The sequence below is a fragment of the Melopsittacus undulatus genome, chromosome Z (assembly GCF_012275295.1).
Source record: "Melopsittacus undulatus isolate bMelUnd1 chromosome Z, bMelUnd1.mat.Z, whole genome shotgun sequence".
NCBI lineage: Eukaryota > Metazoa > Chordata > Aves > Psittaciformes > Psittaculidae > Melopsittacus > Melopsittacus undulatus.
The window spans coordinates 60,900,516-61,188,873 of NC_047557.1; the positions used below are offsets into that span (position 1 = coordinate 60,900,516).

General features: G+C 41.5%; 5 protein-coding genes across 9 annotated transcripts; 2 read left to right on the top strand and 3 right to left on the bottom strand.

The window, feature by feature from the left end:
- Window positions 1-863: 863 nt before the first annotated feature.
- Window positions 864-44,321, bottom strand: LOC101871717 (tudor domain-containing protein 7). 3 transcript variants are annotated; one of them, XM_031042264.2, is made up of 17 exons: window positions 44,201-44,321; window positions 40,691-40,919; window positions 33,137-33,278; window positions 32,184-32,397; window positions 28,127-28,212; window positions 26,829-27,046; window positions 15,111-15,691; window positions 10,991-11,177; window positions 9,479-9,590; window positions 8,319-8,521; window positions 8,038-8,172; window positions 6,358-6,441; window positions 6,064-6,198; window positions 5,612-5,722; window positions 4,024-4,514; window positions 3,531-3,691; window positions 864-1,319 (listed from the first exon to the last, which is right to left on the bottom strand). In XM_031042264.2, exons 2-17 carry the CDS (start codon window positions 40,895-40,897, stop codon window positions 1,099-1,101), a joined length of 3,288 nt encoding a protein of 1,095 aa, XP_030898124.1. In that variant the 5' UTR covers window positions 40,898-40,919; window positions 44,201-44,321; the 3' UTR covers window positions 864-1,098. The 3 variants fall into 3 exon arrangements, with proteins under 3 accessions (XP_030898124.1, XP_012986228.1, XP_030898125.1); XM_013130774.2 differs by lacking the exon at window positions 44,201-44,321 and adding an exon at window positions 42,785-42,928; XM_031042265.1 differs by lacking the exon at window positions 44,201-44,321 and adding an exon at window positions 41,488-41,603.
- Window positions 44,322-52,394: 8,073 nt separating this feature from the next.
- On the top strand, window positions 52,395-66,537 carry LOC115945215 (tudor domain-containing protein 7-like). The gene is made up of 5 exons (XM_031042260.1): window positions 52,395-52,462; window positions 53,211-53,328; window positions 53,957-54,098; window positions 54,838-55,051; window positions 66,491-66,537. The coding sequence occupies exons 1-5, from the start codon at window positions 52,395-52,397 to the stop codon at window positions 66,507-66,509; spliced, it is 561 nt and encodes a 186-aa protein (XP_030898120.1). The 3' UTR covers window positions 66,510-66,537.
- A 2,541-nt stretch (window positions 66,538-69,078) lies between these two features.
- Window positions 69,079-148,169, bottom strand: DGKQ (diacylglycerol kinase theta). Its single transcript, XM_034073044.1, has 23 exons — window positions 147,965-148,169; window positions 124,895-124,974; window positions 114,766-114,865; window positions 111,083-111,168; window positions 109,921-110,046; window positions 108,378-108,531; window positions 106,071-106,139; window positions 96,835-96,935; window positions 95,279-95,502; window positions 94,361-94,451; window positions 92,224-92,278; window positions 91,355-91,416; window positions 90,983-91,133; window positions 90,090-90,128; window positions 88,324-88,439; window positions 81,432-81,583; window positions 79,930-80,078; window positions 79,169-79,350; window positions 77,596-77,696; window positions 73,952-74,098; window positions 72,605-72,716; window positions 70,648-70,800; window positions 69,079-69,507 (listed from the first exon to the last, which is right to left on the bottom strand). The coding sequence occupies exons 1-23, from the start codon at window positions 148,167-148,169 to the stop codon at window positions 69,415-69,417; spliced, it is 2,748 nt and encodes a 915-aa protein (XP_033928935.1). The 3' UTR covers window positions 69,079-69,414.
- Window positions 148,170-168,552: 20,383 nt separating this feature from the next.
- ACO1 (aconitase 1) lies at window positions 168,553-203,651 on the top strand. The gene is made up of 21 exons (XM_005141480.4): window positions 168,553-168,745; window positions 178,929-179,049; window positions 180,791-180,959; window positions 183,931-184,068; window positions 186,076-186,145; window positions 186,250-186,433; window positions 188,349-188,488; window positions 189,519-189,690; window positions 190,163-190,263; window positions 191,278-191,394; window positions 192,690-192,849; window positions 195,295-195,430; window positions 195,937-196,021; window positions 196,285-196,441; window positions 197,001-197,125; window positions 197,547-197,651; window positions 198,342-198,484; window positions 199,902-200,049; window positions 200,443-200,565; window positions 201,564-201,749; window positions 202,947-203,651. Exons 2-21 carry the CDS (start codon window positions 178,953-178,955, stop codon window positions 203,058-203,060), a joined length of 2,670 nt encoding a protein of 889 aa, XP_005141537.1. The 5' UTR covers window positions 168,553-168,745; window positions 178,929-178,952; the 3' UTR covers window positions 203,061-203,651.
- A 1,494-nt stretch (window positions 203,652-205,145) lies between these two features.
- Window positions 205,146-227,357, bottom strand: RIGI (RNA sensor RIG-I). 3 transcript variants are annotated; one of them, XM_034073071.1, is made up of 18 exons: window positions 227,144-227,357; window positions 226,908-227,039; window positions 224,792-224,970; window positions 222,836-222,986; window positions 222,519-222,644; window positions 221,633-221,743; window positions 220,510-220,663; window positions 219,361-219,619; window positions 218,691-218,853; window positions 218,172-218,273; window positions 215,884-216,041; window positions 215,449-215,584; window positions 214,377-214,525; window positions 213,013-213,103; window positions 212,168-212,338; window positions 210,907-211,058; window positions 208,267-208,413; window positions 205,146-206,543 (listed from the first exon to the last, which is right to left on the bottom strand). In XM_034073071.1, exons 1-18 carry the CDS (start codon window positions 227,247-227,249, stop codon window positions 206,244-206,246), a joined length of 2,787 nt encoding a protein of 928 aa, XP_033928962.1. In that variant the 5' UTR covers window positions 227,250-227,357; the 3' UTR covers window positions 205,146-206,243. The 3 variants fall into 3 exon arrangements, with proteins under 3 accessions (XP_033928962.1, XP_033928961.1, XP_033928963.1); XM_034073070.1 differs by having other exon boundaries at window positions 221,633-221,746; XM_034073072.1 differs by lacking the exon at window positions 222,519-222,644 and having other exon boundaries at window positions 221,633-221,746.
- Between the last annotated feature and the right edge of the window lie 61,001 nt (window positions 227,358-288,358).

Below are 288,358 nucleotides of genomic sequence, written 5' to 3' on the forward strand. Positions count from 1 at the left end.
GTCATGGTTCCCTTTCTGCCTAGACCCTTTTACCCATGCAGACAGCATGCCAGTAGAATTTCTTAGCTCAGTTTATGTATTACTGGAAAGATCATATAGCTATGACCATACAGGTGTGAAGAAAAATTCCTTCTGCTGGCATTCCCTGTGTAAAGTTTTAATACTCTAACAATTTTAAGGGACTGTGGCAAACAAACTCAAATCTAGCAGCAGACTATGAAACATAATCATGTCTACACCTCCTCTAAATTTTTATAAGGCCAAAAATAAAGCAGGCTCTAAAGCAGGCTGAAAATACCATGTTCAGAGCAGTTTAAGCACCAATCCACACGCTTAAAGGACATTGCTTACTCCTGTCTCCAGGGAGCAGTGGTCCTGGAAAGTTTCTCAGAAGCATACATGAAAATGAGCCATCAAAAAAGAAGAAAACAAATACCTTAATTTAGCACCTGGCTGGGGAAGTGGGATGAGGAGGGAAGCGAAAAACTCAGAAAAGGGACATCATTGCTAAAGAGCAACAAGCAGACTAGTAAACACACAAAGTGCATACCCTTCTGTGGAAGTTAAGACCCATAAATGCAGCCTAGCAAACAAGGCACTTTCAACTCTTCAACTCTTACGAAAAGTTAAAGGAAGGAGGAGAAATGCACCAATAATGCATGCCTCTGACACTAAATTTAGAAATACCAAGGACTGCTTCCGTGTTTGCCAAGTAATAAAAATGCTAAAGGGAGGAGTACCCTGTAATTACTCTGAGTAATGGCTCTAACTAATAGCTATGAGATAAAAAACATCTCCCTCCCCCTACTTAGGGAAAGTTCAAAAGAACAAAAGTCAACATTATTTTATTGATAAATAACTTTTTAATATTTTCACACAAACATTCTAGCATTACAATGGTAAACAAAGTGCAAATTGTCAGAAAGTCAGCTAAAGCCAACAGAACCTAAACTTGTTAAACCCTTTTCACAGAACACAGATTTTTAATTTTCACTACCTTCATGTCTTCAAGGCCGTATAATAGTTATATTTCTCTTCAAAGCCTGTTATTTATTTTATTGCTAAAGAATCTGAGCTGCTACATTTCAGAAGTGATGATTAATCATCCTTTGAAAATTCCACAAGACTTTCAGACACAAAATCATGAATCCAAATATCAGTATCTGGAAGAGACGTGTCCACGAGAAAAGTCACTATCTTTCGATCCCAAGAGTTAGTGCTTTCGTTAACTGCCTGTATTTGTGCCACCAAGGGTTTCTTCTCTACAAGATTCCGAAACACTATTGATGCCTCTTCTGACCACTGCTGGCTTTTCACTCCTAAGACAAACATAAAGCAAAAGAGACTGTTTATGAACCAGACCAATCTGAATGATTAAATTTATAAGTAAGTGGGGGGAGTTTAAATACTTAAGAAAACAGGTGTTCAAGTGCTACTAAATGCAGCTTAGCTTCAAAAAAGAAACACAAGCTCACTTGTCTCCTGCACAAACAAGTTGATCTATTACACAGACTAGAATGTTTTCTTGGAAGTCTGAAGATATGGACAGGTTTGCAGAACAGAAAGGCAAATGAACTGATGCACCAAGTAATGCAACGTATATCAGCTGTCATTCATGATCAAGGCACATCAGGAAATACGACACAAAGAAAACTGAAGGTCCTTTCAAAACAATTTGTCTTCTGCCTGAGGGTGCTGAAATTATTTGTTCTGTTGGCTTTGCTTTAGATGTTTTCTTTACCTCAAAGCAGCATCAGCTACAAAAACATATGCCAAACCATCAAGTCCCAAACTAGATCTGAAGGGAGCAGAAACAAAGAGAAATGCCACCCTAAATGCCTCACAGCTGCTGCTATTTTTTTTTTTTTTGAAAGCAGCATTCCACAAGGTCAATTCTGCTGAGGAATGTAAAGTTAGAACCCAAACAGGTTTTTTAATAGGGCTGAAATCCACCAAGAAAGAAGTGGCTCCTGCAGACATGAAATTCAGTCTACCCAGACAACTGCTGGTGTGCAGCATTTAGACACAAAGGCACTCAAATATTGTGTGTAGATACCCAAGCAGTAACTTAAGGATAAAAGAAGTAAAACACTGTTCTACTGTTAGCAGCAGCTTGCTGCTGATAGGACAGGGCAACACAGGAACACAGCTCCTTGCAGATTACAGGAGGAATGAGAAGCCAACAGTTAAGTAAGCGTAATTAGTGCTAGAAAAGGCTGGTGGAGGATCATATGGTATTTTACAAGGAAACTGACCAGAGACTGAGAAGTAAAAGACACAAAAAAAAAAGAGAAAAAAGTGGAAGAATAGCAAGATAATAGTTACCAGTCTTCCAGACTTAGCTGGCATGCTTTGATAATATGAAGGAGCTCAGAGGCCAACAAAACTAGCTACCTGGAATCCTGTGAAGCAGGTAAATTGGATGACCTGCATGCTTGCTCAGCTGGATCCTGTACTACCTCAGTAGACACAGCAAGAAATCAACTTCATTTCAGCAATGCATTCCTAGGACCCCAGCCTGTTAGTAACACATCCATTGTTACTAGTTTAAAAACCACCCAAGGCCACACCAAAGACTAAGCAGGAAAGCAGATTCACAGTAAGGAACCTAGATCAGAGCACCAGCCCTGTGGCCTATCACTTCAGGCAAGCTCATTCTGTAACTGAAGACTAAACTAGTGATGACCAAACAGTGTCAGAAAGCAGCAATGAGAGACATTCTGAAATACAATTGAAAGCAACGCAGAAATGAAAGAAAAATTTGGAAAAAGAAAGGACATCAAGCAGAGATCAAGTTTTGTTTTTTTTTAATTCTATCAGATGTCTGCACACTCTCTGTGCCCCACATTCTCAAGGAAATTAACCTTACTTTAGTCTGTCTAAGGCCCTCACCCCCATGTGGAACTTTTTGCTTGTTTGTTTGAGAATACCAATGTATTTTGGGCAACTTTGGATTCCAAATATGCACTGGAGAACAGTAAATTACAACAGGCGCAAGATATACAGGAAGAACTTCTAGAGAAACTCAGCATCCTGTTCCTAAATTTATGTAGATTAAGACAATAAGAACCTAAGTTCTTACCTACAGGTGCATCATAACTTTCACACTTTGTAATAGGTTATGTTTAAGGATCCAAAAACCATTTAGTTTTGATGTCCCTGTGTCCCTTGCATATCAGACATCACACACATTAAGTGATAAGTATTTATGACAGTGAAAAGCAGCTGCTGTTAATGTTTAAGAAATCTTCAGTTTTCTACATGGTAACTAGAACTGCTGGATTTAAATAAATAAGTAATAAAAAATAATCATCATGGATGTCAAGAAGAAAACCAGAGCTACTTTAATGACAAACATGCATTCATTAAGCATGTTTTTGAAAGCAAGTACTTTTCTTATTTTAGCAAAAAATCCCAGTTGCATCACTAACCTTTGGCTTTGTCCACTTGAACATTTCCATTCATTTGGTATCCCCACTGATGTAAGACTTTAACAAAAAAGAAAAAAGTTGCCAATGCTTACTACCTACCTGCAAGCTGAGCTGTTATAGCTTGGAAAGGTAGCTTTCTGAATGTATCCACAAGTGGTCGTACTTTCTCTAGGCTGACAAACTCATGTTTACCATAGTCCAGCTCATACACTGACAAAAATCCATTTCTAAGAATTCCTTTTATTATGACCCTGTACCACCTAAAAAGGGGGAGAACAAGAACAGACAATTTGAATTCACATTCACACACTATCAAGGCACCAGAAAAAATAATACATGACCAAAAGATCTTAACCAGTATGTCTGAGGCTTCCCAGATCTGGTATCATCTGAATTAAAGTCAACCCTTACAGTTAAATCTGTAAGGAAGCATGGAAGAGACTGCAACCTCATTTACTCCCATAATCCCTCAGTATCACTGAACATCAGTCATCTTGTTAACACTATGGACAAAGCAGAGCTAGGCTTGTGGAGCTTAGCAGAAGTAAGCTTTCCTTCAAAGATTTTGCTCTTAATGTAAGTATCTACTTACTGATTTTCAATTTTAGCTGCATACAGCTTGTTTTTTTCAATGTTCACAGGCTTCTCTTCTGCCTGGCTGTAGTACAAGAGCATTTCTTCCATTAGGGCTTCCAGATTATGTAGCTCCTTCCAAGGCTGGATAATAAAGTGACCTGGATGGCAGGCCACCGAGACATAGACATCCATGAGCTCACCAGTCTTCAACAAAGGTAGAGGTGGGGACATATCAGTCATTGACAGTGCACTGCTGGGTTCTCTGGGTGAATCTGAGAAACTCTTCTCCAGCCTTCCACTAGTTACGCGTAGAGCCGAAACAGCATCACTTGTCATTTTTGGGAAGCTAGTGCCACTGGGTGTAACACTCAAGAAAACATCTTTCTGATGTCTCCACAAGTCTGCATTTTTGATCTGTCGATTGATGCTATGATCCATGTCTGGGAAATTCTCTGGAGCAAACAAGTAAACGTGTGCAATTCCCTTTGAACCATCCTGTTTAACCACCTTGGAAAACAAAATACAGTTTAACTTCCAGTTAATAACTATTAAATGCATGTTTGATTTTGTACAGACTTATGCCTTTAACAGAAAAGTGGCAACAGTTCATTGCATTCTACATGCACAGAAGTATTTTCAAGGTTGTCTCAAGTATGTTAATGAAGTTGTAGGATAGTAAGCAACTCACAACAGCTAAAAAGAGCATTTGCTGCTATACAGATTATTCTGTTGATTTTCCCAGCCAGGAATAAAAACTTTCCACAATTTAACCATACAACTGTTGTCTATTATTTAATCTAGCAAAAATTAGTAACAAACTCAAACTATGTTGGAAGAGTATGCTTAGAAAAGCCAGATGCAACAGTCATAAATCCCAGATTAGAGAAGCTATGTTTTAACTACATGGTCTCCAGTGTTAAAGCAAGCAAAAAGGTAGTGAGAGCTAGAAAACACTTTTTCAAAGTGCTGTGACAGTATCTAGAATCAGATTTTTAAGAGGAAATTAGCTTTGTTTAGTCTGTAGCTACTAACAGATATCCTTCAGAAGGGTGTTTACTGTTAATTAAACTGAATAGGATACACTAGAAGCAGAAATAATTTTATCTCAAGGATAATTTCAGGAATTCTATGTACACAATAGTGTATACTAATTACATTGGATTAGAAAAAAACAAACAAAAAATGAAGCTGCTTTCTAAGACCAGAAGGAGAAAAAGCTGTGTCACAGGAGGCATAAAAATAATTTAAGATTAACTCAACAGTTGTATCTTTTTCCGTGGTGAAACTTTAACAAATATGTTTCCTTCTTACCAGCTGGCAAAATAACAGTAGCTGCATATTTGGACTGGGACAGCAAAATGTGAAAGGCTAATGTGAAAAGAGGGGAAAGAGGAGCTTTTAACAGGCTTAAGCAAGTAAATTTTCTTCCAAATAACCTAAGAAAAGGACTTGGTATAGAATTTATGTCCAGGAGCTTGCTATAAACTTTTTAACTTCTATAACAAAATTAAATTTGATGACTGGTTAAACTTTAGAGTTTTTCTTTCAAATCTCTTTCCACATGCCTATGGATTTCAAGTCACACATGCACTTTGACTATTTACCTTCATGCTAAATTCAGGACAATTCATTACAGTGTCTCTCAGCCACAGTACAGCATCTGGAGTCCACATGCCAGTGTTAGGAGGTAAATCTGCTAGGCAGCATTTTAAAGCCTAAGATTTAAGTACATAAAGTAAAATTTAATAATAGGAAACTAGTCCACACATTTTCTTTTCACATAAACTTCATTAATTCTGACAGATTCAATAATATATGACAAATAGAAAGAGACAGAGGAACATGCAAAACCATTACCATTACACATAAGCAGCATCCTGTCAATACACAGGACTACATTATGATTTACTTCAGGCAAAGATGCACAACTAAATACACCCCAAGTTTGAATGCTATTAAACAAAACAAAATTTGATTTTCATAAACCTTGAAGCAGCTGCACTACAAAACATTGCCAAGAGAGCCAGCATAGGTTAGCTTTAACATGTCTTTATACCTGAGGAGGTACTGCAATTACTTCTCTCAGGAATTGTGGTGGGATTTCTCTAAGCTCTGATACTTTTACAGTTGCAACTGTTCCAGTATCCATGAACTGCACATCAAGTGCCCGTCTAGTGTGAATAATTCTTATCTGGAAGAAGAAAGCAAGAGCAGAATTTTGAGGCTAAAAACACAAGGACGCATGCACAATAGCAAGCTTAATGGAAACTAAGGGTTTAGATTTAACTGAACAAAAAGAAGAGCCACCTGTATGTGAGAAAACTGTAGCTGTTCTTTGAATACTTCTTACCTCTACACGTGCCCATTTTCCTTTAGAAGGAAACAAGCAGATTTTGCCGCAGAAAGGCAGCGATACATTAAACTCAGATGTTTGCTGCAAATATAAAAAAGAAGATAAAAAGCATGGAGCTATTACTACCTGACATTCCAGTAACCATTTCTAAAGCCACACATAAACTGTTCTGTAAAGGAAAAACTGTTTCAAATATAAACTCTCCTTCCAGCCTCAGAAGCATTTCTTATCATGTTTTAAGCTTCCACAACCAGTAAAGCTTTCATTCCAAGCTATGTCTTACATTGAGAAACTAAGAAAATATAAACTGCCAGGGAAAAAAAGCCACATTTGGAAACACAAAATACAAAATTACTGACCATGACTTCAGTGTTCCAAAAAGTAGGAGCAGTTCCACAGCTACAAGAGACAAGAGGAGAAACTCCTACCTTATATTCTAGAACACATTTGTTGAGATATTTGACAAACTAAATTTAATACTGACTCAAATGAAAGTCTTATGGGGGTGACATTCACCACAATGCTCCTAAATAACATGAGAATGGTTACACCACACAGAACATGAATACCTTAGTTTGCTTAAATTCTCAGCCAAAATAAAAACCCTCATGATAAGCTGCAATGTCAAGATTGCTTTTTTCATCCTCATAGAGAGATTGATATTAAAGATTCTGAGTCAAGTTCTCTCTTTAATAGCAACAAGAGCCTAACATACACTCTGTCCAGAAAAAATGAGCTTTTGAAATATCTACTTGGCTGCTTACCTTTGTGTTGTTTTAGCACAGTCAGAACTCCATACACCCTCCTTAAGTGTTTAGCTTGCTTGAAACTGTATCTTGATAACTGAGGCACGCTCAACAAAGTATTTCCAGATGGTGCCTGCTCCACAACAGGTCTAAAGCTCAGCTTTAACAGAGTAGTTTCACAAGCAGCAGTTCTAACAGGCCTTTAAAGATCTGCATTTCATGGCTCAGCTGCATGTTGAACAAATTAGATTCTCTTCTCTTTTGTATAAATTGTCTTGAGTCCACTTAGGCTTGTTGTATGTGTCTGTAAATGGCTGGCGGAATGTCATACTTCTCTGTCACATGCCTACCTTAAAGCAACTTAAGACTTTTAAAAATGCCTCATATGCATCTGTTCTAGTTGAAATTAATCAGAACATTCAAAAGCTAAGGTACAAGGACAAGATATGCAACAGATCAGGTCAATGCCATTGTATCTCCAAGGAAGCCAGGCTAAAGAGGACATACCTTGGTTACATTGCTTTTATTGTCACTTTGCACAGTGTGTTGTGGGCCAGGCTGCTTATGTGCCTTAACTCTACTGCATTAAATAAAACTTCCAGAAAAAAATTTAGCAGGACCTCCACAGATTTTGTAGCAACATGATGCAGTTTCCACTGGGAGTTTCCCATTATGAGCCATAGTGTTACTGTTCTAAGTATTCAGGGGAAGTCATAAACTTACTCAGGCCTTAAAGACAGCTTGTGAACAAGAAATTATCAAAAGCCACTTTTTAAACCAACGGATGCCCTTCCAGAAACTATAAAGAGAATCTGTAGCCTTCTAGAATAGTCCATTGCTACCTCAGTACAACTTACGTGCAAGGAAAACTACTGGTACACTCTGAAGAAAGGCTACATCACTTCACCACTTCTCTCACCATAGAACCTACCTTGTAACGGAAATAGTCTTCTAGTTTCTGCAAGATTTCAGAAAGTCTAGACATGCCTTTAGATGGCACTTGGCAATACAGGCTTCCGTCAGAGAAAACGCTGGTTACTCTGACATGTGTATATAGTGCATCCACCTGCAACGGTAAGATTTTGACAAGAAAGTTGGGGGGCAAACCACGTACATAGACTTAGCAAATTTCTGAGTACTGTGTTTTGTCCATTCAAGACCTTAGTGGTCAATGATTTTTAATGAATTTAGAAGGAAACAGGAAAATGGTACCTGTAGGTGCAATTCAAGAGACTTGTCATACAATGACTTCAGACAAGTAGCATTGATGTTGATATCATCTTCTCCAGAAGTGTCATAGAGAACAAGAAGAGGAACATCACTCTTTTCCAGTATTTCCACAGCAAATATCTTGGAGCATGTCTGCAATTCCACAGCCTTCACTAGGACAGGATCATCAGAGAAGACTTCCAGTCCTGTAAGACACATAGTACTTTTTATGTATCACTTTATTCAAAAGGAAAAATAATGATCAGGTCTGTGTTCACAACAGGAATCTTTCAAAGAATGAGGATGCAGCAGGATAGTTGTACCACACCGCTACTTGTATTCTGCTCAATTTTCACCTTTTTAAGACAGAAAACCATCTTCAGGGAATTAAAAAAAAAAAAAGGAAACCCCCTTCAGAAAGAGTCAAGGCAAATGTGTAGAGAAAAAAGGAATGCATCCAACTATTAAAACAAACAAACAAAATCCAAGCTAATTCCTGGCAATTTTATATATTTAAAATAAAATATTCCTAAAAAATCAGAAATGCCTACCAACTTTAGGAAGCTAAATAATTTCCAGTAGAGCCTAAGAAGTCTGCAAATATGCAAGTACTAAAAGGAGAAGGATCACTCTACAATAGGATCATATTTAGGAATAATGCCTGACCTGGCTACAACAGATATGCCTCATTTGTGGAAAAAGGAGTTGTGTTAATATATTGCTTCACACAACAGCAACCATTTCCTTATTTTTCTTGTATATATTAAAGGGACAAAAGACATCCAAGCCAAGTGCAGAAACAACTAAGTTCTATTACAGAAATACATGTCTTCCAATATCAAGGTTTCTTTATAAAACCTACCTTCCTTCCTTCCTTCCCCTTCCTTTCCTCCTTTCTTCCTTCCTTGCTTTCCCTCCCTTTCTTACTTTCCCTTCCTTCCTTTCTTAATTTTCCTTCCTTCCTTCCTTTCTTAATTTTCCTTCCTTCCTTCCTTCTTTTCCCTTCCTTCATTTCTTCCCATGCCAACCAGCCTCTGTTTAGACCAGCTGTCTAAAATCTAACATATACAGAGGTATTACGAACAAGGATCATAACCCCAAGATGTTTCAATCTATAAACTGTGCAACAGCAAGCTGTATAGTCAACACTGGCTTTCTCTTACCTGCCAGCTTACATTTTGCAGCTTGAAATGGAAGTGAATGGAACTGTTTCTGTAGTTTGTACACACTGTTGCTTTCAACAAAGTCACTGAAGCCATGATCAACATAGCATACCTGATAATGAAAAAGGGAATAAAAGATTAAGATCACAAATATAATTGAAGATATGTTTTCTTGAGTCCAAGGAAAATGTACTCAGTTACCACATTCTCTGTGCAGCCACAAACAAATCACTTTGTTACTATGCAACACCATGTAGCTCACATTTATTTCACTGCTTTAATGTTTTGTATTTTCAGGGATCTCTGTTCTCAAGATCTCTGTAAAATCATCCTCTCCAACTGCTCCATGGAATCTCAGCTTTTAATAGGAACAGTACTGGAACAGCACAAATTTCCTCAACTACTTGAATAAAGGTAATAGAGAAGCAATTTTTATTTGTAAAGTGTTGAAAGTTTTGAAAAGTCAAACACCACTTAAGTGCCATTTTATGTTCTGCATTTTGTTTTACACTGTAAAGACAATAATTTTGATTTATGCTTACAGTAACTTTGATAAAAATACTACAGCCAATGCAGGAAACCAGTAAGGAAACTGCTGATTGGCAGCAAATAATTTGAGCTGAAGTGAAAGAAGGCTTTGACACAGCTTTTTACAACTTTTTTTCTAAGCTGTATCATGCATAACAAACTTGAAAAGGGAGCCTGAACACTGCATCAGAGGATAATCAGCAAACATTGCAATAAAGCAGTAGCTTTCTTTTGGCTGATAGTTCTAGCTAGAGAGAAATTAGAGGCAAACTTACTACCAGTTGTCCTTGACACTTCTCTAAATCCAACAATGTTTCACAAAACTGAGTTCTGACACTCCCCTCCAAGTTCCACTTGAAGGGCATCACATTACTTTTCAGAAAATTCTCAATTGTAATACATATGCTATTTAAGTATTTATGAACTGGATCAACTTTAGAAGTATGTTAAGCAAACCTGAGTAAAAAGTCACATAACGTGGGGAAGAAACAAAATATGAAAAATTACCATTAAATGTTTGATTAGCAAGAAATAATTGACAAGTTCGAAAGTTCTGTTGTATGGTTAAGTTTCATTGCAAATGGCAAATACAGTCTATTTGGTCCAGGAAAGTGTAACACAGGAGTTGAATAATGTACATATAACTCCCAGAGCTGCAAGATCTACATGGAAAGGAACACAAGTATGTTTCTAATTGTCTTGCTCTCTAGTGCATATAATAGATACTTCAGTATAAGACTTCAAACAACATCTACCAGCAAGTGGATTCTGTTCTTTCCTTTTCCTTCCTCTGTCCCACTCCAAATGGTGCTATTACATCCATTCCCTGCAAGACTATTAAAGGTACATTTCACCACACAAGTGCTGTAAGGCTAAGCCCCATATTAAAACCCTAAATGCAGCAAATTTAGGAATTGACTGTATATCTAAAAGCCAAGATTGTTCCAAGTCTTTCTCCAAGTGCCAAAAGAAGTAATTGCTTGCCTTTATTCTGTTGTCTTCTAGAGAAATTATCCGAGCACGCAACCAGGCATCTTCTTCAGCATGTACTGCAACAAGTTGCCCAACGCTCAAAGATTGAGCTAGTGACACTTTACTATTCTGACTATAGTATGCTTTCATGTCATCTTCCATTTGCTCCTGGGCAGAAGAATAATCTTTGCCCACATACCTACAGTATTTTACAAAACAAAAAAACCAAAACAAACCACCACAAGAGTTAGGATGCAACTTCAAAAAGCTGAATAAAAACCTAAGAACATATATATGCATATTTGAATATGAGTAAATTATGGATATATATATATTTTCTAAGCACAGAGGTATCCAAACTCTCTTCCTGTTAACAGGGCTATTGAAAAGTAACTGACATAAAATTCAGTACTTTTGTTGACAGATAAATGTGGTTCAGCACTTCAGAATCCAACATGCTACACTAGATTTTTACTAAGTGCTCTTACTTTTTGTAATATGATTATTACAATCATATAGAGCAACTTGACCACAGGAGCACAGTAGTACCTGGGACCAAGTATAAAAGAGGACTAATATGTCATCTCTAAAGTTACTCTGTCATATACAAACTCCAGCTTAATCTGATTTTCACTAAGGTTGATCAAAACCAAGGTATCTAAAATAACTTTACCATCAGCTGTCAAACCATGTACTGTTTACTCTTCACCTTCAGAACAATCTCAATACTAAGCTACCTAATGGTTCATACTGAAGCAGTTTGTGTTGCATAGATCTTCTTTAATAAAGTACATAACCTTACTAAAAACTCCAACTGGGAAGATGAACGCTTCAGAAACAATTCAGATTAAAGCAGACAAAAGCAGAACTTAATCCCAAATTTGTATTAGTAGCTACTATTTTAACTTGTTCATAGAGTGATTAATACTGCTCATGTCTCCCACACAGATTATCATCCTATAAAAATCTGGGTTTATTTTGAAGGTTTGCTATATGCTCAAGATTAGCGCAGTTATTCTACTATGACATAATATGCTAAATTTATTATAAAGATTAACTTAAATCTGATCATATTCAAGGGAGTCCTCATTCTCCTAAAGACAGCCTACTACACCTCACAATCCAATTATATATCGCTTTTCAGAATAACAGCCCTTGTGCTTCTATGTAAGCACTCATCTACTTCATAATGGATATGGAGTGGGGCAACAATCACTTGTGTGCTACTTAAAAATTTATTTCCTAACATTTGTTTTATAGATACACTTAACAGACAGTAGGAATATCTTAACAGAAAGTAGTATAATCATTCAGAATTTCCTGCCTCACTAGCTATTTTCTGATAATAGCTGAGCATTGCACTGAAGAAGCTTTCAGCCTCTCAAAACCAATTGCAAAAATATTGTTCGGATTCTTTAAAAAACAATCTTCAAAAGTAACATAAAAAAAATTATATTAGAGACTAAGCAGGTGTGCAGGTGGCCAGACACTGAAAATGTGCATTCAGCATCACTCTTACGCTTAGCTGGAAACAATTCATGTGTCAAGTAAGGCTTGCAGCTTCACTGTGAAGGGAACAGAGGGGTATACTTCCACAGTGAAAGAAGGTATAAAATTCTGTCTATTCAAAAAGGTAAAAAGAGGAAAAAAAGCATCTGACCTGTAGCACAGAAGCTCAAGGTAGTTGAGAATAAAAGCTTATAGCAAATTCTTGTGAGAATTCAAATGTGGCACCTAGCTTATCTTTTCCTCCAATCACACTATTGTAGATGTACAGCAAATATCTAGGAGTGTTTTATTTCCTCTTTCGTTCTGACTACATCAGAATTCTGATAGAACTGTACTGCCTCAAAATTGAAATAGCACCAAATCTTCCAGCTTTGTCATAATTACTGCTGCAGTTGAAAGGTTTCAGTCAAACATGCTTAGCCACATACCAAAAAAAAATAAAGATACTGCTCCATCCCCAAGAAAAAAAGAACAATCTTGAGTTTACTGATCCTACAAAAAAACAGCTACACTGTTCTTGTGCAGATCACGAGAAGGTGACTGCAGGTCACCATCAGGACCTTTCATGCACAGGAAAGATGACTCCATGCATTATTTCCTTCCTATACATCCACATGAACCTTTTCTTGTGAACTACTCAGTTCAGGGATAGTTTCATCTTGAAGATAAATGACCTTGTAGTCATTTACGTAGTCATGTACTACATGACCATGTAGTACATACATAACCCTAAGGAGTCACTTCTGTATCTAGTGCCAAGAAACCACTAATCACAAAAACATACCTACACAGCACTGACAAATTCAGAAACTTTTATATTGTCCAAGAATCTTGGTTCAAAATTTGGGAACTGCTGATTTAGAGAAATTTTAACATAATCAACCTCATCTGATCTGTGTCATATGGTATTTTAATCCATAAGACTTGAAGCATTTCCCCACATAATTAGTGGAAACATCCTTAAAATAACATAATAAAGCTAAGATTCGTTACTTCACATATAGAGATAGTCATCAATGCTGCCAGAATTAAAAGTTGTATAGTAAGAAGGAAAAGGTTTTGCAGAATTAATACCCATATAATTTGTTCCTGCTCTTCCCAATACAAAACATGCAATATGCATCATGTCTACTTCAGTATCTCTAACTATAGATAACTATGTGTTTTAAATTGGCTGTCTTTCCTGGCACTATTAATCTTCATCATGTTCCATATCTTTGACTAAATTCAAACAGAACTCTCACAGGAACAACATAAAGCCTCTCTTTTCTTTGATGTAGTTCTTCCTGTGATTTCTTTTTTTTTAAGCTTAGGCTCACTCACAAACTTCAGCTGTGTCTTCTCTGCTAAAATGATTGACTCGTCCAGCCAGAGACAGTACACATATTAATGATGGATGAGGAATCTTGCCCTAAATTATGTTTTTTTTAAGACCAGTATACAAAATCAATGTATAAGCAATGTACAAAAAAAGCTTATCTGAGAAAAAGCACAAAATAGGAATACTGTTAGCAGCTAGAACGAAGATGGCAACATTCTCAAATGAGAATGTCTCTCATAACTCCCAAATATGGGGATTTTCACTACAGATTATCACCACTGGGAACTAGAACAATGGAACAGCACATAAAGAAAGTTCAAGGTTGAGTATTCCAATACATTACTCATAGCAAGAGAGAAAAAGGATATCTAAATTTTAGCCTCAAGGCCAGTGTGTTGAATACTGTCAACAAGTAATAAACAACAGGGTATTAGTTTCATAGTGAAAGGATCTGTAACTAAACTCCACACATACTTATTTTGAACCTAACCAGGACCTCCAAATGACTGAAACTACCTAATGAAAGCTGAAACTGCAGAGAATAGCAGGAAAAAACAGACTATTGTCAATATAGTGTATTAGCACACAGTTGCTCAGTTCATCTTTGAGGTGACACATAGAACTCTTTAAGATTAGGCCCAATGTAAATGATTTTCAAAAAGGAGTATCTTCTATAATAAACCTTTGTAGGACATTTTCTTGTTTGATTGCTTGGGTTTTTTTAGTTTTAAAGAACTGCTAGGATTTCTGTGTTTTATCCCAGTGATTAGCTTATCATAGCATTTCCTTAAACAGTACAATAACATAAGACAGCCACTACAACTTACATTTATACAGTCCTCCAAGACTGGGCTAATTAGCAACCAAACCAAAAATCACTAGTAGTTTATTGTTGGATGGAAGCTCATCTGTCCCCAGAAGTGAAAACTGCAGTGTAATCTGAATATATTCAAGTCATGCTTAGTCAGTAGTAAGTTAGTTACTGAAATAAAAAATATGAGTATTGCAGCAATATCTGAATACTACTATGTGTTATAATAGGGTTATTTTAATAAGTCTCCAATGGCAAGTCAAATCTGCTTTGATTCTCAGACAAGCAAATGATAGATCAGATCAGCAGGGAAAAAGTTACAGAAAATTTTCATTTAAGCACCCAAACAAAAGGATTAATTTCCATTATCAAAATAAGTAAATAAAGTTCTGCAACCTCCTGTTCATCTGTTCTCTTAAGCAGACCTGCACAATATTAATATGTGAATTCATAAATGAAGAAAAAAAAATAGAGTTTCTGAAGTGACTTGCCTAATTAGGACCTCATTAGTGTTTTTGAGTTCCAACACCATGATGGACACAGATCCTTCCGATGGAATCGTTAAAGGAGGAACAGTTATGTTTTCTGGATAATGGTCCTTGGATTCTTCATACTGTTGTTCAGCTGTAGCTTTCATACCACCATGCCTCTGGACTCTCTCAGTGACATTCAGATTTGCGTCAATGAATCTTTGAGGTTTTGCGTAGAGGATGGCCTTTTTGGGGACTTCAGATACATAGTCCACTATACATATATCTGAGAGCAGCTCTAGATTATTTAGAATGTCTTCTGGAAATTTTACTTGGTAGGTGTCCTGGTACAATTTGGGAAGTGCATTAGCCCAAAGACCGCTAGAATACTTCCGCAAAATTTTGACAATTTTCTGCTTGAAGTCACTACTAAGCGATGCAGGCGTGCTCTCCATACTTGGTTTTAACAAAGGGTCTGCTTTTGAAGAAGTAACATTTTGAGATGCTTTGTGTTGCTCTGTATCACTTTTTGCTGTCGGTGTTATTTTCTCAGCAGGATAAAGAAGCCCATCCACCTGATCACCTCTGTGCACTTTCTCCACCTTAGAAACAAAAAATATAATCAATAATCAGTTGCATACCTAACTGTAATCCATTTTGCTAGTTATATTTTATAACACAGACTTTGAAATGGGTATCCACGGGGAAAGTAAGCTTAGGTAGTTACTACAGAGTAGTATTTCTTGCAAAGCTTTCACCTCCATTTTGAAGGATACCAAATGCACATGACCACATCAGTACAGGGCAAGTATCTGATCTATGTAACACAACTCAAGACTTGCTTCCAAAGACGTCTTGTCTCTCTTTTCTCCTAGAATGACAAGAAGATTATGACACACTCCAGAAACTTAGGTCTTTTTGCACATTAGCACCCCCCTGTGCCGGTCATCCATACAGGTAAGCAGATCATAAATGAAAGTTTCCATCTCAGCTTCCTGAGGAAAAGGGGGGGGTTTGATGGCATACTTCCAAAATAAGAGGACACCTGTCAGGCAGTGTTGAAAGCCTATCTACTGACATGCTCAAGGAATTTATTTTCTTTCAAATGGTTCTGAAATTAAGGAACAAATTTCCTAATAAATTTTGTTATAAATTTGATTAGGCCACTTTAAACTGTACCCTCCCTCCAGGCCTCTGTGTTTTGCCAGTCCATGTTTCTACTGTTTGTGAAGTTCAATAGGCATTTCACATGATCAGAAGTCATCCTTAACTTCTTTACATACTTAAAAGCACCATTTGAGAACAGTAGAAATAAACTTACAATAAATTCAAATTCCTAAGCTATGCAGTTTCAAGCTAGATCAACCTAACCGTAGCTTAGCACGAATATCTATATAGAATTGAGATAACAAAAGCTCTCAGTGTTTCCACATTGGTTCCAAAGCAAAAACAAGTCCTGCAATAAAGTTATTAAGGTTTATGTAGCTCCATCTTGATGTTCCTCAGAAGAAAAAATTCTCATCAGTCTCCTGGATGTACATCACACCAAAGTCCTTTTCCGAGGCAGACCACTGAACAAAACACTGTCTAGCTGAATTACTTGCTACCGCTCAGGGGCAGCATTTACCTTACAATATTGATGTCCATACCCATCAGAACTTTATAAAGGTTGCTAAAGCCATTCTATGCTGTTCTGTCCTAGCAGCATGCAATGGAAGTGTAAAAAAAGAAGACTATTATCTTACATAACAAGAATAATACACAACTCATTATCAAGATAACACAAATGAGATAAGTATATTTAGTTACAATACATTGGAAAAAAATGGGAGAGGGGAAAGTCATTATTGTGTCAAGAACCACATAGTTTTTCCTATGTGCATCTCTTCACACTCATCCCAAATTGCCACATGATGATCTGAGTTTAGAGAGTCAGCAAAACCACCTAAGTGTTACTACACAAGTGCACATCCATACACTTGTTCACTACACTGTCTACTGGTGCAAAAGAAGACTATCAAATGGTTCTTGGCAACAGCTCTTGGTCAACTGCCATGAACATTAGCATGTGTGCTATCTAAAATTGACACAAAGGGAACAGTTTTCATAGATGAAAAAAAATTAACCACATTAGAGAATTCTCATGTATTCATGGTGGCATGTCTGAATGCTTCTTTATTAATGAAAACCAAAGTAGTAATATTTTCTGCAAGAATAAGACATTAGAAAGCAAACAAACATATCTAACAACCCTCAACTCCCTGAATTCATGTAAAAGAGTCCACAGACTTTTAAGACTGAGTTTTTCCAAGTAAGCTCATTAAACCAAGGAGACATTCTTCTTAACTGGGGGAGGGGAGAGATAGTGCATTCCAGACATCCATCTACTAAAGGATATGTATCTACTATAGGACAAAATATAAACAAATCATATAAAGGACTTCAATGTACATTCACAAAGTTCTCAAGCATCTCTGCTAATCAGTTTGATATAAAGGTGACAAAACATATCTGGCCATTCAATTTAGAAGGACCAAAAAGTCTTCAATGATTCATGACAGGAAGAACCTACATTTGTACCCTGTGGTATAAGTGATATTACTGTGCCTCCTGAACCACAGACAATGGAGCTTGGTAAAAACAAACAAACAAACAAAAAGTTATCAAGGCCTTACATGTGCTTTGATACACAGTCAAGAGACCAAAGTATACCATGTGGCCCAGAGGAAAAAATCAGGGCAGAACTCCTTGGCAGGTAATGACATACTAAATACAGAAGAACTGATAAGGATGTCCAAGTGTCCATATAAAAGACTGAAGGAACTTGTTTAAATGACCAGCCAAGGAAATGTTTAGCTTCAGAAAATACTGGCATTATAAGGACAAAAATCTGCTTGAGAAATCCATGTTGGAATGTATCACAGTTCATACTGAAACAAGCAGAGGTCTACCTTTATGTACCTTTTCTCTTACATAGCTCTTTTTAACTCGTGCTGCAACAGAGATGAATAAATTTTAGCTGACAGGAGTATTAAACCTTACACGCTAAAAACTAGCAGCAGAATAAAGAGAGAAGATCCTTACAGACCTTTAAGACTCTTAATTCCAATAATAGCACTGAGGTTTTTTAGGCACTGAAGCTCTGTTTAGAAGAGATTGTAGATGCTGACTGGGTAAACCATTTAGAGACAGCAAAATGCTATTTCAGTATATGGTTTCAGTACATTGTGCTTAGGTACAAATAAGCTCAGATGTACATCATTAAGCCACTGTTTCTTCCATAGATGTTAATGTTCAAGATGCAAGAGACTCCTCCAAACTGTGCTATGGCCAAGACACCTTCAAAGATGCGCAACACTACAGAAACTTTCAATTAGAAGCAAACAGTTTCACTTGTGAGCAGTACTTCAAAGCAGACACCCTTTTTTAGTACAAATACCTCAACTTGGTTTCCAGTTGGATTTATAGATTTGCCTGCAAGGTACTTCCCATTAGTGCGGCTGGCATGTCTGCTTTGCAAGCACAACACGCCTACTGTCACCTCTCCATTAGAGAGGGTAAAGCAAAGTCCACAGCTGTCAGAATGCATTACCAAGCCAATACAGACTTACGTTGTTCTACACAAAAGAAAAACATATTTGTTCTAGGCCTGAGTAACAAAATGAGTTCTTAAACATGTGGAGACCCAAGAAGTAAAGCTTCAAGTGAAAAAATGCTCCCAAGATAAATACGGACGCTGCAATTGATTAAATCCAGTGGAATGCAAATAGAGAGCAAGTTTTCTCTTTTTGGCATACATATATGGAGAGGACAAAGGCAGACATGATCCTGTGTGTGTTGTCAAAACAAAAGTTTTGTATATGTGTGCCTGACAACGTACAAGTAAAGCACTACACTAATATACATAATCAAAAGAGAAGATCCACTCTGTGATGCCAGAACAAGTAACATAACCACAAGTCTTGTCTGTGTACAGTGATGATGAAAGAGCAGATACACTTGAAAACTCTTACAGCATCAGTATCTTCCAGGAAGGAGGTAGAGAAGACAACTCCTTGAAATTAGTGTTTCTACTCGGAAAAGTTGTCCTTCATTTTCGCTGTTACATTCACAACTAACATATTCAGCTATTTTCTGCCATTCTTCAGCAAGGTAGGGAAAGGAAACACATAGTGGAAGTTAGTTTTGAATGTCAATGACAGAGTATCACCATATGTGGCAAATAGAAGAAGTCTGGCTTCAGGATTCTTGGTATCAAAGGGGTCTTCAACAACTGCTTTAGAACACACTGATCAGAACTATCACTCTGATTCAGCAAGAATAATTCACCAGACATGTGATGCATTAACTCTTTCAGATCTGATTTAAACATGCAGAACAGAAACTAGCTACTATGGCATACATATACAGACTGCATACAGCCATATTTTGCTGAAGTATCTTAGACAAATGCTTCAGTGTGAAGGCAGCTCTCATCTTTCTGACTTTTCTCAAGAGTACCTGAAGTTCAACTCCCAGCAAGCTGGAGCTCCAACCAGCAAGGAAGGCATGCCTGGCCTTGATCAGCAGAATCTTGCATCTATAAATTTGGCTGTCTTTTCTCTGTCAGAGGTGACCACTAGAACTCCCAGTCCCACTGTTTTTGCCAATCTTATCCTTCACACTTCAGCTTTTACAGCTTCTAGTCCGATACAAAATCAGCTGTTTTGCATGGGAAGCTACAACAGCTAACTTCTTACCCCAAATACCAAAAGGACACACTAAAAGTCTTGTCTTCAGCCAAACCTCCTGTCATCTGGGAAGTTGGAACAGGACAGGAACAGGACTGGAATATGTTGCCCAGAAAGGCTGTAGAGTGTTTTAAAACATAACCGGAGACAGCCCTGGGCAAGCTACTCATGGTGACCCTGACTGATAAAGAATATGTTCAGGTATTATATATTTTTTAGTCATATGCTTATTAAAAAGCATTAAGACAACTGACTGAGGAATAGTGGAATACTGGAGATGAAACTGGCCTCTGATAACATCAGATAATGTCTAAGCTGATTGACAGCCAGAGGCAGTAGGATGCTTTATAAAAGAGAATGTCTTTGTTCTAGAACTGCTGAAAAGCTAGTATATTTCTTTCAGCATAACTGGAATTTCCCAATTCAGAATGGGAGTTTCATTTTTCTGCCAGCAATTTGAGAAATCAGAAGGACCAAGACAGCCATTACTACAAGAAATGAATACTAGAAGAATGCATCCATTCTTTCTGCCACTTAAAAGATGTCTGCCTCTTATTTTCTCTTTCTTCTAACTACAAGAAAGAACTTGGGAAGACAAATGGAGAAAAAGATAATAGAAGACAGATTCACCTGACAAACAACATGGGACTGACATATTTTGTTGTCTTCCCATACTGATGTACAAGCATTTAAAAGGCTACTATTAGAAGGAAGTTAGCCCCAAGACTGTTCAGAAACGATCACCTGTGGAATAAATACACACAGGCAGCTCGAATCAGCACATTAGAAGAGCTGTACTTGGTCAGAACATAGGTGTTCCTAGCTTGACATCCTCTTTGACAACAGCAGGTGCCTAGGAAAAAGCATAGCAGGTAAGACAAATGTAATGATACCTCTTCCTCCCATGCTGGATACTCCATACTTCAGGCACTATCAGTTAGTGACAGTTTCTTTGGAAAGAAGAAGATTCTGGTGACTGAAGCCAGGGATCATCCATTTGTCAGTGAAAGTATTTCTTTTGAATTAAAGATGATGATTATTCTCCATTTACGTTCCCCAGGTCTCTATTATTTTACACCCCATAGCTCTATCTTTCCCCACTTAAATAATTTAACTTAATTGTGGCCCATACAGGATCCATTACTTATCTTTACCCATCACCTTCTGAATCACCATCTCACCCTGCTTGATCTCTCAGTTTTTCTTTGTGTACTTTCTGAATACAGATGGGAGGAGTACACCCGATTTAGACATGTTTCTCCAGTGGTGCAGTGTTTGCCCTCTTCTTCTCTCTTAAGAACAGATATTGGACTGTCTTTTCAGGGAAGTCTGCTGCCTGCCTGGGGCCCAAATCAGACATGTCACCAGATGACTTGAGTAGCTTAGTACAGCTTTCGGGCTGTTATCCACACCTGCTCTTTCGTGTGGATATTACTGATGTTGCAAGAAGAAGTCTAGCATTGATCAAAAGAGATTTCAGGGCCCTGGGAAGAATGCTAAAAAAATCAGGAGCCCAGGTGTTTTCCTCAATCTTCCTAGTACCAGTATGACTTTGGAAGAAACAGACAAGCCCAAGATATAGATAGCTGGCCCTAGGCCTGGTGTTTCTACCAAAACTTTAGGGTTTATAACCTTGTGCTCTGAGGCAGAAGGTATGATGGAGCTTGACAGGATCCATCTGTCCCAGTAGGGGAAATGTATCTTCGGCTATAAGCTGGCTGGACTGACAAAGGACTTTAAACCAGAATCACTGAGGGAAGGGGATGCCAACAGGAGAGCTGAAAGTAAGCCAGGGGTTGTCATGGCATTGCCCAACAGTAGCCATGCTATCAGGAGTATTTACATTGCTCTTGGGAGCATGGAGGGCTCAGGAGGACATCCGAAATGCTCATACACCAACACAAGCAATATGACAAACAAGTGGGGTGAACTGGAAGTGATGGCTAGTTCCCAGAGCTATGATGACAATGGTATTAGTGAGACATGGTGGAATGAGTCCCATAGGGGCTGGGATGAAAGGCTACGGGCTGTTCAGGAGGGACAGGCAGAGCAGGCGAGGTGGAGGAGTTGCACAGTATGTAAGGAGAAGTTTGACTGAACAGCCCTCACAGTTAGCAATGATGTAGTTAAAAGCCTTTAGAATGTCCCGCATGACATCCCTGTCTCTAAATTGGAGAGACATCAGTTTGATAGAGGGACCACTCGGTGGATAAAGAACTGTCTGGATGGGCACATGCAAAGAGTTGTGGTCAATGGCTCAATATCCAACTAGAGACCAGTAGTGAGTGGTGTCCCTCAGGGATCGGTGTTGGGATCAGTCTTGTCCATGGGACCTGATGAAATCCATCTGTGGGTCCTGAAGGAGCTGGTGAGTGAAGTTGCAAAGCCACTGGCCATAATATTTGAAAAATCATGGCAGACAGGTGAAGTTCCTGATGACTGGAAAAAGGGAAATATAACCCCCATTTTCAAGAAGGGGAAAATGGATGACCCAGGGAATTACAGACCAGTCAGTCTCACCTCTGTGCCTGGCAAAATCATAGAATCATAGAATAGTTAGGGTTGGAAAAGACATTAAGATCATCTAGTTCCAACCCCCCTGCCATGGGCAGGGACACCTCACACTAAACCATGTCACCCAAGCCTTTGTCCAACCTGGCCTTGAACAATCTTGGAGCAGATTCTCCTGGAAGGTATGCTAAGGCACATGAACAACAACAAGGTGCTTGGTGACAGCCAGCGTGGCTTCACTGAGGGGAAATCCTGCCTGATCAATTTGGTGGCCTTCTATGATGGGGTTATAGAGCAATTGATGGGGGGGAGCAATTGATGTCATCTACCTGGACTTGTGCAAAGTGTTTGACACTGTCCCACACGACATCCTTGTTTCTAAATTGGAGAGACATCAATTTGATAGGTGGACCACTCAGTGGAGAAAGAGCTGGGTGGATGGGCACATGCAAAGAGTTGTGGTCAACGGTTCAGTGTCCATCTGGAGACAGTAACGAGTGGTGTCCCTCAGGGATCGGTGCTGGGATCAGTCTTGTTTAACATCTTTGTCAGTGACATGGACAATGGGACTGGGTGCGCCCTCAGCAAGTTTGCTGATGACACCAAGCTGTGTGGTTCAGTTGATATGCTAGAGGGAAGGAATGCCATTCAGAGGGACCTTGACACACTTGTGAGGTGGGCTGATGCCAACCTCATGAAGTTTAACCATGACAAGTGCAAGGTCCTACACCTGGGTCAGAGCAATCCCAGGCACAGCTACAGGTTGGGCAGAGCAGAGATGCAGTGCAGCCCTGCAGAGAAGGACTTGGGGGTGTTGGTTGATGAGAAACTGAACATGAGCCGGCTTCAGTGTGCACTCACAGCCCAGAAAGCCAACTGTATCCTGGGCTGCATCAAAAGGAGCGTGACCAGCAGGTCGAAGGAGGTGATCCTGCCCCTCTACTCTGCTCTCGTGAGACCTCACTTGGAGCATTGTGTGCAGTTCTGGTGTCCTCAACATAAAAAGGACATGGAACTGTTGGAACAAGTCCAGAGGAGGGCCACGAGGATGATCAGGGGACTGAAGCACCTCCTGTATGAAGACAGGCTGAGAAAGTTGGGGCTGTTCAGCCTGGAGAGAAGCGTGGACACCTCATAGCAGCCTTCTAGTATTTGAAGGGGGGCTATGGAGATGCTGGGGAGGGACTCTTCATTAGGGACTGTAGTGACAGGACAAGCAGTAACAGGTTCAAACTTAAAACAGGAGAAGCTTATATTGGGTATAAGGAAGAAATTCTTTACTGTTAGTGTGGTGAGGCACTAGAATGGGTTGCCCAAGGAGGTTGTGAATGCTCCATCCCTGGCTTTGTTCAATGCCAGGTTGGATAGAGGCTTGTGTGACATGGTTTAGTGTGGAGGTGTCCCTGACCATGGCAGCAGGGTTGGAACTAGATGATCTTAAGGTCCTTTCCAACCCTAACTATTTTGATTCTATGAGGATTAAGGGGATGGAAAACAAAGCAGATGTCATTCTGCCTTGTCTACTACTGATTGTCCAGCCAGGATGATTGTCTGTAGAATAATTCATTTGTGCTATCAGGAGAAATCTCTGAATCAGTAGCCCTTGTTCTTACAAGAGACTTCTACTTTCCAGACATAAGCTGAGAATACCACACTGCTTTGACAAGAAACTCGGGGAAATGCTTGAAGTTTGTGGAAGGCAACTTCTTGTTACAAGTACTCAGTAAGGCAACTAAGAAAGATGCTTTTCTAGACTTTCTATTTGTGAATAGAGGAGAACGGATGCAACATTAGGATGCATTTCTTCATAGGTAAGGTGGTTAAACACTGGAATGGGCTTCCTAAATAGGTGGTTGATGCCCCAAACCTGTCACTGTTTAAAAGGCATTTGGACAATGCCCTTAGGCTTTAACTTCTGGTCGGCCATTAAGTGGTCATGCAGTTGGCCTAGATGGTCATTCATTGGTCCATTCAATTATTTTTCAAGTACTTCTTATGATTTGCACTTTTTCATACTGAGCCAACATTTTCATGAAATTATAAATGCTAAGTTCTCTTTTCCAAAGCTTAACAGTTCAGATGGGGAGTGGATGGGGAGAGAACCAACATTTCTTTAACATAAAGAGTTCCTCCTGTCCATTACTGCAGTTAAGTCTCAGTTGCAATTTCATGAGCCAGCAATCTGGTAATAGGAAGTTTCATACTTCTTCAGAAAGCCCTGATCTTCACAACCCTGAACAGCCAGCTGAATTGCTACTTGTACCCCTTACCAACTCATTTAGTGTAATCCTGACCAGCAGTTGTCCAAGTATCCTGCTGCTGGAATACCGCCCTGACTTCTGCCTTTCCGAAGGCATTGCTAAATCATTTTAGTCTTGCTACATTTCCAATCTTTTAGCCAATCTTTTAATCCATCCATTCAAGCACCTTCCCTGATGTCCCAGGACCAGGACTGCCCAATTCTCTAAAAGCTTTTCAAAAAGAAGTCTGGAAATCCAAGTAAATGTTTTGAGAATAGAAGTAGAATTTAGTGTTCTCCTGAATTGCCATATCTGAATCACCATCACCTGAATCACTCAGAGTTCAAGTTATCAAAAAGAGAAAAGCTGAGCACATACAAGGAAAAAGTCTTAAACATACATACAGTTCAGTAAGGGAGTTTATAATTAGACTGCAAAGGGAACCACCAGATATGTTGCCAGTAATGAAAGTACATTTTTTATGACTTTTGGGTTATTTGTGCCTTCCAAAACAAAAACAAACCCAAACATCCTCACAAAAAAACCCATGTTTGTTTACAAGTCTGCATTCCTCTCAACTCTCATATATCTGCTCTAATAGTCTCTCTCCCTCCAGCTGACTACCTAGTAAAAGTCTGTGATTGTAACCTAAACACAGAAATTATAATTTCCCAGATGTAAAAAAATTAAATTTCTTTCAGAGAAAAGTTTAGGAATGCAAGTTATTCAAGACATGACTATCCAAAGGAGAATCCTCAAATGACTGGCTTGGCGATGCTAAAGGCATATTGCAAGGTTTACTGACTGCTAGCTTGCAGCTAAGCTACTACTGATGAGCATGCATTCAATGCTGTCTTGTTAAGAAGGTACTGAGAGAAACACCAGGCATTTTTCCTGTTCTGAGGCTGGCAGCCACTCCCATGTAAGTACCCAGCAAGACAGAAATAATTCAAATATTAATTATGGAAGCATCTTTACTGATACTGAAAGTATCAGTAGTCTGCTCTCTGGCATTTCAAAGGATCTACAGAGCTGTGCACCTGCAGACAATATGTTTGAACCTGGAATAAACACTGATTCTATTTAAGAGACATATGATAGCCTTCATATGAGAAGGCCTGGGTCCCTGTTCAAACTTCTCTATGCCAAAGCCATGACTACAGTTTACGTAAGTCAGAAAATGATGGTGGCCCTTACAGGCTCATTAACAGCTCTCTACAGTAAGACTGGCTGTGCCAAGACAACTTGATCATTCTGATTACTATTGCGCTGTGCCTGCTCTATTACAATGGTTACACAGGTTTAAGGACTGCTTATTTGCACTAAAATGACTATTTGCTTGCTAGAAAGAAGAAGTACACCCAACAGATTATAAGCAAATGGACAATGAACACAGACCAAAGATTCTGGATTAACAGCAACATTTTGTCTGCAACATGAGCTACAAAAAAGACTAGAATTTGCTGCATGAAGTAACTGAAAACATAATAGCCTGCTCTGTGGATAACACAGGAACTGCTCATCAACCATCAAAACAAAGTACTGCTGTCTGCACACATTACTGGTATCAGTAGTAAGATGTCACGTGTCACAGGTACATTTTATATATGCGTTAGAATACCATACACATGCACAATACCATACACACATGCAAATGGTGTTATTGCTGAAGAGCAATTATTTAATCACAGTGAAATTCTTTTGGCATTTAAAGTTATTACGTAATATTACAAGTATTTTTATCTCCATGAAAAGTCACTTCAAGAAGATAGATACTCTCATTACTTCAGTATACTTCTGTTGCCACAGTTTGACAGATGCTGATGAAGTGTTCATTGATACTACTGTCCTGTTAAATAAGGCTAAACAAAGCCTTGATGCAAAGTTGCATTATGCCCTAAATGCAGAAAAAGATGTAAAAGAACAGCTCCTAATATGAAGGACAAAAACAGTTCTGATGATCAAGGGGTAACAGACATCAGGGTGGGGGTGGCCAGGAGGTTTTGGAGCTGTAATCTCTCCCCTCAGCATTATCACATTTCATCTATTATTATATCATAAGCTTAACTTGCACAGCAAATTCCCTAACCTTGACCTAAGATGTGATAAAAACCTATGGAAAAGTCTATATGCAGACAGACATAAGACCGTTCATGCAGGATTTACTGATAGCTTATAGATTTAAGAGGAGATAAACCCACTAACAATGAAAAGCACAAAACACAATGGTGTGGGAAGGAGAAACTACCAGTACTTACTGTGCACACATGAGGCCAGTTCTCAAGTTGACGGAGCACTGCTGTGCTGAGCTCCTCCCAGTACGTTTCCCGGTAGATCTGTGGCACCTTTGACACCCAGACACCGCTGCTGCACTTGCTCAGAATCTCCTTTATGCGACCTTGAACTTCATTGACAGGAGCAGCAGAAGGGCCAGAGGCAACAGTTTGTGTCTCCACAGTAGATGTATTCAAGTTATCTGATAAACAAAAATACAGCCTTGAAGTAAACACAGACTCATCAGCAGAGAGAAATACAGATGATTACCTACCTACTTAAAAATAAAATGGGAGCTCCCAGCATAACACCAAAACACATCTTTCCCACCCAGTCACTTTCTATTGGAAAGAGCCATGGAAAGCTAAGACACTTAGTAATTGATCTGAAGCTGAATTTTCAGTTATTTTCTTCTGATGGGATCCTGGAAGAGGTTACAGAACTCTCATTTATGCTGTTGCTGAGAGACTACACTGAGACATCACCCCAAGAGGGAATTAAGATAATATCATTATGAGTACAAGCACAGCAAAGACACAGGCAAATATCCAAGGATGTTGTTCTAAATGCAGACAGAGATACAAAACAGACCAAAGGCCTGGCTTTCATTCTAAGATGTCAGAAGAAAAGTTTGAACCCGGGACCCAGACCTCCTGTGCTACTGCATCCAAGGAAACCTGCCAGCGGAGCAAGGAAAGAGACAGAAACTATTCAGCTACTTTGGAGAGCTGTATAACATTGTGCGTAGGAGGAGGGCAGTCATTATCCCAGATGGAGGTTCGTATCACTGCTCCCTCATCAGTACTCCTCTCCTCTCTTTTGAGGCATATAATTGCTACCAGACTTGAAGCTTCACAAATCAACCTGACAGGTCTCAAAGAAAGCAACTGCACAACTTCTGGGAACCAGGCACACAGAAGAGTATCTTCTGGACAGGTAGGTCCAGAAATGTGCTGCTTACAGCTAAAAGCCAGGATTTCACTCTCGTACACCAGATCCCTACCCCAGCCATGAAGTTAAGCATATTCCTCCTGTTTCCAAGCTACTCACACAAGCTTTGTGATTAGCTTTGACACTCAATACACGCAGATTTTCCTAGAAGACAGAGGCAGACAAGTAAAAACACACTTTTCCCCAGCACCATAAGATCCAGAGTGGGAAGGTTCACTCACAGAACTTGATTTCTCACCCAAACCTAAGTACCAAGATGGATTTTTTTCTTAGGATGGCACCCAATCTAATGTGAATAGGTGACAAAAATTTTTTTAATGGGCAAACATACCATTTGAATCTACAGAAGAGCTTCTGGACAGGTGGACTTGCAACTCCTTTTGAAACCGTGGTGGGACAGTTAGTCTTTTCTCAGGCCTACAATTGGAAATAAAATTGCTTTAAATCATTCTCCTGGCTCTGAACAGCATTCCATTTGCTTCCAAGACCTGTACATGAAATAAAATTTATTTCACAAGCTTCTAGCAGGCTCCCTGCACAAGATCAGTACTCACAATGTCCTGGCTTAGAAGACAAGTTGACTAGCAGTAACAAGACAGATCAACAGGTGGTTTCTAATTTTTTCTTATTATCCCAATTATTGCAAGAAACAAAACACATAGTAAAGAGACATTAGCAAAAGGGAAGCACCTAGGTCTAATAAAACAGCTGATGATCTTACAGTTGATACATTCAGCCTTACTTGCTGGTTGTTAGTCTGGATGGCATCCCAGTCTTGCTGTTAAACAAGACTATGCTCACCTTCTTGGGCATCATGGTAGAGTCTTCTGAAGGTATCTGGCTTCAGGAGTCAGAGGAACACCTAAAACTACACAGGAACCCAAGGTCTTTCTGTGGATGCTATTGCTACACTGTTCAACAGATTCCCCTCTTAAGTGGTCACCCATGGAAAAGACACAAATCTCACATTTGCAGGCATTCTTTTGAGCTCCCTCAGAGAGAAGTAGCTTATACAGGGAGCCCATGAAGCACAGTTAGCTCCTGACAATGAAGAAGTCACAGCAGTGTGTAGCTCACTATGACAGTTCTGGAAACAGTAAGCTATGGAATAATTACCTACATGGCAAGGGAAACAAGATGCTGTGGAATAATTACACACACTGCAAGTGTAAAGGAACAAGAGTTGGATAGAAGAGTTCAAAGACAAGGACGAAGCACCTGCCAAAGATACACTCAAGGAAGAACTGCAGTGGAGAAGTCAGGGTGGCAAATGTTCAAGAACAGCTCTCCACAGAAGCATAGCAGGTTGCTGTGAACTTGTCTACCTTGCTTTTTTACTGTTCCCTGTAAGAAGAAACTACTGCTCCTCAATCAGCTATGGGGCATAAGTTGCACAAAAAATCATACTTCTTAACTGTGTTGTGTCCCACTGCCTTAGCAGTGATGACAGCCACTGCCCAGGACAGCATTTTCCAAAGCAGGAGAAGCATGCCCAGAAATACTGAGCAGAAGATCAACAACAAGCACATTTATGAAACACAAATGGGGTGAGACTCAAAAAGTACAAAACTCATCCACACAAACCCCAAATATTCATTCACACCTTGCACTTCTTGGGTATCTGAAAAGACTCTTCCACCTGCCTCACAGGAAAACCCTCTACCTCCTGGGCACAAATCAGATCCCCACACAAAGCAGCATAACAATCGCCTCTTAGAAAGTGTGATGTGACTGTCATGCAGACCCTATAAGAAACCCAGGATCCCACCTCCCTATACATGTATTTACCAGTATGGACAACTCTAAGCTAGACAGGTACCCAAAAAGAAAGTTCCCTTAAGGGACGCAAACTCAAAAGAGTCTACTACTGCCTAGCAAACAAAATAATCCCATGAGCTAGCTAATGTAGACTGTCCTGCTACTGCTGCTTTCCAGTAGGATTCCAACAGCTGTGCTCTAGTCCTCAGTGTCCACACACCATTTATACCACTTTACTGCTCATGATGTGGATGGCATGAGTGCAGGGTAGACCAGCAGCAACTGCAGCAAGGTTTCAGTGAGGAAGAGGGCTAATGTTCCTTTTCAAGCCATGCTATCTAGAACACCTCAGAAAGGAACTTGTAGCAGAGGACTGCTGATTTTCTTATGGTGAATGTGAAAGCTAATTGGATTCGGGATACTTTCAGTATTAAGAAACATCATGAGCTACCTTCCTATGCTTCCTACTGTGGCTAAACAAGTCCCCAAGGAAAAAGCAGTGATACATTACCAGCGAGCTCAGTTATCATCAGTTTTGAGCCTTGCAATCAGACAAGAATCTTGTGACACCCTGCTTGCTCACAAAGACCATAGTGGTCTTATCTCTCCAAAGATGGGATAGAACACAGCCACACAGTGGCTTACCGAACACACTTCTCCCCAGCATTCAGCTGCCTCAAATTTCTCAGCTACTAGAAATTGCTATCAGCAGAAGGCATCCTCTCCAGCAGCAGCAAGAAAACATGCTCATGACACAAACTTAACCAAGGACTGTTGCTGCCAAAAAGCCTCTGAAGTCTCAGTCAGGGCCAAGCCTAGCAGTCACCAGTGGGGAGCAAAGACCTCAACAGACCAAGGGCGAGGCCCCAAGGTGCTCAGATATGGGGAAGTAAGTGGGGCAGGATCAACACCATCTCAGCAGTTAGTCTCACAGTGCTTGGCTCAAAGGGGAGCTGAGGTGGAAGGACCTGTGGAACAAATCTCTCCTGCACAGCTGGACAGCTTGGCCCATCTCCCCTCTGCACAGCAGCCTCCTCAGCCAAGGAGGCCACAGAGCTCCTGACAAGTTGCTCCCCTACAGCCTCACCCAGCTCACCCAGGAGCAACAAAAGGGGGGCAGCTCGGTCCACACTCACATCATTAGAGCTGTGCTGCACACAGAGAGGCCCACCTGGCGCCTCCAGAATACTCCTGGGTCCCTCTCTCCTCACACCTGCTACATGCATCACATCTCTCTTTCCTGGCCTCTACCTCCAAACCCTCTACTCTTCATAGGCCCACTGCCGGCTCCTCTGGCTTCCTCCCCTCTGCCACTGCTTCCCTCTCGCCCATCTCAGCTCCACAGCCTCTGGCTCAGGCTGCCAACACCACCCGCCTCTGAACTCCTTCACAGTTTTGCCTGGGCAAGTCCAAAGAGCACCTGCTGCGACCACAGTCCAAGCACCCACGGACAAAGGAGCATCTCCTGCTCTCGAGAGCAACCCTGCTCTAGAGATCCCCCTGGCAGCCCCACAGCTGCTCCCCATCCCCAAGGCACCAGCCAACTCCACCAGCATCAGCACCACCGGGAACTGCCCAAAGAGCACCACCAACAGAGAACAGCCACAGCAAAGGGCACTTTGGGGAGCAGCAGGAGGAAATGAGGCAGTGCTACCAGCCAACAATAAACCAAAACCTGCTGTGGCTGCTGCTCCCACGAGAGCTCTGTGCACATCCTCATCTCCCCCCCCGGCACCCAGAGCTCTGGCTCACAAAGGGCACATGCAGGCCATAGGCAGAGGACAAGTCTGCTTTCTGGGGGTGTTCCAGAGCAAGCAGCACCGCGACAGGGTTAATCCATCCCTCTGCTCAGTGCCCCTGCACAGCTCCACCGTGGTTCCCATTCAAGGCAAAGCTGGAGGCTGGCTCACAACCCAGCCCAGTGACCGGCACAGGATTACTGCCACAATCACGGCTCCAGTGCACTCAGCGCAGCCACAATGCGGGAGCAGCAAAGGCTTTCTCACCACCATCAGCTGATGGCCCTGGGCGGCCCAGAACAACACAGCAGAGAGCTGATGGGGCAGCACTGGCTAAGCCCCCCGGATTAGAGAGGATCAAAGGGGCTGAAAGCAGCATGTACTGCTAACCCAGCACAACGGCAGCTCCAGCCCTCGCCTCTTTCACCCAGATGCAGGCAGGCAGCTGCTGGCTTCCAGCACCCCAAGAAGGGTCCCAAGCACCAACGCTGCCACTGAGAAGTGGAGAGGTAAAGAGCAGCCACCTGCAGGCAGCCCCAACCCTCAACACGCAGCATCGCCCGTCACTACGCACAAACCTCCTCCCGTGCTCCATTGCACTGGCCTCAGCAGCCCCCCCTAGCCTGGGGAATAGCAACCTCCCACCTCCCTTGCAGTGCCACCTTTGGCCATGCTGCTCCCCAGAAGACACGGGAGCAGCCGAGAGCACAGGATGGCTACGGCAGCATCCAAAAGGCAAAGGGCACCCCGCTCCCTCCTGGCTTCTGACCCACAGTCAAACTTCAACTTCTGCAAGGCAGGTGCCTCAATTCCCATGTCCCAAAACACACTGCCAGCACGGTACCATCCAGAGTCCACCGTACTTCATCTCACACACACACATACACTGACCTGTTGACCACAGTGACGTGTCTCTGCATGGGCATTTCCTTAGGTGGTCCGCTCCCAGCAGCTGCTGACAAGGCAAGACGGGCACTCTCCACAGTGGGTTTCACCACACCACCGGCCACTCCTCTGCTTCGTGGCAAGCGAGGAACAGGCCTCTTGCTGCCTTCTTCTGGCACACTCAAAGACCTGGGCTGTCTCAAAGTTCCTTTCGGCTTCCCTAAGGAGTTTGCAGATGTCACTGTGAGTTCACACCCTCCTCCACCCAACCCAAAGAGACTTCAAGCACAGCAGGGAACTCGCCCCACAGAATCCATACTTCTCCACAACACAGTTAGAAAGGATGCTCTCAACCACAGCTCAGAGTCCATCTCCTTGCTTCAGCACTGTGACTCGCAATCTCCACCACTGCAATGCAGCATGGAAAGAGATGACAGACCCATCCCCCCTTCCACTCTCAGAAAAGACACTTACTGTGAGATGCCACATCCTTTCACCTTTCAGGTGGGACCCATGGTCAGGCTGCTCTTTCCCACCCCTTTCCTTCTCTAAGGAAGCAAACCCCTCCTTACACACAAGAACAGGGGAACACAAACTATGAAGCCAACTGTTGCTGCTAACAAAGCTGCCCATTCACAGGCAGATGCGCCTTGTCTGGGCCTCATGCTGGGAGATGCCACTGACAGCAACACAACAGCAGGGAGGGAAAGACCCGGAGGCTCTGGGAACACACTGCTGCAGCATCTTACTTGCTCAAGAAGGGCTTCCTACCGATCAGGGCTTGCAAACGCAAGCGCCCTCATCAACAACACTCCCTGCTCCCAGGAACTCTTCACCAGGACCACACAGTTCCACATACAAACAGCACCACTGACACAGCCTCACTGGGAAGACTTCTGCTGCAGCAGCTGCACGCCCCTTTCACTAATGCGGGCCCTTCACTGCTGCCTGCGGCTCACCTGCCAGCTTGACTGGAGACGTGTTCTTCAGCCTCATCTGGCAGTTCACTTGCCGTCCCGTCTTCCTCTTGGAACTCCTCTGCCGGGCCACCAGCTGAGCAATTGGCTCGGTCTCGCTGCAAGCAACAGCATGGCAAATGACCTGGGGGAGCAGGAAACGGACAGACAGAACACAGTCAGTAAGGCCCAAGCTCATCCACAGCTTGCACAAGGTTTTCCAGCCGCTCCCATGCCTCAAACTGCTGGATCTTGACAGCCAAGGCTTCAGCTGCCAACAAAGACTCAGAGACCTCCCTCTCCTTTTGCAGCAGAGATCAGCAGAGCAGCCAGCAGAGCCCCGCTGTCACCTTCCCACATGAGCTTGCGCCCCACCAACAAACAGCCTGCTCTGTCACTCCCGTCCCACAGGCTGAACATCTCGCTTGACAACACTGGCGAGCCACAGCCTTTCACCCTGCCATTGCTCCTCCTGCAAAGGCTCACCAGGGCCCCAACACTGCCCTGACCCCGAGGAGCTGCCTCTGCCCCGCTGACCCAAGAAACAGCACAGTACCCCTGGCTGCACAGACTGTCCTACAGTCACTGGGCCGGGCCCCAACAACAGCCCCACCTTGGGCAAGCTCACGGCCACCTCCCTGGCCTCCTTCATGGTCTCTTGTGTCGATCTCCCCTTGGCGCAGCCCAGCATTGCTGCCACGGGACATCCCTTGAATGGATGCAGGAACCCTGCATTGACACCCCCCAGAACACACACAGAGTGTGCACTTTACCTCACAGAGGAGATGGGAGCCCAAGCGTTTGAGCCATTCAACTGCTAACAGCCTGCAGGGGCAGCTGGATGCATTCTCCTCCAGGACTCTTGGAACACAGGCAACCGCCCAAAAAGCCCTGAGTGAAAAATGGGAGACTCTGGTCTCAGGGACTCTCTCTGTGGGTCTCAGCCATGCTCAGTGGTGGTGGTACAGGCTGAAGAAGGGGCCCTCAGGCACAGCACTGTTACCCTCATCACCATGGACCCCACAGGCACGAGGCTTGACAGCTGTGCACAGGAGAAACTCAGGCGCTTGGCCAGCACCAGACAGCAGCGCTCTCAGGACAACCAAAGCAGAGAAAGCAAGTGCCAAGAAAAAAGCAAGTGACTGCTAAGCAGCCGCAACTTGCTTCAGAGCTCTCCCCAGTCTCTCAGGCTGATCCAAACAGCCCCGGGAAATATGGGATGACAAACTCCAGCAACAAGACAACACTCTTGCCTCCCCGGCAGTGCTCATCCTTCCCCTCTTCTAACTTCTCCTCTGTACACCCAGCGTCTGCACAACCAGCATCTGCACTGGGTTGGCTCAACACACAGACACAGGAGGGAGGCCGCGAGGGACAGCTCTGCGCCTCAGGAGCTCCTGCTTAGGAATCAGACGGCGTACCTGCTGTGCCTATGCAAAAAGCCTGCCACTGGTGTCAGAGCTTGAATGGGCTGCCTTGCCTGTGCTTAAATGCATGCAAATCAGCACACAGCAGATATGCAATATCACCTGGGCAGCCAAAAACCCCTCTTCTGCCTCAGTGATTCACAGAGATGCTCCAGATGCCTAGGAGCAGTCCCAGGCTGTGACAGCCCATTTCAGTCCACAACTTCACTCACCATCCCTGCTCAGTGTCTGCCCCTGTGCACTCCTTCAGGATGTGCTTCAACAGGAAAAGGCCTTGCATATCTGAGACTCTTGTCTAAAGATCCCCACCGACAGGAAGATGCTGTGTGTGTGATCCTGGAGCACATCCTCAGACAAGGGGACATGGCTTGGTGTGGCCCTCCTGTGTACAGACCACACTTGTCTGCCATGCAGCCCTTTTGCCCTGCTCAGTAGCTCTGTATCTCTCAGATCCCACACGGCCATACGCACCAAGAGACTCCTAGCAAAATGCAGAGTATCATCTCCATTATTCAAAACTAAAAGCTTCACCAGCCCTTTTATCACTGCCAGTCTGCTGCTCTGGGCCCCAAAATAATCATGGTCTGAGCTGAAAAGCTCTGCAACACCCATCCCCTTGCTCTTTCTGCAGCAGCTCTGATACCTCAGGGCACAGGATTGCGGTCTGTCCCCAAAGCCTTGCAGTAATTGTTGTCTAACAGGACAGTCTTGATGTTGTTTCCATGCACATGCCTATGCCTTCTTTATGGTCATCTCAGAGAGTTTTGTAGTCCTCAGGCACATCCCAGCTTCTCTGTGCCACCTTTTAGGTGCTCCCCAGACCCAACAGGTCAATACTTTTTGTGCAGCTATGAAAGTGGAGGGCCAAAACCTGCATTTTACTTTTCTTAATTACATTTTATAGACTTTTAATTATCCATTCCACTACCTCAATAAAGTCTGGTCTCTATATTTTACACCCATTTTACAGTTATAAATATTTAGTTTATATACCTCTATAAGAATGTATCAACACATCTATATATAAAAATGCGTATTACTCTACTCCTTTACACACGCATTTCTAACTACATACATATTGTGTGCATTGTATATAAATGTATATATTCTTGTATCTGACCGCTTCTTGGTACCAAGAAAGAAGGGTTGCAACACTGAACAAAATGGCAGCTACCCCACACAAAATGGTGGCAGTTACCTGCCAGGAGGTGAACAGAGCTGCAGAGAGTGAGAGGAAGTGGTGGTTAGAAGAAAAAGACCCAGGAAGTCCATTGCACCTGTTTGGACCCACTCACAGTGGATATGTTATGTGCTGGACAAATGCATAAATCTGAACTTAGTATTAAAGGTTTGATACTAAAAGCATTCAAAGTCCTCTTCTGCATTTGCCTGCTCACCACCCACGCTGAAACAGTGAGAGGACCTCGTGAATACTGCCACATTAAGGGAAGTGTGCCAACCAGCACTGCCCTGCTGCTGACAGCAGTGTTGGGTACCTGCCCTGCTCTAGGCATGGGCTTTAGCCCTGTGTGCTCCAGTGAACATCAGGGGTTAGTGGGCTGGAAAAGAAGCTGCTCCCACAACTGTGTTGAGTGCCCTTCCCACAGCAGGAACCTCCTGTCAGAGGAAGATGGTGTACCTGATTACCAAGGTACGTAAGGTCAGTGCTGCAAAACGGGTTCAGTCCAGGTTTTTTGTCTCGGTCCCAGAGATGCGAGAGACTGCTCCCTGGATGAACTTGTCCATCCACCTGCTCGCACTAACAGAGGGACACTGCAGCCTTTGCAAACCAGACCCTACCTTAAACTCCAGGCATTTACTGATTTTCTTATGTGTGTTTACTGAGAATTGTGAAAACATTTCAGTGCTGTGGAAAAAACAGGGCCCTGTACACTGCGTAGCAGTGCTTGATATTACCCAAGATGGTGAGATCTCCCCCAAGTTTCCACTGCTCTTCAGCTGTCTGCACAGGGCTAAGGAGCATACAAAGTGTAACTAAATCATTGTGAGCAAGTAATTGTCTGTGTTTGTTCCCCGTTTTAGGCTTGGTCTCCAAGCAAGAGCATGCTGCACAGCTGAGGGACTTGCACAAAGAGATGTATTCCCAGAGTTCAGTAGAGCAAGACAGCTCACCAAGCTGCCCCTGCCTAGCCCTAATTATCCCAGCCAGCAGACCATGGTTCAGGCGAGGCTAAAGGCAAGCTTTCCCAGTTCTGTGTCTCACCAACAGCTGAGAAATGTCCAGGAACACTCTCCTGAACTGCCTCTCAGCTGTTGAGGTTTGCATACTGCAAGCATCCTCTGCAGTCCGCCTGGGTTACTCTCCATCTCATGCTCATCTTCTAGGCAGTCATTGCCTCAGCCTTCCCCATGTCCTCTAAGACCAGGTCCCTGTTGCCATTTCTCAGGAGACATACATTTTCCGTAGTCATCCTTTTGCTGATGTATAGAAACCTGTAGAAACCTTCCCTGCTGCCCTTCATTTTCCTTCCCAGAATCAGGTCCAGACAGGCTTTAGTTTTCCTAATCACATTCCTGAATGTTTGGACAGCATCTCTACATTGCTTCCATCTCACGCAACTCTGTTTCCTCTTGTGCACCAGCTTCTAATTGCTGAGGTAAGCCAGGAACTCCTTGTTCATCCATGCGTACCTTCTGCAACCTTGCTTTCCCCTAGCCCCAGCTGTTGAGATGGTCCATTCTTGAGATTGGAGGAGGCAATCTTTGAAAATTTCCTACCTCTCCTGGACCACTGTTCTCTCCAGGATTGTATCCCATGACAATTCCAAGCAGATTCCTGAAGAGAAAAAAGCCTGCTCTCCTGATGTTCTGGCTTGTTGATACTGCTGTTTGCTTTACTCCTTTCAGGCTCCTGAACATCACATTCTCATAATCCCTGCAGCCAGGGCTGTCCCCAGTCTTTACATTCCCAAGCACTTCTTCCTTGTTTGTAGGAATCTGGTCCAGTAGACCATCTGCCTTCATCAACTCCTCACTTGTGTCAGGACATTGTCATCAGCACACCCCAGAAACATCCTGGATTGCTCATTCTTGTCTGTCTTATCCCTCCAGCAGGTATGGCAGTGGCTCAAGTTGTCCATGAGGACCAAAGCTTGCAAATGTGAGGCTTGTTGTAAGAAGGCATCATCTGCTTTATCTACCACTTCTTCCTGATAAGGGTGTGTGTAAGAACACCATGCTGCCCATACACTGGTCTGTCCACTACCCATAAGCTGCAAGTTCTTGATGTGTCATCATCCATCCCAAGGCAGAGCTCTGTCACCATTGCTCTCACATTTGGAGGGGCTCACAGAAACTGCCACCTCCCCTTCTGTTCCAGCCCAACATTCCTCAGCAGCCATCTATCCACAGCAGCACACCACTTGTGTAAGCTGTCACAACAGAGAGGTGCCTAGCTGTGCCCATTTCCAGAGAAGGGTATGAGACCTTTCCTCATATTTCCTGGCTAACTGACATTTCCCTGATTATAACATGGTTGCACGTCCATGAAGATGGACTACCTGCAGCCCTCCTCTTTTCTCAAGATCTCAACATAAAATATTTTTGGTTCATAAACAGTTTATCACTTTCATAAATGCATATTTTAACAACTTTCGTATACTTCAGGTTTTTCCTGTCACTAATGTAAATTATTTTCAACATTTTTTTCCATTGTTTTCACATCATAATGACTTTAGCAAAAATGATGGTTTGAGTTCGAAGGAATTCAGATGTAAAAAGAGGTGAGGTGGATGAATTCATTTGCACCAGAGCAAAGCAGTCTTCAAACTCCTCTTTTTGCAGAGGCCTAGTTGTTCAAGCAGAAGACAAAGTTTTCTTAGAGAAAGGTGCATCTGTATGCTGCTTTTAACTGACTGTGAAGCAAAGCAAAGCGGGGTTCCTTGAAATGACACAAGCATCTCTTGCAGGTGCAGTGTTTCAGTTATAGACTCCCTACAGTGTTTTCTGTACAGTGAAATTAATATTTATTATTTGTGGAAACTAGACAACATATCTATCGTGTACAGGAATAATTGTCAGTGTTCATCTTTCCTGTATTCAAGAAGGCTAAATTAGTATTCACTAGTAAGAAGAACAGGGGACAATTTATATCATTGCCTTCCCAAGACAACCAGACTCTTCAGCATCAGGCAATACCCATCTCCCACATATCCTTCAAGAAGCCTCTAACATGTAGCACTCTGGAAACAGTTTGTATTATTTACTAGCCATTTTACAGGATTGCTTGTTGAATGTATTTTTTGTGGTATGTTTTGGATGGCTGCCTTAGCAATAAGGAAAGCCCAGGTAGTTACCAGCCCACACAAGTGCCTAACCACACTGCTGCTCTTGGCTAAGCTTCTACCCAGCGGGCTCTGAACAGCAGCAACAGGAGGGTCACCAAACAGCAATGCTTTCATAGAATCATCTAAACTGGAAAAAAACTTTAAGGTCATCAACTCCGAATGTTAACCTAGCACTGCTAAACCCACCACTAAAAATATCTTTAGGACTCTCCTGCCCCCCAGAGGTTTGCTGCGTGATTGCCCTCAGTTGCTTCAGTCAGAGCATAGTTAGCACCGCTAAACCGAAACAAACCATCTTCAGCTACCTCAGAACTCCTGTTTAGTAGCCCTCTCCTCTTCCACCTCCTAAAGGCACATTTTGCTCTCTCTTTATACCTGCCACAGAGAAACTGCCACCTTTACTGACATCCAAGAGACCATCTCTACCGCCATCCAAGGTTCTCAGTACACATTGTATTAGAGGATAATCAAAGCTCTCAAGGCAATAGGATATCAGATTACACCCTCCAGGGCCACGGAAAGAGATGGCTACCTGCCAGAACCAGCACAAGGAAGCATAAAATTGCAGCATCATAAACACCCCCAGAGATATCTGCACTCATGTTACTGGTGTAGCTGCAGCTGACAAGTGAAAAAGAACCCCAAACTTTCATACCTGCTGCAAAAGGGCAAATTTTGACAGTTGTAGAAATGCAGCATGGGAATCTCTTGCTTAAAAGCAGCCACACTTCCAGACGTCAGCACAAAACCGAGGACACCTCTCATCACACTCCTCACAGCTAACCAGAAGTCCTAGTTCTGAGTTCCCAAAAGCCACCCCAATCCAGCTGAGCCAGTAGGGGATCTCAGCCTTAAGTCCTGCCTCTTCAGACCTGCTGTGACAGTCATACATTGTGCCAAATATCTGCTAGCTTTCTCCTTTCTCGTGGTCTACATAGACTTCAGGAACCCACACATGGTTCCAGTGACGGAGAGGCTCCAAGCTCTCAGAGAGATTATCTACAGGACACACAGCTACACCAACCATCAAGAGAATGCCTTTGACTCACAACCAGGAACTAAACTGCTACTGGACAAGGAAGAACATGGTCCTGGCAAGCTGCTTCCAAGCTGGCAGCCACAAGGAGATATAGGCTACAGCAGTAAGGCCAACAAATAAGAGAACACTCTCCCCCGCACTAATACTCTGCTGAGCAATCCTCCGCCTTCTCCTTAACCTCTGCACTGACTCCTTGTCCCTTGCACATTTGCTAAGCTGCAGCATTGCAACTCTTAAAACAAGGCACTTCTCTTGCATGGGCTCTTCCTCACGCTGGCAAGTCTTCAGTTCTGTGGCACTGAAACTCATGACAAACAAGACTGCTAAAACCAAAGCAAGAGCTGTCAGGCTCATAAAATGTACTCACAGCAATTTCACGGTAAGAAAAAGGTGATGCTAAACCCCACCCTGAAGAGCTGATCAAGACATACAAGTTAACTTTTCACATCCCAGAACAATCCATCAACATCCCCTCCAGAATTAGAAATGCTGAGAGAGGTACTAGAGTTCGCCAGTATCCCAAAACCATCTTTCCGACAAGAATTCATGTCTCCAGGAAATGCCTTGCAACTTTCCACCTTCTGCAAACACAACTTCATGGCTGGCATAAAGAAGCAGGAAAATAAGAGGCACCTGGTCTATGCCACAGCTTTCACTTTTCCTAAGATGGGTGCACCACACACATGCCACCGTACTTTTTTCCAGAAATGGCACGAGCAGAAGTTATGAACCATGCACACTTTACACACACAAAAGCCAGTTCTGAACTGTAACTGATTCTTACCTCTCCCATTTTGCTCCCTTCCATTCTGACCACTCCTGGGATGCTCTCCAAGTAGCCTTCCAACGTGCCATATCCTAGGTTCCTGAAGGGAATCCACTCGCCAGTCAGGGATTTGTATTCACCCTGAAGCTCTGACAAAGGTACGCCACTTTTAAAGGGATGAAGAACAGCTCGCAGTGTTTTTGCAATAAGCTCAGGCTCCTGCATCTTCACCTATAGGTCTCTCCACCTCAAGAGGCAAAAAATGAGGCATTTTTAGACAGGCTAAAAATATTGGCTTTTACTATACAACCTCCCTCCCCAGACAAGCAAGGGTTCAGCAGTTCACTGGCTCATCTTTGCAGGCTTTGATACTTCTGGGGTAGACTTGAAGAATCCTGGTCTTGCCATGCAAGCATAGGGTGAGATGAGATATATGAGGCATGCCATGGGGGGAAAAAGCAGCTGAAAGAGCACCAGTCCCTGTGCATGGGATGGCCCTGCTGGCCAGTCAAAACGACCACGTGGCCAGAAGGGGAGCAGGGCTACAAGGCAACTAACCAACCTCACTGCCTGCAGGGCCAGGACTGCCACCAGAAGTGGGGCAGAGATCCACTACGCCATCCTGGTGCCCAGCTCCCTCCACTGGTGCCCCACATTGATGCCGGGTGGCTCACCACCACAAACTGGTGGTGAGCTCTTCTCTCACACGAGCCAGCATGCCTGCACCAGTGACCACGGGGGCATGTCAGCTCTGCCATGGAAACCACATGCACACAGGCCATGCCACATCTTACCACAGGTGCATGATGCCTCACCTCCACAGATGTCTCTTCAAAGAGAAAACCCAACAGAAGTGAAACCCACTGCCGAGAAGTGGGGCTGCACACAGCAAGAGTGCTGCAGAGCCAGTGCTGACACTGCCCCATCCTGAGAAATGCCCATCACCATGGCAAAGGTGCAGGCAGCCTGCTGCTTCATCTCTGACAGCACCTTCCACAGTGCCACAGGCCGACAGGGAGCTGGCGGGATGCTTCAGAAGATTTATGTGCCAGCAAGGGCTTCTGCCTGGGAAAGTCAGGCAGCACATGGCAGGAGGCGGTTTCAAAGCAGGTGCTAGCTCACAGGTGTGTGCACACTCAGTGCTTCTCCAGGGCCTGCCAGCTATGCTCACGGAATGTTGGGGAGCTGGAGTGCTGCAGGCAGCCTCTGTGGTCCTGGGCAGGTGCTCCTCTCACAGACACTCACTCATCACAGGGACAGTTCCAACAGAGAAACCTCCCCACCACAACTGCGGACCTAAGCCTGACAGCTCTCAGACACTGAATATGCTCATGTGCCTGAAACACATCATCTTCACCTCTTCTGAACACTCCAGCAGCTAGTGTTCAACATGAGAAGAATCAGTGGATCAGGACAAGGTGACCTTGCTCTCCTCAAGCCTCTCTAGCACAGACACCAAGCACATGAAGGCCAGAAACTGCCACTCCAAATGGCAGCAGCAGCAGAGAGCTGCCTAGAAATGCAGGACTGCTATGCTACACTCCACATAAAGTTAGCCTCTGCTGCTCCCTGCTGATGAATCTGTCTCCCATCTGCCTCCCTTTTTTAAAGCAAAATCACCCTGGGCAACATACAAAGTTCAAAAAGAATAGAAGTTCCAGTCCCAACCATTTCAGACCTATTCCACACGTTTCAGTACATACATATACAGTAACAGTGCCTCTGCCTTCCTGCATCCAACCTCAAAAGAGCCCAGCTCAGGTGCCAGGCAAGTAGGCATAGCATTAAGTCCTATTCTTCACTGTTTCGTGAGCAATTTTACTTCACGGACACATAGGACTTTACTAACCTGACCATATCTGTGTGTGTGTACATGTGTCTCCCCCACAGGTACACCCACATACCTACACCTGTACACCAAGCACTGCAATACGTGTATTTACACATGCATGTTACATTGACTCAGCAATTTTTGCCGTCCTGGTGCTGCGTGTTTCACTGACTGACTTTGGAACAACCTTTACCATAGCTAGTTTCACAGCATCCCTTGCTTAACTATAGCCCATACTGTTACTGCACCCAGGAGGAGAAGCACACACTGAACACACGTACTTGCACACGTCCAGACAGCAGTGGGCAGAATCTATGCTGAGTATATGGATTCTTCCCTCTTCCTTTTAGAAACTTATCTGCTGGTGAACAGAGCTGCAAAGAGTGAGAGGAACTGGTGGTCACCTGCCAGAAGAGAAAGACCCAGGAAGCCCATATCCATTCAGTGTCATGTGACATAATCTGCTGAATAAATGCATAACTGGTTTAAAGTTTTGATCATGTTAAAAACACAGACACTTGAATACTGACAAGCAAACCAAAAATGCAGTTTTGTCTGCAGTTGTGTTCCAAGCTGGAGACATACAAGAGACATGGAAAATTCAATTAGAACAAGTTTGGGGGCCTTTTTCTCTTGTCTTTCATTTACGTAATATACCTAAATTCTTACTTAATACTGCTCTTGAAAGTCCTACCTGAACTACTCAAAATTAATTGCTCAGAAGAATTTAACACAATAGACATTACAGCTGGGCAAAAGTTACCATGAAGAAAACATATAATAACCTGGGAAGGCAATTTAAAAAGTTGATTCAAGAGAAGAAACATTAATTAAAAAAGAGGGTACAAACATGGGAGGACAACATCAACCCACGATCAGATAGCTTTGTAGTACACTAATACTGAAGAACTGAGTTAGATCATAAAGAGCAAACAGGATACCATAAAATATATCCTCCTAAATTACATAACAAGGAGCAGTCATGATGGCAATTCACTCAGTTAAACGAGATGAATATATTACGGTACAAAGGTTAAACTGAATGCAGTCTTCAGCTTACACCTGAATGACTTTCCCATTCCTACAGCTAGCAGTAACGCAGAACGCTTGCAGTGCAGTAATGGTGACAGTAAGTCACTAATACATTAGCAGAAACCTTCACAGCTCGGAGTGGCTCATAAAGCCTTTTTGCACGTTTTTGTGGCCAGCTGATGTAAGGTTAGATCATTCAGCAGCCACGACTCTCACCCAGCAGCTGGCTGCCTCCAGCCAGAGGACACTGAAGTGGAAACTGTCCAGGCAGTCTCTACCAACAATGCAGGGCACATCCAACCAGTCCGTTCCGGCACCAGATCTTAGAGTTTTTTCGGTATGTTAAAGCAGATGACCAGAAAGGCCTCCGTGCTGCAGATCATTGCTCCGTGTAACAGACAGAAAAGGAAGCGAGGGCAGTTTTCTTGCTGACAAGAATGAACTCCCTAATAGTTATACTCCTAAAAGGCTACAAACACAACCCTCTGGAACACAAGTCCCCTCGGAAGGCACAAAGCAGTCACTAACCCACTGAAGCCGGGACACTTTCTCTCTCACAAGGGAGCCATTGAGGAGCAGCAGCCTCCCTCTGTCTGACAGGCAAAGCCAGCCCTCCTCACTGCCTCTCCCCCCAGCATGGGACAGCTTAAGCCCTGTTTCCTTACCACCACCTCACCCCGGCGGCTCTCAGACACCAACCAACGCCTCGTCGCAGCCTCCGCGGGCCGCAGCCAAGAGGACCGCCGCCACCTCCGCTCTCTGGCGAGCGACGAGAGCAACACCAACACCCACAGCTTTTCCGACCCCGCCCAGCACCGCCCGCCCGCCTCCAACCGCCCACCTCGCCCCCTGCGCATGCGCCGCCCCTCGCCGCCAGGCCCCAGCCAGCCGGCGGCGCATGTACCGCTGGCACAGCAGTCTGTGCTGCGGCAAGCTGGCCGGACAGGGGCCGGGGGGATGAGGTGGCGGGAGCCATTGTGAGTGTGGAGGGGCACCGGGTGGGGTGGCGGGCAGCTCCCCGGCTCGGTGTCGGCGTGCTTTCCTATGAGCTAAATTCTGAGTTGTAACTTGGGATCGCTCCGTTGAGAGCAAGGAGGTCTGATGCCGCCTTGGGGTGTGTATAAAGCAAGGGTAGCCTTTGGAGATAAGGCAGGAGTAAGCGTGACAAATGGGGAGGTTCACTCCTCCGTAGACAACCGGGTGTGAAGATAAGAAAGGAGTGACCAAGGCAGACTGAGCCGGTTATTCAAGATGAGGAACAAATCGGAGCAAACTGACCTAAACCACGGATACAACTGTTAAGCAACTCGTCTTTTGCACATGGCCAAGCACAGGTCAGTCAGTGGACACCGAAGGAAGGCTATCCGTCACAATCAGAAATCCCTTGAGACCACCACTCAGAAAGCACATGTGTAATTAAAAATGCAAATACTACAATTAGTTGTAGGAAATCTAATGAGTATGTGAAACATTTCCCAAAAAGGCTGTAAAGGGCAGGGACCAGGTGACGGGTAGCTGAAGAACTCATCTGGACAACTTTATTTTCTTCTAATACTTTTATTTTTTATTTTATTCTAATCTTTTTGTTGGGGGGTAAAATAGCAACAGGAGGTACCCCGGATCATCCTCACAGCACAGATTGTTCACTTCCCAAAGAAACTTCAGTTGTAGACCCTAAAATACACTTTTTCTTTTTTTTTTTTTAGGAGTTGTGGGAGGGGTTTTCTACCTGTAAATGTAAATCCCTTGTTTCTGGTAGTCACTGCCTGCCTGTCCAGGTTTCTTGGTGCTGGTACAGGGGGTGGGTGGGAGAACATCATTTCCTCACCCATGGGAAGAGCAGGAACACCCTCCTGGCTGCACTGCAATGCTTCAGAGCTGGAATAAAACCTGAAGGTGCAGCAGTGTGTGTGCAGCTCCTCTTATGAAAATTTTAGTAAGTGCAGCAGGAGGGCCAGGAGACCTCCTTGGATGGATAAGGAGCTGCTGAGGAAACTAAGAGGGAGAAAAGAAGCTTAGAAAAGGTGGAAGCAAGCACAGGCAGCCTGGGAAGAACACAGGGATGTTGTCTGGGAAGCTAGGGACCAGGTTAGGAAAGCTAAAGCCCAGTTAGATTTAAACTTGGGTAGGGATGTGAAAGGTAACAGGAAGGGTTTCTATAGTTACATTGCAAATAAGACAGACCAGGAACAATGTCAGCCCCTTCCAGAAGCTGTCAGGAGAACTGGCTACCCTGGATTTGGAGAAGGCTGAGGTTCTCAATGACTTCTTTGCCTCGGTCTTCACTGGCAAAGGCTCTGACCACACCACCCGAGTCTTGGAAGTCAGACACAGGGACTGTGAAAATGAAGACCTTGGGCCCACTGTAAGAGAGGATCTGGTTTGAGACCATCTTAAGAACGTGAATGTACACAAGTCCATGGGACCTGATGTAATCCATCTGTGGGTCCTGAAGGAGCTGGTGAATGAAGTTGCAAAGCCACTGGCCATAATATTTGAAAAATCATGGCAGACAGGTGAAGTTCCTGATGACTGGAAAAAGGGAAATATAACCCCCATTTTCAAGAAGGGGAAAATGGATGACCCAGGGAATTACAGACCAGTCAGTCTCACCTCTGTGCCTGGCAAAATCATAGAATCATAGACTAGTTAGGGTTGGAAAAGACATTAAGATCATCTAGTTCCAACCCCCCTGCCATGGGCAGGGACACCTCACACTAAACCATGTCACCCAAGCCTTTGTCCAACCTGGCCTTGAACAATCTTGGAGCAGATTCTCCTGGAAGGTATGCTAAGGCACATGAACAACAACAAGGTGCTCGGTGACAGCCAACGTGGCTTCACTGAGGGGAAATCCTGCCTGACCAATTTGTTGGCCTTCTATGACGGGGCTACAGAGCAATTGATGGGGGGGAGCAATTGATGTCATCTACCTGGACTTGTGCAAAGTGTTTGACACTGTCCCACACGACATCCTTGTTTCTAAATTGGAGAGACATCAATTTGATAGGTGGACCACTCAGTGGAGAAAGAGCTGGGTGGATGGGCACATGCAAAGAGTTGTGGTCAACGGTTCAGTGTCCATCTGGAGACAGTAACGAGTGGTGTCCCTCAGGGATCGGTGCTGGGATCAGTCTTGTTTAACATCTTTGTCAGTGACATGGACAATGGGACTGGGTGCGCCCTCAGCAAGTTTGCTGATGACACCAAGGTGTGTGGTTCTGTTGATATGCTAGAGGGAAGGAATGCCATTCAGAGGGACCTTGACACACTTGTGAGGTGGGCTGATGCCAACCTCATGAAGTTTAACCATGACAAGTGCAAGGTCCTACAGCGGGGTCAGAGCAATCCCAGGCACAGCTACAGGTTGGGCAGAGAGGAAATTCAGGGCAGCCCTGCAGAGAAGGACTTGGGGGTGTTGGTTGATGAGAAACTGAACATGAGCCAGCTTCAGTGTGCACTCACAGCCCAGAAAGCCAACTGTATCCTGGGCTGCATCAAAAGGAGCGTGACCAGCAGGTCGAAGGAGGTGATCCTGCCCCTCTACTCTGCTCTTGTGAGACCTCACTTGGAGTATTGTGTGCAGTTTTGGTGTCCTCAACATAAAAAGGACATGGAACTGTTGGAACAAGTCCAGAGGAGGGCCACGAGGATGATCAGGGGCTGGAGCACCTCCCATATGAAGACAGGCTGAGAAAGTTGGGGCTGTTCAGCCTGGAGAAGAGAAGGCTGCGTGGAGACCTCATAGCAGCCTTCCAGTATCTGAAGTGGGGCTATAGGGATGCTGGGGTAATGGGTTGAAACTTACATGGGGGAAGTTTAGATTGGATATAAGAAAGAAGTTTTTTACTATAAGGATGGTAAGACACTGGAATGGGTTGCCCAAGGAAGTTGTGAATGCTCCATCCCTGGCAGTGTTCAAGACCAGGTTGGATGAAGCCTTGGGTGATATGGTTTAGTGTGAGGTGTCCCTGCCCATGGCAGGAGGGTTGGAACTATATGATCTTAAGGTCCTTTCCAACCCTAACTATTCTATGATTCTAAATGGGCATAAGTTTATTGTAGACTTGAGGCACACTCACCTTTGTGAAATAATTTGCACATGCACCCAGCACTGCAGTAAAGGATGCCTGCTTTCTAAAACACAAAACAAAGTCTTACAGAATTTCTTCAAGTCTTGTGCGGCAATATTCTGACCTCAGTCCTGCTGCAAGGCAGCAGCTAAAGTTGCCTGCTTGAAGTGACGGACCAAGTAATGACAATTAAGTCATTAGACATAAGACATTAAGTTTCTTCCGCAGAGAAAACAGGTTTGAAATTAACTCACTTAATTCCCTCTATTTCTGAGTACTGAAAGCTGAATTTACTTCTGTGATCTCTCTATTGATGCCTCTACAAAACCAGAACACAGGCACGCTCTGTGTCGAGGAGGGTCTGGTGGGTGCACAGGTGTCCCTGGCTCCATGGCAGCCTCTTGGTGTGGCTATGCCTGCCCTAGCCTGTACTCAGGCAGCTATGGAGCTCCAGAGGCACAGTATCTGTGTGGGCACCTTAGGCAGTGCGGCATAATTGAGATCTTTAAATCCCAGAGCTTTGGCTTCCGTTGTATCCTCCAGCACTCCATGTGGCTGATGGGCATCCCACACAGAGGGGCAGAAGATGGTCACCAGCCATATGCCATCAGGCTTTATGAAGTCTGCTCCATTACTCATTGCCAGCAATGGAAAGACCCTCACCATCCTGCCATCAGGGTGCCCTGCCATCCTGCAGCTCACCTGCAGCAGCATTCTCTCTTCTGCAGATGTCCACTTCTGAGGACCAGACTGGAGGCATCATCAGGTCAAGCTGCCTGATTGTGAATAGATGGAGGGCTGCCAAAGCCAAGCCAGAGAAGAGACTGAAAGGGGAAGGGAAAACTACAAGTCAGAGGGAGACTAAAAGGGCACATGCTGAGGTGGGAATGCTTAACCTTACTTCAAGTGTGCCTGCAAAATGCTCTCAGTGATGCCTGCCACAAAGACTTGGTGACAGCCACAAGCCGTGACAGCCTCCAGGGTCCAGAGCAACCTGTCAAAAGTCCAGTATTCTCTGACCAGGCTTTTTAAGATGGGCCAGTGTTTAATGCAGAGTTTATTTCTTTGAGACTATTTGCATTTTCAGGGGAGTTCATTTAGTAGGGTGATACAGTAATCACAGTATAAATATACATTACGTTTTGCAGACTATTGCATTTTCACTATACTGTGGAATTACAGTACAGTTGTGAATCTCATTACTGGTCTATAGAATATGTTAATTGTCACAACACTGGCTGTTCCTAATTGTGGGCTGCAGTCAGCTGAAGCCTGGAGCTCTCTCTTTACAGAGGTCCTTTGTTCATTGCTTTTGGCATTTTTGTACTTACTGTTGCAATAAGGCACATACACACTCCCTATGCTGGTCTGCTTGAGTTTATTGCCATGGCATCTGTAATGAGAACTCTGTGTCGTATCTCTTCCCACCTCCTGCCTGTACCCTATGCTTCTTGCTGTAACTTCTCAAGTGGTTCAGTATCACGCCAGGCCTGTACTTCTCTCATGAAATCATTGCGCTAGTGCTGCGAATATCTCATTTGACATAGAACAAGTGGTTCCAACTGTTCTGTTTATAAATTATGGATGGTCACTGGACAAAGATAAGGAAAGATAAAACAAGTAGCCGTATCAAGCATATACATCTAGTTGTCGCAGCAAAAACAAATACATTTGCAGGCAGGCCAAGAAAAGTTCACACAGAGCAGGCTTCATAGCCCCCAGCCTGAGGCCTTGTAAAGTCAGTACAGAGCTGAGCCTTCACTTGCTAAGTGCTTGACATAGATCATTTAAATCACAGAACTCTTATACTTTCAAATTTACCATGATGAGGAGTAGAGCCAAGCTGCAAACACATGCAGCTAAAGAGACCTGTCCAACAGGCACCATGGTGGGGAAGTTCTTTATTCCTTTCTCACTTTCTGGGTCTGGTGAAGTGAGCCATACATACATGGAACTTGAAGGTACAACCACTGTGGAGAGAGGTTCTTCTGGCAAGACAAGTAGGTCAGCTCCTGTTGCTTGCCTGAGTTTGTGGTGTTTGCACCAGGTAGATAGAGCCACAGCAGGCAAGTCCTGTGCTAAGAGAATTATATGGCTCTACAGAAAAGTGCAAAATAAGTGAAATACCTGTTGCAGTTACAGAAATCATATGGTGATAGTATTAAACAGAGCTAATGCATGCACAAGCTCACAAGCTGTAATATTTTAACAGTAACACTAGTTAGGGCTGTACTGATCTGCTTAAGGTCATTCTTTGAGCCGAGCTGATTCAGCCAGTCTGTCTGAAATAAAGACATCCTCTGGTTCCTTTAGTATTCAAATAAGTTTGGCTTCCTTTGCAACAGCTGTGGTCAGTCACTCCATTATTGTCCCCAACACATGGAGCCTCTTCTTGACTCCTCAGAACATGACTCTCCTGCATGTGTGTGGTGGGGGGGCAAAGAGGTCCCTGAACTGGTGACAGCCCCGTAAGGCAGGAGCTGGCAGCCTCTTTGGGGGCCACAGGATACTAGCAACTCTTCTGAAATTTGCTGTCCTGATAAACATGAGGAGATAAAACCTGGACCGCTAATGGGAATAGAGCTGCTTCTTTGTGAGTCACACCAGGCAGTGCAGTAATTGTTTCTGTTTCTTCTAGGCATGCCTACACAGTTATGGCATTGAAGCCCTGGGCATGGAGCAGAAGCTTAGCACTTTCACCTCCTCTTCCCAGTGCTTTCCTAGAAGATGAGCATGAGATGGAGAGTAACCCAGGCGGACTGCAGAGGATGCTTGCAGTATGCAAACCTCAACAGCTGAGAGGCAGTTCAGGAGAGTGTTCCTGGACATTTCTCAGCTGTTGGTGAGACACAGAACTGGGAAAGCTTGCCTTTAGCCTCGCCTGAACCATGGTCTGCTGGCTGGGATAATTAGGGCTAGGCAGGGGCAGCTTGGTGAGCTGTCTTGCTCTACTGAACTCTGGGAATACATCTCTTTGTGCAAGTCCCTCAGCTGTGCAGCATGCTCTTGCTTGGAGACCAAGCCTAAAACGGGGAACAAACACAGACAATTACTTGCTCACAATGATTTAGTTACACTTTGTATGCTCCTTAGCCCTGTGCAGACAGCTGAAGAGCAGTGGAAACTTGGGGGAGATCTCACCATCTTGGGTAATATCAAGCACTGCTACGCAGTGTACAGGGCCCTGTTTTTTCCACAGCACTGAAATGTTTTCACAATTCTCAGTAAACACACATAAGAAAATCAGTAAATGCCTGGAGTTTAAGGTAGGGTCTGGTTTGCAAAGGCTGCAGTGTCCCTCTGTTAGTGCGAGCAGGTGGATGGACAAGTTCATCCAGGGAGCAGTCTCTCGCATCTCTGGGACCGAGACAAAAAACCTGGACTGAACCCGTTTTGCAGCACTGACCTTACGTACCTTGGTAATCAGGTACACCATCTTCCTCTGACAGGAGGTTCCTGCTGTGGGAAGGGCACTCAACACAGTTGTGGGAGCAGCTTCTTTTCCAGCCCACTAACCCCTGATGTTCACTGGAGCACACAGGGCTAAAGCCCATGCCTAGAGCAGGGCAGGTACCCAACACTGCTGTCAGCAGCAGGGCAGTGCTGGTTGGCACACTTCCCTTAATGTGGCAGTATTCACGAGGTCCTCTCACTGTTTCAGCGTGGGTGGTGAGCAGGCAAATGCAGAAGAGGACTTTGAATGCTTTTAGTATCAAACCTTTAATACTAAGTTCAGATTTATGCATTTGTCCAGCACATAACATATCCACTGTGAGTGGGTCCAAACAGGTGCAATGGACTTCCTGGGTCTTTTTCTTCTAACCACCACTTCCTCTCACTCTCTGCAGCTCTGTTCACCTCCTGGCAGGTAACTGCCACCATTTTGTGTGGGGTAGCTGCCATTTTGTTCAGTGTTGCAACCCTTCTTTCTTGGTACCAAGAAGCGGTCAGATACAAGAATATATACATTTATATACAATGCACACAATATGTATGTAGTTAGAAATGCGTGTGTAAAGGAGTAGAGTAATACGCATTTTTATATATAGATGTGTTGATACATTCTTATAGAGGTATATAAACTAAATATTTATAACTGTAAAATGGGTGTAAAATATAGAGACCAGACTTTATTGAGGTAGTGGAATGGATAATTAAAAGTCTATAAAATGTAATTAAGAAAAGTAAAATGCAGGTTTTGGCCCTCCACTTTCATAGCTGCACAAAAAGTATTGACCTGTTGGGTCTGGGGAGCACCTAAAAGGTGGCACAGAGAAGCTGGGATGTGCCTGAGGACTACAAAACTCTCTGAGATGACCATAAAGAAGGCATAGGCATGTGCATGGAAACAACATCAAGACTGTCCTGTTAGACAACAATTACTGCAAGGCTTTGGGGACAGACCGCAATCCTGTGCCCTGAGGTATCAGAGCTGCTGCAGAAAGAGCAAGGGGATGGGTGTTGCAGAGCTTTTCAGCTCAGACCATGATTATTTTGGGGCCCAGAGCAGCAGACTGGCAGTGATAAAAGGGCTGGTGAAGCTTTTAGTTTTGAATAATGGAGATGATACTCTGCATTTTGCTAGGAGTCTCTTGGTGCGTATGGCCGTGTGGGATCTGAGAGATACAGAGCTACTGAGCAGGGCAAAAGGGCTGCATGGCAGACAAGTGTGGTCTGTACACAGGAGGGCCACACCAAGCCATGTCCCCTTGTCTGAGGATGTGCTCCAGGATCACACACACAGCATCTTCCTGTCGGTGGGGATCTTTAGACAAGAGTCTCAGATATGCAAGGCCTTTTCCTGTTGAAGCACATCCTGAAGGAGTGCACAGGGGCAGACACTGAGCAGGGATGGTGAGTGAAGTTGTGGACTGAAATGGGCTGTCACAGCCTGGGACTGCTCCTAGGCATCTGGAGCATCTCTGTGAATCACTGAGGCAGAAGAGGGGTTTTTGGCTGCCCAGGTGATATTGCATATCTGCTGTGTGCTGATTTGCATGCATTTAAGCACAGGCAAGGCAGCCCATTCAAGCTCTGACACCAGTGGCAGGCTTTTTGCATAGGCACAGCAGGTACGCCGTCTGATTCCTAAGCAGGAGCTCCTGAGGCGCAGAGCTGTCCCTCGCGGCCTCCCTCCTGTGTCTGTGTGTTGAGCCAACCCAGTGCAGATGCTGGTTGTGCAGACGCTGGGTGTACAGAGGAGAAGTTAGAAGAGGGGAAGGATGAGCACTGCCGGGGAGGCAAGAGTGTTGTCTTGTTGCTGGAGTTTGTCATCCCATATTTCCCGGGGCTGTTTGGATCAGCCTGAGAGACTGGGGAGAGCTCTGAAGCAAGTTGCGGCTGCTTAGCAGTCACTTGCTTTTTTCTTGGCACTTGCTTTCTCTGCTTTGGTTGTCCTGAGAGCGCTGCTGTCTGGTGCTGGCCAAGCGCCTGAGTTTCTCCTGTGCACAGCTGTCAAGCCTCGTGCCTGTGGGGTCCATGGTGATGAGGGTAACAGTGCTGTGCCTGAGGGCCCCTTCTTCAGCCTGTACCACCACCACTGAGCATGGCTGAGACCCACAGAGAGAGTCCCTGAGACCAGAGTCTCCCATTTTTCACTCAGGGCTTTTTGGGCGGTTGCCTGTGTTCCAAGAGTCCTGGAGGAGAATGCATCCAGCTGCCCCTGCAGGCTGTTAGCAGTTGAATGGCTCAAACGCTTGGGCTCCCATCTCCTCTGTGAGGTAAAGTGCACACTCTGTGTGTGTTCTGGGGGGTGTCAATGCAGGGTTCCTGCATCCATTCAAGGGATGTCCCGTGGCAGCAATGCTGGGCTGCGCCAAGGGGAGATCGACACAAGAGACCATGAAGGAGGCCAGGGAGGTGGCCGTGAGCTTGCCCAAGGTGGGGCTGTTGTTGGGGCCCGGCCCAGTGACTGTAGGACAGTCTGTGCAGCCAGGGGTACTGTGCTGTTTCTTGGGTCAGCGGGGCAGAGGCAGCTCCTCGGGGTCAGGGCAGTGTTGGGGCCCTGGTGAGCCTTTGCAGGAGGAGCAATGGCAGGGTGAAAGGCTGTGGCTCGCCAGTGTTGTCAAGCGAGATGTTCAGCCTGTGGGACGGGAGTGACAGAGCAGGCTGTTTGTTGGTGGGGCGCAAGCTCATGTGGGAAGGTGACAGCGGGGCTCTGCTGGCTGCTCTGCTGATCTCTGCTGCAAAAGGAGAGGGAGGTCTCTGAGTCTTTGTTGGCAGCTGAAGCCTTGGCTGTCAAGATCCAGCAGTTTGAGGCATGGGAGCGGCTGGAAAACCTTGTGCAAGCTGTGGATGAGCTTGGGCCTTACTGACTGTGTTCTGTCTGTCCGTTTCCTGCTCCCCCAGGTCATTTGCCATGCTGTTGCTTGCAGCGAGACCGAGCCAATTGCTCAGCTGGTGGCCCGGCAGAGGAGTTCCAAGAGGAAGACGGGACGGCAAGTGAACTGCCAGATGAGGCTGAAGAACACGTCTCCAGTCAAGCTGGCAGGTGAGCCGCAGGCAGCAGTGAAGGGCCCGCATTAGTGAAAGGGGCGTGCAGCTGCTGCAGCAGAAGTCTTCCCAGTGAGGCTGTGTCAGTGGTGCTGTTTGTATGTGGAACTGTGTGGTCCTGGTGAAGAGTTCCTGGGAGCAGGGAGTGTTGTTGATGAGGGCGCTTGCGTTTGCAAGCCCTGATCGGTAGGAAGCCCTTCTTGAGCAAGTAAGATGCTGCAGCAGTGTGTTCCCAGAGCCTCCGGGTCTTTCCCTCCCTGCTGTTGTGTTGCTGTCAGTGGCATCTCCCAGCATGAGGCCCAGACAAGGCGCATCTGCCTGTGAATGGGCAGCTTTGTTAGCAGCAACAGTTGGCTTCATAGTTTGTGTTCCCCTGTTCTTGTGTGTAAGGAGGGGTTTGCTTCCTTAGAGAAGGAAAGGGGTGGGAAAGAGCAGCCTGACCATGGGTCCCACCTGAAAGGTGAAAGGATGTGGCATCTCACAGTAAGTGTCTTTTCTGAGAGTGGAAGGGGGGATGGGTCTGTCATCTCTTTCCATGCTGCATTGCAGTGGTGGAGATTGCGAGTCACAGTGCTGAAGCAAGGAGATGGACTCTGAGCTGTGGTTGAGAGCATCCTTTCTAACTGTGTTGTGGAGAAGTATGGATTCTGTGGGGCGAGTTCCCTGCTGTGCTTGAAGTCTCTTTGGGTTGGGTGGAGGAGGGTGTGAACTCACAGTGACATCTGCAAACTCCTTAGGGAAGCCGAAAGGAACTTTGAGACAGCCCAGGTCTTTGAGTGTGCCAGAAGAAGGCAGCAAGAGGCCTGTTCCTCGCTTGCCACGAAGCAGAGGAGTGGCCGGTGGTGTGGTGAAACCCACTGTGGAGAGTGCCCGTCTTGCCTTGTCAGCAGCTGCTGGGAGCGGACCACCTAAGGAAATGCCCATGCAGAGACACGTCACTGTGGTCAACAGGTCAGTGTATGTGTGTGTGTGAGATGAAGTACGGTGGACTCTGGATGGTACCGTGCTGGCAGTGTGTTTTGGGACATGGGAATTGAGGCACCTGCCTTGCAGAAGTTGAAGTTTGACTGTGGGTCAGAAGCCAGGAGGGAGCGGGGTGCCCTTTGCCTTTTGGATGCTGCCGTAGCCATCCTGTGCTCTCGGCTGCTCCCGTGTCTTCTGGGGAGCAGCATGGCCAAAGGTGGCACTGCAAGGGAGGTGGGAGGTTGCTATTCCCCAGGCTAGGGGGGGCTGCTGAGGCCAGTGCAATGGAGCACGGGAGGAGGTTTGTGCGTAGTGACGGGCGATGCTGCGTGTTGAGGGTTGGGGCTGCCTGCAGGTGGCTGCTCTTTACCTCTCCACTTCTCAGTGGCAGCGTTGGTGCTTGGGACCCTTCTTGGGGTGCTGGAAGCCAGCAGCTGCCTGCCTGCATCTGGGTGAAAGAGGCGAGGGCTGGAGCTGCCGTTGTGCTGGGTTAGCAGTACATGCTGCTTTCAGCCCCTTTGATCCTCTCTAATCCGGGGGGCTTAGCCAGTGCTGCCCCATCAGCTCTCTGCTGTGTTGTTCTGGGCCGCCCAGGGCCATCAGCTGATGGTGGTGAGAAAGCCTTTGCTGCTCCCGCATTGTGGCTGCGCTGAGTGCACTGGAGCCGTGATTGTGGCAGTAATCCTGTGCCGGTCACTGGGCTGGGTTGTGAGCCAGCCTCCAGCTTTGCCTTGAATGGGAACCACGGTGGAGCTGTGCAGGGGCACTGAGCAGAGGGATGGATTAACCCTGTCGCGGTGCTGCTTGCTCTGGAACACCCCCAGAAAGCAGACTTGTCCTCTGCCTATGGCCTGCATGTGCCCTTTGTGAGCCAGAGCTCTGGGTGCCGGGGGGGAGATGAGGATGTGCACAGAGCTCTCGTGGGAGCAGCAGCCACAGCAGGTTTTGGTTTATTGTTGGCTGGTAGCACTGCCTCATTTCCTCCTGCTGCTCCCCAAAGTGCCCTTTGCTGTGGCTGTTCTCTGTTGGTGGTGCTCTTTGGGCAGTTCCCGGTGGTGCTGATGCTGGTGGAGTTGGCTGGTGCCTTGGGGATGGGGAGCAGCTGTGGGGCTGCCAGGGGGATCTCTAGAGCAGGGTTGCTCTCGAGAGCAGGAGATGCTCCTTTGTCCGTGGGTGCTTGGACTGTGGTCGCAGCAGGTGCTCTTTGGACTTGCCCAGGCAAAACTGTGAAGGAGTTCAGAGGCGGGTGGTGTTGGCAGCCTGAGCCAGAGGCTGTGGAGCTGAGATGGGCGAGAGGGAAGCAGTGGCAGAGGGGAGGAAGCCAGAGGAGCCGGCAGTGGGCCTATGAAGAGTAGAGGGTTTGGAGGTAGAGGCCAGGAAAGAGAGATGTGATGCATGTAGCAGGTGTGAGGAGAGAGGGACCCAGGAGTATTCTGGAGGCGCCAGGTGGGCCTCTCTGTGTGCAGCACAGCTCTAATGATGTGAGTGTGGACCGAGCTGCCCCCCTTTTGTTGCTCCTGGGTGAGCTGGGTGAGGCTGTAGGGGAGCAACTTGTCAGGAGCTCTGTGGCCTCCTTGGCTGAGGAGGCTGCTGTGCAGAGGGGAGATGGGCCAAGCTGTCCAGCTGTGCAGGAGAGATTTGTTCCACAGGTCCTTCCACCTCAGCTCCCCTTTGAGCCAAGCACTGTGAGACTAACTGCTGAGATGGTGTTGATCCTGCCCCACTTACTTCCCCATATCTGAGCACCTTGGGGCCTCGCCCTTGGTCTGTTGAGGTCTTTGCTCCCCACTGGTGACTGCTAGGCTTGGTTCTCATGCTGTGACACACCATGACTTCTATGTGCTGAATGCTGTGGAGCTTGGACCTTTTTGCTGTGTGAGACATTGTTCCTCCAGCTCACCTCAAGCTCAGCACCATGGCCCTGGCTCCTGGGTCATGCCTTGGGGTGCCCTATGTTCCTTTGCAGGTAGGTTTCAGAGCCAAATTCCCCATGGCCCACCAGAGACTATGTTCCTTTTTCCCTTTTCTGTGTGGCCACATGAACAGGTGGGTCACCCCCAGGGCATGGCTTGTGCATGCTTTCCCAGTATTTGTGCCCCCTTCCAGGGGGGAATGACACCCACACCTTCCTGCTGCTCCTGCAGCAACAGTCCTTGGTAGGGCAGGACAAAGCAGGAGCCTCTGGGGACACTGCTGGGAAGAGGCTCAGCTTTATGTCTCCACCAGGGACAGCCCTGTTGCCTGCTCCCTTCTTGGGTAGGAGCAGAAGCATCTGGCTGCCCCTTGCTCTCCACACTGCAGCACAGCATGGCATCACTGCTGCTCTCAGCACATGTAGTGGGTGTCTGGGTTCAACATGTCCTGGTGCAGGGAAACACCCTGTCGTGGGGATGGAGAAAGGTACCATGGAGAAGGCAGCATGGGGGACCATCAAAGAAAGCTTTGGAGACATTGGGAGAGGAGCTACAGAAACCTGTGCCCTCAGCACCCCCCCTTACTGCCTTTCTTGTCCTCCCAGAACTGATGACAGTTTTGGAGGATGACTTTAAAGAAACAGAACAAGTTTTTTTTTGTCCGTGAACCAGTTATAGTATAAGCATTTTTGCCTAACTACAGCACACTATTTCTCTTACAATATTTTTTAACCTGCAGCAATGGCACATCGAGCAACTGGGCAGGGGCTCCTGAAAGCTTTTCCTGATTGAGAGGTGGGTTTTGCTATCCTTAGTCTGAACGCAAGAGGGCAGCAACCTGCAGTTTAACAGCGAGTGCAGTTGACAGCAGAATCATAAAGCTGTGCTCAGCAGCGAATAGCTTTGTTCGTACATAGAAGACAACTGCCAGAGTGAAGGTCCCTGTTTTAGTAGTTTAATGGTACGGATTTCTTTTGTGCCAGCACTTAGCATGTAACTTGGCAGACGCCCATAAAGGTATTTATAATTAACAGAAACTTAAGCAGCTCCTTATAACAGGCAGATATAACTCAGACTTTGGACATGTTTTAGCAGGTTGCAGTTTGAAGTTTATGACCAGGGCTGCTGACACACCACAGCTAAAACTTGAAGAGATTGCAAAAAAATCCACACAGTGTTCATATAAAACCCAAAATACCCTGGGAAAAAAAAAAGAGTTAAATGTTGCTAGAGGATAACAAATATGGCAAGCCATACAGAGCAGTGACATAGGAGTGGAAAGGGTGATGAGAAGTTAGGAGGAGTATGGAAGTCTTCCAGTAGGAATCAAAGGTTGGGAAGCTGAGGTGGAAGAATGCAGGAGAAAAGGCATCTCCCAGTCGACTGAAGCAGTCTCCCTTGTGTAACCAGGAGGCTCTGACGGAGGCTCTTCAGTTCTGGCATCACCTAGGTGAGGTCTGTTTTCACACTTTGGTTGCAGATGTGCTAAGACTCTGTCAGACAGCCTCCTCAGTGTCCAGAGTTCTGTTTGGACCAGAGATATCAGGATGCAGCTGTGGGGACTGTGGCCTATGTGACAGAGTTGTAGGATACCTACTACCAGCTCTGCTTCATGGTTTGTACTTGCAGATGAGAGGATGCCAAGCCATCCTGTCGTGATAGAGAACTGTGTGAACAGGGCCTTCAATATGGCTGTGTAGTGGCACATGAAACTGGGTTAGTTTATTTCCACTTGTCCAATTTGAAGCAGGACTGTCAAGACCCGTGGCTCATGTCCTGGCTGCTGGGGATATTTTGTGCTCCCAGAGCTGCTGTAGTTGCCTGTGCTTTGGGCATTGCAGGAGGGAAAGCCACTTTGAGCCATGAGGTCCTGACCTCAAAGCAGTGTGCAGATGAGCGGAGTGTGAGCAGCATCTCTGGGAATGGTGAGCTCACACCAGCTTTGTAGGTGGCCAGCACAGAGCTGGGGCACTGCAACAGCAGCAGGGCCAGCACTTGACATGAGTGGCTGCTTGTGGTAAGTAATCAATTTGATTGCCTGCACAGGTTGGCTGAGGGAACCCCGGAGGGGACAAAGTTTGTCCCTATCCCATGTCCCAGTCTGGTTTGAGGCGCTGTCTGTGTGTAGTTTCTCTGGGTGTGTTTTCTGGCTCCTGCCCTGGTCCCCTGTTACTACAAAGGCAGGCTTGTATTTACAAGTCAGCAGGCTCCTGGTCAAAAAATTTGTCTGGCCAGACTCTGTGCCTGATCCTTGCAGGCTGTTCTATCTCATTAAACTCTGTCTATAACTGTTTTTTTGTTCTCATTTTCCTTCTCTCTCTGTGATTCCCTAGCAGGCTTTTAAGTTGGTTTTCTTCTGCACGGACCAAGAGTATAGTGCCAGTTACAAGAGAGGCCTGGGAAAATTGAGAGAAACAGATATTAATTCAGTAGTGAATTTTGAACCTCGTTAGCCGGTGAGAAGGCACAGGGTTGGCCCATTTGTATTATTCATGTTGATGCTGCTTGCCTGTATGTGAGTGTCTGCAAAGGCTGCTATATGTCTGGGTTGTTGTTTGCAACAGGCTGGTCCTGGGAATGAGGAAACACAGCCACTGCCACCATATGTCCCAGTACTTGGTCATGCAGCCCCGGTCAGAGGAATCCCCTGTATGCTACTGCCCACCAGTTCTTCACAACAAGAATGCATCTGTTTCAAAGAGCCAAAGTTGTCCTCTGATGGCCAATCTGATGTCCAGAATGCCCCAGCTGTCCCTCAGTTTAATTTTCTTCTGACTTAGTCATTGGTCTAAAATGCTTTTTGCTTAGCTGTGCTTCAAAGTGTATTTGTCTAGCTGGTGACTGAATCCGCTTTGAAGTCAAACTGGGATTTGTGGTGGCCAATCCTCTCCCGGGAACACTAGCTCCCCCTGATGGGAATGTGGCATGGCCACATTACAAGGCACAAGCCTGCAGGAGCAGGAGGGAAGGGACTGCTGGAAATCATCCACTCTGCCTGCAAACCAGATCCTTGCTGTTCTCTCAAGCTCAGCGGAGGGCAGGGGTAAAATTCCCTGGCCAGTCATCATCAGTATAGGGAGAACATCATGGCATCCTGGAAGCACCTGAGTTCCTGGATGCATATTGAACTATGAAGATACTAATCCTCCATGGAAGCCTATGGTGCCTCACCCTGAAATCTCAGGTAACTTCACCTGGTACCTTTTCCACCACAGGCCACTTCAGGTGTACTTAAACATGGGATGCAACCCTCAAACAACCCCTTTTCCCCTGAATCCCTCCCACACTGAATTTCTGGAGCCTCAGCTAGAAAGCTCCTCCATTTGCATTTCCTCCCCTTCTTTTCCTCTTCCCTTTAACAGTCAGAGCACTCTCACTCAGGCTTGAGTAAAGGCTTTGAGGCCCCCCTAAGATGGGTAGGATTGAGGCTGTACCTTTTTGTTCACTAAGCAACTTTACAGGAAGCTTCACACAGCACCTGCCCCAGAGTATACGTCTACTGGCTGCCTCCTGTGGGCAGGTTGTGGGCCCATGCATACCACTTCGAGATGTCAATGCTAGAGCCTCTAGCAGTGCTCTGCTAAGGAGGAGGATCACTTCATCACTGCATGCTTCCTCCCAGGTATTGGAGAATTAGATCACACTCCCTTTCTCTTTTAGGACTGTGTACAAGGATGAATGTTTTACTCATGTATCTTGAAAAACAAAGCTCACCTATTGCACTGCATGCTGTTGTCTTGCAAAGATGCACCACAAGCCCACCTGCAGCACTGGGAGGATTTCACCACATTCTGCACCCACAGAGAACCCAAGACCTGCAGTGTTTCACCCACTGGACTTCCTGGTTGGGTCCTGTAATTGCTTTAGTTAAAACAGTGTTGGATTGCAACGTGTGACAGTTGAAAAGAAGTGCATGCAATGTGAGGAGGAATATGTAACATCACTAGGACCTGAAAATGTGCAAGTGCCACTTTGCTTTTCCCAGTTAACAAAAAAAGGGTATTTTTTCTTCCATTTTTAAGGCAATCTAGTACACCTAAAGCTTTGTCAAATCATGAACACTTCAAGGTTTGGATCTATTGCGCTGGGGCTTTTTTTCCCCTCTGCAGGAAGGTATTTGTTTGCTCCCCTTTTCTCCCAGAACAGCAGTCTTGAAGTGGTTTTCTATATATCTTTTAAATGTGGTTATAGCTGCTTCAGAACTTCTTGATTTGCAGCCCAGTAAGGAACAGTAAGGTACCCCGAGATGGTGGGACAAAAACAAGCCCGTCCCTGTTCTGCAATCGATTGTCAACAGGGTGGGGAAAAACCACTGCTGCAAGGCAGAAGGGTTTCTGCAGCAGAGATATCCCACATGGAGGTGTCAAGCTGATAGACCCATCAGCCTTGAGAGGCAGGGCAGGAGCTGATGGGTCTTGCCCTCCAGGGAGTGATGGGATGTCCACCTGCAGTGGGGCTGCGCTTCAATCTATGCTCAGCTCTGTGGACAGCCATTCCCCTTGCCCCAGCTGACTCCCTCCAAGGTCCCCAGGGTCTGACCCTTGGGTTGTACAGGTGAGGCCCATCACTGCTCAGTTGCGCCAAGCACAGTGGGTAACATGCATGATGCTGTTTCCTTGAAACAGCCTGAAAACACAAGGCCATGTGTTTCCACACAGGAGTGCAAGGCAAGCAATTGCACAAAACTACCTTGGAAAATCTGTATCATCATTAGAGTTACTCACAAAACAAAACACACTATGGTGCTATTACAGAAAGATTTTACCAGTTACCATAAGTGCTACCTACAGAAATAAGGGTTCAAGAAGTGTTTCAGTCTTGTAAGGGTCAAACTTTGTGTGTAGAAGTCATCTTAAAAATTTAAACCTATGAAGTAACACGTGCTTCTCTCAGGGAGCATGGCATGGTCTCGAACATCAGAATACAGATAAAAGTAGTGCCGAGCTGACAGAATGTTTGTCTCTGCAGAACTGTATTTCACTGTTTTTTATAGCACAACTATTGTTGTATTTTTTACACACGAACTCTAGTTACAGATCTCTGGAACTTGTAAATATTACTTAGAATACAGAATTTCAAGTGCAAAATGTACAATCAAACACAACACACATATTGCAAAATATATACAGAATTGTGCTAAGAACATAACCCAAGGACAAACAGATGTTTAAATAGAAGAGAAAAATTCATCTTTTATAAATTATGTTTTTTAAACCAATTAGTACACTCAGTATGTTATTTGTAGACAAGTTACCACAGGACAGTGATGTGTCTCATTTGCAAGGCAGACATTGAGAAACAAGTTACATCATTAAAAGCCTGTTTCTGAGACAGTCCACAAGTAAACATGTGTGATAATGCATTACTGGTTTGAGGCACGCAATATGGAAACAGTTTTCACTTTGATGCTTATACTTAGGCTTTTTTTTTCTGAGAATTATTAGGCAGATGCACAAAGAAAAAGCACTAGACAGTAACTAAACTGTTCTACAGTCAGCTTACCTTATCTTCTTGGGCCGACATGACTTACTACCAATATATTAGAACATTCACAGGAAATGCTTTAAGACAGAGTATCTTCTTAAAGTTGGGCTATTTAAATAACCAGCAGTGAGAAACACAGTTATTTAAGCAGTATTTCAGCCATAGTTTGAGAAGAGTTAAGATGCGATGGATGATGTATGGGTATGCAGGATGTTACAGTGATTTATAAACTCTGTGATGCTTTACATTCAAAGCAGAGATGTTCTCTGAGAACTACATCTTCAAGGTAATGATTACTACAATGTGCACCATTGCTAATTAAGACTATCCTAAGGATAACTTGCTTTTGGCATGTTCAGAAAGCTGAAGATATAAAGCTATTGCTGTGCTACAGATCCCCCGAATTTTGCTTTAAAATAGCAGTGAAGGCTTTATAAGCACCTAAAAAATACACAATAAATAGTAACTCTTCAAGCACCTCTTGCTACCCGGTTTGGCAAGGTCAGCAGCACAAAGAAAGGGATGCCACAGCAAGGCAAGCTGGTAACTGATTCACATGGGCAACATGTTGATTTGCAACCTCCTTCCATCAGAAAGCGAAAGGACTAATGCATGGCACACCCTTTGTGTGGACAGGGACTGCAAGTGCCAAACAGCCCTGCAGCCAGGCACACGGGCGGCCTCTTTGCTCTTTCACCTGCGGTGATGTGCATGGGGAAGAGGCTCTGCCTTCTACACCCCATGTCTGTAATTGGGAGTTGTTGCCAGAGGACTGATATGGGACACACACAGCATTAATGAACCTACATCTTCTGCAATCAAGTCACCTCCTAAGTAATACACAGAAGCTGCACACATTCCTGTGGGTGTGTTGCTAGGAGAGATCAGAGGGATAACCCGCACCAGTAACTGTGCCCAATTAAAAAATACTTTGCTTTGGGACACATCTTCAATAGCTACACACATTTATTTCAAGACTTCAGACCAACTTTTTCAGCAACACTGAATGCTCAAATTATCTTCACAAAAAATAAAGGCAATCTTTCAGAAAACGTGTTCAGTACAACTCTTGTGTCAGTAGAAATTCTGTCCTTTGAGTGGCAGAAAAGTCATAATCCCCATTTAAATCTCTCCAAAGGGACATAACCAGGAATCTAAACCAGAAGGCAATTTTTTCATTAATTGTCATGGGAAGCACAAACAATGCTTCCAAAACACTGACAGACTGTACTGTTTCAATAAGCATGTATGGGTTTACAATCAATAGTCACTCTCCTGTAAACATTGAAACTGCTGGTCTAACTGCAGGATAAGGTTAGTAATTTGCACTCATTTCACTGCACACATACAATGGCTACACAGTTAATTACATTAACTAGCAAAAGGAATAAAGGCTTTAAGCTGGATCACTCCTGCAAGCCAAGTGTCAAATCAGTATATGTTGACAGTATAAATAAAACTTTAACATTGCTTTTATGCATTATAATATCAGTCTAATAAATCTTAAGAGTAGCAGCCAATTGTAACTGTTTAAATATATATAAGAATTTTCAGTCAGTCAGTTATAAATACATACTGCGATGGGAGGAAGATACCACCTCTCATTCCCAAGCAGGCTTTCAAGGAGGACACGATATAAAGCAAGGAATGCTGCAAAGTCCTAAACAGCTGCATTCTACAAACTTGTTTTCATTGTTACCTGAAAGTGCATCTTTGTATCTGTAGAATCATCCCCATATCTACAAAAAAGTACAAACACTGCAATTTTTGCCACACCTTAAGCCTATCTAACCTGCATTTTCTGTTAAGTGCAAAACGTATATGAAGCGACATGTGCCCTGGTGCAGATTAAGATCAAAGCCTGAGAATGAGGCAATGCTTGTCACTAGGAATCCAAGGTAGTTCAGTAGTTGCTGAGTCTTTGCTGCAGAGCTATTAAATGGCTGAAGTAGAAGCAGACGGAGAAACTAACCAACAGTCTAAGCTCAACACCAGGGCCGTATACTGGAGCGGGATGTCTGTTCCCCTGCTCTCCACACACTTTCACCACCACAGGCTCCTGCCTTTGTTAGGATTTTCAGTATGAAGGCTGGGCCAAAAGGATAAGGAGTCAGCCTAGCAGAAGAGGAAAAGCACAGTTACTGTGAAGGTTGTAAAGAAGAGGTATGAGGCACACACATACTGAAAAGAGTATCTAATGCCAGGTTGTTCAAGTGCACCTCTCCAGTGCATCCCCAGTTTCAGTGCTGGTGTACAGACTGCTGGCTGTGCTGCACAGCGTGTATCTGCGCAGTCAATACATTACAAAACACCTATGCAGCTAAATCTGTTGAGTGACGTAAGTCCTTTTTAAGTGTCACAACAGCTCTTCTTACCTTCTCCTCCCATAAAATGAGGCTTCATTTCATAATGTCACATTTATATGCCAACAGACTGCTGCAGACTAATGTGCATGCGTAAATGCTTAGCAATTCCAAACAGTTGATATTTTTAAGTGAGTACATTGTTTGCTCTTGAAAGAAATGCAATCCGTACAATACCTGTAAGAGGGTAACTGTGAAGATTAATGAACAATTGTCTATACCAGTTCATCTATGATTCTATGATTTAGGTTTCTCCCTTATTTAAGTCTTGCAGTGAATTATGCTGCAGTTTCTTCTAGTTTTTAAAATGCTAATAGCCATTGCCATTAGACATGCACAGACTTGATTAAAATCTAAAAGAGCAAGAGGAGCTCAAACTGTGCACGTGCAGAGACTGTACTATAAACACAGTTGTGCTTTCACTACATTGGCATCGTATCTTCTTGTAAAGCACATGCTCATTAGAAGTATGTGCTGGGAACCTCAGTGGGAGCAGGAAGAGAGCAAGCTCTGCCTCCTGTCCAACACTAGTGAGAGAAAGATCCAGAAGTAAGTGCTATCAGACTGCTGTAACACAGCAAAAGCTGTACAGGTAGGCACTGTGAAAGGAAATACAATAAGGCTTATTTTTAAAGGGGGTGGTTCATGTGCACATGAAAAAGTTTTTGGCAAGATAACAGTTTCATTTAAAAATCAATGCAATTAAAAGTATCAATTTTAACTATACAAATAAAGTGTGAAAACCATGGTGGAAAAGCAGCAAATGTTCTGAAGTTGCCCCTGTATGCTGAGGATTAGCTTTCGAATTTGGGTTGTGATTCAAGACAGAGGTAATACGTTTATCCATCGAAATGGATTTTAACCAGCTGACCACCTTCTCTTTGCAGTAGTGGGCCATCTGAAATGAAGCATGGTTTTCAGGACCCTTCTCTCCCCCATGCTGGCAAAGAATTATAGGACACTAGTTAAAGGTCTGGAGCGCATATTTCAGTAGGAGAGATGCTAGCTGTACTGTCTTGTGCCTGCCACAGTTTACATGCAAAGTAAAGGGCAGGGCAGTGCAGAGTGTGTTCGGAATAGCAATAGCCCGTGTTTCCTCCTTGTCTATAGACTACAGTTCCTGGTCCTGTGTCCCTGGTGCTGATTGACACTTAATCTTGACAGAAACAAACCTCTTCCCAACACTTTTGTTACTGTATTATTTAAAGCACTTGGACAAATTACGGCTAGGTTCTCACACAATGTTACTCAAAGACTCAGTGCTAAGGGCCGCTATCACATAAATTATATGGCACTGTTTTGCTCAATATAAAGGATAAGTCAAAATAGTCAAAATGTTTTCATATTAACTGCAGAGTTACCTCCTCTCTTCAAGAAGTCTAACATACTATGGAAGAAAATACTAGACCTTCTCAGATACTATGTGTGATGAAAATGTACAAAAAAAATACATCTTGGTATACAGGCCTATATACTACCTGAAACAGGAATGTCTTAATAGAGGGGTTAAATATTGAGTTTCTCCTTTTTAAAAGCTTTACAGCAGCTCTTCTGTCTAAACTGCCCAGGAATCTGTTTTGTCTTCAAAACATACCAGGCATTATTTTATGATGCACAGAGACCTTAAATGCTAAGTGTATTTTTCTTAAGACATGTTTTCTTTCCAGTGTGGCACTCATCTGCTGAAACAACATGAGGGGGAGTTGCATTCTGGAAGAAAAAGTCAAGAAAAAAGAAAACTCAAAGCCCTCCTGTTCTGCACCAGGATCCCCTCTGGCAGTTGTGAAGAGAACACATTCTGTCACCTTGTTACCATGACACTACCTGACCCAAGGCTGGTGCAGTGTTCCAGGGCTGGAAAACCCCTATGGAAGGATATGCCACAGTAAGGGGCCCTCTGATTAAAATACCACGACCCAAAAGTTTCATGTTATTTCAGGTAGCAGATACTGAGCAAAAGGGAGAAAGAGCCAGGTCCTTAATGAGCCAAGAACGTGAAACACGGTCAGCTGCAGGATTCTGTATGTCTGGAAAAACAGTAAGACAGGTTGATTTACTTAGGCTGCAGAAGATGGTCAGTACCAGAAAGCTGAAAGTTTACACATGTTTTCTGTAACAAGAAGTCAAGTTTTCCTCTCCATTACTGAGTCAGCCACTGGAAAAAAGACCATGCATTCTTTCTCCTGCCCTGAGGACACAAAGCAATTTCTCTGGCTTTCTGGACAATTACAAGCAGCAATCAATTTCACATTTCCTGTCTAACTTGTGAGCTTCATCCTGAGAGAACGTACCCTGAAATACAACAGTTTACCCTTCTTATTTGTAATGCTGGTACCAGGATGCCAGAAGAGCTCCAGCTGATCCTTCATGCCCAGGTTCTGAAGCAGAGACAACTCTGTGTTTAATGACGACATGGGGATATTAGCTCTATACTATCCACACTATCTCCTTCATATCGTGACTCCAGTTTGCATGCTGTATAAAGAGATAACATGTAATCCACATGGTGAACATGAAAAACATCCCTAAAATTAAATGAACAATTCTAACAATTAATACCCTTCACTGAAAATGGGAGTCAGTCCTCTAAACGCATCTCTACTAGAACACTAAGAACAGAAGGCATCACTGAACAGGACGGAGAAGCTGCAGGCAGATGCCATTTCTGCATGGCTGTTTGTTTACAGTTTTAGCTGTATCATTCTGGTGCTATAGGTAACTGTCTTGCAGCACCCACACAGGCACGCTTGTCTGTACTGTGACTGGAAAGCAAAAAGCACAGGTACTGATTATATGTAGCTGAAGCTGGCACAGTGCTTAGAGTACTGAGCAAGACCCACCAAGAACTGCCTCAGCATGTGGCTGGCTCCAACACAAAACAGCTTTTGTGTATTTCAGAGTTATACTGCAGTCCCCTGAAGCAGCTGGAGATGTTTTCCTAGAGGCACTGGCAAGAGGAATGCTCCAAAAGCTTGAGTGATCAATTCATACCATCCATAGATAAATTAGTTATTACCACACAACAGAGAACAAGTAAGCCCGCTAGCTAGTGAATGGGGTTTTGGCAACATAGCTTAAGTAGCTCCAAGCAGCAGATGCACACAAGTGGCAAAACCAAGCAGCACAACTGGCTCAGAGGGCTGCCTGTGTATGATGCTGACCTGAAGTGAAAGATTCAGTCGCTAGAGAACCGCAGTGAGATGAGACCAGCAGAGATGTGAGTGAAGGCCAACACAACTATGGCCATGGACAGCAGATATGTAATAGTGAATGACAGATCAGCATGTCTGCTCTAACGCCAGTCTCTAGGAGGAAGTTGTTCTAGATCCCCACAAAAAAGAAGTACCAGATCCCCACATCTTCAGCAAATGGTAAGCACAGAGAGGTGATCTTACAGGACCTGACAGAAGAATGGCCTCTGGGAAGCACACACACACCAAGTGAGAAAAGACACATCACTGTGTGCCTGGGCCCACACTGATAACAACACCTTGAGAAGGCTGTCCAGGTAAGTGAGTTTTCATGATTGCTATTGCATTCCCAGTTACCTGAAGCCTACAACATGTTACACACACTACACGTTTCAATACCTCCTCAGGCTACTCAGAGAAGCTTTGGTTCAGCTCTAATATATGACTGTGCTCACTTACTAAAGTGAACACTAAATGGTACTTCTTTTACCCTAATCAGTGATGATTCTTTTAGTCTTCTAGCTTGCTGTTAACTAACAGTCCAACTGTGACAAATTAATCACAAGTAAAGAAGAGAAGTCTGGCATCAAAGGTAATGGTTTCAATGACAGAAAAACATCAGTATAATATAATACCACCTCAGGTGTTCTCATTCCTCTTTTATATTAGAGCATAGCTGCTGAAATTCAAATGCCTTTTAAAATAGGCTTTGGCTGAATAATATAGGAGAAACTAAGCTGAAAACTTGCTTTACAAACTGTTTCCCCTTAATTCATTCTGTCCAAATACTGTTGAACTGAGCTCTGAAATATTTTTACTCAACTGTTCTAGTACTTTCTGTCCTCCCACAGCAAAGGGCTCCTTGAAGAGAAATCATCTCTCCTGTGTTTTGTATTTTTCTCTTTATGGTAGTACTGTTTCAGCATTGCTGTTTGGACTGATCCAAGGAGTTTTCAGCAGTTCATGTCTTTGCCCTTTTTTGGCTGGGAGGAACACATATTTTATTTATGGAACAATGCACCAAAATTTATCTATGGAATGGTTTTCTTTAAGAAAAAAGTTGAGAGGAGGGGAAGAGTCTTTGTAAAGGTAGATCAGAAATCTCAGCATCTTGGAATTTCTGTTTGGCCTCAGTTTCTATATACATGGAAAAGTAGGAAATAGCTTATGGAAAAGCAACCCAAAGTAAACATTTCAGATGTGACAAGTAGTATATAACAGTTATTTTTAACAATGAGGCACTATCTTTGAAAGACAAAATAGAACTTGATACTATCAAAATGTAATGGAAGGCACGCTCATAAGCAACTCTCTTCACTAGCTGTCTGCACTCTGTTTTACTGAGCCATCTTGGTATCTACAGTAGGTCTGCTGCATCTCTTCTGAGTACAGGTCTCTACTTAGCGTCCTCCTTCAGAGATGGACATATCCCCTCGCATCTCTTTCATACTTCCAGTTTTTTTCTGTTTCTTGGATTTCTTCAACATGTGGACCTAAAATAGAAAGTTTTAAATTAAAGTGAGTAATTAAGTATCTGTAGTCACCTATAAGCAGACCTAAGGCAACTAACACAAGTAAAATGTTGGAACCACAACAGAAAAGCATTTAAATACAGAACTGTCAGAAGCACCTATCCTTAGAAAGCTACAGGATTAAGTGGCTTTTTTCCCATAAACATATATACACATGTACATGTATGTATATAGATAAGTGTACATATTTGTGTGCATATATATTCATGTGCACACACATATATATACACATTATATACAGATTAACACTACCTGATAGAAAGATTTAAATATTTCTTACTGGAAGGACAAAGTTCGGTATGTCCTCTCTCATTTTTCTCTTTCCCCCTTTTTCTCTCAGGAAAAGAACAAAGTTTAACATACTGCAAAACATTTGAGGTATGACCCTCTTTTTCACCCATTTTGATTCTGCAAAGGCCATTTTTCTGGTAGCCCTCCCAGAAGGGCTACAGATTTTCCAAGACTGACAGCAGCAACCTGTTTCTGAGAGTTGAAAATGCATCCTTGAGGTAGCAGACAAATGTGTACACCACTGTGCACCAGGAGTCAGCTACTGCAAAATGCTTATTTCACAATTTCAGAGTCAATAGAGAAGTTAAATTCTTAGGTAGCTGATGCTCTTGTCCTTCTACATATACATTGAGATATGTATATCAGTCAGACAATGACTACTCCAAATTCTCTTTTTCTCAGGCCCTCCTCCTCCACTGCTCAGTCATCTCCTTTGCTGCTCTCTGGCAGACCTTTTCACCCCCAGCACAACCAGCAGACTGCTTGCTACCTTGCAGGCAGGATACTGCCATGGCCCTCATAACTGTGGTCTGCCTCAGGGCAAGCAATGCTGCCTGGAGATCTCAATGCTGGGTAAAAAACTTAAGTCACTAGGCTGAACTGTGTTTTTCTAAACACAAGCCTCATCTGAGCCAGTGGAGAGGGTCCTCAAATCATCCTCTGCAGAAACTGCTATGTACCTATCCAACAGTTACCATACCGTGACAACACGCTCCTTTACAGTTAAGCATCAGAACACGATAAGCAGTAATATGATAATATCTACTGAGAAACAAAGTCAACTTGCTAAAAAAGATCTACAGCCAGTACCTTTGGTCCTGCAGCAGAAATTATAATCTGGCCAGGGGCCTGAATCCAGGGTTCTCCATCAACTTGAACTGGAATTGGCTTTAGAAGAGTTACACGAAAATATGAGCCTTGGGCTATACGGATGCCTGATCGAAAACCACCTTGGACTTGACCCTGTTTGGAAGTAAAAACCATGATATCAATCACCCCGATAAACCAGAAGCATAAACATTAGCTACACTTTTAGGTGGTTAGAATTTTATTCTCACCTGACTTTTTAAGTTATTTTACTTAGAACTGCTTAGGCAAAACCTGCATAGGATGCCTTTACTGCAGCGTTCGTTATTTTAAGTTAGTGCATGAAGACTAATGCAGATACCCCTGTGGACTGCTGCTGGCAAAGTAACTTACACAGTGAAGCCATCTGTACACTCAGGTTGTCCAAGGAGCATGCACTCACAAAGGTCTTGTTTGCTTTTACTTCCTCCCTCCATAACATAGCAAACACAGTTTCTAAACACCTAGCTATACACACAGACCAGCATATACATCTGAAACTCAGGTCTGAAAGTACTTCATCAAACAGGGAGAGAGACTTTTGCCAAACTCAGCTCCAAATATACATACATACATATATATATATATACTATGTATTCAGCTACATACATATACTCAACTACAACTAACAGCTGAGTGTTGACCGTAAAAAGCAAAACAAGTGAACTTTTCTGCTACACATTCTCTTGGGAAACCTGTACAGACACCAAACATGGAAGAAAAACTTTAATAGAAGATCACAAAACCAGAGCATAGGTTCGTTAACATTTATATTCCAGAGCAATGGGTACACACCTTGTTGCTTCTAATTGCACCCAGATTTTAAGAATCTCTATCAAACTACTACTTCTAATAGAATATTTTATATTTGTCTTTCTTAAAAGATCTAACTTACAAAATGGTGAAGTTCGCCAACACCAAAGATCAAGCTGCACAGTTTTAAGCACCCACCTTTCCATCTCACTGGTTGCATGGGCTAGTTGTCTCTACTTGCCTGATCATATATACTTTTTCCAGCAGCAGTTTTCTTAGTATAATGAAAGAAATGTGAAGACAAAAACAACCCAGCACCTCACAAGATTGCATCACTAACAGCAAGCCATTGTTAAAACATGTAATAATGGAAGAATTAAAATTGCATAAATTGAGTCATAATCATCTTTGCAGAAGGGCACACCATCTGCTTCACATAGCATCAAGATCAAGAGTAGTATCAGATTCTCAGAGACAGGTGTTAGAAAGCGTGTGGCAGATAATTACAAAAGCCACCTGTCTAGGGGAAATGACTGTGATCAGGTATAAAAGAATTTTCACAAATACACCATCTGTTTTTGTAATATCAAAATAAACCCTTGTTTTCATCCAAGAACTGTTTGGCTTTGACACCATGATATTTATATATACCATAACACATATACAAATAAGTATGTTTGCATTTCACACATATGTATATATTTGTATTTCTGGCCTTGGCCTTGGTTCGAAACCTGCTTAAGTTATGAAACATTTCCCCGTCCACTTTTAATAAGTTCTTCACATTGCTATTACTTATTCTTAACCCACCACAGATTTCTTTGTTTCCATTCCACCCATTGTAGCCTGGCACTTCAACCTGGACCTTCAGGGTAGGCCAGTATGCAGGCAATGAGAGTGCACTTCAGTCTTAACAGGCATTACAGCTGCAGCTGGACTTGACACCCCAGCCCCTTGTTCACAGACAGCCGATGCTGACCATTAATTCTGGTTATGGTCTATAACCATTTCTGTGTGACACAACAAGTACCTGAATAAACAGCGGTTAAACCTTAACACTGATGCATACTACTTAGGACTAAGCACTTACGCTGTGCTGCTTGTTACAAAAGTAACCTTATCTGAGAAAATGTATGTTTCCTCAGCTTTTAGTGGGATGCCAACTTACCATGTGAACAACGCCCGTCACACCAACAACTTCCAGCAGCCCATCATCGATGCGTGGCTTTTCAAAGCGGTTATCACTGTCGGACCCCCAGAGGTCGGCTCCAGACCCCCAGCTGCATGGAGAGCACACCACAGTGACCTGCTGTCTGCCACGAGCACCCTGCCTAGTTCCCTGCTTGGGGGTGACTAGTTCCACAGACTTCAAAAGCTAGTAGCTCCACAGTGTTTCTGCAATCTTCTGAAATGCTTCTAACTTAACACTATGTTGCTTTTTGTGCACTACTGACCCTCCTTACGCAAATCACTTGCTTATTGTTTTAGTGCATTGACTGCTCAGTATCAATTGGAATCTTTTCTTCTCCACAGTTCTCTTGTGCAGCGTACACTTGCGTGTGCACACATGTCCACACATGTGTGGACACATGTAAGGATATGTGTATTTGAATAAAAAGTTGAAACATTTTCAGACTAAAACAGAAAGAAGTACAGGCAGTTTAAGACAAGAGTGTCCTTGGAAAAAGAATGGTATGGCAGCACTAGTTGCTTGCTGGTTTTGTACAGAAAAAGCCCTGCCTCTACCAATGGCACATATAAAGAAGCCAGGTTTCTTGCAGATTTGCCTTCCTTCCTTCCACAGCAGTAACTCGAGCTCCCTGCAGGTGTCAGGACAGCGCCACAACCCTGCAAAAGGTACCCGAACTGTGGGTTTTCCACAGCTACCTGGGTACCATCACCAGCTCCACAGCACTGACCAACCAGCTGACTACAGGACCCGGACAGTGTCTGACAGCTGAATCCTGCCTCAGGCACCTGGTCTCTAGCATGCCAGAAAGCATGTACAAGTGATCAGCTCTGATCGTTCTGAAAGTCATGGTGAAATCCAGTGGACTGTTCAGTTTGGGGAAGTTTGGAAATGGTATTGGGCAGAAACCACAGGCCTACTACCATGCCTGAAAATTCATGGTTTATGGGAGAACTGTTTCAAAAGACTTCTGAAGGCCTTTGGTGAGGAAATCATTCCAACCTACTGTTAAGACACAGAAGAAATAGCAAATATACAGGGGTTTGCACTGGGAAAACAAGATAGTACCAACTTTATGTGGAGTGAGACTGAGTTTCAACAGGTCAGAAAAATCATGTCAAAATGTTATTTAGAGCTAGCTCCTTAAGCACTGTTGCAAAGGGAGCAAGTCAGACAATAATCAAAAATACCAGTAATAATCATGTATTAATCTAGACAATTTAACATTTATCTAACCATTTCACATTTGATGCTCAAATACCAAGCAGCATTTACACATATAAAGCCAGACATGCACCCACATAGGGTCCTTCCTCTCCTTTTTACCTGGGTATATTAATAAAAATGAGTCCTTCAATACTTGGTAACTCCACCTCTTGCTGATCCACTTGAAGCTTTATGTCTTTGTGGAGATTTCTGGTATGACTTATCTTCTGCAGCCCAACTTTCACGTAAACTCCTTTGTTGTGAAACCTAGGAGCAAACAAGCATCCTGTAACTAAAAGGTAAGGTCCAGCACAGAGCTTTTTCTTCTATGAGATATGTTTGAAGAGACTGTCAGTTAAAACCCTCTCCAAACTCTTGTAGATTTACTGCAGAAACAAAGCATAATTCACAAACTGCTCCCTTTTACACCTTTTACTTAAGGGATGATTTGTGCTGTTGAGGAATGTGGAGATCTGTGAAATTTTATTACAGAGAAGTCAACCCTTCTTAAAGTGTTGCCTGACTGCAATGACTGAAATGTAAACTTCTGGGGAAACTGCATTTTTAATTAAGATCTAGAAGTTGTAATGACTCGCACTCAAAGAGTTGTGGTCAACGGTTCAATGTCCAGCTGGAGATCAGTAACGAGTGGTGTCCCTCAGGGATCGGTGTTGGGACCGGTCTTGTTTAATATCTTTGTCGCTGACATGGACAATGCAATTGAGTGTGCCCTCAGCAAGTTTGCTGATGACACCAAGCTGTGTGGTTCTGTTGATACGCTAGAGGGAAGGAATGCCATCCAGAGGGACCCTGACACACTTGTGAGGTGGGCTGATGCCAACCTCATGAAGTTTAACCATGACAAGTGCAAGGTCCTACACCTGGGTCAGAGCAATCCCAGGCACAGCTACAGGTTGGGCAAAAAGGAAATTCATGGTAGTCCTGCGGAGAAGGACCTGGGGGTGTTAGTCAATGAGAAAATGAACATGAGCTGGCTGCAGTGTGCACTCACAGCCCAGAAAGCCAACCGTGTCCTGGGCTGCATCAAAAGGAGCATGACCAGCAGGTGAAAGGAGGTGATCCTGCCCCTCTACTCTGCTCTCGTGAGACCTGACTTGGAGTATTGTGTGCAGTTCTGGTGTCCTCAACATAAAAAGGACCTGGAACTGTTGGAACAAGTCCAGAGGAGGCCACGAGGATGATCAGGGGATTGGAGCACCTCCCATATGAAGACAGGCTGAGAAAGTTGGAGCTGTTCAGCCTGGAGAAGAGAAGGCTGCATGGAGACCTCATAGCAGCCTTCCAGTATCTGAAGGGGGCCTACGGGGATGCTGGGGAGGGACTATTCTTTAGGGACTGTAGTGATAGGACAATGGGTAAAGGGTTGAAACTTAAACAGCAGGAGTTTAGACTGGATATAAGGAAGAAATTCTTTACTGTTAGGGTGGTGAGGTGCTGGAATGGGTTGCCCAGGGAGGTTGTGAATGCTCCACCCCTGGCAGTGTTCAAGACCAGGTTGGATGAAGCCTTGGGTGATATGGTTTAGTGTGAGGTGTCCCTGCCCATGGCAGGGGGGTTGGAAATAGATGATCTTGAGGTCCTTTCCAATCCTAACTATTCTATGATTCTGTGATTCTAAAATGTTTTCTCAAGCAGTGCTTGAGAAACCTGTACAAGTCTTTGCTTCACATATTGCTCATTCGTTTTAAATATAAGCTGCAGAAACTCAAAACATGCTTAGTAATGTTAACCTGTGATAGAGCTCTAATGGCTCTAATTTTAGAGTAAAAAAGATGGAGAGGACTTTATGGCATCACTAGAAATATAAGAATATTTTAAGAATTACATAAACAAATGTTAGTTAAACACACACAGTATTTTCTTCTATAATGGAAACCTCTTGATACACAGCCTTCAGGACAACCTTAAAATAAAAAGTGTAAATTTCCATTGTTTGACCCTACTAGCAAATGGTGTCACTGGAATCCAACTCTGCAAAATCTCTTGTAGCATTATGTCTAAATGCTGTAGACATTCATGTGGGGAAGACAGACAGTTTAGCATGTGGGTTACAGTCAGCTCTTCAGACAGAGACTCTTCAGTTCTTTTACATTATTACACTGGGAATGACTAGTCCTAACAGTTTTAAATGGCACTGAATTAAAGGGACCTGATGTAGCACAATTTAACATATATTTAACATAAGCTTCTGTTCCAGGCAAGACAGTAAGATGTGCCTATGCTAAGATGGGTTTTGTCTAATTTGAACACAACTCAAAAATAATGGAGTATCAATGGGAAACACAATAAATAGCCTCAAGAAGTATTTTTTTTGTTGCATGAAGAAGGAAGCCTGCAGAAACTGAAAGGATACAACACAGTACCATAACTTCAGACACAGTCCTGAATTACATGACTTCAAAGAAACACATATGGACCACTGCTGTCCACAGGATCAGAGACACCGGATACCAAAACAAAGGATAAATCTGTCAGAGCTTAAATCCCATCACTCCATTCTTGCATACATATTCCCTTCCATTTATGTATCTTATTGGTCTTAAGACCAGGTAAGTACAAACTGATTTCTGTAACATTGCCCCACCAATTCCTACCCAATGGTTCCGAAAGTGATTGAAAAATTTTATTATTACAATGGCCAGCTGAGCTGGGAAGGTGATCTGTGCATATCCAGCGTTAGAGAGAATCACCTCTGCACATCTACATGTGTGACATGATCATGGGAGAAAGTGCAGGTGGAAGCTGTCAGTCTACTGACAGCTGTAGTCAATAACATACTAGCTTGCCCACTTGGGTAGAAAGAATGGTCATCTCTTGAAGCAAACACTTGGATAGGTACATTTGCAGACAGCAGTTTCACCACAGTTAATTGGCAAGGCAGGAAAGAGGAAGGTGGCCTTGAAGCAGTCTCCAACACCTTATTTGTGCTGAAGTAGATCAAGGTTCATATTAGGTGCGACCCATATTGCAGTCACTGCTGTAAATGACAAAGCTGGGGCTGAGAGAGAGCAGGGTGTTACCTAAAGCTCATCCATCCCCATGGAGCCACTGATCCCTTCATCAGCTGGGCTGCAGCACTTGCACCATTATGTCATCCCAGAACTATTTGGAAGGCTCGCTAGACTTCAGATATGTGATTTCTTCTCAACAATTTCAGTGATTATGGGAAGAAGAAGTACTATTATTGATTGATCTGCATGCTTAAACCACAACACCAGCAAAGGAGGAAAGTGTCTCTCCACACCTTTTAAAATCACAGTTTCACTTGAGATACAGAGATCTTTTTTTATTCTTGTTACCAGCATACAGGTGCTACCACAGCACTAAGCAAGGGTGGAGAAGTTACAAAGAAGTTCTGATCGGTGTGTTGCTCTGGTAGCAGCACTGCTCTCCCTCCTGCTACAGGCTTTCAGTAAGAGACATTTCCACTACCTCAGAATTTCACTGACCTCAACACTGCAGTTATTGGCAAATATGTATATGTAATGACAGTGCTTTCAAAAACTGCTTTGATGCTCTCTCTTGGTAAGGAAGATGAAGGAAAAAGAAAAAGAAAACCAAACAAAGCCTCCAGATTCTGTGCCTGCAAGTTCCTGGCTAACTTAATCCTTCCCTGTGCCAGCTCTACCTCAAGCAGTGTTGTTTGTGGATACCTGTAGCATTTCAAAATTATCAGTCATAGTGTAAATTGGAAGTTATGCAATACCACAAGTCACCCTCCACCCCTGGTTTCCCAGGATTACCTGCTATTGAATTTCCCTGGTTCTTCTTCTCTAGCATGATGAAAGTCCAAGCTCAACTCTGCGTCAATGCCAAGACCACAGTAATTGTTCATCTGTACAATCTGGCAAAAAAGAAAAAAAAAATTATTATTTCCTCCTTACATTCACAAATGAAGACATTCCAAAGTTTTCAACAAAAGCAGGGCTCGTAGGTGACCCTCCCAAGACACTTGCACACCAACAGATTCTGGAATGCATTTTCCGGAAACACTGTGCAAAGCTGTATGGACAATTGTTGGCGTGTGCAGTCATTACTTCCAAAGTATCTGAAACTTCTAAATCTAATCTTAACTGCAAGTAACAAGCATAATAAGGAAGAAATGAAAACAAATGCAGGAATAAAACCAACCCACCTTCTCAAAGCGATTCTATGCAATAACTGCACAAGTTGCTGAACGCTAATGCCACTGTTTTTTGGCACTGCCATAGATTTATCATGACATGATTGGGAAGATGCTCTTCCTTACTTTGGAAGGGAACAAGCTTATGCCAGGTGAATGAAGAAGTTGACTTCACCTACTCAGCTGCTTTTAAATAGGTCCCTATATGCCAATCTCCAGTTTCTCTGGATTTCGACCATTTCTGCAATTAATTCTTTGCATACCAGCTCATTCAATAGCTTTTCTATCCTAGCCCTTGACTATCCCACCCTTTACCTTTAAAAAGCAGATTAGGCAGTCAAGACAAATCAACCCCTGTCTTGATCATATGAGAAATAGCTGTAACTTGAGCAACTTTAATCCTCCAACTGACACATAATGCCTAGGATTTTCCAGTGACTGGACTATAATCTTGGACAACTGCTACCATACTACAATTTCCTACTTTCATTTTGCCTTCCTTTGTCTGATTTCCTTGTTTTATCTGAAGATAAACACAACCATGATTCACACAAAGCTCTGAAGTTACCATCTACAACCAACATTTTTATTTTCCTAAACAAAAGTAAGAAATACAGACCAAGGTACAGGGATTTTCACTCAGAAAAAAAAAAGAAATAGAACAGGTGCCAAAATAAAACAGATGCCATATATGCAGGCACACAATAGGAGTAAGATGACACAAGGATTTACTTCCTCTATTTGCTAGCAACTCTTACTCATTTCTTGAAATGTTACAAGAAAGATGAGAGTACGGTGGTGTGGGGAGGAACTGCTTTTTGGTCAGAACTCCAGATTCATGAGTGTTCTGGGAAGTGTTTGGTGTTGCTTTAAAAAGGTTTTCTTATTTGAGAAATAACTTTCTTCCCACCTGAAGCAAATAGGTATGCCATTGTCGCTTGAATATTTTCATTGATCCTCTATCAGACACTTTTTTTTAAGCAGCTATAAAGTGTGTTCTGCAGCCAACCAGTCCTACCACAACAGAAGCACTAGCTCCAGATCTATGCTGTATTCACTAAATATCTCAGTAAGGTCCAAGCTCAAAGACAGGTAAGCAATAAAAGATTAAACTAGGTTAGTATCTATCTATCTTTGTGATTTCCACTATAATAGCATTCCTAAGAATCAAATCTGAATGGTGCTCAGCTCACCTTTGGAGGTTCAGGTTCTGCAACACCATTCTCTGCACCTTCAGCTGGCTCATCTGCATCCAAGAGGATAGTCCAGCGGTCCATAAGAACATCATCTGCTTCATCCACGGAAACCAAAATGGAGTAGGGGTCCTCTCCACTGTAGCCAGCTCCCCAGCGCAAGACCCTCCCTAAGTCGTTACCTGAGGAACAACGAAGAACTCGAAAATATTTTGTAAGTTAGTTAGAAGTGTAATCTACACAAAAAGTGTATCTGTCCTGTTTCACAAATCAGACAGCATTAAGGTGCTCCAAACAAGTCACAGAAGTAGTGAGACTGGACTGAAAAGTTAAGCTGAAAAAATACCTAAAAGGTCTTGTGTTGCATGTGTGCTTCGTATCACGTAAGAGAAAAGTGTTCATAAAATGTGAAAAAAACTGTTCGTTACAGAGCTGAAAAGTCAGGCAGCAGCTGAGTTCACTGGTTTATAGCAATGGCTGATGCACCTATGATTGCCAGGAGGAGAATATTCTGCACCCTCCAGCTCCTGCCCACTCACACACACCCATACCAACATTCCTGACACTCGTTTTTCCTTCACAAAGCACGACTGACAACATTTCCTTGAAAAGCTGATACTGCACTGGCTTCCAAACACCAGCCAGAACTGAGTCATGGCATCCCTACTGCAAAACTGAGATGTCTGTCAGATGGATAAATAAAGACAAACTTTCTGGAGGACTTCTGCCCTCAGAAGAATGGTGCTTGCTGAGATTCTCACCTGTTCCTAAAGGTAAGATGGCAACTGAAGGCTCTGAGCATGCCAGCTTGTGCCTGATCTCCTCCAGTGCACCGAGGACCCAGCCAACAGTGCCGTCCCCTCCGCACACCAGCACTCGAAAGGAGGGGACTTTAGAGAACGTGTGAAACCTCCATTGAGAAACAAAGCACAAGGTAAAATAAATGTTACAACATGGTACAGGAAAAGCAAATCCTCTTAATATGCTACTTAAGATAACACAATATTAGTGTATTCCTCCTTTCTCCCTCTACCACTACCATCAGTTTCAGGATCAACTTCAACAAAGTGAATGGAACAATAGGAACTTTTAGATAAAGCTGTTTAAAAAAGTGAAAAACATATGTCTAAGATCCGTCGCAGCTAAACTGTTAATTACTTCCTTCTTCTCCAAAGACAGACATCTAACTATTCATAATTTCAATGTGAATGTCTGTAACTCTCTAAATTCTAGCAGAGATGTTGATTAGTGGTAGGGTTTTTTTTACATGGTCAGTCATACGATTTATAGTACATTATCTTCTTCACAGTCCTATTTTCCTGGTCACTCTTACCTTTTGCAGCTTTTCATCCTATGTACCTACATAGGATGCAAAGTAATCTTTATTTCCTGCTGCACAAGAAGCTGTGAATAAGTGGAAGCATTTTGCCATAAGGCTACAGAAGGATTCCATGGGCAAACCAAAATGAACGAATTACTGAAGTTGCAGCTTGAACTACATTAGAAAGACAACAGAATTATACAGTTCTGACAAAAAGCTTAGTTTGTGCAACTTGTTTTCTCTTGCCTCCTGTGTAAGCTGCATTTCTTATACAAAAGCTTTTGTTCTGTAGAGTTGTCATGAGAGTTCTTTATTAAAGCAGTGCTGAAGGAATAAGGCTACTCTGAGTAGGCCACAACCATCACTTTCAGTTTTATGAAGCTGGTAACAAGTGGTGTTGATTAAACCAAGTAATTGGTTCCTTCCTCCCTACAAGTGCATTATGTTCTGTTCCCTGTATTTAGAAATGTTGCAGCTGTGACCAGGCAAGCCCTGTTACTTCTGCAGTTGTGGCCAAGTTTCAAAAGTCAGATAGAAAATTTTATTATAGTTTCCTGTTAGTTCCCAAGAAACATCAAAGGAAATAAAAGCAAAAATGAGTCCTTGTGGGGCAGTGTGACATTTCTCTTTCCATCCCCATTATTTTTAATAATGATTAAATCTGTGTTGTTGTAAAGTGTGTATCACGCTCCCAGGACTGGGCTCTATTGCAGTTGACATAAGCATGTCTACCAGGAACTACTGTGCTCTCTTTTTGTTACAGAACCTGAAAGTTTAAACCCGTTTTCATAATGAGAACCAGTCAGGAGTGATCCACTGCTATGGTCTTCAGGCACAGAACAGAAGAAATTTTAATCTTCCTTGGCAAGTGAATCTGATCCATCTTTAAAAAAAATAATTAAGCAAAACAAATAAAAAGCTTTCCAAAATATGATGACCTACCCAGGCAATGGGCCACCATTGGTAAGTTCAAAGACCTGATGTGGGTTTAGCAGCTTTCTAAAACTGTACAGCAGATCCCGACCTTTTAGACCACCGCTTTTTGGATTCACGAACACCAGAATCGGGCAGCAGTTCTGTGGTATCTTGGAAGCCTGAAAGAGGATAAGGAAAATGATTAGCCAAAACCATTACTAAGCAGGAAAATTACTACTACATCTAAGAAGTACCTCCTGATCCTTCCTGATGCTTAGTAAAAACATACAGATTTGATAAATAAAAGGATTCAGTGTCCAGACAAGGGGTAGGTTCGCTGCTGATCTTATTCTTCTGGGAACTGAAGTTTCCTTAAACCACTTCAACTACATAGTTGATCCTAACATTAAAACCAAAGTAGTCCTTCCCACATGTTGACAGTAAACACTCCATGCCAAACAATACTGTGAGGGACGAGGTACCTTCCAGAGTCATGTATAACTCAAACACTTCCTTGCAAAGAGATAATTTCTCCCCAGAAGAACTGGAACATCTGTGTGAAGTTTTGTGGTCATCTTAGAATACATGCTAATTTACAAAGACAAAATATTGCAAAACCAGAGTATTTGGGGCAAATACTGGCATGCCCCTTCCCATGAAGTAAAGAGGCCAAAAGCTTCTTTTAAAAGTAAGTATTTATAATTTTTAAAGGGGAGGATTTGGTGTCCTTACTAATCCTCACACTTCTACTGAAGCTGCTGCTGAAAGGGCTCTGAAAGCATGGCCATGCAACGGGGCAGCCTGGTGCCCATCCAGAGACCACTCCCCAAGATCACTTCCTCTGCACATGGCAGAGGAAGGATATCTTGGGGTGCTCCATGGACTGCATGGGAATAGTACTTGCACCCCCACTGGAAGGCACCCAGAAGCATTCCCTTGGGACTGGTTTTCAGTCAGCCAGCCCATAAATTATGCTGTAAGTTCTGTATGTCTTCTACAGAGATCAGAGAATGCCAACACACCTTTCATCCCTGCCACAGCCCCTACCACAAGGCTGTGCAGCAGGTATGCACCAGGAAAGTCCGTTGGGCATTTCAACGAACACACTTCAAACCAGAAATGTCTGACACAGTCCCTAAGTCGTGGTAATTTGTGTCTACAAATTGGACAGCATTCAGGGAACAGCAATTTGTCACGCAGCTGACAGGATGGACTCAGGGAACAGAACAACAGTGCTAAATATAAGTCAATTTAGACAAGAATGATTCAGAGGGCAGTGAAGCAGCAGCATGACTGCAGCGTGCAAACACGCAGAGAGATACCAACAGCTACAGAGGGGAGGAGACAGCACGAGGAGAGCCTGTCGGCTGCTGCTGTGAGCAACCACCAGACCACAAAATAAGGCGAAGAAAGGTGAAATCAGGGCAAATTAACAAATAACTTTGGGGGGAAGCAAAGTGATGCTGAGGTACCTCAGACCACTGTCTATCTGTGATGTGATTTGGATGACTGAAACCAAATGTTCATTTGGGGCTTTCCAGTATTTGAGAGATTTCCTCAAATTCTGCCTTCCTAAAAGTGCTGGGTGCTAATCCTCTGCAAGTCACATCCTCCCAGGCATCTGAAGATACCTGCAAACACACAAAAATCCTTCTCCTTTGTGTCACTCCCTGCATAAGAAATGCCCTCTGATGTTCAGCATGTTCTGTTCACAAACAGAAAACACAGTGGGAAGAGGAACACTAAGCAGGTAACAAGGTTGATGATTGTCTTATGGGAAAGGTTTCACTGCTGTCAAAACAACTAGCTTGGATAGACATAGGCTGCAAAGCTGTCCTCACAGCCTCCAGAGGAACCACCTCCACACTATACTGTGATGGCTGCTAGGTCAAAACACCTCTCACCTCCATGTTCAGTCTGTATTGGAAAAGGGGAAGCAATTATTCAAAGCGTGTCCAACACACAACAAGGGTAATACATTTATTTCTATCAAGTATATGGAAAGGGTATTTGTAGCCAGAAAAAGAGGTCTAAGGAAAACAACTCATGTCACTGTCACAAAAGGGAAGGACTTTCTTGAGCCTTGTGTGGCTCAAGGATCCACACATCCAAATGAGAAGAGTAGATTTCCTCCCCTCCAGCCATCACAGACATTAATAAAAACAGCAAGCAGAGCACTAGTTTTTCCAAAAGTAAAGCACTTTGTATTACTCCATCTGTTCTTGCACCATCATCTGCCATATCCTATTATGAATGTTCCTTTGAAAATCCCACAAGCAAAGAAAGGCAGAGCAGCTCTGAAAGGAAACACCACATCCCTTTGGGGTAATGGGGCAACCTGTTCCCTTTCTGCACTCCTTGTTTCAGCTTCTAATCTGCTCTATATTTCCACCTAAACACTTCACATTTCTTCCCCTTCAAAGCTTTTTTACTACCTAAACTTCATCTGCAGTCACTTCAACTTCCCAAACAACATGAGCTATCTGAACCATCAGGATTGGTCTAACACCTAGAAAGTTGTGGGGCTTAATAAAAAAGGAAGTAAGGGGATAACAGAAAGAAACAATATTCAGTTCTGCTGCTCAGAGTAAATGAAAACATTTTCAAAGAAGGACAAGAGAAGAGAAACCAGCGCAACATTCAAGTCAAACAAATACCTTACTTGAATGTGGACAAGAACATGATGACCTTCTTCAGGAAGTAAGTTTCTAAAAATACTGGTTTTGGACATTTAGAAGTGACATGTTGAACACATGTTTTATATTACTTGCTTTTACAGACAAGTTTTAATGCACTGGGTTTAAAACCAAGTAACTAAAATAATTCACAAGGAACTGCAGGGAATCACAGTGATTTTTGAGATGTGGTATGCTCCAAGGCATTCAAAAACACAGCTGTGCTTTGGAAAGTCGACTAGGATCTCACCCAAGTAAATATATATTGTTGCAAATATGTATTTACAGTTTCTACAAAACTGCCATCTAAATTTCCTAATTGTCAGTGTCAATATTGTACCAGAAAAAAAGTGAAACATTTACCCAGAAAGCTGGGAAGACTCACAAGCAGCTGTGCAGAATGCCTGGGACTAACAAAGTATCTGTCTGTAGTGTAAACAGAACAACCAGAGCACTAGAACCGATCCTTGTTCAAGTATCTTCTACTGTAAGTCCCTAACTGTACCTGTTAGGACTAAACACGCCTATGCAGACTAAACAGAAGTATTCCAGAAAGTGCTTAAGCCCTACAGTTAACTTGCTTCCCTCCACCATGCTTAATTACACTTAAAGGATTAAGAAGCACTGCTGAGCTGCTAGATAAAGGCCAGCTTTTAAGGAAACAGTTATTTTCCAGTGGGGGTTAAAAACCCTGTGACAATTTGTACAAGCAGAGCAGGGATTTGCTTTCGGCAGACACTCCATTACAATTACAGATGGCCACAAGGGTAGCGCTCTTATGCTGCTGAATGTTTTAATCCCTAAATCAAGCCCCAGTGGGGACACAGAATGAGTTTGTTACCGGGCAGAGGCGGATGTGTGACTCACTGCCTGAGGGCTCCCTTCCCACTTTAGCCCTGGCTTCAGTGCTCTGCCTGAGGAGTGAAATGTGCAGAGGGGTTTTGTGCTGGCTGGTGTTCAGGAAGGAATTTATTGCTCGTTTCTTAGAGACAGCTGAAGGAGGCCATGTGATTTAGACACTCTGACAGTCACTGTGAATTGCTTAATTTGTCAGGATTAGCAAAGCATGGCTTCAGGCTGGGGCAAGATAGTCAGTATCCAAGTGAATACCCTTTCTGTTGAGTGTACTGTGTAATCACATCTGGGCATGAAGCACAACAAGGTGTTCTGTGCAACAGACCGGCCAGCACAACCAGCCCAGCGCATCTTCCAGAGGGGTGGACTCTCTCCAGGAACTGCAGATACCTCTGTGACAAATAAGATTCAGCATGTTCAAGCTGGCTGGCTGTAGAATCTCCTCTGTGCAAGGACCCACAACACCCCAAGCACATACTTCTTTCACCCTGGCCAGAAAGACGTCATTGCATCTGATGAGGAATGATGTGCAAGGTGTTTAAATGCAACCACAGCAGTAGCTGGGTCAACAGCAGGAGGGGAACTGTAGCAGTGGAAGGAAGGTGAAACGTAACCTTGCATGGTGTTTTGGGAAAGAGAGTCATTAAACCATCACACTTTTAAGTTGAACACATCTGTGTGAGGAATCAGTAGTATGAATGAAATGGAAACTTCCACACCTGTATCTACTGCTCTTGAGGAACCTAAATAGAGTACATTAGAAGGCACTCCAGCAGTAAGTGGCACTAGTGATAAAAACACAAAAACTTGTCACTTTCATGATGATATTGCTCTTGTAAAACTTGCTGCTCATTTCGTTTTGCAGTACCAGCAAACAAGCAGTTCTGGTAACTTAGCTTTCAGTTCAAAAATCCAGCCCTGCAATGTCTTTCACCTTGACATTTACCAAAGAGAAATATCAAATTACCCAGCAGCTAAACAGCTTTCTGAGAGACTGAATACTCCAACAAAGCGAGTATTTTCATTTACCTGAATATTATAAAAGTCTTTAAATTCTTAAAGGCCCAAGATCATGAAACAGCAGAACAGATCAATACATCTGAACACACTAATTGTTTGAGTTTCCAATACACAGCGCAAACGCATTCTACATTCAAACTTTTCAGTAATGACAGTAAGGGGATGAATTGCTTCTGGCAGACCTGATCATGCCAGACTAGAACTGAGCCTTCTCCTTAGAAGGTATATGAGACAAAGCAAGTGAATCTCACCTTAGGAAAACAAAGCGCTAGCAACCTGATAATCATGGATTTACTTTTGTGCTTTTCTTGTGCTTAGAGAAGATTCTGTTTGTTTGGTTTGGGGTGGTGTTTTGTTTTGGTTTCCGTTTTTTTGTCTGTTTGGTTGGTTTGTTTTGTTTTTATGTTGCAACTTGGAAAAATCATTCATTAACCAAAACACTGTAGCCTTTGTTTTATTACCCATTAGTCTTCTAAGACTACACATTAGCCCTTCATTCCCAGTTCCTTTGTATTTCACCCAGAAGAGGAATGTCAAACAAAGTGTAAATGTAATATTGTGTTCATCTCCTGATAACTACTTCCTGGTGCTGTATTTAAATAGTTACATATATAAAGTAAACAGCTGATAGTATCATAGGATACAAGGATAATCTAGGTTGGAAAGTACCTCAAGAGGTCATCTACTCCCAACTGCTACCCAATGTAGGGTCAACAATCACTCATCAGTTTACCCTGGGTAATTAGCGAACGGTGTAAGCCCAGTGGCCAAAGCACATAAAAACAACACCTGAAGTATTATTTAGATTAATTAATCTTGGCTTATTTCTGTGAGATGACCAGATACGAACAGCACATGCTGCAACAGAAACAAAATGCATATGCACATGTACAGCCCCTCCCTCTCCTTCTAACATAACACAAGTTCATCCCTAGCAGTCCCTCAGCTCAGAAACTGGAGTTTCTGAAAAAAACTTGCATCAAATAATTATCTGTATTTTCCTGCCATCAAGAAGTTCACTTCCAACATACTTAGTGTCAGAATACCAGACACATGTAACCAACAGAGAGGAGTATGTTTGATTTCACATACCATGAACCAAGTCCAGGCTCATAATACATTTGCCAAAGCCACCGAAAACAAGCATCCAAAAGCTGTGCCATCTTCATGCTGCCTTCTGTTTCTGGTAACAAACTCCAAAATGTAGTTTGGATGAGGAGGAATGTTTGCTTCTAGGGGTCTCACAAAGCATAACGCCTACGCATGCATAGGAAGGCAGCTATCATCTTTTTTCGGAGGGTGGCTAATTTTTAGTCTTGCCAGTTTCATGTATCACTACCACTAGTATCTGCTCATACTAAAATATAATGTTGCCCTCAGAAAACTTTGACAAACCTAGGATTCTTTAAATGGTAAAAGGAGAGATGTAAATATGCAACTCTGACTACTGAACTTGAGACCCTGCTTTCCAGAGTTGTTTCATAGTTCCTAGTTATTAGGTATTTTTAAGTTTTCAACTTTCTGTGAAGTTCTGAAGTCAAACCAAGACTCTCAGTTCACTTGCCATAATGCAACTCCAGAAACACAGTAACTGCAAAGTAACAGCTCAGCAGGAAGTAACTATGGCTACACTCTCTTTTGGACAGAACCTATATCATCCTGGTTAAGAAGCACTTTGCTCAGTGAACCATTTCCCTCTTTTCACCCTGAATCTGCTTTGTTAACATGAAATCTACTATAAAACCAAGTGATTCATAGGAAAGTGACTTTTAAACATAAAACCTAAGAAATTAGAATCAAGCATGAATTAGTGAATGGACTCATGCACTAAGTCTTTCAAAAGACTATTATTTTTCCTGTAGAATCCACAATGCAGCATATGAACAAGGTCAAAGTCCCTCTGCTACAGAACAGGTGATATGAAGATACTGTAAAGGTGAAGATTAGCAGTAGCACTTTACCTCATGGTTACTGAGGAAATACATTTAGTCCCCAGTACAAAGTTGTTGCAAGCATTTCAAGACATGCCAGCTAGAACTAGAACCCCATCTAACTTTCTGATCGAAAGAGATAAAGAGGAAAAAAGATTTTGTTTGGGTTTTTTTCCCATTATAGTTGTATAGTTATGCTGTTCCATAGTCGTATAGTATTCCCGACAACTCAACTGTAACAGAAGTGACTTAACTTGTGGAGGTGTATCATAAACACAAAGTACAGGCTCTCAAGTATTTTGTTTCATCACACTACTTACAGAAGCTCACTTTATAGCTCCCTTGAATAAAGCGTATTTTTATTTACTTAGCAGAAAAAGTCTTAAGGTAGTTGTTTTTCTTTTGAAGACATATTTTAAATACAAACCCATCTCTTACCACAACTTCAGGAATCACCACAACGTTTAGAGGCTTGTCATTGACAGTTGTATCTTTAACTAGCATATATATTCTTTCAGCTTCAGAAAAGCATGAAATTTCGAGTACAACAGCACCTGTAAAGAGGCATCAGAACTGGGTTTTTCTTACATAATCTATTACTATCAGGAAACCTGTATATCAATCACAGCAAAAGTTTACTCAGTTTGCTCAGGACATTGTTGAGTGCAAGTTACTCTGCAACAATTGTGGTTGTTGGTTAGCAGTGAATTGGACTGTTTTGATTTTTAATCCTTGCCTCATACCCCAAACACAACCTGGATTTTTATCAAAGCGAAGCATTTTGAGGACAAGAGGAACTGTAGCACAAAACCACTGCGTATTTGAAGGCTTCCTTTGGGCTTCAGAAGTATGGCCTATTACTCTCTATGATAACCAACAGACTACTCCTCATGTAGAAGTGACAAAGGTATTAGGTTTCGTTTTCTATCTCATTGTTAAAAATCCAGTAGTTCCATTCATTAACAATATCCCAGCAAGAATTATTACAAGCAAAGACTTGGTCTGAGAATCACTTTAAGATCTTTACATTGGCTAAGGACCTGTATGGGGAAGTTGGGGGAGAAGGCAAAAGGGAGAAATGAAAGAAAATAAAATACTGACAAGTTAGTTTAAAGTAAGATGATTAGTGAGGAGGAAAACAGGACAGGACAAGATCAGAGTGCGTAATGGACAGCATATGAGATGTGAGCCGGTACCACAACCTGGCTGCAACCAAAACCAAGAGAGTCAGAAGGTTATCACAAGCATTAAAAAACTCAGAAAGTGAAAAAAGAAAATCTCACAAAGAACAATAAAAATCATGCACAAGCAGAAACATGTAAAAACCACATGCAGGTAATCTTGATTAAATGAAGCTGTGACATGAGAAGAGTATCACAAAACCAACTATTCTCCACTGGCATATGAAAGGAGAAGGTACATATGAAAGCTTTACAGTTTTCCTTATGACAAGTCAATATTTACTAGCCACGTGGAGACAGCAGATACATAAAGGAAGCATGCATCAGTCTTCAAAATCACACTATAGAAAGATTCACTTAGCAGTCATGTGAAAATTAAGCCTGCCAAAGGTTGTGAAACATCTTGAATATGAACACCTAAACGAACAAAAGAAATTCCACACCTCTAAGTTTTACCAAATGCAGATCTCCACCTGACCACTGCACTAAAGCTGCACAGAGCCACTGCTGCTCCGGCTTTCAGAAACCTCATCTTCAACCCTGCTGAAATAAAGCTCCAAAAGCAAAGGCAGAGCAACATCTGAAAGGGTGAAGGCAGAGTTAAGTGTGCTGATTGTCTTCAGACAAGCCACTGAACTCCCACTTAAACTGTGCTAGGAAACAGTGACTGTGAAACAATACCATCAAGTTCAAAAGCACCACCTAATTTTAGCATATTAGAAGTCAAAATAAAGAGAGAGCACTCGAAGGACTTTTAACTGTTTGATGGTGTTAGACTATTCAGCTGAAGTGCAACTTCAAACTCATTTTTATGGTGAAATGTCTCCACTTTCTGGTACATAAGGCATAAAGCCAACCTTTTTGTTTTTAATAAGGTAACACTAATCCACTGCTCGTTGTAAATACAAGTTACATTTTACCTGAGGGGCTGAGACTAACAAACTCCAAACTTAGAGACTCTAGTACTAGGCTGCAGTTTTGAAAATAGGCATTGTTTGCAAGACCAAAAATCTTAATGCTTACCTTGTGCTTGATACACATGACTCACAGATACTACATTTGCTGCAAAGGGTAAAAATACAAACACATAAAACCTTGGTACATTCAGAGTAAATATTTAAAATATTTTTAAAAGTTACATAAATATAACATAAATAAATATTAAAAGTTACACAAATATAGGGAGAACCTCCAGCTAACACTTTCCCCCTCCTAAGTTTACTTTGCAAGTTGGGAAAGCTAAACTGATTTTCATAAAATGTGACTATGAATTCTTTCTGGCATTTGAAGTTTAATTCCTCTTGAAGTTACATAAAAGATTGGGAAAAATGCTTCGCTTCCTGAAACGAAAAGCATGACGCATTCCTGACACTGTTTACAGTCTACGTTGGTTGAAAGAGTGTTATGGAAAATCAGTTACACTTCTTTCAAAAAGAAAAATGAATTCTCTCAACTGAGTGTTTGTCTGTATGTGTGTGCACACACTGCTCATTCTTCTCCATGACCAGGCACAGAGCTCATGAACAACATGGAGAACAGCCCATACACAAAATGTCAGAGGTTAACAAAGGCGAGGAACACTCATGCAGAGGGAATTAAACTGCACTGCCATGATTTGAATGGTTTAAGGTATGCATGGTTCAATTCTAAGAAGTGATACTTCTCACTAGAGAAAAAATGGTGTGGTCACATACAACTCAAGTAATGCATTAGTAATTCTGTGAACAGTGAGCTGTTACATCTCTCCTGCAAGCATGAACATTTTAAAATAAATTAAGAAAGCCCCCGTGAGCATAAACAAGGTGGACTGATTATTCAAATAACGTTAAAACACTAAGAAAAAAAATAAAAGGGAGCAATAGATGCTACTATACTTTATTTTATAAATATGAATATATCTCAAAACACATACTTACTTTTGATAGCTAATTCAGCTTTGAGAATATTGGTGTATTCTTCACGAGAAAGTTGAGGTGGAAGGCCACCAACAAGTAAATTTACTCGCACTATGGATTTGTTGTTTTCTGCAATGTAAAATCTTGTTTGATTCATCTGACGTATTGAAGTCTACCAAAATAAAGAAAAATAAATGATGTGACATTTGGCCAAAAGATACTGTAAAACAAAAATCCCAAATAGTTCTGGACTTAGCCATCAAGTCCTCTAAGCCTGGAGGATATTTTGAACAGAAACAAGCTTTGATCTAAGCTTGTTACTTGCTTTTTCTGTAATAATGGGGATTACCTCCTTGATAGAAAAAAGGATCATGTTACTTTTTTCAGATTTACCTTTCTTATGTCCTTGAGTCTGTTAAGAATCAGCTCCTGATTGTCCAACACCATGCGCTGAACTGGAGACAGCAAGAACATTAACCATGTTTAAAAGCACTTTAAGTTATTATCAGACTCAATAAACAAAAACCATTAAAAAAATTAGAGCACCAGAAACCAACCAGGTAGGACATTCACAAGGCTACATTAACCTAATAAACCAACTTCCTGATAATGCTCACAAAGAAAGCCAAGTATCAGGCCAGTGTCCACACTACAAAGATATTTACTTGGATGTGGACAGGGCATCATCAGACTGCTTCAGTGGCTTTATTTTCCTCTCCATGCAGCCTTACAAATAATGAAGCACAAAGGGATGTGAACTTGGAGAACACCAGCTCAGCTCTTGCAGGATCACAAACCTCTTGAGCAACTCTAGGCCTGTGTATTTTATAGTGCACACACATACCCTTTGGACTATCTCAGGACTTGAAATTTTTCTTGTTTGGGGGCAGTGTCAGAGGGAAAGAGAAGGGAAAGCAGGGAACCAACTGAACTTCACGATAAAATTTTCTAAGTACTGCACTTAAGACAATTATGTCAGTTAAAGGCAGCTCCCCCAGACAGGGAAAGGGTTAATACCTGCCAGGAACCACTAATAAACATTTAGGTGATGATGAAGAAAGAGAAGGCAACCATATTCCCACAGGACACCCAAGATCAGAACAAATAAACATCACTTGTAATGAAGTATTTCAACATGACGTTGAAGTTCCATTTGTGAAGGCATTTATTGTTAAAAATTAACTGGGACTGTGCTAAAAGGGGAAAAAAGCAACTCCAAGATCAGTTACAGACATGCCTTTGGCCTATACTCCTTTGCTTACCTTGCTTACTGCCCATAAGCACTTCCACCAATTTGAAATTCTCAAGGCACTCCGTCTGTCAAAAGATGCAACATGTAAATGTAGTTCCTGAATTAAATATAATCAGATATTTACAGTAATGTTATGGTTACAGGGCACACACACAGAGCATGAAAAATTAAACAGTTTTAAACCAACCATGATGTTCTCCTAAACCACTCCTCCTGATCCAGGAGTAATTGTCATTTTACACACTCAGACACACACATGATGCCAGACTCCTGTGCCCTTAACTAGCTGGCATCCTCACAGCCCAGTGGATTCATCTCAGGGTACTGAAAGAGCTGGACAGTGTTATCACAGGACCACTTTCCATCATTTTTCAGCCATCTTGGAAGTGTAGAGTCCAATAGACTGGAAACTGGTAAGTGTTGTCCCAGTTTTCAAGGGGTAAGGAGATGCTGGTAATAACAAGCTCATCAGTTTCACTTTAGAGTCTGGTGAAATTACAGAGACAGTTTTTCTGGGACTTAGTGAAAGACACTCGAGAGACAGTGCAGTCATTGTCCACAGGAAGGGTCCACAAGGGGAAAGTTCTGCTTAACCAACTTAATTGAATTTTATGACAGGTCACCCATCTAGCTGACCAAGGGAACCCAGTAGGATATGGTGTTTCTGGATTTTAGCAAAGCTTCTGGTACTGCCTTTCACAGTATTTTTCTGGATTACCTGTCCATCACATACCTAGACAAGTCTGTAATACGTGGGTGAGCAGTTAGCTGATGGGTCAGGTGCAAAAGGTTATAGTAAATGGGATTACATCAGTCCGGCAGCCAGTCACCAGTGGGGCTTCCCAGGGCTCAATTTTAGGGCCACTGCTCTTCAATGTTTTTATGAATGATCTGGATGCAGGAATTAAATGCACATTAAGGAAGTTTGCCAATGATGCTGAACTAGGAGGAGCTGTGGACTCCCTCGAATGCAGAGAGGCCTTTCAGAGAGATGTGGACAGGCCAAAGAGCTGGGCAATCAGCAGTCATACTAAATTTAACAACAGCAAGAGCCAGATTCTCTACCTGGGACAGGGTGATCCTGGTTATAAATACAAACTGGGGGAGCAGAGGCTGGAGAGCAGCCCTACAGAAAGAGATCTGGGGATGTGGGTTGATGGCAAATTGAGTATGAGTCAACATGGCAGCCAAAGGGGCCAGCCATGCCCTTGCGTGCACGCTTTTGTGCAGTTTTGGGCTCCTCAGTTTAAGAGGGACGTCAGACTAACAGAGCATGTCCAGAGGAGGGTGACCAAGGTGGTGAAAGGCCTGACGGGGAAGGCTGAGGAAGAGCACCTGAGGTCACTTTGTTCAGCTTGGAGAAGAGAAGGCAAAGGGGTGATCCCATCACAGCCAACATTCTTCCTCAAGGCAGGCAGTGGAGGGGAGGTGCTGATCTCCTCTCTCTTATCACCCTTGACAGGGCACGGGGAAATGGACTGAAGCTGCATCAGGGGAGGTTCAGATGGGACATTAGGAGAAGTATCTTCACTGGGAGGTGGCTGGTCACTGAAACAGGCTCCCCACGGAAGTGGCACCAAGTCTCTCACAGTTCAAGGAGTGTCTGGGTGATGCTCTTAGTCAATACAGTTTAGTTTTAGGTAGTCCTGTGAGAAGCAGGGAGTTGGACTCAATGAGCCTTATGGGTCCCTTCCAACTTGAGATATTCTAGGATTCTATGAGTTCCTCTGCAGAGCAGTGCAAAGAAGTAGGAGAAAAACATTATCATCTTAACACTGATCTCCAGTTTCCCAACAATGTAAGATTAGCAGTGTAGTTACATACAAGTATATTTTAAATACCTCAAGACATAAAAAGCTATACAAAAACATACAGCATGCCAAGAAACATTGTGTTCATGCTAGTAAATCTGCTTGACCCAGAAATACTGGCAGTAACTTCCAGTACAGAGCAACCAGATGTACCATCAAGACTGCATAAAGTTTTGAGCATCATACCAATCACAAGAGATCATCTACCAAACATTAACAGCATTCACAATAACTGTGAATTGAAAGATTGTAATTTCTCTAAAGACAAAAAACATACACACCCCACTTCAGTAGCACTCAGGTGGTATATGGACATGCTTACTATCTTTCATTTACCTGTTTTCCAAGTAATGGAAGCACTTCTTTGATGACAGTCTGCGTAGTGCTATCCTTATTTATTCGTAGAGAAACATATGCCATTCCCACTCTAACGAGAAAAGAAATACTTATTTTAGGACAATCATTTGACCGATCTTGTCTGTACCTTTTTTATCTAAGTGGCAAATTTTCTATGGGGATAGGCAGAAATCTGTATTGAAGAAAAGCTGTTCACTGAGGCTCACGGCAGATGCAATATTCACCCCACAGACAAGGAAAGACTTTCATCTCAAGGGAATGATCATTACAATTGTGGCAATTAGTTTCTCTCTATACACAGAATTACCTGCAAGTCTTCCATAAAACTTGGCAATGTAGTTGCATTAGTAAAATGAACAAATGTCTATATTTTTTATCACTGCTCTTAAGAAATGAATTGGTTACCAGTCAGTCTTGTTTCCACTGCTAAATATGCTTAAAATGTATATTGTCTCAGTGGTAGATGGAACAGAGTTTTCTCCCTTGATTTTTTCCTGCTATTCTCAAATCAGAAGTTACATTGAATTCTTCCTACTTAATGTTTCTTCCAAACACAAAAAGAAATTAAATCAAGATTTCAAGTGGCATGTGTGTGTCATCATTTCTTTACAGATGGAGTTCATGTAAAGCTGCATCTTCTTGGCTGAACACATGACAAACAGGACTGCACAAGCTGTATGTTCCATGCATGTAAAGAAAAGCACAAACACATCTCCACACACAGAAACAAATAGTATGTATATTCCTCATTCAGAAAAATAAACAGAAGAATCTTGAAATACAGAAGAATAAACTACATTCTGTTATACTTGTGCGACTTCAGTAACTCAAACACACCGGAGACTACAGATAACAAGTGTAGTCAACCAGAATAACCTTGTGATAAAAAGCACTCACTTCAGCCAGGCAGGATAAATTCTGATCACTTCCTCATCCTTTGGTTTGGCTCTGATGATCCAAGCTTCCGGAACAGATTCACGGAATACTGAGCTCAAGTTGCTGTCCTCCACAGCATCGTTCCTGTTGATAACATCATCAGACAACAGCGCCTGCTGTGTAAAGGTCTGAAGCTCATACTCCTGCTGGTCATCATTTATGTAGTATGCCCTCAAAGCAGCTTCCTGCAACATAGCAAGATAAATTAACATTTCCTTGAGAAGACACCATTAATACCTGTGTAACCACAGACATTTATAAATATCTTATTTATGGAATGAACCTTTAATGCATGTTTTAACCACAGTATGGTGGATAAATAGCAATGGCAGTAAACAAAACAAGCACAAAATTTTAAAAACAAATTTTAGTGGAATATAAAAAAATATTTGAGATATCAGTGGATTTGAACACAGCCCATGGTATTTCTGTCAAGTGCTAGTCAAGTCCTACATGACAGACTGAATGTAAAAACTCAGCACCAATAAGGCTACACTCACTGCATGCAAAATTACTTCAACAAGGAAAATGGTAAATTACACTTGGTTATGCCTAACAACCTCTGTGCACTAAGGGAACACTGAAAATTAGGAGTTTCTCAGCCACAAGTTTGTCCTGAACCCACACGCTTGTAAAGAGGAAAGGTAGGCGCAGTCCTTGGAAGACGCAAGCAGTTACAGGAATTTTACATCCATTACTGGTCCATGCCTGCAGCATTTCTGCTAACATAGATGCTACAGTGAATATATCCCAGTAAGTCAGCTATGAGAACTGGTATGAATCTGCTGGGTTATTATAAGCAGCAACCTGATAAAATGGGCTTGAAAAGCAAATAGCACTCCTAAATAAAAGTGTTCGCAGCCCTGTTTACCATTTTCCTTCAAGATCTTTGACATGTAGAACATTTTCCAAAACTCCTGTTGATTTTGAATACAATATCAAGATAAAAATCTTAATGACCCATATGTTTAAATTGTCAAATTCTGATGTAATGAATTCTTCAGACTCCTGGGCCAAGTCTTCTATGACTTTGAGTTCTCACCATGCTTAATTCTATTGTGCACCACCCCCTACCCTCTCTAGGCTTTATTTCTGCGCTGCACGGGGTCTCTGCTCAGCCCAGTAAATTAAGCTCTGTACAGAACATTTGACTTAGTACTGAGTCATGTTTCCACCCCCAGACAGAGCACTAGAAAACCTAGGGAGTGGCGATGATGTGATTGATAATTCACTACTTTTACAGCCAAGGAGTAGAGGTAACCACAGCATGCTTCAGTCTTCAAAACGGATTAACTGAAGTGCAATAGCAGTGGCTGTCCACTGTTATGGATATGTAGGCCACCACTTCTTCAGATGGTCTAAAATAAAAGTGCTACATGCAGAAGTCAAATTAGATTGTATTATTATAGCCCATTTATAGATTTTGTTGTTACTGAGTTACATCTGTAAAAATTTTAGCTCCTAACACTTGGAATATACAGTCACCCCTTTATCACACTGGAATACTGACATCTTACCACAACTTCTTCATTTTTCGCAATCCTTGGAACTGAGATCAGCCGAAATTGGTTGCGTTTCACGGCATCATTGCCATCAAATATCTTTAATGTCTGTTTACCTGAATGAAAACAATTACTGCATTTCAATAACACACCCTTCAAATCATAAAGCTACCTGAGTAGGAAGCATATAATGAAACTATAAACCCCCCTGCATTTAATATACTGAACTGCTTCTTCATTACAAGCTTTGAGGCTGAATATTTTAATTTTTGTTTTGTTACTTCCGGGGGAAGGAAAGCAGGAAAAGCATTTCAAATAATCACAGCTTTGTCCTGTCTTTTGATGTGTCCATATATAACTATACTGCTCATGTTGCCTCTTTTTTATCCTCACCATTCATAACTGCTTTTATTATTGACCAGTTCAACAACATGAAAACCAAGACAGAGTACCATCACCTTCAGAACAGCTCCCAAAGCACTGCAAGTTCTGAGAGCACCCTTCCGAAGAAAGCCTTTAAAATAGCTGGTGAACTGTACAGAAACAGGAGAAAATGCAGGAACAAGAGAAAAACTACAAGAAAGAAGGTACAGCAAATGAAGAACCACAACTCTTTGCTGTGTTTCATTTCACTAAAGCCTTATCAAATCCATGCTCAAATCACGGAGCTCAAGTTGTTGCACAGACATCTCTCAAAGGGTGAAAAGTTAAGCATTTCAGGCTCGCCTTTCACAAACATGAGTTAAGACTCGAGTTCGGAACAATCCAAAGTATGACAAGTTTCTCTCACAGAAGTCTAATATGTGTCCTTTCAATCTATGGCAAGAAATTAATCAATCCAGACCAGAGAGGAGATTCCAACAAGACAGACCTTGTGTCCTCTACTCATCACATGTTTATGAAGACACCTGATGGGCTGTTCAGTTTTGCAGGTTCCTTCATGCACTTCCCAGAGAGCCCATGCTTTACAACAGACGTGACTGTTATCCATGGTCAGAATTTGCCCTTTGTATTTGCAAGGTTGGACTGAACTGTTTACAAGTCATAATGAACTGTTTACTGTAACACTATGTTACAGACTGATCTCACAGCAAATCTGTACAGCTGTATTCATCATGAAGTAATAAAATCACTAGAAGGTATCACCTGAGGATTTGAAATGTTAGAAGTATTAACTGAAAGCTATGTACACCGGATGTACTGTACACACAACAGGTTAATCATGCAGTTTGTTAACACACATTGTAAAGGAGAGGTATGTCACGTGCTGGAATCTACTTCCATCCTTTTCTTAGAGCTTGGAAATACTTTGTAGTATAGCAGAAAGTACTGAAAAACTTTTGCTGTCTAATAACGGCATCTAGGGTTGAAGGATCTCAGTAACAAACTACCATTTGTCTTATAAGGATTAAAAAGAAGAGCTGGAGCTGGAGAAGCAGAAAACCACATCACTCCTAAGTGATGGTTGAAAAAAGCAAGCTAAAATCCCAGGCAGAAATGTGCATCATTTGGAATCTTAGTGCTGCAGCAACAGATTAAAAGGGGAAGAATGCAGTGAGTAACGGCAGTGATGCTCTGCAAGCTGCCTAGAGCCTGGAACTCAGGTACACTGTGTCTAATCCACCTAATTCCTGTCTCAGTGTATATTCTATTCTGTCACTTCAAACAAAGGCAGATTGGTGCAGAACTAAAGGTTCATCCAACACTATGTCTGAAAACAGTCTTTTAACACAAGACTCTAACCCTCAAAATAAAATCCTGCTACCTTCATTCTGTCTACCTTTATTTCTCATTATTCTGAGATGTGACAGCTACAGGCTTTGTTTTTCAATTTAGACTTGTCCACTTACTAAGCCTCTCCAAGTGTGAGCAGCGGGGATGCTCAGAGCTCTGCCTCACAGCAAAGTGGGCAACAGCATTCAGAGCCGCATTAGTAACAGTACTGCCAGCAGGCTGACAGAGATGATTATTTCACTCTGCTGAACCTTTCTGACACCTCACCAGAAGAACTGTACCCAGTCCTATGCTCTTCAGTACAAGACAGACACAGATGTACTGGAAGGAATGAAAGGAGGGCGCAGGAAGGTGATAATGGGTCTGGAACATCTCTGAGATGAGGGGAGGCTGAGAGAGCATGAAGGATCACGGAGGGGGATGTCTTACTGATATATATAAGTAATTAATGGAGGGTGTAAAGGTGAACAGACAAGAGGCAATGGGCACAACTAAAAATTCATAAATAAATTAAAAACCACACAAATAAAAAAAAACAACCACCCAACAAATTACATTTAAACCTAAGAAAAAAAAATTCTGCTGTGAAACTGTAACAGGTTGTCCAGGAAGGGTACTCAAGTCTCATCCTCAGCGATATTCAAAACCCAACTGGACATGACCCTGGACATAATGCTCTGATTGACCCTGCCTGAGCAGCAGGTTGGCTTAGATAATCTTCATACTGCCTCCAATCTCAGCCTGTGAAGGGGTACCCCTGTACAAGGGGTGCTTGTACAAAGAAAGGAAGATAAAAAGTAAGATCATAGATTCACAACATATGGGTTAGATGGGGCCTTTGAAGATCATATAGTTCAAACATCCTAACATGGACCTCTTTCACTTGATCAGATTGCTCAAAGCCCTGTCCAACCTGAGCTTGAACACTTCCAGTGATGGGGCATCCATAACTTCTCTGGGTAATTTGGTCCAGTGTCTCTCTCACAGAAAAATTCTTACTATGTCCAGTCCAAATCTGACATCCTTCATTTCAAAACAGTTGCCCCTTGTCCTGTCACTACAGGCCCTGGTAAAAAGTCTCTCTACAGTGTTCTTATATGCTCCCTTGAATCACTAAATAGTTCCAATAAGGTCTCCCTGAAGCCTTCTACTCTCCGGGCTGGACAAACCCGACTCTCTCAGCCTTTCACAAAGGAATGGACATCTCATCCCCCATAGCCCACTCCTTAATCCTGCCAGGGTCCCTCTGGATGGCAATCCTTCCCTCCAGCGAACCAACTGCTCCACTCAGCTTGATGTCACCCACAAGCCTACTGAGGGTTCACTCAATCCCACTTTCTGTCATTGACGAAGATAATAAATAGCACTATCCCAGTATGGGCCCTTGAGGGACACCACTTGTTACTGGTTTCCACTTAGACATTGATGTGAAAACACAAATGGTTTAAGCAGGAAGCAAAGGAACTAAAATCCTAAATGAAAGTCACATTGAAAAAGAAAAAGTTACTTCCTTTCTAAATAGCATCTACAACATGACAGATCTTCAGACTTCCTGTTTTGCAGGTTTATTTCTGGCTCCTGTCAAGAAGGATGACCTTTGGAAGCACAGCTCTAATTTCTTCTTTCCTATATGACTATTCCTCAAGTACATGTTTGAGAGTAGTTAGCTGAAACTATTTGCAACATCTGTTTAAGGAAAATAATCACACAATTTCCACATGCAATGTATACTCTTTACAGCACTGAGACTGAATTATTCTACTGGAGAAGTGAGCTTGGGATACAAGATATATGACACATTGGAACTTCCCAGGTATTTTTTTAGATATGAAAAGCAGTATTACCAAGGTGATTTTATCTTTTCAAATTCCAATGATCAACATAGTGGGAGCATCTGTTGTCAGGTTTTTTTTAGTCATAAGGAACATTTAAATATCTCTCACTTCTGAAGGACCCTTGAAATTCTACCACCATTGCCTTGAGACTGTAACACGCATCAGAAGGTGTTCCACTGCTTTAAACCCTGCTGGATTAAGTGTAATTTTTTTAGAAGCAGATTTCTGTCAGTCGTTCACCTGGTGACTTTAGCGTAGACAAATTTTAACCAAAAGACACACTGCGTCTTGAGCAACATTCTTTAGGGCTAACACAACTTGAGAAAGCACAGCAAATGCTGGTTACTGACAGCACAGCCAATGTTGAGTATAAACTTCGGTAGCACTATCAAAATCTCTACTGTTTTCTCTAGCAATCCAGAGGGTAGACAACCATCCAATAACGAAAACACTCGTTCAAGTTTTGGTACTTGTTTTCATTCAAACTGCCTTTGTAGTCTGCTCTTATTAGATACTAGCTGGCCTGAGAGAATCCCTAGCAATTTAACTAGAAAATTTTTTACAAGCAATTTGCTTCTTAAGACCAGCCAAATGCTGAAAAAAGTTGCCTTGGTTCTTAAAATAAACTGGTCTGCAAGGAGGGGTTTAGATCCACAGACCAGTAGTAACATCCTTAGCTTGACTACATTCCTTAGCTAAATACACAGTATGCTCAATCCTGCTTTCCTTAATGTAATCTTTCATACAAACCAAGCTCAATTGATCAGCCAAAAATCATGTTTAACTTTGTCATTGTCCTCCTCACAGGGGTCACTTTTACTGCAACCTGGTGAAAGATGATGACTTTCTTGCACATGAGCTTCTGGAGACACATTAACAAAAGAACAAACAGTTACTTACAAACAACTCACAAAGTCTACATACTGCTACTTAGTATAAAAAAAAATTGCTAATATGCACTGGATGCAGATAAAAAATTTGGTATTTAAAGGAGTTACTGCCTGTTTCATAATACTGACAATTCATTGCTGAATGTATTTTATCTTTTCCTGTTTAATCAGAGTACACAGTATCAGTTTTTCTCCTGAAATACACTTATTTTCTTATCATGGGATACTGAGTTGAGAAAAACCTGTTCTTCATGTACATGCTATTCAGGGGGAAAACAACTACAAAAAGGTCGACTCCAGGCATAATTTGCAGAACTATGGAATTTGATTTTGGAGGCTAAGATACCAAATTTTCCTGGGAAAAGTATCAGCAGCATTTGATGAGTCCAAAGTTCATGTCTTTTGTCTTCCAAATCCCCACAGACAGGGCTTAGTTCTGAAAAGACTTATGTGTGGCTTGTGGCAGAGAGGAAAATGTTGCTATCCTGAATGTTTTTTCTACTAGAGGCCTACACCAAATATATTGGTGGAATTTACTCTCAAGAGACACTGCTTACCAAGGAAGGACCATTCTTACAAGGAAAACTTGTGCTACCTGTTTCTGCTCTTCTTGTCTAGCCAGTGCTACTTCGAATTACCACGGGCAAATTTTGGTTTATTTCAGTATTACTATTCATAACCTACAAGGCAGCAATAAAACAGGTAAGAATTATGTACTTTTATTGGTCTTGAAGAGAATCTTTCATAATCCCGGACTGGTCTTTCTCCAGATGTTCCCGTGCTAAGAGAGCCATCTGCAGGTGTTTAACTTCTCTTGAACTTGTTTTCCAAACACCTGCCATGTGTATCACCACTTCATCTGGTTTCACCTGCTTCTCCCTCTAGCTTTAGGGCTTGAAATCAATTTCAGTGATGTTTCAGAGGAACATGTGACACGCTTAGGTATCTGTATGCCATTTTAGCTGAGTACAATGACTGAATGTTTTGTAAGTATCTTTAAAGGATAAACCCCTTAAATCCATACAAGCTGTCCTTACCTCTTCCTGAAAACAGTTTGTTCCTGCTTGCGGAATTACAAGGTCTCCTCCATAATGTCAGCAGGTTTTGGACAAAACATAAGTAAGCAGTAAGCTGATGACTCAGAAATATGAAATGCCATTGCATTAGATCAACCTTTCTCAGCAGATGCACAGCAACCTGGCAAAACAGGGGCTGTGGAAAATAAGTTTACTGGCAACACCACAGCCCTCACTGCTCTCCTCAGATAGGTTCCTCTAAAACCTCTTTCCAAGAGGGTTTTCTTTTGATGGCTGCATTTTGTCCTGAGAAAGATGGGCACATTTGGATTGGACACTTAGAATGCAGCCAGAGAGTGCTGAGAGACACTCAGGGCAGGGAGATTCCCAGGAGAGGCCCACACTCTTCATGTATCCTTGTCTGATAAATGGGTTGCACACACACAGAACCAGAGAGGCTGTTGAGTGCTCAGTACAACTCCTGAAATACGTCTGTACATGTGTCCATTGGACTGCTATGGAGAAACTGTACTTAAGCACCAAGACTAGCAGAATGTTAAAGCAAAGAGAATGCACAATCACAGAAACAACTCACAAAGCACGGATCTTTGCGTCACTCTCAAGCATCCACAGTTAAATTTTTAATCTAGTAAGCACTGTCATAAGGACCCCTAAGCCAGAGAATAAATTAACACTAGCTAATAACATTTATGAGTATCTCTCCATAGCCTCATGACAACAATGCTACAGAACGACAGATTCTTTCACTCTTTCTTCTTGAAGAGATTTTCCATAAAACCTCTTTATATTTTGCAGGAAGTAGTTAAGAAGAGGTGATTACCTTCCCTGAAATAGACATCTAGAGCAGCCAACATTCTGACTACCAATTGGTGTGAGACATCAAGGATGAGGGGGGAAGGGATTTAAGGAACAAGAAAAGGTCAGGCAGGCTGGAAAAGAATCAAATCAAACGGGTAGCAACACTGGGGACTAAATATTGTGCTTGAGGAAGGAAGTGAACTGGAAGAGACAAGTTGGGGAAGAGCACAAAACACAACTTCGTTACAAGTGACAACAGTGGGCAACATGAAGTGTCAGAAAAGGCAGATGTAGGGGGGTGAGTGAAGGAGAGAAAAAGAAGCACAGTGGGGAAAGTGAAGCAAAATAAAAGTAATGTGATTTTTCAGAACACTAATTTTTTTTTCTCCCAGTAGTTACAGGCATTTCAGCTAAAAAAGGAAACAGACAAACTCTTCCAGCACTTAAGGCAATAGTTCATCAATACAGTCAAGCATAATCCTCTTTTCTAAAATATCTCCAAATGCAGGTGAAGCAAGCTGTCTCAGGACATGACACCAGGTACAGCAATTCAACTCATAAATTAGTATCCTGAAGTACCACTTAACAGAAGCTTTTGTGAGGAAAGAAGTTGAAGACAATCTCCCTCAATCACTATATATGATGAATTAGCTTTAAAATAGGTAAAAGCTGCCTAAGCTTCACTGTACAGCGGTGAAGTACCCTCAGCTTCTGTTGATTCCTGGCAAGCAATTAGGGCAGAATCATGTTCCCAGGCACATGATTAGGCCTTTTCATGTTCCAAGATCCCTGCAGATCAACACACAAGTAAGAGCTCTTAAAGCATTCTTTTATTTCAGGAATTACTGGGATAGCTCCTCTGAGATTCCTTTGTTCATATATAAAACAAATCTTTTTTTTTTCCTTCCTGCCTCCACTAAGTCTTCATATTGTCATGAAGTAATGAAAATGTTTTTCAAAAGTTTGCCTTTGACTTCTTAAGATTGACAGATTACATTGTGCTTGCATCTAAGCTGAAACCAATGAATTCTGTCTCCAGGAAAACAAGAATAATCTCTGCTGGTTGAAACTTAGTTGAACATCACAGAATGGACAGAAAATGCATATCCCTGAAGGCCACCACTAAGGAGCTCTTTTAATTCCTTTTTTTACCTCCACCTGCAGCTGAGATCTGTCAATACAGAACAGTTTTATCAGTTACATATTACTGGATTAACCAGGACATATTTCAGTGCAAAAATGGACATTGGGGCTCAACTCGTTCCCATGCAATACAACTAACTACACTAATGAGATCATCCACATGATGTTTATCCTACCATCCCTGTAACATTCAGTTCCCCTCTAATTGTTCACAGTGTAGACAAATCCTTAAAAGCTGGCTCGTGTTCTCAGTCACAAAGATTTACAGTCCTTTTCCAAACTTGCTCTGTACATCTGTTAAATGCATTATCTCAGAAAGTGTAGAGCTGTTTTTATGGTCATTTTATGCCTTTGGCTTCAGTATCTTGGTAGGCTAAGTTTCATGGTTGACTTAGCATACTTCAGCTCCCAGAATTAAGATTTAAACCTTCTAACTTTACACTTCACTCAACAATTCTACTACAATAGAGAAGAAATAAAAAGGAATGCAGACCCTTAATTCTACTTTTCTCCTAGTTATTATCTACAGACTTTGCACCCTTTCCTATGGCTTTTTTCCTACAGAAATCATGTCTTTACAAGTCAGTATTATTCTTATTTTTTTCCTGACTTGCTTCCACTTCTTTTAAAAATATGCACCTGTAAAATGTTGAGAGCTTAAACTAAGGAAAGCTACAATATTCTAGAATGTAATTCAGACACTCCTGAGGGAGAGTACCGTTAACATCCCAAAAGACGTGGCACATGAACTGAGTCAACACACAGAAGATAATGAGCGCATCACTCTTGACTCACAAGAATGATATTAGTTAGAGACGGGTGGAAAGGGTCTAGCATGATAAACGTTGACTCTGACGTGTTTATTTTGATAGGTTATGACATGCAGAGAGGCACAACACAACAACTGGCAGTGAACCCAAAAATTTTTGTCAAATTATCAGAGAAGCCACAATGTGACCTCAGGCAAGGGCATCAGCCCCATGGGCTGGGGGTGATACCACCATGAGAGTCCACAGAAGACTACCAACTGAGGTAGTCACTCAGGCTGTGGGACTTTGAGATGCATGGGAAGAGCATTCTAGGTTTATACAAGACTTGTTCAGGGTGAAACCAAAGGCAGAAGAAGGGACGGTGATTTTAAAGGATCAAATATGGGATAATAGAGGGATAAGGGGAGATAAAGGAAGCTGGTCACATGCAAACTGAAGCAGGAGTGCAGGTCACTGTGACCCATGCGTACATAGTTCCAGAAACCAGACTGACAGCTGTTGCATGTTTTTCTAGTTCCTAATATGGATGCAGGGAGCTGAATGCCCTTAAATTGTGGTTGGCTTCATCTTCTGAAAGGTAACTGTTTGGCTAATACCAACCCCAGAAAATTTCACACACATAAGAATTTAACTGCTTAAGAAGCAAATATCCCAGTATCACTGGGTGTCTTCAGCAAGATTGGCATCCAGATATCTTAAAAGAAAAAGGCCTTGAAAAGACAAGCTTCCCTGCTCTTTAAATTGATTGGTTGTTTATGGATTATTAACACTAAGCTTTCTTCTTTGATTACCAAGTTGAGAGAAATGATCTGTTTGTCAGGGTTATGAACAGATTGTCACTTATGCCAATCTACCAGTAGAAAATAGTGATATTTGTAAGACCCCAAATAAACATGTTGGATCAAAACTTTGTTGGACCAAAACTGATACCCAGCATTAGAAAAATAACCACCTAAAATTTTCTCACAAGGCAAAGTAAGTTAAGATTATACGAATAAAGACTGGAGCAGCTGACTATCTAGCACTTACTGAAATTCTGCTTACTTGAATCTGTCGAAATCTGGACATCTTTGGTTGATCCCTGTGTTGACCCATCAACATCATCATCTTCATCTGTAAAAACAGAAAGATTTTGAGAAAGGTTTCTTGTTAATTTGAACTGGGGAGGCAGGAAGGAAGTGTCTGTCATTTAAGGATGATTTCCATCAAACAAAAGAATCCAGTCAGAAAAGCATGCTTTCTTCTTCTGCCTAAGAAGAATCCATAAGTAAGAATCCATAGTACAAAAAGAAGAATCCATAGTACAAAAAGAGCATTGAAAACCCAAACCTACACTAGCATTTAATTACAGTGAAGGCACACCTGAACTCCTTCTACTATTAGTTTTAACACTGCAGATACTGCATTTCATCCCTTTCTCAAGCTGTGGTGTTTGCCCATGACCAAAACATATATGGTTACCATTAAGTTTTAAAACACAGATCAGTCCAAGAATTATAGTAACAGCCTTCCAATCAGAATTATGCAGTTTAAATAAATATATATAATTTCAGTACTTGAAAAACCCAAATAGAAAGAAATTACTGCACTCCAGAAGAGGACTTTGACAGCAGTTCATTACTCTCACTAAAAACTAGGACCTTACATGTCAGATTTGGAGTGTTTGGGTAACGCTTCAACTGACCACAGAAAATACTAACAATAATGTTTGAGTTGGGGGTTTTAAAATACAGAAGACAGGTTGCAATACTTTCCCTGTTACAGTCAATAAACAGGTTAAGCTTCAGGCTGGAGAGAAATGTAGATAATACCGTCTTTAAAGACACTGAAATAAATGGAAGCTGAATGCCTTCTGGAATTTCACTTCAGACAGAAGAAAATTAAAAAAAGAATATGTAAATATAATAATAAGAAATTATAGATTTTCTGATTGCTCCTAACCTTTTCCAAGTTCAGATGGGAAGAAGCTGACATCTTTCTTTTATTACTCTTTCTCCCTCCGTTGGGATAGTAGGGAAATCTACACTGGTTTTGAAAAGCAACTCTCATCACAGAGGTGTCTACCGAATGTTGGTGGGGAGGAGTAGCATTTACTTAGTGGCAAAAGCTAATCCAGACAAATGCTCTTCAATAGGTCAATGATGATATGTTCATCCTCTGTCTATGACAGGTCATCTGCCACTTCCCAATCATCAGCTTAGGAAGAGCTGCGTCTGCAGCAGCTAACTCATCCAGGTGACAGCGAAGACTTCTTTCAAGAATCTTAAGAGCAATGTCCTTCACCAGCTGTGGCAACAGGAGATGTCCCTGCTGCAGTGTGAGAACTGCTGAAGGACCATGCCTGCACGACACAGCAAAACCAAGTTCATCCAGACTGTTTATTTCTGGTATTTCTTATGTTGGAAGCATTAGGAATTCCCAGACTTTCAAGTACATGCTGTACTTTACCTTCCCCCACCAACAAGCCAAGTCATTAAAAAGAAAAACAACTTGCTGTAAAAAAAAACAATCTACAAAAAGCAATGTAATGCCTCCTCTGCCCCTTTACAATTTCATAGGTCACTTCAGTGTACCTAGATTATATAGATTCAGGGTCAAGCAGTTTATGCAGTAGTAGGACTCCTGCTGTAGCTTTTGCACATGAGAACGCACAGCTCCTGCTAGGGACCATCAAAACCAAACCTCTATGTCAAGTAGAAAGCTCAAGAACAACCTGCCAGGTTGAGAAAAGTGCAGCTGCAAATATTTAATTTCCACGACCTGTATCTTGCCTACCTTTTATTTGCTTTCCTATTGTATTCAAGCACCAAAAGAAAGGATTTACAAGAACTTAATAATCAAAATATGGATTAGAAAATACTTCAGTGGCTTAAAAAAAATTCATTCCTGAAAAGCTGCTAAACAAACATACACTCTAGATGGCAGCAGAACGTTACCCTGCTAAACACACAACTCCCTTTCAGCCTAGAAATCTTAAAAGGGCAGATGCTTAATCAAAGAGGCAAATAAAAGTATCTGTACACATGATGCGCCAAATAAAAAGAAACATGCATATCAGCAAGTGTTTGTAAGCAATGATAACACTGGTAACACAAATGCTTGGATATTATGTTTTCACTTACACCATACTTACTGTTTAAAGAACAGTTTTCAAATTGTCCTGCACAAGTAAGCAGAAGTTTCAGCATTTTGCACACACTCTGCATTTAAAAATCTGTACCCTGTCCTAGAAATATCACGAAGTGACAGTATTGCCACAAAAGCCACTGAAAATTAGCAACCACATGCTTGAGGGAATTACAACACTACGTTAAACATACCTGTCATCACCTGCAACTTTGACAGATTTACCTGGTTCTGTCTGCAAATTTTCTGTAACTCGAAAACAATGCAGTTTGCTGAAGTTGCGAGAAAATAACTGCACACAGCTTGGAGGCAGAATCATATTCCTTAATCTTCCAAAAGTACATTCTGGTGCGACAATTACGTAGCAAGCAGCATGAGCCTGTAAACAGAAGCATCAATTAAGAATGTAGTGAGACACAAAGAAAGCAAATTAGTTTATAACTAAACTAAAAATTGCACACCCCAGGCTAGGACACATATAGACCTTTTGTAAATCACTTTCATGAAATGAGTGATCCATTTTTCATCCTCAATTTTCATTTGTTCCATCAGTTTTTATATAACCAACAATCGGAAGTCTTAACACATGAGGAAACACCAAATACTGCAAACCTGCTCTATTAAAAATACAGCTGGTTTTGTACAGCTATCTGGAGAAGTGTAAAGTTTTGGTCTCAAACCCTGGATCTTCCATTCTATATGGATATTCACTGAGGAGGAGGTGCGAAAGGTAAGAAGGTTATACTGAATAGCTTGCAAATAGCAATATCCTCTCACACTTGCAGATTCAGAGATAACACTGCAGTTTTATTCCAAAATATGAATGGCTCGTTTCTGCCTTTATACTTATGTGAGCTCTTCTGTGTTAGTGGATACACATACCATGTTAGATTTACCAAACTATTCTTAAGGATAGCTACTCCCACCTCAGAAATCATGGATCAGGTTAAAAAATACAGAACTAAATTTAAAAATAAACTGTTCAAATCATACCTGAAATAGTGAATAACCTCAGGGTCTCCTTTTAAATTATTATTATATAAAGTACCTCATCTTCCACTGAGTGACAAATTAATGATTTACTACATATACTTTTCAGTTCCCACCCCAATTGGTGCAACTTTGCACTTTCATCATATTTCAATAAATGATACCATTAAGTGGATGTACCAGCTGTCACCTACACTGCAGACTGCGTATCAGCACATGAAAAGCTCTGCCTTTCATGGGGATTATTGAAGCGTACCATCATGTTGCACAGGAATTAAATATGCATCATGTGAAAGGAGAAAACAGAACACTGACAACTTAAAAAAAAAAACCACAGCCACACAGGTTAAGAACTATTCTACACTAAAAGAGAAATAATAGTATCAGAATGGTAAGTCTCTGACTTTGCAGAATTTGTGTGATTTGAAAGAAATTCTGATTTCACACAGGAAAAGTAAGGTTTTCTGCACGTTTATAATCAGAAATCTATAATAATTTGTCCCTCATAAATTTTAGTTCCACTGGATTTATATAAATTTTATCTGATTTTGAGAATTGCTCATTTTAATCAGTAATGGGGGGATTTAAAAAATATGTTTTTGCATCTATCTCACAAATGTAAGTGCATAAATAAGGTGTATGTATAAAGTGTATACAAAATATATCTATAAAGTGTACAAATAAAGTATATTTATATAAAGCATTTATAAAAGCATGTGCATATATATATATATATATATATATATTTCCTACAAATACATGCAACAGCACAACATACCAGGATGCCACACCATTCACATCTCATGCCAGAGAGCACCTCAGAGGAGCCACAGGTTTTCTTGCAAACTTCACAACGTGCACTTGAAGAGAGGTTTCCCTCCCTCCAGTGGTGGTGATAGGTATCCTGGGGGAACACATCACAATTTAGCGTTACATGAAACACACAGAATCATACTCATAGAATAGCTTGGGCTGGAAGGGACCTTCAAAGCTCATCTAATCCAGCCTCCCTGCAATGAGCAGGGACATTGTACGCTAGATAAGATTACCCAGAACCACATCCAGCCTGGCCTTGAATGTCTCCAGGGATGGCACATCCACCACCTCTCTGGGCAGCCTGTGACCGTGTTTCACCACCCTTACTCTGAAAGACTTCTTCCTCACATCCAGCCTGAACCTCATCCCTTTTAGCTTAGAACCATCACCCCTCATCCTAACACAACAGGCCCTGCTCAAAAGACACATATAGAAGCATCTTCAACTTAACTTTAAAATCAACCATTCAAACAGCTCTGAGGAAACAGCAACATAGACTACATTAAGTATTTTCTCAGTCTAAATATGTACCTGAACAACTTTAAATTTCACCAAAAGAAGCTTATCCAACCATCAAAAAATTTATCACTTAGTGCTTTTCTTCACAGTCCACCAAAGCCAATATTCTTAACAAAAAAGTAATCCTAAAAGGTCAGCATTATGCATATATTTTACAGTGAGAAGCTAGGCAGCCTTGCCTCAGACAAGACTGCAGGAAGCCTGAGGAACATGATAATGTTTGCCAGGGATGCAATGTAGCAAACAGATCCACATATACAAAAACAAAGCTTCACGACAGCTTCTGCAACGCAGATTTTTAAATAAGATGCTGGTTTTTTATTATTATTTTTAATTAGGATATTTTATATATCGCACAGATGTTTCAGCATGGTTTCAAATAAGCATCGTGAATGCGTTCAGACTTAAGGTCATTTCACTATCTGTGATACATTCTGAAGCCACAGCTTCCTTTGCCTGACAACAAGCACAATCGTGCTTTGACAATGGGCAGCATGTGAAAGCAAATGCCGAGGCTCCTCCCCCTCCTCTAGCCCATGTTTTCACACCAAGAAAGTGTCCAAAAACGTGTGACCACTTTCTGCTTCAGAGGCATCCACACTTACATGGTCCTGGTGCCCATCCTGGTGACACTGCCGGCAGTCACTGCAAGCAAACAGGATACAGTCTGTGTGCACATGCAGCTCACAAACTAAAAGCATGAAAACAAGAAAACTTCTTTAAGCTGGAAATCTCTGGGTTTTTGCAGCTCCTCCTTCCCTCCCTCTCTCCCTCCAAGACTCCTCCACTACCTTTTTGTACCATCCATGCTTTCCTTTATGCTCTTTTCCATTCAGCAAAGACAGGCAATAAAGGACGTTTATCAGCACTGTCCTGTCTGTTGCTCCATTTCCTTTGGGCTAAATTGATGCAGCAAGTATAAGGAAAGGCTGAACTAATTTTGCTCACAAGCAATTGCCGTATTTCCTCCAATACAGCATGTTAGATTTGTAACAACTGTTCGGCTTATTACAGCTTCGTCTCACAGTTTCACAGGGATCGCTGCCTACTCAAATATAACCATGCCTGAAGTCTACTTTGATTTCAGGAAAACCAAAACAACCTGAATGTTAGAAGCATTAACAGAGAGCTCTCCTTCTACATCCAAATACCATCAAGTCTTGAGTGTAAAGTAATATCTTCCTGAAGCAATACTCCATTCCTCTTACAAACCCTTTTCCAAACCTTACTGCAGAGCAAGCAGGCACTTCATGAGTGGGTTCAAAACAGCAGACACTTTTCTGCTGCCTAGCCCATTTATTATATCCTGGTGCTTTCAGAAGCATAAGGAAACAAGAGATGAGTTTGAGTCTCCAGCACCAGCAAAGCAGGGGATATGCCTGCCAAAACAGCAGCATGGAGGTAGCACACCCCCCTCCTGCTCACAACCAGGACTCCTGCCTCACTCGCAGTCCCCAAATAAACAAAAAAAAAAAACCACCCTAAACCAAACAAATAAAATCCAACAAACACCAAAAAAAAACCCAACTAAAATATGTCAATACCTAGCTTCATTACTGCAAGAGTTAGGAAAATTCTCTATGGATCACACAGAGAGGAACAGATGAAAAAGATCCTCCTCCAGCTGATTGTGTATACAAGTACTCCAGAAGGCATTCGATTTTTTGTTGAGTACATTAAAATAAGAAGCAACATGAAATTCTTCAAATATGTTTTTCTGTTCTGCTCAAATAGGTTATTGTTTCAAGCATATCATAAAAATTTTAAGACTGTAAACTGAAAACTGGGAGGTGGCAACTACACACGTTATCTGAAAGCATGTTTAAAACAGTCTTAAATTACACAGAGAAAAATACCTTATTTTGAAATCACCCTCTGGGCTCTAGAAAAGGCCATCAGCACTAACACCATCTTATTCTATCCCTGCAGAAGACCATGATCACACCAAAGCAAAGCCTGTTTCAACAGTCAACTTCAAGCTTTCACATACAGCTCCCCATACCGCGCGTCCTCACCGAGCTGAAGAACTCTATGAGGTGTGACACAGTCCCTCATCAGCTCGCATTTCTTCATATTCACGGACGTATTTTACAGGTTTGCCAATTCAGCTACGAGGCAAGCTAGACGCTTTGGGTCATATCCTCACTAATGCTAAAAGTTTCTGTAGACAGAATTATGGCTTCAAGCAATCGACAAAAGCATTGGAGTTTTTATCATTACTTCTACTACTAACACAGGCACATGCTGCCTTTTGCTGTATTTTGTAAGAGCGCAGAAGGTTTTTTTCAGCAAAAACCTCTCTCTAAAGCAATTAGTAACTGCCAACAGCATTTGGAGTCCACACATTGTAATTTTTTGCTGATGAAGTGTATGTACTTATCTCACCAGGGGGTAATATACATTTCTGAAAACGGATGCCCCACCATGCACCCACAGCATTTAGTATTTGTCTGAAAATTTCCAATTTACTTCCAGGAAATTTGTTCTATTGTAAGACATGGAGAGTACAAACCAAGTTATTTAAATTATTTTGAAAGTACATCTAATTATGCCAATCATTTATTTAGAAAAGGTAATTTCATCTTAACCCTCTTTTCTACGTTAATTATGGCAAAGTTTCCAGGAAAAGTTCTTTAAATTTCAATATCAGAAGACAACATCATAACTAACAGCAGACTTGTACTATTAAGACGAGTCATTAGAAGTAAGAAAAAAAGAAAGTTCAACATCTCTGTCTGGATTTTAAAGCTCTACAGCTTAAAACAAATTCTGTAATTATTTTTGAAGAGTAAAGGAAGAATCTTGTGCACTGTATGAACCTTAACTGTCCCTTTTTAGCTACAAATTGGTAAAGTATCAGAGGAACAAGCTGTAGACTTACTAGTATACAGAAAACAGGATAACAAACAAGTCACACTACATAAACCAAGAAAACTGTTTAGTCCATATGAGGAATATAATTCATAACCTTCATCGAACCAGAAAAGAAATAAAATGTCTGGGCATTTGTAGTAACTAAATAGAACCACAGTTTCACACATTTCTTGTTTAAGAACACTTAAATGGAAGTGCCTGAAAAGATAAATATTTCCTTGCAATGGATACACCACTAATACAGAAGAATTAAGAGAGCAAGCACATGAAAGCAAAATTTAGAAAGCTTTAACTAAAATAGATCACTTAACTAACACTATTTTCAAGAGTTTAAGAGGACACAGCTAGCAAAAATTTTCTTTTCAAATCCTCTCTTTTTTTCACATGCCATACAAGTTCTGAGGCTTATTAAGACAGATCACCTGAAAAGACTGTGGCATCTGTAGCTCTTTGACCATCCCACCATATCACTCAACTCATGTAGTAACTATATTAAGAGACAGATTCTCACTGGTCAGAACATAAATTTAGTTCCATTATGCAACCCACCAGACAAAGCAGAAACAAAACTACTGCACCATTAAGAGTCTAAATGCCCCAGTCAAAGAGAAATGTTTCCGCTACTCATAGGCAATCATATTAAATAAGACATTACATTTAGCATGACAGCAATTTTGTAAGTATCTCAAATCCCTGCAGAATCAGTTCTTCTCTTAGTAAACTATCTATTTACAGTAATTAAAGAGTTGCCTCATGTCAAAATCAGTAAAGTACTGATGCCAACATATATTTCAAATAAAAATTATGGTGTGCGGGTGATTTCTTTAATTATTGTTTTTTCATAGAATCCATGTCAGAACTCAGAGCAGTCCTATTTTGATAAATAATATTTTCAAATACTTTTCAATTGAAGGCACCTCATTCCTATTACAATCAACAGATATCTGAGACCAGTAACACTGAAAAGTTATACCCCAGTCTTTTGTAGAAAGGGGGAGGTTTTAGAAACATGAATACTTGATGATTCCCTGTACCAAAAGCTTCCACTGGAAACAGAAACAAATTACTTCAACAGAAGTCTTTCTTTTGCCATAATATCCTCTCATTCATTGCACATCTGAGGCATGGATTCATTGCACACCATCAACACCACAAGGTAAATTGGAGGAAAGATGAAAGAGCAAGGTTTGACAAAGATTGTGGTTTACTGAATGCTACTGCTTTATTATTCCTTGATTTGACATACACATTTCCATGAACAATGAGTGGATGATAAACAACCCAAAAATTGCTCAAATACAGTGAGTGCACATGTGTGTGTATATACACATACTTTCAAGGTATGCAATGTAAGCAAAGTGTGCATTACAGTCTAACACATAGATGGCTAAACAGGTAAGGTTTTCTACATTACCTTCGCATCGAAGGGCAGGTGATTCTAGTGACTTCCTGCACACAGTGCAAAACTTTCTTTTGTAATGTCCTGGAGACCCAAAACAGTGTGCAACTGGAACCTGCCAACAAAGAATGCATAAGTTATCATCAGCCACAACGTTCATAGTGCCAGTTACAATTCACAGAAACTGTTTTACCTTGCAAGACAGGACAGCATATATACAATGTAAACTAACTAAACTTCAGAACAAATATATAGGCATATCACCCTTTAAAAACAAAAAACCAACCACCAAACAAACAAAAAAACACCCTTAAAATATATTTGAAATACTTATTATTTTATTTAAAATAATAATCTTTAAAAGTCTGTCTAAAATTCTTGGGGTTTAATATGTAATGTATATATTTTTAAGTGCTGGTCAGCTTCTTGATGATTCACAGTGCCATGAATCCAAAGGTTTCCTTTGGGTTCAGTGTTCTGTGACTTACTTGGAATCACAGTTCCTCTCCTAAGTATTCTTAACTGAATTGGGGATGACTGAAGAGTTGCATTTGTACACAAAATACCCTAAAGACATACTCAAGACAATTCTTAAAAGCTCAGTGCTGCCACAGTCAGTACTGTTGCTCAGTATTATGTCTTTCACATCAGTCAATTTGCTGATCAGGACAAAAGCAGTGGTCTCCCCTGTGCCCCATACTAAACAATCCTGTACTTCAAGAAGGCACCATGAAGTAAACAAGATTAAGATTGCCAAATGTAACACAAGGAGAAAGGGATATCAAAGGAACATAGCTGAAAGTTTAATCAACAAAAATCTGGGTTACCAGGCATGAAGAACATCACTCAGAGCAGTTGACCAATCAAGCAATGTCACCAGCTCACTTCCCCAGGAGTCCATGCTATCTGGAAGAACCCTTGGTTTCTGATTGACTAGGAAACTGCCTGTCCAGAACCCAGGCTCCCAGCCATGCTCGCTGACAACCTGTCTACCAGAACATTCTGTCTCCAAAGTCTTTGAACTCTTACTTTATGTACGAGTTCGGTATTTACCCCAAAACTTTTGAGTCCATCTCCTACTCCTAACAACCCAATCAGAAATGTCCATTTCTGCAGCCTACCAACTCTGACTGACATGAAGTTCTTGGCTGGCTTGCATTAGTTAATTTTTTTAACTGGAGCACGCATATAATACAAGTTCATAAAAAGAAGGGGGGGGGGGGGGGGGGGAAGGGATAATGTACTGGAGAGCCCGGAGAACTTAACTGAATTATCTCAGATTAAGTTCAAGGCTCATGAACCCTGATCACTTTTCTTGCACTTTCATGCTACTTCTTCGGAGGAAAGGAAAAACCAAACTTCCCTGTACAGTAACATACAAGTTACCTGGCTCAGCTATTCTGGAGGTGAAGTGCCACAGCAGGTTTCTCACTCCAGCCACAGCAAAAATTAGAAGTGCAATTCCCAGCTGGAGGGAGAAGGCTACTTGCCTAAAATTCATCCTACACAGAGTTTAAGTGCAGAAAGAGACAATGAAAACGGCTACATGAACACAGCCCCATCCAGACACAGCAACTGTGATGAGTACTGAAAAGCCCTAGTGGTACCTTTTTCAGGAAACCTTTTCTGCACATCTCGGCCTACATTCAGGTTTCAAGTATCATCTTCGAGTCATCTGCCTGCCTTACTCCCACCACAGTGCAGCCAGTCATCCCCTCTTGAGATCAGACACAGAGATGACCTTCTTTAGCTCTAGAGTGGTGAATAACCTGCCCTGGACACTCAGCATGAGTGCCCGACCCACTCAACAACCTGTGTTTGAAACACAGAGAACTCTTTTTTCCCTGGCCATGAGACTGGCTATCGTATCTTACACCTGACATGAAAATGCAGGCTTTTTGTTATTGTCACAGAAAGACTCTGCTGAAGAAAAAGGATACTCTAGATCAAAGGATCAAAGTAGAGCTTCATGACAAATTGTATTTATTTTGTGGAAGACTGAGAAAGGACTGGAAAGGGTCAGACTTACTCATGGTCTGACTGTACTTATCTAGAAGACACAAGGGAAGGAGACTGAGTCTAAATTCTGCAGTCATTCAGACCCTGGCGGCAACCCTCCGAAGTCTCAAGTCACTGCCAAAAAAAAAGGGAAAAACTGCCTGGTTTAAATGTTGAGTGGGAAATAAAAAAAAAAAAAAACCCAAAAAATTTCTTCCTTCAATATTTTCTTTTCAAAAACAAGCCAAAGAAACTTTGTTTATTATGAGTGGTCTTTCTTACTTGCCTTAGAAAGCACAAGTGTAAAATCACTGCAGAGCTTGGTGGGAAATGGGATAGGAATAAGATGAAGAGGAAAAAAGGATGAAGAGCAAATACAATGTCACAAACTCATCAATCATACGATGTTTCTCCCAGCAGCTACCTACATTTCTTTCGCTGCTGAACAACAAAAGAAGGATTCTTAGCACCCAATACATTGAAAAAAAATAATCAAAACTCAGACCAGGAAAGCCAGAGAAGCAGCATGTCAGCATATGAAATGTTACATATTATTCTCTAGTTCAGATCCATCTGTGTAAGTACAGCAAAGACACATAAGGTGGCCTACAGAGAGAAAGTTAATAATTGATGAGAGTTTAAAACTACTTTTCCAGTACAACTACTTAAATTACTTTATGCTAACCACTAAAATTGATGTTTGAAGAAAAAGACAGAAAATTTCTGCTAGTAATACCATTAAATAACATCTAAGTGCCCTCAGAGTATTGATCAGAAGCGCATCGACAGAAAATACAGTGGTAACTCCAGCATAAGCTCCAGAATGACTTTGCTCTCATGAACAAGATACTTCTAGTTTCTATTTTATTTCCTGCCATCCCTTAAGAAACCCAGACCATTACAGAATGTAACACATTTCTGCAAAAGTTCATATCAGCCTGCAATGAAACCTAAAACTTAGAATCTAACCCCTTCAGTGCAACCTGCAAGTGCATAACAGTTCTAAACCATACAGAAAAACCATGAATGAACTGCTCTTAACATCCACGCTTGGGGAAAGAAACAACATAATTGTTTTCTTCTGGTAGTGGCTTCTAAAACTGCTCCTCACCCTGAAATGCACAGGGTATCAAACATGGGGCCAACAGCAAGTCATATTTAAGTGCTCTTCCACTGAAGTGGAAGCACCGTGTATGTACAAAGCAGCTAAGCTACCACCCAAACTTTCTGGTTTGTGGATGGAGTCAGATCAGGCCAAGTCTTACTGGTCAGCAACAGCCTGCATACCTCAGCAGGGAAAAACACAGCTATAGAAGGTCTATCTTTCATGCAGTTCCTTGCTGCTTTTCTACCAGCTCAGGCAGAAGATCTTTAGCCTGAATCCTGAGCCAAAGACTAAGTATCTGAAGTGGGACTATAAGGATGCCGGGGAGGGACTCTTCATTAGGGACTGTAGTGACAGGACAAGGGGTAACGGGTTCAAACTTAAACAGGGGAAGTTTAGACTGGATATAAGGAAGAAATTCTTTACTGTGAGGGTGGTGAGGTACTGGAATGGGTTGCCCAGGGAGGTAGTGAATGCTCCATCCCTGGCAGTGTTCAAGGCCAGGCTGGACAGAGCCTTGGGTGATATGGTTTAGTGTGAGGTGTCCCTGCCCATGGCGGGGGGGGTGGAACTAGATGATCTTCAGGTCCTTTCCAACCCTAACTATTCTATGATTCTATGACATCCAGATTCAAAGTGGAAAGAGAGAAATACAGATATACCAAATGACAGAGTGACAACTTAGGTGTCATGGCACAGGGTTGGAACTAGATGATCTTTTAAGGTCCCCTCCAACCCAAACCATTCTGTGAGTCTACGAGCTGCTGTCTTGGGCAGTCTTAAAAAAAAGACCAATGTACTAAAATCTTTTCCTAGGCCTGTGTCTAAATATTTTGCTCATGTATCTCCTTCTCCATCATATCACAGACACTTGCACTTGGCAGGACTTTGGAAAACACTGGACAGACTGAGGAAGTGGGACTGCAGGACCTACAGGACTGTGGGACTGATCAGCTTGCAAGCAGTAAAGGGCACATAGAAATAAGGATACAAACACTCTCACAACAGAATCCAAAGGCTGAGCAAACAGAATTTAACTTGAGGTCATTAGTTTTATGTTCAAAAATACTGCAGCATTTTAAGGATAGGCACAACCAGCTTGGAAGCAACCATCTTCATGAAATGCAGATGGTCTTTCACAAAGACTGCTTTCAACATAACACCAAAAAAAATGCTGATACAAATTTAAATGGTGTTTATGCAATAAGAACATCTTCTATGCATTTTGATGTGTCCAGTGCAAAGTACTTCCTTATCTAATGTTCCTAAGGTCTACTGTGACATAAAAACCTTTGCTCTGGAGAGGTAGATATGGTGATGAGATCTGAATACACCCCATGATTATTCTGTCCAAGTTAATCAAGCGTCTAGACCGCACCCTCCCTGAGAGAAGCTAACAACTTTGTGATTTAACTTTTCCCAGTATTGACATATTTTCAGTTACTTACTTGTTATTACTCAGTAATCACAAAGAGCCTTTCATTTGCTTGAAACCTCTCTGATATAGTAGCAACTTAAATACACTGCATGCACTTCAGTAGAAACCATTTCTACTTTTTCCTTTGAGAGACAAGGCCTGTCAATTACTCATCAGTTGTGTCCAAATTGACATTCTTCCTCTGAGCACTTGATGTATCACTTGCTGTTAAAAAGCAGTTTTAAGTATATACTCCATATGGAAATTCTGAAATTAGTTGAGAATAGGAAGTTAAATGGTGTTTCAACATAATATTGGGCAGAAGAGATGAGAAAATCAAATACTTAGTTATAAAAATTTTAACTGGGGCTAACACAAGGGAATGAAGCACACATACATACGCAACCTCACTATATCTAGGAATGTTTTTCTTCATCCTACAGATCTTTCTGATAGGATATTAGACTTATCTGCAAGCTCTCAAAAACCCTTTGTGATGGGAACTATACAGTGCATTCAGTACCACTTCAAATCAGGAATACTTGATACTTCTCCTAGCAAATGAGACTTGTGTAAGAGCTTTCCACTGCAATTAAGAGTTGTTTTGACTAGAATTTCTTGTACTGCAAAAAAGAAAGCAATATGTAAAAGCCACTCCTTGCTTTTATCGCTACAGAGGAAATCAATGTCCATCTGCATTTATCAAGATAAAGATTAAAAATTTAAAGCAACAAACACAGTGACATCCCACTGGTACACTTGATCTGGAAGTCTGCAGGCTACTAGGCAGTTTGCATCAAGTTTCAGCATTGCCTAATAAACTCTCCTGAGTTTATGAACTACAGATCACTAGCCCTTCCCTTTAACCCCAGGGTTAAAGGGATTATCACTTTGAGGAGGAAAAGGAGGAAACCTTGGTTCAGTGCCAGGATTATGAGCAAGTGGTTTTACACCTCATTTGGCTTCTTTATTACGCCACATGACTGCAACAATCCAAGCAACTGCCTTGCTGCAACAACATTGGCAGGAGTCAAGAGATGGGCCTCTTGGTGAAGGTGGTCAGGGCTACTCAGGAAGTACAATACAACAGCTGGGGTTGGAAGGGACCTTTACAAGTTGCCTAGTTCAGGCCTTCTGCAATGAGCAGGGACATCTTCAAGTAGATCAGGTTGCCCAGAGCCCTGTCTGACCTGACTCTGAATGTTTCCAGGCATGGGGCAACTACCACCTCTCTGGGCAGCCTGTGCAAGTGTTCCACCACCCTCATCATAAAAAAGTGTCTTCTGTGTATCTGACCTGAGTCTCCCCTCTTTCAGTTTAAAACCACTATCCCTTTTCCTATCACAACAGGCCTTGCTACAAAGTTCAGCTTGGGATCCATCCGTTGTTATGACATCTTGTGAAAAACCCTCACACCAGCAAAGCCTATTTATCATGAACAAATAAAACAGGAAGAGAGAGAAGAACTTGACCAAACTTGTCTTCATAATACATAATATAAAACAGAAAAATATTAAGCACATATTTTGTGAAGCAGATTTAACTCAACCACCAAAAAGACATAACAAGAGCAGCAGGATAAAACATCCCTTGATTGATGTATGCCAAATATACAGTAATTTAAAGATAAGATGTAACCATAATATGCCAACAAGCTCTTCATTAACACTGCATTTCAGCCTGTCTTCTGTGACAGTCTGCTGGGAGAAGCAGTAAAAGTTCAGCAAGCATTCACTGTAGCATTTTTTAGCCCGTGTTGACATAAAACCTTCAACACCTGCAACTGCCACCAAGGAATGATTTTCCAAAATTGGATTCTGATTTTTTTCTCCCTAAACTCTCCAGAATTCCCACCCAGTCCAACAACATCAAATTCTCCTTCCCTGCTTGCCAAGTTCTTTTCCCATTGTGAAAACATCTATGAGCCATTTGCAACAACACTCCTTAAAAAGCTAATTCTCTGAGGCAGCCACATAAAAATCCAACAGACATTTCTGACAGCTGAATGAGACTGGATTTATTATTCCAAAGCAAGTGAAGCCAATAACCAAACCTTGATGCTCTTTGTCTTGCACTTTGCTGGACCTTCCTATTGCTTCTTGGGCAGGGAAAGAAAGTAAACAAAAGAGGGGTTGTGTCCCAGTATAGAAGTCCTTCAGCTGCATAAAAATGAGATGCTGCTGTTGTGCATGCAAAGCATGAAGTGTCCGATAAGGAGCAGATTATCCAAAGGGGATCAGAGGAACTTACTGCAACCCCTAGTATCCTTTTTTCCTCTCATCTACTTTCAGTTCATGAGGAACCCATCCAAATAACCACCAGCACATACCTGAACCCAGCAGGCAGGAGAAACTCAGGTCAGCAGGCAAGGGCAACACCGGCTTGCCCAAGCAGGCACCACAACCTTCTCATTCACTATCACAACTCACAAACGCAGGCTACCCAGTTTCTGAACTACAAAGCCAAGTTTTGTTTTTAGCATAGAAAGCTCCAGGCAAAGCTGATGAACTAAAAGAGCATTTTTCCACTCTAGACAACCCCGCTTTAACAATAAAAGCACAGAAGAAAGTGTCATGAGTAGCCCATCAACCCTTTTTGAAGTGGAAATATTTAGAAACCATTATAGAAATGTACCAATATAAAAATGGGGAAAAACAACTACTGCAAATGCCTAACTTCATTAAAGCCACTTATAATGTATTCTCATTTCCATTTAGTTTTCAAAGAACAGGCATATAGAAAACACACACACTTCTAATACAGCTTCAATTCCAACCTAACAAGGGAAAATAAAACTCCACACTTCACAGGGAATCAAATACTTTTTGTTTTCTCTGTTATTTTGTTTTGCATTGGGTGTTTTTGGGGTTGGAGTGTTTTGCCCTTTCCCCCACCCCCCTTTTTGTTTTTTTGGTGGTTTTTTTTTGTGTGTGGTTTTGGCTTTGTTTTGGTTTTTGTAGACAAGTACCTATGGGAATGTAGGGAAGAGAGTGTTTGAATTCAGACAAGCTGCTGATACCTTAGCAGTGAAACAAATCATGTGCCCTGCAAACCATGAAAGCACCATTTGTTCAGAAGACGGATCCATGAAGTCTTGTTTTGAAACATCGTCATCTGGATCCAGTCCGGAATACTAAACATAGGTGATAATGATCAGCAATAGTGCAAAAACATTCTCAGAGCAGCCTTGAGAGAACTCATCAAGAATGATCTGACACTGGATGCAGTCATGGCATGCTTGTGAGTCTCTAGGCCTTTTCTTGACCCTGGGAAGGAAATCCTACTCTCAGGAATAAAAGTTTCCATGAAACATCTGCTGAAAAATTATTCTCTGACAGTTTGACTTAGTGTCAAATAACACACACTCTAATGAGCTTTAACAATTGCAGTCTTCTGTAGATGAAATCCAGGAGACTGAAAACAAAAAAAAACCTCATTTCTGAGATACAGTAAATACTGACATCCTAGAAGGAACTATCAGGGGAAAAGTCCCACCAGTGTTCTCTCCTATGTCAGACCTTTAATAAATAAATAATAAATAATCTGAAAGGAGAACAGGGAGATTACAAAAAATAAACTTTCCACACATTCTATGAACTATTATAATTTGCTTTTTGCTCTGTTATGTTTTTTAAGCAAATGCCAAGTTCAATATTTACTTTGACAGAGCCTGCACACAAAAGGACATCTCCCATATGGCAGACTTCACTTGCACAGTAGACAAGGATTAATGCAACTTGGATGACCATGTCAAAGACAAGACAATCCAAAAAGAACAGTACAATCCTGTATTTTCAAAACATAATGATTACAAACTCAACACAGATAACACAGAAGATGCTTTGCAGCTGAATACAGAAACACTGAACTCCAAACAGCTTTGAGGACTGATAACACCATCCTGACAGAAGAAATTCTACTGCGCAGGAATGATCATTACATTTTATGTGTAAATAATAAACAGATAAAATTCATGTATTCAGGCAGGTAAAGAATGAGAATTAGCAAAGGAACAAATGAACTACACTGACATCCACAACTGATGCAAATGGAAACACTAATCAGTTTAAATGCTAGATTTTTTTACCATATAAAAGCAAATGCACAAATACTATTCTGAGCTATGAATTAAAGTTAGAGCAAATTCACAAAAGAAGCAGTCACAAAGGCTTACAATTGTGACACTCTGAGTTAAAAGAATGTTTCCAATTTGGATTTGTACCATCCCCCCCAACAGCCCTTGCAAAGACACCTGTATTATCCAACTTACCATTTCTTTTTCCATGCTGCAATGACTGATTGCTTGGTCTTAGTAGTAGCATTTCTCACTATCTGCATGTCCTGTACCATGGGTTCTAAGACTTAGAATAATATTTATTGCCATTTGACTGGCAACTGTTGTATCAGATACCTTTTTGTCACTTAAGTTATACCTCTCAAGATGAAAAGTATGTGGGGAAGAGGAAGTATGTAACAAAGTCTAACAGGATTATTTTCTAGACAAAGGAAATTTAGTAAAAATTAATAGCTGATTTCTATCCAGTTTTCTATAACACAAGTTACTTTCCTGTCTCACTCCCTGCATAGGTTTCCACAACATAAAGGAACTTATAAAGCTTCATAGGAACCCTTCATAGGTTCCCAGGTCTACCCAATGTGTTCCCATAAATGTGCCTTTAATCAGCAATGTCTGTAATGCACATGATTCTGCCATGTCTCATTTGACTTTTGCATATGGCTACTTAAGCTATTTGCAGTGTTTTACTACTTCTCTAATAAGTTTCTTATTGCCTTCCAATTTTTTTGCTTTACTGTTATCCTTCCCCAAGTGAATAACACTTTGTTTTTTCCTCAATTTAGCTTCTTAATACCTCAGCTGCATCTTACAGATGCAACTAAGAGGACTATATTTCTTTAAATCCAATTTATTTTTCAACCCTTTAAAAGCAACCTCTTAAGCTTCAAGTCTTATGAGAGGAAAAAGTCACAGGGCATCTGAAATCAAGTACTTTATTAATTACCCAAATAAATAAATTTGAAATATTATCATCAGTTGAAGTCCTGCCCTCTGACTTTTTTGCTTTGAAACCCTATGCAATGACTTTATTCTCTGGACACAATAAACAAACAAATTCTTAAGATGCAGCAATCAATAGAAGCCAAATATAGCCGCTTCACTAGGCAGAGAAGCTTTAGTATTTTCCCAGCAAGATGAAATCACTGTAAAAAATTGGTGACTGTACGTACAGAGTTCTTCTTTATTATGACACACAGTATAGTTTTCTGAGAACACTGATATCAATCAGTCACCCCACTCCGTTATTGTGAGGCTTCTAGGTAATGACACACAAGTCTTACATACAAGTAAGAACATTAAGTAACAGTTAAAGAATGTCAGTAACTGTCTTTTCAAAGACAGACTACCCACAGCTCCCTATAGCAGGGACTTTTCAAAGGAAACGTAACTTTGCCTTTGAGCAGCTATAAAAGTCTCAGTAGTGACTAACACAATTGATTTAAGCATGATGATATTAACAAGCCACCATGGTACTACACCATGTTCATTAGTAATAAATTTGTTCTATTATCCTAAGAAAAAGACAAGGCAGTGTGTGCTTACTCACCCTCACAAGGCTGGGAGCAACACATGAGCATGGGACCTTGATATTCTTGAGGCACTTCTCATGAGACATGAAGTTGCAAACTGCAGAAATAAAATAAAAACCTTGAGCAAGTCTTCACAAGCAAGAGACTTCGTGAAAAAACAAAAAAAATAATACAGAGTCAAATACAGCTAGGAACACATCTCATACCAATGCAACACAGGACTACAGCAAGTTATGCTCTCCCAGAATCCCTCTCCATAAGTACCAGACTGAGCTCTTGAATTCCAAAAGAGATTTTAAACAATCTGAAGTTAAAAAAACAGCTGTTTGATGTAGCCAGAGAACATAGATGTTTGAAAGTGAATTATTCTACAGGCTGGTGCATGTGACAGGAATAAATGGGAGAAAACAACAGTATTGTTACACACTGAGCATAAATGGATGAAGGAGATGAAATTAAAGGTCACCGGTTGCAAGCAGCTTTGAAAGCCAAGAGCAACTAATTATCTCTTTCACTGTGGAAGCAACAGCTTTAGAATTCCACCCAAGCTCCACAAGCTTACTTTCAAGCAAGACAGTGTTTGAAAAAAATCATTTCTCATGGTGGTGATATTTTCCACAGCTTCTTACCATCGATTTACATGATGTTAAGCTGTCCAAAGAAAACAAGGGATTCTTTATTTCATTCCCCCCACCTCACATTAATTAAGAACTTGTAACACATGCTATGTCATTAGAGTCCTCCTTCTTTCAGAATTACTCTCTTACCATTTCAAGTGTGAAGCCTTACACAGATGCTTAAGACCTCTGCCAGTGTCTGGGCAGAAGATCACTTGCCAGACATAACTGTTGCTGTACAGAGGAGGTTTTCCCACATCTCTGCTTTTCAGAGGCACACTTACCTCTTCCTAAGTTTCACCAGCAACTGAAAAAACTGTATGAATCTCAGGCTTCCCGTTCTGTAGATCACTGCCATCACATGCTAGTACCATCACAAGCAATTTTCCCCATCTCCCCTTCCCACAGCATCACAGAGTCCCAGGGGTTGGAAGGGACCTCGAAAGATCATCTAGTCCAACCCCCCTGCAAGAGCAGGGTAACCTAGAGTACATCACACAGGAACTTGTCCACATTCTGTTCGTATTTAGTATTTAAAAGCTCCTTCAGCAAATTACATTGGCTTATGAGGGAAGACAGATAATTTCAGGTGATCTAAAATACAAATAAGGGACTAGCATAAATAATTTACATGAGCAAGCCAGGGTTTGCCAGTGTGGGTAATGGTATGTAATCAAGTAAGTAGAACATAGTTTTGGGCTTCTATGAACCCTGCTAGTCATTGCAATAAAAGATATTACACATCCCACCAAATTTTAGGTCATGTCATTAGATAATCAAAGCTACAACACTTGTAATCTCCACAACAGTAAAATGCTAGCTGCTGAGAAAGAGTGGTTTGGTTTGTTCTTCTTCTTACAGTTCAAATTCAGAAGCATGCACATTTACAGGATTCTTTTGCAAGCCCTGTAGAGGAAGATTCTGGTAACTTCTGTACTTTCTGATTTCATATTCCTGCTTCTCCCATGCCATCTCAAGCACTAAAATCCAAGCCCCCTTCTCTATGTGGCTTACTGCCAGACCATGCAAGGTAACCCTTCCTTTTGGAGGCACAAAAAGAAAGATGATCCCTTTCACATTGGCACTCCTCTTAATGTGAGCAGTAGGCAGATTTCCATTAGCCTGCAAGCCAGAGAAAGAAGCAGCACTGCAAGTCACTACTGCGTACAAAGATGTTACTTATCACCCATGGTGTAACACAGTGATTATTGCACTGATGAAAGAAAATAGGAATGGAGCAAATCCAAACCTTTCAATGGCTGCTATTAAGTGTTATGTGCATCTTTAAGGTTAATAGGGTTCCTGGCTAAATGAGTAGAAACAGTTAACAAATGAATGATAATGCAGATTCTGAGAGCTAGAAATGCAGATGTCCAACACCTTTGAAGGTGGTCACCATGGAGGAAGGAGCACAGAGCCCCTCAGCACAGAGACCAAAGAGAATAAGTGATTGACTGGGCAGAGGAAAGATGCATCTTCTGCTCTAAAACAGGTACAAGCCCACACGGTGAACAGGTGAATTCTTACCACACTTATGTAATGTTATCACAACATGGATGTAGATGGATGTAACCTACTCTCTCCTCAGGTCTCCACAACATTTCTACTGACACTTTTAGGAGGGTCAGCTGGCTGCTGTGAGAGCAGGTCTGCAGAGGATGCAGGAGAAAACCTACCTGCCTCTATTATCAGCTACTCTGCAATCTACCACATACGCCCTGTCACTGCCAGAAGACATCTGCCCCAGCCATCTGTTTAGGCAGCCTCTCCACTGACTCAGAGGTGCCTGAAGCTCAGCTGAACCTGGCTAGGTGAGGGGAACTGCAGGCAGAAACATGGTGACAAAGGCTCCCATGGCTTTGGTAGCAAACCCACAATTGGTGACTATATGAAGCTTCAAATATAAACAGGCAACTGTTGAAAACTTCATAAAGGAAAGCTAGTCGAGGAGAAAGCATCAGTGACTAATGAAATCAGTGAAATGGCACTGCTTTCTCTCATTTTTCTGGTTCACAAGCTGGCAGACTGAAAGAACAGAGCAATGCACAGCATATCACTCCCTGCAATTTTATGATCTGCAGAAGCAGCAAGCACTTTAAGTCCACAAGACAAGTATCTCCAAGTGGCTATTCGCTTTTATTTCAAGTGCCCACACAGTAACTCAATACACAAGTTAATCAGGCCCTGCACAAACACCTCTGGGAATTCAGAGCAGCGGCCATCAGGCACCACAGGACTGCTCCACATCTGGCACGAGGCACAGCTTTACAGCAGTTTCTGCCCATAAGCCTTCACTTCCCAGAACATATTTTGCTTGACTTGGTGATTTAATAAAGACAATGTGTATGTATGGCAGCACTCAGTGAACACACAGCAGCTCTCCAAACTACACTTTGAGGAAAACAGAAAACATCCCTCTCCAGCCCTCCGTAGGAAGGCAGGAGAGAAAAGCTGGGCATCACTCTTAACTCATGAGTTGTGTTAACACTTGCTAGCAAAGCAAGGGCTGTTTTCACCCTCCAATATGCCACACTTTTTCCACACCACCTTTTTTCTTTCTGTCCTCAAGACAGACTTCAAAGCAGATCCCAAAAGTGGAAAGAAGAAAAGATGCTGTACAGACTCTACCAATGTATCAGTGACCCGTGTAAACATGGCTGTGTGAGAAACGCTTGTGAAATAACCAAATTTGACACATATTCTTCTCCCACTTTTGAAAGAACACACAGTCCTGAACAAAATGCTAGGTGTTGAAAATTAGTTTTGCTTCCTCTTTGAGGAAATACTTATCATAATACAGTTTTGCTGGTTTTCAAACCTAAATTTATTTGTAATTTTGTATTTTAACACGTAAGTCTATTTAATTTTTTAACTTTAACAACTGTATTTCTAAAGTAGAGCTACCAAACTGATCACCAAGGAGGATCATGGAATGACAACACAAAGACCAAAATAGATTTGATCCTCTCCTGGAAGCGTGATCAGTTTAACACACAACTCACTGTGGACCTATTCACATAATGCATTTTTTTGACAGTTACATAGGGGGCAAATATTTCCCTAGATGCATCATTACAACTCTAACTTCAGCTTTTGCCTGATCTGCAAAAGCTGACTCAAGGCTCATCAACTTGCAAGGGTATCTGTTCCCCCTTTCATACACATCACTTTACATTCACTGACAGGCAGTCAGATGGTAGACCAAAATTAATTCAGTTAAATAGATTTGTCAGCAGCTGATGTCCAACATGAACTCTCAGCTCATTACTGGCCTTTGAAGAGGGGGTGTTGGGCTGTTAACAGGAGAGTTAAGTAGCATACACCCTACTAAGATCACTGCCACAACTCCACTCGCAACCTCAATCGAGTTCATTGCTTCCCTCTATTGCTTTCGTCTGCAACCCAAACCCTAGGCATGCAGTCAGTGTGGTTTTATTTTAGCATTTCACACTCCATGAATGCCAGCTTTCAGTTCTGGAGGGAAACTCCCTTGCACAGTACCCTCAGTTATGCCTGTCTTCTGCTAAGATGCTCAGAAAACAAGACAAAAAGGCTGTGTTTATGGCTAGCAACTGACTCTGGCACAGGACCACCCTTTGGGTGGCCACAGGAATGTTGTCTACATTTTCTTGAGCACATGGAAATTGTACAGGACAAAAAAACCCCAACCTTCTACACAACAGGTGTCTGCAAGTATTATAAGTGTTCTAGATGTTGCCTACCCAAACATGTCAACCTTAAAAGGTTATCTTTATGAAAAGACAGAACACAGTAGATGGAAAAACACAAAGTCCTCATGAGGTATCTAAAGTGCAACTTTACTCCTCCTATCCTGAACTGGAATGTGCCTTTGCACTCTGCACATATTTTAGGGTTAAAAACTTGAAGTATTCATTTCAGAAATTAAACACATTTATAAATAGCTTCCTGCACCACATGCAGGTGATACAATCACATTCTCCCCATCTCCACTTTTACAGAAACTTCTATTCTTTATCATAAATCCGCACACCCCAAGATTCTGTCTCCTCCTTTTTAACATGACAACCTTCAACTCATTACTGCATTTTATGTGTCAAATAATAATCATCTGTATTCATTTTTTCTTTTTCTACCTGAACAAATCCCAGCTGCTTTTTCTGCAACATTTTCTGCCAGTTGAAGGTGGGCAGGTCTCTGAAAAAACAGGACCATGCCCCTTAATGCTTCCCACTACACTTTTCCAGAATTAACCATGGGAAGACTTCAATAGGCCAGAACTGCCCCGAAGTTTAATTGCCCCTAGAGAGGAGCAATTGTTTGAAGAGAAGGGGGACACAAAAAAATCCAGCTCCTTACTGGTGGCAAAAGGATAAGATCACAGATGTGTACCTTGTGATAGCTTTGGTCAGAGCCCACATTGCTAGTGGATAGATCCAAGAACCACCAGTCTCCTGGCTACAAACTCCAGGGTGGTGAGCACCCAGAGTACAACTCTGATGCTGTCTCTCCAGGGAACTGTTGGGGTTATGTGGGCTCCTTGGAAAGGTGACAGCACAGACACTTTTTTCACTACCATGTGTCTGGTGCAACAGACAACTGACCTCAGCAAGAAATCAGAGCCATCAAGCTTAGCAGCAATCTCAGGGCAGCGCAAAATGCACTTTCATAGCCTTGTGCTTCATAGTAAAGGTGACTATGTTTCAAATGCAGCAGCTACTACATAAAGAATAACTCATCCATTTACTCCAAGGGGTAATTCACTTTATCAGGACGAATTTTTCAATTCCCTTGCAACGCTTTCATCAATTTTCATTTTCACTAACTCCAGTAGAGAGCATTAGAGTACAGCACATCTGACCATGTAGCCTGAAGAGTTAAGGTCAGGCTCTTGGGTTGTAAAACAGCAGGACTCCTTTCAGCTTGCTAAAGCACAACAGTTTACAGAAGCCAAGATTCTTTTACTTTAAATCAATACACTAGATCATAAATTACACCATGGAACATACATCTTATTTTTATCAAACTGAAAGAATAACTTAGGGTAAATTATACGCTCAAAAACATTCCCAGTCTTCCTGTAAAGTTCAATGATGAGAAGAGATTAACAGTAGTACTTTAGCAATATAAATATTTCTCTTGAACAGACACAATTATTACAAATCTTTGTTCCGTATGTCACCAGCTTACACAAGGCATCAACAATATAGAACAAGAGGGAGTAATTAAATTTGCCTATGCTACATCAAGCCAGCATGGCAACCTGTTCAGTAGTCAGAGGCATTTTCTCTCCCGAGTCAGAGCTATTCTTCAGAATACAAATGTTCCTCAGCATTACAGGATGTTTGCCTACCACAGACACCAGGCCTAGGAATGCTACAAATTCAGCAATTAACAAAAGTCTTGGCATTTATCAAAACAAATGACTGTGGGAATTCAGAGGTCTCCAATGATTTGCACCTGAGAAGACATCTGCTGGGAGGGAAGAGATGAGAACATTACACAGCCCAAACTACGCAGGAAGCATTGGGATTTCCATCCTTTTCTTCTCCGAACTGCAAAACAAAACTCATTCCAAGCAGAAAGACAGAAGAGTAGTAACAACCCTGTGGAGGTGATGTCAAACATTCACATCTTTTAATTTAGACAGTGTGCTATTTTTGTGACACATACACTATCAAAATAATCTCTACAAGAATATTTACTACTTTGGGCACAAATCTCAGTATGTCCCTGAAGCAACTGTAATGCAAACACACAGGTAATATATTACTTTTTTTCACAGAAAGCTGGGCAACAAGTGACCTCAAGGCTCAGGAAGTCTTGTCCTGAAAGGGGGATGGAAAGGGGTGGGGGAAAGAGAGGAGAAGGAAAAAAGAGGGGAAAACGGAGGGAAATGTGGGATAAACAAGAAGGGGGGAGAGGGAAGATCATGCTCATTAAGTGACAAAAATATGTGTTTTGTTGGGTTTTTTTGTTTTAAGAGCACTGGCAATAACTGCTACAGTAAGTGAAAACAAGGCATCCTCTCATTACCCCTCTTACTAATGAAAGGCATGCAAACATTTGTTCAGTCCAGCCATTTTACCCAGAGTTACTCTGAAACACAGCAGGACCCTTTGCCTTCTGGAGATCACCAACCCAAACTGCTTTAGTCCATGACCTGTAAAGGCTTTCAAAACTCCTATTCTGGTTGCCAGTACCCATAGAGATGTCTTCACTTCCAGCTCAGCTCTGTCAGAGCTCAGACTCATGAACCAGCAGCACTGGTTCATAAAGAGGCTGGTTATGAGTGCTTACGGAAGGAAGATGGGTACAGGAAAGCTGAACACTGGAGAATCAGCGTGTTCAAATTAGTTTAATGAAAGTACACTTAGGCACACCATGACAAGGATGCTCATTGCAGAAGGCATAGCTACTGCAGAATGCCCCAAAGACAGAAGAAGGAAGAACAACTGCCTATAGATGGACAGAACAAAACAAACAACAAATCTAGCAAAGCCAAGGAGTAAACCAAAGCTTCAAAGCTGTTATGCAAGACAACAATAACAGTCCCTACTTTCCAAACAATGAATCAGTGGGACTTAAAGGGCATATCAGCACCAACAAAACTCAGGCCAAGTCAGTCTAACACTATCAAAACAAAGTTTTATTTTGGTCAAAACTAAGTAGATTATTTCCTCCTCTCTTCCTGCTCTTCCATAGCATGTGACTGATGTGACACAAGCCAAAATAACAGGCTTGATCTTGGAGTGCCTCTGCCCTTTAGGGGCTTTTTCACTCACTTCTGAAGCCCTACAAGCAGCCTATTTTGTTCAGCAGGCCTGCCTTTGCCTTCACTGGAGAGATCCATTGATAATTAGAAGACAATAGCTTTGAGGAAATACCCACAGGCTAAGTAGTCATACACTGGAGAAAAATACTCTTAATCTCAATTTTTTAAAATTATTATATAAAACACACTGTTATTGAACTGCTTATGCAGACAGGACCATTCCAGCTGGTGGAGATGCTATTTTCATGAGTAACTTAAAAGCAATGCTCTCCTTTCACTTGAAGTTTGTGGGACTTAACTTTTACATTTGCTACACAGCTTTGAGCTCCTTCTTCCATTGTAGCAGCCTGCCAGCATAGGACACATTCAGCTTTTTTGTTTAGAACCGTGACCACAGGCCAGCCTGAATACAGTGACTATTCACTGAAAGGAATGCTGGACACAGTACATGGGCCTTGCAAGCTGATTTCCCAATTCAGCAGAAACATGCAAAGACCTGTGTGCAATACTGGTGTGCTCTCTCAGAGAAAAACACAACCTAGTTTAAGTTTAGAAGTCTGTTGTGCAATGCTTGCTAAATGTCACCAGGAAAGCTGTCACTGGAAGCTTTGATCTTTCCAGAACGTTTCGAACAACAGCAAGACAGGAGTGGAAAAACTTCTGAAAGCCTTAATAAATGAGGCATCAAAACCACCCTCCTCTCTCACTGCCATGGGAACATTGGGCCTTAGTGGACTTACAGTTCAGTGACACTTTGTGGATCTTCTTCTTCCAAAAATCCAGAAGAAATAAGAAACCTGCTCAGGTTTTCCAAATATTTACTGAGTGTCCTTATAGATTATTTGTACTCACCAGCTCCTTTTTCCTTCCAGAAGTCTCTGGCCTTGCCAACTTAACCAGTCATACCTGCCTCTGCTTTAAATGGAGATAACAGCATACACTCTGTCTAATAAAAATGAAGTTTTCCCCTCCACGGGGTGGATGGTGGTATACTTTATATCTCTAGAATGGTTTACTTGAGAGCAAGCTCTATTTATGGGTACAATTGCCCAAAAGAATGTTTTTTGTAACATCTGAACTCTGTAATTTCAAGGCAACACATTTGAATTCCTATTCATTTGTATTTCAGATAATGCTGCTAGGAAATACAATAGCAACAAGTCAAGTGAAAACAAGACAAGCTACTGAATAACGATAGAGTCAAATGAATTAAATTATACACTTGAACCAGAATCATAAAAGCACCAATTTGGTTACAACAGGTTTGCTAAAATGCTGGTAGTCTTACAAACCCCCTGGCCTACCCTAAAGACCTCTCACTCTCTCATCAGCAAGGTTGTAAACATTCTGATGTCTTACGACAAACTCTATCTTGTTTCTCCCTCTCCATGGTACAGTAAGCCCAGAACTGAGAAATGAACTAACAGAACTCCACCTGTCAGAAAAACACCCTCCCCATCCTCCCATCGCCTATGAAATGAAGATGGGCACAGAATTTCAAAGGCATGGGATTTCAGCACAGAACAGGTCCACAACATGAAGAGCTTTTCTTCTTCAGACAAATGGAAGATAGCTAGTGTCAAACTTGCATTCAAATCCAGAAAGCACCAACACCTTCTCTTTTCTTGCGGATTAGGCCAAAGACAGGACAGTGACCTGTGACAAGGCATTGGTTCACTTATGGAAAACCAGGATCTTGAAAACAGCTGTAACATCAGGAGAGAGCTCAGCAACTCATCTCCTGTCAGTTTCCCCAGAAAGATCCTCCAGAGCAAGAGGCATCACACTCATGATGCAGAGTTGCACAAGGAGCCTGAAGGAACACAGTTTTTGCACTCTGTCCACTGAATTTGTCTTTCCACTGCTAAACACACTACTGGTGTGTGTCAGCACACTACAGGGGAGTCACACACACAATGCAAAGGCCACAGACCACCGGGATGGCTGTGACTCTGCTTCCAGCAAAGGGGATTATTAGCAGGCTAGCAGTGGTACTCAGTGATCCTGCAGACAGAGATCCTGAAAAGAAATCATATCTGAACCACAGAAATCTATCTGAGGCCAAACAATTAAGCACTCTAGGAGCTCTTTTGTACAGGCTACAGGATGAAGGCTGTCCTTGCAAACTAGATGCCAGATCATGGTACATAATCATGTTTTTTTGCCAGACCTTCCAGCCTGCAACCTTTACACAACTAGAAAGGGTCAAGCTGGTTTGAAGTCTGACAGAAAACCTCTCATCTGTACCTGCAGTGAAAACCTATAGCTCCTAACACCCTTGAAGGGAGAAAAACAGAGGACACCAACAACACCCAGCTCAATTTCAGTAAGATGCCACAGAGTAAAAAGAAAATCAGGTACTAGATACCACTACAGACAAACCTCTTGAAGACCACATCAACATCAGTCTTTTTCCCTGGCTTTGTCTTAAGCTGGAACCTCTTCAGTCTTCTACTGCAGATTATCCATGCAATCAACTGAACCATAATGAACAGTGGCTAGAGCAGAGAGGTGCCACCTTTGCAGCATCTGCAGATGGCAGAGAAACAAGTAATGGTTAAAAACAGGAGAGTGATAAGGAAGACCCAGCTGGACCAAAGAACTCCCTACTGCAGCAGGACATGTACACCAGTATCATGAAAGCTAAAGATGTGGTACTTAAGTCCCTGGAGCTGCTGTCTGCAGCAGCTTCTCCAATCCAGTTTTCATGGTGATGCTTTACAAAGAGTAACTTTGTCAATTGTTTATCAGCACTCTCCAGCTGACTCACAGCGAATGGTCGAAACAAAGAGCTATAGCTTACAGTATTCAGAACAGAATAACACAACAAAAACCACAAGGCAATCTGATACAGCCCTCAATTTCAACGAAAAATCCACCAAAGCAATTTTATATTTACTGCAAGCATCTTTGAAACTTTTACCATGCTTAGGCAACCCACATAAACATTACAGGCTTCCAGCCCTTATATATGTGGCCTTCTGCATCACTATCACTAGTTTCCCAGGGTGATACATACAACTTCACACAGACAACGTCAATGTCATACTTCAGTAACTAGTTTCTGAAAACCCAGGTGGACAACATAGATGTCTCCTACAAAATCAGTCCTGTTAACACTTCCGCAATTTTAATTACATACAAGCCAAAATGTGTCCCCACTTATAAAAGTGAAATAACCATAGCTTCAGTTTTGAAAAAGAATCTGAGTTACACATAAACAGGATGGGCCATAGCAGAAGTTAATGAATGGTAGGACTTCAAAAGCCATGATGGCACATTGGCAGAAGACTTTGACGCCAACACAATTCCCTGGAATCCCTCACAATACTCAAAGGCTTGGACACATTCTCAACACTACAGCATTCAGAGCAGCTCTAATGTAGCCCTGCCCCAGGGGCACATAACGTACACCACGTGCATGCAGTGCTTTAGGGGGGTAAAACCACAAGAATTCCTTCCAAAACACGTTAAGTCCTTGAATGGACCAAGGAAGGAAAAACAAGCAGCATTTCACATAAAACCAACCTCCTCCACTCAGTTATGTAACCAGTAAGCAGGAGGGTTGCAATGCCTTGGAGGTGCACTTCCTTCCACCTTGTCTCTTAAAAGCTGAATACAGAATATAAAAGTGCAATAAAAATCCTGAGGGGACTAGAATAAAAACCACTGCTAATCTTGGCTAAAACAGCACCCACATACCTCTACAGCAGAGTTTTAATTTCAAAAGAAACACTGAGCACAATTAAGATGTAGGACAAATTATTAGTACGAGTAACCCCAAGGTAAGTGTTCTTTCAACTTGCGTAATCTCAGCATTATCTAGGGCATCTCCACACTTTCTAGAGCCACAAAACAAAATAAGTGAAGGGGAAGAAAAAAAACACCAAAACAAACAAACAAAAAACCCACACCCAGTTGCCATGGCAACCTCTATCTCTCATTCCTATAGAGCTTCATTTCCAAGCTGCACCACAGACAGTACGGTACAAAACCATAGAATCTGAGTGAAAAACAGAGATGGAAAGAAAGGGATGGAGGCAGGCAAAAAGCAGAGTAAGAGGGTCCTGTGCCAGCTGGGTAAATACACTCAGTATTTTCTTCAACATGGTTGCTGTGAGGGTATTGACATGGTCAGGAAACCAAAGGCAAATGATTCATACAGTGATGAATCACAGGAAAGTAAAACACTTGCTAGGCGCTACTTCCAGAAAGGCTAGCAAACTGAAGGTGCTAATATCCTGTGATACACTTCTTTTTTTAACCATCATTTTTAATTTTATTATGAATTTCAAACCTTTTAAGATTCCTGTTAAGAAAGGGTGAGTACTTCAATTCCACCACTTAAGCTCGAGACACTGATGAGACTCAGGACTATACCTAACTTCAGGAATAGGGTCTTTCACAGAAATAAGGCAATATATAATTCACATAAGCTGACTGTTTATATCTACTTGGAAAACAGAAGCTTGCAGTGTCACCACATACACCACTTACATGTACATGAGAACTTCCAAAGATGCAGTAGCTCTGCCCACAACACAGTAAAATTCAAAGTCTACCCATAAGAAACTACAGATCATTCCTAAAGAGTGGCTGAATGTTCACAAGTTTGTTGTTTTGTATCTCGCTTCATGTTTGGTGTGTTTTGTTTTAACTGATCAGACTTGCAGGGCAAGTTCTTACAGCACTTGTTAATTTATTATGTAATATAATCAGCTATTAATTTATACACACAAATTATCCATCAAATTTTAAAAGTCAGCAGTCAGGTGAAAATCCCAACAACTGGAAAAAGGGAAATATAATCCCCATTTTCAAGAAAGAGAAAATGGAAGAGCCAGAAAACTACAGACCAGTCAGTCTCACCTCTGTGCTCAGCAGGATCATGGAGCAGATCCACCTGGAAACTCTGCTAAGACATACGGAAAAGAGGGAGGTGGTTGGTGACAGGCAGCATGGCTTCATTAAGGGTGAATCCTGCCTGACCAATTTGGTGGCCTTCTATGATGGGGCCAGAGAAATGATGGACAGGGGTGGAGCTGTTGATGTCATCTACCTGGACTTGTGCAAAGCGTTCGACACTGTCCCACACGACATCCTTGTCTCTAATTTGGAGAGACATCAGTTTGACAGGTGGACCATTCGGTGGATAAAGAACTGGCTGGATGGGCGCATGCAAAGAGTTGTGGTCAATGGCTCAGTGTCCATCTGGAGACCAGTAATGAGTGGTGTCCCTCAGGGACTGGTGCTGGGACCGGTCTTGTTCAACATCTTTGCCAGCAACATGGACAGTGGGATTGAGTGTGCCCTCAGCAAGTTTGCTGATGACACCAAGCTGTGTGGTTCTGTTGATACACTAGAGGGAAGGAATGCCATCCAGAGGGACCTTGACACATTTGTGAGGTGGGCTGATGCCAACCTCATGAAGTTTAACCATGCCAAGTGCAAGGTCCTACACCTGGGTTGGAGCAATCCCAGGCACAGCTACAGGCTGGGCAGAGAAGAGATTCAGAGCAGCCCTGAGGAGAAGGACTTGGGGGTGTTGGTCAATGAAAAACTGAACATGAGCCGGCTTCAGTGTGCACTCGCAGCCCAGAAAGCCAACTGTATCCTGGGCTGCATCAAAAGAAGCATGACCAGCAGGTCAAAGGAGGTGATCCTGCCCCTCTGCTCTGCTCTCGTGAGACCTCACCTGGAGTATTGTGTGCAGTTTTGGTGTCCTCAACATAAAAAGAACATGGAGCTACTGAAGCAAGTCCAGAATTGGGACTGTTCAGCCTGGAGAAGAGAAGGCTCAGGGGAGCCTCCCAATATTTGAAGGGACCCTATAAGGATGCCAAAGATGCCAGACTCTTCATTAGGGACTGTAGTGATAGGACAAGGGATAATGGGCTCAAACTTAAACAACGAAGATTTAGGTTAGATATAAGGAAGAAGTTCTTTACTGCAAGAGTGATGAGGGAGTAGCAAAGACTGGAACAGGCTATCCAAGGAAACTGTGAGAGCTCCATCCCTGGCAGTGTTCAAGGCCAGGTTGGACAGGGCTTTAAGCAACCTGGTCTAGTGTGTGGTGTCCCTGACAATGGCAAGGGGGTTGGAACAAGATGATCTTAGGGTCCTTTCCAACCCAAACCATTCTATGATTCTATATTTACCAAAGCACGTAGAAAGGTTCTTAAGGCTTCTCATGAGACCATATTTAGAAAAAAAGTTACACTAAGCAAAAGTACTGCATAAGTATAATATATCTCCATTATCTTTCCAGACTTGTGAAAAGTAGGGGAGGAGGATTTAATTTTTAATTATCTATTTGTACATCCTGAAGAAGAAGTGCTTGAATGAAAATACAATAGCTTCAAGAAATCTCAAGGCACTTGTCAGACAGGAGTTATCTGGAACAAAGAGAATATAAAAGGAACATAATAAAAAGGATCAAACCAGAATGGACATGACTATACTTACCTGTTTTGAATGGTATCTAAAACATTACAGTATTTTTACCTCCTACTTCAGTCTATTTCTGAAAAAGAATTCAGCTGTAGAGGTCTAATATCCCCAGCTGCTCTTGGGAATATGCAGCACTGGTTAATTTCTCTCCTTCATAAGGGAAACCACAGGCATCCAAGTCAATGGTACAGAAAACAAAACAGGAATCTTTTCACTTGCTTTTAAGGTTACACCTCTTCTTTCACACCACCTCATTTTCAGCCATATGCTCAGTTTTTCACTCGGCATCTTCTGTTTTCAGAGTTAAGTCTCCCCAGCATCTAGAGAGAGGGTTGGAGCAAATACAATTGCAAACACCATTTTCCTCAAGTTTCAACCCCTTCTAGAATAAAGCTGTTGGGGCTGCTTTTTGGAAGGCCTGCTATTAACCACAAAATGACAACTCTGACGCAGCAAGTGTAGACACACTTGCTCACATCTCATAGCACAACTGTCCCAGAGCAGTACTATGTCACCAATATAACGGATGGCATCCATGGCTACCAAAATTCATGCATCAACTTGTGGAAGTGCCTTAAGAGGTTTAAATTCTCTAAATACTTGTGAATATCTAAGAAGCTTGAAATCTCTTCCAGTCTTCTCTATCAACACTCTTTTGAGAAAAGGTTTAATGTGAAAAAGCAGTTTTTCCTAGGTCATGCCGCTCAGCTCACACCTTCATTTCAAGTCTAACGGCTGCTTTCCATAGTAGACACATTCCAGGCCTGCTAGTCCTAATCAATTTCCCATGCAAATTTGTATGTGTGGTGATTTATACTTGACTCTGGCATCCTAACTACATTCTGATGAGAATTTTTCATCTCACAGAGAGCATTTTTTATTCTGAAAGACAGCACCCACAGCCTCAAACAGGACCAGCCTTTTTACTTTACGTTCAGATCCTTCCTTCATGCCCTCTTCATGTTTAGAGGAATCTTCACAATTTCCCTGTATGCTTCTGCCTTCTTTTGAAGCTCTGAACCATGCAATGATTTCAGCACTGAAAAAGCATTTGTTTGAAACAGTGAAGAAACTGGCTAGTGGAGTATTCCTATGCTCACTGGTTAACAAGGTGTACCAGTTCTTATCGCCACACGCTGCAGATAAAGTACTACAAAAAAAGTACAGACTCATTTCCTGAACTACATCATAACAAAACAAGACATTAAAATGTGACACATTCTGCTGAGGAGAAAGCAATGCAATGAGGAACAGAGATTTATTTTTTTTCAATTGCTACATATTCTCGTACTTAAACTGGAAGTCCTATTTCCTAGCCACTGTAATCTAAAACTACACTACATGACAAGACACTGCTCTATTTTAACACCTCAAGTTCAAATCATTTGGTTTCTCCGAAACACATTTGTTTACCAAAGTCCTCTGTATGCAAAATATCCAGGGACAGATGAAATTGTGGTCAAATACAGTAATTTTTTTTTTCTCACTAGTAGTTGCTTTAGATCTTGAACAACATTATTTTTACATAGCAAGTGGCACACTGGAGTGGGCCCTGAGAAGGGCAATGAAGCTGGTGAAAGGTCTGGGGCACAAGTCTGATGATGAACGGCTGAGGGAACTGGGGAGGGTTTAACCTGGAGAAGAGAAGGCTCAGAGGGGAGCTTCCTGCTCTCTGCAACTGCCTGAAAGGAGATGGTACTAAGGTGGAGGTTGGTCCCCTCTCCCAAGTAACAAGTAACAGCATCAAGCTGTGCTAGGGGAGGTTTAGGCTGGATATTAGGAAACATTTCTTCACAGAGAGGGTGATCAGCCATTGGAACAGGCTGCCCAGGGAAGTGGTGGAGTCACCCCCTGGGAGTGTTCAAAAACCGTGTAGATGAGGCCCTCAGTGACTTGGTTTAGCAGTGGGCTTGGCAGTCCTCAGTTAATGGTTGGACTCAATGATCTTAAAGGTTTTTTCCAACCTAATTGATTCTACGATTCTTTGACATTTATATCATACAATAGTTATTTAAAAATGAAGCCAAGCAGGTGAGCAATAAAAACATATTACATTTGTAATTCTAAACATACTTCCAAGTAAATCAGTCATGTTCAATTTTAAACAGCAAAAAAAACCAGTAAACATATATAAAAATACAAATACACGTTTTTCAACTGCATGTATATATACGTGAATATACACACAGGAATATATACAGACATACACACCCACATTGTTCCAGAGCCAAATGGGTGCAAATATTTATATAAAATCAGGAAGTGAAATACTGGGTTAACTTGAGCAAATAACAGACTAACAAAAGTGAGACAAGAGTTGGCAACAATATGGTTTAAAAGGAAAAATATTGTGGTGGTACTTTTAGGACAAAAAAGTACACTTCCACTCAGTTCCTAATCACACTGTGATACACAAATGTTAGGTTTTGTCCTCTACTTGGGAGCACTTCCAAACAGGCTTCTCTGAAAATTGAAAGGTGCTATACAAAACAAAACAAATCAAACAACCAACCCCAAACACAGGAACAAAAACCCAACTGAACAAAAAAAAAAAGCAAACAAAAATCCCACAACAAATAAACAAACAATAAAACATGAGGTGATCAGCACATATTTTATCCTTTAGAAAGGTTGATAGGCTATACAGACCTCCTAATCTTTCCCCACTAGAGCAGAGTCAAATTAAACACACGAATGCAACTTAGACACCTTCTTTCAATAGGTACTGCAAAAGTAGTTTTGCCAAAGGGATTTTCCTGAGCCACATCAGAGTGGGCTTAATGAAAAACATTTAGCCTAGAAGGAAGACAGTTTGAGCTGATGAAATGTGTTAGAAATAACTCTGGAAGAAACTAGTGACATAACCAAAAAGAAAAGTTCACCCAGGGACAGCCTGATTCAAAGATAATTCAAAGCTGCCGCCTAAGAAAAGAACAGCAAAATCAGGATGAGAACCAAGTTTCTACAGGGTACTAAGCAGAAAAACAACATTATGGACAAGTGTAGTAATCAAACAGGAGAAAACAGACAAGCAACAAGGACCCTGCCTAGGGGGAACCCACTGGAAACAACACAACAAAATTCCACATCAATAGACTTAAGAGTTTAGAGGGGGTTAGGGAAAAATCAGCAGAAATATTCATTACAGACTGCCAAGAATAAAAAGTCAAAGCCTTTGCCTATCATCCTCCATGGCACTATAAGAGTGAGACCCCACCTCAAGATCAGCATCTACAGTTAGATAATAAATGCCCCTTGTACATAATGTGTACCTTGTTAAAAAGCAATTGTCAATGCAAAGTGATTGCTTAATGGGGTTATTTCACATGGAAAACCCCAGGATACCTTCTAATGTTATCAGTAAAGCGTTGAAATAAAAGTAACACCACTACTCAAAAATACTGCTTATGACTAAAACTGAAGTATAAGAAAATAATCAGAGATCGTGTTGCTGAGATGAATGTGCTACATCCCATTTTAAAACAAACTTCTACACCTATAAAGAAGGAATGCACACCAGCTCTAGAGAAAATAGATGCGTTACCAAATTGTACTACTTCCCAAAAGTAAACCAAACCTGAACTAGGGGATGCATTAGCACACAGCTAATGCATGAAAACGTCACACAAAACAGGAACAAGTGCTTCTCCACCCATGAAGTACTGAGCTCACTTCTGACTGAAACACTAGTCAATTTTTAAAGAAAATGCTGTTAAATGGCTCAGTGCAGTGCTTAGAAAATGTTTTATGGGAAAAAACTGTAGAGTTCAATGCCCTTTGTTTATGAGAAAGAAATAACTAGTCTGGCATTTATCTCCCACACAACTATAAGAAAGAATAAATGGATTTTTAGAACCTTAACACAGCATTGCAAGAATTTGGACCACAGGAAACCTACATGGAAGATTGAAAAACTTTGTGTAGGATGGAAAGAACCTGAGGGTATTAGACATAGAAGATGGCTGAGGAACACCTGAACATATAAGGTCTAAGCAATATTAGGTGAAAGGTCATCTAGGAAGGAAACCTGCAGAGCACCAGTCACAGCCACTCCACACCATGAAGAATTGATGAGCAGCTTCTTTATTGCTTTTGTCATTTACCAACAAGTCAGACCGAGCCAGTAACACAGAGCAAAGGCTGGTACTGGACTGCTGGCCTTAGCACTTTCTGCGGTAAGTTACTTACTACCTAATTGAGTTTCTGGACTGAAATCTAGGATAACACTATCAATACAAAATAGCTTCCAGCTACAAAACCTGTGTGCATCCTTGCAAAGCACCCTGTTCTTTTCTCTGCATCACCAATGGTGAGAACATCTTCCTCTGAAGCACTGTCACAGAGAGACATGAAAAAGAAAAGTGTGAGCTCTCTTGAGCACAAAATGGATTATCCTTCAAATCCAGACCAGTAACTGTTTCACTTCTCAAGGTGTTAGTCAGTGCCATTTTTCCCAAAATATGTTTCAGCTTGACCAGAACTGAGATAAATTTCTCTGTCAGGGTTTCTTCTGGGGAGTGTTTCTGGTGGGGTTTTTAAGATTTGGTTGGGTGTTTTTCCCCATTCTTGACAGCCTTTATGTTTGCTCCCAAGCCAAATTCAGTCGTGATTCAATGTAAATTTAAAACACAGTAAAGGCACCTCCACTGAACAACATCTCAACCACAAACTCACACTGCATCTCAACATCAAACATCTTGTAGTTGCACGGAAGGGCTCCACCACTGACAAGGAACCCACTAAAGAATAAAGCCAGCAAGTCCTGAAAATTCAAACTGATTGTACGATAGAAGCGACATTTTACTGCCACTTTACTTTCTAGCAGCTTTAATTTTTTGTTCAAAATGCCCCAAAAGCAAGGCAAGTTCAACAGAAGAGGGAAGAATTTGTTTTCCTTTTGAACTGCAAGCATTAACACTTTCTGAAGAATCTCATACACCTTCTACTTCCTTCAAAACTGAGCTGACAGAAGCCAGCAGGGTCAAGGATGTTCCAGCTGGTTGTCCCAACAGCAAAACTAATTAGACAGGATGAGATTTCCAGGGCATTGTTCATCACCTCTTTTTTCCCCTGCTACTATTTCCATGTCCCTACAAAGACAGATGCCCTGTTAGTCTAATGTCCAGTTTTAAACTAAAACACATCTTCCCTGTCTGGCTCCAGTTACTCAGAACAGTTGTTAGATGGAGCGGATTGTTCAAAACATGTCCAGAATATGCACCACAGACCACTGCAGAGCTGCTGTCTGAAGATCTCCAGGTTCTGCTATACTGACAAAGCACAACATGCTTTGCTCATGTCTACAACATGCCTGTATGAATCACAGCACTTTTTGGATGTCTTGCTCAGTCAAAGATTTATGGCATAAATGTAACTCCAAGTCAGCATTTACATTTTATTCTGGAAAAGCAGCAGTGTTGTCAGCCAACATCTAAACCAAATTAGGAGAAATAAGGGTTTATGCATCTTGGAATAAGTCTGGAGGTTATGCTTAGAATACAAAGCCTGAAACCCAAGCAAATTGCTTTTTACTATTACTATTTTAATAATTACTTATCCCATTTACTAACAAATTTGCATATTATTTAAATCCTTACATTTTACTTTTGGCTAAAATAAACTAACCTGAGCTAGCATTAGAAGGATTTATAGCATTGGAAATATTTGCAGCTCCCAAAATGCACTGATTCATAATTCTTCCTACATTTTCTCTTTTAAGTCTTTTATGGGGAAAAAAACCACAACACACTACACTGTGATAAGAACTGAATTTATTGGTGGCTAAAATGAATCCCAAACTCCAAATTAAAATATCTACTAGCTATTATTTTAGTGGATGGAATTGGTTCCTCTGTGCACTACCAATAAGAACTCAACTCTTAATTTCCTACATAAACTTATTATATTTAATATTTTTCATTTTTAAGATGCACACATACATGCACAGAAATGCAGTCTCTTACCCTGCTTCTTTATTGCCAAGCCTGAGGAAATTTAAACCCACTCAAAACTGAAATTACCAGGCTTTGGAAAACAAGAGCAATACAACAGAGTAACTGTTCATGGTACAATCCAGACATCACTTATTCTTTTGCATACACACACACTTATCAACGAAAGTGACAGCTACAAGGAATAAAGTGGCAAGAAAAATAAAGAGTCATTGACAAAGGTTTTATGTAAAACAGATTTGCAGGAGGGTGGAAATAAAAATATAAACCACAGCTGCAAGCCTGGTTAACAGAGGTTACAATAAACACGTGCACAAAAGCTTATTAATACAGTGACATCTTCAGACCCAACTGGACACCTAATACACAGAGTATGACTACTGCCTTACCGGTAAAATTTTACTTATAAAAACATCCTGTCAAACTAGCAAGAGTGCTGCAATTATCCCCAGGAGTACCTCCTGTGCTGTACAAACCGCTGGCAAGAGCGGCACTGGCCCTGAACTGAAGAGGGAAGCAGTACCTTACTCTAAATCTCAGAGATTAGATCCAGGACACTTCGTGCCTTATACAGAGAGTATCAGAGCATCTCTTCTGTGTATCTTTCAGAGTTCACAAGAAGAAAAGGGAAGGACCATTTATCTTGGCCTGCACTACAGAAATGTGTTAAGAATTCAGTATACTTTCTTGTACTTTCTTGCATATGCCAGCCTGCTTAGTGTCTGGTAAGTTTACTTTAAAACTTCATAGACCTGATCTTTTACATGTAGAAAATGCCCCTTTCCAAGGGTCAAAAGCATGATCACAGTTAAAACTCAAGTCCAGGTCATTTAGGCCACACACCTAGTCAAAATAATGATGGGCAGAAGCTTCCCCCACCCTTACTTTAACTGACAGATCTTACCACCAGCATGCTCAGCTCCCTTCCAAGTTTAGGAACTTTCCATTTTGATCAAGAACAGCTTCAGGCAGCTTCAATACAAACAGCATCAGGAGACTGAACACCTGAACCCACAGATAGTACAACTGCAAATTCACCTAGAAAAAGGCCCCTTGATGGCTTCATCTTGAAGCCTGTAGATGGGTTATCAAAAGGAATCCAAATAATGCCAGCATTAGCTCAGCTGTAATTATACCCACAATGCTTGTCCTTGGGGAGAAGAAAAAGGAGATAGCAATTATCTACCAAGTTTTTGCAGTCTACTGCAAACATTTCCTTCACTAAAGGCTGGGTGGATTATTTTTCTATTTTCAATCAGCCTGGCACTCCTAGATATCACCCTTTTATTACTTGCTAAAGAACAATGATCAGATTCCATTAGTTAAAGCAAATGTGACAAGGAAGTAATTATAAAATGGAATTTACTTAAAATAGCATTTGAGAAATCATATTAGCATTTATTAAATAACTCTGAAAGAGGGAACTGCAAAGCTATTCAACAAGGTACAAGGGCGTATGTATGGCTGTCAAAAGCAGCCACCATCAGCAAGTGACCCATCAGGTCTATTTGAGATTTGTTGTTTAGCAGCTGAAAAAGACAAACATGACACTCAGCGTAACTGGTTGACACCAGACAGATAAACAATAACAAAAAAGATCAGTTATTAACCCAGAGGGGACATGGACATTACAGGGTTACCCTCCCACCTTAGGCAGACTGTTTTTCTCTCTCCCTCACACACAGGACTTGTCTGGGGTGGAGGTTTCACATCGAGGTTTAAAAGAGGTATCTTAACAGTGCAGCTTGCAAGTGCCTCATTAGCACACTGACACTAGACAGTGGTGCTAACAATCCTCACCCAGAACTCAGCCTGAAAAGCCAAAGGGGAAAACAATTCCAAACCACAAACTGTCAGTGCAGTTTTCAAATTAGGCAAAGACCCTAAATTCAAGTTACAACTGTGCACACCTTCACATATGTAGTATGGGAATGGGAAAAAAACTGAGGTAACCTGGATGGAAACCTTCTGCATTTTACTTGTTAACACACCAAAGGCACACAGCCCTTCAAGTAACAAAACTGGCACCTTAATGCCCACTTTTGTGACTCCAGTAATTTGCTTTTTTTAAAGGCAGTAGTGTAATAAAAGACTGTAAAAGACTAGCCTTGTGTGTTCTGATAAAGAAATTTTTACTTGAATTTGAGGCTTCTTTGCTGTTAGGGGCTGCAGTGACTCTGTGCCATGCAGATAGAATAACGCATCGCTCAGCCAAAGTTTTAAGCAAACGTAAACCCGTTTCTGCCAGGCTTCTCTGGCACCACACAGGAACATGATTTCCACCCAACTTAATCCTGCACCCTCTTCAGCCACGACAATGACAAAAGGCAGGAGCTATTTTAAGAACTGCAGGGCGCTTGTCTTACAAACACAGCCTTGTTTGTAGAACCTGAACACCACCTGAACAATGAGGCTCTTGTACAGCCCAGCTACTTCAGACGTAGTCTTGCAGATGCAACCCAAGTCAGGTGGGCTGCATACGCTCAGGAAGACATCAAGGTGCTCTGTCAGGAAACAACTCAACACAGCCCAGTGAGAACCTTCTTTTCCTTGTGACACCGCTTGGTTTTGCTGTGCCAGAAAAGCCGTATTTTCATTGTCTCCAGGAACCTCTGCTGCCGTAGGGGCCAGCAAGGAGACCTAGAGAGCCCTTCTGCCCTCCTGAGTTTAAAAGGTTCAAACCCCATGCACCATGCGGCTCCTCCTTGCCATCAGACATTCTGGCAGATAAGGGAAACCTTGAGATGGGCAAGGGCAGTGCTGGATCACAGCAAACACCCTTGTCACCACACAGAAGCAGGCAGTGCACACCTCAATCTTCCATTATTATTGCTACAATTTTTACCATTATTATCAGAAGCTTAATCATTATCATGGTTAGATATTATTATTATAACTTACAATTATTGTTAGGCTTCTGACTAGTGCTGTTAGAATTTATTATTAACATTTGTTACTAATAGTAGTCTACTAACAGAATTTTTAGCATCAGTTGTCGTTAGACTTTATTATTACAATTTACCATTATGACTAGATTTCAGTACTATTGTCAGACTATTTTAGCAGAATGTGTTATTTTGTTATTATCAGGCTCTTTTCACATTACATACTACTATTACTACCATTTTTACCAGCAGTATTTTCAGACATTCCCCCCCCCCATCACACCCAGGAAGCGGCGGTCGTCCCCAGCCGGTCCCGCACGACGGACACCCGCCCGCCAGCACGGCGGCGGCCGGCCTGTCCCCCCCACCCCGTCCGGCAGCCCTCGCTCCGTCCCTCCGTCCCGCCCGGCCCCCCGCCGCAACCCCTCACCCTCGCATTGGTAGCCGGCCAGCCCCCAGATGAAGTCGGTGCAGTAGTGGCAGAATGTGGGCTTGGTGAGGGTCACCCTGCGGAAGCCGTGGCCCGGTGGGCTGCTCCCCCCCGCCGCGGCCACCGCCGCAGCCCGTCCCCGGCCGCCCAGCACCGGGCTGGAGGCCGGGCTGCCACCGCGCACCGAACGCGTCCCGTCCGCCATGCCCACTCCTCACGGCGCGGCACCAGCCGCCGCTCACCCTCGCTTCCGCCCCAGGCGGCGGCGGCGGCTAGGGGCGGGCGGCGGCGGCTAGGGGCGGGCGGGGGCGGGGCCCGTGAAGGCCTCGCGGGCGGCGATGCGCTGCCCCCTGCTGGCAGCACCGTTGCACGGCGCAGCCCGTCCGGAGGAGCTCGCTGCCGCTGGCGGCTGCCCTTGCCCAGGCGTTGCCGGTGAGGTGACCGCTCCTCCGGGAGCGAGTTACCCCGCAGGAGCGGGACAAGTAAGTGGCCGGGCATTGGAAGGCCGGGTCCGCCGCGGCAGTGCCGGTGGAACGCAACACGGGGAGGTGCACACACCGCTACCCCGGGCCTTGTGGTGATGACAGGCCCGCAATAGGGAACGTCGAGGAAACAGGCAGAGCTGCCTGTGAGAGGGTCTCATAGCAAGGAGCATTGGGTTCGGTTTGCAGTTTAGCACTGTGAAGCTTGAAAAGACGTCCAGGTTTCTACTGCGCAAGGCAGTTTCACTGCCCCAGGCCCCTGCAGTTCTGGTGCGCACAAAACCCCATCTCAAGTTTTCTCATGATGCACTCGTAGAAGGAGATGGCTTGCTATGATCTTACCTTCTGTTGTCAACATCTCTGCCTCTATAAAAAGAACAGATGATGGGTTCTGCCTAGCAGTCTCTCTCTTCTATAACACTTTTGTACTGTATGTTCCCTTTACCACCTTCTCTCTAGTTTTGAAAACATTTACACCGCAGGATGTTTCCTCCTCTGCCTGTTCATTGCCTGTTATTGCAACAGGCAAAGTACCATGGCTGGAGCAGACTGCAATACGAAACAGCTATGCCTTTGGATTTTGTGTTTATAGATGTGTGCTGTCCACATCTCCACTTAGGTCCTAGTTCTCAGTTTCATATTGAGGGAGAATATGAGCTGTCTGAAATTTGGACCAGATGACCTTTAAAGGTCCCTTCCAACACAAACTCTTCCATCAAACAACACACATAGGTGTGTTCATTAAGCCACAGACAAGGAAAAAGCAGTTTAAATGTTCATCCCTGACTCTGATTTGTTTGTATTTTGGTGAAAGGCTTAATAAACCATCCTGCTGTCTTGTAGACCAGCACTGAAATCCTTCTAAAATTTCTTAGCATCTTCTAATCTTTAATTCCACTAATCTAACTTTACATGTCCTTTCTGTGCTGTTAATATGAACTTATTTATGATCAAGAGTAAGAAAGATTTGACCAGTTGAAAGAGAAACAGAAAAAATCAGAGACTAAAGAAAGCTTGGTGTGTCATTTTTTTGGTTGGAGAAAGAGTGAGCAGTTAGATACAAATGTTTTGAAGTATTTCTAATTGGTCCTACAAACATACCTAAAATACTATAAAACTTTATAGAGCTCCAGATATACAAGAGGATGGAGAAGAGGGAAGCAGAGTGAACCCCCTTGCTTTGAAGATCTGTGCCTGCTGAATGTGCAAATAAGTGCATGCATACTGAATGAGCCAAATCCCATATGACAGGTCCCATCTCCCACAAACTCAACCCCAGTTTGGTCTGTGTGGAAATCTTAGAGCAAGGCCTCTTGGAACACATTTCTAGGCACGTAGAATCATAGAATACCAGGTTGGAAGGAACCGCAAGGATGATCTGATCCAACTTTTCTAGGCAAAGTGTGACCTAGACAAGATGTCCCAGCACCCTGTCCAGTCAAATCTTAAAAGTGTCCAGCACTGAGGAGTCCACCACTTCCCTGGGGAGATTCTTCCAATGGCTGATTGTTCTCTTTGTGAAAAATGAGAACCTGGCAACAACCAGGTTCAATAGCATCCTGGGCTGCTCAGGAGCCCAGGCATTAGGCTGGGAGAAGGGATTCTCAGTGCTCATTAGAGTGTTGCATCCAGTTTTGGCCCCCAATACAGGAAGCACAATGAAAAATGGACCAAGTTCAGTGGAGGGCCACCAGGATAATCAGAGTTCTGGAGTACTCACGCTTTGAGGAAAGGTTGAGGGAATGGGACTTGCTCAGCCTGAACAAGAGACAGCTTCAGGAGGACCTCATAGTAGCCCCTTAGTACCAACACAGAAGTTTTCAAGAAGATTGAGCAAGGCTCTTTACAGTGGTGTACACTGGAAGGACAAGAGACAAAGGGTAATGTGGCTTTGAGCAGGGCAATTAGTCTAGGTGACCTCTTGAGGTCCCTTCCAGACTGAATTACCCCATGATCCTAGGATTCAAAGTGTTACACTCAGACATTTCAAACATGAATGGACCTCAACACACACACAGCAAGACTATATCTCTTAGCAGTCTGGCTATGTTGTCAGTTGGTATGAGCTGATACAGTTCCTTGAGTTTTATCTCTCTGCACCAGGTGAGAGTGCAGATGTTCACAGAATTCAGAGACCACAGGTATTTTTAAATCCCTATTGAACACAAAGAACAGGAAACTGAGACTAAAAAAGTAGAACATTTGCCATTCTGTCTGCTTGTCTTAACTCCCACGTAGTCTACTTTAGTGCTTTCAAACAAGCTGAGTTTGACTACATTATGACAAAAGTTATAATTAGATGAGAAGTGCCAGTGGTTTTTTAGGTGGAATTCTGTGCTGTTAGCCAGAATTGTTCTTAGATACATTCATGCTTGTTCAGGGCTTGCAGTGTGGTAAAACTGTGATAGGTTGTCTGGGTCAGGCTATGTGAAGGGGGTCATCCTCCAGAAACTGTAGTCAGTACTCAACTTATATTCAGATCTTCTTTGGGCCTTGTTTCAGATAGCCCAATATCATGAACAGTAAAAGCACATCATGGGGAAAAAACATCTTCGTTTATCCTAAAAGAATTATATATTCTCATGGATAAATGTTCTGAAGCGTTTCAGTTTAAAAGATTTTGTGGCATTCCATTAAGGCTTTGATTCAGAACCAAGATTCCCATCTACTCTAGCATGAACTATAGATATCCATGACTAGGTGAAGAAGTAATTTCTACCCTTATGCTTCCATTGTAAAATAAAGAGCTGGTAGAGATGAAAGGATTGTGTTTGTTAAAGACTTGACAGCTCTTCCAGTCTTTCTATATATAAATAAATGGATAAGTATATAAAATAATGAGATATCCAGCATATCTGAATGGCCTGTTCCAAAAGATGTGTGTAAACCTCCAAGCTGCAGTGAATATAAAGGGGATATTGATCATGCAGAAATTTTTGCTTTGCAGGATGATAATTGAAAAATGGAATAAAGGGGAACAAACTACCACTTCTTAGAAGAAAGAAGTGCCACACAGATGAAAACAGGCAAAATTCTAAAAACATCCATTTCCTATGTTGACCAGATCAGTAAAAAGGGTCAAAGTGTGATGCCTCTGAAAAGATAATTTACTTAGTATTATACCCAGATGAATATTTTGCAGTACTTGGAGTTCTTGCAGTGACTGCAGCAAACTCACGTAATAAAACTGTAGGGCAGACAATTCAGGAAAATCCTCATTTTTGCAAGTTTCCTGACTTGATGGAGGTGAATTCTGTAAATCAAGCAACCTTTACACCTTGGGTCTTCTGAACATTTTGTAACCTTCTTGTAGTCTGTCTATCTAGGGAGAGGACACACTGTGATGTATAAAAAGCCTTTAATACCACTGAAAATTGCAAGTTCTGGTACAATAGCCCCAGTTTATGTACAGAATTAAATTACTTTTATGCGCTGTCAATATCACATCACATATTGTTATCCTTTAAGTAATTCTCCTGGGTTCAGCAGTAGCAGTCATTTTTTCTCCTTCACAGTGGCTGGTGCAGTGCTGTGGTTTTGACTTTCGGCCTGGGAACAGCACTGATAACATTGATGTTTTTAGTTACCGCTCAAATGTTTAGTCTGACCAAGAATTTCTGAACTTCATGCTCTGCCAGGAGGAGGGGAAGCCAGGAGGAAGCAGAGACAGGACACCTGACCCAAACTGACCAAAGAAGTATTCCATACCACAGCATGTCATGCCCAGGATGTAACCTGAAGGGCTAGTTGACTGTGGGGTTGAACTAGGTATTGGTCGGTGCTCGATCGGGCTGGATATAATCAATCGGTGGGTGGTATTGTATTCTATTTCCCTGTTATTTCCTTTATCATTATTATTATTGGTGGTAGCAGTAGTGATCTATGTTATACCTCAGTTACCAAACTGTTCTTATCTCAATCTGTGGGAGTTACATTCTTTCGATTCTCCTTCCCATCCCTCCAGGAGCAGGGGGAAGAAAAGGGGGACAAGTGAGAGAGAGACTGCATGGCTGACTAGGTTTTAAACCATGACAGTAATACAGTAAATTGTATCAGTACTTACTTGACACTCAGTACTATGAAAGCCAGTAACTCAACTCTTTTGTGAAGCAATTTATTTGTAAGCAAGCTGCAAAAAGCTGACAATAAACAACCAGGTCAAACCCAGGCACAGGGAGGATTTTATAAGGTTGTATAAATACAGGATTAGAGGGTGGAAAGCAGAAGGAGGCACACTGTTCTCAGTCGTGACCATTGAAAAGGTTGAGAGGCAATGGACACAGACTGAAATAGAGAAGATTCTAGAGAAGGCTTTTTTTACTCTAAGAATGTTTCTTTCCCTACCACTAGGCACTGGAAGAGAGGCATGGCATAAATTAATGGTGGAGGTAGAAAAGGAAAATTTAAAATAAGCTTTGGCTGTTACGAATGAAGAATTTAAAACACAGGCAGTGCTTTGAATGTGTCCTCGTTGGCAGCCAGAAGAAATAGAGGGCTATCACGGCAGGTGGGTTGTTTTAAACAAGTGCATTAGTATTTGAAAATTGAGGGTTAATCTGGTGGAAATGGCTCAAGAAGTATCAGCTTCCTAGGCAAAAGAAGTTTCAGACTTGTACCTTTTTTGACTCTTCATAATTAAAGTTGTTATCTAATTCAAAAGCAAATCCTGATGTTCATTTAAGTGGGATACTGTTTTGGGATGGTTTGTTTGGGCTTTTTTTTGCTAAAATCTCACAACTGAAGAGACAAGGAAAGTATTAGGTCACATTTGTGTATTCTTTGGCCATCAATGGAAAGCGAAAGAGAAATGCAACTTCTCATACCTACAGTATAAAAAGTATTAATGAATACATAGCATTTAATTAGTTTTAGTTTTGCTTCCTAGGAGCTCTACATCTTACTTCCGGGGGGGGGTGGTGGGGGGTGGTTGGGAAAGTCTTTTAAAAAATTGCTCTGATCAGAATAGAAATAAATTAAGTGCAGACCTCTTGGTTAAAAGCACTAACAACTACCCCTGAATAAGAGAATCAAAAGCTCAGATAAGTATAGCCAAGACCAAGTTCTGGCTCAGTTTCAAGTTATGCAGCAAAATGGCTGGTATGTCTTTCGATATTTGATTTGATTCTTTATATAGCCAGATTAAGATATTATACCTTTTTGGATAAAGTTTATAATAAAAACACTTTATTAAAAAAAAAAGGAAATTAGAATGCCTATCCTCTTGAACTCCAGAAAATAAATTATGTATTATCTTATATATTAATATTTATACATAAAATATACCACTCCACAAATGGATAGAGAGACTTAGATCAAAGGAAAGTGCTTCAGTCTAAAATAACTATGCCTCCTGTGGATTAAAACCTACAGAGATAACATCAATTAATATAACTGCAGCTTAACAAAATCATTATAGTCAACACTGCAGAATATGTTACACTTCTTGCTATCTCAGGATCTCCTCTGGTTCTGCTAACAAAACTGAGGCTTGTAAATAATAATCAGAGCAGAGCTGAAAGGAAAAACTTATTGTGTAAGAACATAGCAAGGTCGAGAGGCGGAAGTGTTATATCCAGTCAGCTAGCAAATATGATGGTATGACAGGCAAGCTATTTCAGCCCCAAATACACTGATTTTTAACTTTTAATAGTTTATTTCCAGCTCCTACATTTTAGCACAAATAACTTCCTGACAACATAAGGAATATGCTCAGAGTTACAGAATGATTTCTCTGGGAAAAAAAAAACAAACAATCAAAACAATAACAACAAACCAAAACCCAACTAGGCTTTAATTTATTTATTGTAAAAGATTGTCAGTTTATTTAATCATGTTTTGTCTCTGGACCTATGGAACACATGAGTAGTTCTTATGGAATAGCTAACTCAGTGCATTCTGAACTTCAAAATATGCAGAAACACCCACATAGAGAATTGGCAGATTCCACATTGGAATGACAGGTTTAGGTTTGGAAAGAGTTCTACTCACTGAAAAAAATTTTCCATGTAACACAGGTCTGATGTTGGTAAAACCACATTGCAGCTTCTCTTCTATAATTATGTATCAGAAACCTAGTATATAAAACACCATTTAATAAAGCTGTGTTTCTTACAGAAGAGGGCTCTCCAGAGTTCAGACCAATGACAACCTCAAAATTAGATCCAGCTTTGGTGTTAAAGGAGTTCTTGCTTTCTCCCAGCAGGACTACTCACCTGCTCTATCACCATCTTATGGGACAAAACTTCCCAAAGTGTAACTCAGTTCAAGATTCTAGGAACAGTGTGATTTTTCCAATTCATGCTGCAAGTAAAACTGTTAAAAACCTCCTTGTGTGCTCTGTGACATAGCTGAACAGGACCAGCACACAGTCATGGATGTAAAGCAGAAACATTCAAGGTGTGCAAGGCAGCCAATGCCTCAGGCAAGTGTGATATCTAAGGGTCAGGCAGGGAAGGCAGTGTGGCAGTGGCACTTACCTGTGCAGAGGCTGATGTCCTTAAATTCCCCATGGGCCAGGGGAAATGACCACCTAACAGCAAATCACATTCCACAGCTAAGTTAACAGAGATCCTGTACCCTGCACACTGCAGCATGAGGACAGGCACCAGCACCTCCAGCACTAAAGCCTTGATGGGCCCTGAAGCAAACCCAGGAGAGGAGCTGAGAGCTCCTCTGCACAGCCCCAGCCCAGGGACCCACCTGCAGGTATCAGTGGGCACAAGGCTGGTTATGCAACAGAAAAGGCATTGGACCCTTCGGTTTCCCACTGCAGCCCAGTCTAGGCACTGTAGTTCAGCCTAGCCTTCCCTCAGAGACCACCAAAACAAAGCTGTTGCCTTTCAGCCCAGGAATTTTCTTATAAACCACTCCACTGGCCCACAGTGCTGCTTGTGGCAAGACCTCTGGCTTCTAAAAGCTTAAGAGGCTCAATTTATCAACAACTACTTGAATGCATCTTCACAATTATTCATTATGAAGAGTTTCAAAGATCAAAGACAAGCTAAGTACTTTCTGTTTGCCAATTTAATCTTAGATTAGTTTCCTATGGAAAAAAAAACACAATGCTTTAATGCTTTCTTTCCATGTGTTAGCATTACATTAAGGTTGAGAAGGCAGACTTCAGGGTAGGATCTTAGGACACCTTGCCATTTGTCTGGGGGTGTAGTGGGAGGAAAAAGAACGTGAAACAACAGTATTAAAGTAGCAGCAGATGCACAGCAGTTACTCCTTCACTAATTGTCATGTGAATGCTTACTCCAGAGCTAGGGTTTTGTATCCTAGGTAAGTTTTCCCTGAAAGTGGATTAAACCAGTTACTGCCAGTGTAATTTTTAGTGTGCAACAAGATCGTCCAGATGGGACTATATGTGGAATAGTCCCTTTGGGCATTACTCTCCAAATAACACATTAACACTATCTCCTAAAAGGTAAAAATTACAAGAGCTGCATCAGGCCAGTAGTAAATGCTTTTTGGAGGTGGACATTTAAAAAGAGACTTAGTCTTAGTATATGTTGAAAGTACCACACAATTAAACCTGGCTGCTCAGGAGTTGCTAGCATAGGGAACATGACTGAGATATCAGTGTTGAGTAGATTGATTTTCAGTGGTTGTGGTCATTAAGATACTGCATTAAAACAGAACAAAAAAAAAAAGTGAATGGGGTTTCACTGATGTAAATGAGGCATCAAAAGCCTGGTAGCATTCAAATGAACATTTCACAGTAAATCTCATTGAGTAGATTGCTCTTGGCATAACCACAGCTTTTGATTAAGGTTTGTGGTGAATAAGGAAGTCTGTTCACTGAAAGATCAACAATGGAGGTACTATTTTCACACAGAGCAGTAGCAGAGCATTACCCACTCTCATGGCATCTAAATATTGCGCTAAGGAACAGGATAAAAAGAAACACCAACCTCTGGCTTCTTCACTGTGTTGTCCTCAGCCGCTGTGTTCAGCGGGTGTGCTATTAGTGCAACCACTAAAGTAGATCTTAATGAAGGCTTAGTTGTATGGAAAGATTTGGACATTTGCAAAGGGCCAAAAGAAGACAACTTTCTAAACAGAAGTAGCAGTGCCTAGTGTGAGATGTAAAATAGAAACTTTCAAGGTGTGCAGGGCAGCCAGTGCTTCAGGCAACAGCATGTGTGTTCTCACTGTTGCTAGGAATCAGGTTATATCCTTCATGATGCATTATTCTCTGTCCTCAGAAGCAGAAAAAATAGATTTCAGAGAAACACCCATCCTGACTGTGCCACATCATAAGTGATGTGATGTGTTCAGGAAGCTTTGGAAGAAATTAAATGGAATATTCCTGAATTGTGAATGCTGTTATATTTAGAATATTAAATTTCTGCAGGAAAACTGAGAAATAAAAAAAGCAAAGTACTAGTACAGACATTTGGGAAGAAAAACCAGGCAATATTTGCAAATAAAGCCTAAATAAGCACTGAAATTAATGTCGGCAGGTGGATTAAATATGCATATAGATGAATGACACCCAAGGAAAGTTAAATATTCCCTGCTGTTCTTGTATCTTTCATTAGTAATGTAGTAGCTTTTATTTGTTATTAGAAAAAGACTTTAACTGCTCCATTTAAGTACAATTACTATCCACAAGAACTCCAGAGGACATATGTTAACACAGAGCCCCCACTAAGGTAGTAAGACATGCATAGATGTTTTTTTCCCCTAGGCAATTAGCAACCAGGAATACAGGAAGAACACTGTTCTTTCTACTTACCAAAGTCTTGTGCTGTTTGACCACTGCTGGTGTGCAGAGGCAGTGGGAAAGTCAGCTGTTTGCCACAGAGACAAGGCGCTTTTCTCCTCCCAGAGGCTTACAGTCAGTTTTGCTCATTATTTTGCACATTAAGTCCCTCAATGCAGAGTTAAAGTGTTGTCTGAGCAGCCTATAAAAGTGAAAATTGACAGTATGCCTCAATTGATGCTCCACTAGATGCTGGGCAGCTGCAGCAGTGTGCATCTAATCAAGTTGAACTCTAGACTTTGAGTTTTTAGCCAGTACAAAAATAGATCAATATTTATTGAATTAATTATCCTGAGCATTTTCACATAATTTGTGGCTAGTGTATTAACCCTTGCAGAGTCTATCCAGAAGTTAACCCATATTTTTATGATAATAGCATTATTTACTTGTATTTTCCTGCTCATTTTACTAACAATGCCTGTCTTGAATTTCAACACATTGCCTTTCTGATCCAGTTTCCTCTTTTTCTAATATGCTTCTATTCTCAGAGAATTCCTTGTGGCTTGCTCTTACACTCTTCATTCAGAGGATCATGCTTATTTTTCTAAATATTGTTATTACAATTGACTTCAGAATTATCTTGACTGCAAATGACCACAACTGTTCTACCATAACCCTTATGTTCTGTTGTATTGCCTTCATACTTGATGTTAAAATGCTCTTACATAATTTCTACCAGTGACACCATTAAAAAAAACCTTGCAGCTGTAATTTCTATGAAGAGGTTTTGGTCCTGCCCTTATTTAAATCTCCTCTTCATGTATAAACAATAACCTAGAATAGGGTGCACCTCAGCTGGGAGGATCACCTGCAATGTACATACTATAGTATGGACATGAGTGAATGGTGAAAAGCACTGAAAGCTCCTTGGTAACAAAGCCAAATGGAGCAACAAGTGAGTGGATGGGGAATGACTGCCTCAAGACTCCTCCTCATCATTCCCTGGTGCAAGCCTACTCTGGGCAAGCCAGCACAATGCAGAGATGCCCATATTACTGTACCTGTTCCAGAAGAAGCTGTTGAGCTGCCTCCAGGCAGCAGTGCCCTGAAGCTAACTGGGCCAGCCAAGATTTAAGGCATAAGTTCTATAAACAGTGGTCTCCACAGCCTTGAACAACCATCGCTCATTTCCTCAATACAAGTTCACCCTGAGCAGTGCAGAACAGCTATGGAATTAAGCCTACATTATAATAAATAACCTATTCAAAGGCCCTCTCAGTGGTGATCTCTAGCTTTCTGTAAGGGGCCTGAACCTCCAGGGCTCCCTACAGAACTCTGTGACTTGTAGCCTGCTCATTGCCTGACCTAATTCTTCTAAATGGCTCACCCATTTTGGCTGATAATTTCCTCTAAACACCCAGACACCAAGCCATAAAAAATTTCCTTTAAATGACAGTTAATGAGCAATGGAAGATGTCTTCATGATGAAGTTATGCAGGTACTTAAGTGCTGTGCTGGATCAGGCCTTTGTGAGCTAAACTATAGGCTCACATTTGATTAGATTTTCTGAGTGTGATAAATAAAATAAGATGCATCTCTATGACAAAAAAAAAGAGAAAGAGATATATGTAAAATATTTTCAAAGCTTTTGCATTTCTCAGATGGCATGGTGGATAGAAAGAGCAAAAGAGAATGCTAAAGCATAAATTAGGCCATGCTTGTGTAAATTATACTGCCATTTAATGACTCTCTACTAAAAATTCTCAAGCTAGGCTTCAGGTATTTTTAAGTTCACATATCTTTTACTCTCTAGGCCACCTATGCATCAGCAAAAATTGCTGCAAGCACTTCTGGACAGCACTTTAAAAATAAAGGTAGAACTAACTGTTTTGGCAGTATTTTCCTCACCAGTTTCTGCTCTGTGAACATTTCACCTTGGAAAATTAAAGTAGCATTCTGTAATAAGTGAGGTCAGTATGATATTCCAAGGCAAGACAAGAACAGGCTTTATAACTGTGCTATCAAAATGCTATTAATAAAACCACATGATGCCTGTGTTCTCCTATGGATTAAAAAAAAATACCATCCATTAAGTTAAAATTTCAGATGCCCACTGAAGGCAACAAAACACTTATCTTTCTCTGTTAACTTGTATAAACTATCTGCTACCACGTAGTGCTCCATTTTAGTAAATACTCCAAGGCTTCTGAAGAGAATATATGGATGAGTAGGATTTCTGGGAGAAAAAAAGATAAAAATCTGTGGCTAGAATATTCTACTTTCACAGCTGAGTTTTATATCAGGTTATTTTTGTCTTAGGTTATTTTTGTTTGGGTCCACAAGGTTGTATTTATAAATGCATCTTACATTAAGCATCTAAATTTATTCCCCTGTTTATATAATTCCCCTCACTGTGGTATCCAAGGGCTTCATGGTTATCCCCAGGACAACCCATGCTGCAGTAAGTACTATTACCTCTTTCTGACAGATGGGAAGCCAGGCATGCCAGAGTATGCCTATACGGCACAAGGCAGTGCTGCAGAGAAATATCCAAGCCAGCTCTGAATGGGAAACCTATGTAGAAAGTATCAGGCACCTAAGTTACATCTGGTGTCCCTCTGTACATCCCTGAGCGTTGCTGAGCCACACTCTGCAGAAGCACACAACAAGGCTAAAGGCAGTCTTCATTGTGCAAGGAACCACAGCCAGAGACTCTTGCTCTTGGGACCACTGAAATTTCCTGAGGACTTTTGCAGAACTCTAGGCTGAACACAGCAGTGCACAACCTTAGATATATTTTGCTTCTGTTAACATCTGCTTTTGTGTTTTGCTGTTTGTACACAACCAAAGAAGCAGACAGGTCCTCACAGGTTTAGAAGGCTTTTCTTGATACCTGTCTTGCCAGAAGTCTAACTGCAGCAGCAAAGAGACTGTAACCTGTTTATCATATTGCTTTAGGAACGTACCACAGGTGGCTACTCAGCTCCATACACTATTTATTTAACTGTTTCTTCCCTAGGACAAAACATATTTATATTTAAAGTATCATATAATTGTACTAAATTGTACCCACACTGTTTAAAAAAAATAATCAAACAAATTATCCAAGGAACATCTGGCATGAAGGATTTGTCTTTTCACCTGGTCTCAGGTGATCAAAATGCATGCATATGTTTCCACTGGAGACAAATTATGAATGTGTGTGTGTGTGTGTGTGTTTTCTTCACTTCTCTTTCAGTCCTTAAAAAGAAATGAATTTTAAATGAAAGTGCAGCTTGGGAACAAAAACGCCCAACACAGCTCACTTCAAAAATCTCAGAAAGCATTTAAAAGCATTCTGGAGAAAGGAAGTATTTGTCAAAATAATTTAATTATTTTAGTAACCTCTGTCCTCTCACAAATCTTAGTCTTTTCACTGAGATCGCTATTATTGATTTTCACTTTTCCAGCGCTAACAAGAATGAGAGATGAACTGTACCATAAAGTCACTTCTCTTTGTTAGTTACATTGACACGGTTTTAGATATTTTGTAAACCTCGCTAATGATACATACTCTTTACAAAATAAAACCACTCTAGAGCTCGCACAGCTAGCTCTCCGCGGAGGACGCGGCTGCTGCCAGGGGCTCGCAAGGCTGTGCGGGCCCGGGCCTGCCCGTGGGTGAGGCGGTACGCGGTGCTGCAGGTAGGACGGGAGCGGTCCCGGGGCCCTGTCCCGGGAGCCGCGGGAGAGGCGGGCCCTGCCAGTGAGGAGCGGTGCGGTGAGCCCCCCGCCTTCTGCCCCCTGTGTGCCTTGGGAAGGGGCTGTTCTTGTCAAGGAGTGACGGAAAGCATCTTCCCGCGGCAGGTCCTTAGAGCTGACTGAGGATGCTAATCCACTCGAGGAGATAATAAAGCCTGGCCGTGCTAACTGCTGAAGTGCAAAGATGCTTCTCACGGAACAATTGCATCTTTCAAAATTATTTCTGTAGGCTTCCACATCTGCAACGTCATTTCTAAAGGGCTGGTGTGAAAAGCTGAGTCTGAGCATTCAGTTCACTTAGTGATGTCAAACAGCCGCAATCTGGTTTAGAATAGCTCTATTCCTGCTTTTAACAGTCGAGATGGAAAGGCACAGAGGGGGAAATACAGACAAAGATAGGTTGGAGGCCCAAATCAGAATCTGAGTGAAAGACACAGAGAAAGCAAGAATACAAAAGATTCTCCTATATAGGTATACATATTTTATCTCTTTAACTTAAGCTGAAATCAATATTCTCTCAAGTAGTAGGATTGACACTTCTCATCCTTGTATCAGGTGTTGAGGTGTTGAGTGTATAGCTGTTAGAGTTGTAATGCTCTGTTATCTCTGTGGTGATGTAACTCAGGTAAGTAATACTTTACATTAAGTGTATAGTTGTGAAAATATTCCTGTTGAAAGTAATGTTAATTAGTGTGAACTTGATTTTCCTAACTTAAAAGTTCCTGAAGCATCTTATGCCTTCTTCTATTGTATGTTCTAAGTTATTTTAGCCTTTTATTTGTTGTTCTTAATGAGAATCATCTCCCTGTTCACATAATATTTACATAAAACACCAAAGAGATCATTGAGTAGGAAATCCCGAACACCTACTTTCAACTGTTAATGACAATGAGGTACAGCAAGAAATCTTTTGGGATCCTTATTCAGCAGTTGCACGCAGAGTAGTAATGCTAACAAAATCCAGACTCAGTGTGCCTATTTGAGGCATGCAGTAGGAGTTCAGTGAAAGTTACCAAATGTCTCAAAAAAATCCCTTTCCATTATCATGGGTAGGTTGTTTGGTGTTATTTTTGTTAGAAATCCATTAATAACCGATATTTTTTTTCAATGTAATGCTGAATCAAGTTCTGATTTTAACACATATATTTGAATTATTTTACATATACTGCACTTTATAAATCAAATTATTTAGCAATTTTTAAGAAGTTTTCCTGTTTGTTTTCAAAGGCAATGGAAAAACCAGTCTACCAGTAGATACAGTGTAGAAATCTCAGACACTGTTTATCATATTGCTCCTCAGGTAATCGTTGCTTCCTAAAACAATGCTCTGTATATTCAGTCATCAGACAGAATAGTCCTACAGCCTTAGTGAAGGCTCAGGTTTAGTTACAGTAGTGTTTATTTATTCTTAATCACTAATCTGCTAAAAGGTAAGAGTTTCTTCCATACTAGATTTACTTGACAGCTGTTTTTAAGCATTTTGAATGCCTTTGAATGCCCTTGAATGCTGAAGTACAAGAAAAAGGCTCAGATAAGAGAGACTTCACAATAATATAAACACAGTAACATTGCTTTGTTATTCTAAATATTTGCCTTTTTACCTTAAGTCTATGCTTTGCTGTGAACCTGATGTCTACAGCCTGGAAAGTGAAAATAAGACTGTTTGCTTATTCTTTGCTTTTTCTTAAGTGAAATAAGAGAACACATTGTTCCTATTTGCATATTTGATTGGGACATTTAAAATGTATTCACTATTTGGCATATTTGCAAGAAATTATACTTAAGAATTACAAAATCACTGGTAAGGGATGCTACTTCCTTCCGGATTACAGCCCTGTCATAAATGTAAATTTGCATTTGCAACTATAAGTTGCTTTTTCCTTTTTCTTAAAATAATAATTTAATATATATATATCTCATTAAAAAGAAAACCTACCCTGAGCTACCCTGGAAGTTAGTACAGTTCAAACTACTTTTGCTTGCTTATATGCAGTAATTTCCTACATCCCATGGCTCTGGCCCTCTAGACAATTTATCAGTTTATGCAGTATATCTCTTATGTTTCAGAATTCAAAACCAAGGCTCAACTTCGAAGCTGTGAAACAACTTCATTTAATTCCTAAACTTAATTTATTTCTGTTTAAAGTCTCCTTGTATAAATGAGCTGTAATGGAAGAAGTCAGATTTTTTTTTCCTGGAAACATGCAGAATATGATTTCTTTAAAATTCTCTGATCTGTTAATGCTGCTTTAAGTGGATAAAGACAATATATCTGAACCAGCTCCTTAGTAGTATACTAAAATAAACCAGAATACAGTTTGTAACATGAATATTGCAGATTATGTGTAAACCCAAAGTAAATACAGTATTAGATTTGAGGATCAAAGTAAAATTCAGTTATTTTTATTCAGGCTCCTGTCTTCACTGAACTTGTGTTGGTTTAGTTCCTATCTGTGGCTTTCAACAGATATGATCTGGTTTTATCTGATGTAGCAACTTTAATGCAGGGTGTGGGTCTACTCCAATCTTTACCTGAAATCAGATTGCTAAACATTATAAAGCTGGATTGGTGAGGATGCTATTCCCTGTACACCTGGAGAAGTAAAAATGTGAACTAGGATAAAGTTAAGTTGTACGAGATAAATTACAGTTTTGTTTTGCCCATCACAGCCGGGCTTTCATTAAAAAAAGGTTATATGGTGTTCCTTTACGTATAGTGAACCATGTAACTGTACATTTCCATACAGAATGTATTTAATTTCAGGCTTGTTATCTCCTCTTAATGGGTATTTCTTGGGAATTACCAGAAAGATTGAATGTTAACTCTGCACTGAAAATGGTGGGATTAAGTCATGCTCTTTGTAGTTGTTAAAACTAGAGAATGAATAACTCATACAGTCATTCTATTTGAGCTTAGCTAAACCTTTTCAGAAGGTCTGACTTTCTTTCTGTTTTGTTTTGTTTTTTAATCTAGAGATATTAAAATAAAAAATCCTGAAGAGGAACTCATGAAATTGGCTAAGGAATTTGATAAAAATCTAGTAGAGCAAGATGCTGCTCACAAACAAGAGAAACTTGGTCATGACTTCATCCAGACTGACTCAGAGTCTTTAAGTCATTCTAAAGACGAAGCAAATAGGAAGAATCTGAAATCACTCCTTGGTGAAGTTTCTGACACAGATATTGCTCTCTCCCTGAAATCAGTTGGACAAAGCAAAGGCACCGCTGCTGCAGAGCCCTGTCAATCTACCAGTCAAAATTCTATAGACCTTGCGGCTGAAGTAGCCCTTTATGCTCTTTTTGACTGCTCTACCCAGAAATGTAGTGAACAGCTGAGCCAAGGACTATCAGATACTTCTTTAAATAATAGTTACCATGAAAATAAAAGCACCTTGGAGGAGAAACACCTTCCTGAGCAAATTAAAGACACTCAACATCGTAACTCAGAGGCATACAAAGAAAACACTCCCTGTGCACTTGGGAGTATGAAACAGACTTATACACACACTTACACATAAACACTATCATCAAGTCAAAATTTTGAATATGGAGTTGTTTCCACATTGCAGCAAAAATATAAATTAATGCAAATACAGTGTTATTGTTTCTCCTATTTTTGTAAGAAACCTCCCTGCTATTTGAGTAACTCCTGAGTTGTGAGCTATGAAAAAGAAATTCACCATCAATTTGCTTCTTATAAGTGAGTGCACTCACTCGAATAGGCCCCAGGGGATGTGGGTAAACCAAATTCCGGATGTTAGGGCAACTACAGATAATTACTAGTCAGTACAGGGAATGGTAGAATAGTGCAGTAGTAAATGCTCAAGGCTAAGTTTACCAGTCACTAAATACATGACAACGAGCATATAGTAGGAAACATGCCTCTTGGGTAGAGGTTAGCAACCATGTACAAGTTCTGTAGGCTGCAAAGTGAAAACAGAGGGCTGAGGCTGGCCACATAGTATATAACACAGCAGCCTGTGCTCCAGAGTTTGTTTCTTCTACAAACTTTTTACAATAGTTTATCCCCCACTCCATCAGATTAATAACATTTTCTGCCAGAGTCCTGAGCTCAGTCTTTCTGAGCAACTGCAACACGAACTGTGAACAGCACAGATCCAGCCTGTGTGCAAGGGTATTGTACATTGCATACACACCAACAGTTTAAATTATGTTCTGAATGTGGGATGTTTTAGGGTGAGCACGCCCAATAATTTAGTCCAGGTAAAATCCTCTACACCATTTCAGCTATGCAGAGAAACACACTGGTGGCCAGCAAAGACTTCCGCATTTCGTGCACATGATTCTCAACAAGGACAGGAACTGCCCTCTGACTTCTGTGGTGCACACAGTTTTTCTGATGCTCAGTACAGTGACTATAAACTGGTCAGAGATTATCTACATCTGAAGAAATTCTGCAATACTGTTATGTAGCCTGGTGTTAAAGGTACAGTGCTGACAATCAAGTGTTAGCAGTCTTACTGGTCTGTCTGTTTATGCTTTGATTTTGGGTACATAATCCAGTTCTAAACTCCCTTTTCTTCAGTTCGTTTTGCAGAGCCAGACAAGTGCTTTTACTCAGCAAGAGAAGTGTGTGGTTCCTGAGTAACTTGTGTGAATTCTGACTCAGAATCAGAAGAGGGATCTGAACTCCCAAGCCAATGCCCTTCTAGTGGAGGCCAGTGAATGACACGAAACCTCCGCTAAAACCCCATTTAACCAGCAGATGGCAGAACGTCAACCTTTGTTTTGGTACTGAAGCTTAACTATGAAGTTCAGTAAGCATTTCTGTAATTATGTGTATTGAAGACTCATTTGAAGAAAGGCATTTAAGTAAATCAGTGCTAAGACCATAAGCAAATTATAATATATTTGTTAAAAATATGCCGATTAGAGCATTTCCTTTACAGGATGCATACTTATCTAATTAGAGAAGCAGCAGGCCCCCACTTATTTAAATAACCAGAAACCACTCTGGTATTTCTAAACAGTCTTCTTAGAGACACTATTACTGTTACAAATAACAATTCAAACAGCTTAAAACACACGGATGTATGTGACAAGTGGTGAAATGAATTCTTTGTGAGCTGCCAAATCAATTTATTTTCCTGTACTTAGAACAAGCTGTAGCCCTGAAAGCTACCACCTCATCAGTTCCCAAGCCTGCTCATAGATGGCTTCCAGGAGTGAAACACTTTTACTGAGTGCTGAATTAATTTGAAAATATGAATTTATATCATGTTCTGCAGAACATAGTATGCTATACGATGTACCCTTAGATGCTGCTTGTGGGGGCACAGCACTCCAGAGGGAACATCGTCAGGTGATTTCATTATATTGCAGATAGCCAGTAAAAGCAGAACATGTGCAGACAGTGCTATGGGAGGACACTTCTTTGGAATGATTACTTCAAAGGGCAAATAGCTCTAGGCTGACAGCTGTTGTTTATAGCTTCCCCCTCACCTCAGTTCAAGCCCAGTTTAAGGGCAATTGCAACAATCTGTGATTGCTGCAACCTCAGTGATCAGCTGAGGCTTCTTGGAAGATTACCACAAGACAGAACTCTACTAATTGCTGTATGTTAAGGCTTTCCTGAGTGTAATGAGCTGAAATCATTCCTTGGAAATCCAAAGTATTTGTAATTTCTTGATAGGATCAGAATGAGTAAAATGTGTTTACAGCAGGACAGTGAAGTCAGCAACTGAACAGACATGATAGACTCCCCAGATTTCTAGAACACTGCTTGGTGAATAACCTCAAAGTACACTCTGGAAGGAATTTGAGGTTAGAAGAAGTCTCTTGTAAATGGCTTTACACAGTAAGGCAGAAAGGACAAATACTGACACACAGTTCCTCATCTGCTGTGAAATAATTTAATTTAAAACTCTAAAAAACAGGAACTCACAAGCCCTGGGACACTCATGACTGCCACATGAAAGGCATTGTTATTCCAGTTTGCATCCATCTTCAGTGCAAGAACTGAAAGTCATTTTCTTTATCCCTGATTCAGCACAATGCACGATTGCCCAATAAAGCTGTTGGACATTCTTGTAATCCAGTATTAAAACTAAGAACCCATTTCATTAAACATCTTCTCAAAAAACAATGGATCTACTGTAGTACTCCTAGCAGTCTTGGAAAGGACACAAACCAACAAACTTAATAATCTTCTAAGTAAACCATGTTATTGTAAACTCAGCCCTGCTGACATGAATGACAGCCTCAAATACTCATGTTGCAAGCACCAGCCTGCGATAACTTTCAGAGAGCATTACCACAAACCTTTGAACGAGCAGCCTATCTTCCAATCCCATCATGGCCTCTGTGTCCTTACACATCTCATGGAGATTTTTACCCTGAACAGGCCAGCTAGGGAAAGATTTTTAATGGCAATACAAAAGTAGAGTATTTTGTAAATAACAGGACATTTAGAGGCATCAAGTTGGATAATAGTATGTTTAGCTACAGAGGGGCCCTAGAGGTCTTAATTGTACCAGTGAAATCAGTAAGTGTGCCAATGCCAGGATTTCAGTATTTGGTTAAAAAAAAAAAAAAAGCACCCTATGCAATGTTTTTTGTTTGCTAGACCCTGAGATCCTACCACTGGTTTCCCTTGGTCTGCAAGTTACAGCTGGACATTGCATACACAGGAGGATCTGCCAGCACAGGTCAGTGTGCAGGAATCTAACCCCTAGGAGAGCCATCTTGGGCATTTTTGGGGTTTCATACTGCATTCCTGGCAGATTAAAGCACTTCCATTTTCACTCCTTTCATTGGCTTGCTCACCTGAGACACACTCCTCTGGGGCAAAGCCAGCAAGCAGCCATTTGCTCTTAGTCTGAGCTTTCTTCAGGGAAAAAAAACCAAAACATTAAAGGTCTTCCTTTCCTCAAGTTCCAACTCTTAGTGTTCAGCAAGTCTCTGAGCCACTGTTCTCTGAGACCTTCTCCAGCCTTGTAAGACACATCTACATTCTTCCTCAGAAATGCCCCTTTCCTATTTATGTGATTATTTGCCTAGAATTTCATACTTTTTCAAGTATTCAGGCCCAAACCATACAGTCATGGGCACACTGGACATTGTCTAACACCCCATAACACTCTGCTGTGGTCATGATGTTCATGAGATTCTTTTGGATGTCCTGTACTCAGACGTCATTCTTCAATATTGGCGTCAGGATATTGATCTTGACCAGTTTATAAGTAACAGGGTGTCTTTGGTGACAGCCAAGGCAGTGGGCTCTCCCCCAGCCCTGCGGTGCAACCCATTACACTGTGCAAGTAAGCAGCCCTGTCTCAGGCCATCCTAAGGGAAACCCATTTTTTTGCCAGTCCTGGCCTCAGAGGCAGGACCCTGGGACCCCTTCTGAAGCGGAGCAGGTGCATGGCTGGGAGCGTGTAGATCACAGGTCAAAGCACACCACAGCTCATGCCCCGGCGCCCGACTTACAGAGCTCCAGCTCTGCCGTGGCTTGGTCCCTAACAGAGGCCTGGCCTCGGCTCCGCTGCCACCACGCTGCCCATCCCTGACGTGAGGCCATCCCTTCCCACGGGGCACAGCCCCCTTGTTTCGCCTCGTCTCCCCGGACAGAGGCGCCGCCCCACAGCAGCAGCGGCTCCCCGCGGGGCCAACCTCAGAGAAGACTGCGGGCAGAAAGGGAAGAGCACCCCGACGGGCTGCCCCGCTTGGCTGCCCTCCCTCTCCTCCCGCCTCCCCGCTCGGCCACCAGCCGCCATGCCCCCACGGTCGTCCTCGAGCGATGGGGCGGAGCCACGCGGGTCCTACCCCTTTTCTCCCCGCGCTCAGCAGTCCCTGACGGCGAGTAGCGGCGGCTGGCTTTCCTCGCTCCCGGTAAGAGCAGGCCCTTGCTGCCCTCTCTCCCAGCTTCGCGGCAGCTGCTCGGGCGCTTTAAAGTGGCTTCACCCTGTGCGGCTGCTCCTGTCCTGGCGGCGGTGAGGCCTGCCAACCGCGGGGAGAGGTGTGGGGTTGAGGGGCTCCCCTTGGGAGAGAGCGGGTGCGGGCCTCTGGCGGAGGGCGGGGATCGGCGGCAGGGCAGGGCAGGCCAGGCCAGGCCAGGCCGGAGTTGCGGTGGGACCGGGGATCATCAGGCGGCGGCGCGGGCGGCCCCGGCTGTGGGGTGGGGAATGGAAGGGCGCTGGTGCGGCGGGCCGGAGGCTTCGTGACACCGGCCCCGGGCAGCGGCCGCGGCCGCAGGCCCCGTTGTTGAAGTGTGGGTTTCGAACCCGTGCACACCAGGAACGGGAATTGGCTTTTGCAAGGCTGAGGAAGGAGAATGACTAAACTATCTAAAAGAAAAGAGCGGGAATGCAGGAGAAGTTGTGCTGCTCTGTCTTCATCTACACAAGCTTTTTCATTAATTCTTCTACAAGAACAACTCCAACTTTGTCTATCGCTATTTCTGTAGTAATTAAATAGTAGATGAGAGTGCATTGTGAACGTATCAAGCATAGGGAAACCCTGCAGTATTGCAAAAAAACCCCCAGTAGAACTGCAGTATAACTAAGAGAAGGGGTGGAAGAAAAGCATTAGAAGGCAAAGCCTCTGGTAAGATTAAGTGAACAGGGTTTTAATAGTTTTGGTGTTTTGTATTGGGTGACAAAATCATCTGGTTTACATTCATGGCACAGACAGCAGGTGCGAATGCTCCATAACGGTAACAGTTGTGGAGGTTATAGCATATATGCAGGTATTTGCCTTGTCATTTTACCTGGCTGAGGACTGGGGCTGTTTCAGAATCTGGATTAGGTATATGTTAGGATTAGTCCCTGTGGATCTGTGCAGTGTGTTGCCATGTTTCATAACACTACCATAGTTCCCTCTTACTTTTCATTTGGAGGTTGCACTTGGATACTTGGCTTCAACCTCTAAAGTTAGCTAGGCTGGGGGTGGGAAGGACAGGTCTGGACTTCAGTATTCTTCAGTATCAGCAGGAAACTTGGTCTAAACCAGATGATTCTCTCTCCAAACAATTGGAATTGAATTAATATCTCTGAACACTCAGTGCTGTTCCTATTATTCAAACCGGCTCTATCAATCCACAATACTAAAGTAAAGGAAGACCACCCTAGAGAAATATTAACACTGGAATGTTTATTTGGTATTGCTTTGCTTAAAAGCAGTTGTGCTCCATCAGAATGTCCCAATCAACTTCTGGGGATTGTTACTGCTTCAAAGAAAGTAAGAGGAATTTAATGAGCATAATGTAGGAAGTGCAGCTGACTCTCATGCCGTCCAGGATCTGTGGGGCGTGTGTAAGGAGTTACTTGGAAAATTGTCTATACTTTTCTCATTCTGGGCTTTGTAAGATAGAGGAAATTTCTGAAGAGGTTTTCAGTATATGAAGGATTCTGATTACTTAGTGGTGCTTTGTAGCCTGTATCATGCAGACTATCAGTCAGACTGTCGGGCTTTCAAACTGATTTTTTTGGTCATGTTTGTAATTTAAGAAGAAATATTGTTAACATTTAAATAGTAAGAATAGGAGCAGATTTCTCTTGATATTTATTTCCAACAGATTTTCCTTATAGGATTTCACCACATAATAACTGGAAATTTTCTCCCTCCCTGGAGTAACAATCCATTTAAGATTAGTGGAAGGCTATGAACTGAAGAGTGGTCCCTTTTTTAATTTTGGAACAGAGAAAAGGTAGCCAAGAATCTTAATTTCCAGTATGCTCTGTCTGTGTGAATAGGAGGTAAGAATTTTTAAGGGTGTTTGCCTTCAGTGGTGTCTTAAGGGAGTGGTTAGTTAAGATTTCCTCTACGTATTTGGCACTTCTTTGCAGGAGCTGTGACATCCCACAATTCAAGGGTGAGGAGTCCAAAAACTTGTGAGTGTTCAGTTTTGGTTATTTTTTATTGGTTTTGGGGGTGTGGGTAGGAGGGATGTTCAGTTTCCCCCCTAGCCTTTTAGTGGAAAACTAGTCTGAAGATGCCAGTTTGACTAAAAGTGTTTTGTGAAAACTGAACTTGCCTCCCCACAGAGCTTGGCCTGTGAACTCTGGTTATCACCTAGTTGGAATTGTCAGATATGCACTTGTTCCACTTACAGACTGAAGCAATGGGTGTTTGAAAACTGGATTCATCTGTTTGAACTGTTGAATAGCTGCTGAGATTGTACAGCATTTTTTGTTGTGATAAAATTATCTTTCATTATTTCCAGAGCACAAATTCAGAATTAGTCTTAAAATGCCATGAAAAGTTAGGACTTTTCCCCTGTGATGGCAGATTTATTTCACAACTGTAGTAAATCTCTCAGCAGTTTTTTTATTCTGAAAAGACTCTTTCCACCTACATATCTTTGATAGCTCTGAAACAATTCAAGACAGCAAGTTGCACAGAGGTGCAGAGACAGCAGTTTACAGAGCTGAGTAGAGCATGAGTAGAGAGCTGATTCACAATACTCCTGCTTTTTTTTCCCTTTCCCACGCACCTCTGCAGTGTTCCTTCTCCCCTTCACGTGAGCCTTGTGAAACAAACAGATGAACATGGAGATGTTTTTTAATCCTTCCTGCTGAAGTTGAAACCAAATTTCAGACCAAGCCTATGTACACACAGCACTATCTGTATTTGACTTGCAGCACTTACATGTTATCTTGCCAGTGGGAACATGTTTCTATGTGTTACGCAGGATTTTATATTACTTGTTTTTTACTAACACTGAAAGCTGGTTCTTTAAAACTGGTCTATGCTGCATATTTATTAATGAACAGTCTAAGATTGCTAGCACAAGGGAAATGAGCAGCAAGTTTCTGCAGATGTAGGAAGCAGGTTAAAGGTCACTGTTGCTCTTTCACAGGGAAAAAAAAAATAAAATCCAGGGCTTCATTTTTCTGTGTTCTGTTGCCTCCAAATAAGCTTCCCTGTATTCTCAGGCATAATACTGCTCATTTTCCTGCAGCAAAAAGAAAATTAATCTCTACTTTTTAGGATATGCAGTGGTGACTCTGACATAATGTTCCCTTAACAGTTACTTGTGCCTGTTTAATTAGGTTCTGGATTTTGTTAACTGTAAGGCTAGATTGTGTTCCAGAGGCTGTCTGAGGATACAAGATATGTGTGCTTGCCTGAGTCACCAAGAGCTGGTGAGATGTATGCAAGAGAAGTGTTTTGACTGTCTCTTAAGCCGTAAGTGCTCTAAGTGTGTTGAAGTGAGGGAGGATGTAGTATTTGGCTTTCCAGAGGGATGACTTGAGGGGTTTTAATATACACATCTGGGAATCAGGTACACATCTAAACTTCCAGCTCATTTAGAGCTAGAGTTGCTTTAAGACCTAAAGGTTTGGTTTCACAAGCTTTATCTGTGAATTAATCTTCAGTTCCTATATGTGAATACAATGCTGCTAACAAAGTGAAATGGTCAGAATGCTTATGACAGCCTGTGAAGTATAGAGATTATAGGAATATGCACTTAGTAACCTGTCCAGTGCACTGGAAGTGTACCACATTATGGCTGTGAATAAATATTTTAGCATTGCAGGTGGAGTTTCAGGCCTCAGGGGAAAGCAGTAGTCTGCAGTCCAGAGTCCCATTTATGTTCCAGTACAGAGTTCCTCTCAAGTATTCAAGTTGAAAGAGGCTTCTTGAAAGCTTAGAGAGTATTTAAAAGAAAACCCTCCTTTACATATTACTGCATTTTCTTCCAGTGTGCAGTAATGTGTACTTTATACCAGCAGAATAGTAGCTAAGTCATCAGATTGTAAGTAGCCTTCTCTCCAAGTATCTCTAAGTAATGACAGACTTCTCTGTGTAACAGAGAAACACAGAAGATTCTTTCTCAAATCTCTGTTAACACTGAAATCTCAGCACTGACTGCTTACAGCACTGTGTATTCTTATAAAGTGGTCTTACCTGTCACAGGTAGAGTAAGTGTTAAATAGTAAGAGCTTCTCTTAATCAAAACAAGAAACCTGTGTTTTTTGCACCAGTAGGTGTCTTCATCTGTTCTGCTTGCATCCAGAATTATGTGTAGATACATTGTAAAACAGGACTGTGCTTGTTGTAGTAGTGTTGAACTCTATCCAAATTGTGGGGCCATTTGTAGATTGGGGGTGATGGTGTTTTTTGCTTGTTTTCTTGCCAGATTTTTTGGGGGTGTGTGTATGGTGTTGTGCTTGTTTACCCCATAAATACCTATTAGTTAGGATTTTTCTAAACTAATTTGAGTTATGAATTGATTCACTTACTAAGGGTTTATTACTGTAGACACCTGACTGATATTGGAAAAAGTTGTTTTTCCATATTAAAAATGCAGACTTCTGGCAACATGTTTAACTTGGATATTTTCCTCCTTTTCAAGCAAGGTAGGCATACCTTGAAGCATGCTGCATTTCTAATAGCAGAGAAGTTTCTACATGTTGGGTCTGCTTAGGGGTCTTTGTGGTTAGGTGATCTATGGGTTCAGTAAGTTGGAAGCAGGTATCAACATCTTTAATTATGGCCATTGCTGAGTAGAATGTGAAACTGAGAAAACCTGTGTAAGTTGCAGATGCTCATTTTCTGTTGGGGAACTGGGCAATAGCTCTCAGTTTAAGTGCTGTTCAGCTGTATATAATTCTTAGTAATGTTACAAAATGCATGCTCAGTATTGTCTTCATGAATTTATAGCTTGTTAGACTGCTGCTCTGCTGCAGCTCCCCCTAGGTTTTCTAGTTGCTTGCTTTTGCTATTTAGACGTGCTTGTAAGACACATACTTGTCAGCTAAGTGCATATACATATACATATGTATATACATAAAACATCAATCAGTTGAGTGGACAAAACTACGGGAAATAATTTGGGGGAGTAGGAGGAGTTATGATAATTGCAGTAGGAGATTGTAAGATCAGATTCAGCATGGGTGGGAAATGCTGTATTTTCCAGGCAAGGCCGTGAGTGTTCCCTGTGACCTCTGCCTTACCACCGGATGAGGGCTATTGTCATAGTAGTCCTGCCAGCTCACCTTTTCCCAGTTTTCAGTTGGAAGCTTCTTCACAGGTTTCCTGCAATACTGTCAAGCCTGAGCCTTCCCCCTTTTGTTGATGGCTGACAAAATACTATCTTTACTTTGGCTGAGTGTAATAATTCTATTATTTCTAGCATCTGTTAGAGTGTTGGAATTAAACTGCTTGTTTTCTGAGTGTGTGCTTCCCAGTGGTGGTTGAGAATTTACTCACTCTCCAGGAAGAAGAGCTTTTACTAACTACTACTACATTTTAGTCAAGCTATCAGATATTTTGTTTTATTACTAGATGCTTAAAATTAGCTCTTCCTGTTAATAACATAAGCATCCTTGTATAGTTTGGAAGACAACAACTAAGAAACTAAAGATGTAGTACAAAAGACAGTGGTGGAAACCTGTTTTTTTTCCTTGAGTGAAATTAATGTCTGTACTAAAATGCTGAATGACTGTGCCTATTCTGTTCCTGCTTTATGGCCTGAAGCTTAGACAGAAAATGTTTCATACAGAGGCCTTTTTTTCTTTTTCTTTTTTTTTTTTTCTGCACGTCAGCCAAGATGAATCTGTGTCCTTGGTTTGTCCTCAGGCACTTATGTAATACGTATGGTTACTACTAATCAGGAGTTTTTGCCAACATTCATGTAATGTACTACAGAAGGAGCACGATTTGCTACTGTGTATTTTAGCAGAAAATTACTCTTTGTGCTAAGGTTTACTATTACTCTATATAGTTAGAGTTGAGTGGGCTCCCTAAAAAACCCAAAACAATATTATTGCTGGTATTGATGTGGTACAACAAATGAAAATAGGAGCAGTTGTGTGGTTGGGTTTATTTTATTTTACTGTGGTGTGAAAGAGATTTTTCCTTTAGGCTGATTAGTTGTATTCATGTTTACCTTCAGCCTTTCCTACAACTCTAAACAAAATAGATATTATGTCAAAGTGATGTCTAGAACGGCTCTGGTGTCTTCAGGTTCTCTCCTAGGTGTAGTGGGAGGCCAAATAGCACATCTTTTCCTCCTCTACAATCTGCATGAGGTAATTTCAAGTGTGGAACTATGGGATATATCAGGACACTTTCTTAATTCCATTCATTTTGGTAAGATTTTAGCTTGTTGCTATTGTTCCTAGTCACAACGCTGCTTTTAAAGGGTCTCACGTACAGTCTGAGACACACAGCTAATCAGAAGGTGCTTTAAATAATACCTCAATTACTGAACTGAGTCCTTTTCAAATAGAAGGTGGTGTGATGTGACTAGTGCTGAATTCATATTGGATACTCAGAAAAGATACATCATCTTAAGTTTTGAAATCAACACATACAACCTATGTTTAAACTCCTGTGAATGGGATGATTTTTTGTGTAAATTTTTTCTTTTTTTAAGAAAAGCTATTTTAAATTATGTACTTGAATCCTTGTGGAAATCTGCACAAGATTTTAATATGCTTCAAGTGTATTTGATTTAGTTGATTAACTTTTAAGAGAAAACAAAGAAAGAGGAGGGTACAGGCATAGTTTTCCTTCTGTCCCCTGAGGCTTGTGCATACTTTTGTGTCATCAGACACCTTCCAGGTTCCTGTATCATCAAATGGTGTGGTCTTCAGGCTGCCATAAAGACATTGATCCCCAGTACAGCCACTACTTATTTTTGCACTGTTTTTTTTGTTGCTATTAAACATCTGAGCTGTCATGGTAAAAGATGAGTTTACTGACCCATTCAATACAGATGAAGAAAAGAATGTCGTTGTACTCAGGTTTTGCTAGTGCAGATGCTTTTTTGTCCCAATGTAAAACTCGTGCTTGCTAGATGAATTTGAACCCTTCTGTGTTAACATCTAGGGTATGAATCAGCTGTTACAGCCAAGGATTCGTTCTCTAAAGAGCAAATGTTGCATGCACAAAACCCAGCTTCCTTTTTTTATACTTGGAAAGTTATGATCTTGTCCAAGCAAATTTGCTGTGCTGGTATTCATGGTTGGAGTCCTTCTGCACTTTGTTTCTCTGGGGTGAGAGAGAAGTGGAGCTGGGAGAAAAGAAAGCCAGAAGTGAGACTTGTGGTGAGCTGATGTGCAGCCTGTGAGGGTATTTGAGGCATGCTCTCAAAAGAGATAGAGCTAGGTGGCACAGTGCCAAGCAGCTGTATTGATGTAACAAGGTGAGTGGGAAACAATATTGGTAGTTAGGGGGTATTGATCTAAATATGATCAGCATTAGACAGATTATCAGCGTTCACAGAATTGTGTTAGTGGGCACAGGAAGGGGTAAAATATAGTTATTGTTTGTCTGGTACATTTTAGACAAGTCATGTAACCATGTAAGTCTTTAAAAAGGTTCCAGTAACGCAATTCTCCTCTCCTTTTTTTTTTTTCTTTTTTTCTTTTTTTTTTTTTTTAACTCCCTAGTTGAAAAACTAGGAAAAATGTTTTTTCATACATTTCAGTCAGCTGAAATCTGTGGTACCCTTGAGTGGTTTCCAGAATTGCACAATGAAGAACATGTGTCTGGATAATGGGAAATGAAGAATAACTCAGGCTAGTGTCGCTGATGTATTCCAAGGTCAGGATGAACGCAGTTTGGGTGGGTGGCTAGTGTCTGTTGCCATTAGAAACCTCTTAATCTGTACTTCAGTCTTCCTGAGGGCCACTGTTTGGAATCCTATTTCAGATGTGACCTCCACACAAACACTTTTGAGGTTGTTAGGTGGAAGGTGAAGTGCTGTCTTGAGTACATGTGATGAGCTATTATGGTCTTCATGCAGCACTGGCCATAGTCAGTGTGCCCTGCAAACTGCACCAGTCCTAGGCAGGCAGATACTGTCATATTTACATTTCTGAGTCTGCAGGTCATGAATAAATGTTCTGTGCTGCAATCACAAGTTAATCTGTCCAGGTTGGAGAGAGCCTTGGGTGATATGGTCTAGGGTGAGTAATCCCTACCTGTGGCAGGGGCTTGGAACTAGATTATTTTAAGGTCCTTTCCAACCCAAACCATTCCCTAGGTTTTATAAGTTACTGTCTCGAAATAGTAGTTGGTATGACCCAGGCTCCGCTTACTCTGTGAAATTTGCTGCAGCAATCCTGAAAGTTGGGGTTTTTGCTGTGTTCATTACCCCTTTGCAGGGAATTCTAAATGGCTCACAAGACTGTAACAGAGTTCTTCATAACAGTGTGACGAGGGAGGTGAAAAGAACATGTGTTTAGGCCTTGGTAACCCCATAGTTAGGCTTATGGGTTTAAATTACTGATCAAAGCAGGTTTGTACTGAAGTATCTCATACTGTGAACTAAAAGAGCTGTGTTCAGGGAAGAGTGATGCCTGGCAAAGAGATGGTAGCAAGTAGATAATATGTGACAGCATCTTGAATTGCTGCTGTGGTTTGCCAAGACACTGATTTGAATGGGAAATGTTCCAACTGCAATTTATACTAAGATAAGAATATGTGAACTGAGTACATCATTATCAAATTAACAATCTGCTTTATCTGTCAGGGTATATCTCGGTGGTCTCTGTCTTCAGCTACCCTTAGACTTTCCCAGGAGATGTGGTTATGCACAAAATAGAGTCTTCAGCTTGGAAGGCAGAAAATAAAGCTCATTAAGAGCATAGCTGTGGGGAGAAAGGAATCAGTTTATTTTGATCATGCTCAATCGTAGAAGCACCAAGGTTGCTTAGAAGAGGAATAACTATGTAGTTCATGCTGTTTCAAGAAGATGTCACTTAAAACTTTCCGTGCTTGTGCAGGATGGGTATCTGCAAAGCTGGAAAGAGCAATCTCAGAAAATGACTTGTAGTTGGGAATGCAAGAGGGGATATGTCTGGGGCTCGGGGGTGTTTGCAGTCTGTTGATATGCCTGCCTTTCTGCCTTCCCTGAGCATTCAGATGTTTATCTAGAAACTTCTGGAGTTTTGTTTGACAGAATTCGTGAAGATTGTGTTTCTTTTACAGTATCTTGCTGCTTTATACCCTGAACCTTGCTTTGTCACCATTCTGCTGTATCTCTGTCTCAGTCTAAACATTGACTTGGTTGATGTCCCGGATCAAATGATTTTGCTGGAATAGTTTAAAAATTCCTCATAAATGTATTCCACATAATAGTATTCCCTGAGCAGTCAGTGAGACTTATAGGTGAGATAAATGAATTCACTCTTTGGTCTTGCATTAACTGTTAACAAATTCTGACCTTTGTGTATCCCTTTGCACCAAACAGGAAGATAATGTTACTTGAATGGAGACAGGAACACTGCTGTGGGGAAACAACAGATCTGGAAATTGGGCCTGTGATTGTCTTTCGTCTAAAAACATTTTAAACATGACTGGGAATGTTGCCAGGCACTGGAAAAGAGTTATCCTTACTGTTAAATCATTGGCTTGCTCCTTGGCATGTGTTGGCCTAAACTACTGCTCCCAGAAGAGCCCAGGGCAGAGTTCAGGCCTTAGGAATGTCCTAGGAACTGTTCCATTTGCATGCAGTTAACCTGTTCTGGAGATTGAGATACATGCCTAAGGTGAATGTGAACCCTGCTGTCCTACTTGGCCTTGAAATTGGGCATATCTTGGTGTACGTGTATAGGTAAATCCTAAAAGTCTAAGGTCCCAGTGGAATGCTCTATCTAGTAAATCATTAAAGCCACAAAAAAAAGAAAATATCTCAAACTAAAATGATGTTTACAGTAAAATCAACTTTTAATTATATAGTTTGTTTGTTTTTGTGGCAACCATAACTAATCTTCTGAACTCAGAAATGTTCCGTGTGTCTCTGATATTCAAGGTTTGTAATCTTAGTTTATAACACTTTCTAGTTCAAGTAAAACTATCGTGTTTTCTGGCTTGAATTGATGTATCCATATTTTTCACAATGCTCTTACCTTCCTGCAGACCTTTTATCTCTGAGGATGGGTTACAAGTGTGTTTGTGGGGGAAAGGGCATTACTAGCACAGCCTGTGCAGTACCATTTTGTCTGGTACAGGCCTTGTACGTGGGACATATACATTGTTGGGAGGCTGTTGGACATGTACTTTGTATGTGGAACAGATGTCATGAAAAAGCTTTTTTTTTTTTTCTTCTGTGTTTTAGGGACAGTAGGAGTCTTGAGTAACCATGAGCAACCCTTTTGTATGGATTGTGGAGCCACTGGACCCTAAACAGCCTCTGAAGAAGTTCTTCAATCTAAGCAAATTAGAAGATGCAAGATATGGTGCGTTGACAGCATGAGGAAAGCATTTCATCAGCATTGAACCTAAACCTGAAGAGACATTGCAACATTGGATAATATTTGGTCTCTGGAGGAAACTATGAATTCAAAAGAGGGTTCTTGAAATGTTAACAAAATTTAATTTTAGAAATTTAGAATGATAGAAAACCTGGCAAGATCACAATATTCATTTCTCAAAAAGCTGTGCACACAGCCCTCATGTTTCTCTTGAGTGGATGAGGAGAACTAGGCAAAACTAAGATCAAAAGTTTTCTCAAATACTGCTATGCTGCTCTGAAAAGCTGGAAGGGACCTAACACTAACATGACTGAATCATCTGTAGAGATTGCTCTACTTTGAAAAGAGCAGTGGCTTGAAAATCCTTTCCTAGGAGGCTTTTTCTTTTGCTCCTCTGACACTTCCAGTATGTATGTGGGCATCTTCCATGTGGCAAGGGTAAATATCTTCCAATATGTGCCACTGACTTAGAAAGCAAGCATTTCTAGATTACAGCTGTCTGTTTTGGGTATTTTTCTTCTTTCAAAAAGGAAACAAGTGATTAAGAATTCAGGAAGCAAGAAGAGGAATGTTTTCTCTGAACATCAGCAATGCATATCTATTGCAGGCCCATGTAGTGTGTGAGAAAACTATCCATGTCAGATTTCGTGTGTAAAAAGCAGAGATGAGTCTTAAGAAATAGACAACTATGTATATGGTATTACCAGTTGATCCATTCCAGGATTCTAAGAATGGGAAACTCCAGAGTCTTTAAAGAAAAAACAGCTAAATTCTCACTGTCCTACAGAAAAATGCGTAACTGAGCAACAGAAGAGCTAGGGGTAGGGATTATAGGGATTAAAAAAAACCAAAACCCAAACAAAACCAACCACAATAATGAAAAACCACTATACCCTTCCCCCAGTGCAAATGATTCTGAATGACTTTGTCCTGGATAATAGTTAGGGTGTTTTCATGATAGCAGCAATGAGGTGTCACTTTGATTAAGTGATTTTTGTGTCTTGGGGGCCATGTGTAGAAAGTTGGGACAAACTTCTCAAGAGAGTTTTGAATGTGAACATTCTGAGAGGAAATCAAAGAGCTATGATTACAGTGAACCACGGGAGGAAGGACAGCAAAGCTTTTACTGTTTGTTTTTGTTTTTTCTTCACACCCATTGGTTGTAATAAGGGTGTCAGGACTGCTTTAATAGTATTTTGTGTGATCTTCTGTAAGTATTTCTATCTTGAAGTAAAAAAAGGTCAGCAGGTGCCCAGTCTTAATGTTGTCCAGTTTTATTCTCCATCTCGTGAGAAGAGATTGCCGTGACCACTAAAGCTATGCCTTTCAACATGTCACACAGAAAATTGTATGTTTCTAGTGCATTTATATGACTGTGTTCAGTGGCAAGAGTGAGAGGAAACTGCAGAGAAACAGGGTAAGCACAGCATCTTTTCAGAGCAATATTGCTGTTGAGGATGTAATAGCTGTGGAAAAGACTCCTTTCAGCAAAGATGTCTGCTGTGTCACAGGGTCTGAGATACTAAATCTACTCAAAGAAGTAAGTGGAACATGTTGGTTACCACTGACCTGACAAAGCTGGAGGCTAGAAAAGGATGTCTGATAATAGAGGAGAATACAGGGAGAGCACTCGAGGACCCATCTGCCCCAGGTGTCAAATGCTGTGCTTGCTGACATATGCCTTAAAGTAAAAACTGAATTTGTTTTTTGCCTCTTACCTATGCAGCACGCCTGCCATTTTCTATTCGAGTCCTCTTGGAAGCAGCAATTCGTAACTGTGATGAGTTCCTAGTGAAGAAGGCAGATGTTGAGAACATTCTCAACTGGGAAGTGGTGCAACACAAGAATGTTGAAGTGCCATTTAAGCCTGCAAGAGTTATCCTGCAAGACTTCACGTGAGTGCGATGGTCTCCAAAGATTGGAAGAGTGGCTTTTGAAAGTGTAGCAATGCTTAGCTTGGGATGTATGGGTGAGATGAAGGAAAAAGTAGCAGTGAAATGTGTGGAAAGATCTTTTTCACCTTTCCTCAATGTCATGATACAGACTTCCGTTGTAAAGGCAAGCACTTGTGATGAAAACACTAAATGAAGTGCTTCTGTGATGGAAAAATTGATAGCTTTATGAAATTTTTAGAACAGATGGAAAGAAAATGGGATGGATAAATTCCATCCAAATTAATGAATTCAGAGTTTAGAGGTTTTGTTGTTTGGAGGTGGAAGGGAGGTAGGGTGGTATCTTCCACCCCTGTCCCAGGACTTTTGCTTTCAATTGTCTCCCTTTTTTAATTCTCATTTATAACCCATATCATTACTTTCTCTTCCAAGTAAGTACTATTACAAATACATTTTTAAAGACTTCTCTGTTATTGAAAAAGTGAATGTCTACTTTTTCCCAGAAATGCATATTGAGATTCATACATAATGGCCTCTGAAAACTGGCCCTTGTAATTGCAGTTTGGTTAGTCCCCATGTGTCATCATGTAAGAGTCCTTAGTAGATGCTGACAGTCAATTTTCAGGTGGAATAGTAGATTCTAACTGGGTTTAATAACAGCATTTGACTTGCAAGTCCACTGTCCTTTGTAAGATAGTTTAAGTTTAGCTCATTCATGGTAAGCACCATGCTGCTGAGCTGTCAGTTGATTTTATTTTTCAGAACAATAGAGTAACTTAGCTTCCTTGTGTTCTGCATTTTCCCAGAGGTTGGCCATGTGCTAGAGACCTAGCACAGCTCAGTTCCTAAAGGAAGTTGTTGGGCTTTTTTGAGACTTTGCCAATGTGGCAAAATGTCAGTTGAAAAATGTGCTAATTTCCTAGCTATCTTCTACCTGCTGGCTGTTGTTAACAATGTAAAAAACTAGAGCACAGAGGAAGTTGAGCTTTCAAGCAAACATCTGCTTTGTTGCTGCACTCTCTTGTTGAGTTTTTAAAATGTGCCTGTAGGTCTGTAGAGTAGGTACATTCATAAAGAACAAGCTCCTGAACAGGCTCCTGAGTGGCATCTTTTGGTAAAGTCAGTTTGGCCACTTTCCAGAAGCCATACAATTGCATTTTCATGTCCTGATTAGAATTACTGAATTTTCTGGATCTCATAATTTTGTAGTTATCCTGAGTTTTTCTAAACCAGTAAATGGATGTTGTATCTGTTCCTTTTCACTGGTATAACATTTGTAGGCTGACAAAATTACGCTCCCTTTCTCTTACCCCTGCTGTTCTGCAAATTAACCTAAGTAGAATAACATAGCATTTACTATTGTCCTTGGAATATATGTATCCTAGGACAGTGAGCTGCTTCAAACAGCTGAGCAACATCAGGTAATCATATTAAATTTAGATAATGTAGATTGTTTTTTTCCTGTTTGTTTTGGTGAACAGGATCTTTGAGGTAAAAATTTGTGGTAATCACAAAGCTTTTTCTCATCTTCTTTCACTGTTTCTGATAACATTTTAAAATCATGGTAGCTTCCATAGCTTCCTTATAATCACGGTTGCAAACATAAGCTCTCACTGCTTTGGCCTGCTCTTTGCAGAAACACAGTGTTCTGAATTATACCAGATTCTTACAAGCACATCATAGACAGCTCTCTCTGTGCCAGCAGCCAGCAAAATCAGATAGGCTAGCATGCAAGAGGGTTTGCCAAACTGACTGAAAGGTGTCATGTCTCTCTGTAGAAGCTGAGAATGTATGTGCTGAGAAGCACCAGAAGCTTTGTTAAGATAAATATGGGAACATGTATGATCTGTTAGGTGAGATGGGTGTTGAAGTGCCAGAGCTTTTGGTTACTACTCTGTGTTTGCCTATGACTAAACTTAGGTTAGAAGTGGAAAATGGACTCTCCTGTGCCTCTCCTTTGACCCTCTGTATAGTTTACATACCTCAGTTAGGAAGGAAGTCTTAATTTAGAGTTTTAATATCCTTTTGGTTGAATGAAACATACATAAATAAAAAGATCTGTTAACCTTTTGTCTGAGTCACTTGGAGTTCAAAGGCATTCAGGACTGTCACAAGATTCATGAGAAGGCAGAAATGTGAACATCGGCTTACTTCCTAAAAGCGTGCTGTTTGAAATGTCTTTTGTGATACATCTTTTGTCTGTTGTAAGTAGAATTTGTTAGTTAAGATGAATGGTACAGCTTATTTTTGCCTTTCACGTCTGTCCAGTGATCTGCCAGGACAGTTAAGTCCAGTTGTGAAAATATGGTTATTCTGCAAATGTGTTTTGCGCTTATATCCTTTGTAATTTAAGAAAACTGATGCACTGCTCTGCCAGTTTCACTTGAAACATGGAAGATAACAGCCAGCCCTGATTATGGAGAACATTCTCCTGTGCTTTGCAAAACTTGAAAGAGACTACTCTTGCTTTAAAATCAGCTAAAAAAACATAGCAAAAAATCAAGGAAAGGCCATTGTGATTTTCCCCTCCTCACTTCTTTCTTAAACAGAATGGGGAGGAGAGAGAGGAGCAGAGCAAAAGAAGAGAAAGCAGTTCAAAGTCCCAAAGGAATGCTGGCTAAGATTAGGTTTCCAGATTCCCAGCCAAGCACGTTAAACTGCATCTGTTATTTGATGAATTTTGGTCTTACCTTTTCATTCCCAACAGTGCTCAGGATATAGATACAGCTCTGTCTCTTCTGCTCTTCTGACTTTGTCTTCCCAAGTGTACTCTCTCTGCCTCAGAGTAATGATCTCAAGACTCTGGGTAAGGATGTTTGCTTTGTATGCGACTGTAGGTGTCTGTTCTGCATCTCAGGGTCTTAGTTGTGTTTTCTTTCTTGGGTGTAGGGGTGGGTTTTGGTTTTGGTGAAGTTGGTTTTTTTTTCTCTCTTTTACAAATTGTTTCACCTTGCCTGTTTGTCTTCTGTTCTAGTGGGGTACCTGCTGTGGTTGACTTTGCTGCAATGCGTGATGCTGTGAAGAAACTTGGTGGCGACCCTGACAAAATCAATCCTATTTGTCCTGCTGATCTGGTGATAGATCATTCCATCCAGGTTGATTTTAACAGGCGGTAAGGATACAAAATAAGTCTTGCTTCTTAATAGTAATAGGCAAGCTGGATCCAGTTACTAATAGTAAAGGTAGTTCCACTGGTGATATTCTCAGCATTTGGACTACAACATCCTAGACTCTAAGACTCTTAGACTGTTACATCAGTTGCTGTAAATTAGGTGGGGGAATTTTGATTTTTCTTCTGTTGTGCATCTCTCAGCAGCTCATGCCTGGATTAAATGTTAATAGAAACAGGCTCTGCCCAGACCTCTGGTGATCATAATTTTCCATAATAATACTGCATTACTATTAGTTGCTCAGAAATAGCTTTTTCCATATGCAGTTCTTTGACCCTGGAAGACTTCTTGGAAATGACAAACGAGAATGTCTCCTTTCTTCTTTATTTGTATAAGACCTGAGCTGCCCTAGCCGAGCTCTGACTTTCTGTTTGTTAGTTCACTGCCTCCACATAGAAGAGCACAAGACAGTGATTAATATGGCCTGTACATGTACAGGAAAGAAACATAATGCTATTCAACCCTCAGCATACTACAAAGAGATGAGGACTGAGTAGACCCACAATGAAATACCTCTGTGTAGGGGTCATCCTACCCTCCATGATAACTAATGAACTACTTTTCCTAACAGATCCTGTGATTACATGTTTCTTAATGGTTTCTTTCCATCTTCCAAACTCCTGAAGTTTTTCAGTCTGTTTTTTTACCTTGCATGCTAAAATACTCTGTGCATATATTATCCTCTATAGGAGGTAGTTTTGATGTGGGACGCTTAAATTATAGCATTGCAAAGAATAAAATTCTTAGAAGGTAAAAATTGAGAAACATAAAGAGCACTTTCCCAGTGCCAGTATTTAGAGGCTTCTTTAGAATGAGAATACTGAACTTCTAAGCAGAAATGTATTGTGAAGCCTGCTTAGAAGAAGAATGTTGCCAGGCAGTTTTCAAATACAACTCTTTTCCTACCTTTTTTTTTTCTTTTTTAACTGTGGACTAGTAAGCATACAAGTTCTTGCTGATGGCGTATCATAGTTGTCAGGGGACAAAAAGGGCTAAAAAATTTTATGTATGTAACTGTTAAAATTCAACTATTTTTTTGTTGGTTTTTTGTTTTAGACATGCTGCATCTATTCTTAACATAACACAAAAGTAGAAATAATATCTAGAAACTGGTTTCTGGAGCAGTGGGTGTTCTAGCACTAATCTGTTAGGCTAGAAACCTAAACTTTTGTCTTTTTAATTTGCATCATGTCATTTTTATGACCTTTGGGAAACAGCGTATTTGTTTGTGAACAAGGTATTTCATCTTTACCATGGGGCATAATAAATTATTATGTTTCTTTTTCTGTCTTATTTTAATACCATTATTTTTATGTTATCAGTAGCATCCAGGACTTCACTCGGATAACTTTTTGCTAATAACTACTTTTTGTCACAGCCTCACCTTACTTCTCTAAGGCTATATACATCAAGAACATTGGGCAGCCCTATGCTTCAGTTCTTTCAAACTCTAGGCTCAAGTTAGGCACCTGTTTCAAGTGAAAAGTTTCTTAGCTCTTTCTGCTTTGAAACACAAAGGCTTCAGGCAGCACTGTATCATGAGTGATAACCTCTTCTAAAATAAATTTGCAGGGCAGTTGGGTTCTGCTTCCTGTTACAGCTTTGCTGATTGCTACTGATTTAGTGTTACAAATTTCACATTGCTCTAACATGTAGTATAGCTTTTCTAAGGCTACAAGTTCTAGGCCTGCCATGTGTGTAATATGCACACTAGCAGAGCAGCTAATGTGCAGACTAGCACTCACATTTGAACCAGGCATCAGTTATTATCTCTTAAGATTTCTGAAGTCTTTGTCATTGGTTGCTTGCAGTTTACAGCTGCAGTGAGATTAAAAATATGAGTTTGATCAGCTAATAATTCTTTTCTTTCAACCTTTGGGTATATCTAACCAGACATAAATTTCAGATGGATACTCTTGGTTCTGACAGCAGATTATTTTCACTTACAGATCAGACAGCTTGCAAAAAAATCAGGACCTGGAATTTGAAAGAAACAAAGAAAGATTTGAATTCTTAAAGGTACTAAAAGAATCCTTTTTGCATGGAGAATAGTGCAGTGAACAAAACCTCTTCCAGTGCTCATGGTCATTGAAAATTGTTTATTCCAATTCTTTCTGTTTCAGTGGGGCTCTCAGGCTTTTAAAAACTTGAGAATTATTCCACCGGGCTCTGGGATCATCCACCAAGTGAACTTGGAGTACTTGGCAAGAGTGGTAATGGATCAGGATGGCTACTACTATCCAGACAGTGTGGTGGGCACTGACTCACACACCACCATGATAGATGGCTTGGGAGTGCTTGGCTGGGGTATGTGCAGTAGCATATCATGAACAATCTGGTGTCTAAGCTGTGTTTCAGACTAGTGAGATGACCCTGGCTGGCAGGTTACCCTCCACCCAGCTGCTCACAAACTTCTCCTGCCATCAGGATAAGTGTAGAGAATCAGAAGGGCAAATGCAAGAAGAAAATCATGGGTCAAGGTAAAGACAGTTTAGTAAATGAAGGAGGAGGGCACAGGGGAAGGAAATTAGAGCCGGTGGTGCAAAGACAATCAGTAACCACCTCCCATCAGCACACCAAAGCTCAGCCAGTCCCTGTGCAACAGCTACTTTGGAAAAATTTCCCTACTCACTGCCTTCCAGTTTTAATGCTGAGTGAACATGATGTTACATGGCATGGAGTATCAGTTCATTCAGTTTGGGTCAGCTGTCATGGCTGTGTCCCTTCCCAGTGTCTTGCCCACCCCAGCTTACCTGCTAAGGAGTAGAGTGGCAAAACAGAAAAGAGCTTGACACTTTAAAAGCACAGCTCAGCAGTAGCTAAAACACTGGCCTGTTATCAACAGTGGTTTGGTCACAGGTGGCACAGTATGGGCTGCTATAAAAAAAAAGTTATCTCTGTGACAGCCAGACACAGTACACAGACTGACCCCAAATTCAAAGAACTTGATAAGGTTTCTTACAGTTACTTCAGACTTTGTAACTAAGCTCCCTGTTCTGATAACAGCCTTAGGTGATTTCTGGTGCATGTGTTGTTTTGTTTGTTGTTTTGGGGTTTTTTTCTTTATTTTGCATTTAAGTTGCCAGGAAACAGGCAAGAAAAATATTAACTTAGACTTCTGGAAGCATCATAGTTGTTTGGGAAAGCAAAAGAGTTGAAGCATCAGTGAACATCCATTTTTTCCCTTAATCACAGCTACTTCCAGAGTGTTTCCTTATCTAAAAGTACTTCAGATACTCTATTAGATTTAAAATGCTTAAAGTTGAACCTGAGTGAGTTAAATATGGCTAGAGAGGCTATGTGAAAAACAGCACTATGAAGCATATTCTAATACCGGAAGTCTTCAGAATACTTGTTACAGTAATACAAGTAATTCTTTTTCTGCTTGTAGTGGAAAACTGCAGTGTTTGAATTATTGACTAAATAAAGAGGTATGAAATAAAAGTATTTGCAGTCATCCCGCACATGGTAGCAAAAACTTTATTTGAGCTTTCTCTCTTCCTGTGACATGGTGATAGGAATCCTATTGAAATAGATATGTACAAATACTTAATGCATTATGTTTATAAAATTAAACTTTACTTTGTTAAATTAGGAAAATTAAGTAGTCATTTCACTTGCATTCCTCTAGTACTGAAGGGTGCTTAACACAGAGGTTCCCACCTGCACATGCCCAAGCCTGGTTGAAACTTAGTAGGTATAAGGAAGATATTTCTATCTAAACAAGTAGCTTTTCTGTTAGTATTCTTTAGAGTAGTCTGTGCTCTTGACTCTAATCTTTCTTTCCTTTAAAATAACTTTTTAAATTTCTGCTTGGTGATCAGCAGTAATGGTCTGCATGCATTTCGCAGCACAACACATTCAATTGCATGTCTTTGGTTATGCACTGAATGCTTAAGTTGTTAAATAAAACTTCTACATCTGTTACTGTAAAAGTCAAACATACTCAGAGTAAGTTACTTAGTATTACCCAGTATCCTAGGTAATGGCCGAGGAACAAGGATGAAAATATGGAATGGAAAGAAATTAAAAAAACAAACATTGCAGAAACTGAAGCAAGATGAGAAGTGCCACTTAAGCAAGAGGCTAAGCCCTCTGATTTTCTGCCTTCTCTCCCCTTTCACATTTTAAGTTGAATCATCATCAGTTAATTGTAGTTTGTGGTATATATTTGATATATTACTAACTCAGTAGTTGGATTGTATACTTCTGTTGTGTACAGGTGTCGGTGGCATTGAAGCAGAAGCAGTGATGTTGGGCCAGCCAATCAGCATGGTGCTTCCTGAGGTGGTTGGTTATAAGCTGCTAGGTAACCCTCAGCCACTGGTAACATCCACTGACATTGTGCTCACCATTACCAAGGTGATTAACGTGACTTCTGCTTTGCCATTACTGCTGGAAGCTGCGTGTGTTCTGTAGGACAGAGCCACTGTGCTCAGGAGCCCTGTGTGTGCTTTCATGTAGTCATTTTGGACTTTTCTTTAAGCTTTATCTCTCTTTGAGGGTTGGAATCAGGTGCCTAAGGACAACCACAACTTTGCTAGACAAACCTAATCCTCAGAAGCCAGACAAAATAGAACAGAGAGCTGATATCTCATGGCTTGTTCAAATCCTCACATGCAGATCTACTTTAGAGCACACTGCTTGTAAAACGTTCTTATTTCTCTGCTGCCTCAAAAAAGCCCACAATGACTGTCTTTTTTGAAGTCCCCACTTAAGGCAATGTAAAGCTTGAAAATAGACAGTAAGCGCTGCAGTCTGATTTCTTTGATCTGCAGCTGTTTCACTCACATGTCATGTGTTCATGATATGTTTATTCACTCTGTGGACTGTGACTGAATTAATAGCTGCTTGGGTCAGCATTAATGTTGTTGGAGGTCAGAAGTTTGGTACATATGTCTTCATCATGAGATGAACATGAGGTCTCTAGAGAGAACCTCCAAATGGGGAAAACCAATGTTTTGGGTTTGTTTTTTTTATGAGTTGGTGCAGACATGTGTTTTCAGTCATTTGCAGTTTGATTCATGTACTTGTGCAGTTATTTCTTCCTTCTGCCTCATCTTCCTGGGTTTGCTGGCTAAAGACCCTACATTGTTCTCCTCTCCTTAGAACATCAAGTTGAGAAAAATAGTTTTTCTAACACAGATTCTAGTTTAAATGAGAGGAAGAGCAAGTTTATAAGGAATAAGTCCCTGTCTTATACCTTATTATTAAAACTTTACATCTCTGTGTCATCATCTTTGTGATTTAGTTTACCAAAGCTTCCTGGTTTCAAATGGCTGTAAAAACCTTTGAAAAAGGTTTCTCTGAAGTTGGAATCTGGATTTCATAGCATGCATGCTCAGGTTGTTTGACACCTAACAATGACACAGGCACTGTATTTTTATAACAGCACCTTCGCCAAGTTGGAGTTGTGGGTAAATTCGTGGAGTTTTTTGGTCCTGGTGTAGCCCAGCTGTCAATTGCTGACCGAGCCACCATTGCCAATATGTGTCCCGAGTATGGAGCAACAGCTGCCTTTTTCCCGGTGGATGATATCAGCATTGGGTACCTGATACAAACTGGTGAGTGTAAGAAGATAACCGTGGATTAAAGATGTAGTTGAATGCAAGGACTCCAGGTCCATATAGTGTAGTCAACAATGGGTTGAATCAGGTGGAGCTTGAGTGCTTTTTTTTTTTTAATCCATGCTTGCTTATTCAGTCTGTTCCTTGCTTTTAGGGTCCATGTTTTTTAGGAGGAGCCAACTTCTAAACTGTTCTGCATCTGACTGACTGATTAGACCCACCCAAACTTAGCTTGTCCAGATGAAAAAAGCAGGACCCCAAGTTTTTGTTCTGCAAAAACCACTAAGTCTGTTCAGTTGCTTTATTTCTAGTGAGTTTCTAATGTTTGTGCCGAAAGGGTTTTGTAAAGCAGTGTACAGTGTGAACAGTGAAATAGGTTGTTACACATTTTTTAAAAATTTTTCTGTCACATGGTAGTGCCTCAGTTTCATTTGTGTTTTGTTTTTGCTATATCTGTTTTTCGTCTTAGGTCGCGATAAAGAGAAAGTTATATGCACAAAAAAGTATCTTGAGGCTGTGGGAATGCTAAGAGATTTCAAGAACTCCTCTCAGGACCCGAACTTCACACAGGTTAGAAACTACTCTGTCTTCTGGCTCCTTGCTTTATGCTCTGACCTGTTTTGATGTGACAATTGTCTGTTTTTCACAGAAAATCAGAAATAGATGTGGAGCTCCTTATTGGCTTGGTCCACACAGCTTAGGGCCCAGTAGAATGAATCAGCTGGCTCTCATGAAAGCTCTGGCACAGGTATAGATTGGCTTTCAGTTGAGCTCCAGCTGGTGCAGATTCTGCAATTTGATCCATGTAGTTTTGAGAAATCCAGTCCAGACTCAGAGTTATGAAGGTAGTGCGGATGTTGTCTGTGTAAGCTTTGTCCCAGTTTTACCTTTCTTTTCAGTAACTTTTGTTGAGTCAGTCAGGACACTTAGAAGCACTATGTGGTAACTGCAGACCACAAACATTATTTTGTGTTCAAAAAAAAATGAAGATCTTACTCAGTGTCCAGGAAAATCAAGAATATTCCTGGTTTTCTCTACAGTAAGAATTTACTTTGTAACTTACGTTAAAGTTTGCATTATTATTCAAGAAACTTAGTAAATATAGGAAGGAAGATTCAGCAACAAAGTTGACAAATTTGTGAGGAACAGGAAAATAGGATAATCTCTATTTCATAATAGACTGAACATTCTCCCCAACGCCAAGATAAATAGTCTGCTTTGGTTTATGCCAGTACCAGGATTTCTTCACATCATTGTTTTCTGAAGAGGACCCTGCTGCTAGCATGTGAAAGGACATAATTCTTAAAAGCATCTATATTACTTAGTTGCTTTAGTCACACATTGGGTTTTAAATAACTAGGGTACTTCTGGGAGCCATACCTGAGAGCTGGCAGGGTTTAAAAGTAGAGTAGCTTCTTTTCATATGATCTTTCCCGTCTCATGTGTCTTTAATTTCTGCAAACAAACATAAAGGTATGCAGACATAGCCCTGGTTCAACAGCAGAGGTAAACCATACCTGTGGCTTAACTGGCTTTAACTTGTCATGGAGTGCTGAATCGCTCTCTGTTCCTCTTACTGAACAGGTTATTGAGTTGGATCTCCATACTGTTGTGCCTTGCTGCAGTGGACCAAAAAGACCTCAGGACAAAGTTGCTGTTTCGGATATGAAGAAGGACTTTGAGACTTGTCTGGGAGCCAAGGTAGAGACTAGGAACCTTTGAGCGTATAAGCTAATGCATGTTTCTAGAAGTTGTTCAGTGTTCAGGATCTACATTCTGGTAAATTTCTGTATTGTTTATTTGCATATGGAAAGTAAATGAGGATGTGTGAATACATTTTCAAAGATTACATCAACAGTGGGTAGTTTAAAATTGGGCTGATGCTTCCCTTATAGGAAGTTGTTCATGTCCTGTTGAAACAGTAGTTCTTTCTGATTTAAATCAGTCTTAGGCCTAATATGGTTTTGATATATACTAGGAATTTATGAACTAGCCTCGGTGGGTATTGTTACAGTGGACCATGGTGGGTTTGTTAGAAGCAGCTATTACAGTGAACTCTGTGCTAACTATCCAGATCATCTTTCCAAGCAGATTATGCCGTGAGCTCCACAATGTAGTTTTGCAGTCAGTACTCAAATCTTTTATCAGATGAGGACTGCATGTGTGTCTGTAGCTGTTTGATGGTGGTGGTAAAGATAGAAAAAAAGACTTCTGCCTAGATCATCCAGTCACTGAAAGAAGAGCAAGATTTTAATTTGAATTAATATACCCAGACACTTAAGTTTCCAAAATCAATTTGAATCCTTACTTAATACAATAACTGCCCTTGATAAAGGCAGTACAGAAATCTAGTGATGTGAATCAAAATAAGTAGTTCACAATAATTCTTGTTTTGATACATGTTCCAAACTCCATTTAATGACCTTGTGCTTTCAGATCTATAAGTGTGATTTTTCATGTCATGAACAGTGCTTTCTGGTGCTTCATTTTTGTTTTGTGGGTTTTGTTTTGGGTTTGGGTTGTTCTGGTGTTTTTTCAACAGTCAGGCTTTTACTTCTCAAGTCAGCTCTTAGTGGAAGTTTGAACTGTTCGATATTTGTGGCTTAAAAAAATCTTACGTATTATGTCTAAAATCTCGGGACTAGGTTGTATAACCAGATTGTATGTGGTCAGGAATCTGGAGCATCTGGAGCAAGGAGCATCTAAGCAATCTGGAGAAGGATATATTAATGCAGGAAGAAAACACAAATACATTTTACTGCGAAAGCTGCCTCTTTTACCAATAAACAAAGAATAGGATAGACCCTAGAAAAATTATTTTTGACCACCAATTTGACTGTTGAGAAATGCAAGCCTTCACCACCAGACCTAAAAGTGCGAATATGGATGTGATTGACAGATGCTTGTCATTCGTGATGTTCCCAGCCCATACTAATATCCATTCAAAATACTAATACTAACCTCATCCTTTTGATTCTTTCTTTCTTCTCTTACAGCAAGGATTTAAGGGATTTCAAATTGCCCCAGATCAACACAACAGTGTTGTCAAATTCAGCTTTGAGGGCTGTGACTTTGAGCTTGCTCATGGTTCAGTAGTGATTGCTGCCATTACAAGCTGTACAAACACCAGTAATCCCTCAGTTATGCTGGGAGCAGGTAAGCTTATTTCCTTAAATGTGCAGTAGTTTCTTTATGGCTCTGGCTGTGTGTCCTAAAGACAAATATAATACTGATGTAATTCTACGTGCACAGTGCTGTTTGTTATTTAAAGTGCTAAAACTGAACTTAGTCTCTAAAGATAGCAGAATTAATTCCAGAAATTGTAGCTAGAAATGTGGGTTGAAGAAATGTATACTTCTTGCACTATCTTCTCCATGGGGCAAGCTGGAACTGAATTAACTGGCACCTCTGACACTTCTTCAAATGCAAAGAAGCTGTTATATAGACCTGAGAAGAGGCTATTGAAAGTCAGAGCCACAAGAAGAGCAACAGTGAAGAGCTGTCTATGAATTAAAGTCTGACGGTGCTCTGACGTAGCAGCAGAGTACAAAGCACATGTTTTGCTAGAGGTATTGTAGGAGTGGATGAGTACAATTAGTCTAAGATGAGTGTGTTAATTTTCAGGTCAAGAGGTTGTTCATTTTTAGCCTGGCTCATCTGGGCAGAAAATTTCTCATTCCGAATGTCTACTTCTGGCAACAAAATATGAATTAAAAGAGTCAGCTCAAAGGATTCAGTCTTACTACACCAGTTCAGCCATCTTTCCCAGTGCTTGTCTACATGCTCACATATTTCTTTCTGTCACAAACATATGCATAGACCCTGTCTGTCACTTTAAGGTCATCACTGCATTAGGGCTTACTGTTCATCAGTGACTTGCATCATGGGATAGAGGGCCTTGTCAGCAAGTTTGCATGCATATTTAACACTCTTTGTGACAGTGGGGATGCTGATCTTTCAGCTTAATAGCCAGCTTTTAAAGTGTAGAATGCTCTTAAAGATACAAGTAGGTATTTTGAACACATTCACTACTACTTAAGGCAAAGCAGCCTGAAGAATGTAGTAGATCTTAGCATAGTCCTAAGGATCTTAGCATATGTGCTGAGATCTAGTGGGTTCTCACACCTTTGCTGCCTTTTGAAATAGCAGTGCTTGTGCTTTGACCTTGACAAGCAGAGAAAAAGTAATTTTATGTCTCCAAGAACTGTTTGTACACTACAGTGTTGAGAACCTCCAAGATACCCACAAGAAACATGTTAATTTAGCTTTCAGAGTAGTTTGAAATGAAAGTAAATAAAACATACAGTGATCTCACACACTAAGTAACCAAGCTGAAAGAAACCGCAAATAGGAATAGTTGTTCAAACTGCCACTGTATATCCTGTGTACTAAATGATGTGCAGGGGTTGTGTATCTGTGGAAATAGTGTATGCTGACGTAGCCTTAACAACCTAGTCTGTGTTGGATAAAGGTGGTGTTGCAACTTAAATTCTGGCATTTACTTGCCAGTTTTTAGAATCTGACTTTGCATTCTTTTCAGAACTGGTAATGGCAGGAAAACAGAAGCCAACACTTTCAGACAGGCTGGGATGTCCTAGGATGATTATGTGTTCATGATCACATTTTTCAGAGATTTCTAAGAGCTTCAGTTTCCTCAGATCCCTCTGACAGCTAGGGAGCCTCAGCAATTTCAGCAATAGAATGGTTTTTTAATATTAATTTATCTACCTTTAGGCCTCCAAATCTATCAGCGTAGGCCTTTTAACAGACCACAAGCAAGTGGTGATTTCCAGATTATTCTAGCACAGCTGGCAAAGAAAGCAGTCTGGTTTCTCCGTATTGGAGATCATGTTAGATCAAAGCAGAGCTTCTGTGTATTTTCTTATCTAAGTACATGTGTGAGGGAGAACGAGGCATGAGAATGTGAAGTTTTGCTTAGTTGTGGCTTCTTTTTTATCCATCCTAGGAAAGGGCTGGAGGGAGCTTGTTTTCTGAACATTTATGTGTGTATGGACAATTTGAAAGGTGGAAATTCAGGATAAATGTATTTCTGGTAACATATGCTATACTGCATCTATGTGTGTTACAAATCCAGGGTTGCTAAAACAGCACTCCAGCAAGCAGCTGTAGATCATGAGGTAGTTTGTGACAAGGGCCAGAGTTGGTGCTCTCGCAGCCATCTGCTGCTGAGGGCAGCAGATCATAAGTTGACAGTTACTTCAGTGCTGAGTCACTAGACCAGTGTAAGTGGGAAGTTAACAGTTCTTCATTTCATTTTATTGTGAGACACTTGTCTTACAGATAGTGTCCTGAGTTTTGAATGTCTACATGCTGTCCGAGTGTAAGTGCATCTTGTTGAATGCAATTTCCAGCTGCTTTCCAGTGGAGTGGAAATTGCAGGCTGGATCCTACAGTTCACGTGAACACTGAAGCTTTAGCTGGCTATTCTGGGGTTGGTGCTGTTGGCTCGCTGTACTATTTTATTGCTGGAAATTGAGCCTTTTTCTATTTTCCAGTTATTTAATGGTACTTCCTTTAATCTGCTGATACACAAGACTGTCCACTTCCAGGAAAACTGCAACTGTCCTTCGCATTTTTCAGGATTGCTTGCTAAGAAAGCTGTTGAAGCTGGTTTGACAGTGAAGCCATACATTAAAACTAGCCTGTCCCCAGGAAGCGGGGTTGTCACATACTATCTGAGGGAGAGTGGAGTTATGAGTTACCTTTCTCAACTAGGGTAAGAGTGCTTTTCTTACTGTTGTCCTGTGGCTGCTTAACTAAAAGCATTGACAACAAGCTATGCAATAGAAAAAGTATTTCTCTGTACAGCTCGAAGGATATGGCAGGCAGGTACTCTACAACATGATCCTGCCTATGTTAGTACCTTGCTGTTGTGCTGGCTGACTGTACCAGCAAAGGAGAGGGCCTGATGCCTGCTGTAACTTCTGAAGGCTCATGTTCCTAAGCAGGAGAATGAGTTATTTTTCAAGATTAATGGTTTTAAAATAACATAAATGATCCTATACTGTCGTTCATCTTGTTAGATGACACATTTCTGAGCTCTTTATTCTGCATGAATGGACAGTCACTGCAATGGTAAAAATTGAGCATTTTCAAAAACAGTGGTTTTGGCAGCAATTCACTTGTTGAAGCAGTACATCTTCTAAAAGTAACCCTAGCCAGCTGCTAAGGGATTGCTCCAAAATAGCTTTTCGTTCACTAATGATTTTGTGCTCTGTCTAGGTTTGATGTAGTGGGTTATGGCTGTATGACATGTATTGGCAATAGTGGACCCCTACCAGAGCCTGTTGTCCAGGCGATTACACAGGTATGCAGTTTTTCCTGTGTAGCTCATTTAGGTAAGCTGTTCTCTGTTGTCTGCAGTTCTAAGCTGTGTTACAGTATGCAAAGTAATATACATGTGTGTGAAGTCTATATTTATTGTGGGAAGTGCTTTGGAATTGTTTGGAAGGAGACAGTTCTAAGACCATCCAGTCATTGATGCTGCACCATGTCACAGCTCTACAGACCTGCTGGTGTACGGAGTCTGCAAGCACCTCAGATATTGTTGTCTCAAATTGTGTCTTACAGGGAGACCTCATAGCGGTGGGTGTGTTGTCCGGCAATAGGAATTTTGAAGGGCGTGTCCATCCCAATACCCGTGCTAACTACCTGGCTTCCCCACCGCTGGTGATAGCCTATGCAATTGCAGGGACTATCCGGATTGACTTTGAGAAAGAGTGTTTGGGTAAGAGTTTCAGGATGCTTCTTTCCACAGCTTATAAACTAAACTGGCTGGAGATAAGCACCTTAGAAATATTTGTCCCACGAAGACACTTCGAATATCTGAGTACGTCTGGGATAGAAAGCATGGAATTGTTAAGAAGCAGAGCAACAGGGAGTCTGCATCATGGAGAAAGGGGGAAGCCAAACCTGACCAGTATTTGAATTCCACAGGGATATCTTTTGGGTTATATCTGGGTGTGACAGTCTCTCATGAGCAAACTGATCTAGCAGACTTTGTTTGAGCAGGTAGTGCAGATGGACAACCCTCAATGATCCTTTCTAGCCTGAATTATTTTATAAATTATTCTGCAAGGTCATCAGAACTGGCAAAAGAAGGTGTATATGTACAGGCATCATGAAGTTTGTGAGGCCCTCTTCTGTCAGACCCTTGTAGGTGAAAAAGTGTGTCTCATGACAAGATTAGAAGAAACACATAGTAAGAAGGATACCATAGTAAACTTTTCTTCTTTTCTTTAAATGAAAAAAATATGAAAAGAACATAACAATACCATTTTCTACAGGAGCAAATGCTTTGGGGAAGAAGATTTTCCTGAAAGATATCTGGCCAACAAGAGATGAGATTCAGGCTGTTGAGCGTCAGTTTGTTATTCCTGGAATGTTCAAGGAGGTCTACCAAAAAATAGAGGTGAATTAATCCCCTGGGCAGTAGGTTGATTGATGTGCTATGCTATTCTGAATGTGTTAAATAAGCTGGTCTTGATAATGACATCAACCTTTTCCTTCTATTGCTGTTGCTCCTGGTCTTGACAAGTATTCAAATGAGTTTTGGTCTGTTGTTGTTTTGTTTTATTTTTTTAGTAGCTTCTGGTTAATTAATTGGCTCTTCCCAACTGTCTTCAGACAGTTGTGTCCTGAAAATTGCTCTTTCATGATTTTTTCTTTTTATTGTAACATACAGATGATGTGTTTTAAACAGTAAGCTGATATTAGAAGGTGAGGTATTCCAGCTTCACAAATAAGATTTGTAATTTTACCTGGACTCTGAAGTAATTCTGTTGCTTCTGAAAACTTAGAAATCAGAAGGATATTTTTTTTTTGTTTTTCAGACAGTAAATGAATCTTGGAATGCCTTAGAAGCTCCTTCAGATAAACTATATACTTGGAATCCCAAGTCAACTTACATCAAGTCTCCACCTTTCTTTGATGGTCTGGTATGTGCATGCTTTCCCTTTGAATTGAGCCAAAGTGTGTTACCTTGACTAATGTTACAGGTGAGGCAAAGCCACTTCAAGGAGCCTGGGAGTATCCATCATAGCCTGTTGAGGCCTTGCTTCTCAAATGTTAGAATTAGGCTATTCCACTCATTTTAATACAAAGTCATGAGTGAATATGAAGATTGTAAGGGTTCTCAGTCACTTCAGGGCTTTTGAAAAATCTCATTTTCCTTTTAAATTTATATACTTCAAAATAGTCACAATGCAAGTTAGAGAAAAGGACAGGAAACAAACCCCACAATTCTGCCTGCCTGCCTTTTGCATCAAGTAGTTCAGTGTTTCTGTTGCTATGTCAATACCATTTAAAAGAAAATGCAGATTTCAATGCATGCAGCTGTCTAGCAATCAGGTGTTTTCATCTACTTTCATGCATATGCCACAGGAAGCCTGTTAATGTTGTGGGTTTTTTTCATTTCAGCTATTTTCTTCACCCATGAACTTGCTGACAGACAGCCAGGACATTGTATTTTGTTCAAGAATGTAATTATTTTTAATAGTTTTGGGGTCTTTTCTTTCTTTCAACTTACATAAAAAGGCAGACTTTATTTTGCAGCTTGCACTTTTGAGAAAGATAAAGGAGTTCTGTGTCATATTTTAATGATCTTGTTTGTATTTATGGTGGCTTAGACTTTGGCTCTTCAGACCCCGAAAACAATTGAAGATGCTTATGTCCTGTTGAATTTTGGGGATTCTGTGACAACGGACCATATCTCTCCAGCTGGCAATATAGCAAGAAATAGTCCTGCAGCTCGTTATTTGACCAGCAGAGGGTAAGCTCTACTTCTTGATCTTGTTATAAATTGGGAAGAGGAAATGAGCCACGACTACTGTACCATGTTACAGGCTCACATATCTGCTATCTGTTCACATATACTTGTATACCTTGACAAAGGCCTGGTGAAAATGTAAAAGAATAAAGAAAAGCATTTTTTTCTCTGCTGCTTTCAGCAGCTCTCGCCAAGTGTGAGAACTTGGGATATAGTGTGCACATCTGTGACCTTTGGAGACAGGGAAGGGAAGAAGATAATTTTCAGGTTAGATTTTACATTATCATGAATAAGGGAATCAAGATTTGTCTCCCTGATAGAAGCAAAATGATCATGGTCCTTAATACCAAAAATTTGTTTTATACTAATTTCTTCTAGCATGTGCAACTATTTCATAGATCTAAGCTATCGGGAGCAACAGAACATCCACAAGTTTAGGTTTCAGTGCAGCTGCAATGACTGGCAAAGCTGTTGTGGTTGAAGTCCAGACTGTGGTCTTTTCCTATGGCCAGTCTGTCAGTTTAGTAAGGGGCTCAACTTAAGGCAAGACTGGGACTTGCTGAATTGCCCTATTTGGTCTTCACAGATAATATAATACTTCTGTTCTCTGGTTTAGCATCTCTTAAAATTTCAGTGGTGTTTTGAGGAACAGCACCTACATTATTAAAAGAAAAAAATAATTCACTAGACATAATAACTCTGGAAAGGAAATTTATTAGAACAGTGTGATCTACTGAAATTTAACAGCTTTTTGACTCTTTGGCCCTCTGCTGTCAGTCACTTTGAAATCTAAAGAGTCCTACAGACATTACAAAACAGCTGCTGTATGTCGTAGCTGCTGTTTGGATGTAGCCCAGTGCAAACAGTCCAATTTTTCGTCACATTCCAGTACATTTTTTGTTTACTGGTAAGGCTGAAGTGTCCCCTCATTCCTTTGTCTCTGTTTACAAATTAACTTTTTCTTCTGGAGTTCTCACTTGCAGCAGGGGCTCCCTCTGCCTTTCAGATGTTTTAGCACAGCGGTGTCTCTACCTTTGTTCTGTATGATATGGCAATATAAATAACAAGGAGTATTTACAGGAGTCAGTTATTAGGAAATCTGTTGCATCTTCTGACTAAATGTGAACAATGTCTTTGAAACATTATCAGATACTGCTTTCTAAGGCAAGAGATAAGAATACTATGGAAGCTGCTTTCTGTGACCAAGCTGTAGGTATGCTTCTGATTATTTATTTTTTGTTGTTTGGGGTTTTCTTATTTACTTCAAAATCAGCTAACTGGACACTACTGCCATGATGGGAACTATGTATTTACCTGCCTCAGAAACACCAGATCATTTCTTCTTTTAAAGCACAGAGAGTGCTTCAGTCTAAAACCAACATAATTTCTTTTTTTTCTTTGTTTGCTTTTCCCTAAATAGCTTGACTCCTCGAGAGTTCAATTCTTATGGCTCCCGCAGAGGGAATGATGCTGTCATGGCCAGAGGAACATTTGCAAACATTCGCTTGGTGAATAAATTTATTGATAAACAAGGACCTCAGACTGTCCATTTCCCTTCTGGGGAAACTGTAAGTACACATGCTGATCAAAACTGAGGTTTATTGACAATAGAGTGGATTAGTAATGGCTTTCCTTCTTACAATTGAGGTAATTTACTTAAGTACCTTTAAAGTAAAGCCAGTGAGAGGAGATGAGCTTCATTGACCAAGGGAAGCAGGTCATACATGTGGTGCTATCAGTGGAGGGCATAACCACTGTAGAAGGGGTAGTGGAAAGCGCAGGTTTGTGTTAGGAGTGAGATCAAGCTAGAAGCCACAAAGCACTGTATGGTCAATACCCTGAAAGTGCTGCTTGGTGGAAAGTGGAGGCTTGAGCTGTTTATGTGGGGACATTTTTTTCCTTGTTTCCCTGGAACTGTGCTTCTACCCCCAGAAAGTGTGTATTTGGCATTTTCATTCCAGCTGGATGTATTCGATGCTGCAGAAAGATACAAGCAGGCTGGCCATCCTCTGATTGTGCTGGCTGGAAAAGAATATGGTGCAGGAAGTTCCAGAGACTGGGCAGCTAAAGGACCATTCCTCTTGGTGAGTGAATACAGTAAACTAGGAGGAGGACAGTTTTTAGAAGTGCATTAATTTGTCGGGAAGACTAGCTTGTGACCAACATCCTGGGTAGCTCATTCTCACTTTTGGTAGCAAGAGCTGCTGTGCAATCCAAATGCCACAGTCCAGTTAAAAAACTAGTTAAATGTTAATATATATATTAGACTGGAAGCCTTGCCTGATCTTCAGCTAGAAATATGAAAAGCTACACCAGAAAGCCAGTTTCTTTCTTCTGCTTGCCATAAACCAGGAAAACTTGGGTCTGCTTCCAGCTGCCTCCTTCAACTCACTTAGCAGGGAAGACAGAACATGGATAAGAAAAAGTAGTATTAGTAAAAATGAAATCTGGCATGGCTTCACCATACAGATTGCAGAGATGCTTAGCAGTATTGTTATAGGAGCCTAATAGAAATCCACATACAGTGAAATACACGTTTCTTTGTCTCGTCCTGCCATTATTTACCAGCCTGAACTCTGATTCAAGCTTGCTTGGTGTGGAATTCGTAAAGGCAATAGTGTATTATTTAACAAAGATTTGGAAGAGTTGATGTTTAAGATTATGTTTGCCTATAAGTTTTTGGGGGTTTTGTCCAGTGGTAGTTTTTTTATCTTAATCATACTAACATGTAAAAATTTAGAAATTAATTAAACTGCATCCTGGAGCTTGTAATGTAGGAGGGCAGCTGTGAATTAGGAAGAGCTATGTAAATGACTAGTGGTGTTCTACGTAAGACATGTTATAGAAGTATGCAGGATTCCTGAAAAAGCATATGGAATTTTTTGACAATCATGCTTCTTTTAAAGATGCTTGAATGTTAACATATAATCAAGACAGTCCACTGTAAGACCAGCCTGCTAACTCTAGCAGTAGCTGATAAATGAAATGGAGGGGGACCACAAATGTACCAATTTCCTTCCTGTGAGCGCAGAAAGGCTACCCTGAACAATGAAAGTAACTACAGCTGTTGTATATTTCCCAGGGTGTCAAGGCTGTGCTTGCTGAAAGCTATGAGAGAATTCATCGGAGCAACCTAGTAGGGATGGGAGTGATTCCTCTGCAGTATTTGCCTGGAGAGGATGCGAGGACTTTAGGACTCACTGGACGGGAGCGTTACACAATTGTAATTCCTGAAAAACTAAAACCGCAGATGAATGTCCAGGTTAAGGTAAGAGACACCTAAGGGCTGCATTTACTGAATGACTGTAATTTATCTCAGAATCAAATGTCTCTTCAAACAATGTGCTTTCATATGGCAGTAAGTTTCTCTTGCTTGAGGGAGGGGGAATTGAGATGGCAGAAAAGATGAAAACAGTTACTCTAAGAGGGATTTGCTATGATGGGATATAAAAGCAGCATGCCCAAGCTGTTTTATTTAGCACAAAACAGTCCTGTATTCTGGAGCAGTCATTCAAGTCCACTATGTTTTTTTCTCTGTTAAGTGTTTGAAGCAAAATGGAAAGTGAACTGTAAGTATTAAATAAATTAATCTATTGAAACGAATTTAAAACAATTAATTGATAATATAACTGACAAAATGTTGTACACAGTGTAGCATTCAAAGTGAAGTCTAAAGGATACCCAGCATAAAAGGTAGTTAAACTTCAGGCCCTCTATGTGAAAGACTACTTTTTGTCTAGCTGACTTAACCTAATAGCTGCTGATAGTCTGCTCTTTTACTGCAGTTAACAAAACAATCTACTTGCTGCATTATTTAATGCAGGTGATCTCCCTCATTTAGTTTCTAATGGTAGTTTTTTATGTGTGCCTCATTAACTGTCCTGAAATGGATAGATCACAAAGAGCTGGTCAGCTTACCAGCCACAGAAGAGTGGCAGATGAATGTGCAATGTGCATTCATCTGGACATACCTGACTAGGGACTCTTCAGTAAAACACAATGGCTTTATTCACTTCATACATTTGTCTCTGTGCTAATCCGATTCCCAAAGGCTAGGCCACAGGGAAGTTAGTGAAATTAGTATTGCTGTTGTACATAAACCAGAAGAATGACCACTTAAAAGAAGATCAGGAATTGGTATAACCACTTGAAAGGATGCTCAGCTTTCATGCCTCTAGGCTTATATCAACAATAAATCTAAGTGAGCCAGCAAATGCAATGCAAGGAGAGTCCATACCATGTTAATTATGGTTTGTTCTAAACCACTTTCCTCTTAAGCAGCTGTCTATAGTCTGTGGAAAGAAGTACTCCTGTCTGCATTAAAAAAGTAAACAGTGCCTGTTTAGTTTAGCTTTTTATCACAATTTCTTAAGAAGGCAAAACTATTGTTATAGTCCTTTTACTATGATGTCACATAACATGTGTAATGTTCTCCTGCTTGAATGACTTTCTTTGATTCCAACAGCTGGATACTGGGAAAACCTTTCATGCCATCATGAGATTTGACACTGATGTGGAGCTTACTTACTTCCACAATGGCGGCATTCTGAACTACATGATCCGTAAAATGGCATCCTAATCTAAAATTTTAAGCAAAAACGTCCAGGTACAAGCCTGCTTCTGGTGAGCAAAGTAAAATGATGGTAATCACAAATTTGAAAGTGTGAACCATAAAGTGAACAGTTTTTTTGTGGATTGTACTAGGCTTGTTTACAATGCAAAGTTACTCTGTGTATCAGGAAACTGGAAATGCCCAATTAAACAGCATTTATTATTTGTTCTATATGATGGTTGACTTGACTTACATTAGAGTAAAGTGCGAAAGTCATTAAAATATTGCTCAAATATGTGGAACTGTTGAAAATAATGTGCTGATTTCATAGATCTGGTCAATTTAGTATGTCTCTGAATTTAAGTTCTATGCTTACATCAGTGGTCCAAAAATAACTGACAGTATAAAAAAGTTGTTACTCCTTTCTGATTACCTGATATTGACTTGTTTTCTCACTCAGTTTACCAGAATCTGAATCTAATACTGAAATGAATTATTTAGCTGTTTATTAATTTTAAAAAATGTGAACTTTGTTGTTTAAAATCTAAGCCTTTGTGGAAAGGTGAACCTATTGGGGATAATATTTCTAATAGATGAAATTAAATTTATTTTCAAAAACTGTGATGGTTTTTGTCATGTTATCCTCAGTACCAAGATGCAGAACAAAGCTTTGATTTTAAGCTTTTCTCATTGTCCATACTGGAGCAGAGCTGTACAAGTCTTGACTGTTATGTTTTAATTCTTCTTTCATTAAATAATGTGCATGAGACCAGATGAATACAAATACTGTCAGATACTGGCAGTCTTCTATAACCCAACAGAATATTGTTATGATGTACTTTCTTCTGTTCTGTGTCCTCAAGAAGACAACCTACCATAATTTCAAGATACTTTTTCATGGCACTTTGCTACCAGTGATTACACTGTGTTCGTTGAAGTGACTGCCCAATCCACAATACCACATGAATCAAGTTACAGCGGTAACAAATGTCTTCTTACTCAGAGATAAGCAAAGTTATAGCACTAATTCTTACTCTTCACTATCTAGTATTTAGAGCAACTTTCACAACAATTAACAGTGAAGAAATTCTTTCAAAGTAATCTCCTGATGTATTATTGCTGTTAGCTCCAGCTGTATCTTGAAAAAAAAAACCCTAAACACAATGAGGATAGCTCCGAAAGAAGTCAAGAGGCTTACAGAGGTGCTAGAGCTTGCACTGTGCCCTGCAACTGGCTGTTTGTGCTTGATTACAACAAACAGCAGATCTCTAGCAAATCCAGCAGAGGCCCACTGACATTTTTCAAAGAGCATCTCTCAGAACAAGGGGAGAGAACCAGGACTGTTTAGCCTGGTGAAGAGAGGGCTCAGGGACATCTCCGCTGTTTGTGTATAAATATCTGAATGAAGGCCACAAAGATGCAGCCAAGCTCTTTTCAGTGGTGCCTAATGACAGGGCAGGAGGCTATAGGCACAAACTGAAACACAGGAGGTACCCTCTGAACATCAGGAAGTACTTTTTTACTGTGAGGGTACCCAAGTGCCGACTTAAAGAGATTGCCCAGTTAGGTTGTGATGTCTTCAACTTCGAAGATGCTCAGAGGCTCTCAGGACGTACGATCCTGGGCAAACTGCTGTAGGTTACAAAATGGCCGGTAGAGGTCCCTCCTATCCTCAGCTTTTCTCAGAGCTGTTACCATGCTTATCATCTTGAGCATTATGTGGTAATAAATATGCAACTTTGGGTTCAATGGCCAAAAAAAATCAGATATTCTCAAATTCCAAGTAGAGTGCTGGTGCTCTTCCTCACCTTCCCATATGCACTGTGTACTGGAGGTAGTTTTGTATCAAGCTGAATTCTTATTAATGTGTTACCTTGTCAACCTTTATTACATTCATTCAGGCTGAACTGAAGAGTTGTTGTAGTCTGCAATCCTTGTGGTCAAACAAGAGGAAAAGACTGAAACTCCTCAAATTCCTTAACTTCTCAGTAGTTACTACTATAAGCTGTGAAAATTAAGACTGATTTTCTTTTTTTTTTTTTTTAATGTCAAGAGTCCTAAAGTAGATGAGCCTTTCACACAACAAGCTGATATGCAAGGACTGTGATTTTTCCATGTATTTTTCATTTGAATGTGCTAGCCAGCCTTTTGCAGAATCTTTGTTCCTAGCAGTTTTAGAGGAAAGGCATTTTGCAGCCATATGTTATCTTTATCCATTGTTCTGTGTTTCCTTTCTGAAAGTAAATATAAGAACAGCAAAGAGCTAGGTAGAAACTAAATACAGAGTAAGTTTCTGTAAGCCTGAGATTGAGGCTTCCTGTACAGTGCATACACCTTTCACAGTAAAAACCACTGACTCGGAATGTGAAACAGTGCTTAAAAAGATAGTTTACTCTTAAATTCCACATAACACTTTGAAAGAATGCCACAGGTCTCACTAGGGTTTAGGCAGTTAAATACATTTTGGACTCCTATTTGGGTTCCTATTTCAAGGTGGTTTTCTTCAGGATTCAGATATGTCAGGCACATAATTCGACATACATGAAACATGCAATGGCAACTGGTGAACGTGTAGTGACAGAAGGAAACTGCTACCATTTCAATCCAGAAGATGTGTCCTCCAGGAGGGTTTATGAAGCCCTGCTGCTTTTCTCAGACTCTTGTAGAACAATTCTCTATTAAATATAGATTTGAAAGATGCAATATTGACCTTACAGAAAAGTTATTGGACATTTTCTCTCAATTTTCTATATATCAAGATGCTTAAAGCATTAAAAGTAGCCAAAGTATCAGTATGCATAAGCAATGTTGTCTACATGGAGGTTCAATCCAACCAGAAGTCACTGGTAACAAGTTCTGATTCACACAGAAATGCTTGAAGTTGTAGCCTGTCACCTGACATTAGATGTTTAATTAGTCATTCAAATTGATTTTGTTTTTCTCAGACTAACCTCTTCATGGCAGCAGGATTAAGATCTGGAGGCTTAGCCACATGTCTGGCCCTACTTATCTTAAACCTTCTAGTGAAACATTTAATTGGATAGCAATTTTTTCTCGTGGCCATACTAGCCTTTTTTTTTTTAATCTAGCCAGCTGCTGATATGGGGCCTAGCATATAAGGTGGCATAAAGAACAAAACTTTTTTACTCATAGATCATCCATTATTTCAGCTTAGTGCAGTAGGTTGGTAAATGCATTAAAATGCTGAGTTCAGCTGGACAGCTCTTCAGCATCAAAATTCTTCAGAGAAAAATTAATATCTCTCCATTTCTGAAAATCCATTTGTGTCCCAGTTTCAATGTTCTCTACTACAAAGCTTTTGATTTTGATCACTGGTAGATTATCAAATGTCCTGTACTTCACTATGATTCCCCAGTCATGCTGGCAGTTAGTATTTCGGCAATGCATCTTGCTTTTTTTCTCAAAACAATCAAACTGGACTGGTTTATGGTGAGGCTTTGTTATATACCGCTCCTTGAATGCGTCTCCTAGGACAGTGTGATGAGATTCCTGCAACAACACATGCCAGAAGTGATTAGTAGTAGAAACACCATTCCTTATTTTTTCCTGATGTTCCTCTTCCCCTCACAAATACCATTTCCCTGGTAAAGTGATTCCTGTCCTTCAGGAGGCCCACGTTCCAGCCCCTTTGGCTCATTGCTGATTTTTCCCCATTCATTAAATACCAGGTAATAGAAAGGCCTGGGATTGGGCTTATCAAAACCAAACCTGCTGTATATCATCACCAGCTTATGCATATTTGAATTTAGCTTCTCTGAAAACCATGCCTTGTGCATAGAACTAACAGAGGCATCCAGACAAGAGACATCTTGAGAGGCTCCTGCTTCCCACTCATTTTAACTGTATGACTCCAGCTTTCCATGAGGGGAAGTGCAATTCCTTTGGAGTGGTAAAAAAAGTAACCCTAGCAAGATAAGAGAGTTACACTTTGTTGTTTGTAACACATAAAATCAAAGATTAAAAAAATTAACAACTTAATTTGAAAAAAAAATATGTACAATTTGTGCAAGTTAGAAAATGCTTGTTCATCCTGGAAGAGCAATTTCCATTAAATACATAGGCTGAACTAAGACAGAACTGAGTTTGTGGGGATTATTTAAAATATTGTGAGTGGTTATTTGCAGATTACTAAGCAAAATTTCTTTCTGAAGAGTTGTTTGAACTCTCTGATCTGTTTACATAGGTATAGGTGATCATACAGAAGTGCAAAATGGAGTAACATTCAGAAGTGTCAGAGATATGTTATTTGTCATGGGTTTTCACAAAGCTGAGCTATTTGCCTTTGCTCCTTGCCTGTGGACCTTCTCTATGCAGACCAGTAGTGAACTCCATCTATGTTACAAAAACAAGTAGTAAAAACAAACAAAACAACGATTTTCTTGATTAAAAGGAAATGCCTGAAGGCAAGCACTCTGCATTTCCCAGCTGTGGCCTGAAGCTCCTTGTCATCAGAACTGTGCTTTTCAGAGCTGCACAAATAGAAGAAGCTTTAGAAGAACAAATTTTGGAACTAGAAGGGCTTGAAGTGCCCAGAAAAGTCTTTTTTCATGATCACCACTTTCCATGTTTAGACTATTGGCTTCTTGGGCTACAGAGAAATTCTTAAGAAAAAGTACAGTAAAAATGTCCCCATAAGATACATAGAAGCAATGTGAACTACCTGAAAAATGAAAACCAAAGTAATATTGAAGAAATAAAGGCCTCCTCTTTTAAAACCATGGCTTGCCTTTCCAAACTGAAAACTGGCCCTTAAGACAAGAAGCTGAACAGTGAGCTAATCTTAGTACTATGTACCGCTAATTTTCAGTCAACAGAAATTACAGGAGAAGTCTCTCAACTGCAGGAATATTTTCAGCCTTATGCTAATTGGGAAGGTAAATATCCAGCAGTTCCACAATTAGGGTATATGTCATTGAAGATCACATGGTTTTCTACAAAATTAATACATTACTAACAGAAGGAGATTCAGGAAAATTGAAGTGCTTTCTGTCATATCTATTTATACTCCTTGGACATCATCACCTGCCACCATCATAATATGCTATAGAAGTAGTTATGACTGATCCTGTAGCTTATGAATTTACTCAGATTTTTTTTTCTGCTCCAGTTTGCAAAAAATAGCCTGCTTTCCACACTGATAAACAATGCTGTTAGTTCAATAATGCTGACTTCCCTGGTGTTCAAGGTTGTAGGTTTCCGTACAGAGACATACCTTTATAATTCTGATGTCATCTGTACTGCAGGCAAATGCTTTGCATTTTCCACACAGAAGATTTTTCTTTCCTTCATCTACCTTGTATCGTGTTTCCTTCTTCCTGGAATCCCGTAATACCTTTTCCCTCATTTGCAAACCATGTATCTTTAATAAATAAATAAAAATCAAGATCATTATGAAGTTAAGAGAAGCCCCAGGGTCAGCCTAAACATGACTGAGGATATGTAACAACTAGGAACCTATTACTTCTTCAAAGCAAACAAACAAAACATGTCCTGTTCTAGCAACTCATACCAAAAAAATAACATGGTATGTTTGTCAAGTATTTAAGAGTAGAATTACATCAGTTGAATTGAACAATAAGGAAGAATATTATATGGACAGCATTTAGGCTGTCTGTTCCTTTCTTCCCTCTGCTCCCCTGTAGCCCTTTTGGTCATAACAATATTAAGTGCTTGTGAAGTCATGTGAGGCACTACTGCACTCAGGCTCTGGAAAGCCCAGCTTGGAAAGAAGGCTCCAGAGACCACAGAAATTGCAGCATTCCAGTTTTGTGAGTCATCCCACCTTGTTTTTTCTGTGATGGCAACTATATCATAGTTTTCAGCTGTACAATGGGTTTTAGCTCCTCTTGTTTCTTGCACATGCTGTGTGCATTGGTGTAGGTGCATTTCAACTGGCTTAGTGATCCTGCCACCTTTCTGAGGGGATAAACCCTCATTCACAGGTGATCATTCTCGGGAGTTCCTGTGTTTTCTAACCCACTGTAACCCTTGTTCCTTTGCTGCCACAAGGATCTCCATCCCCTACCTCCACTGCGATGGCAGACCGAAAGACCTTGCTAATGCACCCATCCCTCAACACTGGTGTGCTGCCCCCAGACTTATCTCCAGTGACCCTGGTTTTAAAGGTCTAGTTTAAAGGTCTTTCAATGAGCTCTGCCAACTCCTGTGGGAAGATCCTGCTTCCCCTTTGAGAAAGTTGTACCCCATTTGTTGGCAGGAGGCTGCTGTCATGTAGACCAATGCATGATCAAACTGCACAAATCATGCCATGATTGGTATACTCGCAGACCAGGTATTGATCTGCTGGCTCTTCCTGTTTCTTCCCTCATCATTCCCTGCAACTGGAAGGGTAGAGAAGAACACTAACTGTGCTCCTGATCCCTAAACCAATCATCTCAAGGCTACTTGAGGCCACTGCTCTTCCACTCAGGAGATCTCCTATAGCAATGATGCAGCTCTTCATGGAGGTGAGGTTTATGCAGAGTGTAGGCCAAGTTATTTCTTCACAACACCTCCAGGCTAGATGGAAGTGTTGCCAAGTTAACCTTGTACCTATTCTGCCATACCACCGTGGGCTGGTCATGGAAGAGACAATGCCTGCTGCACTTGCCTGACCAAAAGCCTGACTTAGCCTGAGGCACCCCAACACCGCAAATGCTGACACTAATTTCTATCCTCATGATATTTTCTGATCTGGTAAGTGCGCAGCACACAGCAGGACTAATGTAACATAATAGATGTGTGCTGAGTTAACTAGACTTGTTAATCTGCCAGACACTGCTGCAAAGACAAACACTACTGTAGGCAGTACAAAATAAGTCACCAGCAGAAGAGCACATACAAATCCAAATGTCATCGTGTTAATGTCCTGGCAGTGGTTTCTTGGAATCTCTCAAAAAACACCGCTCTGAAATCAACAAGCACTTGGCATGACAACAAACAAAAGCACTTGTACTGGCCTGCATCAAAGATAAAGTGCTTCTGAATGTGGAGTACTGCATTCAGCTCTGGGTCCCCAAACACAAGAGGGACATAGACCTGTTGGAGCTACTTCAGAGGAAGCCACAAATATGATGAGAGAGTTGGAGCACCTCTGCTATGGAGACAGGCTGAGAGAGTTGGTCTTATTCAGCCTGGACGAGAGAAGGCTCCAGGGAGACCTTAGAGCAGCTCCTAGTGCCTAAAGGGGCTGACAAGAAATATAGAAAGGGTCTACTGACAAGGACCTGTAGTGATAGAACAGGGAGGAATAACTTTAAACTGACAGAGGGGAGATTTACATTAGGCATTAGGAGAAAATTCTTCCCTATGAGGGTGCTGAGGCCCTGGCACAGGTTGCTCAGGGAAGCTGTGGCTGCCCCATCCCTGGCAGTGTTCAAGGCCAGGTTGGATGGGGCTTGGAGCCACCTAGCCTAGCGTAAGGTGTCCCTGCCCATGGCAGAGGATTAGACCTGGATGATCTTTAAGGTTCCTTCCAACCCAAAACCACTTTATGTTTCTATGAATATGGATAGACATACTACCACCATTCACAGTTTCTCATCTCCCTGTCCCAAGTAGACACAGCAGTATTTGTCCTCTAGTGGACTGAATATTTTATATTTTATTTCTAAGAAGTTTATATAAATCGTACTTCAACTTCTAAGTTTTTTACATTTACGATACAGATGACATTCTGCAAGCTAGCATTACACACTATCCCTTATTTACTGATTAAGCCTTGGTCTAAAACCAAATACAGTGAACACTTTCCTCGGGTTATCACTTGGTCTTAGACAGAGCCCAAGTAGATGAAGGCCGATACAGATTATGCCTGTAGATTTGAGTATGAAAATTTCATGGAAGTACAAACCTTTCTTGCAAATGTTCTTTTATCCCAATTCTGTAGCTTTTCAACAGCTTCATTCATCATTTCTTCCTTGTAACGGTTGTGTTTCTCTTTCTCAACCACTTCTGTTTTGTTTGTCAGGAGGATGCACTTGCTGTCTTTAGCCCTTCCACGACCTACACAGCAGCACATTTGACCCCTTTAGTTACACTTAACAAGATGTGCAAAAGCAGCTGTTATGCCATAAAACAGCATTAATTGGTGTTTAAAAAAAAATCAGAACAGTCTATCACAAAAAAGGTGAGGAACTGGAAATACAGTTCTGGCAAGAAAAGAGAGGAGCACCACTATCTCTTCCACCTGCTATGCTGCCTGCCTGCTTTGTGCTGCTGTGACACAGGCAGCTAGGAACTGCAGGGAGCTCATACCAGTTTAGAAGTATTGCAGTTAGAAAAAGTGTTTACATTTGCTTTTGATCTCTCCTCACAAAATCATGATTTTTTTTTGTGGTTTAAAAATGATGCAACCTATTTTCTTCGCATCCTTAATATCTTGTAAACAATAAACGCTATCCTTTCACTCAAAAACGTGAGTTCTGGACCAATTACTTCATCATGAGGTAAAAAATAAGGAAGATACAGGACATAAACCCTGAAAGAAGAGGACTATGTACAGCAGAGATCACTTTCCATCAAATAATCAGGCTACCTACTTGGATGACACAATAAAATATTACAGATGCACCCTTGAAAGGCATTTCCTCATTTCGGAATGTTAACAGAAACCAGTATTTAATGTGGCTCTTCATTCCCCTCTACTGGCAGTCTTGTAAAATCACCAAGATTCAAGACTGAAGTGACTTGGATTTCTTTAGACCTCAGCTACCTGTAACTAACTGGGATGGTAAAAAGCCACTGGGCAGGGAGGGGTCTTCGGAAGCCAAGACAATACATAAAACTCCAATGCAGCAGTCCTTTGTAAATAGGCAGAATGATTTGCCCTATTTCTGACTAGAGCTCTTCTAGCCATACTTCTGTTTACAGGTATAATTAACCCCTTCAGGGATCAGTCCTTAACAGTTCAGTAACCCTGAGCAGCATGGGTAATTTGCATGGCAAAAGAAAAGGACTCAGTTCTGTGAACAAATTTGTCGTGTCTGGTTCCATAATTCATCTGACTTCACTCAGGGGCACAGAGGAACAACAGCAAGACATGCTCATATTACTATAGTATTTCCGAAGTTTCCAAAACAGGTTTGTAAGGTAATAGTTCTGAAATTCCATACCTCTGACTTGGATCATTTTGGTGACATTACCAAAGTATTCATAGAGCACAACAAGGTTACACTCAGAAATATCAATGCCTTCATCAGCAACAGAAGTAGCAATTAGCAGTCTGGTGTCTTTGTTGGTTTTGAATGCATCCAGTACACCCTTCTGCATTGGGAGGGTCATACCTACAATACCAAGAAACTGTGTCAGGAAAAAGACACTGAAGGGTTCCTTGAGCAAAACACCTACATTTGCTCATGACCAATGCGAAAACACATTGTCTTGATCTGGAAAAGTACTTAGCTGGCTGCATACTCTACCCACATTCCTGCTGATGTGCCACAGGAACTGTCATCTTGGGAAACACTGTTTCAGACAAAACCCCTAGCTGATCTTTATTAGAGACCCATGCAGCTTAGTTATTTCAAGCCCAAGCTAACTCTTGATTTAAGCCATACATAATTTATTCCAGCTGTAATTTCCATTCTACATTAAAATATCTTTGTGCCACTGGGCACAAAATGAGAGAGGTATCTGTGAAAGGAACAGGAAAAATACCACCAGAATTAATCACAAGAAGCTGTGATAGTGAACAGTTTCTAAACTTCTTTTGAATTAGCAGAAGAATCCTGCAGCAAAGGGCAAGGGTCACTGCTACTTTAACCAAAGATTCTGGTCAGACAAAGCAAGCATCTCTTTAGGACTGGTAACAGGTCTTATAGATACATAAGAAAGTATAATGCAAACTCGCATTACCTTTCTCTGTTTAAGAGCAGTGAAGATGCACACAGGAAGAGTAGAACAATTTTAGCACTGTGGCCACCATAGGTCTAGTATTCCACAGTTCAAACCTACATACCTGTTTTTTGATCTCTTCTTCCATGACCCATCAATATACCTGGCTTTATGTGGCTAAATAGAGGGTTTGCTTCTATCCACTTCTTCAAAGCCTGGAAAGCAAATCAGGAATTTGGTTCCCTGTCCAGATGAAATGCTAGTTTTAGATACATAGTTAGATCCTGCCCATGCTTGCCTAGACAATTAATGCTTCCAAGAACCACAAGCAGAAAAGGTGGATGTTACACAGCAGTGGGAGGATCTATTGATAGGTAAGAAAGCAAAAGTCACAGCCATGATGCCAGATTGAACCGTGCCACAGCTGATATCACAGCTGATATCCACTTTTCCCATCCCTGAAACTCAAAGGCTGGCTAGAGCGCAATCAGCCTTTCACTGCTAGAAAGTATTCCTTTTGCTCTTATAAACCAGCAGACCACTGATACTACACCTCTGGAATCCAAAAGCAATGAGCTATTTACAAGCTGCACTGACTCACTGCACAGTGAAAGCAGCACCTTCAAACTGCTCTTACTTAGGAGCAAGATTCAGCCAAAATACAGGAGACTTTTGCATCTATAATGGAAAGTAGACAATAGATGCTTGTTTTTGGTAGTTTGGACCTCAGTCTACCTTTAATTTTTTTCTGGTTTGCAATTCATCCAGCATGTCTATACACCCAAGGATAAAATGAGAGTTGGAAGTCTCATCTGTTTACAGTAGGCAGAGACTAGGATGCCTAGCAGTAAATGTTTAAGGGCTACCAAAGCTAACGATTAGCAGCACACTTGCTTCACACATGAACTTTTTCTGGGAACAAGGTATTGGAAGGGTGTAAAAAAATATCGTCCAACCTAGATCCTTGATTTTGGACAAGTTTGAAATAGACCAGTGAATCAGAGGGTCCACAGAACATTTGTCTTTCCTTTTTCTTGATCAAGAACACACGCGAGGGCACAGGCCTTATTTGGGCCTATGGGAATCCTCTGGGAAACCTATAAATACCTCCTGATGTGCAGTCAGTAACAGAGCAGAACTGCTGGTTAATAACTCTGCTACATTAAAGCCTAAAACCTTGTAATGCATCCTGTTAAAACTGACTTCAGACTGAAGTAAAAATGTGACAGCTTAATGATCAACTGTCACACGTAGCAAGGAGAACTAATGAAATACACCAACCCTGTACTGTAGTTTTTAGAAAGGGAAGAAAAAAACCCAAACAGAACAAACAAAAGCCAAACCCTTATCCTGTCTCAGAGCATCAATGCTCAGGAAGATATAGAAAGATTAATATTTTCTTGGGAAGATCAAAATGGGAAGGATAGTAGATGAGGCATTGTATTTTCCCATTTCCCATTTTAGGAGCTTTAAAAATAAGTGTCTTACAGCTACTAAGGCTCTTGTCTTAGCAAAGAGAATAGTGCGAGTCTGTGGGTTATAGTGGTATGCTTCATCCAAGATGCAAGCAAGCTCTTCCAGTTTGGGATTCTCATTCGATTCATCTTTTGAAAGGGCAAAGAGTTTTGGCTCTTTCTCTGGGGAAAAACAACAACAACAACAAAATAAAATAAATAATAATTAAAAAACCCCAAACCAACAGTGTTTTAAATAATTTACCTTCTTTCATGCAGAAAACAGAATTCTTACACAAACCTGTAATGCCACCAACATTCTCTTTAGCATCTATTTTTATTTTCTATACCATTATTTCAGATGGAAGCAGAGAAAGCTATTGGTTAAATGCAGCAAAATCCCCAGGAAAAGAGAGCCCTGAATCTCTCACATCTTGCAGCAAGCCGATAGGAGAACCTCTGTGACATACTGTGCAGCAAAAGACAGCAACAAAACAAGCTCAGTTCTTACGGAGAGCTGCTATTTCTTTTTAGGAAACAGCTAACACCACAAGGCAGACAGCCCAGTGATTTAAAATTGTAGTCAACACTGCAACCCACCAGACCACAGGCTGGTTTATGTCACATTGCTTCTAAATCAGAACAGTGCAACCTCTGACTTGTAATCAGAAGCGTACAAAGACCACCAGCTTCTTCACAGAAGGTTAGGATTCATCCAGGAGTATTGGGCAGGAAGAGGTTAGGTAGTGCACATAATGCCTTATCTAACGCTGGCACCATGTTTACAGACTATGTCAGTATGTATGTAGACTTGTGAGGTATACCCTTAAGGACACCCCTGCCTTATCCCAGAGTCAGGCTTGTAAGAATCTACTATACTGTCTACCTACAATTACTGTTATTTCCTTAGCTCCTGCACTAGAAACTTGCAGTCCCAGAAAGTCCTCATCCCTCTGCCTTCCCTAGCACTGCATTTGCATCCACACAGACACTAGATCTTCTTGAAAGTGAAAAGTTTCTGGAAAAACAATGACACTTACTCTGAAGAAAACACTTCTACCACAAGCCCTCTTCTCCCCTGCAGTCACAGGTATTGTGTGAAGTACCTTGAAATTTGGCTGTAAGCTGCTTCTCCAACTCTGTATATGGTCCATTTCTGACATTTCTGAAAAAGTCAGTTAGGTAGGCTAAAGCGTCTTCAACGCGGGCATCTTCACTGATGATGAGAGCATCATTGAATTTCTGCATGGAAAGACAGACATGTACATGGAGACTCATTTTCTGTGTGACAGGGCATGAATGCAGATTTTATTCAGCTAGATTAAGTATGACAATCTTGTGTCGTTCTTCCATCTGCATAACAACAAAGGCTTTACAAAACCTCCTCTGCACTACCCTGCTCTTAGTGAGCACCATAAGATGAACTCTTATACGCTATGCTTTAGCCTGTGTCAATCAAATAAAATTATTAGGTTCAAAACCTGCTCCCTGCTCCTAGATGATCACACTAGTATCAGAAGGAAGTGGATAGCTTCACTTACCCGCAGGTGTTCAGTGCAAATGAAAAGGTCTCTACAAATGTTGCTCTCCTTCTCCTTATCTGCTAGTTGCAGTAGTCTGCATTTTTTCTGAGTGGTAACTATCCACTGTTCATATCTCTGTGTTCCAAAATCATTTTTGTTGATCTGGGAGATAGTATCTATTAAAGAAGGAGGAAACAAATATTTGTTCATCTTGACTAACAAATAACCAGAACAATTAGCTTGAAGACAACACATTTTCCATTAATGTTATGTCTAAAAAGCTTATGCAGAAGAACACTGTATGATACAGTCACGGAACCACTGAGGCATCTGTGGAGGTCTTTAGTCCAACCCTCTGCTCAAAGCAGGATCACCTGAATCCAGTTGCTTAGGCTTGTGTCCAAACGGATTCTCAGTACTTCCAAGGATGGAAATTCCATTTCTCTTGGCAACCTGTTCCAGTATTTGACCATCCTTACACCAAAGGAGTTCTTCCTGTTATTTAAGTATCCAGTTTGTGCCCACTGACTCTTGTCCTGACTCTGGGAAGCATCTGAGAAGGATCTGGCTCTGTCCTCTTCACTTGCTGTGTTTTGAAATATACCCAGATGTTAGGCTAAAATTAACCCCATACAATTCAATGGGGGATCTGTGTACATACACGTATCTGCAGTCTTTAATAGTAAAATTAGAGCTCATTTATCCTATAAGAAGCCTACAGTATTCAGAAAACTGTGTGTGCATTGTTTCTTGAATTACCATCTACTCAATAGTTAGGTATTCATTTGCAAAATGGTCCATAGTACTTAAGGCATATTATCCAAGGGCCCCTCCTTGAGGAAGAACATGTCAGTACTCTGAGTGCTTCACAAACTTCTGAGTAATCAGAGTCCACAGAAGGCAAAGCAATGGCATTCATGCAAGAACTCCAATGCAGAAATGAGCTTCAGAAGTGTTTACTTAGTTTAACATTTTGAATATCTTACTGTATCTGTTGAAAGTTGGGGTTTCTTGGGATTTGGGTTGGTTTATTTTTGGTGTGTGGGATCCTTAGTATGGATGTTGTTTTGGTGGGTTGCTTTTAATTCTCCCTTCTTTGACTGAAGGGAGAATTCTGGAGATTCGGAATTCTGAAATTCTCCACTGTATTCTGGAGAGTGAACCCAAAATACAGTTCACTCTCCAATATCAGGAAAGCAGAGCAGGAGAAAAATTAGAAAGTATAGAACTAAAGTACACAGGCTTAAGACACCCTGGGCAGTTTGCAAAAGCTGGTCTAAGCACAGACAGAATCCTTTAACTCAGAGCGGGACAGACCAAGGCTGATACTGAGCATAGCCATCCATGGGTCTCTGCTCTGTACTCCCTGTAGCTCCCTAATTTGCTGACAACAGCCACTTACTGGACACCATTTATGAACTGCAAAAGCAGAAAAATCAATCGAATTCTGAAGGGCTGCAGAAGTGGATCTCATGACCATGAAACTCATTCTCTTCTTGCAGCCATGCATCTCCCTCTCTGCAAACTACACTATTGCAGCTCCTAAGGCTGGAACCCTACTGACAAGTATTTACTTTCTTAGGCAGCCATACCCTCTCTCTGGTGGTGTTCACGTTCCACATATCTTCCTCTGCAAAATTGCCTTAAGTGCTTTTCAATAGGAAATAATGGATACCTGGGAAACAAGGGAAACGGGTACCCAGAGATACAAAGAGGACAAAATCCTGATCAGAAAAGGTGGCACCTCGCACCTCTAGCAATAACTCTGAGTGCAGAGAGGCCAGAGAAAATATAAGAATAAGTTTCAAAGCAGCAAGTGAAAGTAAACTTTTGCTGAAAAGAAGAAATTACAACATTCAGAGTAACACTATAACTGAGACCCTTCTTGTTTTCCTTAACAGTGACAGATTGAGGTATGAAGAATTTGGAGAAATGCTTAAATAAGAACAGGTATCTCTCATCAATGAAATCTATCTCATTGCGTTTTGCAAGCAAGAACTTTGGTTGTTTTATTCCAGATTGTTTAAACATTCAACATGATTTGACAGTGTTAAAAGCACACCATCTTTAGCTGCACAAAACACAGTTTGAAATCTAAGCAAAAATACTTATGATTATCAAAATAATTATATAAACAAGAAAATTGCTGACTCTTCTATGTGTAATCTCTTATTTAGAAAATACTAGTTAAAAGGAAGGAAGAGAAAGAAAGTGGAAAAAGAATAATTGTTCTAGGAGTCATGAGGATTCACTGATGCAATCAAAGACTGAATCCCAGTTACAGGGAAGTTATTACAGTATCTTACCCACTGAGTAATTCTTTCTCATCAGCGCCTCTGTCTCAGACATCAGGCCTGAGATAATCTCTGCAAAGTGATTTTGAGCTCTCATTTTCACCCATCTGACATCTAGAGACAAGAAATGGAAGTCAGTGGCTTGATTAAGTAAAGTATTTCGCTGGACAGCACAGAACAAATTCTTGTCTAAAAGAATGCTACATGTGCTGCTCTATGCAATCCTAATGATGTCCTTTTTTAATGAGCATTATAGTTGCACAGAAAGAAACAGCCCCCAGTCTTCACTGGCAGAACTGAATAAAAAACAGAGATTGTGGATCTCAGGAAAGAGAAAATTTACTCAAAAGGGCATCAATTTACTGTGGGGCAACAATGAAGTGCTTGCTTAAACTCCTTTCAAGCTAGCAGGAAGCAAAGATCCAGCTTAGTTTTAAGGTTTTAACTTGACCTGACCAAAGGGGAGTTGGATAGCTGCCTTAATTACGTGCTTTGCATCTCTCAGGAAAAACAAAAAGGAAGTGTGCTTACGTATTTCTGGCCTGTTTCCAAATCTCTTCAGATCCTGTTTGTTCTCTCTGACAGTAGATATGACCTGTACGTCAAGGTTGGCGCAGACGGTACAGACATACTCTATTGTTTCCTTGATGGTCTTGGCATTACCAACTCCAACAGAAGCAGTTAAACCTACAATCTGAGCACACATATGAATAGCAGTGGTTGCTCCCTTGTCACAAATAAATAACCAGGAGACACTGTCACCAATTGCCAAGCAGCCACCATCTTCAAAAACAAGGAAACAAACCAGGAAGCTGAAGTAAACATGAGTGCAAGCACTAAACCTTGACAGACAAACCTTTTCCATCTCCCAGACACCCAAGCTTAGAGTATCCAAACTGAAAATAAGTTATCCACCTACTTAAATCCATAACCAGCTGTATTTGTCAGTGCCCATCATGCACAGAAACAGCAAACCTATCCCCAAAACTGTCCTCTGCATTCATTCAGAAGAGATGTCTTCTCAGCAGTACCAAAACTCCCTGCCAGCTGAGACAGTGGCCCCATTTTATTGTTGCAGAAGACAGCAACAGAGAGGTGACAAGGAGATTACTAAACTCTGGGGAATGTGCTTACTTCCAAGACCAGCAATCCTGTCTGATTTCAAGTACTCCAGTCTCTGTCATGCTTGGCTGGACCTTACCTGAGGTAGTTGGCTTGCAGAGGAGTCAAATTTTTGTTCCAGGTATCTGGTCATTAACACATTGTACGGGTGGTTGCCCATAGTGTTGTGGCACTCATCAAATATCATCAGTGTGAAGATGGAGAGGGAGCTAAGGATCCCTTCCTCGATGCTATTCACAAGAATCTGGGGTGTCAGCACAATGATGTCGCTGTCCTGTATAACCTTTTCTACAGAAACATTTGCAACTGTTTCACCACTAATTCCTTGAACAGAATATCTAGGAAGAAGAGGCAAAAGATATGATATGAAAATGGATGTCTTGCAGGGGAAAAAATAAACTAGAAGAATGGAGTTTTCAGCAAGCCTGAAGGGTAGTGACTAAGTTCCAAATATCAAATTGTTGGGAAGTTTTACCCACACACTCTGAGAAAAAAATTCTGAGGTCAAACAACTGGATTTCCAACTCCCATTGACTAAAATATATTTTATTTGGGGGTGATGAATTTGTACATTTAAGCTGTATCTGTCAGTTCACATGTAAGCTGTACTTGGAGATCCTGTCCTTCATTCATTTTCTGTACATGTCTGTCAGCACAGGGCTGTTTTCTGTCCAGCAGCCTCATTTTCCCATAGCTATAAAGATTCATATGTGGATGTTCAGCAATCAGAATCAGAAGCTATAAACTGTCAATACCTCCCTAAGCAGTTTTCAGTTCCATTGGAGAGGAAGATTGTCCTTTTATGACTAGAGCTTGAAAAAAAAATCAAAGAAGTTTGGGTCCTTCCATTTGGAAAATAAAAAGAGACTCTGCCATGTGAGAATGGCGAGAGGAATCCCACTGATGCTGCCGCCTGAAACTGACTCACCTTTGAAAACAGGTTGAGAGGAGTCTCAAGAGAGAACACACTTCACTCTTTTACAGAGTTAAACACAGGTATACTTCAGACATTTCTACAAATGCTGCTCGAGGAGTGCTTAAACTCTCCGAAAACAGATTTCAGGCTCTCTGAATAAAGTCCACTGTGGTAACTTGCCATTCTTACCATTAGGTTCATCCTTCTGTTAAAGCCAAACACTTTTGCCACCAGTAAAACCATTACCTTTTGCCCTAGCCACAGCTGATCTAGAGGGTAGTTTATTTTCTATGGAGGAAGAATTACACTCACCCACTTCTTTCAAAGTGCTGCTTGAATACATTTTTTTGTTGTTCATACACTGGCAGTTTGGTTGCAAGAAAGACAACTTTTGCCTTTCGTCCTGAGGGCATGTTTTGGAAATGTTGTTCACAAATCATCACTGCCACAAAAGTTTTTCCAGATCCTTCAAAGGAAGAACATGAAAGGTAAAGCGCTAACAAGAAAACATGTGTTTGTGAGCAGGAGCCTGTCTCATCTGGATGTCCTGTAACAATGGCAAGCTGACAAGGGGTCTGTTAAACTTCCAGACTCTCTGAGGACAGTTTGGAATATGTGCATGCTGCTTACCCAGTTGGGTAATTATCCCTTTCTCACTCACAATCTCAGTCTGTAAAGACCATGTAGCAGTCACCGGGAGTGAAAGGCCATTTGCAGTTTTGAGTTGTTTGAAATTCTATTTCTGTTCTTAGCATCTGCTCTCATATCAAATCAGACTATGGTACAGGCACAAAGTACTTTCAGCTTCCATCCCTCCCCATGCAGCCTTGCTCCTCTCACTTTTCCTTTAGCACTCAGGCTCCCTGGGCAGGTTTCCCAGAGCTCTTCATCAACCCCGCCTCTGCTATTCCACCTGCTTCTCCACAGCCCAGGGGAGAATCAGGCTGACAATGTGGAAAACACAGGTGGAGAGAAAGAGTTGATTGATCTCTCTGCTGCTGAACTTCAGTCTTCTTAATTCTGTCCTGAGCTACTGCAAAGGTTCCCTGTGCTGTTCTAATGTTGTTGACATTGCAGTACAGAAGTCATGGGAGTCTCAGAGTAACGCATCCTATTTATATTTAAACTTGCAAGCCAAATTTCTTAAAGATCTGCAAAGATTTCAACTCAAAAATCTGTGCCATGGAGTGAGAAAGCAGAGGTCACCACATGGAAATCTGAATGTAAGCACTGAAGCAACAAGGGATACATCTGTCTTTCTCAGTCTTTGCACTGCCTTTGGTCATTAACTTCAGTTTAGGTCTGGATCTGTTTCTGCAAGGAAGACTGCTTTTAAATGAAGAGCTGGAAAAGTCTGACTCAACATTTATCCTTCCCTAGCCTTCCCAGCCCTCTCCAGCAAAAGAATATTTTTAAGAAACACGTGTTTCCTTACCTGTGGGTGCACATACCAATGTGTTGTACCCATTCATAGCAGGCTGTGCAAGTTCAGTCTGGTAGCTCCGAGCCTTCTTTGGTTCATAAACAGGTGAAGACTGACAGATCTCTTCTAGAAGAGAATCATGGTTTTGTGAAGTGTTGCAACATGAATGTGTAAAATACAGTTGCTGTCTAAAACAACAGAGTACCTTCAGTCTACACAGAGAATTCACTGATAGACAAGCCGTTTAACAGGACATACACACCAGACAAGAATCTTGTGCAGGTTTGGTGGCACACTTTTGTTGCCACTCGCCTGTGCTTCCTAATATGAATTAATTTCAAGGTCTTGGCTGACAACTCCCACCTCAACTGGTCCTTTTTCAACTCAGAAAGAAAACACAAGGGCTTCTTTTCTCCCACATATGTGCACAGTGTCCCTTCCAGCCTTCTGCTCTACAGATTTTTGAAGCTGTGGCCTTCTCAGGGGATTTGCACTTACAGAACAGGAACTAGAAATCACTGATGGAGCAAGCTTTGCCATATGAGACAACCACTGCACAGATCCTTTGCAGCCACATTCGGCTCTCTAAAATGGCTAACATCAGGTCGCGTATGAATTAGTTAGATAAGAGAGGCATCAACAACCATCTAGTGTTCAGAGACTTTTTTGATAATTTGCTGGCAGAACACCTTTGCATCAGAGATGTTGCAAATGTGGGGCAACCCCTAACACGTGCAATGCCTAGCATGAGATCCTTTAAATATGAAACCAGAAGACAGCTAAATCAAGTCACAGATTTTACTAGTTCCTCAGTACCTAACTTTCTGGCACACCACATCTAGTGTCTCAGGAAATCGAGAATTCCAGCCACACACTGTCTTAAGTTTCTAAGTCTTACCTGAACCTAAACAGAGATTTTCACTGAGATTATTATCACATTCTGCCTCTTCAGAAAATATCATTGTGGTTTCAAAGCTGTTCTTAAAGGCATCTGTCATTTCACCATCAATGCCTTTGCCATTATCTATACAATCACAAAAAAAAAGCATGTTATTGATCCTTCTGATTTTAAAATGTATTTGCTGTGATGACAAGGTAAAGAAGTTACTTCCAACCCTAACCATTCCATGATTCTATTTAAAAAAAAAAAAAAGGCGAATATTATTGTCTGGCACAAAAATAGGGAAAGAGCATTACAGAATTAATTCAGTTTACCTTCTCTCATATCCCACAGTTCACTTGCATTGTAATATCCTGTGTTATCCAGTGCCAGCTGAAGGCTTTTTGGCCAGTTTTCCTTGTCTGATCGACAGAGACATTCAATGAGTTTAGTTATCCCAGCTGCTTTGCTTCTGTATTCGCTAATCTGCACACACAACAAACAAAAGTTGCTGTAGCTTCCAAGTGATCAAACCCACTGTGCTTTGGTTGACATTTTTGATTTGTTTGATGTTCAGTTGAAAACTGCATTTCCTTACAGAGAGTAAAAGGTTCCAAATAAAATTCAGCCATTTACTTACTACTGCTGCAGTTCTGTACCCTAAACTTAGCTGGACTGCAACAAGTGGACTATTTCCTTAAATATTCACAGGGTCTGAAACACTGCAGAACTATTCTGTGAATTTCTATCTGGTGAAGCCCTTGTAACAGGCTTTCCAAATGTTGTATCTCCATAAACTACTGCTTTAAAAATAAAATAGCTGAAAAAAGTGCTTCTTGGGAGTCACATGGAGTGAGAATTCTTAACAGACTCCTCCACACATCATCAATAACTTATTATTAAGGAGTTGTGAATGAAGAGTGACTGTTAATATCACTTGTTAGTAGTCATCAATAACAGCACTGAGTAACAGTATAGGAGCTTCACATCTAAAGGCAATGAAAATGTTGTTGATTTCTGTGGCACAGCATTTCACTAATGACTTCAGACTAGAAGTTTCATTTCATCCTACAGCTGTGCTTTTGTGCTGACTGAAGGAATGAGGCCTGAGGCCTTGGGATACATTGTGAAGGGAGTAATGAGTTGCAAGACCCTGGTAAGGCCAAAGGGTCTTAGCAGGAGGCCAGATGGCCTTCCTCAGTAGGATAGGAGAGGGAGTGATAGAACATGTCACAGTTCTGTTCTGCCCTTGCACAAGACCCACAGCCCTTGAGCAGCCTGATCAAAGGTAAGACTGTCATTATCCCTCACTTACATATAAAATACATACCAAAGAGAGATTGTGGCTGCTTCCAACTATGTCGGATGATACCCGGGTGAAACTGAGCTCAATGAACTACCAATTGGTCATTTTTTTCATACGAGCTCAATTAATTATTGGCTAACTTTGGATTACAGTACTAATGAAGTAAGTGAACTTATCAATGGCAATTCAGAATCTGTATTAATGTAGCTTCAATAAACTGCGCTGTGGATCTGTAACTGTGAAAGCTCTTACTGAACACAACAGAAGGTTGAGTGTTGAATCAGTGATAATCAGAATTAATCCCAGATATCCCCAGCCTCTCTGATTTCTGAGCACTGGCTGGAATGCAGTGGGGGCATTTCTGCCAAATTTCTGTACTCATAATGCTGCTAGACTCAAGAGGCACATGAAGTTTCTAGGGGCTATAAAAAGTAAGAGGTTGTCTAAGGTGATAGACTATGCCAAATCCCATAACAAGTAGGAGTCACTTTAGGCAGCATCTAAATGCTGCTTTGCCTATTTCCATCTGTGTTTTCAGAAGCATTAGTGCGTGATTGCTCTAGAAAGCGGTCTATTCCAAGTATAGCAAAGCAGTCATTTCACTGTAGTGTGGCACCTTCCGGAACCACTGAGATCTCTTCAGGGGAGGCTGGACTTCACAAAGACACACAGCTAAACACTGTAAACACCAAAGCCACACTAACCCGCAACCTTTTTGCACACCACCATATCCACCAATCTGGAGGGATAAGGAATGAAACTGCAGGTGCTGCAGGCAGTGCTGCTGTGGGAAGCTGCAGCTACATAGCAAAGCCTCTTCTAAGCAGAAGAAAGCAAAGTCAAGTCCCTATTCAGGGGACTGTTGCTGGCCATCCTCCTTACTCTGCAGCATGACAGATGAGCACTAATTCACCCCACAAGTGAGGCAGCCAGGACTTTTCTGCAGCAAGATGAGACAAATACAGGATTTTAGCATTAACTGTACCTGCAGGATCTCATCACGCTCCCTTTCTATCAGGCACGTGTTTATGTAAGGCATGAGTGCTACTGGATCAACTTCTAGCATGGTTGCTTCTATCCGCTTCAACAGCTGTCTGTGCAACTCCAGTTTTTCCAGCTTGCTGAAGTCCCAATTTTCAATTGCTTCTGCCAGCCCAGTGTAACCTTTCAGAAGAAGAGGCAGATTGTTACTATTAACTCACTCTCTAGCTACAGTAGGTGGGAAGAAGGTGAAAATACACTTTCTCAGCCATGCTGGAGAAAATAAAATTGTCTTGGTAACTGCCAAAAATCTTGGTGAACCACAAATAATTTCTATATATTAAGTGACTGTTTTTGTTTACAGCACTTGTAAGTATAATAGAATAAGGTTTAGAAGACATGTGATTTGCTGTGTAGGCTCTAGGGATGGAATAAAGCAGGTCAGGGTCCCACAGGAACTGTGGGCAAACAGAAGGAATTTGCCTAACTTTTTTTTCTTTCATAGGAGCAGGAGAGTGGTGAGGATCTGAGACCTCACTTGGAGCATTGTGTGCAGTTCTGGTGTCCTCAACATAAAAAGGACATGGAACTGTTAGAACAAGTCCAGAGGAGGCCACGAGGATGATCAGGGGACTGGAGCACCTCCCATATGAAGGCAGGCTGAGAAAGTTGGGGCTGTTCAGCCTGGAGAAAAGAAGGCTGCATGGAGACCTCGTAGCAGCCTTCCAGTATCTGAAGGGGGCCTACAGGGATGCTGGGGAGGGACTGTTCATTAGGGACTGTAGTGACAGGACAAGGGGTAATGGGTTGAAACTTAAACAGCAGAGGTTTAGATGGGGTATAAGGAAGAAATTTTTTACTGTTAGGTTGGTGAGGTACTGGAATGGGTTGCCCAAGGAAGTTGTGAATGCTTCATCCCTGGCAGTGTTCAAGACCAGGTTGGATGAAGCCTTGGGTGATATGGTTTAATGTGAGGCGTCCCTGCCCATGGCCCGGGGTTGGAACTGGATGATCTTAAAGGTCCTTTCCAACACTAACTATTCTATGATTCTATGATTTCTGCATCTGCCAAATACAACAGTAATGCTAAATTCATAAGTACTTTGGACAGTGCTTGGCGTCAGGAAGTTAACTTTTTCAGTTTTCTGCTGAAAATACACCAAACTGAACCCTAAGAACATGTTCTAAGAAGGTATTTTTGCAGTTCAGAAATAAGGACCATCACAAGCTGGTCAAAAGTTGCTTTGGACCTAGAATTTGCTTTAGGGGAAGAGTGGGCTACATATGAGTGGTGAGAAATTTTGTAAGAGATGCTCACAGAGATAGTGTAACTATCTGTAGCTAATGGTAAGTAAATGAAAACAAAACTGGCTTATGACATGAGATTTTGGGGTTCAAGGTATCTAACAAATCACCAACAGGAATCTATAGTAGAACATGTACAGGAAAGCAGACAAATCCTGGTGGTTTTACACCTTCATGATCTCTACTGTCACATTTTCAAAAGGAAATTGGATTTGAACGTGACACACTAAGCAGTCATAGCTACTGAGGAACAACCATTTAATTTATAAACTATTCATGGTTACTTACTTCTTGGAACATAAGATTTTTCAGACCTATGAATATTTTTTTTTTAAATCAGTTCCTAATTTAAGATTCTGTTCTTGAGTGAAGTTATCCCATGCTATCAGTTACTCACACACATCCTGAAACCCGATTAGCTTTCTCTTTCAGAGGATTTAGCTTCATTCAATCATATGTGGTGGAGACAATGGCTGTCCTATTTTTTCTCTAGGCCCTGAGACAGACAAGTCTCCTGGCAATGAAGCTTTATCCTGCATCCCTTCATCTCTCACTGACTTTCTGCACAACTGAAATTGATCCAGCTGCTTCTCACGTGGATGTTTCTCCCTGCCTTCAAAGAGTTCTGTTTTAAGTCTCTGACAACCTACATTTTTCCACTGCGTATCATCTGATGGAAAAGACTAGGCGGCAGAAGCCCCAGGATAAGGATAACTGATCCGGGTTGCACAGGGCTGCCCGGCTGAGCGGTAGCTGTGGCTCTGGCAGGTAAAAGGAGAAGCATAGCAAACCCTCGCTTGCGAGGGGGAACTGACCTGCTGCGACCAGGGCATCCAGGAAGCCCCGGAGCCAGCCCTCCGCCTCCAGCAGCAGAATGGTATCCAGAAACAGCGCGGCGGCCGCCGTCACCCCCTTCTCCTCCTCCTTACGGACCCGCTCCTTCTCCTCTGAAGAAAAAAACAAACCGAAGCTGTAAAGAAGTGAGAAGCACCAGGAGCGGCCGCCCGGGCAGGAAGGATGCGGGGAGAAGCAGGTGCCGCCGGCCCCTCACCGTCCGACAGCCAGGCCGTCATGTTGCCTAGGATGTAGACGGGATTCAGGCTCTTCTCGATGTACCGCCTGTAGCATTGCAGGTTCCTCTTCTCCTCCGCCGTCATGGCAGGGCCGGCTTCGCACCGGCGCCAGCACCGACTGCGTGCAGGGCGGCAAGGTCTCTGAGACCGCTCCTGCCCTGCACGGGAGAGCCGGCGCGCAGCGAGAGGAAGTCCCCGTGAGCACGGAGCGGGCGAGAGATAGAAACTTGGGAGCAGCAAAGAAATGGAAACCGAAAGCGGCGAGGTGGGAGGGGACCGGCGCGGGGAGGGATGGGCCGGCGGCTGGCACCGCGCTGCGCTGCGCTGGAGCCTGCCCTGAGCGAATGAATAGGGGAAAAAGGGGAAACAAAAGCTAGCACTGACACGTGTACCCGGTTGGAAAGCCCGTGACCAGCAGTTTGCGGCTGCCAGGGAGACGGATAGCACAGCGAGGTAATAGGAATAAAGGCATTGCTCTACCATCTCTTCCCCTTTGCCCCAGAAAACGCTGTACTGTTTGGTTGGGGGAGGGGGGGTTGCCTGTATCCTGGCTTTTAGAGGACTGAAAACAAATTTTCTACAGCAAGGCAAGACCCCCACATGCTCTTAGCAAGCGCCTGCTAAGCTACTAGCATTAGTACAGCTTGGGAACATCAAAATGAAAAGGTCTGACTGCTCTGCAGCTGTGAAGTGAACATCAAAGGACAAGGCTCACAAAGCAGATCAGCAGGCTGCAGAGCTGAAAGCACCCACAGTTCAGAAGTGCTGCTAAATGTGACAACTCCATATGAAAACATCCCTTGAACTATTAGTGTGTAGAGTGGACGTATGCAGCTTTGTGCAGCTTTCATAAATCTCATGTGCAAGCAGATGGCTAACAAGTACTGGCCCAGCACAAGACCAATTGCCTAGGGAGGCTGGGAATGCTCCATCCCTGGCAGTGTTCAAGGCCAGGTTGGACAGAGCCTTGCGTGGCATGCTTTAGTGTGAGGTGTCCTGCCCATGGCAGGGGGGTTGGAACTAGATGATCTTGAGGTCCTTTCCAACCTTAACTATTCCATGATTCTATGATTCTAAGACACCTGCTTTCTAAAGCAATGGCAGCACAAGACCACTGAGTGACAGGCTTGCACTAAGAAAGGATGGAGGGGAGGGGAGTGAGGCAGAAGGAAGGGCTACCACTGGCACTGTATTTTCTACTCTCTTCTAGTCCATCTTTACTCTCAAGTATACGTTTTCCTTTCTTTCTCTTGAATACTCTCTTTTTACTATTCCACTCAGTTTTAAAGGGTCTATGGGAAACCTCATTTGTGCCACCATCATGTACCACCATGATGTAGTAGTATTAGCCATTGTCCTCTCAAAAAGCCCTAGTACAGGAAAGATTTGCATCAGTATTAACCCTATGCATAGAAGTGGACCAGGGAAATTTCACACTCAGCTGAAGGTTATCCACCCCTAGCTGGGAAAACGTCAAACAACAAAGAGGACAGCTTCTACAGCCAGAAGAAGACAGATGCATAAGCCCTAAATAGCACCACCAGTCACCTCTCCATTCTTTGTGCGTCCCTCCTACGCTGTGAACAAAGCAGTAGCTCATGAACTTTGTTGTGCCTGAGCTCAGCTTCTACAGAAAGGCACTTCATCCCTAATTACAGAACTAACAACTGGTGACTTTAGTATTAAAATGAGCAAACAGGCGGGTTAAACTTTTGCTCTTGATCGTGCCTTGTGCCCTCCCAGAGGAGCCCAGATTCCCTAGAACTGAGAACTAAAGCCTCCTCCTCCAAAATCCCCACAATTATTCTCTTCCCTTCAAGCACCAGTATTTCCAGACAGAGACCCAGGCCACCCTGCTCCTTAGCCTTGTGCATACCCCAAAGCACCACATCCACACCTTATGAGCACATAAATAGTTCAAAATAAATACATCATATACCCAGTTAAACAACCGGTCCAGTAATGACTCTGGAATTCTGACATTGCACCTTCCAGCTCCTTGTTTGGCATGGAAAGGAAGAACACTGACTGTTCCTGTTCATCTCTATAAAATAAATGATGTTGGTTAATTTGCAGCCTAACAATGTGACAAACAAGCAAACAAAAAGCCTGATTTGATTTCCCAGGGATCACTTCTGGTTTTGTTTTTCCAGTCTGCTGCACTAAGAAGATTCCAAAGGGTTTGACTTGTGTGTAACAGTGTGCCAGCCTTCAGGCTAGTCACCCCACTCACCTTGCAGAGTGCAGCTACCAGACAGGCCAGTAACAGATACAGCAGAGAGCATTTCCTGCACAGCAGCTGACGACACAAGTGCCTGTTAACAGCTTTCACACTACTAGTGACAAGTGATTTTAGCACTCCAGCTCCTTCTGGCACAGAGGGAGTATGTTCAGGGACTCAAAAATCAGTGTTGCAGCTGGGTATGAAACACCCTGCTGTGCAGAAACCCAGCCCCATGCTTTGAGAGCAAGAGGGAAATAAGCTCCTTGCCTGTCACTTCTCCAGCCTAGCAGATTGACACACTGCTGTTAAACAATGCCCAGGAGGTGGGATGGCACCTTCTGATCAGGGTGTGGGGACCAGTCCCACCAGACTGGAGATGCTCCTGATGGGAACTGGCAGCTCTCCCAGGGTTGTACCTGTAGGGCAGCAGTACAGAGAGATGGGCTGTGGCCTGTCGAACCTCTCATGCTCACGTCCGTGCTAGCTGTTTCATGCTGCTCTTGCACTGCATGTCTGGGTGCTGCAGTGCAAGCGGTGGTTTGAGATGGCTGGGAGGGTGTTTCATTGTGTTGTGTATGAACAAGCCATGGTCCTGGGAATGCCTTAACCTCATGCTGCTGCAAGTCATGGTGCTGAATAGTTTATTGGAGATCATTTAAAGCCATGATGAGGGAAAAGTGTTAGTTTTTCTCTCTGAAACTCTTGTGGAGCTTGGAAGGATCCCCAGGTGAGCCTTCAAATCCTGCCTTAGAGTGCAGACCAGCAGCTGATGCAGGGAATGCTGCTGCTGTGGTCAGTGAGTAGTATTTTTCTGCCACTTTCAGCTTCAGTGGTCCTTGGCTTCAGATTTTGCAGATCCAGCTTTTTGTAGGTCCAACTTTTTCGCCAGGATCACCACTTGTGTGTGCCAAGGAGATGGCAGAGAGTGAAGCTTCACAGATGGTCTTGAGACCAACAGACAGCCTAAAGGTAAACTGATCGGAGGGCAAGGAAAGAAAATACCAGGTGTGGCAAACAGGTGGTGAAAAAGTGTTTGCCAACCCCGACCTGTCCGTGGGGTAGTAAGGCAGTAACAAAAGAAACCACCAGAGAGAAGATGTGGAAGGAGCCTATCAGGAAGCCGAAGGCTGACAAAAGAGAGAAGATGCTGGAAGGGAGGAAGTGCTGATTTACTGGTGTCCCTGAGCATGGGCATTAGAGTCAGCAAATAAGGGTGCTAAGGCAGCAAGATGGGGACAAATGAGGAAAACATGAACAGGGCAGGTTGCTTATTTCAGAGGGGGAAAGGTGGGAGAGGGGGAATTACCAGTCTAATGTAATTTACTGGTTAGACTGAGCATATAAGACCAGTTATCGTAGGGACCTACAGAGTGTGTGTATATGCAATGATCTTTAGCCTAGCCACAGACACCCACGCATACAGGTTTAACTGCATTTCTGAATCCTGGTGGTTCCCAGAATGTCAGAAAATCAGGTAAAAACATCTACTGAATCATCTTAGAAGGTTTTCACCAGAAGATCACCCCTCTTCCCTAAATCACACTCAAGCCTTTCACTGCAAATAAATTGCTCCATACTTAAGTAAAAAAGAAATATTTTTTGAATACAGTTTAATGAGTGCTGTTAAATATACTGGTTTTCATAAACCATTAATGCTTTCCTTTTGCTTGACTGAATCCTCTGAGCACTTGCAAAATTCTCAGCCCTTGGTGGAGACACTAATTAACCAACTGTTAAAAGAAACAAACAAAGTAAGTGCTGGTGTTTGTGGAAGCTTTTTAAATACTCACACATACACACCCACATTTTTTCCTCTCCTTGGAACAACAAATGCAGCTTGGAAGTGCAGTGACTGCTGAATTCTTAACAGCCCTGAGGAGGACGAAGCTTTCTGTCTCCAGTCTTGTAACAGCTAACAAGCACACCTTTGGCCACACAGCTACTTCCATGAAAGAGAATGACTTAACATGCCCAAAGCAAAGTATTCACAGGATACATGTCAAAGCACCTTGCCTAAGAGGTATTTCCACTAGTTACAGGGGTCTCACCCAAGAACATCAGTTTAATAGTATATTGTGGAGAAAAAGGAAAATACAGGAGACATAAATCCATTGTGTCAGCCTTGTTTGCTGAATAACTATGCTCCTTGACACACGGTTTTGTATGTAACACAACCAGTTGCAGTAGGGATCTTCATAACTTAATCATGGAAGAAAAATTTCTAGTACCCTTGTAGAAGAAACACCTTCCATTCTGCAGGTAGAGCAATCCTTATAAACCAACACACCTAACTGGGATGGACAGGAGATTGCTCTCACTTCCTGTAGTTCCTTCCAAGGTTTGACTAGCATCTGGTGCACAACATGAATCCTATGAAGAGAAATGCTTCAAAATGTTGTATCGGGTAATGTTATTTAATGGACAAGAGAAAAGCCCAGAACAGACCTCAGTGTACGACTCCTAACCAAACCAAATATCATGTCTGTTCTTCAGAAACTCAGGTTTCTGCTGAGTATCTGCTACATATATCTTAGGTCTCAAATACAGGATATTCTTGCTCAGAACTCCAAGCACCGCTTCCCACGACTTGTCTGAAGCAGCCAGTTTTGTAGTTAACCTCTTTCTAACACTTTTCTTTTCCTCCAGATACCCCGGTAAAGTTCCATTGATTTATCAGAAGTGAGGACATACTCAGTGATATTTTAGTACATTGTCTCTTTTCACTGGAATTGAGGTCAGGATCAGTTCTGAAATGACAATAGTTAGGGATTTTGTTGTTTTTTTCTTTTTTTCCCAACTAGACCTCAGACAGCATAAAACCCCTGATGAAACTCACTAATACATTTTTATAATGGCCAATACAAACCTTAATAAAGGATGGAAATATTGAATCAGAAAGAAATATTAGTAATGTTTTCTCTTTGTAGATAAAATATGACAAGTTGGTGGTTACATACAAGGAAACTTGCAACACAAGACACGTTTCAGTCAATTCAGTACTAGAAGGGGATAAGTAAGTTCTTCAAGTCTCCCACATTGCTTTAAAAGTGGGGGGGGGATACATCTTGATTTATTAATTTCTAAATCAAGTGATTTTGAATAATGAAAGACATGGTTCTGTCTAGAAATGGGTTATATGCAAAGGAATTGATGTATTCTCTCAGGAGAAAGTATTTAAAGTGGTATAAAGGAATTAATTACTTGGAAATATAACTTAAATAATTATATACATTTGGAAAAGTTAAAATCTCAATAGAGAGGCCATACTAGGAGTACACAGAAGAAATGAGAACTAAAATGCTATCTTTTGAATCAGAAAATTTCAAGCGTCATTCTGATGCTTCAAATTCAACAATCTGAACAAAACCTGCATGCTGGTGTTCAAGACAATACACTTTCAGAACTTTGTGAAATCTCTTGTAGTGGATACCCAAATCATGGCAAACAACCTTTCTAACACCTTCTTCTAGTCTAGTGTTCACTCCTGTTTCTCAGCCTTGAGGTTAGTTGTGTTTCCCCTTCTCAGCCCCTCTGGTATTCCTGAGGACAGGAATGGATAGGGCTTTGGGCGACCTGGTCTAGTGGAAGGTGCCCCTGCATAGGGCAGGCGGTTGGAACTGGATGAGCCTTAAGGTCCCTTCCAACCCAAACCATTCTATGATTCTATGAGTCTATGATTTTTAAAAGACAGCACTTAGAACTGGAAACACAGCTTTGAAGAAATAAATGGGTTTTTTTTCAGCTTACAATTAAAACTGAATGAAAGCAAGGATTTAAGAAACTGGTGTGAATGATGTTAACAGTTCAACTCAGTTAGTGAACAAATGTGTTTCAATAAAACTGAAGAAAATGTTGACAAGAGTCTCTGAAAAGTAGCCTGAAAGAAAACCCTGATCTGCCCAAATCATTTGAAGAGAACTGCATTTTAATAGGTGAACTGTTCAGCTTTTTTAAATGAGACTGGCTTGAACTAGTACTTAAAGTCTCTGTTGATCAGTTGTGAAGATGATGATAAAAATATTCTAATATGCACTTGTGGAACACACCCAGGGGCAAAAGGGACAGGAAAACAGTAACGAAACAAACAAAAAAAAACCCCCAAACAATACAGATATAGATTAGATCTGAGACAAAATTTGTTAAACAAAACAAAACAAGACCAAACCAAAACAAGACAACATACTAAAACTTACTGATTTATTGTGGGAAAATAAACTGCTTTCTTACTTTCTGATATCTTAGGTATACTAGGCATTTAAAAATGTCACTATTTACTAAAAATGTTACTATTTATAGAAAGACTATACATCTGAAATGTTTGAGCTTCAAAGTGGGAAGCAGGAGTTTAACAAGTTCTGCAGCCCAGCACTTGCCTGCAGACACTTATCACTTGTTTAATCATCACACCAAAAATATGCCATCATCATTTGGATTCCAGCTTTTTGCATCAAGCAGTAATAACTGCTTGTGAAGGCACCAGCAAAGTCCCTGTTCAATTCAGTGCTGGTGATGACAGCAGCCCCTGCAGAGTGCGCAGAGTACTTGTCCATCCTCAGCTGGGAGGGACAGTCATTCTTCTGGTTTTGTAAATCCAAGGGAAGAGAACACCTGTTCGGCAATGGGAATATTCTATTGGAAGGAAAAAATTCCTCCTCCAGCTCTGTGTTCTTCCATCAGATCATTCCTATGAGCAAAGCATGAGGCAGTTTGAGAAAAGTAATTCTTCTAAAGCTTATCATAGAATCATAGAATAGTTAGGGTTGGAAAGGACCTCAGGATCATCCAGTTCCAACCCCCCTGCCATGGGCAGGGACACTTCACACTAAACCATATCACCCAAGGCTTCATCAAACCTGGTCTTGAACACTGCCAGGGATGGAGCATTCACTACCTCCCTGGGCAACCCATTCCAGTGCCTCACCACTCTCATAGTAAAGAACTTCTTCCTTATATCCAATCTAAACTTCCCCTGTTTAAGTTTGAACCCATTATCCCTTGTCCTATCACTACAATCCCTAATGAATAGTCCATCCCCAGAACCCCTATAGCTCCCCTTCAGATACTGGAAGGCTGCTATGAGGTCTTACAGTATAAGAAAATTATTTTCTTACTCAACAGTGAAGTAGAAACCTCTTCACTGGAATACAAATACACTCATACACAGAAAAATATGCTTCTTTTAAAGGCTCCTCACATTTCAAGCTTCTATAACTAGGAGGCAGCCACTGTAAGGCAACAGTGCCTGGAATCCTCCTATGCATTTTCCTATAAACCACATTTCTGTGAGCTTAGTCTTTGCTGATGTATGAGAAGAGGCATTGACTAAATATTGGAAGCCTGGCAGCATTAATGAATTGATTAAGAACTGAGGATTCCCCATGCATAGCATATTTTTGGAAGCCTCAGGAGACTCTTTTATGTATTTAATACTGGTGAATCTTTGGATCAGGTACCAAAACAGCCTGTAGAACAAAGCCATATTCTTCAAGGACATCCTATCTATGTTCTTGTAAGGCAGGTAAAAGCAACAGAAGGAAAACAGGTTATCTGTTTTGGATACAATTCATTTAGGTAAGATGTAAGTGCTTCTAAATTATGGAATTGTCCTGGAAGTCCATGTCCAGTTGCTCTGCCTCAGGATCCAAATCCTTTCCTTCCCTCACATGGTGTAAGTATTCCACACAGTTCTGCTGCTCCAGTCTCATGGTGGTTTATAAAGTCACCACTTTCTGAATACCAGTGCCCAAAACACATGCTGATGGTCTGATTTTCAGTTGTCCTCTGTCTTTTGTAATCTTTCACAGGAGAATGTGCTTGGACCACAAGGCCTTTTACACTTAGCAGCCAATGGTAGACGTCAAATGAAAATGTAAAATAAAGACAATCAATGCTACCTCTTAGATATTAGTCTCCTGGTTTCCAGGCACCTACACCTTGGACTTCTTCTCCAGAGGTGGTATCTTTCTGTTTTATAGTCCTAAGTGGGGCTTTTTATTTTCATGGACTCATTTCAGGCTCTTGAAATCCTTATACAAGTTTTGTTACCCACAATGTCTTGTAGCAATCACTTCCACAAATTAACAACATGTTGTGGGAAAAATGGTTTCATCCTTTTTTGAACCAGACAGCTTTGGTTGCACCTGCTCTTTCCTTGTTCCTGTACATAGGATTTTTACTTTATTTTATTTTATTTATCTTATTTTTCTATCTTTCTCATGATTTCCTAGATTCTTCCTATATTCATTCCTTATTGTTTGCATTTTTGAACATAGTCTGCTTTTGCAAAGGGACCAATCCCTCAAATTATGAGTTTACAACATTTAAGATGAAGGCACAACATGGACTCTGAAAATCCTGTGTTTTCTTATTAATATCCTCTTGACTTACAGAAGAGAAATGCAATTCCCCATGGCATACCTGCTGCTCATGCTGTTACTGCAATCCACATGCTGGTTCGGCTTACGCCGTCTGGCACTGGCCACGCCAAACGTCTTCATAAAGCCCCTAGTGCTTTGTTTCGAGCTAGAGCTCTTTGGGCTACCAGAGAGGGGGAAACTGCTGACTCTTTAGTCTCCCTCCAAAGGCAAATTGAGTTTTTTCCTGGTTTGTGGCATGGGTTCCTGATCATAAGCTGAACCATCAAGTTCCAGCTGCCCTATCTGAAAACAGGCAGTGAAACTGTGGAAATTACGTTGGGATTACAAATACCAAAACTGGCTTTAATGCTTACTTGTAAAATGACTCCTCTTTCCATCATAGTAGTCTTTTGCAAAACGGCTGTTTTCAGGCTGATGCTTTTGTTTAATGACTGGACACAGGAGCAGGACTGCTGAGAGACAAGGGTATCTGGCAGAAGGTAAGGTCCCTGCAGGTGCCAGAGTGCTCTTTTCCCAGTCTGGCTCTTTATGTGCATCCCCATCTTGCTCCCCAGGGATCCTCCATTCCTCACACTGTTCATGGCCATTTTCAATGTGCACAAACTCCTACTAAGGCTTTCCATGCCTAATTTAAAGTAAAGTACACAGGAGCAAGTGTTCCTTTTGCAGTGAGACCCAAACAAGCTCTTTGATAGTCCTGAGTGCATAATATTATATGTATGGTGAGTTGTTAAGAAACATTAACTATGAATATCAATACAAAATTAATTAGATCATGTTTTGTGTGGAAGCCTCAAACTGACTGTATACACCCCTGAGAAATGTTCTAATTAGGCTATGTTATATCTCCCTCTTGTGATCAAGATTTGTAACAGACTTAAGAGTGAATAGCTGCTTTCTGACCATAGTTTTATTTCTACAAAATGAATTTAAGGTGATCTTTTAAACTGTCTGATTTCACAAGTTCCTCAATAACTGCCCACTATACAAAGAATAATTTGCAAAAATATTTTAATGCAATCAATCATTAAACAGTAATCAATGTCATGTGAGACCAGATGGTAGATCCCACTGTGGCATGAGAAAAGCATGAAGTTTTTGATGGAGGATAACACACGAGGAAGACTGCAAGCCCTAATCCTTTCATTACAGGAGAAGGCTTGGGTGTGCTTCAAAATAAGATGCAGCACCTAGGCTAGGTGCATTTTTGGAGTACCTAGTGGCTGGCAGTCTCCACTTGCAGAATCCTCATAGGTCTCTGGCTCTAAGACAAGGCTCCAGAACAGCATTTGGACAAACACCATCATTTTCCTTCCTTGGTGACTCCTCCTTTGATCCCATTACCATCTCCTTGCATTATTCTGTGAAAGCAGCCAGTGCCCTTTGAAAGTGATGTTTGTCATGAAATTTTACGTTTCATGGGAAAAACATGGTCACTGTGGTTTAAAATGTTTTTCTCCACCTTAGGACAGTGGTTTTATTTTCTGGAGATTTCTATGTCCCATCATTCACAAAGGCATAGAAAGATACCCTCTGAAGATCTTAGAAGGCAGTAAAATTATGCTAGAGCATATTTTTAACCTTGTAAGAGAAATGTAAGAAAAGATTATTGAAATTACCTTTGCCTGTACTATGTCAGAAACTCAGCACAGTTCTAAGTATCTTTGTAATAAGAGAAGTGATCCTTGTCACACTCTTTTATCTTTGGGTACAGGAAACTCTACGAGGTACTCATTTGAAGAACCAAATATCTCTAATGCTTCCAGCATTCTCCTGTGAAATGAACATGGTTTTTCATTCCAATACATTTTATCTGAAGCTCTTTGGGACTGATACAGTGACAGAAACCAAACCTAAATCTGGGAGTTTAACATACAAAAAACTGAGGGAAGAGCATAGGGGCTGTGTTTATGGGCTAAGGAGCGTACCTGGACAGTGCTGCCAGCAAGGCTGTCCATTGCTGCTCACTGAAAAACCCAGCCCATTTGAGAGCTAAGCTTACTTGTTTCACAGAACTAGTATAAGCTTGCTTCTGTGCTAACCAGCCTGTGTGATGTTATTCTACAGGTGTTTGGTACTCCACTGCCCTCTTCTTCAAAATGCTGCAGCAACCACTGGTCCAAATGTATTTTTTTTAAATCTTGAAAAGTAGTGCAATAGAATAACAAGCATTTATGAGTGACTAAAGAACCCAGAGTCTTCTCTATCTCAATTATTTTATTGTTCACTTTTTTATTGGAAGGCTCATACTGGAAAGCAAAACTCTGATAAAATAATGTGCATTCTCCACATTATTAAATGCACACAGGTCTCATAGGTAGCAAGAACTCTTCAGCTGCTTAATATACATTGAAGAGTTTACAGGCTTGATTGTCCAAAAACTCTCCCTCCTGCACAAGGTAATGAGTAGGAAATAGTCAAAATTACCAGCCAAATCAGACTTCATGGACTTCAGCTGTAGCCTGAGCATGAATGTAAGAATAAGTGTAAAATGCCTGACATGGCATTATGAGATGAGCAACAAGGCCAAGCTGCAAACAACACACTAGGCAGGATTTGCTGCTAACCTCATTGTTAACTCTACCGGTAACAGAACGCCCTGTTCAATGATTTCTCAAATATGTGTGTGGTCACAGAGTGGGACCTACACCCCAGCCAGTGTTTTTGTGGGTATGCATTTTCTGAGAAAAGAAATTATTACCATTTCTATCAGCTCACACCTGGAAAAAGCATATAGAACTGCCTGTAGTATTTCCATGTTATGATCTTCTTTCCTTTTTGATAAGAATTTTAATTAGTGTAAAAATTGTGAGACATTTTCAATCTAAGGAGATGAGTGCATTTAGAAAGTTGAATATCTCCTCAGACAGCGCAGACTCACAGACAAATGCAGCAAAAGGAGCAGCCTGGATCCTCCATGGTTGCTCAATTTGTTAAACAAATCCCAACATACAGACTGTCATACTTTCAGCTTTCAGTCTGGTGTCCCTTCTGCACAGTCTTGCTTACCACATAGGTGCATTTAGGCTAAGTTTCTTGCAGATCAAGTATTTTCACAGTACTGAAGCCGACCTTGTGAATACTTGGTTCCTACAGACACCACAGGTAGGACAAATGCGCAGCCAGCAAACAGACTTCAGGTGCAGGTGCACTGCAGTGCCACAACCATTACTGTCACGCATAGCCACTGTTTTGTTTGCACCAAACTGTTGTTCACACAATAATCCGGCTGAATTCAGTGAGGAAAAGTTGCTGCTATAGAAGTCAGTGGGAGCTCTACCACCATTCTCAAGGGCAGCAACACTTCACACAATATGATGGTTTGTGTTGGTAAGTTTACCTGTGTGTAAACGTAACTGCCTGGTTGAACCTCCTCTGAGTTTTTGAGTGAATTAATGAAAAATGTTTAATTTCAGCAAGCCTAGTATATGCTTACTCAAACATCAGTGGTTCCAGAAAAGTCAAGATGTTTTCTATTGCTACCGAATCAAAAAAGAAAGAAATATTCACAACTATATTATTAACTACATAATTGCTTTACTATATAGCCCTACTTAAAAAAAAAATACACCCAACTCATTCACTAAATATTTCATTTGTGAATCCTTTAAAATCAATAATGACTGGTTTGATTGCAGAGTTCATAAACCCCACTATTTTTAATCCATTTTCTGACTTGTATCCTGTAAGGGAGTAATTGGATAATTAGAATGCAGTGGCTTTCAGGAGGGACACAGCTTTGACATACAGCAAGAACAGCTTGTACAGCTTCTGTTTATGAGGAGCTGGAGCCATAGCATTGCAGCTGTTCGTGCAATCAGCTTCTTTCATTATGCAAATAGAAGAAGTGTTTTCCACTTCCATGTGAAAGTCAAAAGACATTTTTTCAATGATCAAGTATCCTCAATCTACTGTGAAATATTTAAAGCTGGGGGAAAGCTGGTCATATGTCAACATTATGTTGGGCCTTCAATTTTAGTACTACACCCTAAACTGTGAAATTCACTAAATTTTGTTCAACTCAGCGATGTATGCACACACATATTTTAGTCTCAGAATACCATTTTCCTTTTATAGTGGTATGAAAAAAAATCAGGTCATATCGCCAATTTTTACAGCAAAATCTTAATTCCAATCACTGATTACGGTAATAAGTTATTTTTATTAGAACCCTAGAGTACCTCAAGTTGAAAGTGACTCTTAAGGGTCATCGAGTCCAACCCTCTGCTTCTCACAGGACTACCAGAAACTAAACCATGCCACTAAGAGCATCATCCAGGCACTCCTTGAATTGTAACAGTCTTGCTGTCACTTCCCTGGGGAACCTGTCCATGACCAACCAGCCCTCAGCGAAGAACCTTTTCCTAGTGTCCCATCTGAACATCCCCTGAGCTTTGCTCCATTTCCCCATGTCCTATCAGTGGTCACCAGAGACCAGCACCTTTCCCTCTGTTGCCCTTGTGAGGAAGTTGTTGACTGTGATGGGGTCACTCCTAAGCCTTCCTTTCTCCAAGCTGAGTGAGAGCCTTCTCACAAGCCAAATAACCACAGCCACTCCTCATAAGTCTTCTTAATTCCTTTTCCTTTAATCCACATACAATTTCCCACTTACATTTTCCACTCTCTGGTTTATGCCTTAGCTGAAACCAGTTCAATCAAACTATATGATACCTTTCACCCCAGGGTGCATCCAAAATCAGGTATTGAGGGGATCTATACTGGGAATGGACTATCTAACCCTGTTCTTGCCAGAAACCATTAACAGATTTATGGAAAATGAAAATGAATCATATTATTTAAAACAACAGCAGTAGCTATTTAATGCAGTTAAGCAGATACTCATTTATTAACTGAGCTAGTGGCTTCTGATTCAGGTCATTGGCTAGTGATCTGAATCAGAAACCAAACTTAACTGCATGCTGCATTATTCAAATGTGGCTGATTATTCCTTCAGCCCTTATGCTGAGTATCTAACTTTTCCCTTCAATATTTATCACAGAATGGTAACTATTTCCAAAAGTGCAAAGGAAAAAGCCCTCAGTATGTCCAGAGGTGTCGTCAAGCTTTGTGATTTGTTCAGTGCCAAGAATTTCTGCAAAAGTGGGAACTGTTGTCTCAGCATCTGTGTTTAAAGCAGGAATGAGTCAGTGGACTAAGCACAGGATGACTCATGTGGATCTGACAATTCCTTTAACCTCTGCCTATCCTCTCAGGCTACCTTTCACTGATGTGATACTGCTGACCTCCGTGGATATACCCCTGACCTACGACCCAAGGAGCAAGCTGAGAAGCAGTTCCAGGGTGCCTCAGCAATGACCAACACTTACTGCCATGAGCACATATGCTGTCACACTCCAATAGAATTTCTCCTTGTAAGCACAAATGCATAGCTCTCATTAAGTGAGCATACCCAGTAACTCCTCACATTCACTGAAAGGTGGCTTACAGAAATGCCACAGCATGAATGCTAACTTCCCTGTGAAAAGCAGAGTGCCAGTCTACTAAAATGTGGAATTTGAGTTTTGCCAACACGTAATTGTACTTATTAACCCAACTCTGCTTGCTGCTTTAGAAATAGCTAATAATTTAATTCATTTTCACAGTGGTCTGCTGGATGGAAATCTGTGATATATCATAAATTATGGGCTTGAAACCTAGGAAATCAGTGATATCTGCTGGTTTTAGTGGCTTGCACACAACTGATTTTAATGTATCTACTAAGCAAAGTCCTTCCCCCAGAAAACAATAAATTGGTTGCGAGCATGAAAGATCAGAAAGACTTGGGAGGGAAGAAGAGGCTGTAGTTTTGTTCTGTTCCCACAGTGCAAGTACTGCCTGCCCATGTCTCATCTGGGTGAGGGCCAGGACCACACCTGCACCATTTGGCAAAGGTGCTGCCTGAGGACATGCCTGCTTGCAGGTGAAAAACCTCCCTCCACTGGGAACAGGAGTGAAACAACAAAATACTTCTAAAATTCTTGTGTCAGAGGTACAGTGTTACTCATACTGGCACTGCTAGTGATCTTCAGATCCTTTCCAATCCAAAACATTCTATGATCCCATGCTTTCCAGTTGGCTTTTCTTCCATTTGGAAATCCATTTCAATGATCTCAGAGTGCTTAATTTTTTTTTCTTGCTTGTTTGTCTAACTCTTGGAAATCCAGATAATAGAGCCTTTCAAGCCTTTTAACGAGTCAATGCCTTTTGCATGGTTGTATTTAGAGAAACGCACATGCAATTTCTGCTCAGTCTTTGCTGAATTTTTAAAACATACATCTATCCACTGTTATTAAGCTACATGCTGGCAAGCTAGATTGGCAAGCATGTGGACTGTAGAGGCATAAAATCAGCATAAATCCTATTTACATTCATCTCACTCAAAAAAGAGACCACCTCTGATTCTGGAGGAATGTGTTACTAGGAACATCTCACTCATTATTTCAGTTTGTCCATGGCTGTTAAGCTTGTCTTTGTGGATCTTCACCAAGAACAACCCAAGAGTTCAAAAGACAAGAAGTGAAGTTAGTTCCAGTAACTTAGGCTTGGAACTGCATTTTCCCAGAGTGTGAAGGGAATGTTAGGTGAAATTTCCAGCACAGCAGAAGAGACACATTTTGCAAACATACCTCAAGCACTTCCTTGAGCCCCATTACTATGAGGTGTCAGACTGTCTCCAGTCTCTTCAGCAAAGAAAGCAAATGATGCTGCTATGATTTATAGCCTGAGTTTGGCCTAGCTGTAACCAGCAACTGCACAAAGAAACAGCAGACAGAAAACTCTTTTAGGGAACAAGTGTTAAAAAGAGCTGCTCAATGTCCAGTCAGTGTCCATATCAATGTCCAATGATCACTTAAAGTCAGCTTTGGCAAAAACACCACTGAGGGCCTGCTCAGTTGGCCCACCCCAGAGAATACCATGAAGATCTTCTGTGGTGCCACCCCTAAAAACATCTGGGTCCATCTTTGCAAACACATCATATACTATCTGCCTGGTTTTTTTCCCATTTCTAAACCCTAAACCTACCACAGGCTTAACCCACCAAGGAAGCTGTTAACTCCAGCAGGGAACACAGTGATCTCTTAAGGGCCATAAAAGAGATATGGGTCTCCTGCTCTCACCACACCACCATCACCAGGATACCTTCCAGCCCTTTCTTGCATGTCCTCATGGTCCTCCCTTTCAAAAGAGATATAGTTCACCTACAGTGACCTATTTCAGCCCAGGTCTGGACATTGCTCAGTAATCTTAACTAGAAACAGTCCTGAATTAGGGCTGGCTCTACTTTTCAGAGCACTTTAGTAACCCAGACTGTAATCCCAGCATTAGAGTTTACCTACCATGCCTACATATTTGGAAAAGGAAGAAATAAGGAAACAGATTTTTAGTGGGAAAAGTAGGTGGAACCGGCTCTCCCCTTCATGCCTTCCATCTTCCAAAAGTGTCTTACTAACATCTTGGCATAGTCACCTTCTCCAACAAGACATCAACAGCTTCCAATTCCAAGTGTGTTATGGTCAGTTTGCATTGCTTTCCAACCTTACTAAGACTCCACCTTCTAAAACTAAAATAAGTTACTGAGATTCATGCCCTTTATCTTACCAAAAATCTAAACCTAAAGCTCACCATGTCCTTAGTCTTACAGATATAAACTGGCTGTAGTTGCTAACATCATCAGTGGACGCTGTCAGGGGAACCAGCTACACAGCCCTTAGCCTCCTTTCCTTATAGCAGCTTACTTCACCTCCCCTTGAGGTCCAGAACAACTATCTCATTCAAATAGCACTCATGGATGGAGTTTAACCCTGGAGTACCAAGAGAGAGGTTGTACAAACAGCATGAGGGTTGAAATCAGTTGGCACAAGCCCTGGCCTCAGCACAGATCACCTTTTGACCACAAGCAGATGGGGAATTAATCACCCTTTGAAGCTCTTGGCACAGGCATGTGGGAGGCCACAGCATGTGGGAACATGGGAGGGAGCACTCAGCATGCCAACTAGTGCAAGATACACACATGAGCAAAACCAAACCAAACCACATCTGACCCAACTGCTGACCACTGTGTTTTGTGGGCACTAGAGGCAATGCTCTGGCCTCTTGTCTGGAGCTGCCATTCAACCCCACCACTGCACATTCAGAAGATGATGCCCTGCAGTCTACAAGACAATTACACAAAAGCCTGTGAAGATGTTAAAGAAAGTGCAGATGTCCCACCTACTGTGCTAGCAATAGTGAGCCACTGCTCAGGGCCTACCTGTGCTTTAACCTCTGTCCATCTCTCTCCATCACTTCCTTGAAGGGCCTGTGGGCAGCATAGAATGCTCCTGGATGAAGCAGCCAGACTCTCAATGTGGTCCTGGGCTCATCTAGCCTTGGGATGAGAGCTTGCAAAGTGTTTCAGGTGGTGCTCAGGACCATTTGGCAGAGGTGGGATGAGGTGTTGGCAGCGTAGCAGGCTGCAAGGGGATGTGAAGCTCTGCAGTGTTCACAGTACATTAGCTGGTACCTCCTATCTTCCAAATATTAAGAGGCCTTCCAAATCAATCACGAAAAACTGAAATTATCATTTTCTTTCCTAAACAGGAAAAAAAAGAATTATGTCACACTGTCCCTTTTGCAGAAAGTAAGGTTTGAGGAAAACCTCTAAGTACAGCATGTCTTCCAAAAAAACATGAAATGTTTGGCCACGAGGCAGTGCCAGTTACAGTCCTACTGCAAGACAGTACAAATATGTTCTGTGATGAGTAATCGGGTGAGTGGCAGTCATTTCACCTTGGTTTACACACCCATTAAGTTACTTCATGCCAACTAAGTAATTATACTATAAGACTGCTAAGAGACTTGTCTCCCTGGGGCTCCCCTTGTACTCAGAGGCATCAAGCTCCAGCTTGACATCACTTGCTGGAAATTACTGTCTTCCCCAACTCATTATCTATACAAAGAAATCAGTCAGTTGATTTTACTAGTCCAAGTGGGTGCCTTGAGTTACAGGGAATGGAGTTTTAGAAGCACTTAGGACTCTACTGGCTCCTCTTTAAAAAAAAGTTGCACCCTAAGGAAAGATGCAACAAGAGTGTAAGTTAAGTCTCTATTTCTCAACCTGCACTGCAACCTGCATGTCTTCCTGCAATTTCCATGCTGCTTGCTGAAAGCCAAAAAAAAACCCAACCACAAAAGCCGTAACACCCTCAGCACTATGAAACCAGAGTGAAAAATCCTCCATATCTAGTTTTCAGACACAAGCATGACTGCAGTTTTTTCTCTCACAAATGAAGTTACACATGTTTTTCTCAGGTATGAGCAGAATCAAGCCTTAAGTGTGTATTACCATTACATTCAGCATGGTGTGTAGAAAACATTATATTAGAGAGAAGTTTCTGGAAATGCAGGTCCCAGTCTGGCAAAGATACGTGCACACAAACCCTGTCATGTCATTCAAGGAGGCAACTTGCATTAGGAGAACCCCTTGTGTAGAGAGTGCTCTCTTGATTGGAACCAGCACAACTAACATCTGTCCTGTCTTCTGTAAATATCATTAAGATACCCTCAGATCAACCGTCCTCCAGTTCCGTGTGGGTGTTTGGGGAAAACAGGAAAGGAAAGGCATGTGCCTCCATAATTATTACCAGGGACTAACGGAGAAAATAGTTTTGCATGTCATTAGCTAAGCACATAAATAATGTGTGGGGATAAAAACACACAAATGCAGACACACACACATTATCACATCACATCACATCACTCTTTTAACCATTTCTGGGATTTCCAAGCCGAGACCAGGCTGAATGGTTTTTTTGGAAGGTTTAGGGGAAACAATTAGTGTTGGCATTTGGAAAACACACGAAGTAACTCAGCCTTGTAGAGCACTGTCCCACCACTGTGGGACAGGTAGAAAGGTGGCAGGAGGAGTTACCAACTCTGTTACTACCTTGCTCATCAGGACAAAGAGTAACAACCTGAATGATGATAAATGACACATCCTGGAACCCATCTTTCTGGGAATCTAGGTACGATGCTGTGACAGTTTTAGTGCTCACCTTTTAGCAAATCAGGCAGCTGCCAGGCTTCAACAGCTTTGCCTTGCTAAGCTTTGTGCTTCCTGTCCAGACTGGCCTCAATTAAGCTTTTGCTTTAAGGATAAGACTTTTTTCTCCCCTTTGTTTCTATTACTTGGGCAGAAAGAAGCAAGGAGGTCTGTTTCCATAACTTCTGAAGACTATGCATTACAACAAAATACGAACACATGCATATTTCACAGCTAAGTTTCACACAAGCCACATATGTCATATGTGCATTTGTTACAGCAACCATGATTGAGGCCTTTTCTCAGCTGTAGTCCCCTTCACAGCAGATAACAAGTCTGGCAATATCACTGCTGTACACTACACTGACTTCGGAGGGTGCCACCATGAAAAGGCAGCCCTACAGCATCATTACTGTATTAGCACAGGGAGCTGAGGTTCTAAATGACTCTCTTAGGAAGGGAAATGAGTCAAAGCAGGGAGCCCCTTGATTCTGTGGCACTTATGGGTAGAGGATCTTGAGGTAACTCATTCCAGTAACTCTCCACAGCCTGGAAATATGCTATGTGGTTTGATTTCTTAGACATCTCTGTCCCAAGCAGTCTTGAACAAAGGCACAGGAAGGCTCAAAACCACACCGTAATTCATACCCTCTGGGTTTATTTCCTTTGTTGATAGAGGTGCACCAGAAGACAGCACTGTTGCACACAGGAGAAGAGAGAACCAACCCAAATAGGAAAGTCCATGACAAATGTACAAACAAGAATTCTTTGCAGTTAGATTAAATAATTAAATAATTAATTTGCATTATTTTAAGCTGTCGCATTCCTTACAGGTAGCTCCACTGTAATTCCACTAATACTTGAGCACAGAACTTTAATCTTTTCTTATTTAAACATACAGAACTTGGGAGTCAAGTATAAGAGAAAAAAGCTCATCCTATTACTAACTCCATTCAAGTTTGACTTGCTAAGGTTAACTCTGCTCCTTATTGTAAAAATGTGCCCCCAAAATGGTCCTTTAATATCTGCTACTTTTAATCTTAAATACATAAGCAAGCATTTGTTTTCTAACATTAAACTATACATATTTCAAGCAGACTGCAGTAGATTCCAGCCCTCATGAAGACAGATTTTCATCTAGAGTCAAAGTTACTACTTTCCTTTCATTTTCAAATCCCTCATGTTTTAAAAGTTATGTATGATTACTGACATGTATATGTTATTTAAGGTCAAGTGAGTGAGGTTTTGTCCAGTTCTCAGATGGACAGCATCCTTACACTGCTGAAAAACTGAAAGATAATGGTTATGTATGTATGCAGGATTTATGTATTTTTTAACTTGATACCAAAATACTATGAGACTCATTGAGAAAAGGCCAAGTTTGAAGCAGGGCGTACAACATAGTATTATATACACGCATATTTTTGGAGATGTGGTCAGTCCCATTCACATCACACTTTAATTGGAAATGGACTTCTTTCGTCATTATTTCATTTTTTTTTTCTAAATGTATAAGCAAATAAGCTGTACACCTGCATTTTGCCTGAAAGTGTTCCCAGCCCTACTGGATTGTAAAAACACTGGTACATTTATTAATTTAAATAACAATTTACTCTTACTGTAACTAATACCTGTCTCAGATACAAGGTTGAATAGGTAATTAAACTGAAACCCAGAAATACCATGGACTGGTTAATGGTATGCAAGATATGTTTTGGCAAAGTTTATGCCCTCTTTCTTTTCCACCCCAGTATTTCTAAGACAGATACACTTTCCTTTATGGCAATGATTGGAACTCAGCATTTCCAACATTGCTGCTGTTGGAAAGCAAACTAGCAACTACCCACTGCATGTGAAAATATCAATTCTGAGTACGGCATTCTTTTCTGCTACATTTTAGGGAATTTTTCACCAGATCAGTCTGCTCAAAGCCCCACCTATCTTGGCCTTGAACACTTCCAGGTATGGAGTATGTTGTTGAATACTTTGTACTTAAACAGGCTGGTCACACAGATGACCGATACATTTGAAATAGCACACTCAGGCTTATCTCTAATTGATTTTGGTTTAAGGCACCTGGCTAAGGTCATTCTCTTCCTCCCAATTATCTTGCTAGAAGAAGTACGGTTATAAAACTACAGATTCAGTTTTTTGTTTGTTTTCTGGCACTCCCTGTTGTATGCTAAAAACTAAAGCCTTAAGTTGTCTTATGAATGTTATTCTAATAAAACAGTTTGTAAAATATGTGTTCCTCCCACTTCTGTTGCTTCAATAATTCTATTTATGGTCACTCCCTTAAACTTTTAAGTATGATGAAGGAGCAAGAGATGTCCAACAGCATGTAAAACATTTTATCCTTGTTTTTCTGCAGCAGACTGGGAAATCCCCATGAATAATATGAAAGGAAATCTAGGGGTTTCCCTAAAGATCAACAGACTGCCTGAGCATCTTCTCAAGTACTGTGGAGCAGCAACTGTAACAATGCAGCTCAGAACAGTACATACAAGTAGGAGTGGTTCAGAGGATACTTCAGGCTAAGCTTTTGCAGGAAATTAGTAATAACTAAGATGATTTCTTGTTTCTTGTTCTTCATGACATACAAGTAACAAGGAATCACTTGTATTTCAACTCTGAATGTGGCAAAAAAGTGGCTAGAATAGAGCTGAGTAAAACATTCAAGTAAATTGTCACTTCACTAGAGAAAGAAGTAACAAACAGAGAAAAGCTATTTACAAGTCATGGTCAGATTTATCAAAACTTATCTTAAAAAAAAAAAAGCAAAGGAGGATTTTTAAAAGCACAACATACTGCTTTTCAGCATGTATTCCATTTGGAAAAGGGCCACGTTTGTTCCACTTTTTCAAAACAGATCACTTTCAGTTTTGAAAATGCTTTTTTTTCAGAACCTGATCTGAGAAGTTAAAAAGAAAAAGGAATGGAGTTAATTAATATAGCAATAACAAGAGGTGTTAGTGAGTGATATGTAAAATGTCTGGCTTGAGGGAGAACTAAATAAATCTGGGGGCAGTTTTTGGTTTGGTTCGCAGGAAGTAGTTCTGTTTCAGTCAGACTTAGTTTCTAGACCTTGTTCAGCCAGCAGTTCCTCCCATTCAGTCAGCATGACAAAGGTGAATCAATCACCCAGCCCTAGCCTGGAATAACCTTTACTTTTTATTTGTTTCTCACACCCAAATTCAGGAATCCATGCCCTGAAGAGGTGATAAATGATTTTGCTGCATCTCCCTGACTTCTGGTGCCATGAGTTCTGAATGCACTTCCGGTTCCCACTGAAATCCTACAGAGCTGTCACACAGCCTCAGCCACGCCACGTGCATCTACATTTCAAGCAAACATTTGTCTTTTCCCTCACTGAGCAGGTTAAAATATTGCTATGTAAGAGGAAAGGACATTGTTGCCTCGTACTCCTGCCAGGCATATCTGATAAGAGCAATAAAAACCCCTATATGTTTCAGACATGTCGTCATGAAGACAAGAATAGATGAGAAAGCAAAGTATGGCGTTGTACAAAAGACTGATTGTTATATAGCTGTTTGAGGACTTGGGACAGTAAATACTGCTAATAACAAAACAAATGTAATAGACGAGAAAGAGTTTTGTGTGTTTTGCCCAGCAGAACCCACACCAAACACAGGTCAAAGGCAGATGATGGAACATTTCAGTCATGAACAGTGGAATATTGCCATATCTTGTTTTTCTAGTGCCTCCACCATTTTAGCAAAAATGATTCCACAAAGCAGCTCTAGTGGAAAACAAAGAGTACATACCTGGCTAGTTATAACTGTGTCTCAGCCCTGATGCAATGACCATTTTCTTATCCTACAGTAAACAAGTTAGGAATAAAATGTAAAGTAATTTATAGAAGAAGGATATGCCTTCTTATCCTGTCTGAAGGCATCATTGTGTCCCTTTCCCTCTCTGTCCTCTTACATGCCCTTTTGTGCAATGGCACATGTTCAAGAGTGGTTGGAGAACAGCTTCTGAATCAGGATCCCTCAGGAAAGTAGACATGTCTCATTTCTGGACTGGAGTGAGGTGTGAAAAATGTGGAAAACTTCCCCCTTTACACTTGGGCTTCTCAGAGATGCAGCCCCTGGTTTCTAATAACTTTCAGGTAAAAATATACAAGCATCTTACAGCCGCAGTGCTAGAGGACAGGACATAGTATGTAAGTGACATCTGGTTCTTATTTTAGCTAGCAAAATAATGCTTCTGGACCTAGCGCCAACTTCCAACTCTCAAGTCTTCTTCTTGGGGAGGGCTTGGGATAACCAAAAATGAGGAGACTGAAGCAGAATCAACAGTAAAATTTGAGGACAAAGAGATTCAAAACCATTAAAGGTTTAATGTTCACTGAAGCAAGGCTCTCTTGTCATACTACAAAACTTAGTGATTCACGACACAACACAAAAAGATGAAGTTATACAGTTTTAGATTGACATGAAAGAAGACAATCAATAGTTTGAATTGAAGGTAGTTTTCCAGTATTTGGCAACCTTCTTTTCTGTACTACCCTCCTGAAATTTCTTTAATGAAATATTTCTTTTACGTTCTTTTCACTTGAGTGTCTCTGTGCTGTACTTACCTACATAAAAGTCATCTGTATTTTCCAAGCTTCCAGGGATTGTGGTCACTAACACCTGAATTAGTGGTTAGATTTTAAGCCTGCTAAAATTCATTTAGTCATCTGTTGCACCAACTAACAGAGCATTAATAGAAATACTTTAATTGTAAATGTTAGAAGTTTATACATTTAAAGGAAACATGCCCTGCATTTTTAAGCCAAGTGGCTGATCTAATTAGTATTATCTTTATACACTTCAAATCCTTCTCTTAAATACCTTTCATGTTATTCACAACAATTATTTTCCACAAAAATCTACTGTCATTTAGGAAGCAGCCCACAATAATCCACTTTCATAGACACCAGACTATATTTGTTTCTCTGTGATTCATTTACTCTCCCATAATCTTTTATCTCTTTCTTTACAAGGAAATTGATCCATAATTTCAAGGCCTGTATATCCGTATGTGCAGAAATAAGCTTGCCTTGATGTTGTTGTTGGGCCTCCTCAATGTAGAGGAATTCAGGTTTGGTGTATTGTTACCTTACATGATGCAGTGGGAATTTACAAACTAACCGCAGCAGACTCTGACTCATCTTTCTACTGCTGAATTTCACATTCCTCTCCCAAACACCTGAAAGGAACATTCTTAGTAATAAAGGAAACTGATTTTCACTCAGACACCCAGGGTAAAAGTAGGAACTGTTTACTTTTCTACGTAACAACTGTGTTGTCTTGGTTTCTCATTTCACATTCAGTTTGCAGTTTGCTGAATTTCCTTGCTGCCTTTCCATGATCTTACAGAGTGAACATGGTGCTGTCTCTGATCATCTCCCGGCACATTGCATGTTGCATGCAGCACTGAACAGTAAGCCCTGCTCAGCACACAAATTAACAGGTTGGAGATGGCTTTTTACTGGGAAAGGCTGGTCTTTTGCAAAGGCTGAAGCTAGGGCAGCAGTAGCTGCATTCCATCCAAAGTCTGAGCTAACAGCACAGATAATTTATTATCTGAACAGCCAGGGAAAAAAGCCCACAAAAAAACCAAACAAAAAAAAACAAACAAAAAAAACAAAACAAAAGAAAACAAAACAAACAAACAAAAAAATAACCAGAAAAACACCACAAATTTTTGTACTGGGTGAGAGTCTTTCAAAATGAGTGGGATTTACTTATTCCTACATGCTGTTAAATTTTAAAAACATATGAAATTTGGCTTTTAAGAAACACTTCCAATCTGTGTTGTGAAAAGCACCTTTACTGGTAACAGGAATCTCATTGTGATGGAAATACTCCAAAAGAAATGGGACTCAGTAAGTTACAGGATCACAAAATGGAATACACAAAAGTGAGCATAACATAACTATCCAAAAAGTGTCCTTCTAAACACCTTTAAAGACTTCTCCAGAAGCTCTGCATCTGCTGGCAGTTGGTACCAGTGCTAACAATAAACCTCTTTATGCTGGGTTGCATAATCTTTTTAGCCAACAGAAGGCCTGCTCAATCATGTCATTCACTACAGGCATCTTTTGTACCTTATGCCATCTTGCTTATAACAAAGGAGAGAGTTTGAAGTCAAATCTCATTTTCCCAATTTCAGCAAGAAGCTGTAAGTCTGCAACTTGCCTTGTGAGCTTTTCCTCTAGGAAAAAAATGCACAGAAGTACATCCTCCACAGATATTTCCAAGTGAAAAGAGAAGTCATAAAAATATCAGTCTGGTAGAGGTGGGTACAAAAAAGAACCCCACCAACATGTGCCAGCAGTTTTGGAGGGACTGGATGAGGAGTAGTTCTCACTAATCATTGAGACTGTCAGCAGGAGACCAGTTTTGATAAAACATCATGACCTGATCTGGTACTTCCTGAATCTGAATCAAATGTCTGTTCACTTCGACCAGCCCCCAAAAAAGTTTTTTAATTCTTCTGAGACATTCTGTTATTTCATTTTCTGCAATGGAACAAGCTCCGTGTAGTGAAGAAACATCAGTTATGCTTTTCTCCTGACTTCACTCAATACTAGAAAGAGAATGTGGAAAACACTTTGTGCAAAATAAGAAGGAACTCTGTGTTTTGTGATTCAGAATGAATTACATGACAATAAAATATGACAAGTCCTTTACACCCATAAAAAGGCCTTCATTTTCTAGGGCTGTCATGTTGCTTGTAACTTCAAATTTCTCCAAAATGTAACATAGATTGTAAACCACCTCATGTCAAATTCCTGACCAATGCACGTGATTAGCACATGACCAATGCACAGGTGATTAGCAATGCCCCAGTATTCCCAATTTGTTTATAAGATTGCTAAAGTGAGACTTGTATTTTTAGAATAACAATAAACAACTAAACCACTGCAGATGTTACTGAAGAAGACCTTAACACAGAACATGAACACTTTTCTGTGCAAGCCTTGGGAGATTTATGGAAAGTAGAAATCTATACAGTCCTCTGTAATGGGATCCCAGTTACGCACAATCCTGGGTTAAACAGAGTTCAACTTCATCCTCCTGGGTAATGTTTCATACAAATTTTTGTCTTTTTCCAAATTAGTTATCTTTTGAGTTTCTCATCCCTAAATTGCTGGGTTCAGAATTAAAGGGAAATACTGACCAAATGAAAATCAAAGGGTAGTCTGCCATTTTGACCTCAGCAGAGAGGAATTTCACCAAGTGTACTTAACTGTGTTATTACTAGTATTTTTTTGGCTGCGAGTCTCTTCTTCACTGTAATTCTATTTAACCAAAGACTTTAGATATCACCCAGATTTACACATAAATTATATTCTGCTTTATCCAAGACTGACCTCATTTACGTCCTATGGCCATAAAAAGGACTTCACAGTACTTTATAATCCTTTCTTCTTTCTAAGATCAGTAGAATCTCTGATCGTATTTTCTAGAAGTGATGTGCATTCTTACTGTTATTGATAAAGTGGCTGTCAAGATGAAGGTAACGTGGAGAATAAGCATCTTCTTACACAGTACACAAAAAACCACAGTTATTATTTCAAACTACAACACACTTTACTACACTGGGTAGAGTATTGGTCTTATTCGTATGCTAAGAGACTACTACTTAAATAACACAACACACTGTAGTTTTGATGCAAACTTAAATGTCATGGGCTTAGTTACGTTGCTCTGAATTCCTGGATAGGTGTTTCTTGCAAGACACAATAGGGTGGTGGTGTGGTCCATACCATGCAACACTGTTTCATTTGTCAGCTCCTTCACAAAGTTTTTATTAATACCAGTGTGCCTATGTACTTGGGTAGGAGAGAAGAGGGTGCATGCACACATTTTCTAGCGAAACAGCAACTTGCTTGGTATCTATAAAGTCTCCTTTTAAACACAGGAAAAGTATCATAAACACATCAGCTTCAGACTGTAACTCATCCTTCAACAATTACAGAAGTCCAGGTGTTCCATGAACTTCCTAGAACTTGGAATTTCTAAATTTTCACGTCTGCTTCTGTGGGATGAAAGATAATTGAGAAGGTTGGAGGACTGTTTAGTTTTTCTAAATGAACTCACATACCACGATTCTCCAACATGTTGTCCAGTTTTGTGGGCTTGCTCAACTAGTCGGCAATAATTCCATGGAGAATTCCATGGAGATATTTCATGTGGGGTTTTTTTTTCACTGCCAGGAAGAAGTGAGTTTTCTCAAATGACATTTCTGTTCCCTCAATGAGCAGCCCCTTAGACAAATACACCCCAAACATGTCAGTGAGAGCATCCTCCTAATGCTTTTTTGTGAAATAGTTTTGTAAAATGTTGAAGATCCTACATAGTGATAGCTTCACTCTGGACATAACAAGAGATGTTTTAAAAAATACATTTAATACTGCATTCCATTTGCCTGTTTTGTTAATGTTTTCTGTCACAACACTCTGACACAATGGCAGGACCATTAATGCCCTCTGATATCAGCAGGATATAAAAACAAATAGATCAATGGTAATTGCTGAGACCCATCTTGAGAAAGCATCAGGGGAAATTGATATAATTTGGGGAAACATGTATCTTTAGTCCACTTATGTTTCACTGGGACATTAGTAGAAAGTCTTTAACAATGGACATCTTCCCATCATGTCTTGTGAGGTAAGATGCACCTTTGCAGCTACAGAACAGTAACCCTTAGTGGCACAGCTCTGCACATCAGCACATGGGCAACCAAACATTCAGGATGACTCCCTTCTTTCAAGGACTCTGATTTTCTGAATCAGCTCACACGGAAAGCCCACTCCCAGCAGGCATTGTCACTTACAAAAAAAGAATATGTGCCTGTGAAGCAAAACTAGAGAGAGCCATGCACACTCACAAGACCTTCACGTAAAACAGCAAACCTATGGGAGAAGAAATAAAAAGCCATCAGCAATCATTTCCTATGAAATAATGAACATCCTTATCATCTTATTTTCAAACTGCTACTTGTTCATGGTGTCTGATAATCACAGAGAGCCCTTCTCCTCTCAGGATACACAAACCACAGGATTCTGATGAGTCACACCAAAAGAGCTTTCAAACACACAGAGGACGGAAGGACATGCTGTTTTTGCATTAAAGCTTCCTGCCAAAGCCCAAAACTAAGCATACATAAATATATTTGGACAAGGCTTTAGCAACAACAAGAAATTCATCTCACTGTAACCCTTCCGGTGAGACAGTCTTGCCCATCTTATGAACTGCCCGATTGCATCCTGTTTGCCATACACTTCCCTTTTGAAAATCACAGCTGAAAGCGAAATACTTGTGAAACTGTTGTTTGCACACAAAGGTACAATATTGACTTTTTGATGCAAGGATGTAATACCACTTTTGACAGAGCAGAAAAGATGACTGGGATGAAATTTTGAGTGTTCTTTGAGCAGGATCTGAAATTTATTGTATCTCTATGTGACCCTTATCACAATAAGCTCCTAATTGGCCAAGCTTGTGGTCTAACATAAAAAATATTTTAAAAAGTAAAGTGAAGTGTTCTCTCCTTGGAACTGTAAAGACAAATCCCACAGCTGTGGCAGCATCTCCTCTCCAAAGTAGAAGTACGGAGCTCAGTGCACTGTGCTGTATAGGAACCCTAATGGAGAAACCTTTAAGAAAAAAGGTCTGGTGAGAACATGTACATGGGGTGGAAGTACAGACTGATGCTCTTGCTGGAAGTAAAACCATTTTGCCTTTTCCAAGGTGCTTACCTGGAGACATGCCATTAGACTCAGTTGCTGTTTAACACCTCCACAGTAGGGGAAATAATCAAGTCTGTCCAGCCACATTTCTCAAAGCAAAGACTGAATACTCCTGTAGTGTCTGTTTCACTGAACTCAGGTCATGGCTTTGACTTTGATGGAAATGAATCAGCAGAAGATCAAGCAAAACAGAGCAGATAAGTGTGAATGGCTTGCAAAACAGTAAATTTCACATTCAAACAGACACCAGGGGCCAGCAAAAGACCTTCATTCTCAAATTCTTAATCTAGATTTAGAGTATGTCATGTGCAAGAGTGAATGCATGACTTGAGAGAAAGCTGTGAATGAAAGTCATGCAAAGCTTGACTGAGCGAATTCTAGAAGTGCAGAGTGAGACACCAATGGTCTTATAGAGGCCCTCAAGTTTTGCAACCAGAATGACATTCTCTGCAGCTGCTTTCGTAATCTGAAGCATATGCTGCAGTCCTCAAATTCCAGGTGCCCATCAGTTACTAACTGCAGCTCCATTAATGAGGACAGAGGTAGGTGCTATAGAACCCAGATTCTACCATTCATATAGGCAAGATTTCCTAACAGGGACAGAGCAATAGGGATCCCAAGCAAGGGGAAATGGTGATTGGTGGGGTAGGATGATACATCTTGTTGGGAACCTCTGGGGGACTGACAAAAACTGTGAATAAAACAAAATTGTTGCCAGGGTACAGTGAGGACAAGAGGCAGGCAGCCTTAGACTTTAGGAGGATTATAACCATGTTTTTCCACCCAATTCACAGCCCCATTATTATCAGTGTGTGCAAAACAGATGACAGCAATTGGTCTGGGGGGATGAGTACCTCCAGCAGTTTATGCTTTTGTCACTCACACAGAGGACACACAGAGGACTGCTGTGCTCATTCCACTCTTTCTATCAGTTGTATTTGCAACTGATGGAACTGCAAATGGTTTAGGTTTTTATTATTATGAGATATCAGTGTAAAATTCAGGGAATATAAAAGAATCATACATGAAAGATTTAGTGTGTTTTTCCTGATGCCATTCTTGCCTAGGTTAGATGTGATGGTGAGCAAGGACAGAGTTCAGATAATTTTAAAACATTAATGAAAAGGTCTGGAGACACTGGGTTCCATTTTCAGTAATGACAAATGTGAAACTCTAGACAAGTAATGACAAACAAATGCAATCAAATTCAGGGTCAGAAATGATAGGAGCATGTAGCCCTGCAAGAAGCACTTCTGGGGGAAGGTAGTTTCTAAATCTAACATGCTGAAGTCTTATATTATGGCAAGAAAGGCAAAGAGGTCACACAGGTACATATGATCAGGTGTTTAACTGGAGAGACCCAAGGAGAAATTGTGCTCCACTGATATATCTTCAAATTATTTTTCTGCTCGATTTTAGGCATCATCTCTTAAGAAAGGTGAAATATACCTACAATTACATACATCACAACTGGACATCCAGAAGATGATCCTCAAACAAGACCAAAAAAATCAATTGAAGTGAGAAAAGCTTAATTTTAATAGAACAAAATTTAGAACACATTATTAATTGGGAAAACTAAGCAACTAGGTAAGACAGTCTAGAAACAGAAAGATTTTTTGATTTTTTAAAAAAAAAATATATGGAAATGTATGGATTTTTTCCAGTGCCCACTGTGTCTCTATAAGCAGATCCTCATGTCCATGGCTGGTTGCAGACAACTTGCTGACTTTTTGAGTAGCAGTAGATTCTTCACACTACTTTCTTGGAAATTCCGTTTTCCACCCCCTGCCACTTGGACATCTGGTCCGTATGTAGACAACATCAAGCTGCACTCCTTTTCTTTCCACACTGTTGAAGCCATCCTAATGGAACGTAATATATCACTGAAAACACAAAAGCAACACAAACACCACCCTTCAAACCTTCATGGTGAAAACCATACTTAATTAAGATAACAGATGACAGGGACCAAGCATTTCTAGAGCATAAAGCCAAAGGGTATCATTCCTGTCATCCGGCCTAACCTCTTCAGTAACATTCTCTGCATTATTTTTTATCTATCTGACACATTTCTTAATGCATTGTTTCAATGATTACTTAGCCTCACTTCTTAAAATTTGCATTTAAGTTCTAATTTTTGTTTGTCTTCAGATCATTCACTGATTCCTGTGATATTTTCTTCTGCCAGGCTTAAGACGCAGAAGTCAAGGGCTTGCTCACTATGTGAGTGCTGACAGACTGATCAAACTATCTTTTAACTTCCTGTCTGGTAAACCAACTATTTTGAGTCTCCTCATACGGGATATATTTTTCAGACCATTATTCATCCCTGTGGCTCCTACATGAACCCTCTGTACTTTATCAACATCTTTAATAGTATTGCAGAAATACATACATCAGTAGCACACATAGAGAAAGGAGAAAAAAAAAACAACCAAAAAACAAAAACAAAAGCCAAAGCTTCATTTCCATTTAACCCTCCCCAATAGATTTCTTAAGCTATTTTGGCATTGGTGTTACAGGGAGAACTTGCATACCACCCAAAAATATCTTGTCACTGGCACCCCTTTAGGCAATGTTACCTACATATTTACCCTGAGCTAACATATGCTGTTGTGTATATCTGTATCTCTAAATCGTATTGCTAAATCCATACTGCAGTCTCTTCTCAGATCAGCAATTCTCTGATATTTTGCCTTATGGAAACTCTAAATACTAGCCATTTTTCTTATTTTTCTTTCAAGTAATCGACAAAATTGTCAAATGTGTTGGGCTTAAGCTTAATGGAATGGAAACAGGAATAGCATTTCAATACCTGCTCGAAAATATATAAAACTGTAATAATCCTCAGTTTGCATGATTATGTTTTTGAATTTTCATCTTTTGTTTCTGACAAGTTTTTTGTGTTTTTGTATCTCTGTGTGTATGCATTTGTATACAGAGAATTAGGCCCAGATTTTTTTATAATCCATTTTGACAGAAATAATGGTTTCAAAACAGGGTCCATATTGGTAGAACTTTTTAAGTGTTGTGTTTTGGTAGTGTCAAAACTTGATATTGACATTTTAATACAGAAAACTCTGTTTTTTCAGCTCAAGCAAGTTTTAGTGTTTATGTAGGAGATGTTTAGAAAACTTTAAACAGCTAATATTGGAATACAAACATTTCAGTGTCAAAAGTGCCTCTAAATTTTAAAAAAAGACGTCAACCAAAGGTGCTTTCAAAGTGTTCGTTCCTGCTGGGTATTTCAAAGGTTTCTTTTATTTCATTCTTCTTGAAAAAGACTGTAATTGTGACATTTCCTAGAACACAAAAAATACTGTACCAAGCCAAGCATTAACATTTGCACCTCAGTCAGTTTTCGAAGTGCTGTGGGTAGGTCACAAGGATAACAAATCCCCAGATACTGCAAAACAGGAAGGAATTGTAAAAGGTGGAAGCAAAACAGTGACTCACACAGATGCCAAGTGCTTGGGATGGTATGATTCACACACCTTATCATGCCTGCTTGCAGAACACCACCATTTCATGAGGACAGAGAAACTCACTCAGAAACTCAAAGAGAAACTCAGCTGCTTGCTTCCAGTTGCAAACAGGACGTATCTATTGATAGCAATTGTAAATAACACTTCCAGAAGAAAAGCAGCATAGAACATACATTGCACAGCCCTGTGTAACCTGCAGTAACCCTCACTTTGCCTAAGTGTCCCTCTGGAGCCTTTCCGTCATCTTACAGAGACACCAGCCAGCAGAATCGTGTGGCTCTCTCAACACCAAGTGCTGCCAGGGCATTGTGAAGATGGTACCAGATGCTCTTCCTTACCTGGGGTCTGCCTGGAGAGTCCATAACTGGCTTGTGGAAATCAAAGCAAAACCCTACAGCTACTTTTTTCATCCCCACAGGACCAGCAGCCTTGCCTCAGTCCTTCACATCTGCAGCCAGCATTTTGCATGGGTGAGTGAGAAAGCCAAGGAGCACAGTCTAGATGGAGAAGTCTTAACAGCTCCCAACACTGTGTGTACTTTCTGTATAGCCAATAGTGCTTTTTGTTTGTTTTCCAGCTTTCCTATTTCAGAGGTCCCTTTTCCACCCCATAGCATACTCAGAGTACCACAGTCATTTCTAAGTCTTCCCATGGATTCCCCCTTCATCAAAAAAGGAGACCTGAGCTCCTTCCTCTTCCTCCTGCTCCTTACACGTGCCTGCTTGTGTCTTCCTGACTGACAATATCTTGGTCACACCCAGTGAAGACAGAGGTTTGCAGACTGAGGTCACCTCAGTTTGTGCATGCAAGTCATGCAAAACTTGCAGAGCAAGAGTTTCCTCCTGCCAAAACTTCCCCTGCAGCTTGTGTGTAGCCCTACAGGCAGAAAGCGTAGGTGTAATATGCCAGCACGGTGGGAGATTTACATGGTCAGTGTCTCCCAGACGTATAGATAGTGTTGCAGGTAGAGGCTCCCTGTATGACCAATATGATAGCTCATACCTGCACATGCTCAGCCCACTGTTCCCCCAAGCCTCAGGAGACCCTTTTCCTTTCCCAGCACCCCTGACATCACAAAGAGACACCAGCCACCAGAGGGCTGGAGTATTTTTTCCAACTTCAACTGCTTTTTTAGGTAAGGTTTGTGTCTACTTTCTGTGTTACAGGGCAGGCATCAGTTCTCCACAACAAAAAAAATCACTGCCAAGGATGGGTCAGGCAGAGGGGGTTTGCCAAGACAACTCCAGGAGCAAGTAACATCTTCATGGGGTTTGCAGAGCTCAGTGCTGGGTACAGTGTATGTGCTGTTATCAGCAAGGGCACAGGGGAGACAGCCAGCAGTCCTTTACAGACCATGTTATCAGGATCAGTGCTGGTGAGGAAGTGTGTGGGTAGCAAAGGGAGAGCAAAAGTTCCTCTTTTCACAGTTGGCCAATCCGACCAACCTCATGAAGACAGAACTGTCCCATTAATTAAATACCACAGAAGCCCTACGTGTTCTCACCAGCCCTCAATAACTTCCTCCACCCAAAAATTTTAACGTTAAGCCTTTTAAGGGGGATCTTTTTTGTGAATGGCAAAATGTTTTCTGGCATTTTCCACTGCCTGTAGACTGTGCTTCCTTCTCCTTCTTGCAAGGTTCCTATATCCACAGACATCTGTGAGAATAAGCCCCATTATTATTGCCAAGTGCTTGAAGCAATTTCAAAAAATTACATAATAAGCAGCCCCCAGAGGTATTATGTCAGATATAAGCAACAAGCCTAGAGCCCACTTGACTTTCCCCCGTGTATCTCTGCAAATTGTTTGGTTTCAGATGCATGTTTCTTCAGCTCAAAGGAAGAAGGGATATATTGAAGTACGTAAGTAAGGTTCACTGTCATCAGACCATACATTTCTCTACAGATGCAAATAATTGTTAAATGCAACTTTTGCTAGCCATAAAATCACCATCCTTCACATAATGCCCTTACAAGCACCTTTGGAAGATCTTTTTTTCATTTTCATTATATGTTTTTTGCACTCATGCAACTATTTGGATGCTGGCAAAGAATGAAACTCTTCCAGATGTGAAGTTTTCCTCTAGGTAGACAAGATTATTGGTTCAGATGATTTTTGCAGCAAAAGGTTAGCTCAAGCTAACCTGACCTGTGAAGTCAGACAGCATTTGCATGACTGACTTTCCAAATCTGCTGCTGGTAAAGCCAGAAAATAATGCAAGAAAGGTGCTAAAATAAAATTAACTGAACATTCATAAAAACATTGGGTTTCAGGCACTTTAAGGTTTGGCTGAACATCTAGCTCTATGCATATATATGAAGACCTTCTTAAATAGTAATCAGTGTTTTCAAAATAAATGTTGTCTTACATCTACATTTTCCATAAATAGATGAGCCATGGGTGATTTTAAGAGATCCTTTCCAAGATCTCAGGAAATTATCCCTGCATTTCAGAAGACAGGTGGTTTTAGAAGCATTACAAATTAATTAGGAGATCTATCCCTTGTCTCTCATAGCAAGGTTCAAAGTATTACCTCAATAAATCAGACACAAAGGAAACTGAAGACAATGTCAAAAGAGCCCACTTAATTCACATAGTCCAAACTCAGAGATGGGCCTCCCTTCTCATGGGCTTTTTTTGAACAAAGCAATAGACCTGGTAACACATTGGATGTTTAGACAAGTCAGGAAAATATATTAAAAAGCATTATCCTTGAGACTCACAGAAAAAAAAAACAGTATCTGCCTTTCTTGGCAATTTCTGCTGAGACTTCTTCTCATGGCATAAGTCTATTTTATTGGTAACTGCTAGCAACTACCTTTCACTAATTGCACTAAAGCACTGTGTGCCCTGTAGGAAACGCATGTATAAAAAATATCAAGGATTAGCATTTGCTTAGATTGGCATAAAACCAGTACAACAGCATCAGGGTCTAAGCTGGTCTGTATTAGATTAAATTCTGGACTATGCAATGTTTTACACCATCTCACTCATTCAGTTAGACAAGGTGAGTGCCTTCAAGGAATGTCATTAAGCACAACCATGTCTAGGGCACAGTGTGGCTGGCCTGATTCATCTTAAACTGTGCCTTTTCCTTGCAAAACCAAGGCATACAGGTTGCTGAGTGTGAATGGGTACACTGGGAAGGGACTTAATTTTTTTATAAAAACAACCATAGTGACACAGAAAAAGTTTACACTGTCTGATCCTTGGCTCACTATAGTCTGCACCAGGCTTTCCACAGCCACTAGCTTTCTGACTAGCCTTAAGTTCTCCTTCTTCTCCCTTAGTATTCACACCCCATAGTAAAAGCTGCCACACCTGCTTCTAACCAAGTGCCTCATCAGTGTCCATCACTGATTTGAAACTGGAGTGTCCCCTCCCAGTGTGAAGAGGGACAGGAGCTGTGGTGGGAGCTGTTCCTCTGGATGTAGTTTCCCATGCCCAGGAGTTCCTGTTGCTGGTGTGATGATGGTTGTGCTCCACGTTGCCAAAAACCACAAACACTCCCTTCCCCTTGGCACACACTTTCTGTGGCACCTGAGCTTTAGTAAAATGAGCTTTGTTGAATTTGCAAGGTTATCATGTCTATAATCAACCCCCAGAAATCAAACTTCTGTCTAAGAGGCTGGAGTAAATGACAGCCATCGTAAGTATTAATCACAGTAAACACTTCCCCAACTAACCACACACATGAAAGCTGATTTATCAAACACCTGCCTATTTTTAGCTGCTAAAATACATGCAATGCTCTTCCTACCACTGTGGGTTCTCAGAAGAGCTGTTCATTGGTACTAGTACACAAAAGGTGTGTCATTTGAGCATCTGCATTTGGGGGGAAAAAAGGCATTTACTGATCTGAATTCAGTTGTCTGCTACTAACTTGCTGTCCTTGGGTGAAAGTCAGAGTTGAATATACACCCAAACAGACACAGCAAAGAGCAGGTACAGACATGACAGGAATATACAGCATTTCTGTGAATGGCACACTTCTGTAATCAGACAGCAAGTACAGCAGGGAGGAAAGTCAAGGAAATGCCAGCTAACTCTCAGACTGAGTAGCAAACTATGCAAATTCAATTCGTTCAAACAAATGCCTTGTTACACTCAGTGTATCTCATGGGTCTTGTTTTTACTGCTTTAGGAAACAATATTGTACATACTTTCTTCCTCTTCCTATGTTTTGGATTTTCAATCTATTCTGGGTTTAAAGGGAGTCATGGGATTTTTCTTCCTGTTACTCCCAATAATTAAATACTATTTATGTACTTCAGAGTGGAAAGCTTTCCAAATTTTTTTTTCCTATTATCAGATGTTACCTGCTGGATATTTTAGGTTTGGTCTTTGGGTTTTGTTGTTTTTTTTTTTTTTTTTTTAATTTTGGGCTTCATGACTCAGTCTTTTCTTCATGTACAGCTGGTTGCTCTTTCCTAACTTGCACGGCAAGCTTTCCTTTCAGTTCTACAATTTTTGGTATTTGTCCTTCAGAACTTGTATTTTCTCCCTGTGTTTCTGCCTTCTCCTTGGGCAATACAATCAGTTCTTTCATCCTGTTGATTCATAAGCACCTCTGACTTGGACTCTGTTCCAGACAGATTGAGGGTTTTTTTCCTCTTTGATATTGTTACTTACATTTTTCTCAACCATTGTTAGCATCTTTACTCCCTCTCATATCATCAATCATATCTTTGGCTTATTCTACTCTAATTATAAAAGCCATTGATTCCTTTCTTCTGTTTTCATGTATTCCATTGTCCTGCATCCTCTCTTTTGTTGGGGCTTTAAGTCTTAATTTGAATACTGAAGTGTCCTTCTGTATGATTTTCTTTGGTTTCCCAAGGCCTTTCAAAATGCTAAGTCAAGGTAATATTCCAGGTTTACAGTTTTCTGCGAGCTGTTCTGTTAGTTCTAACCCCACTATAAAATTTTCACAGCTTCCTGTTCTGAAAGTTTTCCCAACACAGTTATTTCTCTGCTTTTCTCTCTTATTCTGACATTTCTCATGCAAGGTACCTAGCCTCTCTGTGATGCAAAACTCCTTGCTCATTTATCCTCAAAAATCTTGCACAGTTTTGTCCCATGTAGCTTCTTCATTAAGATGAGATCTGAGAAGGTAAAGCATGACTCATGGACATACCATGAAGATCTCATACAATTTTTGAATTAATCTTTTGACTTGATTTTCCATTTTTTCTCTGGTTGTTTGGGCTACAAGGGCTCAGCCCATGGCTTTCATCAGCCTCCAGGGGTACCACTTGTCCAGAGCTCACAGCAGTGTGAATCACATGTATAACCACAAGGGGTGGGCAGCATCCATTTGTACACCAAAATGGTTATGTGCATGTTGCTACTCAGTTCTGCAGTGGCAGCTGCACAGGTTCCATACATGTGCAGAGCTATTGTCATCCAGATAATGAAGAATAATTATAAATAATTCAGACTCCTTAAGAACTCTCCAAATCAAACCTGCTCACATTTTGCTTAGCTGTTATTGTACCCTATTCATTTGGGGAAAAAAATCATGTGATGTAAACTGTAGGCAACTCCAGAACTAATTTCTTTATGCCACTCAGTCATTAAATGTATTTGTATTTTCTTTTTCATTTTCATGTGTTACAAGAGCATGTAAGTTTAGATAGAGAGCACGACCCACTTTTCTCCCTGCTGATGTTCAACAGCCAGCTGGAAAAAAGTTTGTTAACGGGGTATGGGAAAACATTTTTAATTGCACTGCTGAACACAGGTGCTTTGACTGTTTATGCCAATTCATACAACTCTAAGCTTTATTTAAACACGTGGGGAAAGGGTTTCATTGAGATTCAAGACACCAGGAGCCTGGTGTAAAGTGTAATTACTCATAAAATGTCTTAAATACTCTGTCCTTCCTAAAAGATCATACACCCAGAGGCAGACCCAGGGAAATCCAGGCCTGGAAAGACAAAATTTCTGAAGCCAGAAAAAAACCCTTTACATATAATAATTTAAAAAATTATATCCTGAAATAACTACATTAAAATAAATGTTTTATAAGACAAATCACAGCATACCACTAAAAATCCCCAAATTATTCTCATTCCTCCATTTATGACCTGTTTGAAGGATCATTCCTTTACAAATTTTGAGGATGTAGCAGATCTTTTAAATACATTAAACTTCCTCTCACCTCCTGATTGGTTTTTTCCACTGAAGCCTCTGGGTATTTCTCTCTCAATAATGATACAAACGGATTCAGCCACCCACAGCTTTGTGGTCAGTACTTCAGAGTCATTCTTGTCTTCTATGAATACCTACATGTTAGGACACCTTTCCTATCCTGTTTCCTAATTAATTGCCATGTCTGATTAGAAGAGCACTGTTAAGATTAGCCAAGAAGAGATTATGAAACATGCAAACAGGAGAAAAGCAACGGCTGATGCTGAAAGTCAAAAGTTGCAATGTTGATAGCTGAAGAATCCATGTTAACAGGGGAAAAAAGTTTTGCCTACAGATTATCTGTATGCAAACATCTATCTTGTTTGGCCTTATATATCTCAGCTTGGCTGTGTGACCTAACAGGAGAAGGCTCCATTAGCTCATCTAGTAGTAATGAATATTGTATTTCTCATTAATGGTGGCCAAAAATATGCTCAGTCCCATCAACACACATGGAAGTTGCAAGTTCTTAGTGCTTTTGAAAAAAAGGGCCATCCACTTCAAACTGATGAATCCATAAAGCTTGATAGATGAGCTGAGGCCACTAATTCTGTGCTGATTACTTTTATACTCATTTCACTAATTAAACAGCATAAATAGCTAGATATGCCTGGGGGAAATGCACAGAGGTTGTATTCCCAGACTGCAACTTAGCCAATAGTCTTTGGCTAAGACTGGACAGACTTCAGTAGCACATGCAAAAATACCACTGCCAACTCTGGGATGAGATCTCAGAAACCAGAGATCAGTGTGCCACATGCTGTTTGCTGCTTCACCATCAATCACCAGTCATTCTTCTCCCCAACATGATCTTGACCTAGACTCTTGCCACCTCTGTCCACCTCTGTCTCCCTTTCAGAGGTTTATGCTGAAAATTCCTGAATCTCTACATGAGAGAGTTCCTGGGTGCAGAGATTCAGGCTGAAAACCTTGTGCTCATAGACAAAACCAGAACACCAAGTCAGAAAGTTTCTTATTATGCAGTGTTCACCTCCAATACTTGAATATACAAGTTTCCCCACTCCTTCTGAACAGACTCCACTTCAGCCTCTCTACCCTCTGCCAGGCGAAATGCAGCAGAAGCAGGAAAACTCTCAACTATCCTGCACATCACAGTTCACTAAGGTCTGAATAAACCAGGTGCTTTGTGACACTCGCAGACACTTGCAATCTTCATGACATGGCATGTACAAAGGCAGCTACTGTGGAAATCCACCTATTCCCTGCCCAGAGGCATTGTCATGCTCACACCAGAGGCATTGCAAATCTAGAAGATGAAATGCGTGCTGAGGTCATTTGGAAAATCCTTACCCTCCTACTCAAAGGCAGTATGATAACTAGCTGGCAGAGGGAAGGCCAGGGGTGGGCATGGGGGCATTTTCTGCAGAAGTAGCAGCATGCCGGAAAGACTATCTGTTCTAGACCAACAGACATCACTGGAGTGAGAATGGTGAGTTCAGTGTTGAGAAGAGCTGAGGAACAGCTTATGTCTGGTTCATGGTGGGCCTTAAGAGCTTGCAGAAGAGGATTTGAAGAGGCACTTGTTTATAAAGGTACAGATGAAACAAAGCTGGCAAGAATTCAGACTGTGCATGGCTAGAGGCATATTTACTTGTCTGCATGGAAATCTTATTTGTGTTATAAAACCATACAGCAGTTCTGGTTAGCTTTAATTTACTTTTGCTCTGGGTGTTATTACACATTCTTTGGGTACTATTACATATGTTTGTTAAGAAGCAGCCCCTTCCTTGAAGAGATTATAGCACTGTTAATATAGCCTTACTGGAAGAGAGGCAATCCTCCAAAAGCAGGTCAACAACAAAATGAACACAACAAACATTTATTAAAATAAAACTGTATAGTTTCACTCTTGAGGTATTCCTAACACCTTTAAGATACTATTTAAAAATGTTCCGAGGAAGAGACTCCTTTTTCTGTGTGAGAGCACACAGTCAAAGGGCAGGACTGTAGATGCAGTATAAATTCAAATGTAGATGTCTTGCAATCTACATTTTATGTGTCAATTATTCCACTAGAATGCATTTAGGTGCCTAGGACACTTCAAAGTATTGTAAATAGTGTAGTTGCTAAGTATTCTTTGCATGTAAATGAATAATAAAGTTTTGTTTTTACACCAATGTTGACACAGTAAGTTTTCTGTATATTTTATGATGTGATTAAGTGCTGCTATGTAGTGTAGCAGCACTGAAATCAGAGAAGGCAGCAGAAATTAAATAGATGCATAGTATTCTATTTATACATTTTTTCCCACATGCCCAGTGGCAAGATTAATGCCATGCTTCAGTTGTTTTCTGAAGTTTCTGAATTTCTTCTGAATTTCTTCAGTTCCTTTCTCAGCATTGACCTGCCAGTAGAATTCTGTGTGAATGGCTGTGCCCTTAACTTCCATTATTTTGCTTTGGGATTTTTATACAATGAAATGGAATAGCCAGTTGCAAGACTGTGGTTGTACAAGCCCACAAAACATCAATGCTTAATCATCATTAGTTTTGTACTGTTTCTCAGACCTGAAACACCTGAGGTGATAAAGGGTCAGCATTTTTTAAAAAGCAAAGAGGGGGTGTTTTGCCATACAAGAATCAGTATTACTTTTAATTTGCACCTTTATGATTTGTTGTTCATACTTTTGCTTTGGCACTCTGAAATTTAGTGTCTTTTTCTAGTCAGACAACTTCAAATCCCAGGTTATTCTCACATGTTACATGTTGACATTGTTTGAACAATTTATTTCACCGACTACTCCAGATGGACTCTAACCTTCCGAAAAAGAGCTCTCCGGTTTACTTCTGAAAGGCCTTTCTGGTTTCTTTCTTTAGCATTAAAAAATACATCTACAGAGAAATGACACACCATTTGCAAACTTCTTCCCCACTGGCACATGTGGGCTTAACCACAGTTACTCATCCTGCTACCTCCTGTGACCTTCCCCACTTTGGCTTGGAAACAGCTGCTGCAAACATGCTCCAACACTGCATTTCAACAGACCAAATCAGTAGCCTGGGCCAGTGTGGGAATATCACACCTCTTCCAGGAGCAACCTCCCCTTCCTGTGCACTCTGCCCAACAAAGGTCTCAGCTTTCATGAAACCCCTGCACTCGACAATCGCACTGTACTCCACGAGGTGAAAGCTGGGATTTCTGCCAATTAAAGGCAGCTGCCACTACTCTTGGAGAAGCCAGAATGAGACCAAATGTGCAGCTTACTTCAACAGGAGGTCACAGACAACTTTAAATGCCCTGCACATTTAACAAGAGTCAGTCATCCTAAGAATTAATTAGCTTGGTTCTGCTGGCCAGCTAGTGGTCTATGTAACAAAAGGAAACTCTCCAGAATAAAAGGATTGAGACCTTGGAAGAAACTCAGTATCTGCAAGATGTTTTGAATCACTCTTCCGTTTGCTTACTTCTGCTGTTTGTGTTTGTCTTTTCTCCTTTTTAAACCTAATATCTCAAGAGGAAAATAGTTCCTGACTCCAAATCAGGTTTTCAACATAGAATACAAAGTCCCAAACCTAATCAGGATAAAAGGTCAAAAATTAAGAAAAAAATTAAAAGTGAAACTTTGGAAATTCCAATGTCATGACGAGTTTTGGCTTGATTTTGACCATAGGCTTACTCTCAATAATATTTAACATCTAAATGATCAACCACGGACTTAATTCTCACTGATCTTTAAATGAAAATTTCTTCATGAATTAAGCTTAGATTTATTTTTTATTTTTTTTAAACTGTCAACTAAAAGGAAAACTAAATTGCTTTGACTTGAAAAATTTTCTTATAAGTAACTTTATGAAAAACTTTGGTTAGAATGTGTGATATCTTTTTGATGAAAGATCAAAAACCATCAACCAGATCGCTTTACTAAAAATAGACACAGTGTAAACTTTCACTCTCCCTAACTGGTCTGAGACACCTTCTGACAGAAGTCTTTACTCCTGCTGAATAACTGGGGCTTTTACTCTGTCAAAGTGACTCAGAATAACATTCCTGCCATGACCATATAGAAAGCATGGTATGAACCATTTTGTTCTCAATATTGGTGTCACTTACTCAAGAGTATTATAGAAAATCCTTACCAAGACAGCAGGAGGAGACAGAGATTAAAATGCTAACTTTGAAAGCTCTCAGGATGTCAGTTTGAAGAATTCATGTGGGGTTTGGTTTTTGTGTGAAACTTCATGTGAGCAACAGTCAGTGGAATATACATACAGAACTGCATCCTAGGACATGTCTCTCTTTTTATGTGCTCTTTTGTGTAAAACCAGAGGTATACACTGTAAAGCTCTTATCTGCTTGTTTCTCAGTTATAGTTATACAGTCCTGTGTCACTGAGGACATGTCACACAATTCATGATGAATCAGATGGAGAAAGGTTAGGTAAACATTTCTATTTATTACAATAACCTTGAATTGCATTGAACCGTCTGACAGATTAAATAATAAATGTACTCACCTTTGTCCTCTATCACATCAAATTACAGACTCCTTTCAAACCTCCAGCCAGTATTTCCTGGAGAAATTTCTTTTACACATCTGCATGAGCATGGCCACAAAGCAATGGCTACGGAGCTCTTTGCTGTGCTGCCAGCAGCACCAGTGCCTTGCACAGATGCAGGCCCTGGAAGGGAAGTGGGGCAATGTCTGGCTGACTTTCTCCATCCTACTGCTGAAGGAAAGCCAGATTGCTTGGGGATAAAATCACTAGAGCAGGATACACAAGAGAGTCTCAGTGAGAGAAGGGGAATTCCCTGCACAAGGCCATCTGGCACTTTGTGCGGTTACCCATCACAGGCCTCCTCTCAAGGCACTGCTGCCCCTCTTGGTCCATTTGCTCACACCACAAGCAGGGGAGCAAGCTGCTCGCAGTATGCATGCTGTGTGGGGAGAGGACTGCTGCTAAACAGCATACAGGGGCTTGAGAATTACAGGATCAGCTGGCTGCTCGAGCTAGTATGCTGATGTTTATTTCTTTTTCTCAGAAGCTGGAGCTTCTTTCCTTTTGTTGTGTGCTATGGAGTGGAAGAGGGCAAGGACATTGGAGAATTTGCTGTTTAATTTGAAGGTGTGTATTAGGTTTCCCACAGTGGAGGGACATGCAGCTTAGCTTCTGTTGTAGCTTCCCTCTGTTCTCTGGCCTTCATGCTGTGTATGTGGGAGAGGACAGAGGCAGATAAGAAATAATTCTTTCTTTGGCTGTTTATTTATAAAATCTCAACTGCTCTTCAGAAGAGAGAATTGGTCAGGTCAAGCAGAGGCACACTACCATCCATACACACAGACTTCTCTTGCCTTCTTTCTTTTGCATGCGTAGCAGTAACTTCTAGCTACAGGAGAGAAAATAGGCAAGCAAACAGGCTGAGTAAAAGTTCATGAGAAAGTGTAAAAGCCTTTCAAAATTTTGAGTTAAAAATTCCACTACCTTATCTTTTAGATGAAACAATTCAGAAGCGTTACACTAGCTCTTCTTTTACCATTAAAATGAAATAATATAACCAATCCCCCATAAAATAGGTCGAGAGTCCTTAGCCTGATATCAGCAGAACCACTGAAACTCCTGATAAACAAGTATCTGTATTCACTGAGCCTCTTGTTCAGGCTCACTAGGAAGTAAAATTTCCCCTTTCACAGGATGAAATAAGGAAATCATCAGTTACCTTAGCAACCCTTAAAAAAAATACATGTGCACCTATCCAAAGGGCAACTAATTTAATTATAAATTATTGTAAAGGTTATGTGAACGACAGTAGCAAGGGGAAGCTATGAGTCATTATTTTAGTCTATGGGAAACAGTATTGCCATTGTGTTCCTGCTTGGGCTATTCTGCTGCCTTTTGCGAGCTGTCTGCCAAGGGCTCCTATTTATCCCCCAGGACTGACCAAAAAGCATGCACTCAAAAACCTGGCCAAGGCTGCTGGGGGTCCAACCCTTTACCTCTGCTGGCTTGGAAGTTTCTCACAGCATAGCAGCTGGAGCCCAAAGCAAGTATTTGCTTATTCAGTTCTGTATGTTGCTCCTGGCATGAAACCTTTCAAAAATGTTTAAAATCTCTCCACTCAAGCACTGCTTAGGGCTGCCTCCCCTTGAAATCACCATTTGAATTTGAATAGCTGCAGAGGTGCTGGGCAGCAATGTATATTTATACCACAGCTACCATTTAATACCACTTAAATTACAGTGTGGTTTCACCTAGCATTTCACTACATGTTGGACATGTGGAACCATGGAGGGAGTCATGTCCCCCAGCACTATTCTGAAAATGCCATATACTGCTCATGGGCAGTCTATTTACCCCACAGTTAGTGTGAGCACTTTGGAGGCTGTGTCTCCTGGATCAGAAGAGTTCTCACCAAAGACTACAGCTTTCAGCTTTGCTACATGTTTTACCAGCAAGATATAGGCTCCACAGGTGCTGCTGTCTAAGTTGTGGAGAGCAGACATGGTGTTGGGACTGGGGGCACAGGGAAAGATGCCATATTTCACAGATGAGCCCTCCAGCAGGAGAAGCAATCTATTCCCTTTAGCAGGAGCATGGTTTAAAATAGGTGAAGCAGAAGTTAAACTTCATTGTTTTCTAAACATGATCCTTACTTAACAGGAAGAAACACATAAACTTACAGGTTGCCTCTTCCTTAATCTGTTTCCTGTACTCCTGAATTAGTGCAGAAAATCCTTTCCTTGCCAGGTTGATTTAAACAACTAAGAGTTGCTGTGAAGGAGCTGGACATCTTCACCCAGTTTTTCTGCCTGCCCTTCCTGAAAAGTCATTAATGCAAACTGTAATACTGGTAGGGGGGTGGTGGTCATGCATGCAGGGTTAGATTTTATTTGTAATGACTTTTATTGTCCTGGGACAGCACAGGTTGTGCAAACCACCCCCGGTTTCCAGGGTCCCAAGGAGAGCCTGCCATTCCCTAAATCAGGCAGCTGCTGTGCCCACCACTTAGCCTTGGGACCTCCACAGGGTACCCCATGCTGCTGAGCATGGGAAGAACCCCAGCCAGGTCCCAGTGGGATGCTGGGTGTACTCTCTAACCTCCACTCAACCTGCTTGAGAAGAAAATCCCAGAGGGTCTGAGAGACACTGGTTTTCTTATGTCTAGGTGCCTCCAGCTGTGTGCTGGCCATGTGTTTCTTCTGCTGAGTGTCACTTGGAATCTGCCACTGTATTGTCTTTGGCATATGTGTCACAGAATGCCAAACTTGCTGCAGGAGACACTTTCTGAGCTCTTTTCTGTTCTATGAAATCCATGGCATCCCACCAGGTTTGCTGTGTTGCACCAGTACAGCCAGGCACACACCCTGGTTAGAAGCTTGGAGAACATCTGTTGAGACAGAGAAGTTGAAAGGGTGCCTTCGTACAAGAGTGATCTGGTTTTGTCTGAGCAAAAAGAAGGCAAAAACATGATGGAGTAATATTTTGCATTGTTTTTCACAAACCTGTATGGACATCAAGGTGTCATGCCTGAAAATGCAGTTCAGAGGAAGCAAACTAAACAAGACATAAAGGCAGTATGCTTATCTCCAGGGAAAGGCAAAGGGAACCTGAGCTGGGAAGGACCCAGTAATTTTCAGTTTCAGGGGCATGGGAACTGCTTCCTTCTGTCATCTCCCACTCCTTGAAAACAATTTGTGACACCTTCTCCCTCCTCTGGGTTTCCTTAGGTCCCCCCAAGAGAGACAAAAAGAGCACACTCCTCCTAAAGCAGCCTCCCAAATTCAGTGAAAAAAAAGAATGGCACACTCCTCCTGCAGCAGCACAAGTGAAGATCAAAGGATCCCCTTGGCAACACTGCATGTCTAGTTTCTGCAAACAGAGGATCAGCCTTGCTTCACCAAGATATAGAATCATAGAATAGTTAGGATTGGAAAGGACCTCAAGATCATCTAGCTCCAACTCCCCTGTCATGGGTAGGGCCACCTCACACTAAACCATATCACCCAAGGCTTCATCCAACCTGGTCTTGAACACTGCCAGGGACGGAGCATTCACTACCTCCCTGGGCAACCCATTCCAGTGCCTCACCACCCTAACAATAAAGAATTTCTTCCTTATATCCAGTCTAAACCTCTGCTGTTTAAGTTTCAACCCGTTACCTCTTGTCCTATCACTACAGTCCCTAATGAAGAGTCCCTCCCCAGCATCCCTGTAGGCCCCCTTCAGATACTGGAAGGCTGCTATGAGGTCTCCACGCAGCCTTCTCTTCTCCAGGCTGAACAGCCCCAAATTTCTCAGCCTGTCTTCATATGGGAGGTGCTCAGTCCCCTGATCATCCTCATGGCCCTCCTCTGGACTTGTCTCCTGGCCCTCCTGCTTCACTTCCTTCTAGTTGGGATGCAACACTCCTGAGCTTGTAGCAGGTGATCCTAGAATCTTAACCAAGAGTCTTGGACTCCCCTGCCCTCTAGGGCTATATCCCATGGAACCTTGCTAAGCAGGTTCCTGAAGAGGCCAAAGTCTGCTCTCTTGAAGTCCAGGGCAGTGAGCTTACTGCACGCTCTTCTCACTGTCCTGAGGACCTCGAATTCGACCATCTCGTGATCACTGCACCCAAGACTTCCCTGGAGAGTCACATTTCCAACGAGCCCTTCCCTGTTGGTGAGCACGAGGTCAAGCAGGGCACCTCTCCTCGTCGGCTCCATTATTGCTTGCAGAAGGAAGTTGTCTTCCACACAATCAAGAAACCTCCTGGATTGCTTGTGCCGGGCCGTACCGTCGCCCCAACAGATGTCAGGGTGGTTGAAGGCCCCCACGAGAACAAGGGCCTGTGAGCATGAGGCTTTTCCTATTTGTCTGTAGAGTTCTTCATCCACAGGTTCCTCTTGATCAGGTGGTCTGTAACATATCCCCACAGTAATGTGTCCCGTCACCGATTTCCCCTTAACCCTGACCCACAAACTTTCTGTTAACTGATCACCTGTCCCCAGACAGAGTTCCATACTCTCCAGCCTATCCCTAACATAAAGGGCAACTCCCCCTCCCCTCCTACCGGGCCTGTCTTTTCTAAAAAGCCTGTAACCTTCCATTCCAACACTCCAGTCAAAGGAGCCATCCCACCATGTTTCTGTGATGCCTATTATATCATAGCCCTGTAGATGTGCCCACATCTCTAATTCCTCTTGTTTATTCCCCATGCTACGGGCATTTGTATAGAGGCATCTGATCCGAGCTCCAAATGAAGCCGGCTCAGTGGCTGGAGTGGCTAGAATATTACTAGATTGCTCAGAGTATTCATTATAGGTGCTGGCAACTGACTGGGTGTGTTGGGATGGAATGATGCTCCCCTCCCCCAACACAACTAGTTTAAAGCATCCTTGACAAGCCTGGCAAGCCTCCCAGCAAAGCCACTCTTCCCTTTCTTTATCAGAGCAGTTCCACCAGCCCCCAGTAGGCCTGGCCTACAAATGTGGGCCCCATGTCCAAGACACCCAAACCCTTGACTATGACACCACCCTTTTGACCATTTATTAACCTGTCCAATCCTCCTTGCCTTTGGAAGGTCCTCCCCTGTGTCTTGGAGAATTGTCTAAAAGACTATCTGAGCTCCAGAGCCCCTGACCACCTCTCCCAGAGCTCTGTAGTCCTTCTTTATACTCCTCAGGCTACTACTATCTATATCGCTAGCACCCACATGTATTGCTAGAAGCGGGTAATAGTCCATGGGACTTACTAGAGCAGGCAGCCTCTCCACAACATCCCTGATCAGTGCCCCAGGTAGGCAACACACCTCCCTTGTGACCGGGTCAGGCTGACAGATGAGCGCTTCTGTCCCTTTCAAGGCAGAGTCCCCTACTACTACAACCTGCCGCTTTTTCCTGGCGGCACCAGTAGAGATCTTCTGTACCAGTGCACCAGCCGACTGTTTCTGATGCAAGTGCATTTCCTCATCAGCCCCCTGCAGGACAGCAAAGCAGTTCTGGGTGGGTACAGCAGATTTAGGAGGAAGCCCCTTGCTTTTAATTGCTCTCTTCCTCCTTTGGTTGTTTTTTTTTTTGTTACTAATTCCCAGCTTCCCTGATCAACAGCCTCCTTCTTTCCTCCATGAGTTAGAGGGGAAGCTTGAGGCCCCTGTGCTGTTTGGTCCTGGAGCAAGCAGTCCTGCTTCCTCTCAGCTTCCCTGACATCTTGCAGCTTACTGACAGCATCCCGTAGCTCAGCCACCTGCTGGAGGAGGACCTCCATCAGGGAGCAGCGAGCGCAGCCCTGCCCATTCTGCACCTTTCCCTCACAAGACCAGTGCAGGCACTCTCTACACTCTGCACCGCAACCTCCCCACTTACCGGCTCTGTCTGGGTGCCTACGCTGGCCACCACCTATTATCCAACATTACAAATGGAAATCGGAGGTATGGGGGAGTTGCAAGGTCACACAGGAAACGTGCAGCTCAGCTGGAAATAAAAACATAGGTCTCCTGACTACTGTGACCAACAAGCTCTTTTCTTTTTGCAATAACAAAGGCTACCCTGCAAAATGTCTTTCATTTCACTGACAGGAGTGTTTTGTCTTCAGAAATTTAAATTACGTTATTTTTATTGTTGTTGTTATCATCCTTACCATTATTATTACTGTTATTATTAAACCTTTTTACAAGAGCTGTTCAGTAAGTGTTCAAAAAGAAAAATCTCAGCTGTATTATTTTGTCTCTGCTTTAATCTTCTCTGCAAAGAAGAAGTTGTCAAATATTCACTGGAGGTATGTTTCAGTATTTCTCACTTGTACTTCAGACAACCAGATCTCTAATTTCTTCAAACTGTTTTAACTCTGCGCTGTCTCAATATTAGCAGTAATTTAGCTGGTAGCCAGCAGGAGGAGAAACAGACCAATGTGTGATCTTCCACTTGCAAAATATAGCTAAAACCTTTTTTATGGAAAGACGAAATTAATGGGAGCTTGAGTTGGAAAAAGGACATGGAATGCCCTCTCCAGCAGTTTTTAAGTGGAATGCTGCTTGAGCTTCAAGGCTCTGCTTTTATCTCCACTACACTTTTAAAGTGCAGCGTGACCTGGCCTGCCACCCACTGCCTTTAGATTTGTTAGGCTGCACATACATCCTGCACTCTAGATTTGCAAAGTGCATGTTAAGGAGCAAATATATGCAAGTGCTGTTACAGCTATCCACACAGGTTTACTTTGCTCTTGGACCCACTTGGGTGCTCTGCAGTTCTGCAATGACTCTGATGGCATGCCACAATTCCCAATCTCTCTCAGCCCAAGTGGAATCAGAAAAAAGGCCCTGCAAGGAGGAAAGCTGCAAGAAACCACCTGAGTTTTCAGATGGTTAGAAGTCACTCAGGAGCTGAAAGACTTGGGAGTTTCACTGAGATTGCCACCCTTGTTTTTGCGTAGGCCGCTGTGATTCAACCATCAAAGCCAGTGGTTGTACAATCTGCGGCTATATAGGAGCATGCATCAAATTCCTTTAAAAGGGTGCGGCCAGGCAACAGGGATGGAGGTTGCTTTCTTGTCGTGCCAGGACTGCATCAGCCAGGGTCAGGTGAAAATCCTGCAGAGGCACAGAAAGCCCTTGCCTTTCCTGGCATCTCAGTGTGGGGATGGGGAAACCAGCCAGCTCATGAGGCGGGGGAGAGAGGCCCCATCTGGAGGGAACCGGCAGTGAGTCAACAGCATCAGTTGCTTCCATCCAAAGTCCTTCCAAAACCTCAAATCAGCTGTGCATGAAGTACATCCCTTTGCAGAAATGGAACAGACAACCATCTCCCCTTGGCACAGTTTGGGCTTAAAGGAAGGTGTTTCACTTAGGGTTACCAGTTTCCTTCAATGCAGGCTTGTGTTTTGGGGTGGGTTTTTTTTCAGTTGCTTCACATTAGGATAGCTTCCTGTGGCAAGATAAAAAAATTAACTAGGACAAGGAGATGTTGTATCATTGTGAAATGAGTCTGGAGAGTCCAGCAAAGGCCATGAAAGCACAGCTTGAAACTGCTGCATAAGATCAAGGTGAGAACAGACACTAAGCTGAAAAAGCAGATCTTCACTTGTAAATCTAACAGTGAAACCTCTCTTCCAAATTGTAATAAAGGTGGGTTGCTAAGATGTGGCAGGAAATATGTACTTGTTCTCCCAGTGCCTTGTCTGAGCCACTGACATCCACTTCAGAGTATTTGCTGCTGAAGAGTATTTATATCAAAATAATTTTGAGACTGATGTGCCTTTAGCACTCTACAGTAATATGCAGCACTATACCAATATATGACTTTTAAAGACAAGAATAATGGAGTAATGTCATGTGAAAGGAAACGAGAAGAAGCATACACGCCAATCCACACCTGAAGGCTTTGCTACAAGGAAGACTTGGACTTGCATGTTTACCAGCATTCTTCTTTTCATGTCTGTGTTTCTGTGCATAGCAAGGCCACTGAGCCAGTGCTGAGTACCTCAGTGATCATTACACAGCACCAGTCCTTAAACTACAGACCCTTTGATACAAGCATGCTGAGAGGCTCAACACATATCCACAAGGCACAGATACAGCAGGAAACACAGCATGAGTCATTAATCACTTAAAAACACAGAAGAAAGAATACACTCACTAGTATAAATTTTAATATACAGCAGTGGCCACAGCCATCACACAGGAAGACCAAGTTCCAGGTTTGTCTCCAGGAGAGGTTCAGACATCTGCTCCCAGTGCCATTGAAAGGCTGGGGAAGGGGCAAGCCCAACTGATCCCTGCTTCATTGCCAGTGAAACCTTGCTTGAGGGAGCCCCAGAAGAGATCTCCTCTATATGGGCTGTTGCAATGACAACTTTTCACTTACTTTTCCTCCAGGCTATTCTCTGCATCATAACCACTTGAAAATCCTTCTTTCCCTTACAAAGAAAGAGAGATAGTGCCAGCCTTACCTAGCTGTAGGCATCCTCCAAACGAGGCCAAATCCTCTTCTCTTAGACAGCCCTTCCCATTCAATCTAAGCAAAGCAGAGTGAAGCTTCATGAAGCTGTTCTATCATCCTCAGTTATACTTTGCTACTCCGGAGACCTCACTTCAGGTCACTAAAAGGGAGTGGTACATTCCTCTCATGTAGATGAATTTCAGACAGTCACTAAACATTGATAAGGAAATTGTTAATTGTTCCTTCTTTGTAGCTGGTGTATATTCATGTCTTGAAATAGTTATCAGAGACGTGGAATTCTGAAGTTTGGGATTTTCTGTTCAGCTGGTCAGGTGAACCTGCTTTTCTTAGTAGGCATAATTTATATTAAAAGCAAAAATCCAGCATCACCTTCTGCCCACCTGGCTTCATTCTCAAAAGGTGCCTTGATTCTCTAGTCATCTTTATGCAGCACAGGTCCTGGTGTCTTCCTACAGGGCAGCACTGCTGCTAGCTGAAGGGAAAACTACTGTTCTAGCAAAAAGCATCATCCCAACTGCAGAGCAAGCTTCTGTACCTAAAAGTATCATCACCTTTATTTGGTCTGATATATTTAAAGCAGTTCTAACAAAACATTTGTAAATTTATTGTTATTGGTTGGAACTTGCATCAAAGAATTAGTTTTTCTCTGAATTTATTCTCCAAAGAAGTTGAGCTTCAGCTGAAACAATTCACCATTAAAATAGAATTACAGGATCACTTACGTTGTCTGCTCCAACTCCCTGCTTGAAGAAGGTCCAGTTAGATCAGGTTGCTCCAGGACTTTGTCCATGTGAGGTTTGAATATCTCCAATGACTACCCTGGGCTTTGTTTCAATATTGTTACCATCCTCATGTGACAGAAGTTTTTCCTAGTGCCTAAAGGGGATTTCCTATATTCCAGCATGTGCCTATTACCTCTTACCCTGTCGCTGCGCACCTCTGAGCAGAGAATGGCTTTCTCTTCTCTATACCCTCCCACTAGGCAGTTCCAACAGTTGCAACAGCAGTGAGTTCTTCCGTTCCCTTCCTCAGCCCATTGCCTTCACCTTTTTCTCCATGTGCTCCAATTCCAGCCATCACAAGGACCCTCCACTGAACTTACTCCTGCACCTCAGCACTTGTCCTCTGCTGGGATCCCAAACTGGGGGAGAGCATACCAGGTGTGGTCTCATCAGTGCTGAGCATCTGGGAAGGATTCTTTCCCCTTGCTGGGGCAGCCTTTAGTGTGGGGACTGCTTTGCTGCATGAATGCACTCCTGTCTTATGACCCTGTTGTGTCCAACAGGATCTTCTGATACTGTGCTGGGTTCAGCAGAGCTGCTCCCAGCTGGTTGGCCCCAGCATCCCCTGCTACAGGACTTTGTCCATCCAAGAGGCCCAGCGTTGCACTGGGCTCTGATCAACAGATTCTGTGAGGTACCCATCAACCAATTTCTCCAGCCTGTCCTGTTTGAACAATAGCTCTGCATTCCAGCATTGAACATGACCTTCTGGTTAGTGTCATCTTCAAACACTGCAGGAGTTTTCTCCAACCCATCATCCACATTATTAATGAACGCATTAAACTCTAGCAGTTCTCCTGCCATACCACTACTAAATGGCCAGCAGTTGGGCCTCGTGCTGCCATCACCAGCCTTTGAACTTAGCAGTCCAGACAGTTTTCTGTCCATTTATTTGTCTACATAGCCAGACTATATCTCACTGGTTTGGCTTTAAGGAGTTTACAGGAGATCATGGCAAAGTCATGCAAGCACCTTCCAAAAGTCAAAGTACACAGCATGTGCTGCCCTCTCTTTTTCCACACAGCCACTCATGTCACTATAGAAAACAATAAAGTTGGCTGTGCAGAATTTGTCTATGGTATGTTCTTGTCCTTTTCATGGCTGGAAGTGGCTTCGAGAAAGATTTTCACCATCACTTTTCTAGGGACCGAGCTGTGGCTAACCAGCCTGCAGAGCCCTGAATCCTCTTTCTTGCCCTTCTTGAGGGTGCATGCAATATTTGCCTTTCCATAACCATCAGGAATCAAAGTAATCAAAGATGATATAGTTGAGCTAAAGATGCTAAAGAGCAAGGTTTGCAATGACATTGGCCAGCTCTTTCTACACCCTTGAGTGAATCACGTCTGGTCCCATGCACTTGCATGTTGCTAGCTGGCTTAATGCTTCACTCCCATTAACTGTGCTAGTATGCTTATGGGAATGGGTGGCCTGATGGCAAATATTTCCAGTGAAAAGTGAGCCTAATCCTCTGGGTGCAATAACCTATAATGGAATATTTAACCTGAAATGGTTATGGTTTGGTCAAGTAACTGGTAAACAAGCTCCTCTAATGGGAGCTGAATGACTGAATAGGGTTAAAGCGTCAGTATACACAAGAGATGTTTTTTTCTTTTGAGGATTACTCAGACTAGAGATTTTGCAGGAATGTGGCTGAGGTAAGGCCTCTTGGAGTCACTTAATGTGGTGATAGCAATGTGATCTGTGTATACACTGTTGGATTTACCACTTTGCCTGGCAGGCTCCTATGAAAGAAATATTGAGCTTGACTTGCGAAGTTTCTTTTTTTTGAAGTTGTTAGGAAGGCATCTTATTGAGTCTGGAGAAGACAAATGCGTAATATAATGGGATTCTTATCTGTTGAGATGTCTTCTATTTTAGAGTACTGAAGTTTGAAAGACTAGCAAAGGCAAAATCTTAGTGCCTTGACACATGTTGTTCCTAAATACTTGCGTTGGAAGCACATGAGTCCCAAGTGCACACATGTCTACCTATATTTTAACAGTAGGACAGATGGACAGATCAATAAAACAAGCATATGAGTCACACCTAAATAATTGTCTATTCTTTAACTCAGCTAAAGGACACCTTGAATTGAACACTGAAAATTCCTGTGGTGTTCTGATTTCTTTTGTGTTATCAAGCTGAGATTTAAGAAACTTTATTTTATTTTTAGAATAAGATGTGCTATGGATGGGACTGATGACTTGCTATTTCGGTCAACAAAAGAGAAAAAGAAGTTAATTTCTTTTTGCAAATGCTTCATACATTCCTGAAATTTTACTCTTTTAACCACAGTGTTTTATTTGGCAACTGAGAAGTATTAAAAGAATGGTTATAAAGCCATTGCTTATCAATCAGGAAGTCAATGTATCTAATTAAATTTGTTTAATAGGTACCCTAAATTCTAAATCTGGAAGACTATCAAATATTGACAGTAGTTTACAAGGTGAACAAAATTGTACAAGTGGTGCCAGAAAACTTTATAGTAACTTTAGTCACTAAAAAGGAATAATTTCAATAGATCAAATGTAAACAATAACAACAACAATAATAGCAAGAATAATACAGCCTTCATTTGGAGAAGAGGGGATTTTTTGTCATAAAAATTGCTGTGAAATGCAACTGAATTCTTCTCAGATTTGAGTACATTTCTGTTTTCATACAACATAAGACCAATGCAACCTGATTTGTTTATCCTCAGACTATCCATTAAAATGAGGATATAGTATGGTCTCCACCTTTTGGGTATGAGAAAGAAGAAGTTTACAAGGATATCTAAAGCAAAGTGCAGAACTGAGTCCAAGTCTTGTAACTCGCAGAACAGTGCTTCCTGTTACAAGTTACAAGTCCAAGTCTTGTAACTCCCAGATCCTTCCCAAATAAACAAGAGGAGATTCACTCCAGGAAGGAGGTTGACTTTAAAATGAATGTGAACATTGCATGCCTAGGAGAAACTGAGGCTTATCTGTGTTTTATAACACCATCCTGTACATTTGATTGTATTTTTTTTTCTCACAGAGCTGAGGCATAAATCACTGGCAAACTAAATACAGATTCAGTAGCCAAAAGCTCCTGAATTACTGACTTGCGCTATCCTAACTCTCTACTTGGTTTTTATCAAACAGCTTTACAGTCCTATGCAAAACTCATTTAGGTCATCAAGCTGAATCACACTGAATTTTTGCACCATACACTTAGATATAAGGGTTTTTCCCTTAGCTCATCTAACATGTCTTATTTGTCTCCACTAACATGCCTCACAGATCAAACCTGCAAATGGGTTTCTCTATATAATGTAAGAGCAGGCAAAATCCAGTTCTGCAGAGAGAGGGTGTTTAACAGCTATCTTCATTACGTGACTTGTGAAATCAGTGATGAACTCCCTTTGATAAGAGTGGGCTAGAATGGCACCATAGGGAAAACGTCTTAAATCACCAGGGTGCCAATTTTTCAATTGACATAAACTGGACTGCCTTCCTTCTTGTACTCAGCTGTTTACTGCACATTTATTGCAAAACAAATTTGTAAACAGATTGATTCATGTCCAGTCAATGCTGGAGTTTATCATGTTTCTACATATAGAAGAAAGAATCCGTCTTCACTCAAACATCTCCTGGCTCAGTTTTGCAAGACTTACCCTAAAAAATACTTTTTTTCTCATGCAGTCAAGCTCATTCTGTGAAGTCATCGCCAAAACAGTAAATGCAAATTTTAAATGTAAAATGTAGTCTGTAATTGACCGTTTTCATTATCAAGTATTATGAGAATAACTAATACATTTAGGCACAGTACATCTTGTCTTTCTGAAGGTAATAATCACGTTGCAGAACAGAGTCTAAGACTGAGAACCAGCAAGCTCTTGCTCATGCAACAGTCACTGAGTGGTCAATACATGAAGCACATGGAGCATGAAATGGGCCATTGCCTTCTCTCACCTACATTATTAGACTACTGTCTTCATGCAATCAGAAAGGTGAACATAAGAACTTAATTATGCCATTGTGAACATAAGACTGCAGTTTCCAGCTGCCACCCCTTTGTTTTTTCTGTATTCCTTGGCATCTTAATACATCTCCATAGTTCCTCCTTGACCATGGGAAAGGTCCATTCTTCTATCTGTCCCAGTGCAGAAAAACTATTTTAATATTTTATTCCATTTGACATCTGGAGATAGATGGCAAAAAATACATTAACCACTTAATTGACAATGTCTTTGGCAAACACCCTGACTTCTCTATTGAGCATCAAACCACAAGGTACTTTAGATAACAGAAGTACACTTACCCATCTTCAGATGATCAGCAAGAGAAATTCTGTCTTCCCTACTAGCAAATATACAGTAATCTCCTATGTGAGATTAGGAGAGCATGTAACTGAAGAGCAAGCACAGTCTCCAGCCATGCACTGCTGTCCCACACTTAATAACTGCAGCCATGCTTAGTGGTATTTAAGCTAAGCAGCAAGTGTGCCAATAAAAACTAAACTGTGATAGTGCTCTCCATTGACTCAGCTGTCAGTTACCTCAGCTTTGGAGAAGCTGATAATTGACCCTGAGTCTCAGACCCCTGTGCTTCTCAAGAAGGAAAATAACCTCACACAATGAAGCAACATACTGCTGTATAGACATACTTCAAAAGATACTCGGTCCTGGTTCTGCTGTTCCTCCTTCCAGCCTTATATGAGAACCCCACTAGGCCTGCAGCTCCGGTCTTGGGGAGATCATGGGACAGACATTTCTTTGATGCAGGCAGCCACGGAAGGGGCTTTGTACAGCTGAGCTGTGCTGCTCTTGACAGTGGTTTGTATTCCCTGTTATTTCTTAGATTACAGGCCAGCAAATACTTAAATATGTGCTGCCAGTCATTACTGTAGTCTCCTAGAATGTCCTTGACGGTAAATGGACACTTCACCGTCTATGGGCTGGATGGAAGTTACCTATTTGTACCAGAGCTCTCATGTGGTGGATACCAGTCATACTCATCTCTGCTTTTTGGCCTGTCCATTGTCCAGCTTTTTGATTGCCTACTAGAAATTACTTACAAAGTTTTTGTTGGCTTCCTCCTTACTTGCAAAAAAATGTTACACCCATATGCTAGCCTCAGTTGTTCGTAAGTCTCAACAAAAGTCAAAGCTGGTTAACTTCAAAAGCTTAACTCCTGTTTTCAGGCACTGCCTTTTTCCAGCTGACCATCACTGCTTCTTGGATTCAGCTGCTTTATGTCAAGCTATTTATCATTTAGTCTTTGCTAACAGATGTTGAAGTTTTGACTCCTGTCCTGAAGTCTTTCAATCCTCTGAGGTACTGGTGAACCCCTGATGAATCCTGTGTGAACAGCCACCATGAGCTCCATAAGGCAAGCTCATCTTTGCTCTTGAAACAAAGCAAAATCATAAGCCTCTTCCTTCAGAAAGAACAGGCCCATGACTTGTCCTAGGATTGGAGGATCCCAGCCTTTCCCCTATCCCTGTGAAAAATAGGTGTGAGGACCCTTCAAATTGCATGCCAGCTTGGTGTATACTTGCCAAAGCTCACCCAAGATCTCTTAACTAGCCCCGGCCAGAGCAAAATGACAACGGTAGGCAGATACTAGATGTGTTCTGAAAACACAGGATAGGAAAAAAGGGGTCTTGTAGTCCCTGTCAAAATTAGCAGAAAATATGCCTGAACCTGTCTAGTACATTTAAGCTGAAGTCTTGTACATATAAACTTTCTTTAGTGAGGTTATACTTCAAGTCTTTAACAGATAAAATAGATTTTCCTAGGGTTGTACCAATTAGACAGTCTTACAGCTTTACTGAAGAGAGTGAAGTAGCTTTTTACTCTGTTATGACACAGAAGGGCATGTTCCCCAGTACCTTTCTGGCAAGACATACCCAGGGTATATTAGGAAATTCTGAAAGGAAGCATTCAGTCCATGCATGGGTGAGAGACTGACAGTTTTCATTAGACCATGAGATAGAATCAAGAGCATGTGAGTGCTGAATAAATTTAGAGTGATTAGATTACTCATAAAAAAAGGAAAACATGACAGATTGTAACAAGTCGTCTCCTACTCATCTTTTTTTTTAATGTTTCATCATAGTTTTCCAAATATGTGATTTAGAGACAAATAATTTCACTTTCCCTATATTCTTTTGCTTTTTCATTTTGTGATGATGAGAGAGACAGCACTTTTTCTGTACACTTTCTGAGAAGTTACCACCCAGACTGTATGCTTGTGTGTATAAATAATGATATCTATTTTTGCTGATTTTACTGTATGATTAAATCCAGGAGCATAAGTTTAAGAAAATAACTCAGCAAATTAAAATCTGTTAACATTCACTGCAGCTTTTCTTTGGTTTTTTGGTGTTTCTTTTTTCATTATGTAAATTTGAAAAAGACATGGAGGCATTTTCTTCCACTTTCAAATAGACAATGGCCCTTGAGGATAACAGAGAATTTGACACTGGAACTTTGTGAAGGACCAAGGTGTTTGTTGGTGCCTGTTCAAGTGGTCTGCTTTCCGTATGATGGGTCTGAGCAAGCTGCTCCTATAAGCTTTTTCATTTCAGGTCCATTCTCTGTCAGCACTCACCACTGTGAATAAAATGGAAAATAATACTAGCAGTGCTATTAAGATTGTGTGTGCAGGGCAGAGCTGGAGAAGGGGAGCAGCAGGAGGGGGGTGAAACTGAACCAATTTAGTAAGTATTAAATGACTGAAAGGAATCTATGTTTTTAGACCTTGTACTAATCACCAGAATACTGCTACAGTCTCAGGCCTAAGCAATAAGGCTTTACAACAGCTCTTTATCACAAGGCTATTTCATATTATGAGAATAGATTTGCTGTGGAAGACTTGTGTCAAAGATGAATCAAACTCTAGCTAGTTCTGCGTATCTGTGCAGTGTCAAAGGTTGAGACTGCTTGAATACAAACGCTGATGGATGTGATTCAGACCAAAGTGCAGTAAGTAAAAGCTTACAAACTAAGGTAGCATTCACATTTTTGCTTCGAGATAGATTTACTTTTAGCTTTCCACTTATATATATGTATGCAGTTAGTCCACTTGCATAAATAGCTGATTTCTAAATCTGTTCTAAAACTGGTGAGAACATTCTAAGTCCAATTACTAAAACCACTAAAGACCTTTGATACTATTGGCATAAAAATTGTAACTGGGCAGTCATAGAAAACACATAGAATTCTTTTAGTTATACTTCAAATTAATTATGCAGTTGTGTAAGACAAACAGAAAGTTGTGCAGCATGTAGATATACCTATCTGTTTTTTTCACTTGTGCCAACAGAAGTAATGTTAAAATGCACTTGAAAAGCCTCTTCTTCTCATCCTATCTTACACTTTTAAATGCTTTTGTTACTAGTCATCTAGTTAAGAGTAGATTGGGAGTTTTCAGGCAACTGGAGAAAGCCAGATCACAGAAACTTCATTCTGAAATTCATATACCACCTCTAAGAGGAGCCACTCCTTCTGATCTGAGTCAGGTTTCTGCTTGTGCTCCTGCACAAAAAGTTCTGCAGTTATTTTAACTTAATTTTTATCAGCATTAAAGTTACCTAGGCTCCATGTCCTGCAAGACTCAAAAAAGTCAACTTACATGAATATCAGACAACAAATACTGCTATGACTAAACACAATAAACTAAAAACTAGTTTGCAGCACCTTGGGTTAATTACACTTTCATAAGAATCAGTTCAGTTCATGTGGTGAATTCGATTACTGCTTCATGTTCTAGATGCAGGGGAGTCCTAACATGTAACTTTTCATGCAGCTTTACTCTCACACAACAGTAATTACAGAAGTGGGACACCACCCCCCAGTCAATCCAGTGCTCTCTCACACCATAAAGTTGCATCTTTAATGCATGTTCTCTGTTGCTTCACACCCACAAAAGTTTTTTCTCATGCAAGCCATTTGCACAACTCTGAATGAAACCAGAGTTCCAGCTTCACAACCAAAGCCCGGCTAAGCAACCTCTGAATTTATTCCTTTGAAAGATCTGCAGTGGCCAGAAAGCACTGCTGCTGCTCCCTTCCCGTTCATTAGCCAGTAGTGCCTTTGCCTTTCTCCTGGAGCAGAATGAATTGTCTCTTCAGAAAAAAATCACTGTCAGTGCTATTATTTATGTAGACTTTGTAAGTTGTAGCACTATGTAAGTAGTAGCACTGAGAAAAAGACTGGAGAAGCAGCCTCCATCCAGAAAGCAGTTTCAGATACAGTGAGCAGTGAGCAGGAGAAGAGCCTACCCCTCCATCTACTGTTTAATGTCAGAATCAGAAACCATGTCCTTCTTCTTGTCATCCATGTTAATTAATTTCTCTTTGTGGGATGGGAATCTTCTCTGAGTAACAGCTCTGGAAAATCACCTTATGTAATGGAACAGAACAAAGCCACATTACAGAAACTTACTACAAATCTCATGGAATTTAGATTATTTTTTAGTTTGGAGACCCCTACCAACTTATGGGACAGTAACTGATTATTGAATTTGGTGGAACAGGTACACAAAACAACTGAAAGGCCCTTTCTTATTGCATGGAATAAGAATTTTCATCAGGTATCTGTAAAAGGAAAAGAAGTATCATAGACAGCAACAGGCTGTCTGGTTAATCCTTTTTTTCATGCCTTTTTCAGGAATGAGCAGGAAGTAAACACACATTGTGTTCAGACTCACCATTTATTAGAGATTAAAGACAAAATATGATGTTCCAGATACCTCTTAATACCAAACATGATTTTGAACATCCCAGGGCCAAGAGAGCAGGCTGCACTTTTACCATAAAGGGTCATTCATTCAGGAATATACTTTATATTTTAAGGAAAAAGATTAAATGGTGCCTCAGTCAAAGCATCCTATTATATTCTGTGGAATGTTTTCCCTCTAAGGCAATTCTGTCCTGGAAGGTAATGATCTGACTCACACTGTCTAGCCAGACAGGAACACAGTGCTGTCAAGCAAGGGGTGGAGAGCAGGGAATTAAATCCTATGTTTTAATGGATGTTTCACAGTATTGATTGATTGAAGAAAAAACACCTAGTAACAAAACTAAAAGCTTGTCTGGGTCAAATACAATTCACAAACACCCTCCTCACATGCAGAGGGATAGAAATGTAAATCTGGACTCCATTCAAATATGCAAAATATCTCCTTCCTATTTGCTACTTTAGCTGAGTAAACATCCCATTATGGTTCTACACACACTAACACAGAGGGCTGAAAGGGATTGCTGCAGGCAAGTGATAGGCCTGACCTATGGTACCTAAAATTCACAGCTGAATTTTCTAACCAAAATCTTTCCTATTCTGTAATGGGGAAAAGTTATTTTTGTTCCATTAGAGGTCTTGCACTTTGTGCCAAAAACACCTCTTTAGCTCAACTAACTTATCACAGAAAAGCTAGTCATAAAACTGTACCCAGCACAACCACAACTGAATTTACCAGAAA

Bases quoted from the DNA above. Each gene is read 5' to 3' on its own strand.
- ACO1 (XM_005141480.4), top strand. From the start codon at position 178,953: ATGAGCAACCCTTTTGTATGGATTGTGGAGCCACTGGACCCTAAACAG. The intron at 179,050-180,790 runs GTGCGTTGACAG...TTACCTATGCAG, and splicing joins ATTAGAAGATGCAAGATATG to CACGCCTGCCATTTTCTATT. The intron at 192,850-195,294 runs GTAAGCTTATTT...CGCATTTTTCAG, and splicing joins CTCAGTTATGCTGGGAGCAG to GATTGCTTGCTAAGAAAGCT.
- RIGI (XM_034073070.1), bottom strand. From the start codon at position 227,249: ATGACGGCGGAGGAGAAGAGGAACCTGCAATGCTACAGGCGGTACATC. The intron at 212,339-213,012 runs GTATGTAGGTTT...TTGGTATTGTAG, and splicing joins AAGAAGAGATCAAAAAACAG to GTATGACCCTCCCAATGCAG. The intron at 206,544-208,266 runs GTATGTCTCTGT...GTGTTGTTGCAG, and splicing joins ATGACATCAGAATTATAAAG to GAATCTCATCACACTGTCCT.
- DGKQ (XM_034073044.1), bottom strand. From the start codon at position 148,169: ATGGCGGACGGGACGCGTTCGGTGCGCGGTGGCAGCCCGGCCTCCAGC. The intron at 96,936-106,070 runs GTAAGCAGAATT...GTTTTCATTCAG, and splicing joins CCAGATTTCGACAGATTCAA to GTAAACAGACATTAAAGATA. The intron at 81,584-88,323 runs GTAAGAGATGGG...ATCCTCTTTCAG, and splicing joins TGGTGATTCCTGAAGTTGTG to GCTTCCAAGATACCACAGAA.
- LOC101871717 (XM_031042264.2), bottom strand. From the start codon at position 40,897: ATGCAGGAGCCTGAGCTTATTGCAAAAACACTGCGAGCTGTTCTTCAT. The intron at 33,279-40,690 runs GTAAGAATCAGT...CTGCTCCCCCAG, and splicing joins AAGGGAGCAAAATGGGAGAG to GTCATTTGCCATGCTGTTGC. The intron at 5,723-6,063 runs GTATAAAGACAT...CTTAAATCTTAG, and splicing joins TAATTGCAGTACCTCCTCAG to GCTTTAAAATGCTGCCTAGC.
- LOC115945215 (XM_031042260.1), top strand. From the start codon at position 52,395: ATGCAAGGCCTTTTCCTGTTGAAGCACATCCTGAAGGAGTGCACAGGG. The intron at 53,329-53,956 runs GTAAAGTGCACA...CTGCTCCCCCAG, and splicing joins GCTCCCATCTCCTCTGTGAG to GTCATTTGCCATGCTGTTGC. The intron at 54,099-54,837 runs GTGAGCCGCAGG...CAAACTCCTTAG, and splicing joins GTCTCCAGTCAAGCTGGCAG to GGAAGCCGAAAGGAACTTTG.